The sequence below is a fragment of the Mirounga angustirostris genome, unplaced genomic scaffold, assembly GCF_029215605.1.
Source record: "Mirounga angustirostris isolate CCGP_5_RB_7025 unplaced genomic scaffold, mMirAng1.0.hap1 SCAF_8, whole genome shotgun sequence".
NCBI lineage: Eukaryota > Metazoa > Chordata > Mammalia > Carnivora > Phocidae > Mirounga > Mirounga angustirostris.
Genome location: NW_026991716.1, coordinates 37,309,419 through 37,592,275, shown reverse-complemented (window position 1 = coordinate 37,592,275; position 282,857 = coordinate 37,309,419). Strand labels below are relative to the sequence as shown.

Sequence of the window (282,857 nt, the reverse complement as noted above, 5' to 3'; positions counted from 1 at the left end):
CATTCAAAAAAAAAAAGGCAGAAAAAAGGAAAACAAACAAAAGAAACACCTGGCTTGTGAAGCAGCAATTCTAAACAATTTTTTTAAAGATTTTATTTATTTATTTGACAGAGAGAGAGACAGCAAGAGCAGGAACACAAACAGGGGGAGTGGGAGAGGGAGAAGCAGGCTTCCCACTGAGCAGGGAGCCCCATGCGGAGCTCGATCCCAGGACCCTGGGATCATGACCTGAGCCGAAGGCAGACGCCCAATGACTGAGCCACCCAGGCACCCTCTAAACAATTTTCTAAGTACTTTGACATGTGTGGTGATTGCTGTTGTTTAAAAAGGAAAATAATGATATGTCCACTATATGTCAGTTTAAAAAAGTGTTTCAATGATACTTGAGTAAAAAATAAATAAATAAATAAATAAGCAAATAATTGTACAAGACTTGAAAGTCCGAAGCAGTCTCGTGCTCTCCCACTCTGAGCCCCAGCTTCCATTCCCCTGAAGGAATCCACATCTTTTATCTATGTATTCTGATATTTACCTCTTTATTTGTGGAAGAGAAGAAACAAAGCTTATACTGCTCTTTGTTCATTTTCTAGTTTTTGATATTATCCACTAATCTCCCATTAATGAGGATGAGAATTGGGTCATTTCACACACAAATCACTTCCCTACCCACCCCCACACGCTCTCTCCCCAAACCACAATAGTCAAATCACAACTGCCCATAAGAAGGATATGCAGATTTTACATTTTGGGACCCTGTAAATACTTGTTTTTCAGCCTAGCCATGGAATGAATGTATTAGGATTACGTTTTCTTTTCAGTATAATTTTTGATTATCCCCCAACTTGCCTTATTTTTGTTTGTTTTATTTTTTATGTATTTGCCATTAATTCATTTGTAAAGTCTCTACCAAAAGTGTAAATTCCATCTGGGAAGTTCAAACACATGAAGTCAGGCATTGGATTCATTCCATTGAGATGCCCGGGGCATACTGGTTGTCCTACCACTGCACTGGTTTCCCTATAAGCCCAACCCACAAACCTCCTGCAATTTCTACTCACCATCTCTTGGACACTCCCTTGGCTTCCATTGGGTGTTCGATGTGCTCTCTCCTGAATTTCATCTTTCTCTTTCTGAGTTTCTCCTTCTCTTCTCCTTCTCCTTCTTTCTCCTTCTCCTTCTTCTCCTTCTCCTCTTTTCTTCTCCTTCTTTCTTCTCCTTCTCCTCTTTTCTTCTCCTTCTTTCTTCTCCTTCTTCTTCTTCTCCTTCTCCTTCCTTTTCTTCTCCTTCTTTCTTCTCTTTCTTCTTCTTCTTCCTTTCTTCTTCTTCTTTCTTCTTCTTCTTCTTCTTCTTCTTCTTCTTCTTCTTCTTCTTCTTCTTCTTCTTCTTTCTTCTTTCTTCTTCTTCCTTTCTTCTTTCTTCTTCTTCTTTCTTTCTTCTTCTTCTTTCTTCTTTCTTCTTTCTTCTTCTTCTTCTTCTTCTTCTTCTTCTTCTTCTTCTTCTTCTTCTTCTTCCTCCTCCTCCTCCTTCTTCTTCTTCTTCCTCCTCCTTCTTCTTCTTCTTCTTCCTTTCTTCTTTCTTCTTCTTCTTCCTTTCTTCTTTCTTCTTCTTCTTTCTTCTTTCTTCTTCTTCTTCTTCTTCTTCTTCTTTTCTTTTTCTTCTTCTTCTTCTTTCTTCTTTCTTCTTCTTCTTCTTTTCTTCTTCTTCTTCTTCTTTTCTTCTTCTTTCTTCTTTCTTCTTCTTCCTTTCTTCTTTCTTCTTCTTCCTTTCTTCTTTCTTCTTCTTCTTTCTTCTTTCTTCTTCTTTCTTCTTTCTTCTTCTTCTTCTTTCTTCTTTCTTCTTCTTCTTCTTCTTTCTTCTTTCTTCTTCTTCTTCTTTCTTCTTCTTCTTCTTCTTCTTCTTCTTCTTTCTTCTTCTTTCTTCTTTCTTCTTCTTCTTCTTCTTCTTCTTCTTCTTCTTCTTCTTCTTCTTCTTTCTTCTTTCTTCTTCTTCCTTCTTCTTCCTTCTTCCTTCTTCTTCCTTCTTCTTCTTCTTTCTTTTCTTCTTCTTTCTTCTTCTTCTTCTTCTTCTTCTTCTTCTTCTTCTTCTTCTTCTTTTTTCTTCTTCTTCTTCTTCTTCTTCTTCTTCTTCTTCTTCTTCTTCTTCTTCTTCTTCTTTCTTCTTCTTCTTCTTTCTTTTTAAAGACTTTATTTGTTTATTTGACAGAGAGAGAGAGTATAAGCAAGGGGAGTGGCAGGCAGAGGGAGAAGCATGTTGCTGCATGCATTAATTCCTTTCTGTTCCTAAGTCATAGTCCACTGTATGAATATACTGGCTTTTTCATCCATTTATCTGTTGACATTTGTGTTATTTGGCTGTTATTAATCATGCTGCTGTGATCATTCTTTTTTTTTTTTTAAAGACACATTTATTCAGCATCATGATCAGACTATTACATTTAGCAATCAGCAGCATGGGTGCAAAAAAAAAAAAAAATCTACATTAAAACCCTTTCCACAGAGCAGAAACTAAAATAACCTGTTATACAATTAGTCACAAATACAGTCCTCGAGTTTTTTTGCCCATACACATGACTATTGTCTAAAACATGTCTTCTTTGTAGCAGCAAAGCCCTGCCACCACTGTGCTTGGCTGAGTTCACAAATCTGTTGTAACCTGTAGCTTCCCTATCACTTCTCTGGCTCTCCTCTCCTGCTAAGCCTTGTTTCCTGGCAGTAATTAAAACCTCCTGCCACGGCCATAGCTCCTGCTGCTGCTGGAACTGCCACAGCCACCTTGATTTCGTGGTTTGGCAAAGTATTGGCCTCCACCACCATAGGGGCCAGAGCTTCTGCCTCCAAAATTTCCTCCTTTCATGGGTCCAAAATTTGACGATTGATTGTTGTAATTGCCAAAATCATTATAGCTTCCGCCACCTCCAAAGTTGCTTCCATCATTACCAAATCCATTATAGCCATCCCCACTGCCACCATATCCACCACCACGACTGCCACCAAAGCCACCTCGACCACTGAAGTTCCCTCCACGATCAAAGTTGTCATTCCCACCAAAACCACCTCCACGACCACCACCAAAGTTTCCAGAACCACTTCGACCTCTTTGGCTGGATGAAGCACTAGCCATCTCTTGCTTAGATTGGGCTTTCCTTACTTCACAGTTGTGGCCATTCACAGTATGGTATTTTTGAATGACAATCTTGTCTACAGAGTCATGGTCATCAAATGTTACAAAAGCAAAACCTCTCTTTTTGCCACTGCCCCAGTCAGTCATGATCTCGATCACTTCAATTTTCCCATACTGTTCAAAATAATCTCTTAGGTGATGTTCTTCAGTGTCTTCTTTAATGCCACCAACAAAAATCTTTTTCACAGTTAAGTGGGCACCAGGTCTTTGAGAATCTTCTCTTGAGACAGCCCTCTTTGGTTCCATAACTCTTCCATCCACCTTGTGTGGCCTTGCGTTCATGGCTGCATCCACCTCCTCCACAGTGGTATACGTGACAAACCCAAAGCCTCTGGAGCGCTTGGTGTTTGGATCTCTCATTACCACACAGTCCGTAAGTGTTCCCCATTGCTCAAAATGGCTCCTCAGACTCTCATCAGTTGTTTCAAAGCTCAAACCTCCGATGGAGAGCTTCTGCAGCTGTTCAGGCTCTTTGGGAGACTCTGACTTAGACATGATGGCGACTTTAACGATGCTTACTCGGCGGCGTCCACGGGCAGAAAGTTGCTGTGATCATTCTTGAACAAGTCTTTTTATGGACATCCATTGTAATAGTTTGCCAGGGCTGCCAGAATGTTCCTTAACAACAGAAATTTATTTTCTCACAGTTCTGGAAGCTAGACATCTGAGGTCAAGGTGTGCACAGGGTTGGTTTCTTGAGGACTCTCTCCTTGGTTTGTAGATGGCTGTCTTCTCCTCCCTGTGTCTTCATGTGGTTGTTCATCTGCACTTATCTGGGTCCTCATCTCTTCTTACAAGGATACCAGTCATATTAGGTTATGGCCCACCCTAATGCCCTCAACTTAACTGTCTCTTTAAGTACCCTAACTCCAAATACAGTCACACTCTGAAGTACAAGGGGTTAGAATGTAAACATATGAATTAGGAGGGACTCAATTCAGCCCATAACATGCATTTTCCTTTCTTTGGATTAAATACATGGACATGGAATTGCTGGGTTATAGGGTAAGAATATGTTTAACTTTATGAGGAACTGCTAGGCAAATTTCCAAATTATTGTACCATTTTTACACTCCACCCCACCTCCAACCAACCATTGTATGAGAGTTTCTGGTTCCTTTATATCCTTGCCAACATTTGGCATTGACAGTCTTTTTAATTTTGGCTATTCTAATAGATGCATAGAGAAATCTCACTGTAGTTTGACTTTGCATTTCCCTGATGAGTAATGATGATCAGCATATCTCTTATGCTTACCAGCCACTACCATATCTTCTCTTAGGAAGTGCTCATTTCCTCATCTGCCTATTTTTATTGGATCATTTTTCTTTCTAGTATTGGGTTCTAGGAATCCTTCAAATATTCTGGATATAAATCTTTTTCCAATCTTTGGATTGTGCATATTTTGTCTTAGTCTGTGACTGGCCTATTCATTTTCTTAATGGTGTTTTGGGAGAAACAAACAATTTTCATTTTGATAAAGTCTAATTTCTTTCTTTCTTTAATGTTTAATGCTTTCTGAGTCCTGACTAAGAATCTTTGACCACCCCAGTGTTATAATAGCATTTGTAAATGTTTTCTTCCAGAAGCTTTATAGCTTTAGCTTTTATGTTCAGATCTATAATCAATATTTAGTTTATTCTTGTGTATTGGGGTTCATTTATTTCCATATGGCTATCCAGTTGTTTCAGGACCATTTGTTGAAAAGATTTCCCTTCTCTGTTGAGTTATTTTAGCGCCTTTATAAAAATGACTTAAATATATAAGGTAGATCTCCTTCTGGACTCTCAATTCCGTTCCACAGATCTATTTAATTGTCTTTAACTAATATGATACTCTTTTAATTACTGTTGCTTTATAGTAAGTCTTAGAATCAGGTAGTGCTAGTCCTCCAAGTTTTTTTCACTATTTTTTCCTGGTTATTCTAAGTCCTTTGCTTTTTCATAAAATTTTAGAATCAGCTTATCAGTTTCTACAGGAAAATTCTTTTTCAGGCATTGTGTTGAACTTACAGATCATTAGGAGAATGGGCACCTTAACAGTATTGAGTCTTCCAATCCATGAATATAGTATGTCTCTTCATTTATTTGGTTTCTTGGGTTAGTGCTTCATATTTCTCATATTTTCTCTGTTAATTTTCATCTCTTTTTGTCCTTTGATTCTTCCCCAAATATTTTGTCAGTGTTATCTTCCAATTATTCTATTGAATTATTCTTATTTCTATTATATGTTTAATCATAAAAGGTACTATTTTTGTTCTCAGAGGACCCTCTTTGTCTAGTATTCTGTCCTAGTTTCATGGATGTCTTCTCTGTTATTTTTAAAGATATGATGTATAAGACTTTTAAATTGTTTAATTTAGGCCCCTGTGTTATCTATTTCCTTCATGTTCTTTTGTATATGTTTAAATTTTTGTGCTATATATTAGAGGCTTTCTTATATGTGTCATTACACATATTTCTTCTTATTATTTATATTTTTCTGGGTATTTGCAAATTTTTAAAGATGAAAAGTTAGAGAAGAAAGACTGCAGCATAAAAGTGATAGGGAATTCTGTGTGTGTGTGGGTTGCTGAATGTTGGATTATACTCTAGAATAGAGTTTCTCAGCTTTGGCATAATTGACATTTTGGGCCAGATAATTCTTTGTTCAGGAGGCTGTCCTATGCATTGTAGGATGTTTAGCAGCATCCCTGGCTTCTACCCACTAGACATAGGTAGCACCTTCTCCTCAGTTATGACAAGCAAACACTTCTCTAAACATTGGCAAATTTCTCCTGGAGGGGCAAAATCACCTACAGTTGAGATCCACTGATCTACATTAATCAGTCAAGAGCCTCTGTTCTTTTTGAAGGACACCCCACTCCCAGTATCTCTAGTACTTTTCTCATAAAATGGTCATTTCCCTTTAAAAATGAATCCCTCTAACATTCCTATTTGGGGTGGGGAGAGTGTATAAGCCCAGCTGCCAATATTCTTGAATCATAGTTGCTGCTATGGTTAAGTAATCATGATATAAAATACAGATATTCCTTGACCTACGATGGGATTATGTTACAATAAACACATTGTAAGTAAAAAATGAATTTAATACACCTAACCTATAGAACATCATCGCTTGGCATTATCTTAAAAGTGCTCAGAACACTAGCATTAGCCTACCATTGGGCAAATCATCTAAGATGTAGAAGAAATTTGAAGTGAAACAAACAAACCCTGTGTGTTGATCAAAGGGGAAAAAATCAATGAAAAGAGATCTGTAGCTTATGTTTAGGATAGGCTCCTTCATGCTGGAGTAATAAACAACCCCTAACCTTCAATAGCTTCCCACAGCCAAAGATTATTTCTCTCTTGTGCAATGTCTCCCGAGGGTCCAGGCACGCTTTCAGGACACAATTCTCCCAAGGTTAGCTCTGTGTTCCAGGCTGCTTCAATCTTTCATCGCTTCCAAATTAACAAGTGCTTCTACAGCAGGAGAAAAACTGCCAGAAAGATAAGCAATTCAGCACTCCCAGTGACATTTCATTTACATTTCTTTGGGTAAAACAAGTAATATTGCCTTGTCTGGTTCCAAGGGGCCTGAGAAATATGATTCTCCCAAGTGTCTAGAAATAAAAGTAAACTGAATACTGCTGAATAGTAGTAATGTGAAGCATATACCTTTAGGCATATCTAGCAAAAACATTTTTTTCTGTGATAACTAAGAAAAATCTATAAGCATTAACATTGGAAGGGAGAAAGGGTTAGTGCTAAAGGACTTAATAGCAATCTTGGTTTCAGAGTTTTCTGCCACTACACTAAATGCTAGAAGACAACAAATTATCCTTTTTTGAGAATAGAGGGAAATATTTTGAGCCAGTAATTTTCTGCCTCATTAAATTGTCCTAATTTTGTAAAGACAACCCAAAGAGTTTTCATATGAAAGAACCTAAGGTACCTTTCTTTGAAAACATAGATTGAAGATTTGCTTCCATTTACTGAGGTAAAAAGTAAAAAACGAAATGAAAAATGAGGCTGTGGTGGTTAAAAATCTGGAATGAATCAGAAAGCAGTCAGGCTATAAAGATTAGCTCAAATAGTTGCTGTAATTCTGTGTTAAAAATAAACACAACTTATGTTTGTAATTGTTGCTAGTATACAGAAACATAATTGAGTTTTGTATTTTGATCTTATGTTTGGTGACTTGATAATTTCTCATTATTTCTAATGATTTATTGTATATATTTTTGGAACTTCTACATAGATAATCATATCACCTGCGAACAATGTGAGTTTTATCACCTGCTTCAGATCCCTATACCTTCTGTTTTCCTTTTCTTTTCTTTTCTTTTTTTTTAAAGATTTTATTTATTTATTTGACAGAGAGAGACACAGCGAGAGAGGGAACACAAGCAGGGGGAGTGGGAGAGGGAGAAGCAGGCATCCCGCGGAGCAGGGAGCCCGATGTGAGGCTCGATCCCAGGACCCTGGGATCATGACCTGAGCCGAAGGCAGACGCTTAACGACTGAGCCACCCAGGCACCACATTCTTTTTTTTTTTTTTTTTTAAGAGAGAGCAGATGCATGTGTGAGCAGGGAAGGGGGTAGGAGGGGCAGAGGGAAAGGGAGGGAGGAAATCTTTTTTTTTTTTAAAGATTTTATTCATTTATTTGAGAGAGAGAGAGTGAGAGAGCACAAGAGGGGGGAGGGTCAGAGGGAGAAGCAGACTCACCGCTGAGCAGGGAGCCTGATGTGGGGCTCAATCCCAGGACTCTGGGACCATGACCTGAGCCACCCAGCCGACTGAGCCACGCAGGTGCCAGGGAGGGAGGGAATCTTAAGCAGGCTCTATGCCCAGCACAGAGCCTGACTTGGGGCCCGATGACTCTGAGATCATGATCCAAGCTGGAACCAAGAGTTGGTCACCCAACCAACTGAGCCACCCAGGTCCCCCTCCTATGCCTTCTGTTTTTTTTGTGTTAAGGCATTACCTTGGCTTTTCAGCACAAAGATGGCTAGAGGAAAGGAAAATGAGGATGCTTCTCTAGCTCCTGAATTTAAACAGAATAATCTCACATTTCAAGGAAGCACTCCAGCTCTCTATGCCTCTGTGAATTTCAACCACGAGTTATTTTGAAATGTGGTTTTAATTTTTCAAATATCTTAGTTATATTTTTGTCAGTTATTTTTAATCTAATTTTATTATCATTGCAAAATGTGGTCTGTATTCTGGGGTGTCATGTGCCCAGTCTGTGGTATCCAGATTCCCTTGTGGGTAGAGGTGGTTATTTTACTAAAGCTCTTGCCAGGGTGATAGAGGTCCCAGCATTTAGTGTGAATTTCAGGCAGTCTCAGGAAAGAGCTTAGCTTGCTCTTCGTGCACTTGCCTCCCATGCAGTAAGTCATTCTTACTTCCTTTTCTCTGTGACAATTTGTCTTAACTGGAATTTAAATAATTATCTTTTAAAATTTTTATTTTTTATGTTATGATATAATTCAACCCCCAAATTCTTGGCCACATGTTGTAATCTCCTCTCAAGACATTCTGACATATCAGGTATTCTACTGATTCTCTTCTTTTTTAAAAATTTTTTTTAAAGATTTTATTTATTTGACAGAGAGAGCACAAGCAGAGGGAGAGAGAGGGAGAAGCAGGCTCCCCGCTGAGCAGGGAGCCCAATGTGGGACTCGATCCCAGGACCCTGGGATCATGACTCGAGCCCAAGGCAGCTGCTTAACCAACTGAACCACCCAGGCGTCCCTACTTCAAAAACTCACTCTTGGAGCCTTCCGTTGTCCCCGTGCAGATTTGCTACCCTCCATACCTGGTACACAGCTGTCATTTGGGGTCTCTGTCCCTCAGGACCCAGGGGCTTCTCTTTGTCTCCCCCCACGCCATATTGTTTGTTTCTAGTACCTTTGTTTATTTCTTCGTACAGGTGGAGCACAACCCTCAGCGACGATCAGAGAAAGAAGGAAATGTAAAATACATTTTGAACCATTTATACCTAAAATGTCCTTTTTGGGGGGCATCTGGTTGGCTCAGTCAGTAAAGCATCGGACGCTTGATTTCTGCTCAGGTCATGATCTCAGGGTAGTGAGATTGAGCTTGCTTAAGATCCTCTTTCTCCCTCTCCCTCTGTCCCTCCCTACCCTAAAAAAAAGTCCTTCTTCACCTTGACACTAATAGTTTGACTGACCTAATATTCGGAGTTGGAAATCATTTGTCCTCAGAATTCTGAAGACATTGCTGTATTACCTTCTGGCTTCCACTACGGTTAAAGAGGCTGAAGCCACTGTGATAACTGTGATGAGTGATCTATTGCTTCCACTTTGCTAGTGCGTGTCTTTGTTCCCGCACCCTCCAGTGCCACAGAGTGTCTACTTCCAACCATTGTTCCCTGCAGTGAGTGGCCCTTGCAATCTAGAAATTCACTGGAAAACTTCTTGAATTTGATCATGAATGATTTCCTCCTCTGTTTTCTCTGTCTTTCTAGAATGTCTATTTATTAAAAATTTTAAATTAAAAAAAATTCCAGTATGGTTAACATACAGTGTCATATTAGTTTCAAGCGTACAACACAGTCTAGAACTTTTTTTTTTTTAAAGATTTTATTTATGAGGGGGAGAGAGAGAGGAAGAGCATGAGTGGGGGGAGGGGGCAGAGAGAGAGGGACAAACAGACTCCCCACTGAGTGCAGAGCAGGGCGTGGGGCTTAATCCTCGGACCCTGTGATCATGACCTGAGCCAAAGTCAGATGCTTAACCAACTGAGCCCCTCAAGGGCTCCTGGAGTTTGATTTTTAGGTTGTTGCTGGTCTAGTCAAGCTTTTAATTATTTTATGATCAATTTCAAAATTTTATGTTTTTCCAGAAATGTATCCATTTTTTTAGAGGTTGGGAGGGACAGAGGGAGAGAGAGAATCTTAAGCAGACTCCACACCCAGCATGTGAGCCCAATGCGGGGCTTGATCTCACAACCCTGAGATCACAACCTGAGTTGAAATCAAGAGTCAGATGTTTAACTGAGCCACCAAGGCACTCCTGGAAATCCATTTTAAGTTATCAAATTTATTGGCAGATGATTATTCATAACACTTTTATTTTAAAAATCTCTTTTGGGTCTCCAGGTATTTCTCATTTGTTTTCTTCCTTTTTTTTTTATAATACTTTTTTTTAATTAACATATAATGTACTATTTGTTTCAGGGGTACAGGTCTGTGATTTCATCAGTCTTACACAATTCACAGTGCTCACCATAGTACCTACCCTCCCCAATGTCCATTACCCAGCCACCCCATCCCTCCCACCTCCCACCACTCCAGCATAAGAGACTCTTAATCTCAGAAAACAAACTGAGGGTTGCTGGAGTGTTTTCTTCCTTTTATACTTGCACTTCTTAACTTTTCTCTTGATTAGTCTTGCTGGAAATTTATATATCTTATTCTTTTTTTTCTTCCAAGAAAAGCATTTTATTGTTCGTCTCTCTCTTGCTCTCATTCCTGCATTTAATTGACTTCTGCCTGTCTTGCTTAGGATGATCTTAGCTACTCTAACAGATATGTTCCAAACTTGCAGAGAATAAAAGTTGATTTCTTACTCATCTCAGAAACCAACAGGTGGTCGGGGGCAGCTCAGGGAGCCAGGCTTTCTCCATCTCGTGGCTCTGCTGTCCTGAGTCTTCAGCGTCCTGTGCTTCAGGCACAGAGGAAGTGTGGCACATGGGAGGGTCTGGAACAGATCTGGACCAGTGCACATCGCTTCTGCCTCCATTCCCTGGGCAAAAATGGGGTCTACCTGAGCGTCTGGGAAAACAAGAAAATAGGCTTCTGTGAGCACAGTGCAGCTCTGCCTCCCTGCCTTCACCTCTCTCATTTCTTCCTTCTTACTGTTTGGGGTTTGCTGAAAGATGGTGCCAGTTACGTTCCCCACCTCCGCCCCCACCCCAACAACCAATGAGGGTGGGCTTTCTGTCAGTGTCCTCACAGTGTCTATCATTCCTTTTATTTTTGTCAATCTAATGGTAGAACAAATATATCCCCTTGCCATTTTAATTTGCAATTTTTTGATTACTAGGTATGCTGAACAATTTCACATTTCCTTTTTGCCCATTTGTATTTCTTCTCTCGTGAATTTCTCACTGATGTCTTGGATCCCTCTTCTATATATAGGGATATAACTATCTTTCTAGTTGATTTCAAAGGCTTCTTAAATACTACATGTAACAATCCTTTGAATATTATATGTTCACATGTAGACCTTTTTTCTTAGTTTGTCTTTTTATTTTGTGTTGTAATTTTATTTTATAATTTTTTTATACTGTCGGTTCATGTTAACAAAGTTCTATTTTATTACCAGCTTACGTACATGTTTCATGTAATTTTCTTCTAAAACTTTTCTAACTAGTGTCCTTCTAGAAAAAAAAAATATAGTTAAAAATCAAGCCAATAACTGGGGCTACCCTACACTCCTCTCTCATTCTTTTTTTTTTTTTTTTTAAAGATTTTATTTATGTATTTGATAGAGAGAGACACAGCGAGAGAGGGAACACAAGCAAGGGGAGTAGAGGGAGAAGCAGGCTTCCTGCAGAGCAGGGAACCCGATGTGGGGCTCCATCCCAGGACCCTGAGATCATGACCTGAGCCGAAGGCAGACACTTAATGACTGAGCCACCCAGGTGCCCCTCCTCTCTCATCCTTTAATGGCCAATCCATGAATGAACCCTATTGTTTCTCCTTAACAAGTTTATTTTTTAAATTTTTTTTAAAGATTTTATTTATTTATTTGACAGAGAGACACAGTGAGAGAGGGAACACAAGCAGGGGGAGTGGGAGAGGGAGAAGCAGGCTTCCCACCGAGCAGGGAGCCCGATGTGGGGCTCGATCCCAGGACCCCAGGATCATGACCTGAGCCGAAGGCAGACGCTTAACGACTGAGCCACCCAGGCGCCCCTCCTTAACAAGTTTAAATGGTCACTTGCCATCAACTTTACGAGGCCACCATCATTTCTTACCTAGATTTTTGCAAAACTTCCCAGCTGATTTCTCTGCATTTACCATTGCTCCCCTACAGTGTATTGTTCATACAATAGGAATAATCCTTTGAAACTGTAGATCAGCTCCAAACCTTTCAATGGCTTCCCTTCTCAGAGTGAAAGACAAATTCATAAAGTGGTCCACAAGGTCCCCTGAGATCCAGGCTGTTCCTCTCCCTGAACCCCTTTCTTAATACTCTTCCTTTCCAACTCTTTGCTGTTTACTGACCACACTCTCACCTCCAGATTTATGTACTTTTTATCCCTCTACTTTAATGTTATTCTTCCAAAACAGTAGATGCATTGTTCCTTCCCTGCTTTTATGCCTTTGCTTAAATGTCTCCCTATCAGTGAAGCCTTCTCTGCCCCGCTGTATGAAATAAAATTTCCCCACTCCCAGACAGACGTCACCCTCTGATCAGTCAAGGTGTATTTGGGGAAGTGGAAGCATCTTGAATCATTTGGGATTATGGGAATTATAGGGTACAGACCTTACACATTGGTGAGATCTGGGCAACAAGTCTGTAAGGTGGACTTGGCAGCTGGTCTTAGGCCTGCAGTCACTGTAAGTCAGTGGGGCAGATGACTGAAAGAAAAGTTGGATTTGAAGGAAGGGAGAGTGAGGACAGATGGAGGCCCAGAGGGCAAAGCGGAACCTGCCACTGCATCTCATTGCCCTCCAACCTCAGCGGCGGGGGCGGACTGCAGGAGGAGCCTCGGCCTCTGGTCCAGGACTCTGGAGGTTGAATCACAGCCAGGAGCTGCCCCACACCAAACAGGTGAGTCCAACAAGACACCTGCACTGCAGTGGTACTGACATCAGCCTTCAGGGCACCATGACTGCGGCTTCAGTTCTGCTTCCAAATCCCATGCGGGTTGCTCTTATGGAAAGCCGTAACCTGGAGCCATTGAGGGAAATGAATTCTGAGAAATACAGTTCCAGCTTATCTGAATTGATGACAGTATAAAACCAGTACACCTTCCCTACATCCACCATCCTTCTCTTTTTCCTCCTTAGCACTTGTCACCATGTGATACTTGGTCTATTTGTTTGCCTACATCCCTCCGAAAGAATGTAAACTCTCTGAGGACAGGGACTACGTTCATCTTGTTTATTTTGGTATCCCCAGCCCTAGAACAGTGCTTGACATATAGTGGTAGGTGGTATTTCTGGATCTGGAATTTATCCAGTAGTATGTACCAGACTCTGCTCTAAGTCCCTTCAAAAGGTTAATTCATATAATCCTTAGAAATACCCTGTGAAGAAGTCATTGGTGTTAAACATTTTTGGAGATGAAAAATCTAAGACTTATAGAGGTTTTGCAACTTAATTCAGATGGCTCATGAAAGATGGAGTTGAACTATAAACCTAGATGGTGGGGCTCTAGAGGAATAGGACTGTGCAATTTAAGTGCCACGAAAACCAAAATTCAGTAGAAGTATATATGACTCTTCTCCCATTTCATTCATTTATTTTTAATACACACATATCATACAGAAAATAACTTTTTAATACCCATTTAACCCAGAAAAAAAGGCTAGAACACTCACAAGAGTTCAGTTTGATAACTTGCATATGGTATATTGAAATATGGATAAGCACTTAGTATAAGTAGGAAAACAGTAAAAACTAATGAAGCAAAATTTACTTGTGAACTACTTAAAGTTATACCCAACAGAAGCAGTACCCAAGTATTTGCAAAAATCTTCAGAAGAGCTACAATCATAATACTATGTAGGAAGCCACTCTATTTGTTAAATATGTTTCTCGGAAACACTTCTCAATAAGTAAATTGATCTTGAAGGGAGTAGGGGGTCAACTTTAGCTAAACCGGGATGCCTGGGTGGCTCAGCTGGTTAAGTGTCTGCCTTCAGCTCAGGTCATGATCCTGGGGTCCTGGGATTGGGTCCTACATCAGGTTCCCTGCTCAGGGTGGGGGGAATCTGCTTCTCCTTCTCCTTCTGCCCCATCCCCCACTTGTGGTCTTTCTCTCAAAAAAAAACTTTAGCTAAACTGCTCTGCTCTTGGGAACCTGGTTGGCCTCTCCCAGAAGCCATGTGACTCCAAGGTGTCCCCACACCTCTCTCAAGACTGGAGGTACCTGGGAAAAGGAATGCCCATGAGTCTTCAAATGTGGCTTGGGACACTCACACTTAATCTTGTGAGGATGGCCTGACCCTGTGGGACACTCACCAAAGTGGAGGCCAAGCCTGGAAGACAGTGGTGGTCTTCTCAAGGGTTCATCTTCCCAATGACCAGAGAGCATGGCACAGACCCCATGAGAGCTCATGATCACTGAGAGCTCCTCTGTCAGCTTTCCCTGTTAGTCAGTCAGACTCCCGGAAGTTACCACCCTGACTCAGGACCAAAGTCATCTTCTCTAGCAGCTCACATACATCCTGATCTCATGTTTTCATTCCCCCAGTTTTACAGAAAAGCCCTGCAAACTCAACCCACTCCCTGTGGACTTCAAGCAGTGTTATGTTCAAGGCATTGAGAGTAAGGATATACAAACACCCTCACATGTATACCACATACTGACTCATGCATGCACACACACACTGTGCACAGTTGCATTACATAGTTAAGGTCTAAACACATAAGCACATTCATGTGTACACGCATCCATGAGGCTCTTTCCAGATACACATATTACTACTATATCCTTTGCTCTTCCCATGTTATATTCTCTTCTATTGCTATTTCCACATGTGGGGTTGAATCACACAATGGGACAAACATGCATGGCTGACCTTTGCATGCTGAGATTGCAAGGCCAGAATGAATGGAGCATTCTCCAAAATCTTTACAGGTTTTCACTCTTTTGGGGGTCATATGCTATTTTCATAAAAGAGAAGAAAAAGTGATAAAGTTGAAAAAGGGTTGGGTCACTTTACAGAGAAAGAAAGACATACCAAAGAGCTAGAAACTGATTCTGGAAGCATTGAGGCATTATGGGGACTTGTTTAAAATTAAATGCACTTAAAAAAATAATAAGACTTCTGGTATCCAATCAGGCATATAAGGAGCTTGGAAGTTGTCATGAATCCTAACAACAAGTGAAATTCTTGAACAAACTGAAAAATCAACAATTATTTGTAGATCTGTCAGAGAAGTGAGGTCCCAGAGTAAATGCTCTCCCCTAATTGGAGAGACGTACAGGCAGATACAAAGAACCACAACTTACCGGAGCAAAAAACCCAAGAGCAGAAACTTCTTTTGGGACCAGTACCAGGGTAGGAAAACCTGAACTGTCATTGATGAATTGCTGGAGGCTCAGTGTGGACAAATCTGAGAGATAAAATCTCCAGAGGGGGCCCACTAATAGGGAGGCCCCAACACTTTTGTGAGTTTTACCTTCAGGATCTGTACCAGGTTCTTGCAGTGAATATTGGAGAAAAATCCCTTTGTGCTCCTAGCAGGGGGAGGGGAAGAGGAATCATTTTGAAAAATGCCAGAGCATTCTGTTCTTCCTTGAGTTCTGTTCTCAAGAGAAACCATTTTATCAGAGCCTAACCTGCTGGGGTTTTATCAGAGTCCAATCAACCTGGGGGGAGGAAAATACTCAACTCCAGCGTGATATAGCGTCCTATGTGCAAGAAGGGAAATATCCAACTGTAGCCCCCTTTAGCCAACCTGTCCCACCTAAGAAGGGGAGCAAAAACTGAGAATCAAATGTAAAGTTCTTAGCCCAGGGGCACAAGCTCACTAAAAGACTGACCTCTAATTAGTCTTGTGCTCCCCCCACACTTTACCACATTACTAAAGGCCTGGTTACCACACTACTTTTACTCAGTACATCATGTCCAGCTATCAAGAAAAGATTACAAGGCATGCTAAAAGGCAAAACCACACAGTTTGAGGAGACTGAGCAAGCATCAGCAAGAACCAGACTTAGATATGGCAAGAATGGTGGAATTATCAGATCAGGAATTTTAAAAACTGTGATGAATATGCTAAGGGCTATAATGAAAAAAGTAGACAACATGCAAGAACAGTGGGAAATGTGGGCAGAGAAATGGAAATCCCAAGAAACAGTAAAAAAGAATTGCTAGAAATAAAAAATATTGTAACAGAAATGAAGAATACCTTCGATGGACTTCTTAGTAGACTGGACATGGCTAAGAAAAGAATCTCTGAGTTTGAGGACATGTCAACAGAAACTTCCAAAACTGAAAAACAAAGAGAAAAAAGACTGAAACAAAAAACCAGAACCAAAAGTCCAAGAACTGTGGGACAGATACAAAATTTGCAACGTGTGTAAAAGAAATACCAGAAGAAGAGAGAAAGAAAAAAATATATTTGAAGCACTGATGACACTAAAAGAAAGCAGGAGGGGGGGGCGGAGCAAGACGGCGGAGGAGTAGGAGACCTGGATTTCGTCTCCTCTCAGGAATTCAGCTGGATAGGGATCAAACCATTCTGAACACCTACAAACCCAACAGGAGATCGAAGAAAGGAATAGCAACAACTCTCTGAACAGAAAAGCGACCACTTCTGGAAGGTAGGACGTGCGGAGAAGTGAATCCGCGGCGATATTCGGGAGGATAGACGGCGGGGGAGGGGCCTCCGTCGGCCGCTTCTGGCAAGTGATAGAACCACAGAGCACAAAATCAGAACTTGTAAAAGTCTGCTCCGCCGAGGGACGTCACTATGGTGGCTAAGCGGGGGGTGGAACCCTCCGGGACAGTGTGGTCTCAGGACCCTCGGGGTCACAGAAAGACCGGGGGTGCCTGAGTGCGGCAGAGCTCCCAGGTGGTGGAGCAGGGAAGCCGGCTGCAGAGGCGGAGCCCAGCGCGGGCTCTCAGCGCGGGGTTGCCCTAAACCGTGATCCGCGGCACAGTCGGGCCCCTGCTCCTCCAGCGGGGACCCAACAAGCGGCAGATCCGGGGATACTCCCCTTCCTCCCCCGGGAGGAGACGCGCGGGAGGGCACCGCAGGGATCTGCTGAGTTTGGAGACTGCACGCGGGGTCGGGTGCCAGAGACACAGGCGCGCGGTCACAGGCCGGGCGAGCACGGGGTGCGGCCGGAGACCGGGGAGACGGGAGTGACTGACGGCTTTTCTCTGGGGGCTCACTGAGGAGCGGGGCCCCGAGTTCTCGGCTCCTCCGGGGCGGAGATTGGGAGGCCACCATTTTCACTCTCTGCCTCCAAAGCTGTAGGGAAAGCTCGCAGGGAACAAAAACCCCGGAGAGCAAACCCGAGCAGATTCCTTAGCCGGGAGGGGGCAAGGGCGGGGCAATTCCGCCTCCGGTAGAGACATTTGGAAACCACGGCAACAGGCCCCTCCCCAGAAGAGCAGCAAGAACAACCAGCCAAGACCAAGTTTACCAATCAATGAGAACGGCAGAACTCCAGCACTAGGGGAATACTGCACATAGAATCCATGGCTTTTTTACCATGATTCTGTAGTCTTTCAAAGTTAATTCTTTTTTAACTGTCTTTTTTTTTTTTAATTTTTCTTTTTCCCTTTTTCAACCAACATCTTATCAATTGCTTTTTTAAAAAACATTTTTATTTTTCATTTTTAGAGTCATAATCTATCCCTTCATAGTAGTTACCCTTATTTTTGACATATATATATATAAGTTGTTCTCTCTTTAAAATTTTGAGATAGTTTCTTCTAAGAGATCAAAATATATCCTAAATCTCTAGTGTATGGTTTTGTTCTACTCTCCTGCCTGATCACATTCTCTCCCTTTTTTTTTCTTTCTTTGTTTTTTTTTAAATCCTCTTTTCTTTTTTCAAACAACTTATCAATTCCTTTTATAAAATTTTTTTATGATTTTCATCTTTACAGTCATATTCCATCCCTTTATCATATCAACCCTTATTTTTGTACATATATAAGTTTTTCTTTCTTTAAAATTTTGGGAGACACTATCTTCTAACAGACCAAAATACACCCAAAATCTAGTGTGTGGCACTGATCTATGTGCCAGCCTGATCATATTTGATCATATTCTGGTTTTTTTGTTTGTTTTGTTCTGGGTTTTTTTTTTTTCTGTTTTTATCTTTTTCTTTTTTCTTTCTTTCCCTTTCTTTTTCCCCCGGCTTCAGGTCTTTTCTGATTTGTTTAGAGTATATTTTCTGGGGACGTTGTTACCCTGCTAGCATTTTGTTCTCTCATTAATCTATTCTCCTCTGGACAAAATGACAAGATGGAAAAAATTACCTCAACAAAAAGAACAAGGGGTAGTACCGACTGCCAGGGAACTACTCAATACGGACATTACTACGATGTCGGATCTAGAGTTCAGAATTATCACTTTAAAGATACGAGCTGGGCTTGAAAAAAGCATGGGAGTTATTAGAGAAATGCTTTCTGAAAAAATAAAAGAACTAAAATCTAACCAAGTCGAAATCAAAAAGGCGATTAATGAGGTGCAATCAAATATGGGGGCGCTAACTGCTAGGATAAATGAGGCAGAAGAAAGAATCAGTGATATAGAAGACCAAATGATGGAAAATAAAGAAGCTGAGAAAAAGAGAGATAAACAGCTACTGGATCACGAGGGCAGGATTCAAGAGCTAAGTGATACCATAAGACAAAACAACATGAGAATAATTGGGATCCCAGAAGAAGAAGAAAGAGAGAGGGGGGCAGAAGGTATAGTGGAGCAAATTATAGCAGAGAACTTCCCTAATTTGGGGAAGGAAACAGGCATCAAAATCCAGGAGGCACAGAGAACCCCTCTCAAAATCATTAAAAATAGGTCAACACCCCGACATCTAATCGTAAAACTTACGAGTCACAGAGACAAAGAGAAAATCCTGAAAGCAGCCTGGGAGAAGAGATATGTAACCTACAAGGGTAGAAACATTAGATTGGCAACAGACCTATCCACAGAGACCTAGCGGGCCAGAAAGGACTGGCAGGATATATTCAGAGCACTAAATGAGAAAAATATGCAGCCAAGAATACTATATCCAGCTAGGCTGTCATTGAAAATAGAAGGAGAGATAAAAAGCTTCCAGGACAAACAAAAACTAAAGGAATTTGCAAACACAAAACCAGCCCTACAACAAATATTGAAAGGGGTCCTCTAAGCAAAGAGAGAGCCTAAAAGCAACATAGACCAGAAAGGAACACAGACAATATACAGTAACAGTCACCTTACAGGCAATATAATGGCACTAAATTCCTATCTTTCAGCAGTTACCCTGAATGTAAATGGGCTAAATGCCCCAATCAAAAGACACAGGCTATCAGATTGGATTAAAAAACAAGACCCATCGACATGCTGTCTGCAAGACACTCATTTTAGACCCAAAGACACCCCCAGATTGAAAGTGAGGGGGTGGAAAACCATTTACCATGCTAATGGACACCAAAAGAAAGCTGGGGTGGCAATCCTTATATCAGACAAATCAGATTTTAAACCAAAGACTGTAATAAGAGATGAGGAAGGACACTATATCCTACTTAAAGGGTCTATCCAACAAGAAGATCTAACAATTGTAAATATCTATGCCCCTAACATGGGAGCAGCCAATTATATAAGGCAATTAATAACAAAAGCAAAGAAACACATTGACAACAATACAATAACAGTGGGGGACTTTAACACCCCCCTCACTGAAATGGACAGATCATCTAAGCAAAAGATCAACAAGGAAATAAAGACTTTAAATGACACACTGGACCAACTGGACTTCACAGACATATTCAGAACATTCCATCCCAAAGCAACGGAATACACATTCCTCTCTAGTGCCCATGGAACATTCTCCAGAATCGATCACATCCTAGGTCATAAATCAGGTCTCAACTGGTACCAAAAGATTGGGATCATTCCCTGCCTATTTTCAGACCACAATGCTTTGAAACTAGAACTCAATCACAAGAGGAAAGTTGGGAAGAACTCAAATACATGGAGGCTAAAGAGCATCCTACTAAAGAATGAATGGGTCAACCAGGAAATTAAAGAAGAATTAAAAAAATTTGTGGAAACCAATGAAAACAAAAACACAACTATTCAAAATCTTTGGGATGCAGCAAAGGCAGTCCTGAGAGGAAAGTATATAGCAATACAAGCCTTTCTCAAGAAACAAGAAAGGTCTCAAGTACACAACCTAACCCTACACCTAAAGGAGCTGGAGAAAGAACAGCAAATAAAGCCTAAACCCAGCAGCAGAAGAGAAATAATAAAGATCGGAGCAGAAATCAATGAAATAGAAACTAAAAGAACAGTAGAACAGATCAACGAAACTAGGAGCTGGTTCTTTGAAAGAGTTAACAAGATGGATAAACCCCTGGCCAGATTTCTCAAAAAGAAAAGAGAAATGACCCAAATCAACAAAATCATGAATGAAAGAGGAGAGATCACAACCAACACCAAAGAAATACAAACAATCATAAGAACATATTATGAGCAACTCTATGCCAGCAAATTAGATAACCTGGAAGAAATGGATGCATTCCTAGAGATGTATCAACTACCAAAACTGAACCAGGAAGAAATTGAAAACCTGAACAGACCTATAACCACTAAGGAAATTGAAGCAGTCATCAAAAATCCCCCAACAAACAAAAGCCCAGGGCCAGATGGCTTTCCAGGGGAATTCTACCAAACACTTAAAGAAGAATTAATACCTATTCTTCTGAAACTGTGCCAAAAAATAGAAATGGAAGGAAAACTTCCAAACTCGTTTTATGTGGCCACCATTACCTTGATCCCCAAACCAGACAAAGACCCCATCAAAAAGGAGAATTACAGACCAATATCCCTGATGAACATGGATGCAAAAATTCTCACCAAAATACTAGCCAATAGGATCCAACAGTACATTAAAAGGATTATTCACCACGACCAAGTGAGATTGATCCCTGGGCTGCAAGGTTGGTTCAACATCCACAGATCAATCAACATGATACAGTACATTAACAAAAGAAAGAACAAGAACCATATGATCCTCTCAATAGATGCAGAAAAAGCATTTGACAAAGTACAGCATCCTTTCTTGATCAAAACTCTTCAGAGTATAAGGATCAAGGGTACATACCTCAATATCATAAAAGCCATCTATGAAAAACCTACAGCGAATATCATTCTCAATGGGGAAAAACTGAGAGCTTTCCCCCTAAGGTCAGGAACGCGGCAGGGATGTCCACTATCACCACTGCTATTCAACATAGTATTAGAAGTCCTAGCCACAGCAATCAGACAACAAAAAGAAATCAAAGGCATCCAAATCGGCAAAGAAGAAGTCAAACTCTCAGTCTTTGCAGATGATATGATACTTTATGTGGAAAACCCAAAAGACTCCACCCCAAGACTGCTAGAACTCACACAGGAATTCAGTAAAGTGGCAGGATAGAAAATCAATGCACAGAAATCAGTGGCATTCCTATACACCAACAACAAGACAGAAGAAAGAGAAATTAAGGAGTCGATCCCATTTACAATCGCACCCAAAACCATAAGATACCTGGGAATAAATCTAACCAAAGAGGCAAAGGATCTGTACTCAGAAAACTATAAAATACTCATGAAAGAAATGGAGGAAGACACAAAGAAATGGAAAAACGTTCCATGCTCATGGATTGGAAGAACAAATATTGTGAAGATGTCAATGCTACCTAGAGCAATCTACACATTCAATGCAATCCCCATCAAAATACCATCCACTTTTTTCAAAGAAATGGAACAAATAATCCTAAAACTTGTATGGAACCAGAGAAGACCCCGAATAGCCAGAGGAATGTTGAAAAAGAAAAGCAAAGCTGGCGGCGTCACAATTCCAGACTTCCAGCTCTATTACAAAGCTGTGATCACCAAGGCAGTATGGTACTGGCACAAAAACAGACACATAGATCAATGGAACAGAATAGAGAGCCCAGAAATGGACCATCAACTCTACGGTCAACTCATCTTTGACAAAGCAGGAAAGAAGGTCCAATGGGAAAAAGACAGTCTCTTCAACAAATGGTGTTGGGAAAATTGGACAGCCACATGCAGAAGAATGAAACTGGACCATTTCCTTACACCACACACAGAAATAGACCAAATGGTTGAAAGACCTCAATGTGAGACAGGAGTCCATCAAAATCCTAAAGGAGAACACAGGCAGCAACCTCTTCGACCTCAGCCGCAGCAACTTCTTCCTAGAAACATCGCCAAAGGCAAGGGAAGCAAGGGCAAAATGAACTATTGGGACTTCATCAAGATAAAAAGCTTCTGCACAGCAAAAGAAACAGTGAACAAAACTAAAAGACAACCGACAGAATGGGAGAAGATATTTGCAAATGGCATATCAGATAAAGGGCTAGTATCCAAAATCTATAAAGAACTCATCAAACTCAACACCCAAAGAACAAAGAATCCAATCAAAAAATGGGCAGAAGACATGAACAGACATTTTTCCAAAGAAGACCTCTAAATGGCCAACAGACACATGAAAAAGTGCTCAACATCGCTTGGCATCAGGGAAATCCAAATCAAAACCTCAGTGAGATACCACCTCACACCAGTCAGAATGGCTAAAATTAACAAGTCAGGAAAGGACAGATGTTGGCGGGGATGTGGAGAAAAGGGAACCCTCCTACACTGTTGGTGGGAATGCAAGCTGGTGCAGCCACTCTGGAAAACAGTAGGGAGGTTCCTCAAAAAGTTGGAAATAGAGCTACCATACAACTCAGCAATTGCACCACTCGGTATTTACCCCAAAGATACAAATGTAGGGATCCGAAGGGGTACATGCACCCCGATGTTTATAGCAGCAATGTCCACAGTAGCCAAACTGTGGAAAGAGCCAAGATGTCCATTGACAGATGAATGGATAAAGAAGAGGTGGTATATATATATGCAATGGAATATTATGCAGCCATCAAAAGGAATGAGATCTTGCCATTTGCAACGACGTGGATGGAACTGGAGGGTGTTATGCTGAGCGAAATAAGTCAAACAGAGAAAGACATGTATCATATGATCTCACTGATATGAAGAATTCTTAATCTCAGGAAACACACTGAGGGTTGCTGGAGTGGGGGGTGGGGTGAGAGGAATGGGGTGACTGGGTGATAGACACTGGGAAGGGTATGTGCTCTGGTAAGCGCTGTGAATTGTGCAAGACTGTTGAATCTCAGGTCTGTACCTCTGAAACAAATAATGCAATATATGTTAAGAAAAAATAAAAGAAGAAGAAGATAGCAGGAGGGGAAGAATGAAGGGGGGGAAATCGGAGGGGGAGACGTACCATGAGAGACGATGGACTCTGAAAAACAAACTGAGGGTTCTAGAGGGGAGGGAGGTGGGAGGATGGGGTAGCCTGGTGATGGGTATTAAGGAGGGCACGTTCTGCATGGAGCACTGTGTGTTACACACAAACAATGAATCATGGAGCTCTACATCTAAAACTAATGATGTAATGTATGGTGATTAACATAACAATAAAAAATTAAAAATAAATAAATAAAAATAAAAATAAAAACATTTTCTTATTCTTTTTTTTTTTTTAAAAGATTTTTATTTATTTATTTGAGAGAGAGAGAATGAGAGAGAGCAAGCACATGAGAGGGAGGAGGGTCAGAGGGAGAAGCAGACTCCCCGCCGAGCAGGGAGCCCGATGCGGGACTCGATCCCGGGACTCCAGGATCATGACCTGAGCCGAAGGCAGCCGCTTAACCAACTGAGCCACCCAGGCGCCCCCATTTTCTTATTCTTAAAACATATCATATATTGTTAATTTTAAAACTATTCACAAATGCTCAATCTCTCCTTTTTCCTGGCACATTGTGAGATTGCAGTGCCCTGTACCCTTTGAAGCAAGTATGGTCCTGTGATTTGCTTTGGCCAGTGAATTATGAGCAAAAATACATATCCATTGGAATGAGACTTTACGAGTCAGCACAGAATTCACCACATTTCCTCTTCCTCTAAAGTGGTTATAGAAGCTTCTATTAGCCAAGTCTCTACTGTGGATAATGTCCACCATAGATTTGTTTCCTTTTTCATTTTGGGTTTTAGGAAAAAGCAGCATGTTTTATATTTTGATAAGTACACATAGGTATAGAACGGATGGGGACTGTATGAGAACAGTATTTATTCTTCCTAATACTTAGCCTGAATATCTGGGCATTTATTTCAAATGGTGTCTGTCCAGAGTATCCTCCCTTTTAGTATGATCTTTGCGCTATACTAGTAAACTGTAAAGAAGCACTTCTGTTCTACCTTCAGGAATAGATTAGGGAGAGTCTCTAATAACTATAGGGGTAATTTCATATGATAAATGAAAGGGAGAATACAGACAAGAACAAGTTTTTGAAACTTTATCTAAAACCTCAGTTCTTTATTCCATTGGTCAAAAGTACATATATGTGTGTACGTCTGTGTGTATGTGTATTACCATATAAATAATATATATTAGGTCTTTAATGTAGATTCGGTCCCTAATATACACTAGAATTATTTTTTTTACCATAATCCATTTTAATTTTAAACTTCAGTTTTCTTAAAAATATTTAGATAGGAATATTCATTTTCCCAGTATTGCATTAGTCCAAAATTTATTAATTAATAAGTTCATAAAATATGGCTAGTTTATTATTAACCATCAATTCAGTTACATGAAGAATTATTATAGAAATATTATGTTTTTAAAACTTTACCAAAAGGTCCAAGTAGAATGATAGCACTGGTCCACACAATTTTCCATTTTATATGGATTACAAGAACCAATTTATATAGACACCAATTATTTATATAATAACCAGTCTGATAATGGCAACTTTAAACTTTTTTTATAAAATAATTATGTCAGAAACCCTTAGCCCAGTAAGTTTTAGTGGGGGAAAAATGTCATTCATCGCACAGTAACTGCACTATGATCAAATAAAAGAAACACCAACTCACTTGTTTTAAAGAAAAAAAGTTTGAAAATTAGTTTAAAATTGTCCAAACTCACATTTTTGAGGGGTGTGATGGGGTGGGGATCCAAAAACAAAACCCTCAGGTCACAACCTGGTATAAATCTGAAGTCACCACTAGGGGAAGCAATTTGTCTGGTTTATTTTTGGGTAAGTTTCTGTGACTTCATATGGCAATTAAGTGGGAAGTGGCATTCTAAGGAGGCCATAGTTTTTAGACTCCTTATCCTCAGGCCTTAAAACTCAAAAAGTTTTATCCTAGTAATATCTTTTACACTAAGATAGTTTTAACCTGGAAGATTTTATTTTAAAGATTTTATTTATTTATTTGACAGAGAGAGACACAGCAAGAGAGGGAACACAAGCAGGGGGAGTGGGAGAGGGAGAGCAGGCTTCCCGCGGAGCAGGGAGCCGGATGCGGGGCTTGATCCCAGGACCCTGGGATCAAGACCTGAGCTGAAGGCAGATGCTTAACGACTGAGCCACCCAGGCACCCGATTTTTTTTTTTTAATAGCAACTGTAGTTTATAAGGACAAGGTTACTGTCTGGCCTAGCTGAATCTTGGTTTACATTCAGTGTTCGTGATCTAGGGAGGTCCCAGGGACATGAGGTTTCTCTATAAATGAGTTGTAGGTCTGGTTCTGGTTAGTTAGAATTAGTTGGGTGAATGTAACAGAAAATTCTAGTAAGATAGTAGTTTCTTGTCTCTCACTAAAAAGTTCAGAAATAGGCATCTCAGGGCTGGTATGGTAGTTTTTCATCATCAGGGACTTTGATTCCTCCTCTCTGCCACAGCATCCCAGCTCATAGCCTCCAAATCCCCTCATCTTGTGGGCCAAAATGACTGCTGGAGCTCCAACCATCACATTTGTGTTCTAGACAGCCAGAAAATGTTTTTTTATATACTTCCTTAACTTCAGGGGGTCTTTGCCTCTTCCCTGAGGCTGACCAGGCTTGTTGCCCCCATGCCAGTGGTTTGATGCTTTTGTTCCATAGAGATAAGGATCTATTTCCCACTCCCTCTCTCTAGGTCCTCACGCTGGAGGAAGGTTCTCTGCCTTCAGTCTCTCTCATGAGCACCTAGAAAAGAGATTGCAAGTGAATGTGAACACTTTTCTTGTGTTGGGACCCCAGGAGTCCTGTGCAGTCATGCCAGCCTGCACTTGATGTTTGACAATTTGTCAAAATCTTAAATGAATTGTTCTTACCCACTCATTTGGTATTCTGCCTCTCTTCCTCCCTTTCTGTGGGGTATATGAGCAAGGGCTCACATCTCAGGTCCACTTACAGTGGCCTATCCTCCCTTGGGTTTTGGGTCACTTGGTTGCCTTGCAACCTCAGCTTTCTTTTAGGTTCAGGGAAAGTCATGACCCTACAGCTTACCTAGTTTTTTCTTATTGCTCAGATGGGAGCAGCACTCATTTGAGCTTTCCGTATCCTAGGCATAAACAACTTGAGAAGCAATCTGTGAAGATGTATTGGCTGAAAATTCTCCAGAGCTATGAAAAGTCAGTAAGCCACAGACCCAGGCTATCATCAACCAAGCAATGTAAACAAAAAGAAATCGACATCTGGGCATATTGTCAAGAAATTAAAGAGCACAAAACAGAGAGGAAGCAGTCACCATTTATGAAGAATGTTAAATAACAGACTTCTCAGCTGTAATAAGGCCAGCCAGGTGGTGATGGAATGAAATCACCGAAGTGCCTGGGGAAAATAAACTAAAATTGTATACCTAATGAAACTCTCAATAGTGAGAGCTGTATTCGTTAGGATTGGATTCTGCTATAAAGAATAGAAAAACCCCAGATAACGGTGCTTAACCCAGCTTAGAGGTTTATTCTTACCTTGTAATGACACAGCTGTGCTGCCTCCCAGATAGATAGGGACTGGGCTCCCTGAAGTTCTCAGGCCTCTGGTTTCCTCCAGCTCAATATCCTGCCATCACCAGATGTAGTTCTTACGCTCACAATCCGAGACAACATACGCCATTTCAAAATTCCTTTTCTTTACATAAAATGATGACCATAGAAGATAGAAGTAATTTTTTTATAAAATAAAAAATTTGCCCTTATGTTGGCATGCAAGATATTTCTTTTTTTTGTTTTTTTTTTATTCTTATGTTAATCCCCTACATTACATCATTAGTTTTAGATGTAGTGTTCCATGATTCGTTGTTTGTGCATAACACCCAGTGCTCCATGCAGAATGTGCCCTCCTCAATACCCACCACCAGGCTAACCCATCCTCCCACCCCCCTCCCCTCCAGAACCCTCAGTTTGTTTTTCAGAGTCCATCATCTCTCATGGTTCATCTACCCCTCCTGATTTCCCCCGCTTCATTCTTCCCCTCCTGCTACCTTCTTCTTCTTCTTTTTTTTTCTTAACATATATTGCATTATTTGTTTCAGAGGTACAGATCTGAAGTTCAACAGTCTTGCACAATTCACAGCGCTTACCAGAGCACATACCCTCCCCAGTGTCTATCACCCAGTCACCCCATCCCTCCCACCCCACCCCCCACTCCAGCAACCCTCAGTTTATTTCCTGTGATTAAGAATTCCTCATATCAGTGAGATCATATGATACATGTCTTTCTCTGTTTGACTTATTTTGCTCAGCGTAACACCCTCCAGTTCCATCCACGTCGTTGCAAATGGCAAGATCTCATTCCTTTTGATGGCTGCATAATATTCCATTGTATATATATACCACATCTTCTTTATCCATTCATCTGTCGATGGGCATCTTGGCTCTTTCCACAGTTTGGCTATTGTGGACATTGCTGCTATAAACATCGGGGTGCACGTACCCTTTCGGATCCCTACTTTTGTATCTTTGGGGTAAATACCCAGTAGTGCAATTGCTGGATCATAAGGTAGCTCTATTTTCAACTTTTTGAGGAACCTCCATACTGTTTTCCAGAGTGGGCATGTAAGATATTTCATAACATGCTGTTGGTCTGAGGAATCCACACTTCTAGGAGATGTGGTTCAAAGTCTGGAGGAATGATCTAGCCTTGAACTTACATCCTGGCTGTGGTGGGCCTCTTCTCTCTTCTCTCTTTCCTTTTAGACTCTAGAGCATCTGAAAGGATATCACAGGATCCATGAGCAGCTCCAGCCAAGCCTCCCATGCTCCCCTCCCATGCATGTCTACTGGGAGGTCCCTGACACATGAGCCACACAGCTCCCATGAAGCAAAAGACCCTGACTTTGTGTACATGGAGAACACCACCTAGCATTTGTGATGCATTCCTCCCCCCACCCCCCCAGACTGAGGATCCTCACACCTCCTCTCTAGCTCAGACTTCCCACTCCTCCAGGGTCTCCCTCTATTGTCACTGGCCCCATTAATCTGCCAGTCACTGTGGCTACTGCTAGAGTCAGCTATGGTTCTTGTTTCTCTCCCTCATCTTCCACATCCCATTTCTGCCACAGCCAGTCAATTCTACCTCAACCCAATCCTCCTGCATCCTCCTGCCACTTCACTGGTCCTATCTCCCATGTCACCTCTTCCCTTGTCACCTTTCTCCAGGTGATTTTTGGAGCCTCCAGAAGCTCGTCTTGCTTCACATTCTGTCTGCTTCAATCCAGACTGCTCACACTTCCCAGACCATTTTTTCTGAAGCACATCTCTGCTTCAAAATTTTCAACTATTCGTGATTCAACGAAGTCAATAAGAAAAAAGCTAATAAACTAATGAAGAATGTGCAAAGGACGTGAAAAAGCAGATTACAGAAAAAAAAAGCAATGTAAACAGTCTGTCAACACTGAAAGAGGATCACCCTTCCTTGTAACTGAAAAGATGCAAACAAAACAACACGACAATATAACCTGGACTTACTAAATTGGTAAAAAACTGGAAATGTTGATAACATTTAGTATTAACAAAGGTGTGGGCACCCCATGCACTGTTGGTTATTAGGAGTACAAGTTGGTGTAAACTCTGAAGAAGACAATTTTGACATCAATAGAAATGCACGTACCTACCAACCCAGCAATTTTACAGCTAAAAATCTGCCTATAGATGTGCCACAAAATTACAAGGAAGTTTATTGCATCACTATTGGTAAGAGCCTTTTAAAACTTTCACAATCATTAAGGAAGTGGTTGAGTGAACTGCAATAAAATAAAATGTAAAAGAATTAGTCCAATCTCCACATGTAGATAAAGAGCAATCTCCAAGATCAGGCAATCTCCAAGATCAGCAATCTCCAAGATCAGAAAAAAAAAAAAAAAAGCAAGACCATGCATGGTGTGTTTTGTGTAAAAAATGTTAAAAGATAGAAGTATATGCTCTTATAAAGGTATAACATTTTATGAAAGAATATATAAAAATCAGTTAATAGAGGTTGCCTTTGAGGAGAGAACATGGAGGTTAAGAAAGGACAAGAATGATTTTTTACTTTTACTTTTCAGTTTATACTTCTAAACTGCTTGGAAATTTTTGTTACCATGTGCATGCATTTTTTAATAGTCTTTAATTGTTTAGGTTCACAACAAAATTGAGCAGAGGGTACCAAGAATTCCCATATACCCCTTGACCACCCCACAGAGTCCCCCGTTATCAACATCCCCCACCAGAGTGGTACATTTGTTGCAATCAACGAACCTACACTGACACATCAGTACCACCCAAAGTCCATAGTTTACATTAGGATTCACTTCTGGTGTTGTATATTCTACAGATTTGGACAAATGTGTAATGACACGTATCTACCGTTATAGTATACATAATAGTTTTACTGCCCTAAAAATCCTCTGTGGTCCCTCTTTCCCCACCTAACCCTTGGCAATCACTGATCTTTTTTACTGTCCCCATAGTATGTTATGTAGTTGGAATTACACAGTATGTAGCCTTTTCAGATTGGTTTCTTTCACTTAGCAATATACATTTAAGTTTTTTCTATGTCTTAGGGTGCCTGGGTGGCTCAGACATTTAAGCGTCTGCCTTTGGCTTGGGTCATAATCCTGGGGTCCTGGGATCAAGCCCCGAGTCAGGCTCCCTGCCCAGTGGAGAGCCTGCTTCACCCTCTCCCTCTGTCCTTCCCCCTGCTCATGCTCGCTCTCTCTTTCTCTGACTCTCGCTCTCTCTATGTCAAATAAATAAATAAAATTTTATTTATTTATTTGACAGAGAGAGACACAGTGAGAGAAGGAACACAAGCAGGGGGAGCAGGAGAGAGAGAGGGAGAAGCAGGCTTCCCACTGAGCAGGGAGCCCAATGCGGGGCTCGATCCCAGGACCCTGGGATCATGACCTGAACCGAAGGCAGATGCCTAACGACTGAGCCACCCAGGCACCCCAATGAAAATCTTTTTTTAAAAAAGTTTTCTCCATGTCTTTTCATGACTTGATAGCTTATTTCTTTTTAGTGCACTTGATAACTTATTTCTTTTTAGTGCTGAGTAACATTTCATTGTCTGGATGTACCACAGTTTATGTATACCTTTACATACTGAAGGATATCTTGGTTGCTTTCAAGTTTGGGCAATTATAAATAAAGCTGCTATAAATATCCATGTGCAACTTTCTTTTAAGATTTATTTATTTATTTGAGAGCAGGAGTAAGGGGCAGAGGGAGAGAGAGAATCTCCAGCAGACTCCCTGCTGAGCAGGGAGCCTAACACAACCTTGAGATCATGACCTGAGCTGAAACCAAGAATAGGATGCTTAACCAACTGAGCCACCCAGGTGCCCCTCCACATGCAGCTTTTTGTGTGGACATAAGTTTTCAACTCCTTTGGGTAAATACCAAGGCATATGACTGCTGAATTCTATGGTAAAAGTATGTTTAGCTGTATAAGAAGCCACCAGTCTTCCAAAGTGGCTGTGCCCTTTTGCATTCCCACAAGCAGTGAATGAGAGTTCCTGTTGCTCCACATCCTAATAGCATTGGGTGTTGTCAGTGTTTTGGATTTGGGCCATTCTAATAGATGTGTAGTGGAATCTCATTGTTGTTTTAATTTGCAATTCCCTAATGACATATGATGTGGAGCATCTTTTTGCGTGTTTATTTGCCATCTGTACATCTTCTTTGAGGAGATGTCTGTTCAGGTTTTTTGCTCATTTTTAAATTGAATTGTTCATTTTCTTTTTGTTGCCCTTTGGAAGTTATTTAAATGTTTTGTATAATAGCCCTTTATCAGATATATATTTTGCAAATATTTTCTTATAGTTTGTGACTTGTCTTTTCCTTCTCTTGACAGTGTCATTGACAGAGCATAAGCTTTCTTTCTTTTTTTTTTTAGTAGGCTCTACACCCAACATGGGGCTCAAACTCATGACCCCAAGATCAAGAACCACATCTCTACTGACTGAGACAGCCAGGCTCCCATAAGTTTTTAATTTTAATGAAGTTCAGCTATATCAATTATTCTTTCGTGGATCATGTCTTTTACAATGTATCTAAAAAGTCATCACAATACCCAAGGTTATCTTCTAGGAGTTTTCTAATTTTATGTTTTACATTTAGGTGTATGACCCATTTTGAGTTAATTTTTGTGAAAGGTATAATGTCTGTGTCTAAATTCATCTTTTGCATGTGAATGTCTAGCACCATTTGATGAAAAGAGTATCTTTTCTTCATTGTATTGCTTTTGTTCCTTTGTTAAAGATCAGTTGACTATATTTACATGGGTTTATTTCTGAGCTCTCTATTTGGCTTCATTGATCTATTTGTTCTTTCACCAATAGCACATTGTCTTGATTACTGTAGCTTTTTATAGAAAGTCTTGATATTGGGTAGTCTCAGTCCTCCAATTTTGTTCTTCTCCTTCAATATTGCATTGGCTACTTTGGGTCTTTTGCCTCTCCATATGAACTTTAGAATCATTTTGCCAAGATCCACAGAATAACTTGCTGGGATTTTTATTCAGATTGCATTGAATCTATAGATCAGCTGGAAAGAACTGATATTTTGACAGTATTGAATCTTGCTATACATGAACATGGAACATCTCTCCATTTATTTAGCTCTTCTTTGATTTTTTAAATTGGGGTTTTATAGTTTTTATCATATGGATTGTGTACATACTTTGTTAGATTATACCTAAGTATTCCATTTTTGGTGGTGATAATGTAAATGGTATTGTATTTTTAGTTTCAAATTCCGTTTGTTCATCACTGATATATAGAAAAGCAATTGACTTTTGTATGTTAACTTTATAACCTGCAACTTTGTTGTAATTGCTTACTAGTTCCAGGAGGGTTTGTTGTTGTTGTTGTTGTTGTTGTTACTGATTCTTTCTGATTCTTACATAGATGATCATGTCATCTGCGAACAGTTTTTTTCTTCCTTCTCAATCTATATACCTTTTATTTCCTTTTCTTGTCTTATTCCATTAACAAGGACTTCCAGTACAATGTTGAAGAGCAGTAGTTGGATGGGACATCCTTGCCTTTTTCTGATTTAGTGAGAAAATTTTTCACCTTTCACCATTAAGTATGATGTTATCCATAGGGTTATTTTTTTTAATGTTCTTGATCAAGTTAAGGAAGTTCTCTTCTATTCTTAGTTTGCTGAAAATTTTCATAAGTGAGTGTTGAATTTTGTCAAATGCTTTTTCTGTATTTATTGATCTGATCATGTGATTTTTCTTCTTTAGCCTGTTGATGTAATAAATTACATTAAATGATTTTCAAATGTTGAAACCAGCCTTGCATACCTGGAGTAAATCTATTTGGTTATTGTTTATAATTATTTTTGTATATTGTTGAATATGATTTGGTAATGTTTTGTTGAAGATCATTGCATTCATGTTCATGAGAGATATTGATCTGTAGTTTTCTTTTCCTGTAATGTCTTTGTCTGGTTTTAGTATGAGGGTAATTCTGGCCTGATAGAATGAGTAGGTAGTAGGCTCTGTGATTCTATCTTCCGGAAGAGATTGTAGAGAATTGGTATAATTTCATCCTTAAAAATTTGGTAGAATTTGCAACTGAACCCACCTGGGCCTGGCACTTTCTGTTTTGGAAGGTTATTAATTATTGATTCAATTGCCTTAATAGATATAGCCTTAGTCAGATTGTCTATTTCTTCTTGTGTGAGTTTTGGCAGATTGGGTCTTTTAAGGAATTTGTCCATTTCATCTAAGTTATCAAATTGGTAGGCATGGAGTTGTTCATAGCATTCCTTTATTATCCTTTTGATGTCTTGAAATATGTAGTGATTCCCTTCATTCATACCTGCTATTAGTAATTTGTGTTTTCTCTTTTTTTCTTGGTAAGCCTGGCTAGAGGCTAATCAGTTTTATTAAGCTTTTCAAAGAATCAGCTTTTGGTTTTGATTATTTTCTCTATTGATTTGTTTTCAATATCACTGATTTCTGCTCTAGTTCTTATTATTTCTTTTTGTCTGCTTATATAGGGTTTAATTTGCTCTTTTTTTTTTTTTATAACTTCCTAAGGTGGAAACTTAGGTTATTGATTTTAGAACTTTCTTCTTTTTTAATATACACAATCAATACTATAAATTTCTCTATAAGCACTGCTTTTGCTGCATCCTACAAATTTTGAGATAAGTTGTGTTTTTATTTAGTTCAAAATATTTTTTAAATTCTCTTGAATATTCTTTTTTGACCATGTGTTATTTAGAAGTGTGTTTTTTGTTCTCCATGTATTTTGGGATTTTCCAGTTACCTTTCTGTTATTGATTTCTAGTTTAACTACATTGTGATCTGAACAGATATTGTATGGTTTATGTATTTTTAAATTTGGTAATGTTTTGTGGCACAGAATGTGGTCTATCTTGGTAAATGTTTCATGTAAGTTTGAGAAGGATGTGTATCTGCTGTTGTCAAATGAAGTAGTCTATAGATGTCAATTATTTTCAGTTGATTGATGATGATAGAGGCGTGTTGAAGTCTCAGACTATAAGAGTGGATGCATATATTTCTCCTTGCAGTTCTATCAGTTTTTGCCTCATGTAAAACTTGACAACTCTGTTGTTGGGTGCATAGACCTTGAGGATTATTTTGTCTTCTTTGAGAATTGACCCCTTTATCATTATATAACGCCCTTCTTTATCCTAATAACTTTCCTTGCTTTGAAGCTTGCTCTGTCTGAAACTAGTATAGGTAGTCCTGCTTTCTTTTTTTTAAATTTTTTTATTGTTATGTTAATCACCATACATTACATCATTAGTTTCTGATGTAGTGTTCCATGATTCATAACATAACACCCACTGCTCCATGCAGAACGTGCCCTCTTTAATACCCATCACCAGGCTACCCCATCCTCCCACCTCCCTCCCCTCTAGAACCCTCAGTTTCTTTTTCAGAGTCCATTGTCTCTCATGGTTCGTCTCCCTGTCCGACTTCCCCGCCTTCATTCTTCCCCTCCTGCTATCTTCTTTTTTTTTTTTTTTAACATATAATGTATTATTTGTTTCAGAGGTACAGATCTGAGATTCAACAGTCTTGCACAATTCACAGTGCTCACCATAGCACATACCCTCCCCAGTGTCTATCACCCAGCCATCCCATCCCTCCCACCCCACCCCCCACTCCAGCAACCCTCAGTGTGTTTCCTGAGATTAAGAATTCCTCATATCAGTGAGGTCATATGATACATGTCTTTCTCTGATTGACTTGTTTCGCTCAGCATAACACCCTCCAGTTCCATCCACGTCGTTGCAAATGGCAAGATCTCATTCCTTTTGATGGCTGCATAATATTCCATTGTGTATATATATATATATATATATATATATATACCACCTCTTCTTTATCCATTCATCTGTCAATGGACATCTTGGCTCTTTCCACAGTTTGGCTACTGTGGACATTGCTGCTATAAACATCAGGGTGCACGTACCCCTTCAGATCCCTACATTTGTATCTTTGGGGTAAATACGGAGTAGTGCAATTGCTGGATCATATGGTAGCTCTATCTTCAATTTTTGAGGAACCTCCCTACTGTTTTCCAGAGTGGCTGCACCAGCTTGCATTCCCACCAACAGTGTAGGAGGGTTCCCCTTTCTCTGCATCCCCGCCAACATCTGTCCTTTCCTGACTTGTTAATTTTAGCCATTCTGACTGGTGTGAGGTGGTATCTCATTGAGGTTTTGATTTGGATTTCCCCGATGCCAAGCAATGTTGAGCACTTTTTCATGTGTCTGTTGGCCATTTGGAGGTCTTCTTTGGAAAAATGTCTGTTCATGTCTTCTGCCCATTTCTTGATTGGATTCTTTGTTCTTTGGGTGTTGAGTTTGATGAGTTCTTTATAGATTTTGGATACTAGCCCTTTATCTGATATGCCATTTGCAAATATCTTCTCCCATTCTGTCAGTTGTCTTTTAGTTTTGTTGACTGTTTCTTTTGCTGTGCAGAAGCTTTTTATCTTGATGAGGTCCCAATAGTTCATTTTGCCCTTGCTTCCCTTGCCTTTGGCGATGTTTCTAGGAAGAAGTTGCTGCGGCTGAGGTCGAAGAGGTTGCTGCCTGTGTTCTCCTTTAGGATTTTGATGGACTCCTGTCTCACATTGAGGTCTTTCAACCATTTGGTCTATTTTTGTGTGTGGTGTAAGGAAATGGTCCAGTTTCATTCTTCTGCATGTGGCTGTCCAATTTTCCCAACACCATTTGTTGAAGAGACTGTCTTTTTCCCATTGGACCTTCTTTCCTGCTTTGTCAAAGATGAGTTGACCGTAGAGTTGATGGTCCATTTCTGGGCTCTCTATTCTGTTCCACTGATCTATGTGTCTGTTTTTGTGCCAGTACCATACTGCCTTGGTGATCACAGCTTTGTAATAGAGCTGGAAGTCTGGAATTGTGACGCCGCCAGCTTTGCTTTTCTTTTTCAACATTCCTCTGGCTATTCGGGGTCTTTTCTGGTTCCATACAAGTTTTAGGATTATTTGTTCCATTTCTTTGAAAAAAGTGGATGGTATTTTGATGGGGATTGCATTGAATGTGTAGATTGCTCTAGGTAGCATTGACATCTTCACAATATTTGTTCTTCCAATCCATGAGCATGGAACGTTTTTCCATCTCTTTGTGTCTTCCTCCATTTCTTTCATGAGTATTTTATAGTTTTCTGAGTACAGATCCTTTGCCTCTTTGGTTAGATTTATTCCCAGGTATCTTATGGTTTTGGGTGCGATTGTAAATGGGATCGACTCCTTAATTTCCCTTTCTTCTGTCTTGTTGTTGGTGTATAGGAATGCCACTGATTTCTGTGCATTGATTTTCTATCCTGCCACTTTACTGAATTCCTGTGTGAGTTCTAGCAGTCTTAGGGTGGAGTCTTTTGGGTTTTCCATATAAAGTATCATATCATCTGCAAAGACTGAGAGTTTGACTTCTTCTTTGCCGATTTGGATGCCTTTGATTTCTTTTTGTTGTCTGATTGCTGTGGCTAGGACTTCTAATACTATGTTGAATAGCAGTGGTGATAGTGGACATCCCTGCCGCGTTCCTGACCTTAGGGGGAAAGCTCTCAGTTTTTCCCCATTGAGAATGATATTCGCTGTAGGTTTTTCATAGATGGCTTTTATGATATTGAGGTATGTACCCTTGATCCTTATACTCTGAAGAGTTTTGATCAAGAAAGGATGCTGTACTTTGTCAAATGCTTTTTCTGCATCTATTGAGAGGATCATATGGTTCTTGTTCTTTCTTTTGTTAATGTACTGTATCATGTTGATTGATCTGTGGATGTTGAACCAACCTTGCAGCCCAGGGATCAATCTCACTTGGTCGTGGTGAATAATCCTTTTAATGTACTGTTGGATCCTATTGGCTAGTATTTTGGTGAGAATTTTTGCATCCATGTTCATCAGGGATATTGGTCTGTAATTCTCCTTTTTGATGGGGTCTTTGTCTGGTTTGGGGATCAAGGTAATGGTGGCCACATAAAACGAGTTTGGAAGTTTTCCTTCCATTTCTATTTTTTGGCACAGTTTCAGAAGAATAGGTATTAATTCTTCTTTAAGTGTTTGGTAGAATTCCCCTGGAAAGCCATCTGGCCCTGGGCTTTTGTTTGTTGGGGGATTTTTGATGACTGCTTCAATTTCCTTAGTGGTTATAGGTCTGTTCAGGTTTTCAATTTCTTCCTGGTTCAGTTTTGGTAGTTGATACATCTCTAGGAATGCATCCATTTCTTCCAGGTTATCTAATTTGCTGGCATAGAGTTGCTCATAATATGTTCTTATGATTGTTTGTATTTCTTTGGTGTTGGTTGTGATCTCTCCTCTTTCATTCATGATTTTGTTGATTTGGGTCATTTCTCTTTTCTTTTTGAGAAATCTGGCCAGGGGTTTATCCATCTTGTTAACTCTTTCAAAGAACCAGCTCCTAGTTTCGTTGATCTGTTCTACTGTTCTTTTAGTTTCTATTTCATTGATTTCTGCTCCGATCTTTATTATTTCTCTTCTGCTGCTGGGTTTAGGCTTTATTTGCTGTTCTTTCTCCAGCTCCTTTAGGTGTAGGGTTAGGTTGTGTACTTGAGACCTTTCTTGTTTCTTGAGAAAGGCTTGTATTGCTATATACTTTCCTCTCAGGACTGCCTTTGCTGCATCCCAAAGATTTTGAATAGTTGTGTTTTTGTTTTCATTGGTTTCCACAAATTTTTTTAATTCTTCTTTAATTTCCTGGTTGACCCATTCATTCTTTAGTAGGATGCTCTTTAGCCTCCATGTATTTGAGTTCTTCCCAACTTTCCTCTTGTGATTGAGTTCTAGTTTCAAAGCATTGTGGTCTGAAAATAGGCAGGGAATGATCCCAATCTTTTGGTACCAGTTGAGACCTGATTTATGACCTAGGATGTGATCGATTCTGGAGAATGTTCCATGGGCACTAGAGAGGAATGTGTATTCCGTTGCTTTGGGATGGAATGTTCTGAATATGTCTGTGAAGTCCAGTTGGTCCAGTGTGTCATTTAAAGTCTTTATTTCCTTGTTGATCTTTTGCTTAGATGATCTGTCCATTTCAGTGAGGGGGGTGTTAAAGTCCCCCACTGTTATTGTATTGTTGTCAATGTGTTTCTTTGCTTTTGTTATTAATTGCCTTATATAATTGGCTGCTCCCATGTTAGGGGCATAGATATTTACAATTGTTAGATCTTCTTGTTGGATAGACCCTTTAAGTAGGATATAGTGTCCTTCCTCATCTCTTATTACAGTCTTTGGTTTAAAATCTGATTTGTCTGATATAAGGATTGCCACCCCAGCTTTCTTTTGGTGTCCATTAGCATGGTAAATGGTTTTCCACCCCCTCACTTTCAATCTGGGGGTGTCTTTGGGTCTAAAATGAGTGTCTTGCAGACAGCATGTCGATGGGTCTTGTTTTTTAATCCAATCTGATAGCCTGTGTCTTTTGATTGGGGCATTTAGCCCATTTACATTCAGGGTAACTGCTGAAAGATAGGAATTTAGTGCCATTATATTGCCTGTAAGGTGACTGTTACTGTATATTGTCTGTGTTCCTTTCTGGTCTATGTTGCTTTTAGGCTCTCTCTTTGCTTAGAGGACCCCTTTCAATATTTGTTGTAGGGCTGGTTTTGTGTTTGCAAATTCCTTTAGTTTTTGTTTGTCCTGGAAGCTTTTTATCTCTCCTTCTATTTTCAATGACAGCCTAGCTGGATATAGTATTCTTGGCTGCATATTTTTCTCATTTAGTGCTCTGAATATATCCTGCCAGTCCTTTCTGGCCCGCTAGGTCTCTGTGGATAGGTCTGTTGCCAATCTAATGTTTCTACCCTTGTAGGTTACATATCTCTTCTCCCAGGCTGCTTTCAGGATTTTCTCTTTGTCTCTGTGACTCGTAAGTTTTACGATTAGATGTCGGGGTGTTGACCTATTTTTAATGATTTTGAGAGGGGTTCTCTGTGCCTCCTGGATTTTGATGCCTGTTTCCTTCCCCAAATTAGGGAAGTTCTCTGCTATAATTTGCTCCACTATACCTTCTGCCCCCCTCTCTCTTTCTTCTTCTTCTGGGATCCCAATTATTCTCATGTTGTTTTGTCTTATGGTATCACTTAGCTCTTGAATCCTGCCCTCGTGATCCAGTAGCTGTTTATCTCTCTTTTTCTCAGCTTCTTTATTTTCCATCATTTGGTCTTCTATATCACTGATTCTTTCTTCTGCCTCATTTATCCTTAGCAGTTAGCGCCCCCATATTTGATTGCACCTCATTAATCGCCTTTTTGATTTCAACTTGGTTAGATTTTAGTTCTTTTATTTTTCCAGAAAGCATTTCTCTAATAACTCCCATGCTTTTTTCAAGCCCAGCTCGTATCTTTAAAGTGATAATTCTGAACTCTAGATCCGACATCGTACTAATGTCCGTATTGAGTAGTTCCCTGGCAGTCGGTACTACCCCTTGTTCTTTTTGTTGAGGTAATTTTTTCCATCTTGTCATTTTGTCCAGAGGAGAATAGATTAATGAGAGAACAAAATGCTAGCAGGGTAACAACGTCCCCAGAAAATATACTCTAAACAAATCAGAAAAGACCTGAAGCCAGGGGAAAAAGAAAGGGAAAGAAAGAAAAAAGAAAAAGAAAAAGATAAAAACAGAAAAAAAAACCCAGAACAAAACAAACAAAAAAACCAGAATATGATCAAATATGATCAGGCTAGTACATAGATCAGTGCCACACACTAGATTTTGGGTGTATTTTGGTCTGTTAGAAGATAGTGTCTCCCAAAATTTTAAAGAAAGAAAAACTTATATATGTACAAAAATAAGGGTTGGTATGATCAAGGGATGGAATATGACTGTAAAGATGAAAATTATAAAAAAATTTTATAAAAGGAATTGATAAGAAGTTGTTTGAAAAAAGAAAAGAGGATTTAAAAAAAGAAAGAAAGAAAAAACAGGGAGAGAATGTGATCAGGCGGGAGAGTAGAACAAAACCATACACTAGAGATTTAGGATATATTTTGATGTGTTAGAAGAAACTATCTCAAAATTTTAAAGAGAGAACAACTTATATATATATATATATGCCAAAAATAACGGTAACTACTATGAAGGGATAGATTATGACTCTAAAAATGAAAAATAAAAATGTTTTTTAAAAAAGCGATTGATAAGATGTTGGTTGAAAAAGGGAAAAAGAAAAATTCAAAAAAAAAGACAGTTAAAAAAAGAATTAACTTTGAAAGACTACAGAATCATGGTAAAAAAGCCAGGAATTCTATGTGCAGTATTCCCCTAGCGCTGGAGTTCTGCTGTTCTCATTGATCGGTAAACTTGGCCTTGGCTGGCTGTTCTCGCTGATCTTCTGGGGAGGGGCCTGTTGCCGTGGTTTCCAAATGTCTCTGCCGGAGGCGGAAGTGCCCCGCCCTTGCCCCCTCCCGGCTAAGTAATCTGCTCGGGGTTGCTCTCCGGGGCTTTTGTTCCCTGCGAGCTTTCCGTGCAGCTTTGGAGGCGGAGAGTGAAGATGGCGGCCTCCCAATCTCCGCCTCGGAGGAGCCGAGAACTCGGGGCCCCGCCCCTCAGTGAGCCCCCAGAGAAAAGCTGTCAGTCACTCCCGTCTTCCCCGACTCTGGCCGCCCTCCGTGCTCGCCCGGCCTGTGACCGCGCGTTTCTCTCTCTGGCACCTGACCCCGGGTGGAGTCTCCAAACCCAGCAGATCCCTGCGGTGCACTCCCGCGCGGCTCCTCCCGGGGGAGGAAGGGGAGTCTCCCCGGATCTGCCGCTTGTTGGGTCCCCGCTGGAGGAGCAGGGGCCCGACTGTGCCGCGGATCACGGTTTAGGGCAACCCCGAGCTGAGAGCCCGGGCTGGGCTCCGCCTCTGCAGCCGGCTTCCCTGCTCCGTTACCTGGGAGCTCTGCCGCACTCAGGCACCCCCGGTCTTTCTGTGACCCCGAGGGTCCTGAGACCACACTGTCCCGGAGGGTTCCACCCCCCGCTTAGCCACCAGAGTGACGTCCCTCAGCGGAGCCGACTTTTAAAAGTTCCGCTTTTGTGCTCCGCGGCTCTATCACTTGCCAGAGCGGCTGACAGAGGCCCCTCCCCCGCCGTCTATCCTCCCGAATATCGCCTCGGATTCACTTCTCCGCACGTCCTACCTTCCAGAAAGTGGTCGCTTTTCTGTTCAGAGAGTTGTTGCTATTCCTTTCTTCGATCTCCTGTTGGGTTTGTAGGTGTTCAGAATGGTTTGATCCCTATCCAGCTGAATTCCTGAGAGGAGACAAAATCCAGGTCTCCTACTCCTCCGCCATCTTGCTCCAAGAAAATGGTGTTTTTTTTTTTTTTTTTTTAAGATTTTATTTATTCATTTACTTGAGAGAGAGAGAGAGAGAAACAGCATGAAAGCGGAGAGAGTCAGAGGGAGAAGCAGGCTCCCCGCTGAGCCGGGAGCCCGATGCGGGACTCGATCCCAGGACTCCGGGTTCATGACCTGAGCTGAAGGCAGTCGCTTAACCAACTGAGCCACCCAGGCGCCCCAAGAAAATGTTTTTAAAAAGCAAGAAAAAAGTTCATGAGGGTGCCTGGGTGGCTCAGTCGTTAAGCGTCTGCCTTCGGCTCAGGTCATGATCCCAGGGCCCTGGGATCGAGCCCCGCGTCGGGCTTCCTGCTCGGCGGGAAGCCTGCTTCTCCCTCTCCCACTCCCCGTGCTTGTGTTCCTTCTCTCGCTGTATCTCTCTCTGTCAAATAAATAAATAAAATCTTTAAAAAAAAAAAAAAAAAAAAAGAAAAAAGTTCATGAAAGAGGGAAATCTAAATAATATGCCTTTAATCAAGATTCAATAGAAAATGACAGAGTAAAGTTCAAGTTGATTTGGATACATCTAAAAGTGCATTTGAAGATTATATATTCTATTTTCTGTCTTGTTTAGTTTGGTCTTTGCCATTAATGTTGATGACAATTCGCAGTTGTGTCAGGCTTAACAACAAATAATTTTGGAAGTTCATTTATAAATTTATACTTTAATTGTATTACTAGAATTTCTATTGTTATGGATAGTCCATGCAAAGTGAATTTGTTCAGTGGGTTCCCGCTTATTAACATGTACAGAAAACCATGCATTGAGCGATTGATGGCAGACCTACTGCAGCTAAATGAAAGGCTTTTAGACAGAACTGTTCACTTTTTCCCGCTTTGATCACAATTTAGACTTGTAGAGTCAATTTCACTATCCTGCCATAGCAAAAACCAAGTATAAAATGTTCTCTGATAGGGTACTAATACTCCTCAATGAAAATGAACAACAGTGGGCATCAGAGTTTATATAACTAAAACAGAATTAAGAATTATTATAATTCTTAATATAAGTATGTTATAATTATCATAATTGCATGTAATTATTACATAATTTTTTACATGCATATATGTTATATATTACATATTATATAGTGGAGCCAGCTTGTACTGGCTCATGGAAGCTGATTGCAAGCATCTCTTTCCAACTCCACATTCAGTGACATCATGTTGGGAGCTTGAAATCAATCCTTATGGGAGTATTTATACCACAGAAATTGGCTTGCTACATATCAAGCCACTTTTCAGAGAGCTGGTTATCAAATATTTCCCAGGACATCACTGAATGTAAGTGACCCTAGAATAATGCATATTGGATATTTGTTTTATTTTCTTTGGAGAAATTTGCCCATTATAAATTTAGATTATTTGTCTTTTTATTGTTGGATACTAGATCCTTATCAGATATATGATTTGCAAGTATTTGCTCCCATTCTGTGGATTGTCCTTTCACTTTGATGGTGGTATAATTTTGTAGTACAAAAGTTTTTAATTTTGATGAAGGTCAGTTTATCTATTTTTTCTTTGGTTGCTTGTGTTTATGTGTCATATCTAAGAAATCACTGTCCAACCCAAGGTCATAAAATTTATTCCTTTGTTTTCTTTAAGAGTTTTATAGCTTTAGCTCTCACATTTAGATCTTTGATCCATTTTGAGGTTTGTATATTGTGTGAAGTAAGGGTTCAAATTTGTTCTTTTGCATGTTGCCATACAGTTGTTACATACCAATTGTTTAAAGACTATCCTTTCCCTTTTGAATTGTCTTGTCACTCTTGATGAAAATCAACTGATCATAGATGTCTGGGTTTACTGCTACACCATCAATTTTATTGCATTGATTTATGTGTACATATTTATGCTAGTACTTGCTGTCAATTTCTGAAGAAAAGGAAGTTGGAATTTTGATAGGGATTTCATTTAATTTGTAGATAAAGTTGGGGAATATTGTCATTTTAATAATATTAAGTCTTCCAATCTACGAACAAGGATGTCTTCCCATTTATTCAGATTAAAAAAATTTTTTTCAACGTTTTGTAGTTTTCAGTGTACAAGTCTTGCCTTTCTTTTGTTAAATTTATCCCTAAGTATTTATACTTTTGGGTGCTATTGTAAAGGAATTGCTTTCTTAATTTCATTTTCAGATTATTCATTGCTAGTTTGTAGAAATACTGCTGAGTTTTGTATAATGATCTTATATCCTGCAGATTTGCTGAAATCATTTATTAGTGCTGGTTTTTTTTTTGTTTGTTTGGTTTTGTGTGTGTGTGTGTTTTGATTCCTTGGAAATCTCTATGTAGAAGATTAGGTCATCTGTGAACAGAGATAGTTTTACTTCATCTTTTCTAATCTGAATGTCTTTTATTTATTTTCTTGCTAAATTGCCCTGGCTAGAATCTCTAGTACAATATTGAATAGAATTGGCAAGAGAAGCATCCTTGTCTTATTCCTGACCTTAAGAAGAAAGCCCCAGTCTTCCACCATTAAATATGATGTTAATCATGGGTTTTTCATAGATGCCCTTTATCAATTTGAGGAAATTCCTTTCTTATCCTAATTTATTGAGGGTTTCTTTTTTTTTTTATCATGAAAAGGTCCTGGATCTTATCAAATGCTTTTTCTGCATCTGTTGAGATGACCATGTGTTTTTTTTCTCCTTTATTCTATTAATATGGTGTATTACATTAATTGATTTTCACATGTTGAACCAACTTTGCAATCCTGGAATAAATTCTGCTTGGTCATGTTGTATAATTCTTTTTTATATGTTGTATTCAGTTTGGTTGTATTTTGTTGAGGACTTTTGTGTCTATATTCATAAGAGATATTGGTCTATAGTTTTCTTATAGTGTCTTTGTCTGGTTTTAGTATCCGGGTAGTACTGGCCTCATAGAATTAGTTGAGAACTGTCCCCTCCTCTCTATATTTTGGAAGAGTTTGTGAAAGAGTGGTGTTTACTCTCCTTTAAATGGTTGGTAGAATTCACCAGTGAAGTCATCTGGTCCTGAGATTTTCTTTATGGGAAGTTTAAAAATTATTAACTTTTTTTTTTTTAAAGTATTTTCTGGCTCTTCCTCTGAAGTGGCTTGAAGCAGGGTTACCTCAGTAATAATTACACTCATGAGAAACAACTAATGATCCTCACTTGGTCCCAGAGATTGGTTTCTAATACTGTTCTCCTCTTCAAGGTTTCTTGGCTTCTTGGAGGGTGGCTGATTCCATTTTGGGAAGGGAGAACTTAAGATAAGCTTGTGGCATCTTGTTGCTGTCAAGTGAGGACATATTTGACATTCTGTGTGGTGGTGAAAGGCACAAAAGCCAGCTTAAAGGCCCCCCAGTGGCCAAACTGTTACTACATGAACATCAAAAATGAAATAGCAGCCAATCTATTAAAAAATTGAGTCTCAAAAAGCTGTATCTATCTTTTATTGTATTAAAAAAGGAATAAAATGTGTTTTTCTTTACAAATTAATAAGTGCTACATATAGGTTGATATTTTTTTGCCCAGATTAAGAAAAATGTTCACATTTAATTGTATGTATGTTTTCAGAGTGGGTAAAAGTGTTTCCATGTCCAAAGGTTGTTCCATGTTCAAAGTCACCGTCAGCAAGACACATAAAAGATTCCCATCCCATGACTAGGGCAGCCTCGTTTATTGATTGTGAGTGAGCTGGTTATTCAGCTATCACCTCTCTGATTAACCCTTTCTCTTCCCTGGTCTGAACTGAGATTCTGAAACCAGACTTCTTTGCCCGCTGGTTCCCTATTGTCTTCTGTCGATAAGGGGGTTAGAGGCAGACTGGGGGACTGGAGGGGGGGGACAGGATGGTTACATCCTGTTCCTTTGAGTGTCACACAGCAATGCATTTCATCAGGGCAAGGACAGTGGTTCCAGCAGCTGTAGTTGGTGCCAGTTTAAAGCTTTTTCCACTCCCAGTAAAAGCCTCATTGAGCCTTCTCAGAAACACGAGCACCAGATCTCAGAGCTCTGTGTCCTAGACCTGTGGGACCCTCTTTTGAGACAGAAAAGAAGATATGCATAATCTCCCTGTTAAAAAATGTCACAGATATATTCCAGCTAGGTTAGAACAGATATGTGCTTAACCAATCCATATTAAGAAAGAAACTGTTACCTTACCCCATCACGACAATTGGGACATATTGACTTGGGCCAGTGACTTTACTGAAGGAAACAAAAAACCAAACAGAATAATATTTGTACAGGCTTTCAAGATCACACTGAAAATAATGTTTGACCAATAAATACAAAAAATGGTACCTTAAAAATAAACCTTCCTGGTACTCTGGCCACCAAAGGATTAAGTGTGAAAGTAGAACTTTTGACTCAGCCTCAATGAAATGAAAAGAAACTGTAGGTCACAAGACCCACGATGATTTAATGAGAAGCCTTAAGAGATAGTAGCCTGATGGGAAAACTAGTTTGAGAATTTAAGATACTACACAGGTCATCCAACTCCTCAGAAAACTAAGGGATAAGGGAGTAGAGGATATTTACATTCTGTTTACCTTAAGTGCACAAAGCAGACAGGACAGGTGGAAAAAGACTTTATTCTCATATTATTTTTATTTTTTAAAATTTTTTTAATTAAAAATTTTTTTTGCAGAGATTCTCTACCTTTATTTATTTATTTGTTTATTTACTTATATTATGTTCAGTTAGCCAGCATCATTTTTGATGTAGTGTTCTCATTTAAACACACTCAGGTGCCACCTTGGGTTAAGATGGTATGAAGGAGGAATCCACTTCTTGTGATAGTTAGAAATCCTTCTTGGGCTGTTTAATTAAAAGTTCCCAAAAGGAAAACAGAAGAATGAGAACCAACAGGAAAGAAACAAAAAGCAAGTAATAAAGTGATAGACCAGGTGCTAACATATCAATAATTACCTTAAATTTAAATTGTTGAAATATGCCTATCAAAAGACAGAAAATGACAGAGTGGATAAAAGAGCACAATATGACTAGATACTGCTGACAAGAAATTCCCTTCAAAGTCAATGATTAGGTAAGTTGAAAGAAAAAGAATGGAAAAAAATATACCATACCAACAATAAGTTTTTTTTTTTTTTAAGATTTATTTATTCATTTGAGGGGGGAGGGGCAGAGGGTGAGGGAGGGAGAGAATTCTCAAGCAAACTCCCCACTGAGTGCAGAGCCGGACCTGGGGCTTAATCCTATGACCCTGAGATCATGACCTGAGCTGAAATTAAGAGTAGGACGCTCAACTGACTGAGCCACCCGGGCGGCCCCAACATTAACTTTTTAAAAAGCAGGAGTGGCTATATTAATATCTGATTAAGGTAGACTTAAGAGCAAAGAAAATATCTACAGACAGACACAATATAATGTTAAAAACATCAATCCACCTAGAAGATTTAATGATCCAAAATGTATATACATGCCAAACAACAGAGCCTCAAAGTACAAGAAGCAAAAATTAATACAGCTAAAAAAAGTTCTCTTTTAATCTTCGAGGAAATTAACTCTCAAAAAGAAGTATGCAAAGACATGAAAAATTAGGAAATGTTGTGTTATTCATTTAAGTGTGGAATTTGTTGTAAGAAAAGGGATTTGTTAAATGAACTGTACTAATCTGATTCATCCCTATAAAAAATCACTTAGGCTTCTCTCTGAGTCAGAAAATTTCAAAACTGTCTACTTTTCCTCCCTGTGGGCTGAAGGAGTAAAACAAATAGTGGGTCTGGCAGATTTCAATCTAAGCTCAGTTTGAAGCCTGGATTCTCTTATTTATAGAACATAGAAGGACCTTTAGTGAAACCTTAACTATAATAATCTCTGCAGGGTGTAATAATATGATTTCAAAGTCTCTACTACTATGTATATTTTAGAAATTGCTACATTCCACAGTTTTATCTTAAAAAGTCAAAGTTAACTTTAGAATTTCTTTTTAAATTTGCAAACAAAATCATACCTCTTGTTGTTTTCAGACTTGAATAGCAATCAGTGTAGGTGTAAAATTCTAGTCATAATGTTCTTTATACATCATCCCACTGTCTCTTAGCATTTGTTGCTTAGAGAAAAATTATGAGTCCTGCTCATTTCAATTCTTTTGAAGGAATCAAGGTGGGTTTTTTCCTGTTTGTTTAGCAGTAGGAATCTTTTTAAAATTAATTAATTTTTCAAGTTTTTATTTGAATTCCAGTTACTTAACATACAGTGTAATATTAGTTTCAGGTGTAGAATTTTGTGATCCATCACTTACATACAACACCCAGTGCTCATTACATCACGTGCCCTCCTTAATGCCAATCACCCATTTACCCCATCCCCTACCACTTCCCCTCCAGCAACCCTCAGTTTGTTCCCTATAGTTAAGAGTCTGTTTTCTGGTTTGTCTCTCTCTTCTCTCTTTTCCTCTGTGTTCATCTGTTTTGTTTCTTAAATTCCACATGTGAGTGAAATCATATGGTATTTGTCTTTCTCTAACTGACTTATTCACTTAGCATAATATGCTCTAGTTCCATCCACATCACTGCAAATGGCAAGATTTCATTCTTTTTTTATGGCAGAGTAATATTCCATCATATATAATTATATACATCATATACATATCACCTCTTCTTTATCCATTCATCAATCGATCAGTTAGTGGACATTTGGGCCCTTTCCATAATTTGGCTATTGTTGATAATGCTGATATAAACATTAGGGTGCATGTATCCCTTCAAATCAGTATTTTTGTATCCTTTGGGTAAATACCTAGTAGTGCAATTGCTGGATTGTAGGGTAGTTGTATTTTTAACTTATTGAGGAAACTCCATACTGTTTTCCAGAGTGGCTGCACCAGTTTGCAAGGAATATTTTTATTTAAATTAAAAAAATTTTCACCTGCTGGGATGCCTGGGTGGCTCAGTCAGTTAAGCGTCTGCCTTCGGCTTAGGTCATGATCCCAGGGTCCTGGGATTGAGTCCCGCGTCGGGCTCCCTGCTCAGTGGGGAGCCTGCTTCCCCCTTTGCCTGCCACTCCCCCTACTTGTGTTCCCTCTCTCTCTGACAAATAAATAAATTTTTTTAAAAAAATTTTCAACTGCTGATAAATTACTGAACACTACATCTGAAACTAATGATGTACTATATATTGGCTAATTGAATTTAAATAAAAAAATTTTTTTTCACCTGGGAACTTTCTTGGTCTCACTACATGAATTTTTTTCTTGCCCCTGTTGGGCTTTCAACTTCCAATTACAGATTTCTTTTCAGATCTAGAAAGTGTTTTTCTTTTTAAAATTGAGGTATAATTGAATTACAATATTATATTAGTGGCAGGTGTACAACATAATAATTCAGTATTTGTATTTTTGCAAAATTATCACCACAGTAAGTCTGGTTAACATCTGTCACCTACATAGTTACAGAATTTTTTGTGTGTGATGAGAACTTTTCAGATCTCTTAGCAACTTCTAAATATGCAATATGGTTTTCTTCAGTTGCCATACTGTACTGAAAGTATTTTCTTAAATATACATTTTTATCCTCATTTATGACCCACTGTTCCATGTTATACTTCAAAAACATCTCTTATTTGTATATTACTTATTGGATTTCTAGGACTTTCCCTCTAATATATTTCTGAGCTCTTCAAAATGTCGATATTCATTTTACATTTGGGAGTATTTCTGAAGTAAATCTTTTCTGTTATTGATTTTTCACATCGTCAAATATGCCTTGTATTGCTTCTGGTATGGAAACTGCTAAATTTTTCTTTCTGTCATCACTGTCCTGTCCTATATCGCCCTGTTTCTAAGTTTATTCTTGTTTAATGGCGGCCATGTCCTCTCAAATCATTTAGGGGGCTTCCTACACTTCCATGAGCTCTGAAGCCAGGTCTATGACAGGAGGCTGAGGGCAAGTGCAAGGTGTGGGCCATCCGGGTGAAGAGGGGGCAGGCCTCAAGTCAGAAAAAGCCAAGGGAATCAGGGTGGAGTGGGGGTAGGGACAGGTTGTAGAAAAAACATGTATGTTGGGTACAGTACTGAGCATTTACCATAGGGACCCCCAGTTCATCCCCACAATAACCCTAAAAGTGAGGCATTATTATCCCAACCTGTCCCTCCATGTACCTACACTGAACTGGATGGGAATGGAGAGCTGGCCTCAGGAGAGCAAGGTGGCCCTCTAGTCCCCTGACAATAGTGACACCTTACTTTTGCTCACACCAAAGTATTATTCTCACTAAAATTTTGCAAGGTTGGCTGAAAAGGTAATTGTCATTATCCCCAGAGAACAGGAAACTGGAATTCAGAGAAGGCTGACACTCAAACCCTGTCTCTGCATTCCTGTGTTGTCCCTGACGTCTGGAGCCAAGACAACCCTTGACGAAAACAGCGTCAGCCTCAGCACCTCCCAGGAATGACTTCATATCCTGTTATGCAACTTTCTGGAGCCTCTAGGTTAGAGTGTCCCAGGCACACCAGCGGCAGCTGGGGCTGGCGCACACAAAGCATGAGGAAGGCCAGGCTCCAGGAACTTCTCTGGATGCTCTTCATCTCAGGTAAGGTGAGGAAGAGGCATGAGCAGGTGAGGCCTCTGCCCAGAACCTTGGGGATCCACCATGAGAAAAGCTTCCCTTCTCTTTGGAAACTCCAGGGGATGTGGCCACCCAGCATAGAGTCAACCAGTAGACTTGTTAGACTGTGTTTCTCTACCCAAACTTCACAGAATCAGGAGAATATATAGGCCCTGAGAACAGAAGTAAAAGGGGTGAATTAGGGAAACAGGATATCTGTGCATTTTGATGTTGGCAAAGATAAGCACAAGTCTAGGTGGGAAAATGCTAGAGTAAATCTAAACTTGATATGATCTGAAATAATTTTGCTTGAGTTTGAAGTTTTGTTTTCTTATATTCCATCGTGGTGCTTTTCACGTGACTTCATTAACCCCCAAAGACATAAGTCATTGCCCCGGAAGTCTGTTATTGCTGAGGAATAGCAGAACAGAAGTGAAGAGAAGGGGCTTGGTGCCCCCTTTCCTGGGGGCTGTGACTGCAGACCGACGTGTCTGCTGGTGTTGGAGGGTGTTGTTGCCCTGACTTGATGGGTCTGCCCCATTGCCACACCCTCACTTCTCTTGTTGTACAGCTCACACTTGGATTAAAGATGGAAGCATTTGGGGCTTTGGCTGTTCCTCCTCCTAATCCTTATGCATAAATTGGGAAAATAACAAGTGAAAAGAAGGGTTTGCCTTGGAAAGACTTGGAGATTACAGAGAAAACACAACCTTTCCAGGAACACAAGGTTGAGCAAGGGTACAGACACTCGCTTTGCAAAGCCTGCACACACATAGCACTTTGAGTCTGCTTGGAGCTGGGATGATAACCCAGATGGGCAGATAGGAGCTTGGTTCTCATTCGCTTGTGTTGTATTCATGTTTTTCCAAAGCAGAACTGGGAGAATATGGAGGGTTGATGCTTGTGTACTGATGTGCGAGAAAGCCAGTGGTATATATTTTATTGTGTCCTGTGAGGGTGGTTTGGGGTAACCTAAAAACTCCCTCTAGCTCCTGTATCCTAAGGAACAGAATCATTAGGTACCTATTCAGGCGTGGGCTGGGACTGCTCTCATCTCAACCAGATAACTGCCTTGGGCAACATAGCTCCCAGGTTTAGAGTTGAGTTCAGGGTCAGACTATCCAGGCTTGAATCCTGACTACCACTTTCTATTGCGGAACTTTGGGCAAATCACTTAATAACCTCTGGCTTATTAAATAACCTTTCTGGGCCTCACTTTCCTTATCTCTGAAATAAGACTAATGGCAGCATCAACCTTAGAAGTTATGGAGCTTAAATGATAAAGTTAGGAAGATTAAGTGAGCTAGTACTTTTAAACACTTAGCAATACAAAGTATTTGGAATTCTTTTCTTGCAGTCATGCAAGGAATTGTGCACACATAGCACTTCAGCGCTGAGTTCTTGCTGTTTCCTTTCACAAGAGATAGGCAAGTTTGTGCAGAACTCATACTCCTGTAACTCCCACTCTCTTCATCCACTTGGGCGGCTATCATAAAATACCATAGACAGAGTGGCTTATAAGCAATAGGTACTTATTTCTCACAGTTCTGGAGGGTAGATATTCAAGATCATGCTGCCATTTTGGTTGGGTTTTTGTGAAGGCCCTCTTCCAGGTTGTGGACTATGGACTTCTCACTCTGTCCTCCCAGGGTGGAGGCGGTGAGGGAGCTCTCTGGATCCCTTTTATAAGGGCACCAATCCCTTTCATGGGATCAATCATGACTTAATCATCTCCCAAAGTCTTCACCTCTTAACACCATCACCTTGGGGATATGGATTTCAACATAAGAATTTTGCGGGGGGACACACACATTCTGACCATAGCATCTACCTTGCCCAGGGACTTGGCAAATAATTTATCTATAATCTTTACATTAATGTTACAGAGGGTAGAGAGAGGAGGTGTTTGTCTTCCTCAGAGCTCAGCACAGTGCCTGGCACACAGTAGGCTCTCAGCCACCAGTTGATGAATGAGTGAATGAATGAGTGAGCCAAACTTGGCTTAAGACAGCCCCCAGTCTTGGCTCCCTTGTTTCTTGGAGGGGAATTCCTGACCAGAATTCAGAGGACTTTTCAAGAAGCTTGTTTTGGGCACCTGGGTGGCTCAGTCGTTAATCGTCTGCCTTCGGCTCAGGTCATGATCCCAGGGTCCTAGGATCGAGTCCCACATCGGGTTCCCTCCTCGGCGGGAAGCCTGCTCTCCCTCTCCCACTCCCGGGGCTTGTGTTCCTGCTCTCACTATCTCTGTCTCTGTCAAATAAATAAATAAAATCTTTAAAAAAAAAAAAAAAGAAGAAGAAGCTTGTTTTCTAGGTTTCCTTAGAAACTGCAGTCTGGTCCCAGAAGAACTGGCCTGGTTTCTGGGCTGTGATGATAGCCCAGGGACTCCATTAAAGGGGCAGCTGTTGGCATTTTTCAATGGGCATTCTCAGAACTACTGCCCAGGGATTAAATTGTGTGTGTGTGTGTGTGTGCAGTAGTATTAATAATAGCAGTAGTAGTTGTAGGTAGCGGTAGCCTGATCCACAGTTTGACCCGACATTACTGTCCAGCCCATTATTTGGTGTTCCATGGAAAAAAGTAACTCAGGCTTGAATGGATAGACCCTGTGGATAAGTTATAGAGCTCTGTTGTGTCCAGCCAAAAACACAGATCTAGATCTTATTTCCACTCAAGTTGGCCTTCCCCTTGGCAAAGCTCCTTTGGACCAGACCAGAATTGATCTCTTTCCCCTACTCTTTCCCCTAGCTGTTTGGAGGAATCACTGTCTGCTACTATCATGTCTCACATCCACTCATCACCCTGTATGTCCTTCTCTATAATCTTCCCTTCCATAATACCCCTGTCACTCACGGTCTTGGTACATGTCCCATGTTCTGCCTCCAAACAGGCAATTTTTTTCCTCTCAAAAACAATCACTTATGAAAGTTTGCACAAAGCATGTGTGGTCTAGTTCTTGGAGTAAAAGAAAAATTACTCACAGTAAAAAGATCTGGGATCTAGTGCTGGCTTGCAGGGAAGGTTGCATGTTCTCTGGAGGCCTTGAGGACCTCATCTGAAAAATGAGCGGTTGAATAAGAAAAAGAGGTTGTTGTTGTGCACAAACAATGAATCATGGAACACTTCATCTAAAACTAATGATGTAATGTATGGGGATTAACATAAGAATAAAAAAAAAAAAGAAAAAGAAAAAGAGGTTGTTTCTCTCTTTTTTTCCAAAGAGAAGAAAACTATTCCTCACAGAGTCTAACTCTGATTCCCTGCTTACAGAACTCCAAGCTGCAACTGAACCACATGAAGAAAAGTATGTCTTAGCAGCAGGAGAGACCCTGAATGTACAATGTCCCTTCTCCATCCAGAAGTATGCCTATAGCCAGAAAGCTTGGCAGAGGCTGATGGATAGAGCGGAGCCCCTGACACTGGTTTTCACAACGAGTGTTTCAGGGAGTCCCAGTCAAGTCCGGATGGGCAGGTACTTCTTAGAAGACAACCCCAGTGAGGCCATGCTGAATGTCCAAATGACCAATCTTCAAGTGGAGGATTCAGGACTGTATCGGTGTGTGATCTACCATCCTCCCAAGGACCCTGACATCCTGTCCCCCCTTGTCCGCCTGGTGGTGATTAAGGGTGAGTGACCTGGAGGGGGGTAAGAGGATGGGGAAAGCCAGCCCAGGTGGTGGTATGGGTGGTGGTGGTAGCACCCGCAGGGCTGTGGCTCAGGATTTCTAGCAAACTGACCTCTCTCCCAGAAGCTCCTTGTCTTTCATTTGAGGTCCTTGAGAGGCATTTGGTCCAAAAGTAAGAAGGGGTTTCTGTGTATGGGATTCCTTTTAGGGTAGCAGAGCTTAATTTGGGGTACTATTGTAGGAAGTAGGGTACAGTGAAAGATGAGTGGTAGACTTGGATAATTTAGTCTCATACTTTAGGTTTCCAGATGGAAGTCATTTCTTTGGGAAGCCTTTGTGATCACCTATTCCCTCCCCCCCAGTACATTTGATGGCCTTCCTGTGTGCTTCCAAAGCAGTGCTTCTCAGACTTTACTGGGGGCACAACCCGCCTGGGGATTTTATTTCAAAAGCAGCCTCTGATACAATAGGTCTAGGGTGGGACCTAGATTCAGCATTTCTTTCTTTCTTTTTTTTTTTAAGATTTTATTTATTTATTTGAAAGAGAGAGAGAGAGAGAGAGATCACAAGTAGGCAGACAGGCAGGCAGAGGGAGAGGGAGAAGTAGGCTCCCTGCTGAGCACAGAGCCCGATGTGGAGCTCGATCCCAGGACCCTGGGATCATGACCTGAGCCGAAGGCAGATGCTTAACCATCTGAGCCACCCAGGCATCCCATAGATTTAGCATTTCTGATCTGCTTGCGGGTGATGCTGCTGCTGAGGCTGGTCCATGGCTCCCATTTTGGATAGCAAATCTCCAGAGCTCACTTTGTGTCCCCCTCATAGATGATGCTGTCCCATTGGGTAGTAGTGGCCAACTTACTTACCTACCTCCAATGCTCATCTGTGAGTACCCTGAGGAAAGGGCCTGTGCCTTTCTCATGTCTGTATCCCTAGAAACTAATGTACTGCCTGGGACAAAGTAGGACCTCAGTAGATGTCAACTGGAGAAATTAAGGAAGGAGAGGAAAGGGAGGAAGGTTCAAGTTTCTAGCACCTGGGGAATCCTAAGCCTAAGGAAGACAAGGCTCATATGCAATATATTAATAAAAGACAATTTGAAAAGCAATATGCTACAGGTTCACGTGAGGGTGAGGCAGAGAATGGTACAAGGTAAAGTAATCAGGGAATTATTCTTGAAGAAGGTGGAAGCATATGGATAGGTGAAGAAGAGCAGGCGAGTGCATTTCCAGTGATAGGAATCACTTGAAAATTCCATTTCCCCCTTCCCCCCTTCCCCACCTTCCTCCCTCCTTCTCTCTCTCTCTTCCCTTTTCTGCTTTCCTTCCTTCTTTCTTTTTTCCTGCCTCTGACCCAGGCTGATCTCACACTAATTCTTTAATCTTAGCAAAAGAAAAACTTGCTTCACGAATGGCCATGTTCATTTCCTTCCTCAGTTTCATTTACCCTGACACCTCTCCATCCATCCAACTTTCCTTCCTTCCATCCAAACACCCTTCCTTCCTGCCTCCCTGCCTTCCTTCTATCCATTGTTCCACCTGTCTATCCACCCACTCACTTCCCAAAACTTCATTCATTAACTTAACCATCCATTTATCCAATGTGCTTTCTTGCAGATCCTTTAGGCACCACTGTCTCAGACAAGAATCCTACTCGGAACTTGGCTCGGATTTCCACCCTTCCTCCTACCACCACCAAGGCCCAGAGCACACTCCTCAAGAGGCCCAAGACTGTGACCCAACTCTTACCCAAATCAACTGCTGACATCTCCTCTCCTGGCTTGGGAGTCAACATCACAAATGCGACGGATGTCACGAGCTATGGTTTCAGGTCTCTGGGCCTCCTGGTTTGATTCTGAGTCCATATGCTTGAGATGTGGGGAGTGATGAATGGGGGAAAGGGGAGGGCAGGAGCAGACTTGAGTCAACTAAGTCTGGTGAAACTTTCCTGGGGAAGAAGGGAGTGGTACTAGAGTGGGAGGAAGCTGTTGGTGAGGCTCCCCCTCTCCCTGGTTCACCCTGTTTCCTTGCATCCTATAGGAGTAAGAAGAAGGAAAGGGTGTCTTTGCTTAATTTCAGTGGGTCTCAGCCAACCTCACCAGCCTAATGGTATAGTGGAGTGAGGGTCCCTGGATTCTAATGCCAGCCAGATTGGCTAGCTGTGTGACTTTGGGTGAATCATGAACGCTCTGTGGCTTGTTTCCTTGTCTATAAGGAGGCTAGCAAATGCAGAGCTGGAAATAATAATCTAGCCCAACGGCTCTCCTCTCAGCGGCTGCTGTGTGTTAGGATTACCTGGAGTGTTTGCTTTTGCTTTGGTTTGTGTTTCATACTGATGCATGTGCCCTCCTGTAGACCAATAGATCAGGATTTCTGGAGATGGGGCTGGTCTCAGCATTTTTTATGAGATCTTCAGAAGATTTCTTAATGTGCAGGCAAAGCTAAGACCCATTAACTTTGCATGCATACCCCTCTTTATGGTTTATTATTAAATGTTGATTTATCTCTGAATGTGTTTATCATTAAATGTTGAATTAACAGAGATATATTCATCCATATTCCCACTAATCTAACATGTCTGATTGCCACATTCTCTTTCTAGTTTTTATTCATGTTCATACATATTTAATATAGCAGTAATTCTAATTATAAACATTGCCATTATTTTTCTATGCTAAGACTATTCTTTGATGTTGCTACCTAGACTTCATGATTATAATTTCAACAAATGCATCCTTTTCTATCAATGAAAAAGCCATGACTTACATCTTACTTGCCTGTCTTTAGACACTGAGATTGTTTTAATTTTTTACAGTATTGATAACTTTGAGATGAACATTTTTGCAGATGTCTTTTTTTCTTTTAAATTATTTATTCAAAGGAAATTCCTTTAAGAGAATGTGAACATTTATATTGCTCTGTATACATATTGCCAAATGGTCTTCAAAGGTTGGAAACAATTTGTGTTGTGATCTGTAATGTATAAGTGAAGCAGTTGTCACTGCAGGGATCCTTTGCGTACAAGGATTTAGTATTTGGAAAATATTCCTGCTAAATTGGACATGAACTATCACGTGCTTTCATTTCTCTCTTGCTGTGGCCTAGAAGCTCCAGGAGGATAGAGGCAGTGACTATCCACGCACTACCCCCCCGCCCCCCAACTGTTATTTTGTTGGCACCAGTGCTGGTACCTAGTAGGTGCTTATTAAATCTTTGTGGACTAAATAAATGCTCTAGTGAGAATCGACATTTTTTTTAAGTTACTTTGATTTTCCAGCATATAAGTCAAGAGTACCCACTTTGGCCCACATTGCTACTAGAGGTTGCATATTTTCTATTAACTTTATTTATTAACTCATATGAACTATTCTATCAGTCAGAATCCAGCCAAGGAAGCAGAAGCCACTGAGCTGTTTGAAAAAGAGATGTTTTGTACAGGGAGCTATTTGCCTAGGTAATGGAAGAAGTGAGCTTCCAATCTGGGGATGGATGGGGTTGGCCACCTTAGAGGAAGCCACCACCTCACTGTCTTAGGGTGGGTTCCCTAGAAGCAGGCAGTGGGAAAAGTCTTGTACAATGTAGGAAGTGATCCCAGGTAAATCCATCCGGGAAGTGAGACCAGGAGAGAAGGAAGCTTAGTAAGGATGTCATCACCAAGCTGAGTCCCACAGGGGGGAACTTTGGGATTCAGTCCTGCAGGGGATTTCTGGGGGACCCACGGACTTGTCTATATCAGAAGCTGGGGGAACTGGATATTTATACTCCGAATTTCCAGTCGTCTGTTGGGGGTGGCCCAGCGGCACATGAATTCCCAGGCACTGGGGTAGGGGCGGTGGTCTGGCCGCCTGTGTGCAGCCTCAGAAAGGGGTGCATGTTGGCCCTCGAGAGTGGACACACTTCTGGAGCTCCGCGCATGAAAATGTGAAAGGGCTGGGAGGACAAGGGAGACTTGAAGGTCAAGTGAGCTGGGACCTTGGAGCCATGGGCTGAACCCGAGCCGCGGAGGGCGCTACTGTAACCGCGAGCAGCCAGGAGCTGTCAGGGGTCAACTTGACCAGCTGCTGGTTCACGTAGCTCCAGGTGATGGGGAAGAAGGAAGACAGGGAGGACGGGGCTGCGGGCCTGGGGGAGACTTCAGCGTAAAGGGGCCTCGGCGGCTTTTTATTGTCATTCTGTGAATTCTCCTTCTGCGAGCTTGCACATTTGCTTTTAAGTTTTGTATGGGCAAATGTGTTGATTTTTAAATTATTACTTTGCTTTATTCCTTAATGTGCTTGATTCTATTTCCTGGTGATGTCTCTAGTTCCCCTCCTCCCCATTTTATTTAAATCTTTAGTCCATCTTGGGGGGGTATATTTTGCTAAATGGTATAAATTGTACAAAAGATGACTTTTTCTTCATATTACGATCCAGATACCACAAGATTATTTATTAAACAATCCTTGCCTACCTCCTGGGCTGCCTGATTTCTTAGATGCTAAATTCATGCATAACATTAAGTCAATATCTGGACTTCTCTTTGTTTCACTGCCATCTATTTCTCTTTTCACCCTGTGTCTTATCATGCAGATTAGTTGTGCTGTAATCTGTTTCCATATCACTGAGCCTAGACAGACCATGCTTTCTCACTCATGGGTATCTCTTTCTTATGGTATCCACTGATGCTTTCTCAGGACTTTTAGAATCATTGAGCTAAAATCTGTAATAATTCATGATGGGATTGGGGCAAGGATTGGATTCTTCTGTTTATAGATGGGGAAACCGAGGCCAAAGCAGTGAGGTGGCCCTCCCAGGAAGTAGGCCTTCCTGCTGGGACTAGAAACCAGGCTTCCTTGCTGGGCCTTCTCTCTCTGCTGCATCCCAGTGAGGAAGAGGAGCCCAGGCAGCCTGCCCTTTCTCCTGGGTGCCTCTTCTGCACATGGGCTCTATGCTCTTTACTAGATCTATTTCCAGTCAGTAGTTTCAGGCAGTGGGGCACACTAAAGGCCAGGGACAGGTGCTAGAAGGGCCGAAGCAGATAAGAGAAGGGGCATGAAGGACTTCTGTAAACACTCAGGTGTGAGGCATGCTGGTGCTAACAGTAGCTTACATCTCTTCTTTCCCCCAGGGTTCCCATGATCAACATCGTCATTCTCGTGCTGTGTGGACTCCTGAGCAAGAGCCTGGTCTTCACTGTCTTGCTTGCCGTCACGCAGAGGTCATTTGGACCTTAGGCCAGTGAAGCCATAAGCATGACCTCTGACCTCCAGCCACATCCCTCTGGCAGTTGTCCTGGGGGAGGAGTGTGAGGGGGAAAGGAAGGAGGGGCAGTGACGTGAGTTGAATCTGCAGCACAGATTCTTTCTAAGGCTCATGTCCCACCTTCTCAGCCCTGCCAGCTCCCCTCATTTACACCAGTGACCGTGGGTGTGTGTTTTGCCCCCTCAGAAGAGAAGATACAGCTGCAAACATGCCCATTCCACCCGTGGCTCGGGATTTGCCTTAAATAAAGACAGAGTCCAATGCTCTTCACTGTTGCTGTCTTATGGAGGTTGTGAGGTACCGAGGACACCCCCGCTAATTCTGCCCTTGTTCTTGCCCTGGGCCATAATGGTTTAGCCTGATCTGGACAGAGCTCTTACTACACAAGCATTCTGTTCTCCCTGCTCCTAGGCCTTTCTCTCCTCTAGAATCAGATGTTTGGGTTTCTCTCTTCATCTGTGGCCCTCTCCTACCTTCCCAGAGAAGGGGTTTGAAATCCACAGAATGAGGAGAAAACAAGACACCATGGTGAGAATACCATATTTGGGGAAGAGAAACCAAGTTAACCAAAAGGTTGTATCCTGGGAAAATCCTGGATGAGATGAGATCCAAGGCACAGGACTGATAGAGAATCTCATTTGTCAATCATGTGCATTACCAGGGGTACATCTTACCCCTGGGTCCTCAGAACATACCCATGTAAACCAAGAAGTATGCAGCTAGAAACATACCTCAGCAGAATAAAGGCCTTATATAAAAACCCCGGAGCTAACATCATCCTCAACGGGGGAAAACTGAGAGCTTTTCCCTTAAGGTCAGGAACAAGACAACGATGTCCACTCTCCCCACATTTATTCAACTTCATACTGGAAGTCCTAGCTGCAGAAATCAGACAACAAAAAGAAATAAAAGGCATCCAAATTGGTAAGGAAAAAGTCAAACTTTCACTATGTGTAGATGACATGACACTCTATATAGAAAACCCTAAAGACTCCACCAAAAACCTGCTAGAACTGATAAATGAATTCAGTAAAGTCCCAGAATACAAAATCAATGTACAGAAATCCATTGCATTCCTATACACTAATAAAGAAGCAGTAGAAAGAGAAATTAAGAAAACAATCCCATTTACAATTGCACCAAAAATAATAAGGTCCCTAGGAAAAAACTTAACCTAAGGGGTGAAAAACCTATACTCTAGAAACTATAAAACATTGATGAAAGAAATTGCAGATGACACAAAGAAATGGAAAGACATTCCATGCTCATGGACTGGGAGAACAAATACTGTTAAAATTCCTGTATTACCCAAAGCAATCTTCAGATTTCATGTAATCCCTACCAAAATACCAACAGCATTTTTCATAGAACCAGAACAAACAATCCTAAAATTTGTATGGAACCACAAAACGACCCTGAATAGCCAAAGCAATCTTGAAAGAGAAAAACAAAACTGGACACATCACAACTTTGAACTTCACGTTATATTACAAAGCTGTAGTAATCAAAACTGTATGGTATTGGCACAGAAACAGACCCATAGATCAATGGAAAAAAACAGAAAGCCCAGAAATAAACCTACAATTATATGGTCAATTAATCTTTGAAAAAGGAGGCAAGAATATGCAATGGGAAAAAGACAGTTCCTTCAACAAATGGTGTTGGGAAAACCGGACAGTAACATACAAAAGAATGAAACTGGACCACTTTCTTATACCATACACAAAAATAAATTCAAAATTGATTAAGGACCTAAATGTGAGGCCTGAAACCACAAAAATCTTAGAAGAGAGCACAGGCAGTAATCTCCCTGACTTTGTCCATACCAACATCTTTCTAGATATGTCTCCTGATGCAAGAGAAATAAAAGCAAAAATACACTATTGGGGCTACATCAAAATAAAAATCTGCACAACGAAGGAAATAACCAAAAAACTAAAAGGCAATCTACTGAATGCCATATTTGCAAATGACATATCTGATAAAGGATTAGTATCCAAAATATATAAATAACTTATTCAACTAAAGACGAAAAAACCCACAAATAATCCAATTAAAAAATGGGCAGAGGACATGAACAGATATTTCTCCAAAGAAGACATGCAGATGGCCAACAGAGACATGAAAAGATATTCAACATCACTCATCATCAGGGAAATACAAATCAAACCAAAATGAGATATCACCTCACACCTGTCAAGATGACTAAAATAAAAAACTGAAGAAGCAGCAGGTGTTGGTGAGGATGTGGAGAAAAAGGAGCTCTGTGCACTCTTGGTGGGAATGAAAACTGTTGTAGCCACTGTGGAAAACAGTATGGAGGTTCTTCAAAAAATTAAAAATAGAACTATCCTAAGATCCAGGAATCACACTACTGGGTATTTACCCAAAGAATATAAAAACACTAATTTGAAAGGATACATGCACTCCTATGTTTATTATAGCATTATTTACAATAGCCAAACTATGGGAGCAGCCCAAATGTCCACTGATAGATGAATGGATAAAGAAGATGTGGTGTGTGTGTATATATATATATATATATATATATATATAAAATATTACTCAGCCATAAAAAAGAATGAAATCTTGCCATTTGCAACAACATGGATGGAGCTAGAAAGTATAATGCTAAGTGGAATAAGCTAGCCAGAGAAAGACAAATACCATATGATTTTACTCATATGTGGAATTTAAGAAACAAATGAGCTAAGAAAACAAAAAAGAGAGTCAAACCAAGGGACAGACTCTTAACTATAGAGAACAAACTGATGGTTACCAGAGGGGAGGTGAATGGGGGGTTGGGGGAAATAGGTGTTGGGGATTAAGTGCCTCTTGTGATGAGCACATAGTATATGGAACTGTTGAATCACTATATTGTACACCTGGAACTAATATAACACTGTATGTTATCTACACTGGAATTAAAATAAAATAAAATGTTAAGTGAAAAAAAAAAAGGAAATATGTGCCTAAAATGAGACCACATGGGTAATAAGTCACTACTTACTAGCAGGAACTAAAACTAGAGTTCCTTTGCTGAAGACTAGGTGCTTCGAAGCCATATAGAATGGAATAAGGAGGAGTTCTGTCAATGTCTAAATGCCTCTTCTCCTTGTATCACATAAGAAGCAGGGATGGTGGCCCACAAATGGGACCTTTTCCCTTTAGAGCAGAAGAGGTAGAAAATACCAACTTAAATCTTTGGAGTTTGCAAGACAGGGTGGGCCTGAACACCATGGGTGAGCAAGGGAGCTACAGGGCAGTTATAGGGCAGACAGAAGGAAGACAGAGTGATAACCGAACGTGCACATAGGGACAGCCTGCAGAAGTCTAACTGGTGAGGGGTGCCTGGGTGGCTCAGTCAGTTAAGCAGCCAACTCTGGGTTTCGACTGGGGTCATGATCTCAGGGTCGTGAGATCGAGCCCCATGTGGGGCTCCACACTCAGGGTGGAGTCTGCTTGACATTCTCTCTCTCTTTCTGCCCCTCCCCCCGCTCTCTCTTTCTAAAATAAATAAATAATAAATAAATAAATAAATAAATATTTAAAAAAAAGACATCTAACTGGTGAAACCAAGAGGCAATGCACAGCAGAGGACACAGCTGAGGTCATAGCAGAAACAGTCAAAGGGTCTGATCACCTGTTAGAATTCTGCACCCAATTCCTGTGTGTGTATGTCTTGGGAGGGGGTGGTTTTCCCACACCAACAAGCAATTCTTGGACACCAGCTGGGTGTCCTGTAATTTAACTCAATTCTGATACTATCTACCCAAAGATAACATCAGATTCCACAGATTGAGGGCTTAGTTCCATAAGACTCCCCCTCCCCGTCTTTAGATGCCATTGGAGAGCACTTTTGCTTCTGACCCATCTACTATAGAAGCTACCAGTGATCCCCTCCTTGGGTTCCATTAATTTGTTACAGCAACTTGCAGAACTCAGAGATATTTTACTTACTAGTTTACTGGCCTTTTATAAAAGAATATTAAAGGACATGAATCAACAGCCAGATGAATAAATAAATAAGGTGAGGTCCTGAACAAAAGGATTTCTGTCCCCATGGAGTTTGGAGCCCAACACAGTGGCACATGGATTCTGGTTTCCCAGCCTGGAAACACTCTGAACTCCCTCCTTGTTTGTTTTTGTTTTTTGTTTTTTTTAATGGAAGCTTCATTACATAGGCATGATTGATGAACGCATTGGCCATTGGTGACTGATTCAACCTCCAGCCCCTCCTTCTTCCCCAGAAATCAGGGGGTGGGGTTGAAAGTTCCAACCCTCTTTTCAAGGTTGGTTCCCGAGACAACAGCCCCCATCCTTCCGGGATTTCCAAAAGTCACCTCAATGACAGAAACCCAGGTGTAGTGGAAAGGGGCTTGTTATGAACAAGACACTTATGTCACATTTATGGCTCTGAGATGTTTTCAGGAACTGAGGACAAGAGACCAAATATGACAAAGGAAGCTCCCACTGCTCTTACGGCTCAGGAAATTTCATGGATTTTCGGATCTGTGATCCAGGAACTAGAGATGAAATCAAAATATATGTGAGAAATATATTTTAATTATCTGCATGACCAAACGCATATTTCTTATATTCACAATATCACACAATCTAGTGATTTTGCCATTGGTGCCACTGCCCTTGGACACCTGAAGCCACCACATCCTTGGCACCAGGCTATTCCTGGACTCTCAATGCTTACATTTCTTCTGTGTCAGTCATCTCCAATAGCCCTACACCTTGTATCACACCTTTAGGATCCAGAATCTAGACAGAATCTTGCATTTGGCCAAGCTTAGTTCAAGTCACATGCCTGGCACTTAGATGCAGGAGAAATATCTACCTCCATACTCAGTAGTAGAGGAAGTAGAACTCTGCATCTTAGTGAGACCCGTGCATTGGGGCATGTCCCCTAGGTAGAGAAGGTATTGGATGCTGGAGAGCCAAAAGATGACAAATATATCCGATCTGTTGTAGTTACTCCTAATACCATCATGTTTGTGGTCTCCATGCCTCTGCTTAGGCTGGGAGCTCAGGGAAGTGCACACCTTGCATCCAGAATGAGTACCTGAGGAATGCCTCAGCGCTTACCCGACCTCAAACAGAGCTTTTACAGGCATCCCTTCTTTGGACCACTTGCCTCAGAATCCCCTGGGCTGCTCGTTAAAATGCAGATTGCTGAGCTTTATGAGACCTACCAAATCAGAATCTCTGGCGGTGCAGCTCAGGCATGTGCATGCTTGCCAACTTCCTGTGTAATTTAGTCACATGCCCATACTTGAGAACTACAGTTTGGAGCAAGAGTAAAGGAGGCAGGTCATCAGCAAGGTTTGAGCTCTGTCTTGAAGGACAAGACAAATTTTGATGCATGGTGTCATTCCAGACGGGGAGAATGGCAGAAGGGTGCAGGATGTAGTGGTCAGTGGTCAGGGATGAGAAAGTCCTGGTGACCTGAGGAAGTGAGTGGAGCAGAAGTGGGACATCAGATGGGTGTGTCCAAACTTGCTATGGTGGAGAATGGGGAGCTCTCCAGTGTTGCCCAATGGGGCTGTGATGTAATGGGAGCAGGAAGGAAGATGTCACAAGGGCAGTGATCATTCCTTTCTCTTCTGCATTTTCCTGAACTGCTCCCTCTTTGCACTTCCCTTCTCAATTGCGAAGTAATAGTCAAGCCTCTCAGAGAACATGGAAAATACCCTGCGGGGGCAATATCCTCCAGCAACTGGAAGAGCCTTGGGATGCCCAGCATCCTGTGGATCCTGGGACTGGGATAGGATGGAGGGGACAGGGCTCTGAGGGTGGCTATGGCTGCTGCTGCTCTGGACCTCAGGTAAGGAGATGCGGGGGAGGGATGCAGATGGCCGAAGGGGTGCCTGCAAAGAGGGGTTTCTCTCACTTCTTTAGAAGGTACTGGATAGGATCAGGGTGTGTGCTAGACACAGGGAAGAGACATGAAGGTAATGGATGCACCTGTCCCAGCAGGAACTGGGTGATGAAACAGAATCTGGAGCTTCCTCTAGTGCACTGTGAAGTTGAGAAATGCGAAGTCATCCAAACAACCTGTCATCCCTATGTTGATTTCCTGGGAGATGTGAAGTGTAAGACAAAGTCTCTCCTTAAAGGAATCAGGCACTGAGGTAGAGGAGGATTAGTAGAAGGGAAAGGTAAATAACAAAAGGGCAAAGTCACAGCATGAAGACAAAAATACAGTGGAAGTCCTTCTAGCAAGGCACAGAGAGGCCATGTGAAAAAGAGGTGAAGGGTTCTGGAATAGACAGAATAGGGTTCAAATCCTATCTCTACCACTTTCTACATTTGTGACCTTAGGAAGTCCTCCAACCTCTCTGAGCCTCAGTGTCCTCATTTGTAAATAGTATCTATTCAGTATTTATTTGCACATGGTACCTACTTCAGAGGGTTGTCCTAAGAGTTAAGTAGTGGACTGATGTAAAATTCTTAGGCTCAGTATTTAGGGCATAATAAGTGGCTTAATAAAAGTTATGGAGGAGGAGGATGATGGTGGTGGTGGTGGTGCAAGCAGGTGCAGGGTGATCAATGGTATTGAGGGTTGAAAGGGGAAAGAGATTAGTGCCGGTGGAATTGTTCAGGTAGACTCTACTCTGGGACCAGAAGGGGCAGATGTGGGTGGCAAGGAGTGGGGAGAGCATTCAACCTGGGGATGGCAGGAGATAGTATGAAGTCCTGTGTACTAGAAAGCAAGGGACATGTCTTGTGTACTAGAAAGCAAGGGACATGTAGAATATGGGTTGTAAAACTGGTTAAGTTCTTTTTTACTTGTTTTTTTTTTTTTTTACCATTTTATTATTAAAATTTTCCCGTCTATAAAATATGGAAAGAATAGCCACCACAAACTTATTACCTAGATTCAAATTCAAACATTCAACCATAATTGATGTTTTGCCTTATTTGCTCCATATGTATTTATAAAATTGCTGAACCATTTCAAAATAATTTATAGAAATCCTAAATTACTCATAAATACTTGATAGAGCTCCTAATACTTTTGATCTGCAACCTTGTATCTGCACTGGGGTCTGCAGATGTAAGGAAGGTGGAAGAAACATTTGCTCAGTGAAGTACTTTGACTTCCCATTCTAGGATTCCAAGCCGTAGGCGAAGGGGAAAAACAAGTGCTTGCTGGGAGGAAAGAACTGGACCACAGTTGGTTCTTACAACATCATGCTCTCCTCCTCCAGCCTGAAGGCCTGGCAGTGGGAGAAGAGCCAGGCCTCCCCAGAGACACTGGTGCACATGAACACTAGGAGCAAAGACCTAAACTGGGCCTAGGCTGGGCGATACCTGCTGAAGGATTGTCCCAGGGAGGTTGTAAGCAAGGTCACAGGGACTGAGCTCCGGCGGCAGGACTTGGGGCTGTACCAGTGCATGATCGACCTCTGACCTCAGAACCCCCATGTCCTGTCCAAACAGATTCGGTTGATAGAGTGCAAAGGTGAGAAGCAGCAAGACCCAGGACAGGGAAGCGTTTTTGCGGAGACTGACCTCAGCCACAGGCTGGGGCCCCATCTGCTGGGAGGGCTGCTTTGGAGAGATGGCGCAGAGTAATGGGAAAAGCTCCAGACTTGAAATCAGTGCACCTGGGTCTTCCACACTCACACTTTGTGAGTTTGAGAAAGCTGGTAGCAGCTTCATATTCCTTTTCTCCAGTAATTGGAGAAAACTCTAAGCTAATGTGGCTAAGGAAACCAAGTCTAATACAGATTGCTCCTGCCTGAAGGAATTATTAGTCTCACAGGGGAGACAAAATATAATCCTCTGGAAAGAGTACCAGCAGTAATGACTGAGTATGTACCGAGAGGAAAGGGTAGTTAGGGACTGATTTTTAGTTAGGTTTAAACAAACGAACAGATAAGGTTTCTTCCTGGGTGGGCTTGGCCTGTCCAGAGATAAATGGACGTTCCTTCAGTGCCCTGGGGGGAGTCCTTCTTTATTCTTCTTGACTTTTTCTTCAGTTTTCCAGGTGGAGGAGGGTATGGTAGTTGCTGACCACAGAAAGAAACTTAATATACCGTGGGGATATAAGGAGGTGATGGATGTTGTCCACCCAACCCCATGGTAGGAAGGGAGGCCTGAAATGGGAACTTAGGAGACAAGGCAGGCCGAGGTGGGGGTGGGGGTCAAAGGGGGGGGGGCAGGAGGGAGGTTCCCTGCCTCAAAGGTTGGAGGCAAGAGTAGAAGGACCGTTATGGCAGGTGAGTGGGTCACTTGACTGTGATGGGCTGGGAGGACATGGGTGCTAAGAGCTGAAAGATTAGACTACGCTCACTGGACGAGACTCCAGAAGAGGCTGAGGCCAGCTGGATGTCACAGAGATATATAGGAATGGAGTCAGGAAACGTGGGTCCCAGTGCTGGTTCTGTCTGCTGAGTGACCTTGGGCACTCCCTGTCACCCTGTTCCTTGGGGGGTTGGACTGGATGGTATTGAATGCTCCTTCTACCTTTGACCTTCCAGGACCCTGTGAATGTTTCTCTCGTAAACAGAGTACAGTCCCATGGCAATGATTTTGGGAGAGGGCTGCTCAGCATGGAGGAGAAGGAGGTCCCTCTCGGGCTCAGATTAAGTCAGCCGGGTTGTGCAGATAGGCTGGCAAGCTCCGGGGATGCTGAGCCATCCTCAGCAAGCATTATCCGGGCGCCCAGTAGGAGCCCATGTCAGGCAAGGCTCTCAGAAGGGCTTTTTATCTCTTCCAGAAAATGGCACTGGCCAAGAGAACCAACCAAGGCAACCTGGATCCAACGTAAGTTGTGTCTGAATGAGAGTTGCTCCATGGAAGCCAAAGCAAAGCAGTGTAAGGGCTTAGCTGAGGCCCTCAGCTCAGGTCCCCACATGTGGACTCCAGGGAGCCAGGCTGACCACATGGAGGACTTTCTTCTGCTCCAGGCAGGCCAAGGGAGTCCAGAACCCTAACAGGCAGAATGACCCTCACTTCCGTTTCTATTCTGAAGCCCCAAAGCAAGCATTGAATGTTATTACTTCAAGGCAGCAAAAGTCTCATCCACCAGCCACAGAGGAAAGGAGCTGGGAGTTGGGGAGCTGAGAACATGCAGGCATATTATACCCTGACAATGAGGCACCACTTAGAAAATGGGGCCCTGGCACCAATGGAGTCTGAGTATTAGCAGCCTCTTCCTCAGAGTTAAGGAATGGGATCAACAGAAGTCCATCCCTACCCAGAGTTGTCGGGGAGTGCAAGCCATGGGTGGGTGTCAGAGAACCCTACCTGGAGGGGAAGAAACGTTGAAGGCACAAAGGGGGTGGCATTCCATGCCAGGAGCAAGTGGTGGGAATGCATGCACAGAGTGTGTCAGCTACAGAGGCAGACAGTTGGGCTGAGTGTTGAGCAGAGGGTAAGGTTGACGCAGGACCATGCGTTCAGATTGTGGAAACTCTTGAAGGCCACGCAGTCATGCACACTTTGTCCTGTAGGCAATGAGGAGCACGAAGGGCTTTCCCTAGGCCCCCTGAGGGGAAGAGTGAGGGTCTCGGTGCAGAGTGATCCAGCAGCTATGTGGGAGGTCTGGAGAAGGGAGGTGTTAGGGGCAGGAGGCCAGATAGATTCCTTTAGTGTGAGCACCGGGGTTAAGGATCCTGGGAAAAATAGAGGCCCCGTCTTCAAAGGGTATAAACCCCTGCTTGGCTGCTCTCATAGCCAGGAGAGGCTGAGCTTCAGAGCAGAACATTCAGCAGATACTCACCCTTTTGGACTCTGGGTGGGGGGGGTGGGGGTGTGTGACTTAGGATTCCAGTGTTTGCCCTTTCCACAGGCCTGCTGCTGCTGGTGATTGTTCTGATATGTGGATTCATCCTGAACAAGGTTCTGGTGTTCTCTGTCTTGTTTATCTCTCTCTGGAAAGCCTGGGCTCAGGTGAGTGGGGGCCAGGGACAGGCTTGGGTGGAAATAAATGAGGGGACACAGGTGGTAGCTGCAGCTGTGGATTTAGAGGGACCAGCTCCCAGGAGTTCCCCAGAGCCTATCCCCTGAATTTCTTCACTTCTGTGCTAAGAAGTCTGGAGAGGAGGCAGGGCCCACCATTGGGAATGATGTGAATGGAGTTGGGCTGGTTCCTTGGGATGGGTGGGAGGGGCAGGGTGAAAATTTTTGTTACTGGCAATCCAGTCTTATCTTCAGAGGAGGGAGGAAGACGCAAGCCGGGGCTGGCGTGGATACATCATTTTCTCCCTTCCTTCCCTCCTTCCTTCCTTCCTTCCTTTTTCCCCCCAGATTTATTTATTTGAGAGAGCAAGAGAGAAAGAGAGAGAGGGAGAGAGCACAAGAGGGGCAGGGGCAGAGGGAGAGGGAGAAGCAGACTCCCTGTTAAGCAGGGAGCCCAATGTGGGGCTCGATCCCAGGACTCTGGGATCATGACCTGAGCCTAAAGCAGACTAAGCCTGAGCTTAACTGACTGAGCCACCCAGGCACTCCAGATGCATCATTTTCAAATATCATTCATTTCTGTCACTCTTCAGGTAAGGGAGCCTCCTGAGGTGTCCCCAGGGCACAGCAAATCCAGGGAAGCAGACTTAACCTTCCAGGAGCAGACAGGCATGCCTTCCTCCACTAACAAATACCATGTTCCACTCTGTTCAGTGGTAAATAAGAGGTTTCCTGAACTTCTTTGTGAGATCTCTGTCTGAACCCTCTCTTACCCAGAGGGAAAAGAGTAGTAATGGGGGGGGGGATGTAGAGGGCTGGCTGCAAAGAAACCCATGGAGAGTCATCAGGGCCAAGGGAATGGCAGTCGATTTCCGTATTGGGACTCACAATTGGGACTCACAAAGTGTAATTCAGATGAACTTTATATTTGTTCTCTTACTGCTGTCTAGACTCACTCTGCTGAGGATCTTGCTGGCCCCCTGGTAAAACATACAGGAAGACCCATCACTCTTCTGGTCATTTTTTGAAAAATAGACTTTATTTTTGAGAGCAGTTTCAGGTTCACAAAAAAACTGAGATACAGTACAGAGTTCCCCTGTCCCACCACATGCACAGCCTCCCCCACTATAGACATCCTGTCCCTGAGTGGTACATTTGTTAGAATCGATGAATCTACATTGACACATCAGTGTCACTCAAAGCCCATAGTTCACCTTAGGGCTCTTATTTGGTGTTGTCCATGCTAAGGGTTTGGACAAATGTGTACTGATGTGTACCCACCACTGTAGTATCACACAGAGTAGTTTCACTCCTTAAAACCCTTCTGTGCTCTGCCTATTCATCCACACCCTTCTGGGCATTTCTAAGCAGTATAAAGTTTATTCCTAAACTAGCTTCAGTTCAGTAAGGGTAAAAGGGGTTCCATTTAAAATGAAATCTTCTCCTTCAGATCCCCTAGATTTTGTCCCTCTGTCAGAGGGACAGAAGGGTACAGGCTGGCTTTTCTTTCTTTCCTCAGCCACCATCTCTACCCCTTGCTGTAGTTTCTGACACCCCAGGACTGGAGCAGTGGAAGGGAAGAGGAAAGAAGCAGGGAAGGTCTCACCTATCGCTGCTGCTCTGAGGGTCAGTCAGCTTAAGTTAACCTTTTATGAGAGAAATTTACATTTATGAAGGAAATTCCCATTTGTAAGGGTGTCTCCCTCTCTGTACCAGGATGAGAAGGTTGACTCTATATCATAGAAGAAACTTATCCATGGAGAAGGCATGGATTGAAATCTGCATAATGAACCTTACCTCTTGTTTACAGTGCTTTTCCTGGAACTAATCTCCCCATACTGGCCTCCCCACACCTGTCTTTTGTCTTTAGCTGAAGACAGAACTTAAGCTGGAGTTCTAAGCCACCTTGGGGAGTTACTCAGTTTTTCCCCTGGTTATCTCCCTTATACATGAGGTATACATGTTCATAAACTTTTGTTTGTTTTTCTCTTGTTAATCTGTCTTTTATTACAGGAGTCTCAGTCTCTACCAGAAGGATAGAGGGAAAATTATTTACCTTACCTACATCAGTCAACCTCTAGCTTCCTTCCATGGGGTCTGTCCACCTCCAGGCAGCCTTTTTGGACAGGATCCATGACAACCCATACTGGTGGTCTCACACATGTGCAGCTCACATCTGGTCTGTGGGAAATACCCACTTCATTCACCCCAACAAACTCATGGAACCCTGGTGGATCCCCACACAACCAGTCTTTCACTCCTTCATTGGGACATCTAGCCAATGGCAGTCTCTGTCCGTTACAGTTCTTAGGCTGGAGTCAGACACCAGTCTGCTGTGTCTTTCAAGTGCAGAAGACATTTAAGCTCTCCAAGTTGTGATCTTGAAGCCCCTTTCCCTGGGCTTGAGGTAAGGAGCAGACATCCACTCCCCTCTACCCCCAGGGTCATAATATATCCAAACTGTGTCTAAAAATCCTCTCCCAATCTTCAAAATCCCCGCAAATGCATAACTTTGGTGTGGGTGAGGTTTGGATACCTTTTTGCATGGGTTGCCCATGCCTCACTCTGGAATATGGCATCTATTTTCTTGAGACTTGTGTTAGTTGCAGACAGCTAAATCCAATCTGCCTATTTTATATACGAAGGGATTTTTAAAAACTAGAATAGTAAATGATTTACAGAATCAGATTCTACTGTGAACCACTGGGAATGACTCTCAACGCTACACTACAGGGTAGGGCTGCTAAAGGGGTCACTGCTCTTGTGACAGGACCCTGAAGAATCAGAAAACTTCCCAAATCAGGAAGCTGCCAGCCTAGCTTCTGGTTCCAGCCTCACCCCACCTCAGCCACAATCCACACCAGCAAAATGCATGCCTTTCCTCCAAACTTAAGTCTTGCACAAATGCATTTGATTGGTGGGGCCTAAATTATATCTGGAACCCTAGCTGTCAGAAAGTCTGAGAAAAGATTGTGCAGACCTTTTACTGTGCAGAAAGGCCCATGAGAAGGAGGAAGGACTGGTCCACAGCATCTGCCCAAAGAATCTCAGCCAAAACTGAGATGAAAATAGTTCAGATTTGAAAGGTCTTTGTTTTGTTTTGTTTTTATGGTCAATGAAAGACAAATACAAACATACATTCTTTGTTGTGTTATGACAAATATACCCTTTTGTCTATTATGAAGTTATTTTATAATAAAAGTTCCTATTTACCCAAAACAACATATTGGACATTATTATATGTTGCATATCACATAATAAGATACAAACACAGTGAATTCTTATTTTTTCCTATTCCAAAATCTATGGTACTTTTCTCAAAAAATCTCTGCATGTTTAAGAAAATGACTCCTATTTCCCATCACTCTATTTCAATCTACTTCTGGGATGCCCACATGATCATTAATTATTCAGTGACATTTGGAAAATTCAGGTTCCATGGCAGTCACATAAGTGAAAACTGGATAAACTAGATCCTGTTCCAGGCTGGACATACATCGTCTCATTTATGTTAGGAAGTAACATCCTCCTAAAGGATGGAGGAGAAGGCCAATTGCAAACAGAATGCAAACATGCTTTGTTTTTGCTTTTTTTTTTTTTTCTTAATATAAGCTCTTTAAGTGCTCAAAACTGAGTTGCCACACTCCTTACCCCTTGGCACAGTCACTTACGGAAATACTTTACCACTTACTTGGTTTAATGTGATTTTTATTTTTCTCATCTTCACCCACCCATTATGCTCCCTCCCCACAGGCATCCTCTTCATATATTTAACATATGCCCTTTCAATCTACTGTCCATATGTTTATTTTTATCTGTGTAGATCCTTGGAAATATGTAGTATTGGTTTTATGTGCTTTGTTTTACACACATTATATTCTATTGTATAAAAAATGTGCACTTCAGTGGAAAACTGCATTGTCTCTAGCACACCCTTCTGCTCTCTGATTCTGATTCTGGGGGAGCTATTTCATAGTTTTGTAAGTTGTAGGTAAGTGATAGACATGCAGATTCTGTCTTGTCTTCCATCCCCTGTTGTGGGAGGGAAATAAACCCCAGACTGGTTTGCTTTCCTATGCAATTTGTTTCAATATTCCTTTCCTCCATATAAATGTATGCTTCTTGACTTCCTTTTCTAACTGGTCCTAACATCTGCCTGGTTTATTCACTGAGTATGAGTTAAAAAGAATCTTTAATTTTTTTAACTGTATGAAAGTTGTGATTTAACCTTTTTTTTTGAAAACTGTAACTCTGTTTATAAATTTCACACAATCCTTCTACTTTGCTTCTGAGACTATCCTTGTTGCTATATGTAAATCTAAGTCTTTGATTTTTTTTTTTACTGCTATGTATGATTCCATGTAAGTGCTGAATTTTACTTATCCCTTCCCCTTGTGATGGATACCTCACCTGCTTCAGCAGCAGACTATAAAAAATAAACAAACAGGCAAAATCCAGAAAAACAAAAAGCAGTTTGAAGTAAACATCCCCATCATCTTCCTGGAGGACCCATGTAAGATATTTTCTAGAGCACCCAGGGGGCATAAGGCAAATAGAACAAAGGTTCAGAGACACGCCCATATGTGTATTCACCTGATTATCACACAGGTGCCTCTGTGACTTGGTGGGGAAGTTCGGTCTTCCCAACTGATGATGATGGTCTATTGGATAGTTGCTTAGGGGGGAAAAAGGCTTTTACCCTTCTCTCACACCATACACAAAATGAACTAACATGGATCATAGACCTAAATATGAAAGGTATAAACAATCAAGCTTCTAGAAGAAAACGGAAAATGTGATCTTGGAGTAGGCAAATGTTTCCTAAACAGGACAAAAGAACCAGTAACCACAATAGAGTATACATTCAGGAGTTGGATACTGAGTGCAGGACAGTCACACACTTATTCCACATGGAAGTTCCAAAACGTTCTCACATGTTCACTGATACTGAATCTTATCCAACTTCCTAGTCCCTGCCAGTCTGCTGAGTACAAAGTGGAAGTTCAGTGTTTCACACGAGTGCTCCTCTGAGAACTAACGAGATCAAACCTCTCTCCATGGGCTGGTTAGGCATTTGGATTCTTACTGCGCTGGATCTCTTGCTTCTGTTCATTTTGCTGTTGGATGTCCTTTCTTCTGCTTGCTGATTCTTAGTAATTCCTTGGTTCATTAAGGTATTCATCTATGGTCAGTTTTAGACACTGCAAATATCTCCCCTCAGTCTCTCATCTGTTACTCGGCAAGCACATATGAGGCCAGGCCTCAGTGATTTGGTGCAGAAGACACAAGGAGCCATTTTTTAGATTTAGACAGTCTATTACTTACACAGGTAGTGAAAGGAAGATCAGCTGAATGTTCCAGCTTCCTGGGGTCCTCGTCCCATACTCCAGAACAAAATGGGTCAGAGAACTGCAACCAGCCGTGATACCCCATAGCTGAGGAGCCCGTTGGTGACGGCCACTTAGTGATCTGACGGTTTGTTCTGAGGGGGTCAGCAGAAAGCCTCGTACCTTATCAGAACACGGAGGGTGATGAGAAACTGCCTTCCAGGAGGGGATCAGGTGGTGAGTGGCAGGTGTTCACTGCCATTGTCTCTTACTCCAGGAAGAGGCCAAGTGCATCTGTCTGACTCAGAGTAGCTGCAGTTCAAACCTCCGCCTGCATGGCTCCTGTGGCTGCAGGTAGGCGGGCCAGTGTCCACGTGGAGCTCTTCGCCAATGTTGCTTTTGTCCACGAGAGCCTTTGTCTGAAGAATAAATGTTTGTGCTGTGCGCTGAAACCATTTATAACTACATTCCGTTTTGGCCACATCTTACTGCCTATGTGAACATGACTTTGCTCTTCCACTGTTCGTAAGTATTACTTTACTTTTCCAGGCATTTTCTTGCCCAGGCAAATGGTTTCATTGTTCATTATAGAAACTTCCTGAAAGATCCATCGACTCTTCAGTGGAAAGCATCATGAGATAGTTTGCACCCTAAGAATCTTTGAATCCCTGCCTCAAAATCCTCGTCTTGCTGTTCCTACCAATCCTGGACTGCTGTACTGCAACCCTTCCCCACTCCTGATGCAGCCCCTGCTATGCCAAGACCTGTCTTAAACAAACTTCTCAGTAAATTCGGAACTTGCCTTCCTCTAGGATGCTGCCACAGCTCTGCCAAGACGGTCTTCTCCCTGATCGCCATGAGCAATAAACTCAGCTTTCTCATCCCCACAGGTTGTGTTGCTGATATTTGGGATGACAGCATTTGACAATGTAATTAAATCCATCCATTTTTCCCTTTATGACTTAGGTTTGGGGATCTTATTTAAGATGTGTATCCCAATCTGAAGCAGAGTAATATTTTGAATATTGTCTTTTAGACAATGCATAGAGATCTTCTCATACATGATCTTCTATTAGCTTTATAGTCTCGACATTCACAACCACCACGCAACAAAGAGATCTGTCCCTTCTGAGGGGGGGGCAGGATATTGTTAAAGTTGACCTCAGTCACCTAAAGCTGTGCCAATACTCTAGTCACTAACCACACATGGCTATTTACATTTAAGTTAATTAAAATTAAATGAAATACCAAAATTCAGTTCTTCAGTGGCACCTGCCACGTGCCAGATGTTCAACGAGTGGCTAGCAGCGACTGTGCTGGGCAGGAAGATAGGGGACCTCTCCACCACAGCAGGAAATTCTGTCCCACAGCCCCGCTTTCAAGAATTCTCTTTCAACAGAACCGGTTGGCCAACACAGCTTTCAGTTCCTTGTTATAAATTTAGCATCTTATTAATATAGATTGAAACATTTTATAGCACATGGTACTTGACTTAGAGTTTCCATTCAATTAAAGCAGAATTTTCTCTTTAAAAAAGAATCACACTTCTGATTTTTTATTTTTCATTCTCAAAGAAAGGGCTCATATGATTTTGGTACCTAAATCCTTTCACCCTTTTCCCCCCAAATCTCCTCCAGTGCTGCCTTGTCCTTGGGTCTGTGGGTGCAAGCACAGCCCATTTGGAGGGCTGATGGAGACACGCTGCTGGGAGCCAGGGTGGATGAGGGCTGCTCAGCAGTGGGCAAAGTGCTAGGGTGTGTTGGGGGACAGGGTTCCAATGCCTGGCTCAGCTGTGCAATCTCTGTGAGAACTTGGATAGTCACTGGCCTGCTTTGCAGCTCAGCCTCCACAATAAGAGGCTGGAGATGAGCTCTGTGGTTCCTTCCTTATCAGATCAAGGTGAATGCCCGGATGCTGCTGCAGGCTCGAGCAAAGCAGGACTCACAGAGAGAAAAAGCTGCCTGGCCTTCAGGGGGCTCACAGTATTGGTAGCGTTAGGACAATATCTACCACAGCACAGGATTAGGTACCATCGTGAGCAGCCATTGCATACAGGCCTCTGTGCCAGCTTCTTGCAAGAGGACCCCTGTGAGGCTAATTGGGGAGGAGCCCCAGGAGGAATTCAGCACAGTTTGAGGCATGACCAGCATGGCAGTCAGGACTGGGACCTTGGAGAGACCAGATACACTGGGGGCCAGAGAAAGGGGTGGGCACAGACTGTGGGGTCTTAATGCAGGGTGAAAACACATCATTGACCCACCATGCCTGAGAGTAGAGTCCCTATGCTGCCCTGGGGCCCAGAGAGACTCCACGGCCCCCCAACCATGCACAGGTAGTGCATGGAGAGAAAGAATAGAGGAATGGTGGGGCTCCTGGGTGGCTCAGTCTGTTATGCGTCCCACTCTTGATTTCTGCTCAGGTCATGACCTCAGTAAGATAGAGCCCTAAGTCAGGCTCCCCGCTAATCATGGAGCCTGCTTAAGAGTCTCTCTTGCCCTTTCCCTCTGCTCCTCCTCCTCGGCCCCACTTCGCTTGTGCATGTGCTCTATCTCTCTTTCTCTCTTAAAAAAAAAAAATAGAGGAATGGCCTCTTCTTTTACCATAGTTCTCTTCTTGGGCATTCTCAGAGCTTTCTGTAGCAATGGTGGAGGAGTGTGATGGGGTGGAAGGTGTGGCATGACAGAAATGGGGAGAAGCTGGGCAAAAGTGAGTGCCTGAGGCAGAACTGAGGTCTCCAGGCCCAGAAACAGACCCTGAAGGTGGTGGACCCCCACCCAGGCCTAGCTGCTCCTTCCTCCCCACTGCCCTCAGAGCCTACCTGTAAGGCTGCTCACTTCCCCAATCAAGGTGTTGGCCTTTCTTGACTCTTCTAGTTCTGAAATGCTGGGAAGCTGGAGTAGAATCAAGCTCACCTTCTGCTTCCCTCTCCCCGGAGGCCTCCCCTCTCTCCTTCACTGTCAGAAACAGGTTGGGGGTAGCATCCTTGGCGAGCCCTATGTTTGATCCTGCCACCTGTCCTGCTGGTGCTCCTGGCCTCAGGTGAGATGGAGAGGGTGAAGGGGAGGGATGGGGCAGGGAGGAGGGAGGCTCTGTGACCAGAAGGCTGGCTTTGGGGACTATGCTGTGGGTGTGCACTTTCTCTCCCCTCACCCCAACCCTGGGAGAGGGGTAGCTGAGGACAGCTAGGGCCCTGACTTGAGGTCTTGTTATCCAGGTTCCTGGGGAAATAGAGTTGTGCCTGTGGAACTTTATGAATTGGTGGGATAGGCACTCTCTGCAATGCCAATACCCTCTCAAGGGAGAGCCCTATGAGGAAAACCCAGTGTCAGCAAATATCTGCAAATGAGTCTGTCAGATTAGTCGCAGCTCCAAGCCCCACGTGACAGCTCAGAACTCTCAGCACACAATCTGGGGTGGGCTAGATGCTGGCTTTTTCCTCACCATGATTTAGCTGAGGGAGGAGGACCTCCCTACTGATGTGGAAGCTACAACTCTTCTGGCAACTTGGTCACTATTCTCAGAATTATCAGCTTGGTGGTGTCTCCAGGGGAGCTTCCTTCTTGAGGAAATGCTCCCTTCCCTCCCAAGTCTGGGAATAAATGTCGCTCACCCCCTTCATGTGTTTCAATCACCTCAGATCCCACCAGATCTTCTTCTCTGATCCAAGGGGAGTAAGGACCCTCTCTCCAGGGAAGGGCTCTTACCTCTGTTCCATGCTGATAGTGCCAGCCCCAACTGATGGATCTGCCCAGGGCTCACTAGACAGAAACCCAGAGTCTCTCTCTCTGTTTCTATTTTTCTTACACACATACACCAGCAGCGATGGTGTGCAGACCTTAGGCACAGGTCACCCCTGGCCTAATGGACCCTGAGGGACAGTCTCTAGGTCCCCTACTTTCTCTCACAGCTTTGGGGCCAGACTCCATTCTGTCTTCTGGGCCCATGGACAGTTGTTGTTTACTTTCTTTATGTTTTAGCCCCAACCACTTCTCCTGTGTGGACACCCACCTAGCTTCTACCAAGTACAGGTAGGTCTGGGGTCTCAGTGAGGTGCATGAAGAGGGACCGGGCACCTCAGATTTGAGGAAGGAAGCATCAGGGGGGCCTGCCTTTGTGGTTTGAGCTCCTGGGGCCTGGGCTGGTGGGAAGCTACCTTCAGGGCTTGCTAGGCTTGAGACTTTGGGAGATAAACATGCACGATCTGATCCGAACATAAAGATAGCCATGAATGGGCTGGATGCCCCAGGCGGCAAGCCTGTTCAAGAAGACCCTGCACCTGTGTGTCCCAGACCTACCCTTTGCTTCCTGCTAGCTTGGGGAGAAACTCCTCCCCTTTGGGCCCAGGGCCAGCTTGGACTTCAGCTGATTATAAAGATCCCAGGCATCAGTTACCCCTGGCCTGAGGGATCCTAAGGAGCTGACTCTATCCCCTTTCCACTTCCTTTCAAGGTTTTTGGAGGCTAATCCCATTCTCTATGTTCTCCTTAGTTCTCATCACTTCTCCAGAGGGGACCTCTCACCCACTCTCTCTCAATGGCTCTGAGCTCGAGTAGGTCAGGTAGGTCACCAGAAGGGAGAGTCCTAGGAAGGGATGGCCAAATAGCTCATGCAGCCTCAGACTCAGGAAGAAGGGACCCAAGGATTATTTCCAAGATGGTTGAAGTACAGGGTGCTGTAGAGGCATTTCCAAAGCTCACATTCAAAATTGGGGAGAGAGGAATAAGGAGAAGGACAGAGGTCATTAACTCTAGAGGAACTATATAAAAGTCAGTTAGACATGGGATTTCTGGAATGAGACCAAATAGAACCAACATAACGTGGAAGCCAGAGGCTATATTGGTGTGCAAATGGTGGGTGCAAGATCACAGATGGGAAGATGGTGGCTGGAGACATAACAAAAAACAGGTGAGAGGAAACTTTTTATTTCTGCTCTTGACTCCTGCAGTCATGAGATTTGAGACCATTATGACCTTCCCTTCATTGCAGAAATAGCCTGCATCAGCCTAGGTCACAGGTGCTCTAGGGCACCATGTGGCCCAGCAAAAGCAGTGGGTGATTGATGAAGACAGGTGGCCAACTGCCTATGGGCACTTGCTCCCTAACCCTTTCCTTCTCCAAACTCCAAGGCAGGTGGGTTACAAACTAAAGAGGATATCCCAAAGTGTTTAAAGGTGAAACGCTTGCCAGAGGATGGGAATGGCAGCAATGTGGGTACACAAGGGGGTACTCTTATGCTCTAGGTACCACTTTTAAAGCTCACGAGATAAAAGGATCTAGCCTTCCATTCTTCCCCTATCACTAGACTGGGTATATGATTAGCCCAGGGGAATCTGAATTCAGAAGCCAAAATAACCTGGTGCCTTAAGAGAACTACTACCTTAAAAGAGTAACAATATACCAAACAAAAGAAACCATCTAAAGAAGAACTATGGGGACTGACATCACAATAATTATAGGTAAATATTGCCCGTATGGCTAAGAGGTAAGGGAAGACATAAATTACATGAATCAAAAGGAAGAACCATTAAAACTGCTAAATTAAAATAATGGTTGTGAAAAATATTATGGTTGAAATAAGACCAAATATATGTGATATATAAAGAATAGATGTGGTGGGAGCATGAGCTAGAAGAGAAGTTCAGGAAAGTTCCTGTACAGCATTAGGAGATTAAAGAATCTAAAGAATTAAAGAATCTAAAACAAGTGAAGGGGCACCTGGGTGGCTCAGTCTTTAAGCATCTGCCTTCGGGATCAAGCCCCGCATCGGGCTCCCTGCTCCGCGGGAAGCCTGCTTCTTCCTCTCCCACTCCCCTTGCTTGTGTTCCTTCTCTCGCTGTGTCTCTCTCTGTCAAATAAATAAATAAAATCTTTATTTATGAAAAAGAAAAAAAGAATTAAGACAAGTGAAGAGACATGGAAAAGTAGATGTACCAACATATGGTTACAATAATCCCTGTGAAAGAAAAAAGATGGAAGGGAAGAAATATTTGAAGAAAAAATTAATATAAACCTCTCAGAATTATAGAAGAAGAAAAGATCTCGGATCAGAAAGACTCATATATTGCCAAGAAGAGAAAATAGGAAACACACACACACACAGCCCTAAACCCATGATATGAAGTGTAAGAACATCAAAGACAAAGAGTAAATTCTAAAGACTTTCAGGTCACCTATAGAAGAACAAGAATTAGATCTACATTAGAATTCTTAAGAGGAGCACTGGATGCCAGAAGACAGTTGAGTAATATTATTAAAGGATTGAAAAAAAGAACTTTGTACCTAGAATTTTATATCCAGCCAAACTGTCATTCAAATATGTGATCATAATACTTTGGGACTTTGAAAGCCTCACAGAGTTTGCCACATGCAAAGATCCCCTCTGAAAATACACTTGGAGGAAATACTCAAAACCAATCCAGAAGATGCTGCAAGAGGTGAGGAAATAGTGTGATCAAGCACCTTGATAAATCTATTTTTTTCTTCAACAAACAAACAAAAGCAGCTAGAACCAAAATGAAGAAAAAGAGAAAATATATCCATGGCAACTGAAAAATAACATTCCAGACAACATCAACATGTGGTGAGAAGAGACCAGAAGACCATGAAAGGATGGCAAGTACTTGTCTCATGAGAGAAAATATGTAGATAGTGATAAGTTTAAGGGAGCAATAGGAGTAAATCAATATAAATATGGGTCCTCAGTTAAGTAAATAGAACATAGACTCTTTAGAAAGACAATTATCATATGGTTTCACTCATATGTGGAACATAAATAGCGCAGAAGGTCATAGGGGAAGGGAGGAAAAACTGAATGGGAAGAAATCAGAGAGGGAGACAAACCATGACAGACTCTTTACTCTGGGAAACAAACTGAGGGTTGTGGAAGGGGAGGTGGGTGGGGGGAAGGGGGTAGTGGTGAGGGAGGAAGAGGACACCTGTCTAGCCAGCCAGATCAGCCGAATCAACCCTGGTGATCGATGGGGTGACAGATTTCGCAGCCAGATCACCCTCACATCCTAGTTTAATTTTTTAAAGAACTCGATAAACTTACTGTAAAATTATATGGAAAAATAAAGATGCATGAATAACTATGTCAATCATGAAAAAATAAAAATAAAAAGATAGGACTCATCTTACCAAATATTAAGATATATTACTAAGTAATATAACTGACATCAGTGGTGCTGGTACAAGAATTGACAAATGAGACAATGGCATAGGATGGACGTCCAGACAGTTCCATATATACACAGAAACATATTTTATCATAAGGAAGCACCATGAATAAATGGGGCTAAGGGCCCATTATTTGGTAGACATCCTTGAGAAAACTGGCAGAATATATTAAAAAACCCCAAAAACCCAAAACCCAAAATACTGGATCCTTGCCTAACATTAAACACAAAGATGGACTCCCGATGGATTCAAGACATATATGTGAAAAATAAAATTATTAAGTTAATAGAAAAAAAAACCCTACAGATGAATACCTAGGGATGAAGAAGGACTTCTACGAAGTTTCAAAGGCACAAATCGTAAGGGAAAAAAATATTTAATTTGATTACATCAAAATTGAGGAATTCTGTTCATTGAATAACACTATAGGAAAACTTATCAAGCAGATGACAGACTGGAAAAAATTAGCTGAAAATGTCTAAAAGTAATATAGCAATACAATCTATAATATACAAGGAGCCATGCCAATCAACAAGAAGAAGACAAGAATCCCAGTGGAAACGGGTAGAACATGTGAAAGGCAATTTCCAGGAGAGAGAATCCAGAAGGCAAGCAAGTAATGTTCACACTTGTTAGTAGTAATCTAAGAAATGTCAATTAAAACAACCATGAAATGGCACTTTATACCTTTTCAACCAGCAAAATGAGGACACAGTAAAGTGCTCATTGGGGATAGGAATCCTGTGAGAAAATAGACATATTATTCCTCCCTCCCTGATAGCCCCACAGATGTGAGGAGGAACCTTCTGGAATTCAGAGCCTAAAGCATCTCAGGGGCTATCCAAGATGTCATAGTTGAGGAAAATGAGGCCCAGAGATCCCATGGGGCCGGTCAGAAACTGTCACCCAGAACTTAGGAGCACAGACAGGGCAAACACCCAGACTCTCTATTAATGGCTCCTGAGAGCCATCCCTGGGCCCCTCTGTGTGGCCCCCACACCTGGTCGGCCTAGCTCTGATTCTGGGGCCTTCTCCCTACCACTTCCCCTACCCCCTCATTGCCTCAGCAAATCTGCTCTTCTTCTCTGGCCTCAGTAGCCTCTGCTGATGGCTGGGCCTGACGGCCCTGTCTTTTCTGACCTGGTGGAATTGTTCCTATTCCCCTGGATCTATCCCTCCCAACCCACTGAGCTCTGATCCCTATCTCTATCTGGAGCCAGGCTTTTAGGGGAAAGGAGGGGGTGGCTGGAAGTAGGTAAAAGGAAGGGAGGGTGAGAAAGGGGGAGATCAGTAACAGGGATAGGGTTAGAGGAAGGGACAGGGAAAGAAGGTGGGGAAAGGATTCACCTCGGGCACCTGGGTGGCTCAGATGGTTAAGCGTCTGCCTTCGGCTCAGGTCATGATCCCAGGGTCCTGGGATCGAGTCCCACATCGGGCTCCCGGCTCAGTGGGGAGCCTGCTTCTCCCTCTGACCCTCTCCCCTCTCATGCTGTTTCCCTCTCGCTCGCTCTCTAAAAAATAAATAAAATCTTTAAAAAAAAAAAAAAAGAATTTCCTCCTCATCCTCCCTCCTCAGGGTGATAAGGATACTGTAGGGACAGCAGTGATGGAGGTTTCTGATTGTGTCAGACCAGCCTGGGCCCCAGGACTCTCGGGTATGTCCTCCATGGATCCAAGATGAGTACCTATTCTCCTCCCCCTGCCCAGCTATTGGGAGTTCCCCCCTAACCACTCATGCCATAGTCCTGTGAAGAAAGCCTTCTTGAGACAACCTCCAGCTCCCATTCATCTCTGTTGACCCTTCATCCCAGTACTGAGTACTCTGAGACCTACCTCCCTAACTCCTCCAGGCTGATCACCCATGGACGGTTTCTCTGCATCTGATCAACACCTCTGCTCCCTGGGCTGACCCCCTGGTAGCACCTTGTCCCACCTCAGCCCTGCTCCTTCTCTCCCTGGATTCCTGCCCTCTCTCACCACCCCCTCAGCTGGGCACCTACCTCACTTCCTCACCTCTCCTCTGTTTCTTGCCTCTGCACTACCTGAAATTCCTATGTATTTTCTCTTGTGCTCAAATGCAAGCCCTTGAACTGAAATGTGTAGGGGGAAAATGAGCAAGATGGCACATGAATCTCACCAGCTTTCTTCTCCTCCCACTTCAAATATGTTAAAAGCTAAAAAATGACTCCAAAATAAATTGTTAAATTGAAAATAAGAAAGGTTGTAATCAGCAGACCAGAAACTGAGGAATTCCTAGAAGTTATAAAAAAAAAAAAAATCAGATGCAATCAACATGGCAAAAGCAGATGCCTTGGCAGCCCAAAATGTGAGCAGAAGACAATTATTCCAAAATGCTTTGTCCACAAATAAAATGTGACAAAGGATCCATTATTCTGTTTGCTCTATACATGATGAAATTCATAGTCTAAGAAAAAATAACATTGAACAAACAGGGTAATTGCCTGTGAGTGAAAGATAAATGTTTCAGGGAACAGAAGAAGATATCACATCCATAAAACAAGAAAAGCCCAGAGTCATATTCAGAACACTGAACATCTAGCAAGGCCAGGGCATTGAGCTCTCAGAATCTACGTCCACCACAAACGATCTTAAGGGAAATGCAGCCAACATATTTGCCATAAATATAATGTTAGAGGTAGGTTTTTGGTAAATGTTCCTTATTAAAGCCAGGACATTCTCTTCTATTGCTGCTTTGCTGAGAGTTTTAAATTAAGAATTGGTGGTGGTAGGGGTGGGGGGAGTGGTGCGAATGCTTTTTTCTGCATCAATTGAAATAATCCCATAATTATCCTTTATTTCGGTGATGTGGTGAATTAGATTGACTAATTTTCAAGTGTTGAACATAGGTCACATTCCTGAGATAAATCCTACTTGGTCATATTGTTTTATGTTATATACATTGATGGTTTTGATTTACTTGTGGTTTGTTAGAGATGTTTCTATCTATGTGCATAAGGCACGCACATCTGTGCTTTTCTTTTCCTATAATGTCCTTGTCAGGTTTTAATGTCAAGGATATTCTGACTTTACAAATCAAGTTGGGATATGTCTCCTTTTCTACCTTCAACTGTTTCTGTAACATCAGTGTTATTCCATCTTAAGTATTTGGTGCAGCTCACTAAAGAAGTTGAAGAAAATTGAGCCTGGAGTTTTCTTTGTGGAAAGGGTTATTTTACTCTATGTAAATTAGACCTTAGTTTTTTGATGGGAAAATAAATGTAAAGAAAAAATATAGTGCGGGGCGCCTGGGTGGCTCAGTCGTTAAGCGTCTGCCTTTGGCTCAGGTCATGATCCCAGGATCCTGGGATCGAGCCCCGCATCGGGCTCCTTGCTCAGCGGGAAGCCTGCTTCTCCCTCTCCCACTCCCCCTGCTTGTGTTCCCTCTCTCGCTGTGTCTCTCTCTGTCAAATAAATAAATAAATAAATAATAAATAAATAAAATCTTAAAAAAAAAAAGAAAAAATATAGTGCTGTGTTAAATCATCTTGTACATAAAAGCCTGATGTATACACATTTTTAGAGTTTTTGATAAATCCTTCCAAATTTCCCTCAAGAAACATTGAATCCAGTTTATATTTCCTCTCTCGGTGGAATGAGAGTGTTGGGTTTTTATGGCCTTATCGTCACAGTTATCACTGTGATTCCAGGCAGTAAGTCCCCACAAGAGGTAAATAGAACTCCCCACTCTTGAAGCTACTCACCCCTGGAGTGGAGGAAAGGAAGGAAGGAAGATGCGTTGGGAGGGCAGAGAGCCTTTGAACGCAGGGATCTGAGCGCTGGGAAGGCATATTAAACAGGAAGGGTGAATAAAGAAAGTGTAACAGGTCTTCTGGGAGCTGAGAGATCTGAAGTGACAACTGAAGCTCATTCCTCTACCCCATACACCGGGCGCCTCGAGTGGTGCCTAAGACTGTAAAGACGAACGAACGAATGAATGAACGGAGAATAAGCGAAGAGACGGAAAGTTTGGAATCAGCAAAGATCAAGCTTCCTTGTTTGGGGATTTGCAAGTTCAAGCTCAGATGAAGACTTTTACTGTGAGTCCTGTCTAAGGAGAAGAAAGTTGGCAGAGGTGAGTAGGGGGAGCACACCTAATCGTGTAGGCCCCCCTCACCCCCAATGAGCAGATGACACAGCTCCTGGACGTCAGAAGTCTGTCCTTCTGATTCTTAGAGCTCCGGACTGAGTGAAGGGTGGGGTCTTGGGCCAAATGCTGGGTCATTTCGGCTGCAGCCGGGCGGCTGTCTGGGCGAGATAGGGTTGAGTGAGAGGAAGTTGAGTGGGCCTGCGCGTGCAGCAGGGGGCCAGGCCAGGGGCCGAGGGGCTGGGGGCGTGGCTTCTGGAGAAGCGGGGGAGGGGCAGCCAGCGAGGGGGAGGCGGGGCGCGGGGGGCGGTGGGGGAGCTGGTGGGTGATTAGACGGGATGGTAGGAGAACGGGAGAGAGGGATAAAGATAAGGAGACAAGGGAGTAGTCAAAAGGAGAGACAGCTGTGGGGGGGGGGTGCGCGTGCGCGCGCGCCCTCACGTGTGACAGCACAGAAGCCCCTCCCTGAGCCCAAACTACGCTCTGAGCCTTAACAATTTGCATCATTTGTCCCTGTCGCTCTAACCGTGACAGAAATAAGATCGCCTGGGAGCACGGAAGGGGTTCTTTGCCAGTGTGAGCGAGAGGGGCTGCTCTGACCAGCCAGGAACTTGGCAAGAGAGACGGGGCACCATGAGGAACGCATCAGTGAGGGCTGAGGGGATGAATGAATGGAGTTGACAAGAACCTCCTTGCGAATGTGTGTTGGTGAAAACCTAGGATCCAAGGTGCCCTGTCCCAGCCCCAAGCCCCTACCCCTGGGTCTCTGAGCCCAGGGAATCCCAGGGAGTCCGCAGCTGAGGGTCCAGAAAACTCACCCCAGCCCCCTACACCAATCCCCTGCTTCAGGCTAGGAGGCACCCCCACCGGGCCAGTTTCCAGGGGGGGACTGGAGAGGATGGGAAGTCTTCTGACCCCAAGAACCCTTGCTGGGCTGGGGGGTGGGGTGTGGGGGGCCGACTGGGTGGAGCAGCCACACCTGCCTGAAGTTTCGGGGAAGAGGGCGTAAACAGCATCCAGCACCGCCCTCCGTAGGCTCTGCGGGCCCCGCTGTCTGCTGATCACAGTGGGTCCCACAACTTCCTCACTTCCCTAAATGGGCAACTGCACTTTCAGAACGCCAGGTCCTTCCCTGGCAGGCCTAAGTGGCACATCCTGCATTGGCCTGGGCCCCTAAACCTGGATTTGAGGTGTCCCGCCCCCGGCTGGCCTGCGACTGTCCCCAGCTGGATGGAGCCATGGCTCCCACCTTCTTGCTGCTTCTGCCCCCGCTGCTGTGGTTCCAGGGCCCTGTCTCAGGTGAGAGGGCAGAGGAGCTGGCCGGGGAGGAGAGGATGGCCTTTTGCGGGACTCTCCCTCCCAGCTTTTCCTTGCCCAGTAATCTGGTTTCATGCCTTGTGGGGTTGGAGGAGAAGGCAGAGGAGATGGGGCTGACCTAGTGGCTCCTAACCAGTAAGAAGGTCACGTCCCACTATCTGGCCCCAGGCAAAGCTAACACAGGACTCAAACTAAGATAAAGCTTTGGACCCTCTCTGGGTGGGCCCCTTCATCTGCCAGGCTTGGTCAGGACCTCCGACCATGGACACTGGATTTCCTCACCCAAAAAGTCTCCTTCCCTTGTCGAGAAAGCCCTGTTTGGTGCGTACATGAATCATTGCATCACGTGTGTGTGTGTTTTAACTGGCTAAGTGGCTTGGGCCACTACCCCCTGTCCTGGGGGGAAGCCATCCTTGAAGACCTCGCTCACCCCATAGTTACTAAATGCCCCTTGAGGGGGCCTCCCCTAATCCTGCTTCCCTTACTGCCATGGCCACCAAGTTACCCTTTCCTGTACAGTTCTGGCCACCACCTATGAGGGGGTGAAAGGTGGGCACAAACGAACACAGACCCTTCCCAAGGGCACCCCACCCCGCACCTCTCCTAGAGATCCTTCTCCCTCTGTCAGGGCAGAAGTATGTCTCCTGTGCGGAGCAATCCTGGGGTCCCCCAAACCTCCCACCCACCAAATCACTGAGTTGGGTCATTCTGTTTAGTTTGTTTGGGACAAAGGGATGCTCAGAGAGGGTGCTACCTTACCCCAAGCCTCAGCTGTAGTGCAGCTGAGTTGGAAGCAGGTAGATGTCTCCTGTCATGTGCGGGGTCCTTGGCTACCACAGCTCTGGGCTCGACTGGAGAAGTCTGGAGAAACCTGCGTTTGAGAAAAGGAAGCACGTGGAGTCCCAGCTACCTTCCAGGCACTGTCCTGAGGCCCAGTTCCCACAGCCAACCTGAAACAGATGGAGAAACAGAGACTTATGGGGTCTACTTACACAGTCAATGGTGGAACCAGGGTTTGAACCCATATTTATTTAGACTCCAAAATGTGTGCTCTGCACTCTGTCTTGCTGGGGAGAAATGTGTGTGTGTGTGTGTGTGTGTGTGTGTGTGTGTGTGTGTTGACGGCAGGCTCTGGGGGGTGTGAGAGGAGTAAGTGCTGAGGTATGGTGGGCAGTGGAGTGGAGGGAGCCCATCATAGCTTTGTCCCTCTCCCTGTCCCCTGATTCCCCACCCCTACCCCTAGTTCTACTCTCTCCCTGCCAGCTGTGGATTGTGAAATGCACGGACCACATCTTATTTCTAGGCGGAGACTGTAACAGGCTGTGGACGAACAGTGAATAATTGTACAGTTCTTCGGTTTGCACTCCATTGGGAACTTAGATGCATGTTTGGTCATTTTTAATCTCTGGGTTTTATGCAACTAGAATGCTTTAAAATGAAATAGTACCTAAAATGAACTATGACAACTTGCTATTTAAAAGATAACTAGGATGGACTTATTTGTGAAATAAATAACTACTCTTCATTTTTTCAAATATTGGGTTTTCTTATCTATCTAAGTTGTTTGTGCTCTGGAATTTTATAACTTTGTGACTTCTGTTTGTGTCTGTGTATCTCTCTCACTGAGGACAAGACCCGGGTCTTTCCCACAAAACCCTGAAGTTGGGGCTAGTATCTTCCCATTGGGCTAGAAAATACCATGAAAAATGGGGCTGTGTCAGTTGGAGCTTCCTGAGTGTAAGGGCTGAGTTTCCTCCATTAGCCTGGGGGCTCCCTGAGGGTTGTGCCTGTGTCTCCACCATCAAACTGGGAGTTCCCTGAGCCCAGAGGGCAGGACTAGTGTCTACTCCAACAGACTGGAAGCTCCCTGAGGGAGTGGCCTGTGTCTCCCCCCTCGGACTGGGAGCTAGTTTTTAGCAGGGCCCAAGCATCTCCTCTATTGGATGGGGGGGGGGGGTGTAAATTCTTTCAGAGTAGGGCTGTGTTTCTCCCTGAAACTGTTGAGTCCCATAACAGCAGGAGAGTATCCACCTCCTCTCCCCTCACTCCGACCTTCGAGATGCCTCTGTCACCAGACCTTGCTCACCAGCGGTGTCTCCCCAGGTGTCCCTGCCGAGAACGTGTACACTAAAGTGCAGCACTTTGAAGGGGAGACTCTGTCTGTGCAGTGCTCCTACAAGAGCCGCAAAAACCACGTGGAGGGCAAGGTATGGTGCAAAATCAGGAGGAAGAGATGTGAGCCTGGATTCGCCCGGGGCTGGGTGCAGGGGCCGCGCTACTTGCTGCAGGATGATGCCAAGGCCAAGGAGGTCAAGATCACCATGGCGGCCCTCAGGCGCCAGGACTCCGGCCGGTACTGGTGCATGCGCAATAGCTCTGGGACCCTGTACCCTCTGATGGGCTTCCTGCTAGAAGTGTCTCCAGGTGAGCAGGCCTGCAGGGCACTGGGAGGGTAAGGGTGTCCTCCCTGCCCCGTACTCCACTCGCAGCAGAGGTAGTGAGAAGAATCATCCATCAGTGGGCGTGTTGTGCCACAGGGTTCTCATGGTTCCTTTACTGACATCTTCATGGGCATTATTGTCCCCCACTTCCCCAATGAAGAAAATGAGATCTAAAAAGCCTTCTGTGGATCTGACCTTGCCCAGGGTCACAGAGCTAGCAAGTGGCAGAGACAAGATTCAAACTTAGGGCTCTCTGCGCTTTGTTTTTATTCCATCATCTGTTCAATATATATTCATTGAGTCCCAACTCTGTGCCAGGGACTAGACGCAGTCCTGCCCTATGAGAGATGACAGGTGATCGTACATCATCAGACGAATAATTGTAGATAACAATAAATGTTCTTAAGAAAATCAAACAGTGTGACAAACTAGGAAGTAACTCAGTGGTGGGGGAGCTATTGAAGCACCAGAGACCAGAGAGGACCTCCCTGGCAGATGACATCAAGCAGAGCCTTGCATGGGGAGAGCTTTCTAGCCCTCTTGAAATGTGGGTGCTTCATAGTCTAGGTGGGGAGAACTGCATGTGGAAAGGCCCTGAGGTGAGAAAGAGCTGGGCTTGTATAAGGCAGGGCTGTGTGGCTGCCCCATATTGAGTGTGGGGCACAGTGGCAGGAGATGAGGTTGGGAGAGTCAAACAGCAGCCCTAAAGTCTATGATGTGGAGTTTGAGTTTTATTCTAAGTACAATAGGAAGTACTGGAGAGTTTACAGGGGTGTGTTGTGGCTTGTCTTTAAGATTATAACAGCTGCTGTGTGGAGGATGGATTGTGGAAGGGTAAGAGATGAGCAGAGAGACCACTGTGGGTATTCTGGTCGAGAATGACAGTGTCTTAAAGTAGGACGTGGGCCGTGGAGGTGGAGAGAAGTGGAAGGTTTCAAATCTGTGATGTTCAGACTTCCTGCCCACCCTGTACACTTTGGAGGTAAGACAGGAGGTGAACGAAAGGGAGGAATCAAGAGTGACTCTAAGGTTTTCTATTCCATCAGCAAGGTGCATGACAGTACCATTTATTGGGTAGGGTGACTCTGGAGAGGAGCCAGTTTGGAGGAGAAAAATCAAGAGCTGTCTTTGGTCATGTTAAGTTTAAGACACCTCCTAGAACTCCAGGTGGGCAAATGGATCAGCAGTGAATATATCAGCCTGGAGCTCAGGTGAGAAGTCAGAGCTGGGAATATACTTGGAAGTATCTCTGTGAAGATAGTTTATTTTTATTGGTTCTTTTTTTAAAGATTTTTTTTATCCATTTATTTGAGAGAAAGACAGCAAGCACGAGTAGGGGAGGGCAGGGGCAGAGTGAGAGGGAGAAGCAGACTGCCCACTGAACAGGGAGCCAGAGGGAGAAGGGGCTCCATCTCACAACCCTGAGATCAGGACCTGAGCCAAAGTCAGATGCTTAACTGACTGAGCCACCCAGGCGCCCCTCTGTGAAGATAGTTTAAAGTCTAGGGGATTTGAGAAATCTATACAGACAGAAAGAGGATTAGTTGTTGCTTAGGGCTGGGGGAGAAGAAAGGGAGGTAGAGGGTAATAGCTAAAGGGTGGGGATTTCTTTTGGAGATGATGCGTATGTTCTAAAATTGACTGCCTGCACGACTCTGTGAATATACTAAGGGTCATTGAATTTGGTGCTACAAATGGGTGTGGTATATGGAATGTGAATAATATCTTTAAAAAGCTGTTAAAAAATCAAGGGGATGTAAAAGTTCTCCCTTCAGTATAGAAAAAGAGAGAAGGGCCAAGCCTGAGGTCCTCCCACATTTATATGATAGGAAAGGGTGAGGAACCAGCAAGAGAATCTGAAAAAAGCAGCCCGTGATGATGACATGAGTTATCCACCCTTCCCCATTTCCCTGACCCACCTGCACCCCCCTCTTCGGTTGTGTCTGAGCTAGGGCAACTGCTATCTCTAAGATGTGGGGCCAAATCTCATTCCCCCTCTCCGGTTCTGCTTTAGACCCAGGGAATCGTTGAAACCAAGTATATCGAAGTCTTAATTTGCAGGGATACAAACATGAAATGGTTTTGTTTTTTTCTTTGCATATCCCCCACTCCCTCCATTGTCAAATCCCATGGTTTACCTTTTAAAGACCATTTGGGGAGATTCCAACTTTGCAGACCTTTTCAGTTATTAGGAAATAAAAAATCCTCAGCCCATGTAAAAACTCTAATCTTCTAGCAATATATGCTCTTCTACTCCTTCTTGAAGACCACACGTTACGGCCCAAGCCACCCAGAGTAGGGAAGAGGGTAGCCTGCTGCCTAATTCCCTCTCCTTCATCTCGGCAGGTGGGGAAGGTGGGGTTGTTCTCAGTACCTCGTCCTGCTTTCTCCTTCCAACCCCCTGGTGCACTGAGGCAGGAATGAAGAAAGGGAAGTGGTTGTGTGACTTCACTGCCCGCCATAGTTCTCTTTCTGTTGGGTGTTACTCTTTTCTACCCAGCCCTTTGCGATCCTCTGTAAGGTGGGTGTCTAAATGTTGGCTCTCCCAAGTCACCTACATGTGAGTTCTCTGAAGGGTCTTTGAGGTCTCCCCACTGCTGAGTAGGGTGATGAGGGAGGTCTGGCTCCAGGTCAGCCTCTTCCCCTATCCCTATTCTCACCAATGCTGCTTGTTCTGGGTTCCCTTGCCCAGAAAGATGGGTACCTTTCATGGTGGCCATTTGGCCCTCAGGAGTGTGTTCTTGCCATGCACAGTCATGGGATGTGGCAGCCCGTGCCAGCCCTCTCTCTCTCCCACCATCTCTCTCCAATTCTCTCGTTCTCTGCGGAGATAGACTCCACCACGCTGCCCCAGATGGGACCTCACGCTTCCTACAACCCCTTCCTCTTCCACCATCCAAATGCCAGCCTCCTAGGAAATGAGAGGTAAAAGGCTGAGGGTTTGGATGATAGGAGCAAGTGTCTCTTCGTAAGCTCCTAAGGAGGGCATCTGACCCTGCTGCTGGAGGCATTCTTTGGAATGTGGGCCTTCGATGCTTCTTTGTCCTCATTTCTGGACCCTGGTCACCAATTATGGAGCACCTGGAAAAGTCCCTGTTCAACATCATAGTGAAGAGATCTCTTTGGCGCACAGGAATGAGAAGGGTCTGGAAGTGACTAGAGAGATGGGGACTGGGAGGGAAGTTGGCCTGACAGGGTAGGTTAAAGAAACTGTGAGAGTCTCTTCCTTCTTTACTGTGCCCACTTCTTCTCCCTGGCAAACCCACATATGATCACACAGCAAAGCAGAATCCTGGGTCCAAGGTCAAGGAGGGGAGATGAGGATCTGCTCCCATCGGTGAGGCCCCCTACTCAGTCTAATGTTCCTCTCTCTCTGGCCCCTTAGCCTCCACGACCAAGAGAAGCACTCCTCTTAGACAGCTGGCCAATATCCTCAAGAGTGGAATTGTTGTCACATCGGGCCCAGCCCCCACCTCAGGCCCTGATGCCCCTTTCACCACCAGCATGACAGTGCTCACACCTGGCCTCCTCACCTTGACCAGACTCGTGCCCCCTGCTGCCTCAGAGTCCATCAGACTGACCTCCATGACGGGCTTCAGCTTCACCAGCACTGGCCCTTCCGCCACGGGGCCCAGGAGGACTGTGGAATCCCAGACAGTGACTGTGTCTCCCAGTGATGCCAGAGCCTCCTCTGCTGGCCCAGCATCCATGTCCACCAGGGCTGGGCACCTGCACACCCGATCGCCCACCACGGGAAGGTGTCATACTAGCGGGGATCTCCTCAACAAATTATCCCCTATCAGGTACCCGTGGGTCCTGGGCTTGGGTGACTTTTGACCAGATAAGGCAACAATAATTGGTGCCTGAACAGACCTCAAGGTGCAGATGTTATAGCAGAGCTTTCCTTTGCAGGAAGTCAGTCTGGCCTGCTGCTGAATGGGAGGTGGGTAGGAGGCCAGATGCCAGGGTGGAGATGTGACATAAAGGATGGCAGTAAGAAGTAAGGGTTGGGGACGGGCAAGTGTAAGAGTCTGTGGATGGAGAGGACAAGGTTGGGGCAGGACAAGGATGTGGCTCTGGGGTAGGAAGTGGGAAATGGTGGGTGCTTTAATTTGGGCTCCCCCAGAAGCAGCCTCTGGGACCAGGAGTACTGGAAAGAGCGTGGGGAAGGGAGACAAGGAACAGTTGGTAGAGAACCTAATCAAGCTGGCCACCATTGTGGGCAGTGGAGCTCAAGCCTAGGGGAGGCTCTGGGGCCCAGGATCAGACTCCCAGCTGAAGGGCGAGGGAGCTGGGGTATTGATACAGCTACTCTTGCACCAACACTACTCGTGTTCGTCATCAGTGGGGGGCTGCCTGCCATGGGTAGCAATGAGGGCTCTAGGAACAGGAGAAAGTCCTCAGGCTGAAAAAAATTTAGATGGAGGTGCTGAGGGCTGGTGCAAGGGGATACAGGCCATGCACCTACCGCATCTGCTTCAGAGGACAAAGGAGGGAAGGGCCACAAGGAGAGCCTCTCTCTATGAGGAGAGCAAGACTCTCTGTCTCATCTGTCACAAATGGGAGTCTCTAAGAGTTCTCATCCTCAGCGATGCAGTCATGATTGAGGGAACAATGGAGGGGAGGCTCTAAAGTGGAAAGATGCCCCCCTCCCCCTGGGACTTCTTCCCCTGACCTCTGAGCTCCTCACTTCCTCCTGCTACAGCTGGGTCCCCAAGAAAGGGAGGCAAACACTCCCACCAGGGCTGTGAAGATTTCTCCAGGTCTGGGCTCCTCTCATGGGGCATGCAGAAAGACATGGGTCAGGGTGGGGGCAACTGGATGCTCACCTCCTCCCTGCTCTGTCCCGTCCCCTCAGGCACCAGGATTCATATCCCATTGTGCTCCTGGGGATGCTGATCTTCCTCCCAGTGTCTGTGATGCTGATCCTGGTCTATGGGTTCTGGAAGAAGAGACACATGGGAAGTGAGTACAGCCCACCCTCCCAGCCTCCTGAGGGCAGAGCACTGGGGTTTGATACACTTGACTGCACTCTGTCCGCAGGCGGTATGTCCTTCCCTGGGTCCAGCCACAAAGACTACTTGGCACCCAGGCGAGGGAGGAGGGTGGGCAGGCAGGAACAGCACAGCATGACCCTCTGGGGCTGACTTGGCAGGAGGCAGAGGGCAGAGCCAGAAGAGGGGATGGACTGGCCCAGGATCATGGGAGGAGGAGAGAGCAGGAGCCCTGCCCCTCTTCATCTCTCTCCTTGTTCTCACAGGCTACAGGGTGTGCAATGATCCTGCTAGACCCTGGAGGGACCCACTCGGAAGACTGGAGCCTCCGTGGAAGCCTGCTTGGTCTGAGGCCACTTAACTGTGGAGTGCGTGAGCTCCTCCTGGAGGGGCCTTTGGAGGCCAGAGGAGGGTAAAGATGGGGACCTGTCTGAACTGGAGCCAGGCTGAGGACTTGCTCAAGGCTGGACTCAGGCCTCCCCAGAACCAGAGGCTGCTCTTCACCTGCTCAGTCACCTTGAGCTGCCAGGAACCTGGGACAGCCCCCAGAATGGGGAGTACCAGGCAGGACACCCCAGGGGAAGCCACCGAGGGGATTCTGCTCAGAGCCACAGAGCCCTGGGTCCCAGCTGGGTGGTGGGGAAGTCCTGATGGTGCTGTACACAGAGAGCTCCAGGTCCCGTGGGCCTCGGAACCCCTTGCTATGGAGCAGAGGGGAGGGAGAAGACAGGGGGACAGAGGTCCTCTCCCCATCTGGAATCCTGTGTCCTCAGCTTCCCTCTGCTCCCCTCAAGCTTCCCCTGGGCTTGGGGAAGAAAGAGTCCCAGAGGCAACCAGTGTGTCAAGGGCCCCGTCTTGGAGGGGAAGAAACAGCGACTAAGAGCTGGAGGTCCACAGGGGTGTTGGCAACAGGGGACCCCAGAATGGTCCAAGTCCCCCACCCTCAGGGCCCTGCGTCCTCTGATGGGCATCTGGATGTGCCCTGTCCTGACAGCAGCTGCTTGTCCCTCAAGTCCTGGGAGCCAGCAGAGCCCACCCTCCCACTGGTGCTACCCATTGGCCGGCCCTCCCTGGAAAGCTGTGACCAGGTCGCCCAGAGACTGGCATGCAGAGGCTGCACTCGGGGTTCTCTCCCCCAGTTCCAAGCTCCAGGTCTGAGCTCCCACAGGAGACTGAGGGCCCTCGAGAGTCCGTGGCAGGGGAGGCCACGGCTCCGAGAAAGAGTAGATCACCCACCTTCCCCCGGGACTCATCGTCCCCTGGGAAGAGAGGAGCTACGTGTGACCCAGCAAGCACAGCTTGGAGCAGGGCACAGCCTGGAGGAACGCCTGGGTGGGGAAGAGATGGGGAGGATGGAGCCAAGGAGCCTCACCAGGGGTCCAATGGCCCTAGGAGTCTGGCCTCTGCTTCACTGGCTCTTGGCTCAGACTTGGCCTCTTCCACAGTGAAGACTGGAGAATATGGGCTGGATTTGTCCCCTGGAGTAGGGCCTCCACCAGCCTGGAGCAACTGAAATAAGCACCTAAGGGTGGATGTGACATCTCCACTCTGCGCCCCGGGGCAGGGACCTCCCCGGTGCGAGAGCAAATGTCACAGTCAGGAGAATGACACAGCCCGGGCCTTGATGGGTAGCTGGGGGGCCTCTCCAGAATGGATGCGGGGAGAGAGGAAGGGGCAGGAGGTAATTCTGGGGGACAGCAGGGAGGAGGCACCTCTGTCCTACGTCCAGGAGAGGGCACTAGAGGAGAGACTCAGATTGAGGAATGGACAAGCTTGGTGCCAGGACACACACACACACACACACACACACACACACACACACACTGAAATCCATCCTCCTTAGCAGGAAGGTGTGGCCACGACCTTGGTGTCTAACTGGGGCGGGGCGGGGGGCGGTGCTTAACTTCCCTGGGGGAAAATAGCTCCCAAAGAGCCCCACTCCACTCGAGATCCTACAACAGCACGCTGACAGCCCTGCCTCGTCTGAGAACAGGATGTCCTGTGGGAGAGCCGCAGAGGACTCAGGACTGGGACTCAGTGAGGCCACCTGTCACTGTGTAACCGTGTGCGAGTCACTAACCCTATCGGGTCTCATTTTCCTCTCTTGTGAAAGGGGACACTAACTCCTACCTCTCAAGACTGCTTTCAGGATAAAATGGAGCGACCTGAACCTCACACAACTGAGTTAATGCCTCGTGATTGCTGGTCCTCAAGCTCTCCTCTATAGCTCTAGTGGGCTTTGTCTGCATTGAAGACCTTTGGACCCTATTTCTCTGTTTTGCCCTCAGTTGGAAGGGGCCAGGGAGGGTAGAGGGGCACACGGTCAGGCCCCAGGTGGTGGGGGCTGGACCCAGGTGGAGGCCTTTGGCTGTGCCCTGATGCTAGGCAGGGAAGCTGTTAGGAGACCTACCATCCCTCTTTGCCCAGGATGAGGGGCTCCTGGAATAGGGTGAGCCTGCACGAGGTGTCCACCCACGGAGTCTGCTCCCACATGAACTCCACAGTAAGAACACAGGGCTCTGAGAAAGGGGTCCAGACCCCCTGCCCCAGCTCTCCACCTCCGATGGGCCTGGGTGGCCTCTTTGGACCTCCAGTGCTCTGGGACATTTTCCTCAAAGCCCCAGCCTCTCATTTTCTCCTTCCTGTTCTTCCTCCTCTCCCTGGAGCTGCAGGTGGACCCCGAGCTGCGGCAGTCGGAGGGCAGGCAGGTGCAGGGCAGGTGGGGCTATCAAGACAGGCCGGGGCAGCCGCTGCCTTTAGTGGGTAAGGCAAAAAAGCCTCCTGAGCAGTGGGCTGTGACGACAGGACACACCTGGGAAGGGCAAGGACACGGAAAGAAAACCCAGCACCGAGGGGGGTTTGCTCTGCAGAGCGTGGCAGGCAGATCCGTCACTGTGGGACACACAAGCCCCCGCGGGGAGGCCAGCAAGCAAGCCTTAGGGTCACAGTTCTCCCACATGGCTGCATCATACTGAGTCGGTGGATGCTCCTCCTTCAGGCTGATGGACTTGCCCCACTGCTGGGAGCAGTGAGAGAGGAAGGCCTCCTCTGCCGGCCCCCTTTGGGGGCTGCCCCAGCTGCAGAGAGCCAGGCCCCTCCCAGGGCAGCCGGCCACGCCCCCCCCCCCCCCCCCCCGACCGGCCGCTGCAGGGTCTGAAGCCCCAGCACCCCCTTGCCATCGGGAGAGCATCCTGTCCTCAGAACGCTGCACACCCTGGCCTGCTGCCTGTCCTTCTCATCCTGGCTTTGTCCCCGGGCACTTCCGGCCTCCTGTGCTAATCTCCACCACACAGCCAGTGCCCCGCAAACCCGACCTGCCACGCTGCATTTTCACGGGGTTTTCTCCTTTCTTGGTTGTAAAGAGCCTGTGGTGATAGCTTTTCTGTAGCTCTTCTAATGACAATTATTCCTTAAAATGTGCTTGATTACGGTGGCCTTTTGACAAATGCTGATGGGGTGATTATGGCAGGCTGAGAGCTGGGGACATGGGGTGGCCTGGAGGAGGAGACCCCCCCCAGGTCCCGTCCTTCTGCATCTATCTTCTACCGCCCCCCCCTCCCCCGGCCCCTGCCGGTTATGTCCCCAGCTTCACTCTCTCCCACCCTTGCCAGGGGCATTTCCTGCACCTCCGTTCCTGGAAATGACTCTCCCTCTCCTTTCTCCTATGCCCCTCCAATCCCTACAGAGCTCCCGGGCTCCCAGACAGGCCTGGGCAGGAAGTCTCAGACCACTGGGCACCTCCAAAGAGGTCCCCTAACTCTGTCACTCACCTTCAGCCGGGACTTTTTACTTGGGTGGGGAGGCAGTAGTTGGGGCCGGGAGGAAGTGGTAGGATAGAGGAGAGATGGAGAAAGGAGAAATAGGTTCTGGTTTCACCAGTTTCTTCCTGGACTTTCACAGCCTTCTACACCCCAACCCTAGTGCAACAAGGAGGAAGAGGCTGGGCATGAGAGAGCCGGCAGAAGCTTCAGAGTCCCCCTGGAGCCTCAGCCCTGAGACCAGAGCCAGCCCACATGTAGCACCTGCAGCAGGAGGGTCCCGCCTACAGGCCAAGACCTTCCCTCCTCCCAGGCCTCCCGCTGCCCCCCTGGAGGACTCTGCCTTCCTCAGCTCTTCTTCCCGGACAAGGGAGAGGGGCTGGGCTGAATCCCCACCCCTGCGCCCCAGCACTGCCTCCCTCTCCTCAGGGCTTCCCTGCTCCCACCCCAGCTCAAGAAGAGGGCCCATGCCCCGGGAAGCCACACACCTGCTGCCCCCTGTCTTCCTGGTGCTCCTGGCCTCAGGTGATGAGGAGGGCAGAGGGAGGGAACGGGGCAAGAGGAGGGGGAGATGGCCAGGTGAGGCGGGCGTGAAAGGGGCAATGCAGAGGGAGGGCCGGGGCAGGCTGGGCTGTGGCCAGAGGCCCCTGGGTCTGGGGCACATTCTGAGGAGCGAGGCACCCACCTGCCAGCCCCGCAGTATCTGAGGAATGGTTCCCTGCCGTGAGAGCGTATTTTCAGGCTCGTGGGACCAGAAGCCAGAGTCGCTGTCTCAGCTGGAAGGGAAGTCAGTCTCCGTGAAATGCCCGTACCAGTCCCAGCAAGCCTCAAAACCGGTGAAAGTCTGGCGCAGGCAGGTATCAGCACGGACCTGTGGTGCCCTGGAAGCCTCGAGACTCCATTCAGGATAACATCAGATGGGGCTACTTTATCATCACCATGACCGAACTCAGGGTAGAAGACTCTGGATCTTATTCATATGGAATCTACAAATCCCCCAGGATCTTTGTTCATAGAAACATCCGTCTGGTGGTATCTCAGTCATCCTAAATCACAAGATGTTAGAGCGAGGAAGGACTCTGAAATAATTGTCTTCAGTGCTCTTACAGCCAAAAACCAGTGCCCCTTGCCCAAGGTCACTGCTGGTTAAGGGCAGATCACGCACCAGAACTCAGACCTCTTGGCTCACTTCGTTCTTCCTTTCCCACCACATGTGTTTCTCTGAACATTTTTGTTGTTACTAACAAGACTCATCCATTGATTTGTAATGATTCTAAGACCTCCTCAGGTTTGAGCAAGACTGGCTGATTGGGCCATTCCTGGGCATCCCGACTCCTGGCCCTAACCCCTAACCCTTAACCTTCTCTAGAAGGGTTGTGCTTGAGTTGCAGGTGACTGGGTGGGTTAAGAAATGTGGACAGACAGGAGACAGCCAGCTAGTGAGGCAGACCCGGGACTTTGGGGGGCGAGACAGGGAGCGGCCAAGGGCTCAGAGAGCCTGGGTCTTCACCTTGGACCTGCTCCTTAGAGTCGAGAGACCTTAAGCCTCAGGTGGGAAGCCAGGCGGTACTCCTGACTGAGGCCCTGGGTGTTTTTCCTGAAAAACCTCAGACTTGCAAAGGCCCCTGTGGTTCCCTTTGATGGCCAGGGCTTGAATGGCGTCTTCCCAGACCCCAGCCCAGTTGCCAAGCCTGCTCAGCCATTCGGTGAGCTGGGCGCCCAGAGGACCTTGGTCAGCTGCTTGGTCAGTCACCACCCAAGCCATGGCTCACTGTCCACTCCATGGAGGGTGGGGGCTGCACTCCGGAAGGGGAATCAAACACCCTAAGACTCCTGTGCTGGATCCTCCACAGTGCCCCCTCCGACCCCTGTACCCAAGGCGGACACATAAGTGAACAGTTAGGATGGTGGGTGGTAAGTGGCCTAATGGAAGCTTGTTGGATGGCGGCCCAGTGAAGGGAGGGACAAGGCTCCTGGAGAAAGCAGTGGTATGGATTCTCCTGGAGGACTCCCCAGAGGAGGTGATACCACTTGGGCCTTATGAGTGAGCAGGAATTGATCCAGAAGAGACAAAAGTGGGGGGAGGTGTGAGGGACGCATTATAGGTTGAGAGTGCATGGCATGGTCAAGAACAATGAAAGCAGAAAAGACTGTGCAATAGATCCAGTATACCAGTGATCATGGGATCCTAACCTAAAGACACTTGCACTGGAGCACTTGATTGTGAGGGAAATCCCACACCACACAGAGTAACCCCTCCATTCGTTTGCAGGGCATATGGTGCTTCTCAGAGTCCCCACTTGGCCCAGGGCCGTATGTGGGCTCCTCCTTCCCAGGGCCAAGGGTTAGAAGTGGGGAGGCTGGAGTGTGGGGCAAACACATGGGAGTGCTCCCCTCATTGTCATCTCTTACAGCTTCAACCCTGCCTACCACCAGGAGCACCCCCAGCGGGACCACAGCCTGGACCTCTGCCACCAGCCCTGTCACTGACAGGTACTGTCACCTCCCTCCCCGTCTCCTCCGCCCTCCACTTTCTCCCACCCACGGCCAACTGTGCCAAATGCCTCCAGCTACCATGTCTCCACTGCTACCTGGCTCTCAAGGGATGAAATGGGAGTCAAACCGTTTGCATCAGGTCACTTCGCCTCTTTAAACCTCAGTTTTCTCATCTGCAGAATGGGGCCAATGACATCCTCACCTTACAGAAGGGTAGCTTGCCTTTGGCACTATTGACGTTTGGTCTGAGGGGTGTCCTGTGCACAGTAGGATATTTGGCAGCATCCCTGGCCCCTACTCATTAGATAGCAACAGCGCAAACCTCCCCCAGACCATCCAGTTGTGACAACCGAACCCAAGTGTCTCCAGACATTGCCAAGTTTGCACTGGGGGACACAAGCACCCCCAGTTGGCAACCACCAGTGGCTGTGAGGATGAGGTGGGATTGGGTCTGGCCCAATGCCAGGCACGTGACCAGTGCTGCCTCATTTGCCTCTCCCCTCTTCCAGCTCTTCTCTATCCCAAAGCCGCAGGGGTCCTGGGGAAGGGCGCACTCTGTAGTTCCTACAAACCCATGGCCTGATTTCTTCTCTCCCCTTGCCTGATGGTTCCAGGGACCCAGCCCCTGGGACTGACCCAACAGCTGTTTTTCTTCTGGCCTCCATCCTCCCCTGCCTTCTCCCCATCCACCATCACTGCGAGGGGAGCCCAGGGCTCTCACAAACCCTGGTTCCTTGCTTCCAGGCGTTATACCCAGAAACTAGGTGGTGCTGGCCATGGAGCAGAGAGGTGTAGAGTTGCCACCTCCTGGGCTTAGGGCTTTGACCCTTGACATCCCAGACACCTTCCCTGGGAGCCTGCTGTGGTGTAAGGAAGCCTACCTTAGTGCTCTGCCTCTGACTTAAGACGGGTACTTTTCAAAGGCTTTTATTATTTGGCAGCGCTGTTGGTCACAGGACACCAGTATTCCAAGAGCTGAGTGCATCTCATGGGCAGGGGTGAGGAACCGGGACCAAGCATAGTTAAGAGCAGGATGTGGGAGGGGTGAGTACAGACCCTGCAACAAGGGCCCGGGGGCAAGTTAGGGGACAGCAGCCAGAAAGGGAAAAGGAGCAAACACATCCCCGTTTCACAGAGGACGAAACAAGCCCAGGCGTGGCTGGACGTGCACGGCTTCCAGGGCAGAGCCCTTGACCATGGGGCTGCCTCCTGGCCAGCTCAGCAGGAGTCTGTCATGGCCACCTGCATGGGGAGAGGGATGGCTTCTGGGCAGAAGGTTGGCTCCCACTTTCCTCACCTGGCTGGTCGTTGCTTGTTCCAAAGCCCCCAGGGCAACTGGCAGCTCATCGTTCCCAGCTCGATGGTGCTCACCCTCCTCATGACGCTGTATTTCAGGAAAGCCCGCAGAAGTGCCAGGAAAGGTAAACCCCAGTGCTGGCTCTGGGCAGACCACCCAGGGCTTAGCCATGATGTCACCATGCCTGCGAGCCTGAAGCGAAGGCTTCTCATGCCCATTTTGCCAACAAGGAAACTGAGGCCTCTGAGGTGAAGTGGTCAGGATCCCTGGGTTCTCTTGCTTTGTCAGAGAAGCAGGCGGGATCATTCTCTTCAGAATCAAGGTCAGTACCCTCCAAGCCTCATTCGCCTAAAACCGGGAATTCTAGTGTCCATTTGGGAGCATATATTTTGCCATCTTCTTATAGCTAAGGATTTTTAAACAAATTTATCTAAAAACCTTTCTGGTCAACCGTATTGTTTTTTAATTGTCACTATTGTTTTAAAAATTTGTCTTCCTAAAAGCATTAAAGGACTTTTTAATCTCCCACGTTGCAAGGTTTTAGCATTAATCACATGTAAAATCACCAGCATTTTGTGCAAGACTTATCAGATTAGTTCCTTTTGATGATGCCTGCCTTGTTTTTTGTTGTTTGGTTTGTTTAGGACATATGTGCTGTGTATTTATTAACCATATAATCCAGTGTGATGTGTCTGTTGGCAAGATTGAAATGTGGAGGCGGGTCAGCACTATGTTGGACTTCAGTGATTTTAATTTTTCGTGCTATAAAAATCCTAAATAGTAATGGGTTGTAAAATTGTATACACATATTTTTCAAACTGTGCTATGTATAGTCAATTTAGTGGGTCACAATACTATTTTCATAGAATAAAATAGAAAAGCAAAATGTCACAGTGGTTTGCACATTGGAAGGATAAATACTTTTTCATTTGACTTTTATTTTAGGAGAGAGATTGAGTGTGTGTGTGTATGAGTGTGTGTGTTTGTATATGTGGGAGTAAGATAAAATGTTTCTCATTGTGGTTACCGGTCCAAAATTTTGAAAGGCATTATAGACAACTTCACCAGCAAATAGATTATACTTAAATGGATGTTTAAATTTGGAACTTTCAGTGACTGGAATTGATTCAGCTTTCCCAGTTTTATGCAAATTAGCTGCATGCCGCCAGTCTGATTTGCTCCTTGGCACCAACGTCTGATCCCTGGACACCCCTCTGTGCTGGCCACCAGTGAACTCCCCGGGGCCGGGTAGGATTTCCAGACCCAGCCCTGGTCCCTCAGCCCAGTGGGGACCTCCAGCACCCCTGCCTTCCCAGGGGAACAGGACCTAGGGAGAGGACCCTGCCCCAAACTGGACCCTTTTCTTCATAGGTGAGGACAAATCACACCACATCTATAACAACATCTCAGCCCAGAAAGAGCAGAGCACTGTGCATAGGAAGGATCCCTCACCAGGGCAGAGGCGATCTCAGCTTTCCTGGGTATCTTGTTTGTCAGTGTTGTTGTTGTTGTTTTCAGCTTCCCAACTTGTATTTACTTGTAGTTTCTGTTCACTCTGGACCTGGGCTCACTCGTGACTCCTTACACTCCTGTTGCCTCATCAGCATGTACCCTTGGCCCCATCCTTCCCAATTCAAACCCCTTAGAAAGAAAAAGAAGTTGACTGCCCCAGCTTTTGATCTTTACCCCCACAGGAGTCAACTGTTAATGGGGAGTCCGTCTCATGGTGTGGCTGCCACCAGTCCAGTCAGCTAGGGGGACGGGGGTCCCATGGTAAAAACATAGCTCCCGAGGTGCTCTCTCATCAGGAGCTGGGGACCGGATGTTGCCGTTGGGTAGGTCTGTCTTGTCTAAAGACCTAAGGCTCTTGAAATCACAGAATTGCAGGATTGGGAGGATCTAAAGTCATCTGGTTCAACCTTCTGTAATGCTGGAATCAACTCTACAAATGGCATCCCTACCAAGTGCTCTTCTAGATCAATGGTCTTCAAACTTGAGTGTGCATACAAATCACCTGGAGAAATTGTTCAAACAGAATTTCCTGGGCCCCACCCCCAGAGACTGCCTTCATAGATCTTAGGTGGAGCCCGAGATTTTCTCAAACTGCCAGGGGCTGCTGGTGCTATTGGGCCATGGATCACACCCTGTGTCCTCTTCCTTAGCCTATTCTTAAACATCTTCAGTGATGGCGACTCTGCTGCCTTTAGCCATTCCCGGAGGCTCTGCAGAGTCCATACTCTGTTCCACACCTTATCCCTGTCTCTGTCCTCCACCCAGCTCTGGGCAGGCCCGGGGGCCACTGAGCACTCCCAGCTATGATCTGTACAATGAACATCTGTCTTCTTTGATTCCCAGGGCTCCAATCGACAGATGGGCTCTGATGAGGACACTGGGGCCATCTGCTATGCCTCACTTACCCACCTGAACCAATTTGGCTCTGAGGACACCATCTATGTCAACACCCAGCCCAACCTGAAGCCCATGCCTGACCCCCTTCTGACTGTAGAATATGCCAGCATTGCTGGAACCAGACCCCAGCCCTCCAAGTTGACTGTCCTGGACAGGGAGCTCAAGAGCTAAAGACAAACTTCATTGGGCAGTGAGCACTTAGCAAATACCTGTGAGGCACAGGGCTGCTTTACCAGAGATGGGGGGCACTTCAGTGTGGCAAAGATGGTCCCAAAGCAGCAAAAGGTCATCCCTTCCTACAAGGAAGATGAGGAGGAAGGAGGAAAGGAAAGTCCTTATCACTCCAGAAGGGAGAAGCTTTGAGTGATGGGCAGGCTCTGGGGCCTATAGAAGGGGTTTCTAGATACCTGCCTGCTCCCCTTCCCAGGGAGCAATTAGATAGGGTCCGGACCCCAGTGCCTTCGAGTGACCCGATCTTCTACCCACTCTGTGACCCTCACTTCCTTCTTGACCAGGGGCTGTGAAATCCTGACACACGGTGCAAGTTCCTTTTTGGTGACACTACTCATGACAGCCAGGGCTGCTCTCTCAGGGCCACTAAGCCTGGCTAGAAAGTTCTATCTCTCCACCCTAGCTCCTCCTCTCCTTCCTGACCTCCTGATTTGATTCTCACAAATGACCTTGACAGGCCGTGGGCAGTGCCTGCCTCTCAGGGGGTCCCACCTAACCCTTGGCCTTGCCGGTCAAGGTGGGGCATGGGAGCTTCCTTACCCATGGCGGCCCCTGCAGCTCCACCAGAACTGATCTGCGTTCCTCTGCCTTCCATGGAAACTATCATCTACTCAGCTAGCTGCATCTCAAGCAGAGTGGGCTGAGGGCTACCTCCTGTTTTGCCCTAGTACACTTGCACAGGGCCCTTATGGAGACAGAGCCCCCCTTTTTTAGGTGCCCCCAAGGAGTGACTCTGAACTGTGGAAACTCCAGGCCATGGGGGTGGAGGGTGGCGTCCTGCCACGTCATGGGAAAGAATGCTTGAATTGCCGATTCATCACTTCTCAAAGGTAACATTTAAAGATCATTGGATCCAATTGCCAGTGAGTCCAACTGCAAAATCCCAGTGAGTCATGCAGTGTTTGCCTCAGTCTCTCCAAGGACAGGGAATTCACCGCCTCTTGCTCAAGCAGCTTGTTTGTGAATGTTTTTTGTCATTCACAGTGAAACATCAGATTGACTCCAGGATGGGACCTGAGGGTCAGGTTGCTTCATGGCCAGAAAGGGAGAGGGGTTGGAGAGGAGAAGGGTGGGTGGTCTGAGGTCTGGCAGGCTGGGGTACGAGGACAAGGTCTTCCTCAGGGAGGAAGGCGAGGTAAGTGCTTGTCACTTGTGACATCCCAGGCTCCCTGTGCCGAGGATGTGGTTCTATCCCCAGTCTGTGGCTGCATGGGGACACTCAGGAACAACCCCGAATTGAAGGAGGTGGAGAGCAGGGTGCTCTGAGCATCACCTTAGCTCCTTGGGTCCCTGCCCTGCCCTTCCAGCTCCCCAGATCTGACTGTTAGAGGCTGGGCAACTACTCTACCCTGACCTCCCACCCTACCCGGCCTTGCTCTGAGAAAGTCATTGGAACTGACCTATGGACTCATTTGACCTCTGGTCCTCCATGGTTCTAGGCTCCTGACAGTGCCTCTTGGTCTATATTTTAGTCTATATACCCACTGAGGGAGCCCATCTTCACCATGGTCTTCTCAACTCAGGTTTCCTGGCTACAGCACCATGAGCCATCCCAGGGGTCAGGTTCCTCATGAACTGTCCAAACCCAAAGGATTTACTCAGACTAGAGTACCTGGAGTTATAGTCATTACACACTACTTATAGGGGTCTGCTGACTGCCAGCCACTGCTCAGGGCTGGGGATACCCTGAGTGATTAAGGCTAGTAAGCCAACAATTATGGAGTGCTTCTTATGGGTCACATTTCTCTACATACATTAATGGCTCAAACATCCCCATAAAGTAAGTACTCTCCCATCATTTCAAAGATGGGGAAAATTGAGGCATACCCACGTTAAGTAATTTCCCAAAGTCTTGACTCTTGAAAGAAGTTAAGTAGTTGTTCCCCAAATTATTTCCTCCTGAGAACATAGCTAGATGATTACAGTCCAGCCTTTCTTGCAGGTAGAGGTGGCCGAGTGACTGGGTTCTGGAAGTTATAGTTTGCCCCCTCCAGGCCTGGCCCATAAAACCTCTTATGCAATCATCAGTGATCTCTCCCTCCTCTCATTTGTCAGCCAGATGCCATGGTGAAATAAAAGTTCTTAATGTAAACTCTAAATCCTACCATAGCTTCCCAAGGGTCAAAAATTTGGCTTGCCTTGTCTTTCCTAACTGCTACTGCCTCTTCTCCTGCCTGAGCTTCTTTCTCCCAGGAATCCTTACTAGATTGCTCAAAACAAGTCCCTTCTCCTTCCTACTGAGGCAGTCATGTGCCTAACAAATACACAAGCTGGACTTGGTAAGGGTCCTGTCTTTCAAGGAGCTTCATTCAAGGAAACCCAGGCTGACACCAACAAAAAGTCATCAAAACAATCTGAAACTTTACTCTGTCCTTCAAGGAAACACATGAGTCCACATTTATCTTGCTGTCAATAGCTGGCAGCTACCATCTGGCTCACCGCTCCTCCCCAGTCAATCTCTCCTCGACCCAGTTTTTCCCAATTCTTTAATTGTTTGCCCACCCACTGGTGGTCATTAATGTCTTCACTGAAGGAATCATGTTTCTTCAACCAAACACTCAGAAGTCAACAAGCTGGGCCTGAGCTGGGGAGAAGAATGGATCCTCCATATCTCTCTGGTCCCTGCTATTTTAGGTCTTATCTTCTAGGCTGAGATATTTGAGTTTGTGGGGATGGTTTGGCGATGTGGGGTGGGAGGGTGAGTGACAGCAGGTTCTGCTACATGATTGGAGGGCAGAAGAAGGGGATAGCAAGCTGAAGCTTACTGAAGCTAGTGAAGTATCTAGATTCACTTCCCAATGCTACACAAAACTTGTGTTTTAAGAGACATTAATAAGTGTCACATGAAAATAATCCATGCTACAAAACAAAACAAAACAAAAAACAAACAAAAAACCCAAAAAACAAAAAGACGAAAATAATCCATGCTAGTAATATATTTTCTCCAAACATTTTAATGTAAGGAAAAGTAAGTTATGCTTATCACAAGTTGCAAGAGTTAACTCTTAGAAACTCTTTTAATATCCAATAATGGAAGGCTGATTAAAGAACTTATGCTATATTCACACCAAGGAATATTATGTAGATATCTGTTGAAATGGAAAGATGTTCTAGATATATTAAATGAAAAATGCAAGCCACAAAATAATATGTCTAGCATGAGCTCCTTTATGTTTGTGTTTCTGTGTGTGACCATAGCAAAAAGGCTAGATGAACAAACACAAAAATATCAGTAGCAATGATCTCTGGGGAATGGGTTAGAGGAATGGGGGAAAATTCCATTCAGTAAGATTAGGAGGACTGGCTCTGGAGCCACATTACTTGGATCTAAACAGGATCTTCCATCTGTGCTAGCTGTGTGGCCTCGGGCAAGTTATTTAACTTCTCTGGATCTCAGGTACTTGGAACAATAATATTGCCTACCTCACACATAATGACAAAACACATGAGAGGTGTTTAGAACAATGCCTAGCACATAGGAAGCACTCAATAAATGCTTGTGTGTTTTGAGTGGTAGAACTGTGAACAACTTTTACCCCTTTTTAGAGTGCATTTTTATATATTTTTCACATAAAAGTTAATTGAATATACTTTTTAAAAAAGATTTCTAAAATGCTGAACACATTGTTATTATAATAGAAATAATCTCCCTTTGAATCTGTGCCCTACGTAAGTGTGGCAGGTGATCCTGGGGAGACATTGCCTATGCTTTGCAAGCCTCAGAGCTGTGGCTACAGAGGAAAGCAGCCGATGAGGTTCCCTATGCTTCAACTGCGTAAGAAGTATTTACCAAGTAACTGTTGACATCATTGATGTATGTCATCTAGTTAGTAAGTGTTGTCTTATCTTGATGTAATTTTGACACTAGGTCTTTAAAAATTATCTGATTTTTCTATATTGTGATTATAAAAATTCTGTTTGGAATGTTTCGGGAAATTGTGAAAGTTTGCAGCAACTAATTTGTGTTTAGGACTGTTTTTGGTTTCTACTCTAACCCTGGCACAAATGATAACTCCAGAGCTCCTGTGGATGTCTCAAAATTTAGAGTACTTTTAAAAGGGTTTCATGGTAAGATAATGTCAGGAAGGGCTGATCTAGCTGCACACTGGTCTCAGGGTTTATTTCCTTGTTGATCTCCGATTGCCCAACATTCTCTGGGTGTAGAGGGAAGGACTTGTGACCTGGCTCAGGCCAGGGCATGACAGGGAGACAGTGCCACCATGTGAGGTCCACTCAATGCTGGGGGTGGGAATTAGCCCCTCTCTGGAAGAACTGTTTCTTTCTTTTCTTCTTCTTTTTTTTTTTTTGGAACCCTTTTCTTTCTTTTCATTAGACTACATTTTCCAATAATCCTCTTTTGTTTTTAGGGCATATGCTTCTGGCCATGGCAAGACCAATCTTCAGTTGGCAGATCTCTGTGGTCCAAGCCTGGGCCCCCATTTGCACCCTGGTGGGCATCCTGACTTCTCAACTCACACTCAGAACAGAAGCTCAAATGTGCCTTTCTGACTGAAATGACCAGAAATGTCCCAAACCTTCTCTGATGACTCATTTGAAGGTCTCCCTTCACTCCCTTGAACCCAGAATATTGGCTTAAAATCCCACCAATACAGATTTACAATATCAGCATCACTTCCACATCTGGGAAGAACGGTGGTGCTTCCTTTATTTATAGCACCTTCCTAGCACCTACATGGTGCCTGGTGTATGGTAGGAGCTTGGAAAATAGTTGGGATAAGCAAATGTGCTCCTGGGAAGAGGGTCCCAGGCTCTCCCATTCCCTCTATAAAAGTGAAAGGAACGCCCAGTAGGCGGTAGGTAGTTACAGACCAAGTTCCCTTCCGGGAAGAGGTAGGCACACACAGAAGGGTTCAATTGCTGATCATATTAACAGGGTTCCCACAGAGGAGTGGGCAAGGATGAGAGGACCACCAAGGAATGGTGATGCATCCAAAGACAGGGAGCTGTGAACGTCCCCACTTGAAAGAGCAGAAGAGAGAATTATGTTACTGGAGCCAAGCGAGAGCTGGAGCTGTGGAGGAGGGACCACCAATCAGAGCTGTGGCTACAGAGGAAAGCAGCTGATGAGGTTCCCTATGCTTCTGCCTCAGGTAATGACTTGTGTCAGGTGTCATGCCTGGGTCCCTGCCTCCCAGCTCCTGTGTTCTTGTCTAGATCTTCCGTTTGGGCCTGCCATCCTGCAGCCCATCAGCTGCTGCCTGCCAGTGACCTAAAACAATCCCAGCACATGCACATGCTCGAGTACACACACCCGCAGTCCCTGGGAGGTGTCCTGCCCTGAAGAGGGGAGGCACTGACCCTGGACAGTTGAGGTCCTCAACTAAGAAAATATCAGATGTTAAGAATGGGAGAACGGCCTCAGCTGGAAGTGTCGGAGAGTGATGGATGGTCCAAATACAAAGAAAGGCAGAGAAAGAAGATCAAGTGTGAGAGAGGTCAGAAGTGAGAGAGAGGTTGGGACTTGACTCCAGGAAGGTGAGAACAAGTAAAAGCAGGACAGGACTGAGGAGGGAACTGGGAAAGGGAAGTCAAAGTGTCTGCTTATCAGCAAGTGTTATCTGTGGGCTCTGATGTTTGTGGTTGGTAGCTCTCGCCAAGAGTGTGGTGAACACCACCAGTTATTCTCTCCAGCCCACTTCTCAGGCAAGGCTGGGCAGGGGCTTTCCCAGTTTGGGCCAATGGTGTTCCCTGAAAGTTTGAGTTGTTCCAGCTTTCAGAGGCCCGTTCCCACGTCAGCTGTCCCTACCCCACCTATCCCCTAGCCCAGCCCAGGTGTTGCTTCTGGCCATGGTCCTAACCGGAACCCGGTGCTTCCCCTGCCATTCAGGTGGCTTGAGTAAAGCTGAGAGGCTAATGGCAGGTCTGAAAGATGGTGAGGATGCTCACATATGACAGTCTTGATTTATCCCTAGGGAAGGGGGGGGGGAGTAGAAGGGTGTGTTTGAGGAGAGTGATCATTAGAACAGCTGCTAGAGGGAGTTCACTAGGGAACCTCCAGGCATTCTAAAAGGGATAGTCCAGCAGCTGTGAAGTCTCAGCTGAAGAGAGACATCAAGAATGTTTCATATGTCCAGCCATGCTTCTGGTCTAGGACTTCCCCAACAACAGTCTCCATTATATCCAGGGACACTGAGGCTCTGAGAGACCTGAGTTCTCTAGCATAGTGACTGGCACAGACATGGTGGTTGAATGAATGCACGCATCAGTGAATGATGGGGTTCAGACGTAAAGATAAAGGGAAAAAGATCTCTGTGCCCAAATTTGAGGGGGCAGGTATCTTTAAACACAGATTTAGCCCCATGTGTGGGAGTGGGGTGATGCCAAAATGTTCCTGTGCTCAGATGTGAGGATCAGGAAATTGAACCACAAATTAGCATGAGCTGAAAGATGAGAGCATTTGATATGCATGTGCTTCGAGGAATCAGTAAAGACTTCTTGATATCTGCCCTTTGCTATGAGGTTTACAGGAATAAAAAGAGCCTTTCCTCAGGTAGGAAGGAAGTGGGAAGAAAAGGTCAGGATGGCACATAAATGGGCCAGAAAGTAAGATTCGTGAGACTTTGGAGTTCTGCTTTTGTCTAAGATATAGAAAGCTAGACACATTTAAAATAGCACCCAAATCATACTTAGGTGTAGAAATACCTACATAGACATTTAACAAAATGTGTGCAAGACTTGTATGCTGAAAACCACAAAGCACATTGGTGAGAGAAACCATAGAATAAATAAATAAATTAAGGGTAAGATTGTGTCTATGCATTGGAAGACTCAGTAGTGCTAAGATGCCTAGTTCCCTCAAAATTGAGCTATAGATTCAATGGAATCCCAATCAAAGGCCTGGCAGGCAATTTTTTTCGGGTGGTGGTGGTGTGTGTGTGTGTAATGAATTGACAAGCTGATTCTGAAATTTATGTGGGAAAGTAACTAGAACAGCCAATGCCAGTTCTTTTTGAAAAAGAGCAACGTAGTTGGGTTACTCACACTGTCTGATTTCAGAACTTGTTATAAAGCTACAATGAGTGGTCCAGTGGTGTGGTGCTGGTGTAGAGACATTTAGGTCAATGGAATAGAATGGACAGTCAAGTAATAGACCTAGCTGTCAATCGATTTTTGACAAAAAGACCAGGCCAATTCAATGCAGAAAGGATAGTTTTCTCAGTAAACTATGCTGGTACAATTGGATATCCAGAGGCAAACAAACAAACTACAAATCATATCTCACAGCACAAGCAAAAATTAACTGAAAATGTATCATAGACCAAAATGTAGAATCTAACTCTATAAAACTTCTAACAGAAAATATTGGAGAAAATCTTTGTGCCTTTGAGGTAGGAAAAATACTCTTAGCAGGACACAAAAAGCACAAATCATAAATGAAAAATCAGTACATTTGACTTCATCAGGAATAAAGTCTTCTACTCTTTAAAAAACACTATTAAGGGAAAGATAGAACAACTTACAGACTGGAAGACAACATTTTCAGATCATATCTCTGAGAAAGGACTTGTATCCAGAATATATAAAGAATTCTTACAACTCAATAATGATGGTAATAATAATCAATGATAAAAAATAGACAAAGATGTGGATTCATACTTTGCCAAAAAGAGGTATATAGGTGGCAAGTAAACAATGAAAGATGTTCAACATGGTTAGTTATTATGAAAATAGAATTAAAAGAATAATGAGATACTGTCACAAACTTATTAGAATGGCTTTGCCAAACCCTGCCAATATCAAGTTTTGACTAGGATGCAAAAATAATACAGCTATTTTTCAACACAGTGTGGCAGCTTTTATCAAGTTAGACACATACCACACGATCCAGCACTACCACTCTTAAGATTTTAGCCAAGGGAAATGAACCGTATGATCACACAAAATATATGTACATGAATGTTTATGGTGGCCTTTTCCATAATTGCCCCCACCTGGAAACCACCCAAATGTTCATCAGCTGGTGAATGGATAAAGTATGGATACTTTGGATCCATACCTGATGGAATGGATAAAGCGGCAGTACCGCTTACTGGGCGTGGTTCAGCTATGCAATGACATATATTCAGCAATAACAAGAAATGAATTACTGAGAAGTGTAACTTCATGCGTGCTGAATATATGTTGATAAGTGAAAGAAACCAAACTCAGGGCTACATACCAAATGGTTCTGGGAATAGGACAATCTAGAAAGGGCAGGAAGCTGTAGGAACAGAAGGAAGATCAGTGGTTGCCAGGACCTGAGTTGGAGAGGAAGAGATTGGCTAACAGGGGCACGAGGGAACTTTTTTGGGGGCTGATAGAAGTGTTCTGTATTTTGCTTGTGGCAGTTGTTACAGAGATATATGAGTTTGTCAAAATTCATAGAAGTAGACACCCAATGGGGTGAATTTTTGTGTGTGTAAATGATATGCCAATAATCCTGGGTTTATAAAAAGACCATAGAAGGGTACCTATAGAGTGATTTTCAGGTGGCCTCAGACCCTTCTTTTCCTGAGCCCTTAGGTCAAGACTGGGCATTTGATTTCTAAGTGAAGGACTGTCTTACGTTTATCATTAACTCCCATCTCCAAGCACATTCCCTGTACATATGGTAGATGCACAGTCCATAAGGGTAAAGTGAGTAAAAACAAATCAGTGAGCTCTTGCAAGGAACCAAAGTAGACTCTGATAATCTGTGGGTCCCTGTGGGCTCTTTCAGCTTCTCCAGTTACTTACCCCAGCATGACCCGACTTCCTGCCCCTGGGAATGACCCACCTCCCCCACCCCATCCCCGATTCACCACCGAGACATTTCATACTTTGCCTTTGCCCATGCAAGTCCCTGTGCCTGGATCACCCTTCAAGGGCCCGCACCTGTGGGGAAAGCACCCCCCCTGCCCGGAACTCCAGCAAAGGTCACGTCCTGTGTTGTCCCATAGGTGTGTGCGTGCACAAAATAATGTCCGTGTGAGCATGTGCACACAGGAGGCATCCAGCTGTGCAAGGGAGGATAAACTTGGGCAGGAGATTACAGGTGGAAGAGAAAATTCTCCCTCTCGGGGAGAGCCCATCTTCCCCTCCCCTGCTAACTAGGATAATAGTACTAGTTAGGCTCTATTCTAAAGCACTTTGCCTGTGGAAGTCCATGTTACCCTCCCAATAACTCTACACACTATTATTCTTCCCATTTTATAGATGTAAGAACTGAGACACAGAGAGGTTATGGATGGGTGGTTGCACACACAGGAATTGAGGAAGGAGGGACTTGAAGTCTGACGCTGCCAAACTATAGGGATGCTGGCCTGGAGGGAAGGACTAGGGCTGGTTGAGGGTCCAGCAGTTCCCTATCCCTTGCAAGGCTGGAACCAGAGTGTGGCAGGTGCTGTGAGTGGGTGAGTGGCAGGAGGAGGGTCTGAACACAGCAGTGAGGACTGTGCCTTGGACACTGACCAGCCCCAGCCATTCGGGGTCACTCTGGCTGGCAGGGGCAGTAGGGCAGGCTGGCCTCTCGGAGGTCTGGGATCAGGCTGGCAGGGGCAGTAGGGCAGTGGCTGGCTCCTCCTCTCCCTTCCTCCCTACCCCCCCCCCACAACCCCTCCCTAAATCATAAAGCCAGACCCCAGTCCTGACTATTTCTCAATCCCCAGGAGCCTAGTTCCTGTGGGCAGCACTTGACGTGCCTGAACCCTCTCTTTTCTGCAATTCAAGGGAAAGACGAGATCTTGCACAAGGTACCCTGTGTCTGCCCTCCGCCAGGGAAGGCAGGCATGGAGCCTCTCTGGCTGCTCATCCTGCTCGCCATCACAGGTAGGACCCCGTCCCTCCGCTGCCCCTGCCGTCTCTCCCTCCCCTCCTTGAGTATATGGCGGGCGGGTGGGTGGGGAGCACTGGGCTGAACTATAAAGGCGGTTAAAGTCTGCAGCATGTTCTGCACCCCTCTTTTCCCCACCTGCCCCACATTCTTTATGTGCTTTATGTGCTCTCCCTCCCTCCCCCGGGTGAGAGCCCACTGTCAGACTCTTCATACAGGTGGAAGTATAAGGGGCTGGTGGATTCTAGGCACACGGAAAAGGAAGGAATTCTGATAGTGACATCTCAGGCACTAGCTAGCAGTTGGGGGAAATTTTGGGGGGCATGGGTAAGAGCCCTTAAAATTATGAACTGCTAGCCCCAGAGGGATGGCAATGTGGGAGGGAAGAAAGAGGGACGAAACCCACAACCAAGCATGTACATCTTCGGGGTGCCTCTTCTGCTGATGTGAAGGTCCTCTTGTCCTCCGCCCTGGAAGGGAGTTAAGGGGGCTGAAGATTTCCGTCACTGAGTTGGAGGGCTGACACCCCAGATTCTTGCACACAACTACCTCCTTTTATTGGGGGAAGGTGCCTCTTGTTCCCCTAGAGCAATAGGCAAGCCTGGTGAGAGGAGAGGCTGTTCCAGCGGAGCCCTTCTCCTGAGGCTTCTTAGCTAGGAGTGGAGTTGGGGGAAGACCGGGGGCTGCCTGGAAGCAGAGGGATGGACAGGGTGACAAGTGGAGGGAGCACTGCTTCCTAAAGGCAGGCCACCCACTCCCTGATCTTGTCTTCCAAGACATGTCACCATATGGTTGAAGACAGGGTAAGGGAGGACCAAGAGAGGGGAAGTTGAGGCAGAGGGCTCCAGGTGATTCTTCTGCAGCTTCTGCCCTGGCGATAGACTGTGCTCTAAGCCTGTCTCCCCTGCCCCAAGAAAGGTCCCCAAAATAGCAGCCTCATGTCTCCCCCAAAATAGCTCTGAGATGAGTCTCTCCTGAAAGGGGAACAAAGCCACAGAAATAGGGAAGCCGGGAGCCAAAGGTCAGAAGGAGAAGATGCAGAGCCCGTGCGGGCGTGGGCAGCTGCCGAGTAAGCATGAATGGCCAGGGCCGGGAGATGGTATCCAGCCCAGGCTGAGGGGCCACTGGCCCTGCTCTCTTGAGATGGAGAGGGTCCCATATGACAGGGAGAAAATGTGTGGAATAGAACTGGAGGGAACTTCAAGACCAATGTCTCTGGAAATAGGCCCAGAGATGGTCAGTTACTTCTTTAAAAATGCCCAGCAAGTCCAACGGTGTTAAAGCCAGACCTAGGACCAGGGTGTCACGGTGGGCTGTGCACCCTCTCCCAACTTACATAAGAACCTGAGCTCCTTAAGGGCAAGATTTCTCTCTCTTTGGTCACTGCACACGTGGGCATTCGAGAAACATTTGGTAGATGAACAGAGAGTGAAGGAACATCTCCTCCCCAGAGCTGTCCGGAGCCCACAACACGACGGTGTTCCAGGGCATGGCAGGCCGGTCCCTGCAGGTCTCCTGCCCCTACAACTCTTTGAAGCACTGGGGAAGACGCAAAGCCTGGTGCCGCCAGCTGGATGCAGGGGGCCCGTGCCAGCGGGTCGTTAGCACCCACCGCTCATGGATACTGGCCTTCCTAACAAGGCGGAACGGGAGCACAGCCATCGTGGACGACGCCCTGGGTGGCACTCTCACCATCACGCTGCGGAACCTTCAAGCCCATGACGCTGGCCTCTACCAGTGCCAGAGTCTGTACGGGGATGAGGCCGACACCCTCAGGAAGGTCCTGGTGGAGGTGCTGGCTGGTGAGTGCGTGGCGGACTGCACCGCTGGCCCACCCCTGGGCTGGGACGAGGTCCCCGATGTCTGGGAACACCCACCATGCGGCTCTTGCCCTCCCCCTCAGGGCCACAGTGGATGGCTGTGCGGGTTGCTCACTGCACATGGGGGCCACACTCCAGCCCTGGCGCCCCTCTCCAGGCTGCGCTCCCTGGGGCAGGACCGCATCTCTGGCAGGAAGGGTCCTGGCCTCTAATTTGCACAAGGCACCGAATGAGCTGGCTATGGTCCTGCCTCCCCAAACAGCTTCATCCATTTGGCATCCAGTTAGGATGTGAACACCTAAAGCGGCCCTTAAGGAGTAGGAGGAGGTTCATTTGCTCCCTCACCCAATTACCCAAAGGAACTGCCAGTACAAAGTAAGAGCCAACCTGGTGCAGAAAACAGCCCGAGGAAGGGGCACTGCTTGTGACCCCGGGTGATACGCTTGCCTCTCTGGGCCTCCACGTCCTCATCTTTAAATGGAGATGATGATGTTTGTCCTGCTGCCCCCACAGGGCTCCTGTGAGGCGCCCATGAGGTGACAGGGTTAAAAGTGCTTGGGGGTAAGTGACAGCCCCCGCCGCAGCCTCCCGCTGCTGAGCTGACCTGGGGTCCTCATTCCAGGCTTGCCAGGCAGCGGGGTCCTCCCCACCCCTGAGCTTGGCACATGGAAGCCTTCTGCCTGTGTCTCCAGAACACCGTGTGTCCCCAAGGAGAAGAAATCTGGGGGTACGAGTCCCCTTTCTGACTCTCGCCCTTCCCCACCTCCTCTCCCACAACATGGCCCGTTATGGTGGAAATGAGCTATTTGTTTAAGGTCTAAGGTGGGGAGCGGAGGGGAAACGGGTTGCCCTAGACCCAAACCCCACGTCCATCACTCTGTTACATGGTGGGAAGGGGGAGAACTGGGTGAAGGGACACAAATTTTCAGCCCTATCAGGGTCTAAGCCTCAGCCAACTCCCAAGGGGGTGGCAGGAAAATAATATAAAATAATAATAATAATAATAATCCATAGCTGGTGTAGACAGCCTGACAGTTCACGCAGAACTTTCAAATACATCCATTCATGCACTTGACCTTCCCAAAGACCCTGTGTAATGGGAGGGTGGGAGTTACCGAGCTCCGATGAGGTGCTAAGCACTATACAAGATGCTCTCCCTGAATCCTGCAACACTACTATAAAGGAGGTGTTTCTATTCGACCCACTTTACAGGTGAGGAGACCGAGGCTCAGAGAGGCTAATGACCCGATCTGCTCTGGGCCAGAGCCCAGGGGGCCTCACCACACCCAGATGGGTTCTCCCCACTGCAACCAGCTGCCTCAAGGAGGAGGGGCTAGAAGCTCACAGGCTCTGTCTTCCACAGACCCCCTTGATCACTTGGACCCTGGAGAGCTCTGGATCCCCAAAGAGTCCAAAGGCTTCAAGGACATCCATGTGGAGCCCAGCATCGCCAGGTATAGAGATGGGTCTCTGCTAAGGTCTCTGGGCAGACTTCTGCCGTGCAGAGCCCGGGCATGGGATGGAGGCTGGGGTCCTAGAACTAACTACAAATCTGAAGACAGTTAAAGCATGAAAGGGCCTGGGGATAATTTTTCTGAACACAACCTCCAACCAGCCACTGTGTGTTGGTATGGCCATGCCAGTTGTTAAAATATTGAAATTCTCTTTTTTTATACGTAACTTCTGCTCCAAGCCTGCTGAATGCCCAGCCTCCCCTTCCTCCCCTGGCAGCCCTTGGACAGCCCACAGTTTAACAACAATACAAGTTTAAGTACAAGACTGGGACCCCCAGCAGATACCTGCTCCTTTGGTAGGACCAGAATCAGCTCTGATTGGTTCATGCCTGTGTACTGATGTTGAAATACTATTAATGTAACCACAGTGTACCCCCCCCCCCCACTATACCATCATGCACAGCAGGTAATTGCTCGGCAAGGGAAGTGTTTAAATGTGCTCAGCAGGTAGATCCTGATTACAGGCTCCCCCAAGCCCACAAAGCCTCATCCCAGGGATGGTGCTGGGTGGGGAGCTATTCTAGGCCCCTGAGAGCTCCCAGTGTCTCCCTGTTCCTTCTCCGAGGGCAGACTTCAGTGTGTGGGCCACCCCAAGGCCTCCCTCATGTCCTCCTTGTGTCTCCAAGGAGTCTCTCCAAAGAGGACATGCCCTTCCCACCCACTTCCATCCTTCTCCTCCTGGCCTGCATCTTTCTCAGCAAGTTTCTAGCAGCCAGTGCCCTCTGGGCTGTGGCGTGGCGTGGGCAGAAACTGGGGACACCCTCGGCCAGTGAGCCGGACTGTGGCCACGACCCAGGTTCCCAGCTCCAGACCCTAACAGGTGAGCATGAGGAGCACAGCGGTGGCTGGGGGTGGACCGGGCAGGGGTGGCGAGGTGGAGCTCAGAGGGGCCATGTGAGCATCGGTCGGTTGCAGAGCGGAGAGACACATGAGAGAAGAGGACCCCTGATGGGACGAGGCCCAGGAGAGGCCTGCTGGAACCACCCCAGCCTGCACACTGGTCCCTCGGCCACCAAGACTCCTGGTTCTGCTTTGGCAAAAGGCTAGACTGCCCATCCTCTGCTTCCCCTGGTCCTGGAAACAGAAGGGTGTGTGGGAGGGGGGGAGGGGGAGAACATTTGTCAACTTCTATACACTGGGCATTAAATACTCTCCCAAATAAATCCAAGACTTCATGTTTAATCGGATGGTTTGGGGCTTTGCGAAGGCCTCTCTCTTGCTCCAGGGCTAGGAGAATGAATTTGGCCGAGGATGAGATAAAAGTTCTGACCCCTCGGGGCCTCAGGCCTTAGGCTACTGCATCCCGCCATTCTCAAAGGCTCCACGCCACCCATCTTTGTCTTCTTCTTGCTCCCTTCCCTAGATCTAATTACTGAATCCTGCCTCTTCCTCTGGGATTTCTCTAGCACCCAGTCTGGCTCCCCTCTCCTCCACTTGCCTCCTGCCCCTCAGGAGGATTATTCTAGGATTATTGCTGCCCACCCTTGCCCCAGTCCATCTCCCAGCTGACTCATCCACTCCCTTCCCCAAGCTTTGCTTTCCTCCTGTTACTTCCCCTACAGGCAAACAGCCACAGCTTCTTATATAGTGCAGCATACCAGAGCCGGGAACAACTGGTCTGAGCCTCTCACTACACAGAAGGGAAACTGAGGCTCAAAAGGGAATGACGTCACCCCAAGTCCCCAGCAGAGCCTGGAAGTGCAAATTTCGATTGGTGTTCAAGTTGCCCTTCCCTCTAGCTCAAGCCTGCTCATTTATTCGTTTATTTATTCAACAGATATTTTCTGTGCTGGATACCATTCTAGGCGCCAGAGACACAACGGTGAACAAAACGGGCCAAGATTCCTGCCCACACAGAGCCACAGACTAGTGGGAGGGGAGGGAGACAGACACAATAAATAAGTCAGCCAGATGGTTTGTTAAAAGATAAAGAGCTGAGGGGGAGCCTGGGTGGCTCAGTCGGTTAGGCGTCTGCCTTTGGCTCAGGCCTTGATCTCAGGGTCCTGGGATTGAGCCCCACATCGGGCTCCCTGCTCTGCAGGAAGCCTGCTTCTCCCTCTGCCTGCCCCTCCCCCTGCTTGTGCTCTCTCTCTCTCTCTCTGACAAATAAATAAAATCTAAAAAAAAAAGATAAAGTGCTGAGGAGCAAATGACTAGGCAGACTGGGAGTGCAGAAGGGACAGGATGATGTCATGCTAGAGGGCATCAGAAGGAACCGCTGGAGAAGCCCTGGGAGGAGGTGAGGAAGTGAACCACGAGGATATCGGGACCCGAGGACTGGGGCAGAGGGACAGCCAGGGCGGCTCAGGAACTTCATCTCTCCCCCGAGCACAACACACCATTGCAGCCACGAGTGAGAGGGAGGGGATGGAGACTTGCCCAGGGAGGCCTGCAGGAAGAGGAGGAAATGAGGCACTCCCATCCTTGGCCTTGGCAAGGTGGAAGTCCAGGAGCCCGTGTGGCCAGGGCTTTGCCCCTTACCATGGGCGTGGGCTCCTGGAGTTTGGAGCTCTCGTGTCCAGCCTCACGTCTACACATCACTCCCCGGAGCCAGCCCAGCCCAGCCCTGCCCACTCCCTACAGAGGCTGTTGCGCTAGCCCTGTCCCCAGCTCCGGGATGCTGGTCCAGGCTATGTGTCCCAGGTCCTTGGACTCAGCGGCACGTCAACCTTCCTCATCAGGTTCTGGGCCCCGTCTCCTTCCCGCAGACCTGAGGCACAGTCTAGCAGCCAGGAGTGAGCCTGTCCACCTGCTAGCACCAAGGCCGACAAGATGGCAGGGGACGGTCCCCTGTGTGCGTCACTGGAGAGTGCCTGCTGCTCGCCTGATCTTGAGAGCTTGGCCTTTTGTCTTTCTTCCTCTGCCACATTTTGACGTCCCCTCAGGGTTTGGATTGCCACTGGGATCCCCTGCCTTGGACTCTCTGGGGCGCACACGGGACTGAAGGGGGTCAGGTAATTTAGCTCCAAATTTGCCTCCTACGCAGAAACCTGAAGCAAGTTCCTTAACCCCTCTGAACCTCACCTATTAAAAAACAAAACAAACAAACAAACAAATCAACCCTGTTTTTGCTGGGGTTTTGTGGGGTTGAAAGAAATACCATTAGTGAAAGTCCCAGGCCAGATGTTTGGTGCAGAGCAGGTCCCAGATGAACACTGGCTTCCTTCCTCTTCTCTAATGCCCACAGTCTGACACCTCCCTGAGGCCTGGTCACCTCTGTCCTGCAAAGGTGTGGACTGTACCTGTTTTAGACACTTGGTTACATATTGAGGACAGGTCTCCTCTTCACGGCCCATTAGTGTAATAGCTTTCTCGTAAGGAAATCGAAGAAAACCTGATGCATATTGGCAGGACAGATATAAGCACTTTCATGTCACCCACGAGGCTTACCCACCTGTCCAGTTTGCCCAACACTTCGCCAGTGTAGCACCAAAAGTCTCATGTCCCCACGAAAACTCACAGCACCAGGCAGACGGGACAGTTGGTCACCCTCTCATCACTTCCAGCTTCACACACTGTCCGGCTTTCTCGGGCTCCTGTTCCCAGTCCCCATTGGTAGCTCCCTTGCTCCTGAAGGAAGGAGAGAGGCAGAGGGAGAGGGAAGGAGGAGAGAAAGGAGGGGAGAGGAAGGAAGGAGGGTGGTTTCTTTAGCCCCTTTCTAGGTGTGATGTCTAGGTCAGGGGCAGCGTGCCCCTTTCAGCCATCCCCACCTTGCCCGCCCTTGTCTTTCTGAACACCACTGTCCCAGGTCAGGAGGTTTATCGCCCACATTTGGTGCAGGGTCCCCAAACCCCAGTTTTGCACAGGGCAACGTGAATGGGGGCCATATGTTTTCTGTGCCGGCAGTGGGCTTGTGTCACAGGAGAGGAACCTCCAAAGATGAGGCTTGGAGTTTATATACAGCATCAGCCCATCTCCCTCTCTTGGGAGAGAGACACCTTTACTCTGGAAGGTAAACAGCTCTTCTCGAGGGAGGGGGTAGATCTGTCTAAGCAAGTTCCTCTGGAGCTGATACACTCTCTCTAGCATTCAAGGCATGTTTGCTATTCAATCACGCTAGAACAAAGCTCGATCAGTGCCCAGACCATGCAGAAATGTGAAAATATCCATGGAGAATTGTCTCCCAACAGACAGGCTAGGATATTCTTGAAACAAATATAATATGCTATAAGAAATGTCTGGAGAATAAGAAACCTTGTAAATTGAAAATACTAAGGAAATAAACACGAGACAATAATAGAAGGGATGGAAGGAAAAGATGAGGGTGTCTTCTCGAAATCAGAACAAAACGGACAAAAAGATGGAAAACAAGAGAGGAAAGATAGGAAAATGAGATGAATCCATGAGGTTCAGTATCCAACTAGTTAAGGAGTTCCAGAAAACGGGGGAAGAGGAAATGGGGCGTCATTATCAAAGGATGGATGCGGTTGCCAGAACTGGAGAACATGGGTGCACGCTGCCAAGTCTCGAGAGCACCGGGCACAGTGAATGAAGGCGGGTGCCATCCAGGGCACCTCGGAGTGGGGCCTCCTGATGTGAGGTCGTGCAGCAGGACCGGACAGTCTCCTGAGAGCTCAGGCCTGTGTGCTCATTACAGACTATAGAACCAGAATAACGCTCCACCTTCCTCCTTCACACCTCTGCATCCTCCGATTTGATCTTTGGAAGACTCTGAGGATTCTCTTCCCTCTCTCTCTATTGCTTATCCAGTTCCAGATCCTCCTCCCACCTCATCCCTTAACTGGGCCCCAAGAGCCCGGGTTCTGCCCGTCCTTGGGCCTTCTCACCCTGCCTCGCCCACCCCTACCGACCCTCATGGTCAAGTTCCCAAGCACTGAATCAACCAGGCTTTGGAAGGGCGCCTTATCCCCACCCACAGAGGGGCCCCCAGTGCCTGCCTCCCTCTCCATGGCCTCCGAGAGCCCCACGTGACTGAGGCAGATGTTTCCTGCTCCCTGGGGAATGCTGTGTCAGTGGCCAGGCAAGCCCCAGAGCTGACATCTGCCGACCTGCCATGGGCCCCCACCTGCTACCGCTGTTGCTCCTGGGACTGGCAGGTAAGGTTAGAAGGAGGTGCACTTGGGGCCCCCTACACTCCGCTCCAGGCCCAGGAATAACCGGCGTTATTGTGGCAACAATAACATATGTAGGGCCCAGAAGGTGGACCTCTCCGTGCCTGTGCCCCTGTGGCAGTGGGTGGACTGGAAAGTTCCCGCAGCTCCTGCCCAGCCTTCCCATGTCCTTTCCTTCCCTAGGCCAGGGCTCGGCGGGCACCTTCCCGGAGGTGCTGCAGGCCCCCGTGGGGGGCTCCATTCTGGTGCAGTGCCGCTACGAGCCCCAGGACATCAAGGCTCGGAAGGTGTGGTGCCGGTTCTTGCCAGAGGGGTGCCAGCCCTTGGTGTCCTCGGCTGTGGATCGCAGAGGCCCTGGGGGCGAGCGCATGTTTCTCACCGACCTGGGGGGCGGCCTGCTCCAGGTGGAGATGATTACCCTGCGGGAGGAGGATGCTGGCGAGTATGGCTGCGTGGTGGAGGGGGCCATGGGGCCCCAGACGGTGCACAGAGTCGCTTTGGATGTGCTCCCTCCAGGTGAATTCTCCTCGGCTGGCCATTGCCCCTCCCCGCCCCCACCGGCTGCTCTTGGGTCCTTGGGGGATGGGGATCCTTAGCGGGGGTAGGAATTGGGAGGAGATATTTTTGACAGCTCCCCAGGGACCGGAAACCAAACTGGGTGAGCAGTCTGAGATAAAACAGCCAGACTTTGGGTCCCTCCCCCCCACACACCAGCAGGTTTCTCCATTGGAAGGCACATTCTCCTTCCTCACCCATGGCCTTGGCCTCCTCCTGCAGCATTTTCAACATACTTGATGCTATTTTTTTTCCCCTTAGAAACGTTTTAAACAGAGTTTTAATTTGGGCATAGCAACCTGGAATTCCCCCCCCCCTTTTTTTTTAATCTTCCAGTTTATTATTCCTGTTATAATGAGTTTGATGGCTTAAAATGATCGAATTCGTGTTTTATTTAATTTTATGTCTTCACTGAGCATCTAGTATGTGCCTCACCTTCAAGCAGGGTGCATTTGGTGCCTGAATTACTTCAACTCATTCTATTTTTTAAAAAAGAGGCAAATGTCACTAATAGATATCAGTATTGTCAACCCTATTTTGAGTATAGAAAGTACTTTATTTTGATAGGCTGTGGTTTTCTCTCACAGGCTACAATTTTCTAATGTCTAAGCATTTATTAAAAGACAATTTTAAAGTAGAAGAAGAGATTTTCCAGAAAAATTGGATGTTGTAAAAAAAAAAATGTTCTGTAGGGAAAATGGCCAGGTTGCCTGCAGAAGTGGAGACTCTACTACCTTTCTTTTATGGATGATGACAGTCTTTCATTTTCAGGTCTTCCTTTCTCAAGTAATTTGTGCCCAATCCCCAAATCACGAAATGAAGAAAGGCCTTTTTCCTCTTCTTGGTTTTTCCCCCATTTGTTAATTACGAGGTGGACTAAGTTGTCATTAGAATCCCTCTCATCTCTGGTCCATGATCATTATTTTATGTCAGGCTCTGTCTTCCTCCTTCCCTGACACTCTAAGGTCTAGTAACTCCAGCTTGTAGGACAGGATGCACTGGGGAGAGGGGCAGGTGCTGGGGGCCCAATGCTGTAGAGGATGGTTGTAGAGGATGCTCAGGCTGGCTGGTGGAGGGTGGCTTCCAGGGAGGATATGAGTGGCTTAGAAGGTACCAGGAGGGCAGGATATAGGCAGGCAAGAGGGGAGAAACAGCATCTCCAGATCCTGGTTTGGCTTAAGGTGGGAGGTAGGAATGATGAGCCTCTGAGAGCAAGGAAGACCCCTATCCTGAGGGTCTAGAAGGACTGGCCAGGTTCCCAAGACAGATCCTCAGGCCCAGAGAAACCAACCCTGAGTCCCACAGCCAGAAGTTGGGCATGTTGTAGGGATGATAGAAGCCTTGTCACAAAACCAAGACTTGGGGTCTTAGCAAGGCTCTCAGCAAGGATCACTTGGATTATTTCACATTAGGGGTGACCCTAGAATTCCTTAGATCCTGAGGGCAGAGCTTCAGATGGGCTCAACCAGCCTGCAGGGGGGTCACATGGTTGCAGGTATATGGAGAGGTCTATAGCAGGCTGTGCTGAGGCCCCTTTAGAAACCAGTCGATAGGGGCGCCTGGGTGGCTCAGTTGGTTAGGCGACTGCCTTCGGCTCAGGTCATGATCCTGGAGTCCCAGGATCGAGTCCCGCATCAGGCTCCCTGCTCAGCGGGGAGTCTGCTTCTCCTTCTGACCCTCCCCACTCTCATGCTCTATCTCATTCTCTCTCTCAAATAAATAAATAAAATCTAAAAAAAAAAAAAAAAAGAAACCAGTCGATGAGCACCAGGAGCAAGGTTGCCACTGAGGACAAGAGTGGAGAACCTATTCGGGGGCAGGGCGGGGGAGCAGGTGAAGAAGGAAGACGGGGCAAGGGTTGGGAACTGGTGGTGGAGGGGAAAGTGGGCCTGGTCACAACGGGGTAAATATTGAAAGAGCCCATCCCTGATCTCCAGAATTAGGGCCCCTGAGGAATATGCCAAGCCCACATTAGTGTTTCTTACTTGGGATCTCTCCTTCCTCAGACCCACTCCCCCCAGTCCCTCAGATCTTAACAGGCCTGTGACCCTGCCCACCATGGATGGCTATGTGCTCATTAATATTTCCTTCTGACTCAGCTCCTAGCCTGAAAGAGGAGGAGGAGACCTATAAGGTTGGGAGTCTGGCTGACGGCCCCTCCTCAGACACTGTGGATAGTGCCAGCCCTTTGGAACCCAGCCAGGATAAGAGGTACTGACAAGAGCTGTATTCGGTGGCTGGGAAAAGGGTGGTGGTGGGAAAGGGGGTGAAAGATTGTTCAGAGCCCCAGGCTAACTCAAGGGGAAACCTTATGGTTCCTTCCACCCCTGAGGAACTTCTGATCAGGCAGGAAGTCAGGCAGACCCGCCTGTCTATCCCAGTTCAGCAATGACCCTTTATCTCTGTGGTCTCCAGCCAGGATACCCTGATAATGTGTTTCTCTTCTGCCCTGCCTGAGTATGCCCTCCTCATTCCATCCCTCAAATCCTCTTCTTGCGTCCATGGCTCACCAAGAACAACACCCTTCTACACCGCTCCGGGGTTCCTGGTGAGCGGGTTCCTGGTGAGCAGCTTCCTGCCAGGTTCAGGCCTGAGCTCACCTACCCCTTTATGTCCTTCAGCATCCCCTTGATCTGGGGCGCTGTGCTCTTGCTGAGCCTGCTGGTGGTGGCAGTGGTGCTGTTTGCTGTGATGGCCAAGAGGAAAGGTAGGTAGCCGTCCACCTGCCGACCCTAGCACAGCCCCGCTGGTCATGTACCAGCTAGTCTTGTAGACAATGCTGGACTCGGTCTGTGTCGCCTATAGATGGGCTTGTCTGGGCTTTAGTAAGGCCCTCGGGTCCTAGAAGTTCCCAGACGAGGGGTGGACAGGAAGAAGGAGATTCAGTGGGAGCTGTCCTGGGGACAGACAGGAATCGGACAGGGTGGGCAGTGGGATACACAGGTGACTGGAGGAGGTGAGGGAAAGGATTCAGTAGACAGGCTGAGTGTTGAGGCAGGATGAAGGGAGTTGGAGGCAGTAAGTGGGTGGGAGGCTCCTGGCAGGGTGGGGCAATACTGGGGAGGCAGTGGGTAAGTTTTGCTGGTAGGAGTGGGATGAAGGGTCTGGACCAGGAATGAGGCTTCAGGGACTTCTGAAGGTAGTGAGGGGATGGGCTCTGAGCCAGAATGGGAAGCAGACTGTGGTGTCATCCTCTGTCTTCCCAGGAAACAGGCTTGGTGTCCGCGGCCAACCTCAGAGCAGTGGCATTCCAGGCATGGTAAGAGGCCTCTCCAGGCCCCCAGCCAAACTCCCCAGACCTTCCATTGGTCCAGCTCACCGAGAGGTCCCAGGATGAGGGGGTAGAGAAAGACTGGGACCCAGTCAGGGTCCATACCCTCTTCCTAAATGCTGTAAACTTGGCACCAGTTATCTTCCACCTTCCCACCTTGGTATTTCACCCTCCCCGATTTGGGGAGAATGTTAGGGCTTGAAAATCTTCAAAGGGAAGCCCTCTTGCCCACTAACATACTCAGGATTTGAGAGACCCAGTGTGGTCCTGGGCTTCCCCCACAAAGGGAACTGGGGCAGAGGGGCATTTTCTCTCTGCCTCACTCACCTGCTTTTGTTACAGGCCGCCTCCTCAGTGGCCCACCATATCAGTGACTCTGGACTGGGACTTGATTTGCCATCGGACATTCCATATGCTAGGCTCGACTCGCCACCTTCCTTTGACAATACCACCTATAGCGTACCTCTTGATCCCCCATCAGAGAAATCCCCACCCCCAGCCCAATCCTCATCGCCCCCTCTGCCTCCTAAGGTCCTAATGTGCTCCAAGCCTGTGACATATGCCACAGTCATCTTCCCTGGAAGGGACAAGGTTGGAGGGGCCTCCTGTGAGCCAGCCCAGGATCCACCGAATGGCCACATGCCACCCAGCTAAGCTGTCCATCATGCCGTACACTCACGGAGACTATCCCCAGAACTCTGTGCACCCAGCCAGCCAGCCCATGCCCTAGACCCTTACAATATCAGAGCAGCTAGGGACCTTAGGTTCTAATCTAATATCTTGACTTTTCTGACCTGGAGAGTGAGACTTAAATGTGACTGAGGTGTCTTGGGAGTCCCCCATGCTTGTTCCTCTGCCATTTTACTACTGAGCTAAATAAACTCTGAATGGTAATATATGAGCTCTTGATGTTTGAGGGGGAAGGAAAGGGCCTGAGTTTGACTATTCCCACGGCCTGGAAACTGAAGATTCTGGTCCAGAGTTTGTGCTGCATGATCTGCTGCCTGTTCTGCCTGTAGGGACATGGTTTCATTCTCTGGTCAGAATACTGTGATGCAGTTTGATTCAAGGGGCACTAAAAACACTTCTTCAAAAGTATTTCCTGCCTTTCTCATGGTACCTAAATTATAGATCCATTAGCTTAAGTCTAGAGATCTCTTCTGCCTTCTGCTCTGCACCTTGTAAACAAATGGCATCTTCTGATGTGACAACATGACGGGAGGAAGGGGATAATGTGAGTGAAAGGAGACTCAGGACAGTTGGGGTGAGAGAGATGGAGCTGAAAAGAAATAGGAGGGATGTTAAGGGAACAAACTGAGGATTGCTGGAGGGGAGGTGGGTGGGATGGGGTAACTGGATGATGGGCATTAAGGAGGGCACTTGAACTAATGAGCACTGGGTGTTATATGCAATCGATGAATCACTAAAGTCTATCCTTGAAACTAATAATACACTATATGTTAACTATATTGAATTTAAATAAAAAATAAAAAAAATAGGAGTAAGATCAGAAACGGAAATAAATCCCAAGCCTATTCCTTGGCAGGACCAAGGATTTTCAAGCTCCAGGAGATAAAAGACCTCTGCAGACATGTTTTATCAGAGCTGGCTCTCAACTGGGTGGACATCTGGTAGCACTGTACTCTTTGGCCTGAAATCTGGAGCCTGGAAAGAGCCCAGTGGAGAAAAGGCATGGCATGGGAAGAAGGTAAATGAATGGTAAAGGTGTGGCCATTGTCAAATGTAAATGAAAGCTAGTCCAGGCTGTGGGTGGAAGAGCCTTTAAGGTCTCTGCCAGGATTTCTTCTGAAACTGCTCAATTTGAAACTCTTTGCCCATATTGAGATGACAGATAGATGGAAAGGATGAGGTGCTCAGGAACCTATTCTTCTTATAATCATGGAGAGCTAAGCATAAAGTGTTTTTCACCATCTGGAGAGGCCTGAGTTTGGTCTAGGTACCTGAGAAAGGACAGGCAGGGCGTGTACCCTGGGCTCCAGCTGGGTAGGCCTCGTGATGCTATTTTCAGGGAACTCTGGCAGGATGTTCTGAGCCTCCCCTGATAGAGTCTCAGCCTGTGACAGAATATAAATTTACTTCTGTCCCTTGTGGAGGCAGCAGCTGCCCACCAATCAACTAAGCCCTCATTTTCCCTGGCTAAGATAACTAGTGACTTGCCTGCTGGGGAGGAGAGGCAATGAGGGTGGGGAGAGAATGTGGGGGAAGGGCAGAATAAAGTCTAAAAAGAACACCTCTGGGAAAAAGTTACTCTGGTCTGAATGTAGTTTGAACTTTTTATAGCCTGACAGAAGTAAAAGTATATTTAACAACACAAAGGAAAATACTAAGATCAATTGGCTGGTAGAGAAGAGGGAAGGAGGAAAGGGAAATATATTAATTCCATCATTGCTCATGATAGAAGTCTATGAATACCAACCAGAATCTCACTTATAACAGTAACTTCTGAGATGAAAATACAGATCTTCTAAATTTTATCATAAGAAACATATGAAAACAAAGCAAAGAAAATGCAGGTGACATGACAAGGCCATTGCTTCATATCAGAACCTTTGGAATGCAGCTAAAGCAGTTCTCAGAGGAAAAGTCACACCCTCAACAACAAGAATTAAGCATCTTACTCAAATTGCTAGTTCATTTGAAAGAAGGAAAATTATATAACTAATACATAAATAAAAGAGCTTGTTCTTTGAAATGAAACGAAATAAAGGAGACAAAGTGTTAGCTATTAACTTAAAAAGAAGAATGAAATAAGAAATGACAAGGGGAAAATAATCACAGATATAAAGACAATGAAAAACACGAGAGTATTTTGTGCTCATGGTGGTGGTTGGGGTGGGGGTAATGAATGTAGAGAAGGCTGAAATAAGTTTTTGGGGTGACTGAAATGTTTTCTATCATGACTGTGGTAGTGGTTACCTGGGTGTATATATTTGTCAAAGCCCATCATTAAAATCGGTGCTCTTTCAGGGCACCTGGGTGGCTCAGTCAGTTAAGCGTCTGCTTTCAGCTCAGGTCATGATCCCAGGGTCCTGGGATTGAGCCCTGCATTGGGCTCCCTGCTTGGCAGGAGGCCTGCTTCTCCCTCTCCCGCTCCCTCTGCTTGTGTTTCCTCTCTCACTGTGTCTCTCTCTCTCTGTCAAATAAATAAATAAAATCTTTAAAAAAAAGATAGGTGCACTTTCTTGTACGTAAATTATGTTTTGATAATTTGATTTTTAAAAAATACTTGAAAGACCATGGGGGAATAGTTAAAATAATCTTACAGAGGAAAATGCTCTTTAAATTATACAGAACTCAGAAGCCATAAAAGAATTCATTGATACATTTAAACTGATACATTAAAATAAGAAAAGACTGATATCTTTTTCTCCATGACAAAAGCACAACTCATACAAAGGCAGAGTGCTCAGTAGGGGTTACTACAAATAAATTAGAAAACAAATACTTAATAGGATATATAGATATAGCTCACAAAATAGGAAATATAAACATAGTAAAGATGCTTAACTTCATCTAAGGGAAATGCAAATTAAAAGTACATTGAGAATGACTTAAAAGAAAATGGTTAAAGAACTCAGAAAATTCTCCCCCCCCACCCAATTTCTATTTAAATTCTAGTTAGTTAATGTATAGTGTAATATTGGTTTCAGGAGCAGAATTTAGTGATTCATCACTTACATAATAACACCTGGTGCTCATCATAACAAGTGCCCTCCTTAAATTCTCTCTTCCAAGGGTGCCTGGGTAGCTCAGTTGGTTAAGCATCCCATTCTTGATTTCAGCTCAGGTCATGATTTCAGGGTCCTGAGATTGAGCCCTGCGTTGGGCTCCGCACTGAGCATGGAACCTGCTTAAGAGTCTCTTTCTCATCTGCCTCTACCCTCCCTCTGCTCACTCTCTTTCTCTATAAAAAAATCCCCTGTTCCATAAAAGCAACAAGAAAACTGGCAAAAATAGCCAAAATCAACTTTTTTAGAACTCTGGAAACCAATGGCTTGCATCAACCCCAGGAGCTTTTACTTAAGAAAATTGGCTTTCCCTCCCTTGTATCTCATTTAAAACACAACTTCATAAAGCAGTTTTTACATATCTGTGTTGACAAGCACACCATTTATTAAGATGTAACTTTTATGACATTTATAATATGAAAGAGTGGGGAGGGAATGGAACTATATAGGATCAAAGTTTTCCTACATTGTTTAAATTAAATTGGTAAAAATGTGGACTGGATTGTTTTAAATTAAAATGCTAATTGTAATTCCTACAGCAAGAAAAAAACCCTCAAAAACATAGTAAAAGAAATGGCAAGGGAATTAAAACTAAATATAAGTTGTGTATTTAATATAATGAAAGACAGTGGAGAAAGAGAGGGGAAACAAGACATAAGACAGAAAACAAATAATAAGATGACAGACATAAATCCTATCTAATCAGTAATTACAGTGAATGTAAATCAATATTCCAATTAAAAGGCAGATATTGGCAGAATGTATTAAAAAACTCATGATCCAACTACGTTTCCTGTAAGAGACAAACTTGAGATTCAAAAACACAAGTAGGTTCAAAGTAATAGGATGGAAAAACATGTGTCACGCAAACTAGCTAAAGAGAGGTGGAGTGGCTACATTAATTAAGACAAAAGGACATTTTATAATGCTAAAAGAGTAAATCCATCAAGAAGATATAATAATTATAAATATATATGTACCTAACAACAGCGTTTCAAAATACATAAAGCAAAACTGACCGAACTGAAGGGAGAAATAGACAAACAGTAGTAGATGTAGACTTCAATATCCCACTTTCAATAATAGGCAGAACAAGGTAGGTAGGTGGAAGATCAGCAAGGAAATAGTAGACATGAACAACACTATAAAAACTAACTAGACTTAACAGACATCTGTAGAACACTCCACCCAACAACAGCAAAATACAATACACATTCTTCTCAAGTATACATGTAACATTCTCCAGGATAGACTATATATCTGACCATAAACAAGTTCTTAATAAATTTAAAAGGATTGAAATCATACAAAGTATGCTTTCTGACTATAATGGAATTAAATTAGAAATAACAGAAATAAATTTTGGAAACTAACAAATATGTGGAAATTAAACAACATACTTCTAAATAACAAACGGGTCAAAGAAGAAATCACGAGAGAAATTATAAATACTTTGAGAGGAATGAAAACAAAAACATAACACAGCAAAACTTAGGGGATTCAGCAAAGCCTGTGCTTAGAGGGAAATTTAATTTATAGCTGTAAATACCTTATATTAAAAGAGAATAAAAATCTCAAATCAACAACCTAACTTTCCACCTGAAGAAACTAGAAACAGAAGAGTAGACTAAACCCAAAGCAAGCAGAAGGAAGGAAAAAATAGATTAGAGAAGAAATGAATGAAATAGAGAACAGAAAAAGAGTGAAAAAAAAATCAGCAAAACCAAGTGTTGGTTCTTTGAAAAGATCAAGAAAATTGACAAATCTTAGCTAAGGTAACTTTCTTAGCCAAAAAAACAAAGAGAAGACTCATATTACTAAATGAGGAATGAAAGTAGAGGGAGCACTCCTGACTTTATGAGATTAGAAGGATTATAAGGAAAATTGTGGACAATTGTGTATCATCAAAATAGATAACCTAGATGATATGGACAAATTCCTAGAAAGCCACAAACTACTGAAACTGACTCAAGATTAAACAGAAAATCTCAATAGATCTATAACTGAAGAGGTCTAATTAATAATAATAATTTTAAAAACTTACCAGAAAGAGAAGCCCAGGCCCAGATGGTTTCACTGGTGAATTCTACCAAACATTAAGAGTTTCAAAACCAATCTTTCACAGACCCTTCCAAAAAATAGAAGAGGCAGGAACTCATTCTATGAGGCCAGTTTTACCTTGATGTAAAAAAAAACAGACAAAGAGATGACAAGAGAACTACTGATCAATATCTCTTATGAATGTAGATGCAAAAATCCTCAACAAAATACTAGTGAATAGGCCCTAGCAATAAATAGAAAGGATTATACACCATTACAAAGTGGGATTTATCCCAGGAATGCAAGATTGGTTCTACACATGAAAATCACTAAGATATACCATATTAATAGAAAAAAGGACCAAAATCACATGTTCCTTTCAACAGAGGACAGAAAAAGCATTTGGCAAAATTCAGTACCCTATCATGATACAAATGCTCAGCAAACTAGGAAGAGCTGGGAATTTCCTCAATCTGACAAAGGGCATCTACAAAAAACTCATAGCTAACGTCATACCTAAAGATGTATAACTAAAAGCTTTCTCCCTGGGATTGAGAACAAGACAAAGATGTCCACTCTTGCCACTTTCATTCAATACTGTACTATAGGTTCTTACGAGTGTAATTAGGCAAGAAAAAGAAATAAAGATCATCCAGCTTGGAAAGGAAGAAGCAAATCTATTTCTATTTGCAGATGACATGATCTTATATATACAAAATCCTAAAGAATCCACAAAAAAACTTAGAACTAATAAATGAGTTTAGCAGTTCCAGAACACAAAATCAACATACAAAAATCATTTTTATTTCTATGCACTAGCAATGAACAACTCAAAAATTAAATTAAGAAAACAACTCCATTACAACAGAATCAAGAATAATAAAATATTTAGGGGCAAACTTAACAAAAAAGTTCAAGACCTGTACATTGAAAACTATAAAACATTGATAGAAATTAAAAAAGACCTAAATATATGGAAAAGACAAGACATTTTCATGGATCAGAAAACTTAATATTGTTAAGATAGCAGTTCTCCCCCAATTTACTTACAGATTCAACTCAATCTCTGTCAAAATTATAGCTGCCCTTTTTTGTAGAAATCGACAAGCTAATCCTAAAAGTCATATGGAAATGCAAAGGACCCTAAACAGCTAAAACAATCTTGTAAAAGAATAAAAAATTGGAGGACTCATATTCCTGATTTTAAAACTTACTACAAAGCTACAACAATCAAGATGGTGTGTACTGACATAAGGACAGACACAGAGAACAATGGGACAGAACTGAGAGTTCAGAAGTAGACCCAAACATCTAACAAAACCATATATCAACAAGAGTATCATTTAAATGGGGGAAAAGAGTAGTCTTTTTAACAAATAGTGTTGAGACAAGTAGATATCCACATGCAAAGAATGAATCTGGAAACTTACCTCAGAGTATATGCAAAAATTAACTCAAAATGAATCAAAGATCTAAAAGAGCTAAAACCATATAAAACTCTTAGAAAAAAACAGAGGCATAAACCTTTGCAATTTCTAAGATATAACACTTAAAGCACAAGCAACCAAAAAGCAAAAACCAGACAAATTGTACTTCATGAAAACATAATACTTTTTGTGCTGCAAAATGATACCGTCATGAAAGTGAAAAGACAATTCACAGAATGAGAGAAAATATGTGTAAATCAAATCTGATAAGGTCCTAGTATGAGAATATATTTTAAAAAACTCTTTACGCTCAACAATAAAGACATGTAACCCAATAAAAAATGGGCATAAGATTCCAACAGACATTTCTCCAAGAAGATCAACAAGTGGCCAATAAGCTCATAAAAATGTTCAACATCATTAGTCATAAAGGAAATGCAAATCACCACCACAATGAGATACCACTTCATACCCATTAGAATGCCTATATCAAAAAAAGAAGCAGGGACGCCTGGGTGGCTCAGTCAGTTGAGCGTTCTCCTGGTTTCAGCTCAGGTCATGATCTCAGGGTCATGAGATTGAGCCCCGCATTGGGCTCCATGATCAGTATGGAGTCTGCTTGAGATTTTCTTTCTCCTCCTGCCTCTGCCCCTCCCACTGCTTACGCTCACTCTCTCTCTCTCAAAATATATAAATATAATCTTAAAAAAAGAGAATCAATAACAAGTGTTGGTGAGGTGAGGATGGGGAAAACTGGAATCCTCACACACTGCTGGTGGGAATGTAAAATGGTACAGCAACTTTGGAAAACAGTTTGACGGTTCCTTAAAAAGTTAAACATAGAGTTTCTGTATAACCTAAATTCCATTCCTAGGCATATACTCAAGAGAATTGAAAATATATATTCATACAAAAACTTGTACACAAATGCTTATAGCAGTATTAATTAATAGTCAAACAGAGGAAACAACCCTTGTATCCATAAGCTGGTGTGAATGGATAAATTAAGTGTGGTATATCCATACAATGGAATGCTATCCAACCATAAAAAGGAATGCTACAATGTGGATGAACCTTGAAAAGATTATGCTAAGCGGAAGAGGTCAGACACAAAACGCATATATTATGATTCCATTTATATGAAATGTCCAGAAAAGGCAGATCCATAGAGACAGAAAGATGGTTACTAGGGGTTGGGGGAAGAGGGACTGGGTAGGGACTGCTAATGGGCCTAGAGTTCCTTTTTGGGGTGATAAAAATGTGGAATTAGACAGTGAGGATGGTTTCACAACTTTGTGATATACTAAAAGCCAATGAATTGTATGTCTTTTTAAAGGCTGAATTCTATCTTAATTTTAAAAATTGCCAAAAGGGAAACAAATGGAAAAAAGGAAAGAAAGAAAGGAAAAAGGAAGGAGCAACACAGTATGACTAGTTAGTGCCATATGTGGGAAAGAAGGGTGCTAATGGTAAGGGTAAATATATGCTATTGCTTGCATGTGCACATGATTTTGCAAGGATACACAAAGAAGTGGTAACACAGATCAGCTCTGTGGAACTGTTGGCTAGAGGACAGGAATGGGAAAGACTTTCACTGTTAGACACTTTTGTTCCTTCTGAATTCTGTGCCACATAAATCTATAATCTATATTTAAATATAAAAATTAAATTGATAATAATAGCTAATACTTATTGAGTACTTATTAGATAAGCACACAATACAGGTACTGTTCTAAGTGTTTTATATTTATTTTATCTGCACAATGATGTTCTTTTATTCTGTTTTTATCCTCATTTACAGAAAGGGAAACTGAAGCATAAAGAAGATGAATTATATGCTAAAAGTAACACAGCTAATAAGTAGCAGAGTTAGAATTTGAACCCCCAGGCCATCTGGCTCCAGAGTCCTTGCTCTTTACCACTAGTCTGTATTGCATCTCAGAAATTTAAAGGAGTGGAGGAGGAAGAGAGGAGGGAAGTGGTGAGAAGGACAAAGGAAGAAGGGGGTAGGAGACAGAGGAATGGAAGGGGGAATAGGGTGGGAGTAAAGGGAGAGGAGGGAGGGTAACAAGAGGATGGGGCAGGAGGAGGGGGAGTGGGAACAGGGAATGTACGGACCACACAGCATGATTAAAAAGTACTGGGCTCATTTTCCCAAACACCTCCCTGCCTGTCCTTAAAGTTCTGATCACGGTCATTTGAACAGTATATTGAAGATTGGGTACAGGATAGCTTACCATAGCCTAGGTCCCATGAAAGCCTTTATAGCCTAGTGCAAAACTCTGGAATCAAATCTGAGTTAGAATTCCAGCTCCACCATTTTGTGGCTGTGTTTCTTGGAGTAAGACCTTTCTAAGCTTCAGTTTCTTCATCTGTAATATGGGGATAATAAAAGTACTTGCTTCACAGGGTTGATAAAAGGATTTAAAGAATGTATTTCAAGCACTTAGTGCCTGGCACAGAGTAAGTGAACAGTAAATGGTAGCCCTTGTAACATTAATTAACAGACTCTACGAACACTAGATGATTGAGTTATAAAGTGTAAAAAATCAGTGGGAAGATCAGGCTCTGGGTAAGAAAGGCCATCAAACAGATAAAAGTCAAAGGTGGTGGCTCTAGAAAGGGAGAATAAAAAGACAAGCTAGAGTCATACACACCTTGGCAATTTCGGCTTCACGTGGGAATCCCCAAGTCATACAGTGCAAAAGAGAAATGGATTCCCACAGCACTGTGTCCCTCTCAAAAGATTCCTTGACTTCTTAGGAGTCCATTAGCAAGAGATCATCAAAGAGATTACCAAGAGATCTGTGCCAACAGATCATCAAAGTACTCATATTGCTGGCTTTCTGTAAGTAGCCACAACCTCTGTATTAGGGCCGTGTTTTCTATCTGCTAATGCATATTGCCTTACATAAGAAGCAATCAGTTCATTTCAAAGCCTCCCAGGCCTCCAGTCTACCGCTGGTTCTAATTTCTGCCTCAGTTGTGCCAATGACTGTTAAGAGTTAAGAAAGATCTAAGTTTCATGCTTCAGAAACATAGGCTTTTATTTTGACAAAGCTATAGATAGTGGTGACTGTAAAAGGCTAGTATATTAAATATGTACATTATACAGTATCTTAGAAAGGGGAACTTGGGTCATTTCTTTGTGTTATATACAACAAGAGAACCATGGTCCCTTCAGATGATTTTCTTTAACATATACAGTCTTTAATTTCTTCTTCATCCTTATTCTCCTTGACATCAGCCACTCTGTCAAATCCTGAAAGCAGGAACATAAAGAGGATCACAAACCTCAAAGAATGTCCTCAGCAATTACAAATCTAACTCACGGCCCTGGAAAAGGAGGAGATTTGGTGGGCTCTGGGGCAAGGAACTGTATTCTTTCCTCTCTTTCTTGTCATTTACCTTCATAGACATTACACTGTGGATTCTAAGGCCTTCCTTCTCCCTTAGTGACCGTCCAGCTACTCCACAGAAACAATCCGGTTGTTTAAGCTGGACTAAGGAGGAACTTTCTATGCCTACGGGTCACAGATGCTGGAACAAAGGGCTGAGAGAAGGGGCCATACTGCTTAATAATAAAGGGGCCCTGTCTGTCTGGGCTGGGGCTGGTGCTAGTGAGAGGATGGTCGTTATCTGTGGAGCAAGGACTAACTCCTTTTAGCTACGCGTCCCTTCTCTGGAGCAGCCTCTGACCGTCTGTAAGAATCCGAGCCTGTTTGGGACGTCACTCGGACAAGGGTTCCAGGAACGAATGCTCACTCTGTATTCCCAAATTTCTTCCAAAGGAATTGTTTTCCTCCAACCATTCTCCCTCTATCCAAATCCTGGTCAAGCAGGTGTCAAAAGGTCTGACAATGTTGGTCGAGGACATGGATTCTCTCTTTCCGTATCTCATTATAGAGGCTTTAAGTTCAGAGACCCACCGGTGATAGACGGGGCAGGTTACACATCGAGAGAAGAACTCCTCACAGTACTGAAAGGAGAGGGAAGTCCGTGAGCTCAAGGACGAATACTCCACTCCACCAGGTCTACGACAGTGCCCACTCAGCATACTCGCTCAGGGCTCAGGGGGCAGGGAGGAGTGACTCATCGCAAAGCAGGCCCAGAGTTGGTTTTGAGCTACAGGGGAACTGGAATGCCTTAGACGCAGAAGGCAGGGCTGCAGGGACAGGTGTCAAACTGTGGGTCCACTGAGAAGGGCTCAATGTTAACATTTTAACAGTATTGGATAGTAGCTGTGCAAAAGAAAGTCAGGGTATCCGGTCCTGGTCTACATGCAAGAATACCTAGGAGGGTACATGAGGTAAATGGAAAGACTTTCCAGGTGGAGGAAAAAAAAGTTTGGTCGGGGGGAAAGAGAGACAGAGGCAGTGAGGAAAAGAGTAAGGGAGAGATGCAGGCAGCAGGAAGAGTACTGCAGATCAAACTAGAACTTAGGTGTCAGGTGAAGGACAGGAGAGAAGTGGGTACCTTGAGGGTTTGGCTGCGGGTCTCTGGGGGAGTATGCATGAAGACACCCTCTGGCATTTTTTGTAACACTAGCACATGGCACTCCAGGAATCGGACAAAGCCATGTGAACCAAATAGTGAGGCATTGGTTCTTTTCACCAACTGGCGAGCCTTGGAGAAGTGGTGCTCAAACAGATTCCACTGGGAGTCCTGGGCAAACCTGGAGGGAAGAATCTCAGCTCCATCCCCTGCTTCACGACCACAGCTCTTTCACACAGCCATCACTTCTTTAAGGCTCTAAGACCTCCTGGACAGTCAGAACTGTGATGCTGGCCAGTGGCCAAGGCTACTAACTCACGTGAAGGAGACTGAAATGGAGACCGTGGGTTATCCAGCACTTAAATGTAACCTTAAACTTAACCTTCAACCTATGGGCCCAAACCTGCTCAGGGATAAAAAGAACCCTTCTAATAAGATGGGAGGGATGGGAGGTAAAGGTCTTTAGAAAGTCAGAGATGCAGAACAGCTCTGCCTGGAGGGGTAAAAGGCAGTAGCTTAAATGACCCCATGGTGTCCTTAAGTTTCTACCCTTTCCCACCAATAGGACTCTGGTACCCCATATTACCACATGGCCAGAGATGAGTGGACCCCCAGCATGACATTACTCTGAGAGTTTAGAATGCAGCTGTGCTCACAGTGTTGAATGAAATGTAGACACTCGCCAAAGGGCCGACATAGCAATCCTGTGGATAGAGAAGGTAACCAGGCTAGGATCAGCTGTCAGTGTAGGAACTGGTATAGAAGGTGTGTGGTACAGGGGAGGAGACAACATCTGAAATGCAGACACCTTGAGTCACATATGTGGTTCTTAGACTTTAAGAAATCAGGGGCTAGGATCAGGGACCATGCCCAAGGGAGAGGCTCATGACTACCTGTGTTCCAAACACAGGGCCCTATCTGAACCCTTCAGGAGTATAGCAGAGCCCTGCACAAAATTTACCTTTTCCGTAAAGCAGCAGATCTAAGCAAGCAGAATAGAAGCAGGCCAGGCCAAGGACATCACGACCCTGGGAAATGAGCGCCCACTGACTCTCCAGCACACGGACACATAGATCAAATCTGCCAAGAGACAGAGCCACTGGCACCAGCTAGGGCATGGGGAGGATGGTAGAGGAGAGGAGAGGATCTTACATCTCCAAAGTAGCCTAACATCCCTAGATCTTCTTGCCTTATCTCTATTTATATAGAAAGTATCTGTGCCTGCAATCAGACCTGCCTCTAAGCAAGGGAAGTGGGAAAATGCCTGAGCCAGTTTCCAGGTTCTTTCTTGAGCTACTGCAATTACCCCCCTGCAGAGAAATGAAGCAGAAGAAGGAGGAGGAGAAGGGGGAAAAAGTGGGGAAGGGGAGGAGGAGGGGGAGTACACATTTCCACTCCCAAACCCCACATTTAAAGACAATGCTTCCTGGAATGACTAGAGAAAAGACAGCCTTGGCTGTAAGAAATGGAATAGCATCTCCCTCTCCATTTCAAACTTCTTTGGGAGACCATACCCTCCCCTCTTAGACAACAAATACAAATGGCAGAAAATGATCTTAATACTTCTTCTTCAGAAAAGCAGATCTGAAGAGAACTGAGAGAACCAGATTCTCCAGAGCTGGTTTCTTGAGGTGTCTGCATATCTCATGAGCTTGAAAACCTAAGGAGGTCAAAGAGCATTGTGAGAGGCCTAGTGGTGAACTTGGCTTCTCTAAAAGCCCTAGGCCCACCAGCTCCAAGCCCCATTACCCAGCTTGATGGAGAAGTCAAGATGGCCAAGGCAGAGTTTGGTGTAGGCCAAGGCCTGCATGAGCTGCGCTGTGGCCAATAATCCCTCCCTGGAGAACCAACACAGGCTGCTTTTCTGAATGGCCATCTGCTCACACTGCAGCCACTTGTCTCTGTCACCCATATTCTGGGAGAACTGGGATAGGGCCACATAGGTAGAGACAACCTGTGGGGCAACAAACATGGGGCAAAATATTCTGACTGTACATACACGCTACACTTCCATCTTGTCCCTTTCCTGCATAAGAGCCCACTATGGTGCCTTGTTGCCCACCTGACCAGGGATTGCTGGTATCCCTATCACTCTCCCCAACTCCTGCTATGAAAACACACTCCTTGTTGTCCCCACACTTCTAATTTGATCATTCCCACCACCTGATCTTTAAACAAACTATTTTCTCTACCTGCCCTTCTTCTTCTCCAATCCCAGACTTCCCCTCCAAGACACTGGCCAAACTGTACTTCTATGTTTTCCCTAATGAAGGCCTCTGATACTTGTTCCTTAGAACTCTTCAGAACTGCTGCCTAGATGTCTATTATAAGTATGTGCACATTTGACATCATTGATGACTCTCTTCTTGAGATACTGTCTTCACTAGGTTTTGAGGACATCATACTCTCTTGGCAATTGCTCAGTTTCTTTTGCTGATTTCTCCTTATGACCCTGACCTCTTAACATTGGAGCTGTTAACTTAGTCCTTGGACCTTTTCTCATTCCCTTGGGGAGCTCATCTAGTTTCATGGCTTTAGATACCATTTACACACTGATGACCCCTGTATTTCTATTCATATATTCAGCTGCCTACTTAACACCTCCATCTAGATGTCTAATAGGCATCTCAAATTAAACATGTCTAAAGCCTGGCTTCAGTCTTCCCCCAAATCTGTTTCTTGTGCATACTGCCCCATCCCAATTAAGAGCATCTCTATCCATCTAGAAGTCCAGGTTGCAAATCTTGGGATTATCCCAACTCTTTTTTCTCTCCCATCCCAGAAATGATCCATTTGGTGAATTCTGTCAGTTTTCGCTTGACAGAGGACCACTCCTCCTGCTTCCTCTGCCACCACAATTCAAGCCAACTATCTCTTGCCTGTAGTGCTGGGATAGTCTCCTAACTTGCCTCCCTGCTTCCTCTCTTGCCTCCTTCAGTTGATTCTCAATACAGCAGACAGAATGATCCTATTAAAATATAAGTAGACTCTGTCACTCCTCTTCTCAGAACCTACCACTTGCTTCTCATCTTCTGTAGAGTAAAAGTCCAAACCCGTAGAGTGGCCCACAAGGCTATGCCATCTGCCATCCACCCTCTCCTGGCTCTCTGACTCACCTCCTGGTTCTGTCTCCTCCCCTCTAGTCACGCTGGCCTCCTCACTGTCCCTCAAACACGAACAGCATGCCTTGTGCACCACTGTGCCTTCTGCCTGTCCACTCTTCTCCCTGATAGCCATATGGCTTACTTTCTCATCTCCTTCAGATATTTCCCAGATGTCACCTGCTTGTTGAGGCTTTCCCTGCCATCTTGTTTAAAACTGCACCCATCCCCCAGCTCCCAGAACCCCATGGCCCCTTGCCTCCACTTAATTTTTCTCCACTGCACTTATTATCAACTAACATTCCATATATTTCACTGATCTATTGTCTGTTTCCCTGGAACCAAGATCAGTGCCTGACACATAATGGGTATTCATCAAATATTTATTGAACAGATGGATAAAAAAGATAGACAGACAGATGGACACTAAAATTAGGAAGATATTTCCCTTCCTTCTTTTTTCCTAAGTCAGCAATTCAAGTCCTTTTTTAGCTCACGGACTCCTTTGAGAATCCAATGAAAGCTATGACCTGTTCCCTACCTCCCTCCACTCGTCAAGTGTTCTTTTGAATATACACACCAAAGCTGACATTCAGTTTAGGGAACTCACAGACAGCCACACCTGAAAACCCATCTAAAAACTGCAATATGAGAAATGCTGCTCAAACATATGATCAGTGTGTCTCATAGAGTCTGGGTTATTGTGGAGTCATGCTAAACCCAGGAATCTCTCTCCTTAGCATTTTAGGTTTCTGAGTGAGGTCCGGAGGGAAAGGAAGGACTTGCTTACCTGGGCTTCATTTGCAAACTCCTCAGCAGAATTCTTCTGCATGAGAGTGGCGAGGCAGGCAAACCTGCGGCTGCTGGCTGTGTTGTCCAGGTTATAGAGCTGCCAGAGCAGGGAGAGGCAGTGGACCCGCTGCTGCAGGACTGCCAACTTCTTCTTACTGCTGTGAAGCACAGAGCGCTTAGCATGCCCTTAGTCTGCACCACTGCCCCACTGTCCCTCATCACAAAAATCCAAATCTATTCATCAGAGGGCCATCTACAGACTTTCAAACTCAGACATGTTCCTGGGATCCCCATAAGCCTTTTTAAATCATTCCTTTTTTTTTTTTTAAATAGGCCCAGTGTGGGACTTGAACTCACGTCCCTGAGATTAAGAGTCCGGTGCTCTTACTGACTGAGCCAGCCAGGCGTCCCAAATCATCCCTCTTGATTGAAAAATTTCGAGGAAGTGTTTTTAAAAGGTTCATTCTTTGAATTGCTATTTTGAATATATTTCCTATAAATTATTATAGCTCAATAATTGGGTAGCAATTTAATACTTTGTATGTATATCAGAAATAATATTGATACATATATGTATATATGTGTACACATGTATACACACATACATATGTATATCTTGATTTGAAAGAGACAGGGTAATATGTATCTTTATTTGAAAAATACAGAGTAACACCATGCTTCAAAAACAAAAGAAGTCCTCACTCTGCTACATTTCATTGGCTCAGAGAGTAAGGTAGAGGAACTGGAAGTGCTATAGGCTTGAAAGAGGAGTCTTAGGTCAATAGAGGCAACACTCCAGGCCCAGTCCTAGTTTAGTTCTCTGTGGTCCTAAAGGGAACGGGATGACTCGGCTAGGCTCCTCACTTCTCACTAGGGTTGTTTGGAGGTTGGCTTAGGGAACAGGAAGGCCAATATTTTTCCAGGAATGTTTGGAAAAAGACACCAAACCAGGTCCAAGGGAAATTCCTTTTCAGCAGTCGAAGGGCTTGCCTGGCCAATTTTTTGGCCAACGTGATCTGTCCCATGTTGAAACAGACCTGGAGATGGGAAAATGAGAAACAGTAATGTAAATGTGGGAAGAGTACTACGGGTGAGGCTCTGGTCATTTGGAGCTAGTACTTGGGCTGCTGAAGCGCTAGAGTGAGAGAGCTGCAGCAGGGCCTGGCCATACTAAACGAGCACCAGCAGGGCCATGTGCAGGTAAAGGAATGAGAAAATAGGATTGTGGAGAAAACACCCTCTTTTTCCATCTCCCACATGTTTGTCAGTAAGAAGGCTGTGATTTGGAAAGTGATGCTGCTGGACTGAGATGAGACTGTCATGCAGCAGAGACCCAGATGTTTCAGATGCCACTGAAAGGATCTGAAATGTCACCAAATCCCTTATCTGTCTTCCTTAAATAGGTTGTGCTGCCACTGTGCATGTGGGGGTAGGAGTTGAAGAACTACCCTGAGGTTATCATATCCTTCATGTTTTAAGACTAAATCCTCCAAGAAAGTGATAAAGTCTGGTGATTCAAGAACAATCTTAGGAAGACTGCACAATAACTTCTTATAAAGGGAAAGAAATAATTATTTAAACTTACTCAAAGACCTCTGGATTGAAACGCAGATAATACAATACTATGGAAAACTCTAATATTCTCTTTGGCATTCAAAGGCATTATACACATCAGGTTTACTCTCCTAGCCAGATTATCTTAAGGTTTACATTGAAATTAGTTTTTATTTTAATTATTTTTAAATTTTAAAGCTCAGCTCTCTAACAAAACATCCCCCATGGTTTTATGGAGTCATTACGTATAAATTGATAATTATCCCAACACATTTGTTCTGTTGATTTAATAGTAGTGAGGCTGGGAAAAGTTGCTGAGCTGTCCTGAGTTATTTTTACACAATAAATAAATTTACTCCATTATGTCCTTTGTAAATAGAGTGTCTTGTGGCATGCTTTCCCCAGAGCTTCTACTTGTTATATAAATCTCATTCCCTGAGGAAATTGTTATGATATAGAATAACCTATGAGGTATATTATTTTTTTTAAAAGCAAGATGTAGAATGGAATATAGAGAGCTCCTATTTGTGTATAACAAAGGAAAGGGGAGACCATATACATTTACGTATGCCAAACCCCTCTGGTAGAATACATAAAGATTCATAATGTCAGGGAAGGGACATAGTAGCTGAGTGATGGGGTTAGGGGGTGGGGAGACTTTCAGATGTATGTTCTTTTTCTTCCCCCTAGCTTTATTGAGATGTATTTGACACAAAGCATTGTGTAAGTTTAAGATGCATGACACGATTTTTTACTGAGATATAACTGACATATAATATGTTAGTTTTAGGCATCCAACATAAATTTTTTTCTTGATGAGAACTTTTAAGATCTATTCCCTCAGCAACTTTCAAATACATAATACAGCATCATTGTTCACTATAGTCACTATGCTGTACATTATACCCCTAGGACTTATTTATCTTATAACTGGAAGTTTGTACCTTTTGATCACCTTCATCCTTATGTCCAGCCCCCAGCTGTCCTGAAATTAGTTTACATGTACTCCACTAAACAAAGGACATGAATAAGCAATTGACAGAAAAATAAATGACTGGTAAACATACGAAAATAATGTACCTTATTAAGAAATACACATTAAAGCACAATATAACTTTCATCTACAGATTAGCAAGTTTAAAACAGACTGATAACATCTGATGTAAGGATGTGAAGAACTGGGAAAAATTCGAATTGATATACAGACGGTTCCTGACTTACCATGGTTTGAAATAACAATGTTTTGACTTTCACCCAATGGTGTCAAAGTGACATGCGTTCGGTAGAAACTATCCTCTGAATTTGGATCTTTTCCTGGGGGTAGCAATATATGTATGGTATGATACTCTCTCCTGATGCTGGGTGGCAGCAGTGGATGCACTCCCTGTCATCAATGCGATCATAAGGGTAAACGACCAACAGACTTACAATCATTCTGTCCCCGTATAACCATCTGTTTTTCACTTTCAGTAGAGTACCCAGTAAGTTACATGAGATACTCAACACTTTATTCTAAAATAGGCTTTGTGTTAGATAATTTTGCCCAACTGTAGGCTAATGTAAGTATTCTCACTGAGTATGTTTAAGGTAAGCAGGCTACACTACAATGTTTGGTAGGTTAGGTATATTAAATGCATTTTCAACTTGTGATAGGTATACTAGTTTTGACTAAATGATATTTTCAACTAATCATGGGTTTACTGAGATGTAACCCCATCATAAGTCAAGGAAGATGTGTAATTTTGATGAACACTTTGGCAATATATTTATTAAATGTACAATCATTCCTATCTCCCACCTTAGCATTTCTGCCTCTGGAAATTTCTATTACAGAAACATTTTTACAAGGGAAACAAGAGATATTTACAAGAATATTCACTGTAGCAATGCTTATAAAAATCTCAAATTAGAGACAACCTAAATGCATGTGAAGAAGGGACTGATTAAACTTTGATATGAGCATACAATGGAGTACTTGGCAGCTGTAACTGATTGGATGTACACTAATATGCAAAAATGTTCAGTCTGTACTGTTAAGAATAAAAGTCAGCTACAGAAGAGAATATAGAATATGATTCTACTTAAAAAACAACAGAAAATAATAATGGTATGCCTATGTGTGTATATCTGGTGGAATTTGCACATTATTAACTATGCTGGGGGCAGCATGGAGCTCTTTTCACTTTCTCCATATTATGTACTGCTATGTTTTGAATTTGTAAACTCTTTTCGCACATTATCACATTTACAATTGCATACAAAAAAAAAAGAGATTTTTAAAAGAAATAATAGGGTAACCCTCAAGGAGAAATAACTCAAACTTCAGGGCCCTGCCCTTACTTTACCTCTGACCGAAGACAGCAGAAAATGGCTTCCTCAAACTGACAGATCTTCACTTTGTGCTTTTTCAAAAATGAGAATGCTGAGGGCTGGCCCAGAAGACTGCTTGCCTTCCTCAAATAAAAGAAGGCCTCCGAACAAGACAAGGGATGGAGAAACAGGATTAGGATTTGGACGACCCTAGTGGTGTGATGAGGACGAAGGACGGAGGAAGGTTATGATGAGGTCAAGATTTGGATTGGAATCAGAATGGGTTCACAGTGAGAAACAGGGAGCTGGATGGCCCGCGCAAGTCAGGGGCAGGGCTGGCAGTGGTTGGTGCTCTTGGACTACCACGTTCCCACTTTGTGTTTTCTCCTAAACCCCTTCCAGCACCTTTCTCTCTCCACTTTGCTCCATTTTTCACCCAAGCTGACTTGACAGTAAGAAATCCCCACCAAATTCCCCAAGTGAAAGGGCTCAGCTCAGGGGCTGGGAGCAGAGCGTGCTCACCATGTAATTATCTGACAGGTCCAAGGAGGCTGCAGCAGCCTCCAGCAGGTAATAAAATGCACATGTGGTTTCTCCGATGACCAGACAGTGCTGGGTGAGGGGTGAGAGCACTAACTGCAGGATTTCCTCACAGTGACAGGGCTTTGTGGTCAACATGTCTTTCTCGGGGCTGGTCTGAGCCAGCTTCCTGTTCACCTGATCCAGGAACTCTTCCTCTGTTCTTTGTGGAGAGAAGATGAATGGAGAGTGGTCACAAAGCAGCCACTCTTCTCGGGGCATTCCCAGATCTCCAAGCCACTGTTTCCAGGAAGCTTTCCTTTATGACTCATCAATTCTACGTTTAGCCTTCTCCTCCAACACTCCATAAGTTTTTGAAAGTCAGGGACCTGATCTATACTGTCAAAGCCCTAAGGAATTTTTTAAAAACCTAAAGCCAATCTAAGTACCTCACAGACTAAATGGGGAAACAACTTCACCTGAAGAGTAAACTAACAACGTGAAATAAAAACATGAACATGATACAAGGCAATAAGTAATAATACATTTCTCTATTAGCGTATTTGAACTTTGTCACAACACATTTGAACGTGATTTTATACAACACCATCTTATCCTACAACAACCCTGTCTTTCAGGTAGGCAAAAACTATCTTCCTTTTACCATTGAGGAAATTGAGGCTTGGAAAGCTTAAGTGACTTCTAAATGACCTCACAGCTACTGAATAGAACTACAACTAGAGCTCACTTCTCTACTAGTCCAGTGCACTCCCCACAAACACCATGAGTTCAAAAGAGGTTAGATCTCTCTGAGACAGAATGATTGAAAAAGATGGAAACTGAGGAGGGCTTTGAAGAATGGTAAACACTCTGATAAATAGAAGGATGTGGAGGCCACTTAGTATTTCAAAAAGGGGGAATTGTGTGAGCAGGGATATACAGGTGAGTGTGGGGATGATTCATGTAAAGTACAGATTTTTCTTTGAAAACCATAAGAAATTAGGTTGGATAAGCAGGACAGGAAACTCTAGAGTGGCTGGTAAACTCAAGGTAGGGACATTTAAAATCGATAGGCTAGGCATTACAAAGCCAGGAGGCACATGATTAGGAAATGTAAATTCCTTTTAATATCATCTGGGATCAAACATAATTGAGAAAGCAAATTTATAGCAGAGAAAAATCTGCTCTGTGTACAGTTCATCTGAGAGTTATTAAATGAAGCTTTTCCTAAACACTAAGAAATAATTTCCCTTCGAAGAATCACAAATTGCCTTTCCAATTCTCTGTTAACTTGAACTCTGGACTGAGTACAAAGGTCACTACTCCTGGGTGGTCAGAGGAATTCCTGGTCTGCAGGTGAGGTGAGTGGCCCAGTTCAGTGGTCACCTGTGTCTCATTTCCTGGCCCCCTACACCCACTCTCAGCGTCTCCATTTACCTGCAGTGTTCACTTGTGAAGGCCTCCTGACTTCTGAATGGTTTTGTCTGGAACTGAAAACTATCTGTAGGGAGAAAAATATCATCTTCCATTATCCATCTTTGTATTAACTGAGAACATTTCCAATTCCTGACTACTTCTCCAAAGCTTAGTTCATGACCTAATTGCCTCCCCACTTGTTAAAATGGTAAGTTTAGGTTTAATATTAACCTACACACAAAATAGAATGGTGGATCACAAATTCCTTAATGGCAACTATTTATGATTCAAATAGTAACTCCTCTCAAACCTCCCAAACCAGCCCGATTCAATTTGCTAGAAAAATGAATAAAGAATATGTCCACCCGGTTTGACAGCTACTTCTAATAGAAGAAATCCCTGAATATATCTGGATTGAATTTCTGACCAGATGAGAGTGGACCACAGAGCTAGACCTAGTGAGGAAAATCATGAGGGCACCAGATGCCACAGTCCACTAGAGTCACAGTGGCCAGCAGGGGGTTTCAGCTTTACCTAGCTGGCCTTAAAGAGCCCTTATCCCTCAGATTTGACTCTTCCTCTGCAGCTGCCTTCTCACAGATCAAAAAGCAAAAACTGGGAATGATGAGGAGATGTTACCATTATGGCTCAGAAGCACGGATGGCAGGATTGAAAGGGGGTCCCCAAGAACTGTTACAGGGAGGACTTGCATTAAGTAGAAGGACCAGCTCTCTGAATGCGGAACCATGTCAAATAAGGTAGGGTAAAGTTGAGACTCAGGTAACTAAAGAATCTGGAGTTTGGCAGCTCTACCGCAACACACAATTTCCAGGGGCACCATCACATCATAGCATGTGTGACTAGCGCCCTCTAGATGTGTGCAGTACCTTTCTGCATGGCCACGCACAGAGGCCCTGAATCTGGGAATGAAGTGTCCTCAGGGCTTGGTCGTGCTGGGAAGGTCTTGAGCCTCTCTCATATAGACTGATCAGGCTGTGTAATCTCAAGCTGACACTAACTATGAATGATAGGGTAATTTCTTCACAATCCTAGACTAGGACATTCACTGTTACTTTCCTCTTTCTCCTTGGAAAGTACAAAAGTGCAAATGCCCAGAGTTCGTCAGCCAATGACTAATTTTTCCAAGTCACTGGTCTACCTTCACAGAGTCATCAGAATGTTACAGCTAGAGCAGACATTAAGAGAATAGATTAACTTCTTGATTTTAGTCCATTACCACCAACAATTCCCCATATCTCCCTTATCCCTCTCCTCTGCCAACACCAACTTCTATCAAAGTAGAAAAAGGGAAGATTTGGTTGGGTCTTGACAGCTGTCTTCAAATATGTAAGAAGGGGCAATTCTGATTTGCATTTCCCTGATGTTCAGTGATGTTGAGCATCTTTTCATGGGTCTGTTGGCCATCTGTATGTATTCTTTGGAAAAATGTCTATTCATGTCTGTGCCCATTTTTTAATTGGATTTTTTGTTTTTTGGATACTGAGTTTTATAAGTTCTTTATATATTTTGGATACTAACCCTCTATCAGGTATGTCATTTGCAAATATCTTCTCCCATTCTGTAGGTTGCCTTTTAGTTTTGTTGATTGTTTCCTTTGCCGTGCTAAAGCTTTTTATTTTGATGTAGTCCCAATGGTTTATTTTCCCTTGCCTCAGTTGACATATCTAGAAAGAAGTTGCTATGGCTGATATCAAAAAGGTCACTGCTTGTGTCTCTTCTAGGATGTTTATGGTTTCAGGGCTCACATTTAGATCTTTAATTCATTTTGAATTTATGTTTGTGTATGGTGTAAGAAAGTGGTCCAGTTTCATACTTTTGCATTTTACTGTCCAGTTTTCCCAATAGCGTTTGTTGGAGAGATAGTCTTTTTCCCAATGGATATTCTTTCCTGCTTTGTCCAAGATTAATTGACCATGTAAGTATGGGTTCATTTCTGGATTTTCTATTCTGTTCCATTGATCTATGTGTCTATTTTTGTGCCAGTACTATACTGTCTTGATCATTAAGCTTTACAATATAACTTGAAGTCTGGAATTGTGATGCCTCCAGCTTTGTTTTTCTTTTTCAAGGTTGCTTTGGCTATTCAGGGTCTTTGGTCATTCCATACAAATTTTAGGATTATTTGTTCTAGCTCTGTGAAAAATGCTGTTGGTATTTGGATAGGGATTGCATTAAAGGTATAGATTACTTTGGGTAGTATAGACATTTTAACAATATTTGTTTTCCAATCCATGATGGAATGTCTTGCCATTTCTTTGTGTTGTTTTCACTTGTCATCAGGGAAATGCAAATCAAAACTACAATGAGAGATCACCTCACACCTGTCAGAATGGCTAAAATAAACAACATAAGAAACAACAGGTGTTGGTGAGGATGTAGAGAAAAGGGAAACCTCTGTTGCTGGGAATGCAAACTGGTGCAGCCACTGTGGAAAACAGTATGCAGGTTCCTCAGAAAGTAAAAAACAGAACTTCCCTATGATCCAGCAATCACACTACTAAGTATTTATCCAAAGAGTACAAAAATACTAATTCAAAGGGATACATGCATCCCAATGTTTATAGCAGCATTATCTGCAATAGCCAAAGTACGGAAGCAACCCAAGTGTTCATCCATTGATGAATAAAGAAGATGTGGTATGTATGTGTCTGTCTATCTATCTATGGAATATTACTTAGCCATAAAAAAGAATGAAATCTTGCCATTTGCCACGACACAGGTAGAGTCAGAGAGTATAATGCTAAATAAAATAAGTCAGAGAAAGATACAAACCATATGATTTCACTCATATGTGGAATTTAAGAAACAAAACAAATGAGCAAAGGGAAAAAACAGAGAGGCAAACCAAGAACGAGACTCTTAAGTATAGAGAAAAAACTGATAGTTACTAGAGGAGAGGGGTTGGGGGATGGGTTAAACAGGTGATGTGCAATAAGGAGGGCACTTATGATGAGCACTGGGTGATGTATGGAAGTGCTGAATCACCATATTGTACACCTGAAACTAATATTACACTGTATGTTAACTAACTGGAATTTAAATAAAAACTTAAAAAAAAAAGGCACAGGGGCGCCTGGGTGGCTCAGTCGTTGGGCGTCTGCCTTCGGCTCGGGTCATGATCCCGGAGTCCTGGGATCGAGCCCCGCATCGGGCTCCCTGCTCTGCGGGAAGCCTGCTTCTCCCTCTCCCACTCCCCCTGCTTGTGTTCCCTCTCTGGCTGTCTTTCTCTCTGTCAAATAAATAAAACCTTTAAAAAAAAAAAAAAGGCACAACTCTGAAAAATTGGTGAAGTTGTAAGAAGGTAGATTTCATCTTGATGAAAGAAGCTTTCTAACAGCTGTTGACAATGAAATGGGTTGTCCAATAACTGAAAATGTTAATACAAAGAGGGTGAACTCTCATTTAGGATGTGGTAGAAGGGCAACCAGCTTTGGGGAACACCCATTCACTAACTGAAACTTCCTCAAGCAACCAACTCCTATTTATCCCTGAATTCTCACTTTTAGCATTATCTCCTTCAAGGGAGAGTGTTCCCCTACTCACTTCTCAGGCTGAGCCAACGGCTCCTTCTCTAGGTACCCCAATGCCTGGGTATGCTATTTTCATTGCCTTTACCATGCCATATCAGAATTCTCTATTTGCATGTCTGCATCAAGCCCCAAAACTGATAATTTTCGCCCATGCTTATTCATTTTGTATTCTTAATACCTAGTTGCAGCATCTGATACACACAGGGGCCCCATATATGTGTACAGAGTTTAATAATAATAATAACAACAACAATAACAACAGTAGCTAAAATGTATTGAGCACTAACCGTGTGCCTGGCACTATTCAAAGCATATTATATATTTTAACTCATTCAATTCTCACAGCAACTCTATGAAATTGGTACTGTTACTTTCCTCAATTAATTGAGGCTGGGTAACTTGCCCAAGACTGCCAACCAAAACAAGCATGATTTCTAAAGTTCCTTTTAGCTCTGAAATTACATTTTTCTTATTTCTGGTGCTTCAGGGATAAATGGCTCTTTCTGCCTATTTTTCTCCCTTAATCAGATTCCACCTTTTGGATGAAGAACTCCAAGTACATGAATACAGAGAAGTGCTGCCCACATGTCTTCTTTCTGCTTCCTGGGTTTTACCTTGGGGAGAAGGCAGCTGCAATTTGTCTGTGATCACTTGTGTTAGTACTGAGCCAGTATCTTTGTAACTACAGAACCGGGAGATCCCACTGCAGCTCTTAGCAGAACAGATGGCAAAACGGTGGAAGGGGACAAAGTCCCCCCCATGACAGCTCTGACAGCGGCAGGCCAAATCTTGGAGAAAGCAGGCACATTCAAGGTGCAGGGCTATCTGCTGTGCCTTGGGCCACAGCTCCCAAGCAGCTTCCCGTAATAGTGGCACTCCAAATTCTAGCATCTCTGTTTGAGGTAGAGATAATTCCTCTTGCAGACTGAGAGGAGAGTCAGCATCTGAAATATAGGAAATCTAAGTGAGAGTCTCCCTTAAAGGCCTTTTATGCTATCAGTAGCAAACTCCCAATCAGATGCTGCTAGTTTATAAGAAAATTTTATTTACAATTCCTCTGTATAAAGTATATTACACCAATCTGAGAGTGACATTGACCATATCTTGTACAAAGTACCACAGAAAAGAAATGGTCAGTGGTAAAGAAGTACGCTGAGTAGATTTCTTAGGTGCTCCTCCTAAATTGAGCTTTTTTACTACAAATTACTATAAACATCAAATCATCAGAAATGCTCTGTTCAGGGATGCCAGGGTGGCTCAGTCAGTTAAGCGTCTGCCTTCGGCTCAGGTCATGATCTCAGGGTCCTGGGATGGAGCCCCACATGGGCAGGCATCAGGTTCTCTACTCAGCAGGGAGTCTGCTTCTCCCTCTGCCTGCCGCTCCCCCTGCTCGTGTTCTCTCTCTAACGATAAAATCATTAAAAAAAAAAAATGAAATGCTCTGTTCAAACATAAGGCCCAAACATATTTCAAAGTCAAAGGGAAATTATTTGTGGAATATATGTGCTTTGGGTAGTCTATGCCATAATTTTATCATTTGGAGAATTTGAGATTGCAAGCTATTTAATGTGTATCTTGCTTTGCTCATGGTCTGTTTCAATTCCAGATGTGTTTATCTTCCTTAAAAATTTCTAAAATTAGGAACAGTTTATCCTTTTTTTTCTTATTATTTATATCTAGAAACCAATAAAGGATTATGGTAATATTTTCTGAACCAAAAATCAAGATACAGATATTTAACACATGGGGTTAACTAGGAGCTAAAATTCTTGGAATTAAAACAATTCTGAAAAGTACAGGTTATTCGTTCACTATAATCATGGCTCCTTTGTGATTAAAATAATCACTTCTCCCCATTTCTTAGCCATAGTTTTAGGGAACTGAGGCCCATGATAAAGGATATTGATGTTCTTTTTGAACACAAATATCCCTACCCAAGGCTCTCTGTTCAGGTAAGAACAAGGAAGCAGCTCTTCCTCACCTGACTTTTTCTTCTTCTGCTCTTTGGTTTGTTCAATAATCTTGATAGAGGAAGGCACTAATATTGACTCGGCAGGAAGCTCTTGACTCTTGCTGAACCAGCAGAGCACATGTATATCCACAAGAGCCCTCAGCACCTGAAGTAGCTTGTTTTTATTCCAGCCAGGCAGGAGGTGCTGCAGGAGATCTATGTGGAAGGAGTGACCAATGACTGCAGCACACTTAACCAGCAACTGCTCCTCTAGGCTCAATTGATCCAACTGGTTTACTGCTATTTCTGGAAAACAAAACAAAACAAAACAAAACAAGAGAAGTGAACAAGCTTTCTACAAACACAGAATACATTGTGTTGATAATCTGTTCACTTAAAAACAAAAAAGGTTTTGCCGGGTGCCAGAGTGGCTCAGCCGGTTGAGCTTCTGACTCTTGATTTCAGCTCACGTCATGCTCTCAGGTTGTGGCATTGAGCCCTGTGTCAGCCTCCCTGCTCATCAGGGAATCTGCTTGAGAGTCTCTCTCTCTCTCTGCCCCTCCCACCCCCTTTCTCGCTCTCAAATAAATAAATACAACTTTAAAAAAAAAAAAAAGGCTTGCTTTTGGTCCTCCCCTTCTCCGCTCACCCTAACCTCTTGAGAGAGCCTTCTCTCTCAGTCCTCATTTGTCCTTATTCCCCATTCATTGTTCAACCACCACCACCAACAATCAGGTTTTCACTATACCACTGAAACTGTTCTCCCCATGGTCACCAAAACCTTCATTTCTAAAAAGAACATCCCCTGATTATGCCTACTCAATTCTGATGGTTTCTCCATTCTTTATCTCATCAGTCATTATAAACTTACTTTGCCCTCTTCTTAGTCAATTCCTGCTATGTGTGTAACACTATCTCTTCACTAGCACCATAGATTTTCTTAAATCTCAGCCACATTATCTCCCTTGCTTACTGCCTCCTCTAGCATAGGAATATGCACAAAGAGAAACTCAGGACCTAATTTTTATCAAATAACTAGAAAACTTCTTAGGCATTAGTCAGACCCAGAGTACAAGGGGCTCACTTAAGTAAAACATTACTCAAGTAGCATTACAAATCTCTTAAAGGCTCTTTGGGCAGTGCCAGAACTTATTTCTAGAAGGCAGGTTTCTTTTTTAGAAGAAAATGGAGCTAGTGTGATAATGAAAGACCTATATTCAATCAATCACCAAATTACTAAGCGCAATGACATCTGTAATTGGTTTGCTTGAGGTTTTCAAGGGACTTGCCTTTTAATAATGGTGGGAGAAGCACAGTATCCAAGTTCACATCATCCTTGACTGTGCAGATATAAAGTTCCTGGTCTTCTTCAGAGCCAGCAGGAAGAATACCATATATTGTAGATTTCATTGCATTGGCTGTAGGGAAAGAAGACTATGACTGAGAAAACACCATGCTCAGTGACTGTAGTTTTAAAGGCACAAAATTACAAGAATTCAGTCAAGGAATTAACAGGATGAAGATAAACAGAGCATATGTTTTAAAGTGGCTTACCCCACCCATCCTGCCTGCTAATTTTCTCTTAGAAACTAACGACATTTTCTCTACCATATGGTATCCAACATTTACACTCTTCCTATTTACTTTCCAGTAGCCCTCTCTTCTATTACATCACAGTCCTTGGATGCCTTTCCAGATTTACACAAACTTCTACCCCTTCCTCTTCTCCCACCCCCTACCCAAATCATCATCCTCATCAGTAATTAATATGCAATTCTTTATTGAACTCTTATGTTTATAAATCCTCTTTTCCTATCCCTACCTCCTGGGCTGCTCAAAAAGGAACTATAAGAGATTGGCTCGATTAAGTTCTCTGAGGCAGGCCAGGAAGGCTTCCTCTTGCTTATAATGTTAGTATGGAATGGGCACATGCTTCGTAAGGGTCAGGTGATGCCATATCAAAGGATGAACCCCAGCAGCCAGATGACGGACGGTAAAACGCTGGAAGCTAAGCTTACCTGAGAGTGTCTCCCACTTGCTGTTCTTCTCCTCCTTTTGGAGGTCGTGAAAGAGCAATACATCTTTGGAGAGAAGGTCCTGGCATAAGACCTCACAGTAGAGGGGGTTTCCAAAGCACCTGTGGAGAAGGTAGCTGTAGAGAGGTAAGTAGGGGATTGCTGACTAAGATGCCCACTTGAAGAGAGCCAAGTACAGGGATATTTTATACTGAGGAATATTTCTCCTTTCTTTTTTCTTTTTTTAAATATTTCTCCTTTCTTAAAGTCAGCTTTTGATGATATATACTAACAGAGGTAAGCAGCAACACAGAAATGTAAAAAAAAAAAAAATTCTGATTGGTTTGAAATTTATTTTAGTAGTAACTTCTCTTTTTTAACTATGTTGTTTTTATTGCTGTTAAAAAGAACAAATGTCCCCTTACAAAGAGCCCTAGAAAGTGGCCTGATCACATATAAACTGACACCAGAAGCAAGCCATCCAAGTCCTGTCTTGTGAAAACCTGGATGATAGCCTAGGGAGGTAGCCCTTTACTGGTTTACTAGGAGACTATCTATCCTTGAATCTGGTCTTGGGCCTCATCATGGTTACTAAGGCCATTCTCTCCCCCAACATGGGTAAGTGAGACCTGAGCCTTCTCACTTATATTATGGCACTGGCTCTGCCCTTAATGAAGTGCTCAGCTAGTCCTAGCCACTCACATCTGCAGCTCTTGGGGGATGCTCACCACCCCCAGTTCCCAACATGCCATTCGCAACAGTGAGGTTGTTGCCAACTTCAAAATGGGCACAAGGACAGCCTGAGAGCTCTGCAAGAAGTGCTGGGCACAGCCACACAGGGTGAAGGTAGAGGTCAATGTCATCACCATGATGATGGGCACAGTGGAGAGTAATGTTTCCAAAAATTCCCAGGAAGCTGCATCCATATATTGGGCTTCGTCAATGAGGAAAATCAGTGGTGTTTCCCTCACTGCCTGAAAATAACAGCAAACAGTGACAACCTTTGATTAGAAATGAAGTAACCTGATTTTCAAATGTACCATGAATTTCCCAACAGCAATTTAAATAAAATGTCAACACAGGCTGGGATTTTCTGAGTAAAATGTGTCCTAAGTCCAGGTAATATTTTATTTTATAAGTATAAAATATAGCCAGTATATCTAATTTCTAAAAAAATGTCCTGAGGTTCTTTGGACAAGAAAATACTCTAACTGAAAAACTAAATGAACATCAAAATATTCTCCAAATCAAACTTGAAGCTTTCAAACATTTCATTTTGGCAAAGGCTTCAAACTGTGTGGGAATTCATAATACTTTATATCAGTAACTTCCAAACCAGGCTGCACATCAGAATTACCTGAGTGCTTGTTAAAGCTACCAATTACCAGGCCCTATTCAGGTAAACTTTTAAAAAATATACTCATTTTTAGCCACATTCCCCACTCCCCTGCTGCAGCCGGTAACCATTCTAAGGTGTTTACTGTAATCCTTTTGTTTGTATTGTGTTCTTATGAAAGGTGCATCATTGTTTTGTTAAGTAAACTTTTTATGTAAATGCTACTATATAGATCTCCTTGTTTGTCTTTTTATTCAGGATTATTTTTAAGACCACTCTGTGTTGCAATGTTTTCATCTATTCCCTATTTCTAGACTTCTGCATTATGCTGCATAGCTCTCATCCATGAGTTCATGCCATTGCGTCCCTCTCGTCCACAAACACTGCCGTGAACAGACTCCCTGAGACATAGGTCCAAGAGTGGAATTGCTAGGTCTAGAAGACGCATGTTATTAAAATTTGACTAGTTACTTCTAGATTGCTTTCCAGAATGAATACATCAGTTTCTGCTCATAGATATTTTTGACTCTGTAATCTGGGTTAAGGCTTGAGTGTATTTGTAATAAATAGGAGGTAAAACAGCTATCTGCTTGCATTTAGAAACCCTGTTTTAAATTAAGAACCAAGGATCAGGGAAGAGCAAAGAACTTTTCTTGTATTCTGTGCAATAGGATTGATTCAAGGTTAAAGATAGATACAAACAATGAAGATATCACAAATAGGCAGGCCTAAGTCAAGGTGTGCTATGGATAGATTAAAATAAGCACAAACAATCTCCACATATTAAGAGTTAATGGTATGTAGCAAAAATACCCACCTCCTGAAGCACTTGAAAAAAACATGCCTTAACCTTCTTTTGTCTGGTCAGGTCATCCATGTGCGAAACTTTGAAGGACAAGGGAAACTAACCAGGAAAATTATTCATATATTAGCATTCACAATGATGATCTAATAAAAATATACAGGTTCTCCAAAGGGAGCAGATAATGATTCTATTTTGAGTGAGAATGGGTTTCTTCTATAGGACGGGGCATAGGGTCACAAATGCTGACCCAACATCAATATAGAGTTCAGAGAGTAAGATGGAAAGTCAACGGGAGGTTAGAGGGAGAGAAAGAGAGAGACCTCCTTTCCATACCCAGACTCTGGCAAACCCTTAAAGGGTCATGACTAAGAAGTAAAGTGACAGGTTGGACTTAGCAATGTCACTTTAGACAGCTCCAGTACCCCAGTTTTTCCAAGTATGCCAGAATGAATGAGTGCATGAAACTTGTTAGAAAGAATTGCAACGGGCATCTCCTAACATTGTGCTAGGCCATGGCACGTGAGTTACCATGGACCTGAGAGTCAAAGTGAGGCCATTCCTCCAGCACTTTGGCAAGGGCCAGAGCCCCAGGCCTTACGGCTATGCCGAGGACTGCAGAGATTTTACTTTTCTCTATTTTCCATTATATACAATGCCCTGCAGGCTTGGTAGATTAGGAGAAGCGATGGAGGAAGAATAAATGGAATTGTGGACCAGGGAATTCTTAAGTCTGCTCACTCTTGGGTACCACGTAAACCCTAGACCACTGGAAGCTTTTGAGATTCAGACGCTGGTTCAAGTGATAAACTCCATGGCATGGCTAGGGTTAAAGAACAAAACATTACAACTGACTTGAGAACACATGGATAAAATTGCTGGGGACGCTCAACCGGTCAGTATCACCTTGACAGATTTAACACTCACATTTACACTATGATCTCTTATATATCACCTCCTTTAAAATGTATGCACTAATCACATAAAGTACTATAATCATCATTTCACAGGTGAAAAATGTAGTCTCAGGCAAAGCAATTTGTGCCACGACATTCAATTAGCAAGTATTGGAGTCAGTCCTAGAATCTACTTTCCTCAACAAAGAGAAAGCCTGGGTTTTGGTGTCAAAGGGATTTCAAATCTCAACCCTGCCATTGCTAACTATATGTTCTTAGGCTATACATATATGGCCTAAGGGCATTAGATTAGAAAACAATCCTGGGTCCAACTATTCACCAAAAATAACATTAGTATCCAATTCAGAAAGCCACGGCCTTCATTACCTTCACAAAGAAGAGGTCATTAAAAAGGCAGTGAAGAGGTTCCTCCACCATCCCACGGAGCTGTTTGTGTAGGCACTCTTGCCGGTAATAGGCTGGACATGCATCAATCTCAAAGAAGATGGCCATGAGGGTCTGGATGGCATAGAAGCACTGCTTGAAATCTGCTTCCTTCAGCTTCAATGGTAACACCCTGTGAATGTTAATATGGTCACTGGGAGTCCCTTGACCCACAGAGAGGTTACTCACTCCACTAGCCCAAGGATGCTGAATCTAATGATACAAGAGTCTTACCAACAAGGGAAAGGAGCCTCCAGAGAAGTAGACACTGAGCCAGAAAGCAGGAATCTTTACCTGTGTCCTTCCTTTTGGGCTAGGAAGTTTATTTCAGCCAACAGCTGACTTTTTCCATAGCCTTTTCCACCTTCATACAAAACTGCTTGTCCCTTCTTCTGGTGCAAACATTCCCGCTGTGCCATTTGGAAGGCTTCTAATTCTTTCTCCCGGTCTGTAGAGAGACAGGGAGCACCTAATACTCCTGTGTTTTTAGTAGACACTCTATTTATTTTGCAAAGGTAACTCTCAATGGTTTTTTCCCCTAGAATCCTGGGCAGAATCCCATTCTTTGATGAGGCTTCACATCTCTTTGCATAAAATCAGTTCTGGACTACACAGAAATGTGTGCTGGGCTTGGGGGTTTGCTCTGGAGCCTAAATAATAACATTAAGAATAATTAGGGACCACAGAGACATGGGAGCTACTATATCTTCTTAGCTTTTTGTAACATTATAACATTTTAGTTATACTGTGTATATATATATACATTATAACAATCTAGTCTTCAAAGTTGGTCACAGGCTATGTAAAGATAATAGACTAATAGATATAAATGAAGATAAATATAAAGATAGGGAATATATAGTGTGTGTGGTAACAGTCTTGGTGCCCTCTTTATGGTCTCATGATGAGGAATTTTCCTCTAGAGATGATCCACAACAAGCTGAGCAGACCTCAATAGCTGAACTCTGACTTACAAAGATTCTTACTAAATGTTGGTACTTCTCAGGCAAAGTGAGAAGACTCTACCTGAAGTGTAAACATTCAACATGGAAAAGAAATGGCAAGGCCTCTTCAAAATTAACATAAATTCAGTAAGAAGGTTGCTCTCTATTCTTTTAATATAATGCTTAGAAGCACTTAGTCTTGCATTTCTTAAAAATCACATTTAACCATCTACAGCTGGAAAAAATATGATTTAAGGTAGAAAAGAAAACTCACCTAACAAAGGGTGATTTTTATTTCTCTCTCTGGCCAAATGTCTCCTCCCAAACATTCTGGGAAAAAGGACAAAGGGAAATGTGTCTATTAACAGATTGGGATAGATAGAATATATATCTCTAAATAGCTAGAAGACAAACTGTCTCATCAGCAAGTACTTTCAGATAATTGAAAAGGTCCAGAGTTCTATATAAGAGTTGTAAAAAATTAAAAATCTTTGGGAGGAGGAAGGGGAGAAATACTGATTGTTCCAGGCTCAGAGAAGTAAATAAATTGCGAGCTACACAAAGAAAAAAAGAACACCCAGATTCGTGACCTATTGCATTCTCTTCCTGTTGGATAGCAAGAAGTTCACTGAGGAACTAGCTAAGAGCTAAACAGAAAAGCTAAAGATCTCAGACACTAAACCCTCCTGTTATGTCTCTTATTCCAGCACGCCAGGACTCGAAGCATCTTTCTTTCTAGTTTCATACACTCAAACACTGATGATTCCTATACCCTGATTCTGTAAAAGAGATGGGAATAAACTATTAATGACACTCACATACATCTCCTATGGCCAAGGTATTCATACATCTTCCCTGGGTTGGAGATATTTTTCATCATCTTCTCTGGGAGTTTCTTGAAGTTGTAAGCAGGTAGCATGGATCTTAGATATGTTACCTCATCACAGGACACCAAACCTGGATAAGCAGTTATCATTCTGGCCACAAGGCTCACCTTTGGGCCAATAACTGTGTCAGAGAGACAGTAAAGAAAAGGATGGAGAATTTTTGAACCATCTCCTCCACTTTTACCCCGTAAGTCACAGAGCTAATAGTCCAATGTCCTGTTCTACCTGTATATTCGTGTCTCGCTACTGCCCCAATCACGCCACAGAATACTGGTCCGTTGGTAATACTGATGGAAACAAGCCTGGGGGTCAGAAAAGCAACAGTGGGTAAATACAGTCAGAAGCCTCCAAGTCAGGCACTAGAGCTGTGACTCCTCAGATCCAGATGTCTAGTTTTAGAGCTCAGAATAGAAAAGGCCAGAGACTGCTGTCTACATCACATGATGTGTATAAAGTTACAAAGGAACAAAATAGTCCCCGTACTCATGGGAGTTTTAGTTGGGGAGCTATTATCAGCAGAAAGACTAAATAAAAACACCTTATATCTGTTAGATAGTTTATATGTTTTTTAAAGTACTTTCAAATTGATTACTCCATCTGATCCTTTGAGGGATAATTAACAACAAATATGTGAGGTATGTAGGGCAAATATTTTAACCCCATTTGACAAAATAAAAAACAAAACCCACAACTGAAGGAGCTAATTAACTTTCCCAGAGTTACACAGCAGAAATCAACAGAAGAGTCAGAATGAGAATCCAGGCCTCCTGACTCCTAGCCAAGTGTTATTTCCAATATACCATGCTGCCTCAGATAAAACCCCAAAATGAAAAGTAGATCAACAGTTATCAATACAGGGTTAATGGATCAATTAATGCTAGAATGTCAGAGTAAAGGAATAATCACAGGGTCAGGCTGTTGATGGAAGCCTTCCTGAAACGAATTAGCCTTTGGAATACATTTTAAAAACAAGTAATATTTTTCATTCATTCATTTGTGTATAGGTTCATTCATTTAACAAGCACTGAGAAGTATGTGCAGTACCAAGTACCGGGCTAGGTGTTTAAAATATCTTGCTCTGGATAAGTTCAGTTTCGGGCAGCAGGAAGGTGGTAGAAATTGAAGGAGGCGAAGAGACATATTTATAAGTTAGCAAGACAAATACTACATATTAGAGATCAGTATAGCAAATTAACAGAGCAAACAGAATGAATATACTAACTCATACTAGAGAGTTAGAAAAAGCACTCAGAGAGGGTGTATGATTGGACTTTGTAAGTTGAAGTACTGTGAAAGCGGGGCAACAGCATTCCTTTCAGTGGGAAAAGGCAGAGACTCTGAAAAGCCTGCTGTGTTTGTGCAAAACTAAGCAGTTCAAGATGGCTACAGCACAGACGGTGTGTCCAGTAGGGACAACTGAAGGGAGATGTGGTCCTACCTAGGCCAGGAATGGGAAAGCACTAGAAATATGAATTATTTAAAAAGGGGGCATACACTGTTCCAGGTGAAGAAAAGGTTCAAAGGTAGCAAGTTCATACATAACAGGGAATAATCAGACTTACTTGATGTGAAAATTCACTTGATGTGAAAATTTCATGTGACGGATAAGATATGTGGATGGAGAAAGAGGGTACAACGAGGCATAAATTAGTTTCAAGTTAAATCTACAAATAAACCATTTTCAGTTGTTTACAAAGAGCACAAAAAGTGGCAAAAATGCTAACACTACTGTATCTTTGCCATCAAAATTCTCCTGCCTTCTTCTAAGGCCAGGATTGAGGACTTTTACTTGGGCCCATTGCTCAGGGTGAGTAAGAGACACCCAAGACCTAAACCACGCAGTTGGTTCTGCTGCCACACCAGAATAAGACTAAACATCTTTGGATGTTTCACCATGCTTCCTTTGTCTAAAATGCCCTCTCTCGCTTTCCCCAATTGTTGAACTCCAGCGGTGGTCCCTTCCTATCTTGATAATTGCCCTACAACTTCTCTTCCCATACCTCCCCTCCCTGTAGACAGGCAGCCTTTGTTCTACATTCCCACGACATACAGACATATTATTTGTATTATATTAATTTACACATTTGCTTGTTCCTTTGTGGTGTTTTTAAATCTTGTTATGAGTATTTGGTGCCTCCCTCTTTCACCCCATTAGATGGAAACTTATCTTCATTTTCCCTGGGTATCTATTACATAATTCTGTGCCTAATGATTCCTTAATAGAGCTTATTTTCTGACTTCCTTTAGCATGTTCTCTCCTCTTTAGGCAGATTCTGGACACTCTCAACCCCAGCTACTTGTTACTGCCTCCTACCCTGCCTGAAGAGCCCCCTGGGGCCTGAGAAGCTCCTCTCTGCCCCACCTTCCTCCTCACTTGGTCTCAGCAAGATTCTCCCAGCAGAAGCTGAAGATGCTGAAGGAGCTCTCCAGGGCATGTGCACACTCATCTGGCTTCTTATCCCCAGGAAGGCCAAAAACACAGAGGAACATGCAGCCCTGGGACAGATGACAAAGAAGGAAAAGAGAAGTTTACCCAGGGAAAGAATATGCTTGCCTCAACTGGACCAACTCCCCTGAATGAGGCCAGAGCTTTTCCCCACTGGTTTTCTGTTAGGAATGTTGAATTCTACAGGATTCATGAAATGGACACTCTGGGCCACATCAACATGGAGATTAAAAAAAAAAGAAGAAGAAATAAAATCTTGATTTAACTAACTCTTCAAAGAACTGAAATTTAAAACATAAGAAAAACTGATGTCAAGAACTTTTCAAAAATTCCATTTCTAGTATATGCCTTGAGCTGTCTATCTACTCACATTTTTATTCACCTACAATGTCATGTATTATGATGCTGCTCTTTTTCAAGCTCCTCAATTATCAGAATTATCTGATTACACTCACTTTACTAATAGAACCAGAAAAATATGCTTTTGCTCTGACAAAGATTTTTCAACAAGAATTGAATGAAAAAGGACATGGAGATAATCTTCAGTTACCCTGAAAATTAAATTAACTAGAACATCCCATTCCTTAACAATTATTAGTTGAACTTTTGATGTCCTATAGCTTGTCACAAAATAAACAGCAGGGAATTTGACTTACATATGTGTTATGTGGGGAACAAGACTATTATTCCTCACTCACCTTTAATGCTGATGGGTCAAGTTTCCTTGTACTTACTTTCTCAAACATAAAGATCCGGCTTAGCTGGCCACCCCCTTTCTCTATGACTGTGGAGATGTACAGGGCAGCCTCCTGGATAAGATGACACAAATGCGACATCCATGCTGTCTTGTGGAACTCTAGGCTGACCAAAACCATAGTCACGGTACGGAATTCGGATATATACTCCATAGGCTGCCCTTCATCAATCTACAAAGACACAGTGAGTTATCGTGCCTGTATCTTCAACTCTCAGTATCATGTTTAAGCATTTGAATTTTATATTCCATGGTGAGTATGAGAAAATAACTTACAGATGTCAGACAAAAAACTTAAAATTCAGGTTTGAGAAGTATAGAAGATGTACAAACCAGTACACTTGGAATTAAAACTGTTTGACTTTAAACCTAATTCACTGATGAAATTTGCCACACTTTTATGTTTTCTCTTAGAGGTAATTTGATATGTCCATTCTACTAGTCATTATATCACTTACTAAGGGATTCATATAGATTCATATATACACAATCAACACATATTTACCAAGCATATACTCTCTACCCTGTTTACTAAACAATGTACTAGCTTCTTGAGGGACACACTGAAAAACAAATATGGCTTCCACTTGCTAGAACTGAGAAATTTGAAGTTAAGACATGTCATCACAGGAACTGGTACAGATGGGGAAACCTGCCAGCATTACAATGGAGAGGAGATGAACTGGATCAATATGAAAAGGTCATCACATATAAATGTACACCTGTCAACATAAACACACACACACAGTCTACACGATGACTCAAGAACTAGGAAATAACCTTCTTCAAGAGGTTTTTCATTATGTGCTTCCGCAGGGTTTGTTCAAGCGTAGAGTCTGGATCCAACTCCAGGGCAGTTCTTAGAGTATCTGAGAAAAGGAAAAAAACCAAAATGTCTCCAGCCATGTGGAAAATTTATCTTTGAAATTTTGGGCTTGGGGAGAAAGGACCAAGTAACTTACCAGCACTTGTCCGGTAATGTGGCAGGTAATCAAGGCACTTGTCAAAATGCTCATCAAAATCAAATGGGTCAATGATCCGCATATCTCTTAACTACAGAAAGGAAACTGCTCAATTGGGCGCCCACCCACCGACTGGATTACTGTTGGTCCCTTAACAGAGGGGCTGAGGATGCCATTTCCCTTGTTGATCAATGTATCTTTCCAGCCTTATTTTTCTGCCTCATCTAACTTCCTGGGAGGATATCTCCCACCTCCCTCCAAAATAGAGTTCTAATTGTTGTTGGTTTGGTCAAGCCGTATGTGACCAGCACCAGAGCACTGCCCTGTGTAGGAAAAAGGCCTTTTCAGGACGTGCAATGGATGGGACCAGCCTCCTACCTTCACAGCTTCATCCTCCCTCATGATTTCCACTTCAAACATGTACTGCTCACAAAGCTTCCAGCAGTTCCAGGACAAGACAATCTCATTTGCCTGAGCCAAACGCTGAGCTACCTGGACATCATCCACATTCCGCCCAATCACCAAGAGGTACTGTCGCTGCTCATCTCCAACAATAACCTGGGAAATCCGACCTGCAGATAGACCTATCCAGAAAAAAGGAGACCAGTGGTGAATAGCCAAACTCAATTAGAAAACTATGCACAATGCTCTATGCATCAAGCCAGTCTTGTTATTGCAAAAATATTAGGTGAGCTTACCTTCAAAAATATTACTTTGCCTCAGATTTCCTTCTGTCTTAAGCATATCCAGACACATTCAAACAAGCCTGGGTTGTATGGAGGAAGAGGCAAGAGATCCTAGGCCTCTAAGATTCCTCTCTTTAAGTTGTTCTTCTAATAAACAACTAGGTTGTGATGGCAGAGACCAAATGGTTATGCTCAGAAACTGCTGCCACAGTGACTATACCACCTCCTCAACATATAATCAAGGCTAAGTGATTTTACCAGATAAAATACCAATCAGTATTTTACCAGACTTGGGCTTTGCCATACACTTTTATTCTATCCCCTGTTTTTCTTACCCTGAGGCATTTCTCACTGCTAATATGGCTAAAAAACTGGTTTGCTTGCCAGAGGAAAAAGGACTATATCCAAGTTAAGCCTGCCCTTAGCTAAGTTACCCAATCTAAGCTAAAAACAAAGGGAAAATAGTTTTAAAAGAATCGTAGAGATATATGCTTTTGGCCAAGATGGATTAACAGGTGGTGAATTTACCATAATTCCCAGAACAATGAAGAAACTAGAAAAAACACACAAAGTAACAGTTTTCAAGATATTGGACATCAGGTAATAAAGGACAATGATACTTGAGAGATAGGAAACAAACCAGGTGAACCCTCTGATACCCTAGCTTACTGCATGGAAGAGTTTCCAGGACTTCTCAGGGAGGGGAAGCCCAGGTATAGCCCAGAGGACTCCTCAAGTTGAGGAAGCAGAGCTAAGATCTGAGGAGGCCAAGGTGGTTAGAGTTCACAGGGCACTGTGAGTACTGGAGAGAAGTGTACAGAGAGAGAATTCCAGAGATTTGTACCAGGTCCCCTACAAGTCTTTAGCTGAGTACTGAGTACTAACAAGTACATCAATGTGAGGAAACCACATTGAAACCAGGGAAAGAGCCACCTGAAGAGATTAGAAGGAACAAGCCCCAGTATCACGCAGGGCTGGCAATAGTTCCTATTCCCACCAGCCAGAGTGTCAAACTTAATAAGTCACAGGACATTAGGTACAGTATTCAGAAGGGGTTTGCCTCAGGAATGGGGCAAAACCAGCCCTGGACTAAACACTGCTCTGGTCCCACCCAACAAAGTTTAAAAGCAAAACCTGAAAAAAAATCAAGCTAATCACATCCCAGAAGTATGCTCAAGGATATTTACAGAAGTATAAAAAAATCCAGCATCCAACAAGGTTAAATTCACAATGTCTGGAACCCACCCAAAATAACCAGGCATGCAAAGAAAAAGGAAAATACGATCCACAATGAGGAGAAAAATCAATCAATCAAGCCTAACCCAGAATAACACAGACAATAGAATTAGCAAATAAGAAAACATTAAAAGTTATAACTATATTCAAGAACCTAGAAAAATGAGTAAGTAGAGACACTGCAAAAGAAAAGGTCTGTACAGTTGAAAACACAGCAATAGAAACTATCCAAAATGAAAACAGGGAGAAAAAAAGAAACAATGAACATAATATCAATGACTTGTAGGACAATTTCAAGCAGCCTAATACGTGTGTAATTGGACAGAGGAGGAGGAAAAAAGAAAAAATTATTTGGAAAAATAATAGCAGAACATTTTCTAAATTTGATAAAACCCCAAACCCTATAGATCCAGAATCTCAATGAGCTGCAAGCACAAAAGTGACAGAAAACTGTATCGAGGGACATCATAATCAGATTACCCAAACCCAGTGATAAAGCCGGGGTCGGGGGGTGGTGGTGGAAGGAAGACATTATATACAAACAAAGATAAAGATGAAAGCAGATTTCTTGTTGGAAATGCTGCAAGCTAGAAGTCCTGGAAACTCTTCCATGCAGTAAGCTAGGGTATCAGAGGGTTCACCTTGTTTGTTTCTTATCTCTCAGGTATCATTGTCCTTTATTACCTGATGTCCAATATCTTGAAAACTGTTACTTTGTGTGTTTTTTCTAGTTTCTTCATTGTTCTGGGAATTATGGTAAATTATGGTAAATTCACCACCTGTTAATCCATCTACTGTACCTAATGTCCTGTGACGTTAGTTGTTGTTTAGAAAAACAACTTTAATGTAAGAGAGAAAATCCCCCATCAACCTAGAACTCCATACCCAGTGAAAATACCTTTCAGAAAACAGAGGTGAAATAAAGATTTTTCAGACATACAAGAACTGAACTAACACATATCTAGCAAACCCACACTATGAGAAATGTTAAAAGAAGTTCTTCAGACAGACAACAATAAGTGTTAATAAGGACATGGACAAATTGGAACACTCACACATTGCTGGTGGGAATGTAAAATGGTACAACTACTTTGGGAAAAAGATTAGCGATTCCTTAAAAAGCTAGACATATATCTACCATATGATCTAGACTTTTCACTTCTAGGTATTTACCCAAGAGAAATAAACACATGTCTCTCTGAAGACTTATACACAGATGTTCATAGTAGCTTTATTTGTAATAGCCAAAAATTGACAACCCAACTGTCCATCAAAAAGTGAATGGATAAACAAATTGTGGTACATCCATATAAAAGAATACTACTTAGCAATAAAAAGGAGTGAACTATTGATACATGCTACAACATTCTTTAAAAATGAAAATAATCTCTAATGACAGAAAGGAGATCAGAGATTTCTTGAGGATAGGGAGGGGAGTGGTAGGAGGGGGGTTATAAAAAGGGTACAAGGAAACTTTAGTGAGTGATGGGTATGTACATTATCTTAATTGTGGTGATGGTTTCAAAAGTATACAAATATGTACAGTATCAATTATGAATTATCCATCAATAAAACAAAAAGCAAAACAACAAAAAATGCTAGGACAGAAGAGATGACATATAATTCAGAATATAATTCTTCAGGCTGCTCCTCAAAATATAAATGAATAGGTAGAGTCAACTTTTGCCCTTCATTCAGAAACCTCTTGATGTTTCTGTACTTCTGTGAAAGAGCTTTGTATATAGAGCTTCCCCTCTAATCCTGACTCTGTCACTGATGCAATTTTTGCCTCTGTGTGCAGCTTTTAAATCTTTATTGTATTGTATTACATTTTTGATTATGTAATATAATAACATAGTTCAAAAATCAAACTATATAAAGAATATACATAAAAATTCCTGATTCTGATTTTTGGGGAAGATGGTACAGTAAGAGGATCCTAAATTCACCTTATCCCAGACACAACTAGATAACACTTGGATCAGAGCAAACAACCCAGAAAAGGACCTGAAGATTGGCCAAACAAACTCCATGCCTAAATGTAGAGAAGAGGCCACATCGAAGAGGGTAGGAATGGTGAGGACTCAGTGGGAATCTAAACCCCGTGGGTGTGACTGCTGGAGGGTGGGAGCCATGGACAAGAAGAGGGGCAAGAAGCACACTGGGGAGCCTACAAGGAGAAGAGAAATCCCTATAGCATTTGGCTTTAAAAATCACAGGGGCTGAATTTCATGAGTGCTTATTACCAGTGGGACTTAAAGCCTGGAACTTTAAAAAACAGTGGGCTTGGCTCTAAGAGAGCCTAGCTAGTGATAGGAAGCTGAGCCCCTGCCCTTAAAAAGACAGCACAGAAAACAGCGTGCAGAGATACAGCTTGGAAGCTGAAGTTTGAAAGGCGCCTGTGGCTTATGGGAAGGAGAGTCAGTTACTAATCTCAGAGTTCACTGAGGGACTTCTCCAGGAACAAAGGAGCTGGCAGGTGCCATTTCCCTTCCCTGTCCCTCATCATAAACATACAACTGCTACCTGTGGGAATGAGTGCAGGGCCGGCACTTGCTCCCTAACTTGCATATACTGTGCCCTGCCCTCTCCAGCCAGAACTGCCTCAGTCCTGGTGCTGTGGATTCCCTCCCCAAGAAGACCCAGGCAATCCTTGCCAACACTGTATCTCCTGACCTCCCACGGAGGATGCACACACTTTGTTAAAATTACACACCCTGCCCTTGCATGCTGTCCAGAGTACCCAGGTCCTTCGGCCTCTGCAGCAGCTACACATGCCCTGTGGAGGAGGACCACTGCCACTAGTTAAAAGTACACATCCCACCCACTACTTTCAAGAGCAAGAGATGTAGCTGACTTTCCTAAACACATAGGGACAGAGAGAGTTAGGCAGAATGAGGGGACAGAAGAATATATCACAAATAAAAAAACAGGACAAAACTACAGCAAGAGACCTAAGTGAAATGGAGATAAGTAACATGGCTGATAGCAAATTTAAAGTAATGATAATAAAGATATTCACTCAAGAAAAGAGTGGAGGACATCAGTGAGACCTTTAAGAGATAGAAAACATAAAAAAGAACCAGATGAAAAACACAATAAATGAAATTAAAAATAAACTTGATAGAATCAACAGCAGGGGGAAGAAGGAGTGGAACAAATTAATGAACTAGAAGACAGAGTAATGGAAAGTAATCAAGCTAAACAAATAAGAAAGAATTATGCAAACTGAGAATAGACTTAAGGGAATTCAGTGATGCCTTCAGGTGCAATAACATTCACATTATAGGGCTTCCAGAAGGAGAGAGAGAAAAGGGAGGAAAATTTATTTGAAGAAACAATAGCTGAAAACTTCCCTAATCTGGGAAGGAAACACATATCCAGATCCAGGCAAAGAGGTCCTCCAACAAAATTAACCAAAGGAGGTCTACACTAAGACACATAGTAATCAAAATGGCAAAAAGGAGTAATAAGGAAAAAATTTTTTAAAGATTTATTTATTTGAGAGATGTGGGGGGGAGGGGCAGAGGGAGAGAGGAACTTAAGCAGACTCTGCATGCAGCACAGAGCCCTACGTGGGGCTCAATCTCATGACCCTGAGATCATGAACTGAGCCACAACCAAGAGTTGGACGCCCAACCAACTGCGCCACCCAGGCATCCCCAAGAAAAAAATGTTTAAAGCAGCAAGAGAAAAGACAATTACATATAAGAGAAACCCCATAAGGCTATCAGCGGTTTTCAGCAGAAACTTTGCAAGCCAGAAGAGAATGGTATAATATATTCAAAGTGCTGAAAGGGAAAAATCTACAGCCAAGAATACCCTATCCAGCAAGGCTATCATTCAGAATAGGAGAGGTAAGTTTCTCAGACAAACAAAAACTAAAGGAGTTCATGACCAACTAAGTCAGCCTTACAAGAAATACTAAAAAGGACTCTTTGCGTGGAAAGGAAAGACCATAAGTGAGTGTATGATAAGGAGGAAACACAAAAGCAGTAAAAGTAAGTATTTCTGTAAAAAAAAATCAGTCAAAGGAGTCACAAAAAAAAAAAGGATGAAAATATGACACCATATACCTAAAACATGGAAGGAAAAGGAGTAAATAATGGGTTCAAACTTAAGTGACCATCAACTTAATATAGACTGCTATATGCAGAAGATGTTATATATAAACTTAATGGTAACCATAAATCAAAAACCACTAATAGATATGCAAAGAATAAAGAGAAAGGAATCCAAGTATATCACCAAGGAAAACCAGCAAACCATGAAAGAGAGAAAGACAAGAAAGGGTCAGAGAAAAACTACAAAAACAACAACAAAACAAGTAACAAAATGACAATAAATACACATCTATCAATAATTACTTAGAATGTAAATGAAATAAATGCTCCAATTAAAAGGCACAGGGTAACAGAGTGGATAAAAAAACAAGACCAATCTATATGCTGCCTACAAAAGACTCATTTCAGACCAAAGATATCTGCAGATTGAAAGTGAGAGGATGGAGAAATATTTACCATGTAAATGGATGACAAAAGAAAGCTGGAGTAGCAATATTTATATCAGACAAAATAGACTTTAAAAAAAAGAATGTAACAAGAGACAAAGAAGGATACTATATAGTAAGAAAGGGACAATCCAACAAGATATAACAATTTAAATATTTATGCATGGGAGCACCCAAATCATAAAACAATTAGTAAGAAACAGAAAGGAACTAATTGATAATAATACAATAGTAGGGGACTTCACACCCCACTTACATCAACGGACAGGTCATCTAAACAGAAAATCAACAAGGAAACAATGGTTTTGAATGACACACAGGACTAGATGGACTTAACAGATATATTCAGAACATTCCATCCTAAAACAGCAAAATACACATTCTCTTCAAGTGCACATGGAATATTCTTCATAATGGATCACATATTAGGCCACAAAACAGGCCTCAACAAATTCAAGAACACTGAAATCATACCATGTACCTTTTTTAACGACAACACTATGTAACTACAAATTAAGCACAAGAAAAAATCTGGAAAGACCATAAATACTTGGAGGTTAAACAATATGCTACTAAACAATGAATAGGTCAACCAAGAAATCAGAGAAGAAATCAAAAAGTACACGGAAACAAATGCAAATGAAAACACAACAGTCCAAAATCTTTGTGATGCAGCAAAAGCAGTTCTAAGAGGGAAGTTTATGGCAATACAGACTTACCTCAAGAAGCAAGAAAAATCTCAAATAAACAACCTAACCTTACACCTAAGGGAGCTAGAAAAAGAACAACAAACAAAAACCAAAACCAGCAGAAGGAAGGAAATAATGAAGATTAGAGCAGAAATAAATGATACAGAAACTAAAAAGCAAGTAGAAGAGATGAATGAAACCAGGAGATGGTTCTTTGAAAAGATCAACAAAATTGATAAATCTCTAGCTAGACTCATTAAAAAAAGAAAGAGGACTCAAATAAACGAAATCACAAATGAAAGAGGAGAAATAACAACCAACACCACAGAAATACAACAATTGTAAGAGAATATAATGAAAACTAAATGCCAACAAATTGGAAAGCCTAGAATAAATGGATAAATTCCTAGAAACATACAACCTACCAAAGCTGAAGCAGGAAGAAATAGAAGATTTGAATAGACCAATTACCAGTAAGGAGATTGAATCAGTAATCAAAAACTCCCAACCAAAAAACAAGTCCAGGACCAGATGGCTTCACAGGCAAATTCTACCAAACATTTAAAGAAGTTAATACCTATTCTCCTCATATTATTTATTCCAAAAAATAGAAGAAAAACTTCCAAATTCATTCTATGAGGTCAGCACTACCCTGATACCAAAACCAGATAAAGAAACCACAAAAAAAGAGAACTACAGGCCAGTATCTCCGATGAACATAGATGCAAAAATCCTCAACAAAATACTGGCAAACTGAATCCAACAATACATTAAGAAAATCATTCACCATGATCAAGTGGGATTTATTCCCAAGATGCAAGCGTGGTCCAATATTCACAAATCAACATGATACATCACATCAATAAGAGAAAGGATAAAAACCATATAATCATTTCAACAGATGAAGAAAAAGCATCTGACAGTACAATATCCCTTCATGATAAAAGCTTTCAACAAAGTAGGTTTAGAGGGAACATACCCCAACATAATGAAGGCCATATATAAAAAACCCACAGCTAACATGATCCTTAATGGGGAAAAACTGAGTTTTTCCTTAAGGTCAGGAATAAAACAGGGATGTTCACTCTAAACACTTGCATTCAATGTAGTACTGGGAGTCGAGCCATAGCAATCAGACAACAGAAAGGAATAAAAGGCATCCAAACTGATAAGGAAGAAGTAAACAGAAGAAGTAAAACTCTATTTGCAGATGACATACTATATGTAGAAAACCCAAACACTCCACCAAAAAACTGCAAGAACTAATAAATGAATTCAGTAAATTTGCAGGACACAAAATCAATGTGCAGAAATCTGTTGTATTTCTATACACCAATAATGAAGTAGTAGAAAGAGAAATTAGGAAAACAATCCCATTTACAACTGTACCAAAAATAATAAGACACCTAGGAATAAACTTAAAGAGGTGAAAGACCTGTACTCTGAAAACTATAAAACACTCATGAAAGAAATTGAACATGACATAAAGAAATGGAAAGGCATTCCATGCTCATGGACTGGAGGAATAAATATTGTTAAAAAGACTATACTACCCATTCATTTATCGATGGCCCCTTGGGCTGCTTCCATAATTTGGCTACTGTAAATAATGCTATAAACATATGGGTGCATGATCCCTTTGAGTTAGTGTTTTTGTATTTTTTTGTGTAAATACCCAGTCGGGTGATTACTGGATTGTAGGGTAGTTCTCTTTTAAACTTTTTGGGGAAACTCCACACTGTTTTCCACAATGGCTGCACCAGTTTGCATTCATTCCCACCAACAGTGCAAGAGGGTTCCTCTTTCTCTACATCCTCCCCAACACTTGTTTTCTTGTGTTTTTGATTTTAGCCATTCTCACAGGTGTGAGGTGATATCTCATTGTAGTTTTGAGTTGCATTTCCTTGAAGATGAGTGATGTTGAGCATCTTATGAAAAGATGGATAAAGAAGATATGTGTGTGTGTGTGTGTGTGTGTGTGTGATAATGGAATAGTATTCAGCCATAAAAAATGAAATCTTGACATTTGCAACAATATGGACAGAGCTAAGAGTACAATGTAAAGGGAAATAAGTCAGAGAAAGACAAATACCATATGATTTCATTCATATGTGCAATTTAAGAAACAAATGAGCAAAGGGGAAAAAAAGAAAGAAAGAATGAGGCAAACCAAGAAAGAGACTCTTAACTATAAAGAACAAACTGATGGTTACCAGCGGGGAGGGGGTGGAGGGATGGGTTAAATAGGTGATGGGGATTAAGGAGGGCACTTGTGGTGAGCACCGGGTGATGTATGAGATTGTTGAATCACTATATTGTACACCTGAAACTAATATAACACTGTTTTTCCTCCAATAGGTAACTTTTATTCATTTCTTATATATCTTTCCAGTGTTTCTTTATACCAATATGAACAAGAAAAATTCTTATTTTTTGTCTTTATATAAAAGGTAGCATACCACAGTGCTTTGCATCTTGCTTTTTCTCAACTCTATTTTGAAGATATTGCTATATCAGAATATCTTTTTTTAAAGTTGCATAAAATCTCATTGAGTAGACATATTGTTTATTTAACCAGTCTCCTATAGATCGTTTTATTACAAACCATATTGCAATCAATAATCTTGTACCGATAACATTTCATACACAGTCAGGTATACCTATAGGATAAATATTTGGGAGTGGGATTGCTAGATTGAAGAATAAATGCATTTGGAATCTCAACAGAGATTACCAAAATTATTCTTCATAGAAGTTGTACTGCTGTTGACTCCCATCAGCAGTGTATATGAGAGTGTTTATTCCTCATTGCCTCATCAACAGTGTGGTCAGCATATGAATTTTTGGTATCTATAGGTGAGAAATAATCTCAATGCACTTTCAATTGGCATTTTTCTTATTATGAAATTAAACATCTTTTCACATGTTAAAGAGATGTATTTCTTTGTCTATGTACTATTTATTTGTGTCCTTTCCCATCTTTCTCTTAAAAAGTTAGTCTTTTGTTGATTTCTAGGTGTTTTATTTCTAATATTCACCCCTTATGTATATAAGTTGCAGATTTTTTTTTCAGGTTGCCATTTATATTTTGAATTTTTTATAGTGGGGTTTTTTTTTTTTTTTTAATTGATCACTCTTTTAGTAGCTACTACCTATCTTTAGCTGCAGGTCCTGGCCTTCTCTGGTATGGTAGATCCCAAATTTCTCCTGTATCTCCAGACTGCATTTTGCCACCAGGGTAATGATGTCACTGAGTTGATTCTGTTTCACTGTCCAGAGTGCCAGAAGCACATTCCCTGCAGACACACAAGACAGGCTGACAAGCATCAAATATCTGGATTCACCTGATCTGGGCAAAGCTCCCAATAATGCAGAAGATATCATGCAAGGTGTTAGGCAAGGTTCCTTGGCCCTGTACATTATGCTTGGTTAAAATACTGCCTTGGAGCCTCAAAACCACTCATCATAAAAAACAAGACAAGGCAGAAGCTGAAATGTTCCTTTAGTTTAAGAGTATTTTTGATAGGGCGCCTGGGTGGGTCAGTCATTAAGCATCTGCCTTCAGCTCAGGTCATGATCCCAGGGTTCTGGGATCAAGCCCCACTTCAGGCTCCCTGCTTAGTGGGAGGCCTGCTTCTCCCTCTTCCACTCCCCCTGCTTGTGTTCTCTCTGTCAAATAAATAAAATCTTTTAAAAAAAAAAAAAAAGAATATTTTTGATAATCTTCCCTCCACCAGTATACTAACAGAATGGGAGGGGCACTAGCTAAGAGGTTCATAAAATGTAGGTTCATGTTCAAATCTAATTTCAAGGGTGACTTAATTAAGTTTAAATTTAAAAAAGAGGCCAACTCTGTGGCATATAGCTATTAATGATCCTGAGAGTTCTCCAGATAGGAGATTTTGACTCCTATCTTACACATAGCTTCTGCTCTCAAGGCCTAAGTTTCTCATTAGTTTTCTCATGCAAATAAGTGCTTTACAGGCACTTATTTTTGTCATTTAATTAAGCAAAATGTAAAGCACCTGTGAACTTAATATGGGCAAGGTTTTTCTACTAGACTGAGAGAACCTTTGAGTCAGTGACTGTGTCTTCTTCATCTTTGTTTCCCCAGGGCCAAGGACATATTAAATAACAAACAATGCTGAATAAACAAATATGCCAAATTCCACCTAAATGAAGTCTGCCTCACTTATAGTCCTTTAAATATTCAGAAAAACTTAAAAATACCTGTGATATTTAGGATATCTCCTCCAAAACACAGCACATCTGAAACCCAGTAAAGGAGAGAGAGGAAAATGCATCAAAATCAGATATACTAGATCATGGCAGAATTATATATGATCAGAAGAATGGCCTACTGAGTTTTTCCTCATATCTTCTCTAGTCTATTTGTTCCCTCCAAGGGACTCTTTTCTTTCCCTTAGCTTCTCCCCAAATCTGTCTGTATCTATATCCATCTTCTTGAAAATGAAAGAAATACTCCTGTTCTCTTCAAAGTCACCCCATTGGGCTCTGGATCCTAGCCCCTTCCACCCTTTCAAGAACTTCACTCCCTCCCTTATCTCCTCTCCACTGGATCATTTCTATTAATATCTTAAAAAATGAAAACAAAACACAACACTCTACCTTCCATTGCTATTAGCTCCATTTTTCTGCTACATCTCCATCAAAAAAATTCTCAAAAGAGTTGGCCATATACAATTTGTTCCTCATATCCTGTTCACTCTTAAAACATTTTCTCTACCATTCTCTTCTCCGCTTTCTCCCATCTGACTCCCAACTCCATCACTTCACTAAAATTTATCAAGATCATCAACAGCATTCACCTTGCTAAATTCAGTATTTTCTCACAGCACTGTACTTTATACTTTTCATTTTCAACTCAGCCAGTCCCAGCCTTCCTCCCCCAGAGACTCTACTTCTCCTTTGGCTTCAGGAACACAATATCCCACCTAACTGGCTGCTTTATAGTCTCTTTTGTAAGTTCTTTCGCTCTAATCATAATCTGTCCTGGGGTCCCTCAAGCCTCAGTCTTAGGCTCTCTTTATTTACACTCTCCTCATGTGGACTCAATCAGTTCCTAACTTTAAGTAACATCTTTATGCCATCAACTCACTTCTTGTCTCTAACAGAGATCTATTCTCTGAGCTCCAGGCTCAATCATTGCTACTGACTTCATTCTCCATTTGAATGACTTATTGACAACTCAGTATATTCAAAACAGAACCCTTGATTTTCTTTCTCAAAGCCCAGTCTTTCCCATCTCGGTAAGTGACACCACCATCAATTCAATTATGAGAGCCAAAAAATCCTTGAGAGTCGCTTTTCTCACTACTTCCCACTGATATCAATATACCAGCAAATCTTGTCTGTTGAACCTGCAAAACACATTTCAAATTAATTCATCTCCTTATGGCTCCACTGCCTTATCTCTAGACCAATGGTTTCCACCTTGGCTTCAACATTGGAATAGCCTGTGAAACTTTAAAAAATCTTTATTTCTGGGCTTACCCCAAGGTATTTTGATTTAATTGGTCTGAGGTAAAGCCTAGACACCAGGATTTTTAAAAGCTCCCCGAGGGCGCCTGGGTGGCTCAGTTGGTTAAGCGACTGCCTTCGGCTCAGGTCATGATCCTGGAGTCCCTGGATCGAGTCCTGCATCGGGCTCCCTGCTTGGCAGGGAGTCTGCTTCTCCCTCTGACCCTCCTCCCTCTCATGTGCTCTCTCTCATTCTCTCTCTCTCAAATAAATAAAATCTTTAAAAGCTCCCCGAGTGGTTATTTAATGTACTGCCAAGGTTGAGAACCACTACTCTAGACCAAATCAGCCTCATCTCTCCACAGCTGCTACAGCTGCCTCTTCTAGCTTCTATTCTTACCACCTGCCCTCCATCAGCTCCCTATAGTCCAATTGCCATAAGGCGGTTAAAATGAGCTTTCAAAAATGTAAATCGGACCACATCACCCCCTTGCCAGAACCTTTTAACAGTTTCCCTTTATACAAAAATACATAATCCAAACTCCTTATGGCCTACAGAGTTCAATGATCTCCAATCTCACCTCAAGCCACTCTTCTCCCTGCTAGCTATGTGTTAGCCACACTGGTCTTCTTAGTTCCCAGAACATGGCAAGCTTCCTCCCATCTTAGAAGCTTTGCACTTGGCATTCTTCTGCCTGAAACACTTTACTCCTCACTCTTCACAAGGTGTTTCTCTCATCCTTTATGTCTCAGCTTAAACACTTGAGGAGCCTTCTATGATCACCCTACCTGAAAAAAATCTCCCACTCTACAATTCTTTACCATTACACCCTATTTCCTTTGTAAAATGTATAATGTATAATGATCTTGTTTACTTATTGTCTCTCCCACTAACATGGAAACTTCAAGAGGGCAAGTATTATGTCTTATTTTCCCCTGTATTTCTAGTACCCAGCAGTTCCTGGTGTTATAATATATACATAATTTCTATCTCTCCCTTTCATCTAAACTTGATGAGAAAAATCTAAAGACCTTTTACAACTGTTCCTCAGGGGTAAGGGGTGAATCAAATAAACAAGTTCCTAAAGGAGATTTCCACAAAGTAAAAATTCTGATGAATCTCAGAATTATGGACATGACTGTATGGACACTGTCAATAAAAGAAGGGAATGTTATATAACTACTAAAGTTTCAGGACCAGATTAATTTGTTGGGTGGGTCTAACTAGACAGAAAGCTCCTCAAAAGTAGGTTTTTGCACACCCTGACCTTTTACAGTATATATCACAGAATATGCACTTAAGGGCGCCCGGGTGGCTCAGTTGGTTAAGTATCTGCCTTCAGCTCAGGTCATGATCCCAGGGTCCGGGGATCGAGTCCCGCGTCAGGCTCCCTGTTCAGCCAGAAGTCGGGTTCTCCCTCTGCCGCCGCCCGCCCCTCACTCCCCTTGTCCTCTCTCTCTCTCTCTCTAATGAATAAATAAAATCTTAAAAAAAAAAAAAAAGAATATGTACTCAAAATGTTTACTGCACATGTAAGGAGCTGATTTTTTTTTTCTTCCCCAGATTAGGCAAATTTCCACAAGCTTAATATACAGCAGAAAATGAAGAAAACATTCCTATTTCATAGGATCAAAATACAATAATAGAATGGGAAGGTGTTTTGTAAATTATATCAGATATAAACACATGTGGCACATTACATTATTGTTGGAAGAGGCAACCTGAGGAATACTTTATTTTGAAATAAAATATAAACATGCAAAGTAAAAATTAAAATTAATTTGTTCTCCCTCCCCCCCTTTCTGAACATTGAGTCAACAGAATGTGAGACTAGGTAGAACGGCAGATACAGGCAAAAATCTAGCCTGTTAGTAGCAAGAAAGAAGAAATAAAAGATGAGTAACACTAAAGGAATAACCCTTTGGTATCTTTTCAAGTAGCCCAGGCCTCCTTCTGTTACAAACCCTCAGGAGCCCAGCACCACACCTCCTGGCTTCCCTACAATAGTCACTCACGCTCCACGATGTCACTGATGTAATAACTGAAGATGTGGGCCAGTTTGTCCATGTCATGTTCCGACTTGCAGGTCAGGCTGAACCTATCCATTAATGCTGTAAACCCTAGCCGACAAAACAAAAATTACGTTAGCTGCAAATCCTGAACTTTTAGGCTCTATTCCCTGCACGCATCAAGCCAGTGTAAAGAAGCAGATCTCCTCCAGATGAGTAATTTCATTACCCTTTAACAAGTGTTCATACTCGGGCCAGGCTGGCTGCCTGCCGCCCCTGGGAACCCAGAGAGCCACACCCCCTTCATTTCCAGGAGCTGCAGATGAAGATTCACCCACAAGCACCCTCTTTCCTCTCTAGCCAGCTAGCCCGTTTCTGCCATACCCTCTTAAGCTCCCTGGCCAAGGGAGAAACGGGATTTCGCCCCATGTGAGAGACAGAGACCAACGACGAGGGGGATGGATTAAAGCTTTATGGAGAACTCAGACGGTGAGCTCCTCGAGGTCAGGCACCTTCAGACACTCATCTTCAGATCCATGACACAGACTCCACAAATATTTGTTGAGTAAGCGACTCTCGAAGTAGCTGCTGGGTCTCTAATTCCTAGCGCAGTGGCGGGCACACGCTTAGGGACCCAAAGAAGGAATTTATGGAGCGAAAAAAACGGGCTGAAGCGGTATGCGTATTGGGAGCAAACTTAGGTTCAAAGCCTGCTGAGTGGTCCCGCGAAAGTCCTTTTCCGTTTCCGAGTCTCCTTTCATTTCTGAAGTGAACTCTAGGGCTACGCCAGACCATTCCGGAAGGAGTCCTCCAGCTCCGAACCAGGTTTCCCGAGGCGGCGGCGGCGAGCAGTTAAGCCGCGCCTTTGCTCGCCCGGGGGCCAGGCCTGTAACCGCCGCGGCTCTCGGAGCCAGGCCCAACGGCCGCCCCTCGGGCAGGGCGGGAGAGCGACGCGCCTCGGCTCACCCGTCACGTGGACGCCAAGGAGGACGCCCTGGGCCGTGGCGAGCTCGGGTTGCGATCGCCGGGGCTTCCTGAACACCAGCAGGTCGGGAAGCAGCGCCGCCAACCGGGCCTCTACGGGCCACAGGGGCGGCGCCGCCAACCGCTCGCCGATCGCCATGGCGGCGCGGGGTTGCCCCCCCAAGCTACCGGAAACGAGGGTCCTCCGGGTAGCAGCCAATCCGCAACGACAGCCTTGGCGGGTCCCTCCCACCAACCAATCAGTGTGGGCCTCCTCGGGGAGCTGCCAATCCAGGGTGGCCGCGGGCCCCGCCCCGCCCCACCTGCCTCCCGCCCCCTGCGCCCTTGCTCTGGCCTCTGGGAGGCGAGCGGCAGCAGGTTTGGGGGGGGGGGGCGCGGCTAGCATGTTCAAGAGTCAAGAAGACGCTTAAAAATCTTTATCCGTGAAAATGTTCCTTCAATAAGACAGACTATTTCAGATAGTGTCAATAGAGGGGTCTTCTATCACCAGAGTGGAATGGGGGCTCACCTCTGAATTTCTAAGGGCAATGTTCCATTAGCATCTGACTAAAGCAACCTCAGTATGGTTTTTTACCAACCTTAGGCTGACGCTATTTAATGGTCAGTGCCTTAATTAGAGAATTTCTTCTGTTTCTCTTACCTGCCAGGACAGGTCTATAGGGTGTCTCCTGAGTGTGCTCCGGACGTTGCTTTGCTCTAGCTCCAGCTCCTGGTTCCCTGTGTGGTAAATGCCTGAGGTTGCCTGTCAGTTGGCTCACATTTTTGGAGAATTCCCATTATTAATAGGAGGAGTGTGTTGTGGATTTTTAACAAGCAGGAAAGCATCGTGTTTTTCTGCAGAAATAAAATCTTAAAATTACAGCTTCACTATCTTTAGTTCTACAATACCCAGTCAATGCTGTTTCAGTGATAACTGATGTGAAAATGTTGGGGTTTGGGAGAACAGCCAAGAAAGAATTCTTGAGGCGTCTTCCGTGCAAAGCAGGTGGTTTTATTAAAGCACAGGGACAGGACCTTGGGCAGAAAGAGCTGCACTGGATTGTGAGCAGTGGTTCATTGTATCCTTTCAAGTTGGGAGGTGGTTAGGGATTGTGTAAGTCTCTAAGGAATTTGGAAACAAGGTTTCCAGGCCCCAAGGGGCCATTTATTACCCTCTACTAAAATCTTAGTCATGAAACCCTTTAGATGTGTATCAGTGGGGCCATATGCTTGGAGGATGATTGCCAACATATATCTTGGGGAGTAGAGATAAAGGAAGCTTCCAAATGAATTTAATATGTTAAAGGAAACTTACAGGATCCTGGAGGTCGGGCTAATGTCAAACAGGTTGCCTTTTGCCACAGCAAAGTATTAACATCTAGGCAGTTGAGTTCCTAGAGGAAGGCCACTCTGCCTGTCTCAAGTACTGGTCAGTGGGCTGTTAAGTTGTAAGGAAATTTAATTTTTTTCCCTGTATTTCTTTTACCTTTGTTCTCCACATCAATAACTAAAAGGCTTATTTTGCTTGTGGAATACTTCATCAAATTTTGGTTAACACTTCCAGTAGTAAGATGAAATATACAATCTGCACGGGTGGCAGAGATTACCTCTTCAGCAGGATGGAAGGCAAAAAGGGAAGAAAAGGAGAGTAAGGGGAGACATGCAACTAAGAGGCCTGGACACTACAAGTTTGACACTGTCTACAGAGCTCCCATGTCTACAAAGATCATAATGGCAACATTATAAACACAACCTAGAACCCAAGGAATGTGAAAATTCAAATCACTTTTTAGTATTTTTACAAATTTATTTTAAAAAATAACAATTGCAATGACATCAATGATCGATCATCTGTACTCCCCCTACTGCTGGGAGAAAAACCTATACTGTTGAGTCCCAAAGGAAAATCAAGACATTATTATCAGGCACCCAATAGCCAGAAAAAGCTCTGTTGGTCCAGTGGTATAGACACTGACATGTTCAATGTACCAGTGCAATTAAAATATATACATTTACAATTATCTTGCCAAAAAGAGCACTCAAGAAGTGAAATAACTATGCATTAAACCAATTATTCACTCATCCATTCACTCTGCATCTATGAAGTCATCACTACAGTCACAAGGACAAATAAAAGAACCAGTAACAAAAAAAATCCAAACCTCAACCCCCCACTTTGTGGGTTATTATGATGTGCTAAAATGGCCACAATAAAAGGGCCATGAGCTATCTGAAATGCAGTGACAAAATGACAACTGAAGCATTTCTTTCAAAAAAAACAACTCAAACTCATGGAAAAAAAATTCTGCAACAATGTGAGGTTGTTACTATGTACAAACTTACAGACACAAATAAATAGCATTTTTGAACTGCTGTTGGCTTAGATTGGAGGACTTTCTTTCTGAGCTCTGAATCTTAAAGACTCCTAAACAAACCAAGGGATAGAAATTCCTCATTGTTTTTAGTGAACTATCATCTGAAAATCTTGGGGCTTACTGAATAAAATCAATGTGTCAAACTTAAGAGCCAGAAGTTTCTAGTGAGCCTACCAGAGGGTTTGGCCTCTCCTGACATCTGGAAGCCAGGAGAGGTGACTACAGATACCAAGGACTAGAGAGATACTTTACTTCCTGCTTTCTTTGCATAGTTCTGAACCTCTATTTCCACCATTACAATTATTTCTCTTTGTGATGTTTTCTTCAGAGGATTTACTTTCTTTTCCTCTTAATACAATTTGAGTGAAACCATCAAAGAAAGCATCAATTCTTACTCTTGGTATTTAAATCAAACCCAAATGATCTTCAAAAGAATTAAGTCTTCCTTGTTTCTAGAGAAGGCAGCAACTCTTTTCTGAAATATCATCTTAGTTTACCCCAGGTTCAACATCTAGCAAAGAAACAGATTACTGAGGCACAGTCCATTCTGGGAAATGTGGCCCCATTCTTGACTCTGCCAGCATCACCATTACCAGTTGGCAGCTTATCCCCAGAATGTGGATGTAATGTAAAAACCTTTCTGCTATACAAGGCCTATGTAGAAAAGGAGAAACATGGAAACTGGCACCAAAGAATCAGCTGCCAGGGGAAGAAAGAGAATGTTCGCTCTCTGGGGCCAGCACCAAACAAAGTGCTGCAGGAGTGAAGCCAATATTCACCTTAAACTCGAGCAGGTAAGCTGGAATATATCCAGGAGAGTGTGATTGAACAATGCTTTCCAGACAGAAATTGTCAAAGAGCAGTTCTCAGACTTCTCCCTTTCCATGCTTGTTAAAAAGTTATAGTATAAATGTAAATTCTTTTCACCTTAATGATCCATCCCAGGCATCCATCCACTGGAGAATCATGCTATATGACAACACATGGGTATATATACTACTCTCTCTTCTGCTAGACTGCAACACGTGTGAACCCTTCTCTTCCCCAAATGCTGTCACAAAGCCTATGACTGAAAATCTCTAGGGGCACCTGGGTGACTCAATCAGTTGAGCATCCAACTCTCGACCTCAGCTCAGGTCTTGATCTCAGGGATGTGAATTCAAGCCCCACATTGTACTCCATGCTGGGTGTGGAGCCTATTAAAAAAAAAAAAAAAAAAAATTCTAATTTGGCTGTTTAGGAGTTACTACAAATGTCCTCAGCACTTCAGCACACAAAGTTGTTGTATGGTTTTGTTCTCCCTACCTAGGAAAGGCAGTTTCAAGGTCCAATACCCTCTAAATTGTCTTACAAGTAGCAGAAGCAAAAACTATGGTCCAGATGATTTGTCAGCAGACAAACCACAACTTGCCAAAGCTTTTAAAAAAGAGAGATTCAGCAATTTATAGTTTTAGTGCTTGAGTCTTTTGTCATTCTATCCCTAGTTAGCTTTTCTTGGCTGGAGTCCAAAAATACCAACCTATCATCTGGGTAGACAGAGATTCCTATTATTACCACAGATTAGATGAATGTATCTCAGAGAATTTATTGTTTCCATGTTATAAGATGGAACTTCCTTGCCTGGAAGCCACCTCTGAATACAAAGTGTCCAGTGAGTCAGCCGGAGATCCCCCATCAGAGGATGGATGCTGCTTAGATTCCATGGGAAGGAGTGGGCGTCAGCTTCCCTGATTTCAGTCTTGGTTGAGAAGGTTGTTCTCCCTAGCTAAGATGGCTGGCTGGCTTCAGAAACCAACATAAGTGCTGTGTGTGCACTTATGTGCACAGGTCCCTTGCATCATCCTAATCCATGAAATGTCAATGTCATCAACAGTCTGAAATAGGTCCTGCCTGAAAGGGCGAGACAAAGGCTTATGACTTCAATTTGCCAGACATCGCTGCAATTATAATACTGAGCCACTTATTAAAAACTAAGTGGTTTGTCCTGTAGAAAAGGGCAGCAAGTAATCGTCAGTGTCCCATTGGAAGAAGTGATCAATTTCCTGGAACAGTGGGAAACAGTGGTGAGGAACATGACCTTGATCTGCTCCATCACATGGCCTGGGGTTAGGACACTCGGATGATCTGTGTCATTGCTTCTTCATCTGCTTGGTTTGGATCCTAAAGACAAAGCATAATAGTGATTAAAATCCTTTGCAAAAGTAACAAGGAACTCAAGGCTCTCATTTCTCATCATCAAGGGTAATACATACAATTTTGCTAAGTAAACCAAAGTCCCAGAATGTACCTAAGTCTACCTACATGGATTAAAATGCAGCTCCATAAGGAAAGAAGAGATAACAAACATTTGTGTAAAAGGAGTGTTAAGTCTGGCCTGGCATTCCACTTCCAAGCACTCCAGAGTTGACAATGTATCTCTCTCCTAAGAGAACCTGTGTTGTGCTTTACCTTCCAAATTTAAGGGTCTTTAGGTGGCCAAGAGAACCACGTCATATTGTATTTTTTGTGCCATGACTTTCTGATCATCATATTTAAATACTAAGCACTTAGCAGGGCTGGAAAAGACACTGACATTTATTTTAATGCGCTCATTTTGAAGATAAATGCAAAGTCTGGATGGATAAAGTGATTTGCCTGGACTGGAGTGAGAAAGTTAGTCAGCAGCTCAGCAAGAACTAATGCCCAAATCTCTTGGCTCCCATTTCACTATTTCTTAACTATTTCCCATTTCTTTCCACTAAATTCTGCATGCCCCCCCTCACTTAAAATCTGCAGTGTTAAGACAAGGATCAGTCCATGGGGCGCCTGGGTGGCTCAGTCGTTAAGCGTCTGCCTTCGGCTCAGGTCATGATCCCAGGGTCCTGGGATCGAGCCCCGCATCGGGCTCCCTGCTCAGCGGGAAGCCTGCTTCTCCCTCTCCCACTCCCCCTGCTTGTGTTCCCTCTCTCGCTGTGTCTCTGTCAAATAAATAAATAAAATCTTTAAAAAAAAAAAAAAGAAAAAAAGGACAAGGATCAGTCCTAAGAAGCTTTTTGCAACACTCCACAATAACTGCCTTCAGTTCCTCCACACCAAGGCTCTGAAGCTTCAACTGATGTGATCTGAGAAAAAGCTAAAAGACTTCTGGAGGTGGCAGGACTGCGGCGGGGTCTTGAACAATGAGTAAGAATAATAACCAGCATTTACAGAGCCCTCACCATGCACTAGATAACGTGCTAAGTAGGTGGCGAATATGGCTTACTGCATGAAATTCCCACAATGGCCCTATGAAGTATCAACAGCAGCCTACTTTACAGGTGGAGGAACTCAGGCCAAAGGAGCCTAAGTAACTTGACCAAGGTCCTATTGCTAGCACACAGAATTAGGAGAGTTCCTGGCACAATGCCCATAGATGGCACTCTATATCCACACGCTGCATGAATTAATGAGAAAGGAAGGGCTCCCAGACTACAGGTAGGAATTAATAGCATTGAAAGAGGAGTTTGTGCTCCTGTGTGGAAATACTGAGGATTCCTAGTCTGACACTGAAAGGCATGAGGAAGCCAAGCTGCTTAGATGTCATATAAAAACAGTTTGGAATCTGATGCAGTAAGAAATGAAAACCAGCATACATCCTTGAGCAGGGGTCCAGCATGATTAAAAAAGCACTACCTTATAATGACCGATTTGGCAGTAGTGCAGGTGGGATGTAATGGTCACACAGAATGAAACAGCAGGAAATGGAAGGAATCCATGAATTCAACAAACATTTACCAAGTGCTTGTTCTGGACTGGGCATTATGCTAAGTCCAATCAATACAATGGAGAACAAAACAATCCTCTACTCTCTAGTGAAGGAGACGTCGACTGCACAATTACACAAATAAAACAAGTCAATTATTAATGATGCTCAAAAGAAAAGGAAGATGTGAAAAAATAATGAGGTGGAAGAGACCTACTCTGACTTCAGCCTCAGATTTAAACCAAGACCTAAGAGGCAAGAAGATGGGAGTGAAAACCTTTACAGATTAGCTATTTTCACGACAAAGGTCCTATGGCAGGAGACAGATCAATGAATAGTACAGCAAGAGCATAAAGACCAAGAACAGGAGGAAATGACGCCAGAGGTAGGCAGGAGCTCAATCACACACGTGCCTTTTTGGCCATGGTAAGCACTCTGGATTTTAGTCTAAGTGCAAGTGGGAAAATGGCAGGAATGGAAGGGGTTTAAGCAGGACAGTGATGTGAGATGACATCCATTTTAAGAAGACCACTTGAAGATGTGAAGAATGGACTAGAGGGGCACAAGAATGGAAGGACACCAGTAGACAGCTGTTACATGAACTGAAGCAAAAAAAGAGGACTTCTTCAGGCTAATGGCAGCTGGAAGGGAAAAAATGTTAACTGATTCAGATTATTATTTTAAAGGTAAAGCCAAGAGGACTTTTTCAAGAATTGGACAATTTAAGCTTTAGCAACTGGGTGGATGGACAGGTCACTTACTGAGATGAGCGACTGGTTTAGGGATAAAAAATAAAATACAAATCAAGAGCTCTGTTTTGGATATACTGACTCAGAAATGCTGATAAGTACAATCAGATGGAATCAGATGTAAGAACGAGTGATGTACAGCAGCTACAAATAAGTTCTGGAATTACACTGGCTTTGAATTTCAGGTGTACCATTTTATTAAGTATTTTACCTTGGGCAAACTACTTAACCTCTCTAAACCTCAAATTTAACTGTAAAATGGAAATAAGTATTCTTACCTCATGGGGCTTGAGGATGCTCTAAAGATTCAATGAAAACAAAGCGCTTACAAAAATGCTTAATGTAATGGCTGGCACATAGCAGTTAAGTGTTAGCTGCTGATGATCGTGCTATTACACTAAGAGACAATAAAACTTTTTCTTTTAAAATCAAGAAAAAGGAGAATTATAAGAAGGAATTAATAGTAGTAACTGGCAAAGATGAGGAGGAAAAGGGCCAATGGATTGAACACGTTTAGTGCTTTAAGGCAAAAAGGAATCTAAGAGATACAACATTGCATTCAACTTAGAGAATGTAGTTAGTCTCTGGTGTGAACATAACAAAGGACTCTGAATGCTCTTCCCAAGAAAATACATGGCAAAAAGAGAAGAATGAAATGTATCGTCTACTTACCTGCATATGGGGACTATCCTTTTCCTTTGGAGAGAAAAACCGCCCACCTTCACCCCGTTTCCGAGCCATGGCATGACGGTGCCGAGACTCATGCAGGTATTTCTGAAACCAGAGAAATAAAGGTACTAGTTGGAACCAGCACAGTTATCTCATTCATAAATTCTACTCTCTGAAGTTCAGGAGAGCTTTCATCAGAGGCACCAGGGGCAATTATGACCTTGAATTATGGAGAAAGCTTTGGAGGAAACATTGGGCAGCAGCTGACCGTGTATGAACTATCATAAAGATGTGAACGCTAAATGAATAATAAATAAAAAGGATTCCCCAAAGGTGTAGCAACGATCACTATCTAACCCCCCCCAACCCATATACATGCTCTCCTTCACTTCAATAACAGACCAAATTTTAGTTGAGCAAATGACTGCTCAGTAAAAAAAAAAACAACAAAACCCCTGCATTTCCCTGCCTTGTTTGCAGGTTTAAGTGAGGCCACGTAATTAAGTTTTGGCTAATGAGATGTACAGAGCTTCTTGAAAGTTTCCTTGAGAAAGAGTGCCTTTCTTGTTCCCCTTGTACCTAGGCCGGAGCCCAAGCAGTCATCCTGGACTATGACTAGCACACTAAGGTTATCAGAATAGTGAGACCAGAGGAGAGAGCATCATGAGGACTGGCTGTGGAAATGGGCTACCAGCCTAGGACAATTTCTCTCTGGACTTCTCTTATGCAAGAAAAAAAATAAATTTCTTTTTAAGCCCCCGTTACTGTTTTGTTATGGTAGTTGCGGTCACACAGAACAATAATAAATGTTAACTTTTATAAAGATAACAGCTATTTACTTTCAATTGTTTGGAAGGTGCTCAAGGAAACAAACCATATAAAAGGTAATTTCAAAAGTAGAACCCATGGGGCGCCTGGGTGGCTCAGTTGGTTAAGCGACTGCCTTCGGCTCAGGTCATGATCCTGGAGTCCCGGGATCCAGTCCCGCATCGGGCTCCCTGCTCAGCGGGGAGTCTGCTTCTCCCTCTGACCCTCCCCCCTCTCATGCTCTCTCTCTCTATCTCATTCTCTCTCTCAAATAAATAAATAAAATCTTTAAAAAAAAAAAAAAAAGTAGAACCCTGCCCTTTCTCCTCCTTCTTTCAATGTTATACACACCCTTCTTTCCTTTGGAATTTTTCCTTCTGCCTCTAGTTTAGCCCGGGCTTGCCTCCTCTTTAATATACGGTGGTACTGTTTGGCATTCACATAGAGAGGCTCTTCTTCGAGCATCTCTGCCCCAGGGAGAGGGATTCTTTGGATAGCAGGTACAGAGCCAGCACCAGGCACCATCTACATGAAGAAAAAACCACAGCTTATTAAATAGTGGCACGTAGTATGGACACAGGAAACTTCTCGGTCCCTGTTAAATTATTTTTTCTAAATGCTACAAAGAGTAGCTTTTATAGAGCACGTAGTTAAACGGGATTCCTGGAGAACATTTACACCCATGCATTTTAAACCAAAATTCCGGAGGATTGTCATAGGGAACCCAGGAGCTACAATGACAGATGATACAACCATGTCCAAATTGTTATCCACCTATGGCTCCATTTCTAGAAAAATCTGCTGCCATCTAATGGTCAGGAACAGTAATCATAGACCATGAAATAGGACAAAGGTAGGTTGACCCAAATGCCTACAGTTACATAATTTAATAAGCTACTTAACTTGCTAAATAATTCAAACTTAATTTTTCTAAACACACTAAAACTAAAAACACTGTACTAAGTATATGAGAAAACCAGTAACAGGTTCCCATGCCCCATTCCCTTCCCAACTATAACAACTTTGAATGGATGTGTTGTTTCTTCTGGTAGTTTCCTCCACCTCTGTGTGCAGGCTTCTACTACTTGTTCTTAATTTACCCATTTTAGGTATTATGTACTGCCATCCATTTTGGACAGGAAGACTTACCCTCCACTTACACCACTACTCATCTCTCCTTCCCTATCTTCCCAATGTACTCATAGCATACACGTTTTGGTTTCTTTATTGATTACAATCTGATTTTGAGCTTACTTCTTATTTCACTCTCTATGGGCAATATATTGCCCACTTCCCAAAGATTAGTAGTCTATGCCTTCATTATTTGAATTCTGAATAAGATTACTCAAAAGCGGTTATTTCTACCTATTTATCCTCTGTTCTATCTCTAGCACCTAGAATGGTCACCAGCACAATAATAGGTGCTCAGAATGAATTATAATGCATTATAGTGTTTCTTGTAAAAGTAGATCTCTGTAAATGCCTTAAGGATCAATTCAATCCCAAGGGGCCAGCGTTATCAACAAGCTTTATGAGATAAGATAGCAAACTGCAAGTCCAAACAAATTTTCAATGACAAAGAGATATATGGAAAGACAAATGATAGAAAATCCGTTTTCTTACCATGACCATCCCTCCTGAATTGACCACATTGCCTGCCACTGGTAGTGTCACAGTGACAGTCCCTTGCCCACTGCTGGTTGTGTTGGTGTTGGCTCCTGTCTGAACAATCTGTGCTCCTGCCAAACTGGCTGCTGGGATGGTGATCATGCCTGAAACAGGGACTGTAACTTTAAGAAAATAAAACATAAAACAAACAAAAACAGGTACACAGAAAGAAGGGAACACAGTTAGTCCCTCTTCTATCTGGCACACGCTTATCTCCTCTGGAAAAACATAGTAAACAGCACAAAGGGAGAAGCACTCTTCTACTCTCTGCCCCGTTTGCTGCATGTAAGCCCAGTAATCACTGCCTTTGATAGTCTGTTCACTGTCTGGGTTCCAGTTCTGATAAAATTATCCTTGAAGTGGATACCTCCACCTCCCTGGGTATTCCAGGAATAGCTTTCACTGGCTGGTGAGAAAGTTTGGAGGCCTCCTCTTCTAGAGGTCAGTCTGACTTCAGTTATACTACTGTTCTTGTATATGCGAATAATCTGTTTAGGACAGAGACTTTATACATTTATAATTTGTTTATCCTAAACTGACAATGACCCAACCTGTTCTAGAACTAAAACTTAAAATTAAACCAAACACTCCATGCCCCCAAACTATCACCAGCACCACTCACAGATTTGTTCACCATTTTCTGATTGAGCTCTGGCCTGGGCTCAATCCAGTTCAGGCCTTCTCCTGAGTCACAGGAGAGCACACTTACCTGCACTCACTGGAGCTTGTGTACTGCTAAATTTTAATCAAAAGTCCAACTTTTTTTTGGGGGGGGGGCGCGGGGGAGGAAGAGCATGCATGCGTGTGAGTGGGGGCAGGCAGAGGGAGAGGGAAAGAGAGAATCCTAAGCAGGCTCCATGCCTAGCATGGAGCCCAACTTGGGGTTCGATTTCACAACCTTGTGATCATGACCTAAGCTGAAATCAAGGATGCTTAACCGACTGAGCCACCCAGGTGCCCCATCACAAGTCAAATTTTTGCTCATGGACTCAGATGTCTTTTCCAGATTCAATTATCTGACAGATACTTCCAAAAGCTCTCAAGTTCAGTTTGAGCCATCTCCTCTTCTCTGAAGTCCATTCTCCTCCCAAGTCCAACAAGATTTCATCGCTCCTGTATTTATGCATTATCTATTGCTAGGACACACCTCTATAAAGGCTCTGCACTGCATTTATTCGGTCACATACATGTCTCCCTTAATAGATTAAAGGTTCTCTGAGAAAATTTCTTTCTTAGTGAAGTGCTGCATACATAGTGGGCATATAATAAGTCTTTTGAGCAAAAACTAATAATAAAGTAGACCAGAAAAAAAAAACCTGCAAGTAGCAGCAATACTAAATGCCAACTTGACTTCTGATTGGTTTCTTCCATTACCAATAACGAAACTGTACTTCCAGTCTTCTATGTAGAAACATTTTTTTTCCCCCGCTAGAAAGGCTCAAAAACTTCTATAATCCCTAGGGCCAGTCTTTTAACCACCACTGCAGCAATGCCTACAAATGTTACCAATGCTGGTCACATATGAATGACGAGAAAACAACAACCAAAGGAGATTTAGAAAAAATTTTTGTTGTTCAAAAGTATGTTCTGTGGGCTCCCTGCTAGCCAGGGAGCCCGCTTCGCCCTCTCCCTCTCTGTAAAAAAAAAATATATATGTTGTGAGGAGGTCACAAAATTTGTGGAGCAGTCATTTGCTCAAAGGATAAAAAAGATGCCCCCTGCCAAAGTCCCACAGAAACACACAGGCACACTTACCTTGCTGTAGAATGGTGCCGTCTGCGTTCACTGGCTGATAGACAATAGTCTGCCCTTCGGCAGTCTGTGCCACTTGCTGTCCCTGGACAGCAATCTGCTGCTGGGTCTGAAGGACAGAAATCGTGACAATTTAATACATTCCAAAGCTACCACAAAGGATGCCTTCTTTTTAAGAAAGAAAATACAATATTTTGATGGTTTTCTCCCCCATTTCTACTACCAGTGAGGTATCTGGCTCAGCTGTCTGACCCTTCCCAATCAGTTGTGCTCTTGGGTTGACAGAGATCATGGGAATTACCTGGGTCTGGCCAGCAGTGACTGCCGTCTGGGGCTGCTGGATGATGATCTGCTGGGTCTGGCCCTGCTGGCCCTGTACCTGCACAGCCTGCCCACCCTGGATCTGAATCTGTCCAGGTGGGACCAACTGTATCTGTGCAAGAGAACACAGAGAAACGTTAGTACCCCGCTGGCACTGGTCTCTTTTGGTCCTGGAGTGTTAGGTACCCAAGTTCCCCCAGAAAGCAAGAAAGGCTCTGAAGAGGAAAAAAAGACAGAGTCTTGTTCTGCTCTCTATTATAAATTAGACATAAGTTGTTTTCCATTCATGAAACAATGGGGGGAATTTTGGCTGCTGTCTAGATACAGGATGATTTTAAGGAATCAAAGTCAGTTTTAAAAAAGATGATATATAACCAGGCTGGCATGTTATATATATTTTTAAAGTATATTCATTTAAAAACATATCCTGAAGTACTTTTTAGAGATAAAAGAATATTATATATATTCAAAGTAATCCTTGAAAGAGTAAGGGAATACAGGTGCAACTAGAAGACTGATTATAATTTGATAAATGTTAAAGCTGGGTGGTAGGGATTCATCATACCATTCTCTGTTTTTGTCTATTTAATGTTTTCTACAATAAAATGTTTAAAAAAATGCTATCCTATATATATATAAAAGCTTTAAACATACAGAAAAGGTGAGACTATTATATTAGAAACCTATGCAGTCGCCACTCAGATTTAACAAATTAACGTTCTGCCATATTTGCTTAACATTCCCTTCCCCTCTAAAAATTATTTACTGTATTAAAATGTGATCATCCTTACAGAGCATTTTATACGTCTATCCATAAAAACCTATGGATAGGTTTTAGTTTGTAAGTTTCACATTAATAGTTACATACTGTATCTTTTTGCAATTTGCTCTTATTGTCATTGTTTTCAAAATTTAGCCAGTTTTAAAGTATTTATTTCATCATTTTTAAAGTATTTATTTATTTGTAATCTCTATACCCAATGTGGGGGCTTGAACTCATGACCCTGAGATCAAGAATCACATGCTCTTCCAACTGAGCTAGCTGAATGACCCATCTTCCGACTGAGCCAGCTGAGCGCCCCAGAACTAGTTCACTCATTTTAACTGGTATTAAGTATCACATTAAGTAATTATACTGTAACTTATTATTCATCCATTCCCCTTAATATTTGGGTTTTTCTCTAACAATTTTATTTTTACAAACAAATTTTACACACACAAAAATTAATGAACACGTATTCTTGTGCAAATGTTTTAAGTTTCTTAAGTAGAATTCCTGTGTTTAAGGAGATGGGTGTGTTGTAATGCAGCCTCTAAAATGGTTTCTAGCTGCTTTCTGGTAATCACTCCTTTTATGTAATCTTCCCCATGAGTGTGCTGGACCTAGTGACTCACTTCTAACAAACAATCTGGCCAAAGTATTGGGGCATCACTTTTGAGATTAGGTTACAAAAAGATCAACTTCCATCTTGCTGGCATTTTCTCACTCTCCCTTACTTGCTCTGAGGGTATCAAGATAGCTGTCGTGTCATGTGCTACCCTACAGAGATGCCCACAAGGCAAGATGCCCACCCAGAACCACGTGAAGTTGAGCTTTAAAGTGGATTCTTCCCCCTGTTGAACCTCACTTTGACTACAGGCCACAAGTGTGTCAAGAGACACTGAACAATGTGTCAGATTCTATTCCCTATGTCTATTTTCCAACATCTTCACTAATGCTCAGTACTATCATTAATGTTTGCTGGTCTCTTGTTGATTTAATTTGCATTTTCAATTTTATTCCTGGCTTTGGATAGCTAAACCTCAGGCAACAATTTTGGACAGAGAGGGAACCTGTGCTATCCAAATCTATTTTCTTATATTTCTCTCTTTAACGGCTATGGCTAATTTATTAGGAGTGTCATTGTAAATGTGACAAATTTGAAAAATATTTCTTATAAGCTTTTTATTATTTAAAAAACTAGTTAACAGTTTAACTGCTGGGTGTATAGCATCCTGTTTTCATGTAACACCTACTGTACACGTTTTTAAGAACAAAAGAGAATGCATTTAGGAAGGCCCCACAGCTCAAAACTTCCAGTATTTTATATACAAGTTCACACCTGAACAATAGTCAAGGGTACAGCACAAATGTTTCCCCCACATCCCCTTCATCTCCCATCTCATTAGTTCTTTCATTCATTCCATCACCAAACATTTTTGATCTGGGTGTTATTTCAACGGAGTGGAGTTTTTCTCCCTTCATTTCGTTACTGTACTGTATTACATTAATTTTTCAATGTGGAAGCATCCTTGAACTCTAGGAATAAGTCCCACTTGTTCATAGTGTGTAATTTTTAATATGCTCTGGATTTGGGTTTGCTAGTATTTTGGGGGGATTCTTGCATCAATGTTCATAACGCATATTAGTCTGTAATTTTTCTTGTAATGTCTTTGTTTGGTCTTGGTATCAGAATAATGCTGGCCTCACAGAATGAATTAGGAGGTACTCTTTCCTCTCCCAATTTTTGGGAAAAGTTTGAGGATTGGTATTAGTTCTCCAAGTTTTTGGTAAAATATACCAGTGAAGCCATTAGTGCTTTTATTTGTTGGGTGATTTTTGATTATGGATTCAAGCTCCTTACTAATTATAAGCTCTGTATTCTGGTTTCTCTTCAGATCACATACATCTTTCACCTTTTACTTATTGTAGGTCTATTAGGATTTTCTATTTCTTTGTAACTGAGTCTTGGTAGAGTAGGTTTTCTTTCTAGGAATTTGTTTACTCTTTTAGGTAATTCAGTCTGTTGCATTTAGTTGCTCATAATACTTTATGATCTTTTCATTTCTCTGGAGTTGGTAGTGACATCCCTACTTTCATTTCTGATTTTGGTTATTTGACTTTTTTTAGTCTATCTAGCTCAAGATCTGTCAATTTTATTATTTTCAAAGAACCGACTTTCGTTTTCATTTATTTTCTCTATTGTTTTTCTACTATTTCATTTATTTCTGCTCTAGTCCTTATTCTTTCTTTCTTTTGGCCAGCTTTGGGTTTAATTCAATCTTTTTCTAATTCTGTAAGTTGTAAGGTTAGGTTGTGGGTTGTCAATCTTTCTTGTTTTTAACATAAGCATTTATAGTCATCAATTTCCCCCTCAACACTGCTTCTGCCATGTTCATGTATGGTGGGTCTTTGTTTTCATTTGTCTTGAAGTATTTTCTAATTTCTCATGTAATTTCTCCTTTGATCCATTGATTACTTAAGAGTGTACTGTTTAGGGCGCCTGGGTGGCTCAGGTTGGTTAAGTGACTGCCTTCGGCTCAGGTCATGATCCTGGAGTCCCAGGATCGAGTCCCACATCGGGCTCCCTGCTCGGTAGGGAGTCTGCTTCTCCCTCTGACCCTCCTCCCTCTCATACTCTCTGTCTCTCATTCTCTCTCAAATAAATAAATAAAATCTTAAAAAGAAAAAAAGAAAAAAAGAAGAAAAAAGTGTACTGTTTAATTTCCACAGATTTGTGAATTTTCCACTTTTATTTCTGTTGATTTCTAACTTCATCCCACTGTGGTCAGAGAAGATACTTTGTATGCAGTCTGAGACTTAATTTGTGACCAGATATATGATCTGTCTGGAAAGCTCCCATGTGTACTTGAGAAGAGTGTGTATGCTGTTGCTGTTGGGTGGAGGGTTCTGTGTAAGTCTGTCTTATCTAGTTGGGTCTATTGTGTTAAGTACTCTATTGTCTTACTTATCTTCCGTCTGGTTGTTCTACTGTTTTTTTGACTGATTTTTAAAAAAGATTTTATTTATTAAGAGAGAGAGAGGGAGTATGCAGGAGAGGAGACAGCACAACCAGGGGGAGGGAAAAGCAGATTCCCTGCTGAGCAGGGAGACTGATCATGATCATGACCTGAGCTGAAGGCAGACACTTAATGGACTAATCCACCCAGGTGCCCCACTGACTGACTGATTTTTTTTTTATTTTTTTTAAAGTAGGTTCCACACCCAGCGTGGAGCCCAGTGTGGCTTCAACTCACAACCCTGAGATCAAGAGCTGGATGCTTAACAGACTGAGCCACCCAGGTGTCCCGGCACTCTGAATGTATCAGTCACTGCCTTCTGGCCTCCAAAGTTTCTGATGAGAAATCTGCTAAAAGTCTTGAGGATCCCGTGTAGGTGACAAGTCACTTCTCTCTTGCTGCTTTCAAGATTCTCTATTTGTGGCTTCCAAAAGCTTGATAATTAGGTGTCTTGCTGTGGGTCTCCGAGTTCATCTTATGTCTCTCAACAAATCTGGGGAATTTTCAGCCATTATGTCTTCAAATATTCTCTATGCGCTTCTCTCTCTCTCTTCTTCTGAGACTCCCACAATGCACCTGTTGGCACACCTGATAGACTCATAGTTCCCATAGGCTCTGTTCACTTTTTTCCAATGTTTTCTCTTTCTGTTCCTCAGATCCAATCATTTCCATTGCCTTATATCTTCAAGTTCGTGGGTTCTTTCTTCTATCTATTCAAATTTGCCTTGAATCTTTCTAGTGAATATTTCATTTCCATTATCGTACTTATCAGTGCCACAATTTCTTTTCAGGTTTTCTATCTCTTTATTGGTATTTCCATTTTGTTCATACATTGCTTCCCTGACTTTTTCAACATCTTCTTGTAGTTCTTTGAGCATCTTTGGGGCAGTTATTCTTAAAATGCTTGTCTTACAGTAAATCTATTTTTTTAAAGGACAGTTCATAGATTAATTTTTTTCCTCTGAATGGGCAATACTTTCCTGTTTCTTTGTATGCCTTATGACTTTTGTTGGAAACTGTGTATTAAGTCAACTAATGTACTAACTGTAGACATCAGATTCTTTCCCTTCCCTGGGATTTGCTGTTATTGTTTTGATTGTTGTAGGCGGTCTCTGTGCCAAAAAATCAGCCTTTAATAAACTGAAGGCTTTTTCAGGTCTTTTCTGAGCCTGTGCCTGTCCCCAAGTATGTGCAGTCCTTTTCTAATTTTCCCAAATATTCAGCTTCTTTTGAATGTCCTAGAGTCTAAAGTTAGGCTCTCAAAAGGGGGAAAAGAGAAAATGAAGGGGGCAGGGAAGGGTGCTGACTTTTTAAAAATTCCCTAGGGGTCAGCCACTTCAGCTGGAGGAGAGGGACTTACAACAGTGGGGGAAGGTGTGATGACACAGGCTGCCTCCTCCTTCATCTGCACCTCTGATCAGAGGCAGCAATCAGTGATCCCTGATTTTAGAGGATGGGGTCTATTTTGCTCACCTTGGCACCTATAAGCTGCCCAGAGGCTGCGTCAAAACCTGTGTGCAGCTACCTGTTAGGCTGCTGAGTAGCTGCTATTATGCTAAGAGCTCAAACTTACTGAAATTATCTTCACTATAAGTCTATGCCTCCCCCTGTAAGTAAAAAGTTTTCAAAAAGACTTGAGAGTTCCAAAATAGTTTATGCCAGACAGATTCTGCCAGTGTGACTATTACGTAGGTGGGGAGAGAGATTCCTGGTATGTCCTGTTCCACCATCTTCCCAGAATCCTCTACCTAGGTCTTCTTAACTACTTTTTCTAAATACTTAGCTCAGAGTTGGCACTTAGAAAGTAGTGGCAAATAGATAAATTAGTAAACAAATTTATTTAGTTATCTGAATCTATTTCCTAACTGAGCTTCAAACAGCAAGGGATACCTGCTTTTAGTCATTTGGATTTCCTTTTCCATCTATTCATATTTTTTGCCCATTTCCCTACTGGATTGTTATTTTCGTATCAATACATAAATGTTCTTTATGTATTTTGGATACAAACCAAATTATGTGTGTTAAAAAATATCTTCTGCATATCTGCACCTTGTCTTTTATTTATATTTTGATGTATATACGTTTTTATTTTGAAGTAGTCAAATCAATTTGGTTTTTGTATCTTTAAAAAATCCTTCTCTACTCCACGACGTAAAGAAAATTCTCTTGTAAATAAAATCTAAAAGTTTCCAAATATGCTTTTTTACATTTAGACTGTAAATCTACCAAGTACATAGTAATGAGATAGATATCGTGTTTTCTTTTTCTATGCCATTCTTAAACCACTTCTTCACTGGTATTTTATACTATTTTTATTATACATCAACTTCCAATATTCTTGCATTTATTTCTTCACTCTCTACTTTGGTTCTACTGTCCTTATTAAGCCAGTGATCTTAATCTAAAATTATACACAAATTTAGCATGTATCTGAACATCTGTACCTTTTCTAAGGGGATATAGGTTTCAGTGGAATTCTAAAATAGAGCATGCAATCCAAAAAAAGGTTAAGAAGTACTCTTCAAAAAGAAATGGTTATTCAACACTAATGAGAAGCAACCTCTAATAAAAAGGGATTGAAACCTTAAGCATTTTAAAAGGGGCCGTAGAATCGTACTTAAAGCTTTATACACATTAACAGAAAAGAGTTTCTCCAGGATGGTTTGATTAGTCACAGTCCTACTTGGAGGGAAGGGAATGAAATAAATAACCCTTTCAAAGTCTCTTAAAGGCTGAAAAGTCCCCATAAAATCATAGAATTTAGAGCTGGAATGAACCCTAAACATCACCTGATATAAACTGCATTTCTGGATGAGAACACTGACAATCAAATGACTTGGCCAGGATCAGAAATCTTGTTTAACGGCAGACCTGGGAATGAAAGTCAGGTCACTGCATTCACAGTACACTGTTCCTAGTGTTATAGCACACCATTTCTAGTCAATGGTGGAGCGGAAGGCGTGGCAGGGGGGCTGGAGACGAGGCAATGAAAAGGACAGAAATGAATAGCAGTACGACACTGCAGCAAACACACACACAAAATATATTTAAAGCCCCATGCATTTATGCATGGAGCAATGTGGAGACTATTTTTAATCCTAACTACAACTCTATCTTGGCAAAAATATGCCAACGGCCTTAAAAATGATCTTACCCTTCTTTGCTCAAGCAATCCCTCCACTCCAAAGAAATTACTCTAAGAATTCAACTGGAAAATAAAGTAATCACAAATACATTTATAGTAACCTTACCTATTAAAGCAAAAAACCAAAAATAAAGCAAACAAAAAATCCCAGAATACATTTTGCAAAAAAATTGTACATAAAATTACAAGGGCTTATATAAAAATTAATTTAGATTTATCAAGTAGTGTGATCATGGCTGGTTTTTCCAACTTCTATTAAATTCCTCCAGAATAACTAAATCACTGTGATCATTTTAATTGTTAAAACAAAATATAGATAGAACAAAAAGTTAATAGTTCTCCCTTGCCCCGCCTCTGTGCTCATAAACATATATACCCATGAGTGTTTGGCTATCCATTACAGAAATCACATAGTATATATTTCTCTGCAAATTATTTTTCACTAAAAATACTTCAATATTGATTATCCTCCCCAGAAAACAGTTCATCCTTTTTTAACAAGGACAAAATGCTCCATATATAAACATATGGAGTATGATGTATTCAACCATTTCTTGATGGAATGGACAGTCAGGTTACAATTTTTTTCCTAGTAAAATGCTGCAATAAATGTCTTTGTACATCTCTCCCTGTACATGGATGCTTTTCTTCTTACACAACAGATTCTCAGAAGTGGGGCAGAAAGAGCAAAGGTTTATGTTTTTGTATTTAATAGTGAGATGCCTTCAGAATTTGAAATTACCAATAATAATGTTTCCTTTTCTCTACACGCATTCTAGCATTGGATATAAACTCTTTTTAATTTTTACCAACTCGATAAAAATTCCCTCTAGTTTTGGGGCGCCTGGGTGGCTCAGTTGGTTAAGCGTCTGCCTTCGGCTCAGGTCATGATCCTGGAGTCCCGGGATCGAGTCCCGCATCGGGCTCCCTGCTCGGCAGGGAGTCTGCTTCGTCCTCTCACCCTATCCCCTCTCATGTGTTCTCTCTCTCTCAAATAAATAAATAAAATCTTTAAAAAAAAAAAAAAAATTCCCTCTAGTTTTTAAAAATCTGATGCCACTGAGCTGCATGTCTTGCTTTACCTTTGTTTTCTGTTTCTGAATCCATCTTTCCAGTGGATTTACCTAAGTACTTTATTGGTTTGTTTACAGAATCAGCTTTTATTTACCCTTCTACATTTTTGTTAGTTTTCTACTTCATTAATTTTAACCTACTTTTTTGTTCATTTTGTTCTTCCTTTTCCTAACTTCGTAAGGGAAATACATTCACTTTTCCGTTCTTTTAGAATAAAAGTATTGGGGCTCCTGGGTGGCTCAGTCAGTTAGGTGTCTGCCTTCAGCTCAGGTCATGATCCCAGGGTCCTGGGATCGAGCCCCATGTCGGGCTCTCTGCTCAGCAGGGGAGTCTGCTTCTCCCTCTCCCTGCCGCTCCCCCTGCTTGTGCTGTCTGTCAAATAAAATAAAATCTTAAAATAAAATAAAATAAAAGTATTTAAGGGTTACACATTTTGCTCTCAGTATAGCTTTAGGTGTGTGTGATGGGTTTGGACTGAAGTATTTTTTTTTTTCATCACTTGTTAGATAATTCAAATTATAAATCACTTAGCAGGAAATGAAAGGGTAACATTCCTGACCAAGAACAGTTAATTTCCAAAGCACACTGTAAATTCCCTCAGCTGCCAGAAGTTCCAACAAAGATCAAACCAATAAATTTTCTATTAAACTAGACTCTCATCTTTTTGTATTCTTTATATACTGATTCAAGATCATACCTAGTATCTTAGTCCTTACCAGAGATGTCCAATTTCTGTACAATTCTGTTTCTATCACTGATAGTACAAAAGTAGAAAATCGACTAATTTTGTGAATGTAGGGTGGCAAACAGTTAAATGCCAGATCAATAGTCGTACAGTTTCTAACAAGCTCTTCTTTAAGACCTCTATTCTGATATTCTGCCTAAACATTTTTTGCATCGCTCACCTGCTGCAAACCCTGAGTCCCAGACACAGGTACTTGCATGATGGTTTGACCTTGTCCACCAGGGACAGCTTGAACCATGATGGGCTGACCAGTTGATGTGATTAATTGGCCTCCACTGACCTGTACCATTAATGGTTGCCCCTGGACCTAGAAGGAAATAAAATAACAATGAAATAACGTAAAATGGTTTTTACCAAAAGATAATCACTGGAACTATTCTGCTGCCTTGGTAGAGGGGGGAAAAGGTAGAAGAGACACTAAGAAAAGAAGTCTCAAGTCCCTGTCTTCAAGTTATCTTCTTCAAAAACACTCTATCTTTGACCAAACACCAAGTTGAATACTTTAAGGTCACATATAATGAAGTATATCCAGGGTCTTTAGGAAGTCTCAACAGATATAAGGCATTTGTCATCAAATACAGGCTAAATCTACGAGAAGCACTCAATCAAAACATCCAGACTATGTGCCTTTTGAGACTAATATTCAGGAATAGTTTCTAGTGAAGGCTGGAGAGGAGGCAATGAGAGGGAGGGCTGATGGTGGTGATGGTGGTTGAGTGCAAATTCTAAATAACCTGGAAGGAATAAATCAAACTACCCAGCAATGACTCCAGGAGGCTGGGTAGCAAGCAGCTCTGGAAGCTTATGCAGAAGACCCTTTCTCCCCATAGTCTCTCAAGCGTAAATGAAATACACAACTTTTACCCTCTACCTCACTCTGGGAATTCTAGTCCTGTGGTTGTTTCAAGAGCCCACTAGGGAAGGCCTAGAAATATCTTCTGGTCAGTTTTCAAGCTCTGTGGTGAATTCCTCATACTGGACCCTGAATATCTACATAGTTGTTTTAGTTTTAACAGAAACAGTGATAAATATGGGAATTATACACTCAAGTGTATCAAAAAACTCCCAATTTTCCAGCTCCTATGAGTAAATGGACTACTTTAGAAGCCAGGGCACTATACGTGCTCTATTAACATCTTGAATCCCAATATAAAAATACCTAGCTAACTGAATGCATTCTGGAAGCCGGAAAAACAAGCCACGTTAGAAATGAAATGGAATGTTCAAAAGAATAGCTGCAAGTCCAAAATTTCATTTAGATTCTGCCCTTGAGAAATTATTTGTAGCAGAACACAAGAATATTCATAGGACTAAAATATTCATGCTTAATGCCCTTGAAAAGTGTGTTCGAATAACAGTAATTGGTTAAAAGATCAATGTTCCCTAGATGAATAGATTAGATAGTAAGACCCCCTCTTCTTCACCACCACCACCACCACCACCAAATGCATCAGAATCCTCAGGAATATTTAATTCCCAAGTTTTATAAACTGTTCGTTGAGAAATTCCACTTTACTTTTTAAAGGACTTTATAATCTGATTCTCTCATGCCTTCTCCTTTCCTTATCAAATTAAATTCCCTTTGCTACACCAATGTTTGCATGTACTCCATTAGAAGGATTCTGAATATTTATTAAATGAGTAACTGAAAGAAGTATTAAAAATTCTCCAAAATAATGAGACCTCTAGAGAAAATGCTTTCATCATTTCCGTATAAAGTGTTCCCATCTCTTTTAACTAAAATCTACATAAGTAAGAAACAAGTTTTAAGGCCCAACTGTTCATAAGTTTCTGGCTACCCATCATCTTGAACTTCTCCCCTCACTGACACGTTAAATGTGTACATGATAAACCATCTGAGACTCCAAGGAGCCCACTGCATTTACAACACATGAATGATTACAAGGACACATGCATCAGACAAGAAGCCATACGGTTAAGAGCATGTTACATTCCCATTCCACAAGTGGTTAATGACAATACTGTTTTATGTATCAATAAGATGAAGCAAGCATGAAAAACATGAAGAACAAGCTGCTGAACTCTACGATTTGAACATATTTAGGAGTACCTACAAGCTCAGCTTTTTTCAGCCTAATTTATGTTCAGAACTGACAGTGTATCACCATCAGACATTACAGGCGGGAGGTGTCGGGATGGGGTTGAAAGGTTAGGGTGAAATGATTACGATGAGGGGCAGGTAACTGCCGGATGCTTAGCAGCACTGAAATGAGACGTCAGTTCTAGATTCTAGGTCCTACTTTGAATCATTTCCATTCAATAAAGGAAAAAGGCAGGGCACTCAAATTTTGCCAATTTCTCAAAAATAGAGTAATTTTAATCAAAGTAACCTGCAGACAGAAAAGACTTAGGCTTCTACTCTCATTTTTACATAGGAACTGGCCAAAATATAACCCCAACTAAGGATATTTAGCTTGGCCATATAAAAAGTTAGGGAACTGCTCTAGTTAAGTAAGAATTCTTATAGTGGCTGTAATACCTAAGACTTATAGAAAGCATATTTCACCTTTGTCTGGCGAAGAGGTGTAGGGTAATCTTTGCAAATCTAGTAATAAAACAGCTCATGGTTTCCTTAGGAAAGGTAGTGAAAAGGCAGCAGTTAAGAGATTAACAAGATTCACTGATTAGATAAACCTTGCCAAGTACAAGGATTATTTTGCAGCCAAGTTGCTCTTTTGATAAAAATAAAGCATAATCTAACCCTAGTTATTTTTTATTCCACTATTATAAATACAAATCCACGGAATTTTACCGTGCATTCTGATTACAGAGCTTCAGCTCTAAATAGATTCTAATGCCACTTGTAAGAATTTCTTCCTGTCACTTGCACCATTTCCTTCCCAAAGAAACACAATTGCCAAAATTCAATTTTCAGAAAACTGATACTGGGGTCACTACATGACTAGGCATGAAACATGAGGAGACTGGAATCTTACAAGCCTCAAAGACAAGTTAACAGCATCAAAAACATGCAATTGACTTTGCCATTCCTCCTTGAGATCCTACCACAAATAGCACCAGACATGAGGACAGGAGAAGTTCATGCAGTGCTTACAGAGAATCAGAGAGGGCACCACTACCTGGAGGGTCTGGACTTGCTGGCCTGAGGCGGATGCCACCTGGGCCTCAGTCTGCAACTGGACAGCAGTGACACCACCCTGCTGCTGAGAACAGGAACAGGAAGAGCTTGAAATGTGTCAGGAAGGAAATGTAGAGTTCAAGACATGAGATCACCTTACCTCTTGTGGGAGAGGGAGGGAGTCTTCTTTTAACAGTCCCATCCAACAGAGGACTCTCAAACTATACAGACTCCCTATACTGAAGCTATTTTGTTGCAGGTAGCAGGATTAAAGATATTACCCCTTGGTCCCCAGAGTGAAACTCAAAACACATTTCCATGACTCAAAAACAATAGTTGTCATAATGAACACAAATTTTTTTAATGTAATCCTTCCCCCAAATAAGCATTTGATCCTTCTGGTTAGGGTTATCTTAATGCTTTTTATTTCCTCAAATGAGTTCACAACAAAAAAGTTATCAGGTTTTTACAGCTTTGAAGCTACAATGAAGAATTTCTGAGACTTAAATGTAATCACCAGGTAGGAAGAATGAAGCAATCACTGTGAACCAAAATCATCTTCAGGCTGGTCACTGCTCTCAAGGCCCAAAACTAAGATTACTTCTACTCAATTGGATTACCTTAGAAGCAATGTTTTCAGTGATTTAACCTAATGTTTATATCCTCTAATGGTAAGTTCTGACCAAACAAGACTTCATCCATCAAGGTGGTGGTGTGAATAGAGGGCCCTTTGTGGAATCCCCTTTCCTAAGGAGGCAGTTGAAGGAAGCTGCCAGAGACACAGCAGCTGGGTAGAAGAAAAAGCCAGTGAAGGAGTTTAAATAATTAATTTCTTTTAATCAAGAGGTGCCCCTTCCTTTGATCATTAGATAGGAACAACTTACCATCAAAATAGCCTTTGTATTCCCTACCATCTACTTTTCTGTATTCTCTAAGTTCCCTTTTGGAAACAAAACATGCCCCAATCTTGGCCTAAGGTCAAATCAATGCATAATAAATGTCTTTTCTTCTAGGGAGAAACACAAGTAAACTTTTACTAAAATAAAAAGCTAGGTATAGAGCATCAGAAAATGTAATCTCTGTATAAATCTAAGAAAGCAATCTATCTTATTAAGGAATAAATCAACACGGGATTCCTTTCTTGTATGTGCTTATTCATAATAAGAGTGGCTAAGTATTAACCTCATGCTGAACTACAGCTTTTCAGAATAAGCACCGTAACGTATCAAATCAAAGAACAGTGGATTTCTTGGATGCTGACTATCTTGGTTTATCCATTAAGGCCACAGACTTAAAAGATCACAAAGCTAGCTTAATGGAAAAGAGGAACTACAAAACTGAATCCAGAAAAAAACAAAAACTCCAAATTTCCATCTGAGAACAGACTAGGTTTTGACTTTTAGCAAAATGAAATGGGCAATTCAGTATTAAACCAGGCTCCCAAGAAAAGCAAATTCTATGTGGTCATGGACTGAATACAGAGCTCTGAACACATGGAACATGAGAGAAATCGCAACAAATCCAATCTTCAAAAAGCACTTCGGCACGAGTCACCAGACCTATTATTCATAAGATCTGGGACCTCTAAATAATTCCCCACTGAGTGGTGCCAATCCGGGCTCCATTGCTGTGCTGTTTAAAGCAGTTTTACTTCCATACCTGCTGCTGAATCTGTCCAGCCTGCACAACAATCTGCTCTGTCGAACTATTGCTGTTTGCTGTATACTGCTCCATGATCCCTCCAAGTTAGAATCCTGTCCACAGTGAGTTTCACTCAGGAGATCCTAGAAGACTGCGAAATGCACTCCTATTAGAAAGGTTGGGAAAGAAACTAAATGAGATTGTTAATAAAAGCCTCGCCAGATGATTAACATTGATTAACTTATTGCTGTGCTTTATTCGCAAGTAAACCGGGTAAGAGAATAGGAAATGTTCGTTTTTGACATCATTTGTAACCAGGATTACAAGGCACGCTCATGCCAACAATACCATAATGCCATTTCACATGTCTTGAAAGTGCTTTTAGTGATTTTTTATTGGCAGCCTTACCTTTCGATACTACCAGGGCAACACTTCCAACTTAGAAATACTCATGAAACTACAATATCATGTTGTTACAAGGTCTATTTAACACTGGTTTTAAGGTCTGCCTGTGTATTTTAGAGGATATACAGTTTCTTTATTTTATAGCACATACTTGCTGCCTGCCAATGCAATACCAAACGTATCACTCTAGTTCGCTACACATGGTCTGCAGTGTAAAACTTCACGGCTTATTATTTAGTAAGGAAATGACCCAGACCTGAAGTCAACCATTTTGCTTATCAAAATCTCCATTAAGTAGTATTAAGAAAGCTTGAGTGAAGGTTTAGGAATTTGCATTTTAATCCACGGCAAGGAATAAGTTGTTATACTAACGGCAAAAATAATGTTTATAGATTAAATAGAAGAAGAAATTTTATATGACATATTAAGGCTACGAGTTTCTCTAAAATCTGCCTTCGGCTCAGGTCATGATCCCAGCATCCTGGGATCGAGCCTCACATTGGGCTCCCCGCTCAGCGGGAGGCCTGCTTCTCCCTCTCCCACTCCCCCTGCTTGTGTTCCCTCTCTCGCTGTTTCTCTGTCAAATAAGTAAATAAAAACTTAAAAAAAAAAAGAAGTTAAAACTACATAATAAAGGGTAGGATATAATTAGGTCTATTAAGTATTCAAATGCAAGAGTGGGGGAAACTTAACGACTGAGCCACCCAGGCGCCCCGTCACTTTAACTTTCTTTATGGCAATTTCTAAACCTATGTAATAGTGATAGGGGCGGCCTAGGTGGCTCAGTCAGTTAAGTGTCAGACTCTTGGTTTTGGCTCAGGTCATATGATCTTAGGGTTGTGAAATCGAGCCCCGCTTTGGGCTCTGTGTACAGCATGAAGTCTGCTTAAGATTCTCTCTCTCCCTCTCCTTCTTCCCCTACCCCCATTAGTGCACTCTCTCTCTCTAAATAAATAAATCTTAAAACGATTCTCTCCCTCTTCCCCTCACCTTGCTCATGTGTGTGTGCAAATAAATAAAATCTTAAAAAAAGAAAAAAAAAAAAGAGTAGTGAAAACATTATTAATGAACCCCCGCAGCCATCTCCAATTCTTATACCGTGGTCAATCCTGTTTCACACATCTCATCCACTTTCTACCCACCCCTGAATTATTTTGAAGTAAATGTCAGACACTATAGGATTCCAAAATGCTGTAAATACTCTGGCATCTATCTCTAAAGAGGTAGGACTCTTTGTCTTTACCATCATATCACAATATTGTCTCTACATTATCATTTCAAACATTAGAAAATGAGTAAGTCCCTAAATATTATCAAATATCTAGGCCTTGGTCAAATTAACCCTTCTCACTTAAACACTCCTTTAAAATAAGGACGCAATTAGATAAATGGAAATGGTATTTGAGAATCTGAGACAAACCTGATTCAAAAATTTAAAATTATACCAACTACCAAAGGGTAATTCACCCTGGAAGTATGGGATAGGTACAGGTATATATAAGTAAAATGTAGATAGGTCTTTGCCCCCAATTTTTCTCCAGGCCTTCATAAATTCTAAAATTTGAACGATAAAGTTATGTGAGCTAAAATGAACTGCACATTATGTCAGCAAAGAAATGCACTACTCTCCATAAACCCGCACATGGTAGATGAGATTAATCACTTGTAAACTGTCTCAATATGGTGTGAGAGAAATAAAAATACATCCAAGTGCATGTGCAAGTATTTAGGAAGAAGTATATTTAGGTCTAAAATTCACTCTGAGGGGCGCCTGGGTAGCTCAGTCGTTAAGCGTCTGCCTTCGGCTCAGGTCATGATCCCAGGGTCCTGGGATTGAGCCCCGCATCGGGCTCCCTGCTCGGAGGGAAGCCTGCTTCTCCCTCTTCCGCTCCCCCTGCTTGTGTTCCCTCTCTCGCTGTGTCTCTCTCTGTCAAATAAATAAATAAAATCTTTAAAAAAATAAAAAATAAATAAATAAAATTCACTCTGAAATGCATCAAAAAACAAGATGGATTGATGAATGAATGGATAGATACCTGATAAGTATGGTACAGTGTTAACAGAAGATGCTAGGTGATGGGTATGCTAGTGTTTACTGTAAAATTCTTTCAATTTTACTTATGTTTGAAAATTTTTATACTAAACTGTGTGTGTAGCCTATTACTCATAAACGAAATGGTATGCAGAGTAAGGGTGTAAGAGCCATAAATAAGTGACAGGATGACTGTGCCATCACTGCATGCTATTCTGTGGCCATATGGTTCTCTAACTCACTACCCTTGCTCTGATGGAATGCTCACCCAGCAACTAACTATAATTTAGATATACATACAAATATGCCAACAAAAAGCAAATATGATCAGCAACACAAATGAACTTATTTCTCATTGCATAGTGACAAACTGACTTTTTGATTTTTATACCAGTTCTCTTTGGAATTGGTTGACTAAGTCGGCTCCTGAGATTCTGGGAACAGTAGAGAAAACTGGGTTTTCAGGTCTAAGGGACTCTGCCAGGGAAGTAAATGGTCTTCCCTAAGCTACCTTGTCTCTAACTGTAGTACAATGTATTTATCTTTATAAACTAATGAAATTGAAGAATTAAGGATAATGATAACAGAAGAGCCTAACTGATTCCATTTATATGAAACTCTCAAAAAGCCAGAGAAATCTAGAGACACAAAGCAGGTCAGTGGTTCCCTGGGACTGGAAAAGCAGGGTAGGATAGGGGTGGGAAGTTGATTAGAATAGAGCATCTGGAACTTTCTGGGGTGATGAATATGTTTTATATATTTTTATCATGGTGGTGGTCACATAGTGACATACTTAGACATACCAACACTTAAAATAATTACCCTTTGTGTCTGTTAACTGTATCTCAATAAAGTTGATTTAAAAAAATGGGATCATGAAGGAACATCCTCTTTCAACCCCCCCCCGCCACCCAAATCCCCTTCCTGTATGAGATTTTTTCCATGATCACTAATTTCCAGAAATTTATTTTATTTTATTTTATTTTATTTATTTATTTATTTTTTTTAAACATTTTATTTATTTATTTGAGAGAGAGAGAATGAGAGACAGAGAGCACAAGAGGGAAGAGGGCAGAGGGAGAAGCAGACCCCCTGCCGAGCAGGGAGCCCGATGTGGGACTCGATCCCGGGACTCCAGGATCATGACCTGAGCCGAAGGCAGTCGCTTAACCAACTGGGCCACCCAGGCGCCCCAGAAATTTATTTTATGAAGGACATGAGAATAAGTAATAAATAGAACGTCGTGCAGATTTTCCTCTTAGTTTATGCTAGTAATAAAAACGCTTCAATTTAAAAACATTTCAATCCACTGTACCCTGAAGGGTAAAAAAGGAAGCAGTTCTCAATCTAAGAGCATTTCTCTCTCCCATTAATGAGGGATTCAGGTTGCAGCATGATACTGAGACTGCTAAGGGTGAGCATGTACCCAACTGGCTTCAATGAAGCCCTCTGCTTACTACTATCTTGAGCTTCAGTTAGTAAAACTGCAATACAATGTGACATTTGTCTTTCCTCCAGTGCTTTTCTGTCCAAGATTTGAACAAAATTAAGTCAGCCCGATTTACTCAGTCTAGTTCTCGATCCTAACACAGTTCTGGATGTTTCTTCCTCAAAGAGCAAGTGTGTGTATATTCCGGCTAGCATGAAAATCCTCTTCCTCCCCACTTCAAGGTGCAGAACCCTGAACATAGCTAACTACCAGGAACCTATTCTATGTGTCCCTACACACATTTTAAAGCTAAAACTTCCAAAAACTCAACCATAAGCATGTGAAAAGCCCTTCAAAATTACTATATTTAACAATTACTACCAGGTAAAGACTGTAACATCCCTTCAAGTTTTTTTGACCACAAATCACTGCACACATAACATAGAAAAAAGTAACTGAAACAAAATTTCCATGAAGGCTTATCTTTATGTAACATAAGCTGCACATTGTTATTTCCTATTGTATTATAAAAAATTAGCATTACCCACTAAATTGATTTCACAACTCAACAAATGGGTCCTGATCTGTGTTTGATAAAAGACCAGAGAACAAAGGACTGTCCAGCTTCCCTACTGTCTGAGGGAATTCCAGATTGGAGTTCCTAATTTGCTCCTTGTCTCCACTAATGAGGCATCATTTGCCAGTCACCATTCTGAAGGTTTTATAAATAAAAAGAAAACTCTGACGAAGATCCTAACTTCAAAGAGTCTTTACGTTTGGTAAAGAAGAAAAAAGCTATACCGGAACCCTAAGAGAGAAACAAAGTCAAACAGTAGCAGGGAGAACAGACATTTCTTCTACCTGGGGATAGGTAAGTCAAGGAAGGCTTTAGGAAAATGTGGCACCTGACGCGGTCCAAAGTGTGAGAAGGATTTATACATGGGATGATGTGGGAGGGGGTGGAGTACTCTAAATGAAGAGACAGCATAAAAACAAGGACAGAGAAATTTCAGGATATAAACAGCAGATTAAAAGGCCCCATGTCAAGAGAAAGCTAGAGGCCAGAATACTATCTCTTTAAATTCTAGGCAAAGAAGTTCTTCTGCAGACAGGTGGAGGCTCTAGAGATGTCTAGCACAACAGCAACCAGACTATAATTTGTAACTGCTTTTTAGAAAAAAATCTAGTGAAAAATGCCTGGTGGTTTTAAAGAGGCTAGATATATCCATTTTTACATACCAAGGTTTAAAGAATATTCAGAAAACAAATATAAATGTTCTAAAAAATACCTTAGACATGCTATCCCATCTATTAATGTGGATAATGTAATAATCAAAATGACTTTAACAACATGATTTAAACAATGAGAAATGCATTCTAAAAAGTGAAAACAAAACAAAAAAAAGTCTCCAAAGTTTTAGTAGTGGAGAGTTTTATGACCTTTCATGTGATCATAAAAATGGGCACCATATACTTAAGACCTACTGTACTTGCCAGGACTGTAGTAGATGCTTCACATGAATAAAAACTTTTAAAATCCTAAGAGAAAAATCTTCCTTTCCTCCCCCAAAGTCAGCCACTGTTGTAGAGCAGAAGCCCACAGGTCAGAAACTTGTTTTTCAGACCCTGAAAAAAAATACACTCCGGGATTTCTTCCATCTGAACCTCCAAAAAGTAACTATTTCCGAAAATCCTTATCAAGACATACAAGTGCTTTTATCACCTGGGCTTTCCTGCCTAAATTCTCACCAGTACTGCCCAGTGTCTTCACCCACCTTTCCCCTCAAACACAGCACAATTTGGTGCCTCTGCACATGCTCTTCTCTTCTTTCTTGTTGGAAGAAATCCTATTGTCCTTCAAGACCAATGAAAAGTGTGGCAACATCGAGTCTTCCACCGAGGCTCTTAGTAGCTCACCCACCAGTACTTCACAGAACTGAACTTGGCCTCCTTATAGCACTAACCTTTAAGTATTAATTAGTTGTTCACTTGTTAATCTCCACCAGGCAGGTAAGATTCTTATTGACCTCTACCTACTTTCTCCCCAGCATACAGACTGATGCTTGGTACCTACTAACTGCTAGAGACCTGATTGTCAATGAAGGTTTCGTCTCACCCTAACGAAACCCCACAACACTCTTAAGTTTCTATAAATATCTGAGTAGAAAACGTTAACATGGAATTAGAAAGTATGCTAAAAAAATAAATCAAGAGATGACTGTGGACTGAACTAATGAGTCAAGCCTGGCACATGCAAAGTGACACAGAAAAGTTAAAGAAAAAAAAAAAAAGAATTCTACATTCCCGAAGAAGGGAGAGTTCGCAAGATGAGCAATGGAGAAAACTAATAATATGAGAAACAAGTTGTGCAGCCTCCGGGAAAAGGAATGCGCAGGACTGGCACTCATGAGTGAGGTTCCAGGCACCGAACGGACTGGCCCGGCTGCACAGCCAGGACAAGAAAGGGAAACCGCCTGGTCGGACTCCAAGACGGAGGTGTGCGGTTCTGCCCGGGCGAGCGGGGCGGGGAGAAGAGGAAATGACGAGCCAAAGGGGGTGGTAACGGCGCCGGGCCGGGGACCCGGGCCGAGCGTGCTGAGAGGAGGGGCGCGACGGGGCAGGGGAGTGGGCGCACTAACGGACCCCCTCCCCCGATCCGGGAGACGGCGGGGGCGGGCCCGCAGAGCGCAGAGGCGGGGCAGGCAGGCTCCCTCTCCCCGCCGCGCCCCGGGCCCTGTGGCCGCGGCGCGTACCTTCCCCAGGCCTCACTCGCGACCCGGGGGCGCTGCAGACAGGCAGACCCGGCTCTCGGAGGGCTGGGGATCGCGGGCCCCGCGGGAGACTTCCCGTCCGGAGGGCCGAAGCACGGAGAGTGCAAGGGCGGGCTTCAGTTAGAGGCCCGAGCAATCTGGAGAAGACCGCCAAAGCCCCGGGCGTGCGTGGACCTGAGTGTAGGGACATTCGTGGCAAGCAGGCCACCAACCCCGAGCCTGGGGCCTGACAAACTGGGCCTAAGGACCGGGAGAAGGGGGACGCATCCCCAACTGGCACAGGCCCCCTGCAAGAGTCTGGACCCCGGGTGCTCGCTCCCGAGGGCGCCATCCCCGCGCGGCGCGGCCCCCTGCAGGCCCCGGCCGGGAATGGCCCGGGGCACTAACAGGCCCCGGGCCGGGGCCGCCAGCCGCCCGGCTCGGCTAGGCTCAGCTAGACTCCCGGGGCTCGACGGGCGCCTGGGCCTCTCCTGAGTGGTCAGCGAGACCCGCCAATCGGGGCGCTGGGGCCGGCTCTGGGCCGCTGGATATTGGCTCCTCACACTCACCGTGCCTCGCTCCCCCGGTTCGCTGCCCGCGCTGATTGGCTCCAGTACCGGACCCCGAAACCCAATCAGAGGCTCCAGCCGCCGCTGCCGCCGCCACTGCCGCTGCCTCGCAAAATGGCGAACCCGAACAAAGGGGAATGGGGCCTCCCTCCAACCGCCTCCGCGCAGGCGCCTCTGAGACCACGCCCCCTAACCCCCAGCATCGGGCTCGCCCCACCCCCAGTTGAAGGAGCATCGCGCAGGCGTGCCCTGAAGCCACGCCCACTTCTCTGATTTGACACCATCTCCGGCTGAAGGAATACGCAGGCGCCTTCTAGACGCGCCAGATCCTTGAACTCAAACACCGCCCTAAACATAGTATTACGCAGGCGCTAACTATCTCCTTTGTCAACTGCCCACCCCCTTCTCTGAGGTCGCTGGAGACACACCCCTGGGACTAATGCGCAGGCGCCGTTCTTCCCCACTCGCGGTGGGCTGTCTCGTTACGCATGCCCGGACGGCGGCGGGACATTCCACGGATTTTACCGCCGGAAGTTCGGCGGCCATTACCAAAGAGTGGGAGTTTGGCTGACTAGCTAGAGGGGCTTGTTTCCGCCCGCTCCTGGACCTGGGTGGTGGGCGGCCATTTTAGGTGCGTGCAATTAAGGGCTGTGGCGGGATTGGCTCCGCGTCTAGGTTCGTCCGCTGCTTCCCACCTACCAGGGCCGGATCCGGAGCCCTTCCCCGCGGGGCGGGACCTTGCAGCGGCCGACTCCTTTCCAGGTGAAGGGTAACCCGGGTACGTTGAGGTTTTGAGCCAGCCTTCCCGCTCCTTCCCACCGGACCCCAGGACAGGCCGTACGCCCTCGCTGACCCGCCCTAGGGTAGGACACAGAATGGGAGGCCTCTTTAGACTCCTTCCCCTGTCCCCCGAAGAGCAGGTGGAGGTGAGCCTTCCTTGAGAGGCCGCCTTTCCACCCCGCTTCTTGCAGCTCCGCAGTACACTCCCCTGGTCCGGACACTCCTCGGTTGCGGCTCGACGGGACTGTGGCCAAGTCCCTCCCTTTTTCTTGTGGGCCAAACCCACTGGGGAAGTACTTTTGGTCAGGCCGCGGAGAGGAGACTGTCCTCAAACCGCCTTGCTCGGGCGCGGAGAAGGGAGGTGCCTCCTAGGGACCGCCTTTTCTTCCCCTGGCTGAGCGGAGCGCTCCAGGAGAGCGCGAAATGCGGGCGGGGACCGGCCGCCGCGACCTAGCCGTTCTTCCTCATCCTTGCCCCAGTAGTTTTGTATTACTTCCTAGAGGCTCAACGAGCTCACGTTCAGCGATAAATGGTGGGGGAAGAAATTGCCAAGTGGGTGGTCAGGCAGTTTGAATATAATACATACAGGCCGCCTAAGCATTTTTACTTCCTTTTCCCTTCTCATAGCTGAAGAAACACTTAAGTTCTGGAAATTGCGACTTAGTATCATGGCCGGCAGCCCTAATGAAGATTCAGAAGGAAGCAGAGTGCGTAACAACTATTAACTTATCGGTGAACTGAAATTCAGAATAATTGAGGTCAAAAGCATAAACACTTTTTAATTAAAGCAATGTCTCCCCCCCCCCCCCAGCTGATTTACTTCGGAAAGGCTGATACAGTCCTAGGCAGAAACCATCCATCACTATCCTTGTACACATAACTTTAATTTGTTGTAGTTCCTTAAGTTCTGCAGGTCGGGTTTTAAATCAAAAAGGGACAGTGGTGGGGGACTCAGTAAAGGGAAATGAAAGAAACAGCTTAGTGTTTTTCTGTATCAAATAAAACCTTTTCTTTCCCTTTTCACATTTTAGATCACTTATGTGAAAGGAGACCTTTTTGCATGCCCCAAAACAGACTCTTTAGCGCACTGTATCAGTGAGGATTGTCGAATGGGTGCTGGGATAGCTGTCCTCTTCAAGAAGAAATTTGGAGGGGTGCAGGAACTGTTAAATCAACGTGAGTTTTGAAAAACAGCTGAATTAGTCTGCCTTGTCTAGAGCATCTTGACCTCCTGTTATATTTTAATTGGTAGACAAGGATATACATGCAGAGAGTGGGGTTCCTAACCACTGAGTACTTAATAACTCTTCAGATTAAGGTTTTTCTCTACAAAAGTAGCCTCTAGTTTGGGTCTTTATCACACCAAACTTGAATTCTTGTAAAGGTTTCTAATCTCTTCCTCTGTCTTAAAACTTTTTTGATATTACTCTACTTTTCTGAAACCTTTAATAACTGAAGTGCTTCGCTTCAGTTCCACAGGTATTAACTCAGCATTCAAGATCCTTTGTTTACCCATATTGTACTTACTCTTCAAAGAGGAGTTTAGAAACCTCTTCCTTACCTTTCTCATCACTTTCTACCGAGACTTTAAACCAGAGATACGTGTTAGAACCACCTGTAGAGCTTCTGTAACAGTTGTTTAGAGCATAGTCCAGGCTTATTGGGCCAGTCTCCCCTGGTGATTGCTTTAAAACAATTTCTTAACTTTTTAATCGTAGTTCTTTGTAAACATGACACTGTCTCTTCATTGAAAACTCTTTGGTCATTAGAAACTTTTATATATCTATGTTCTCCACAATGCTTAGCACAATAAATAACCCTTTGTAAAAAAAATCACTGAAGTTTTTAAAGTGAGTATGGGTGTATTTGAAAATATGATCAGGACAAAAGATGGGGTAAGAGGAAAAGAACAAAAAATGAATAAGAAAGCTGGAAGTTAAGGAAGGAGGAAAGTGTTACAGAGTGTTTCTTCAGAATTGAAAATTATTTTTAGCTCTGAAGTGAACTCAGATCTGTAAAGATTTTTTTTTCAAATTGAAGAATGCAGATTGGTGCTTTGTTTTTGTTTTTTTACCTTTCTACTATTAAATGACTTTTTCTTAGAAAAGAAATCTGGAGAAGTGGCTGTTCTGAAGAGAGATGGGCGATATATATATTACTTGGTAAGATGGGGGTCAATTCTCACTATGTCAATTTCTCACTAGGTCATAAGGACTGGTGAACACATGGGCTGTACTGCATTTGTCAATCATGATTCTAGACAACCAAAGATGACAAAAAGCTTCTGATCTCATGCTCACTTAGATCAAGTGGTGGTGGCTCTGTGGAGCACTGGGTTAGAAAGGAACATGAGGCTGCATCTCAGCTCCACGGTGAAGAGTACTGTGACAGCCACCAAAAGCCTCTGTTCTGAGAGTTGGAAAAGTTAGGGATGTCCCACATATTTCAGTTCTCTCCTAATTAGAGTGCGATAGAAACAGTAGGTTCTCAAAAGACAGATTGCCCAAAGGAGTTTTTCTCTCATTCTTCCCTATTGAATGCAGTGCCTAGTATTACTTAACTCCTTTCCTGCCTTTTGCCTCAATGTGGGATTCTTTCACTCTCCAAGTGGTCTTCAGGCCCCAGAAGGAGTGTAGCTTCTTGGTGATGGTGCTAGGTCACTTAGAGCAACCAACCCACTACGCGTCTGATTTGGACAGCACACTGAGTGTGGACATGTCTTAAGGTCTTTGGATGCTCTCCTTAAGGCCGATGTGGCTTCCAGTCTTGTTTGGAACACTACCAATTTCTCTTTGTTCTATAGAGAAACGAAAAGCAAATAAGCATGATTTCTAAATAGACTTAACAGGAAGTTTTCAGGTGGTATGGGTTCTTCCTTGTTGCAGATATATTGCTTATCTCTTGGAAGTGGCACAAAGACTTTGACCTACCTTGCTTAAAAACAATAGACAATAGGCATTGCCTGCTAATATGGGCTTTTTGGGAAAAGGAAAGGTTATCACGTGGCAGTGTCTGGGTTTCTCAGGCCCCGTTTAGTAGATTTTCCTGAGGGCCTCCCATAACTGGAAAAGACAGTATGACATTTGTCATTCTGCTCTGAACTCTTCTATAGAAATACACTTATTTTAATTATCAGGATGTTGGGAGAATGTGATGGCTCTTCTTTGGCTGTCATTTTGGACTAATGAAAGTTTGAATTCATTCTTTGTACTCAGATTACAAAGAAAAGGGCTTCACATAAGCCAACTTATGAAAACTTACAGAAGAGTTTAGAGGCCATGAAGTCCCACTGTCTGAAGAATGGAGTCACCGATCTCTCCATGCCCAGGCAAGGAAATCCAGGGCCCTAAATACTTGTACTGAGTGGTGGGATTTGCTGTCTGTCTTGAAAGCTTAACCCAAAATATAGGCTTAAAAGTGGACAAATTTAAAAACTTCTAAAAATCACCAGTGAACCAGTGATCAGACTTTAGGCCACATTATACCCATTTCTTAGCCTGGGTTGAATGAATCAGGATAATTAAAACACACCTGCTTCAGCCTACTTTGTAGGGAGGATCTGTTGGTTAGTCATCTTTGTTGAATTCTGGGCATCTTCTGCCTGAGGCTGAGGCTCTGTTCTTGAAGCAGTAAAAGCCTAAGAACCAAGACTGAGCAATTGTGATATTCTTCTGGGCCATTTCACGTGTCCCAAGCTTATTAATCTGGTGCAAAGAAGGTTGTAAATTATCACTGCCTTAAACTGCATGCTTGTTGTGGTCAGTGTGGTAGTAGCCAGAGGATAGGTCCCTTATGTAATGTATTAGACCCTCGATATTGGGAGCCTGAGGGAATGGCATTGGGGGTTCAATATCCTCTTTACTTTCTTTTTAGGGAGTAGGCTCTTGGGGTCATTTCTCTTCCTGTCAGTCTAATTTTGAGTCTGTGCTGACCATGCATGCAGGTTTGTTCTAAGCCCCAAGTTACTTATAAATGTGGCTACAAAATCCCTCACTTACCCTGGGCTGTAATGTATTCATGTCTTCTGTATCAGAAACTGTTACGTGTTTTTATCACAATTTTTTTACGGACTTAAATTATCAGACTATATGAAATTAGCAATTTTGAGTCTTTCCCCCTTTAGGGATATTGAGGATCAATAAAGTAACATCTTAGAAGAAAGGTGCCAGGTAGGAGAGTTTTGTGGGCTGACTCAGGTTTCTCACCAGGGTGTTGCAAAGACCTGAACTGTAATCGGCTTGGCATTTCCCAGCATTTCATTTTGATTTCCTTTTTGCCAAGATCTTGTCCTTTGTGCCTCTTTTTATCTTCCTTAGCATTTCATTATTATAAGTGTGTTTTTAAAATCCCAGCTAGTTTTTATCAATAAAGAAGGATAGTGAGTCTCCCGTGTCACCGCAGTCACCCATTTTCTCAAGGTAGCCTCAAACAACTGAGAAGTGGCATCTTATTAGCAGAAGAGAAGTGATAGCTGTTGGACGTTGGGCCATCTAGGAACAGATGAGGTGACTCACAACAGGAATTCACTTCCAAACTCCCACCATGGGTGTGAGACCAGATCATTTGTCTTTATGCTCTGGGTGGGTGCAGCCTAAAGGAAGAGGGAAGAAACGATTTCCTAGGTACCTTCATCACAACCCGTGGAGCTGTTTGTCTTTTTCAGGATTGGATGTGGTCTTGATCGTCTGCAATGGGAAAATGTATCTGCAATGATTGAAGAGGTGTTTGAAGCCACGGACATCAGAATCACTGTGTACACACTGTGAACAGATGCGTGGTGTGGATGTGTGCACGTTCTCCTGTGTGATCCCTGCTGGACCATAGCACTGGACGAACTGACCTGAAAGCAGTCTGAGGAAAGATTCGTGTGAAGTAGTCTGTGTCACAGGCCAGACTTGGGTTGCTGTATTCTCATGATGGGACTGGGACTCTGGAGGAGGGATTGCTTGGGAAATGTTGCTGTGATTTTTTTTTTTTTTTTTTTTCCTTCAGGAAGGTAAGGAGTAGAAATGCCTCATATTAGGCAAGGAAATCAGATGTTGGGCCTCTGACCTGTTTTCATCCAGGATACGACCTGACTTGTTTGGCTTGCCACTAGGTGGCAGCACGGATTCTACTTTTCTGTTGAAGAGACATTGCAGGAAGGATGAACATTTCAATTAGTTTTGCATCTTTTGTCATTTGTGAGCTTGCTTGGTATTATCCTTATGTCATTCTAGGAGAGAATTATGGGTTTTGTTTAAATTACAAAAATGAGTCTTAGGTTGTTAACAAGAAATTTGTGGTGACAGAAAAGGAGAAATAAACATCTTTTTCTTGGGGGTCCAATGAGGTTCTGTGCACACGGCTGTTGTTCTGGACCTGGGTAATGGAGGATTCGCCTGTAACTAATTGGGAAGAATCAGACAAAAGGTCCAGTGGGAAGAGCAGCAGGGTGAGAAGAAATAAGAACGGACAAGAACTGTGGGTCAGCATTACTGGAAAGGCAGATGTTTAGAATCTCCTCATGGTGAACTCTTGCTCTCTTCTGTCTACCACATAGCTTCTGCAATTGAACGGGTCTGAATTCAGTCATGGAATAAATGAAATAATGTATATGAAACATCTGCTGAATTGCTTAGGGCAGAGTAATGACTCAACAAATCAGTGGTTCTCAACAAAATCCTTCCTTAATGAATCTTTTAAGAAAAAGGCCCACTTCCTTCAAAAACTCTAGTTTGGCAGTTTGGGGTGGGGTGGGGGAAATGGCTACGTTTCTTTGTGTCATTAAGCTGCAGAGAGGATTGTGATCATGCAGCCAGCTGGGATGGAAAACAGTACATATTAGTCCCTTTTTCTTCTTTAAGAGAGCAGCACTTGATCCACTCCAGTGTTTACAGTGAGAGAATAGGTTCCTGGATTCGGTATCAAAGGTACTGGGAAAACTAGTGGAATTCTTTTTTACCATTACTGTGGTAAGCTGTTTTCATCTGTGAACAGATGTGTGCTGTGATGTGTCCACGTTCTCCTGTGTGATCAGGAGATTACACCTGGCTAGCTCAGTCAATAGAGCATGTGACTCTTAAGGTTGGGATCGTGAGTTCAAGCCCCACATGAGAGGTGGAACCTACTTAAAAAAATAAAAAGTTAAACTAGCCTGAACTATTGATTTTCTTGCTAGAGTGAATTCTGGGTCTGTTGTAGGACTTGTTGCTTTCCCAAGTGTAAAAAGAACTGGGTTTCAGAAGGGGCTTGTTGAAACACTAGGAAAACACCAGTTAAATATAATCTTTGTACTTTAGACTTGTGTTCTTATCACACTGTAGTGTGATAGGAGGCAGCAGTTTCAAAAAGTATTTCACTTCTTTTGTATCTCTGGAACAGACAAGTTCATGTCGTTGGGGTAGGAGTAGTGTAGGGCCAAGTTCATTGTTGAACTCAGACTGAGGCTTTTGAAGCTTTGCTTTTTTCCACATACAGTAAAACTGAAGGGGAAAAGAGAATGAATACACAATACAGAAAATGAGAGTGGGATGGTAAGGAAACTTAGAATCAAAGTATTTTGCTTAACTATGCAAATAAATCTTTGCTCTTGGCTCAAAACATTGGTTTTTGTAGGATTTAAAGGGATTAAGGTTAATTTTTTTCGTGGAGTATGAGCCTTGATTCTTTGAACAAAGTCTAGTCTCGGGGAGGACTGGCAGTAAGTGGACTTCTGTGACTCAGTGGGGATATGATAAAGTGCTTTGTCATTTGCAGATAGTCTTAGGGTCAAATTCTGATGACTTACCACACTTGAAGCTTGGGAAGAGGAGGCATGGCCTGATAGAATGAGCACATTATTCTTGGAAACCTAGTTAGAGTTTGGCAAACACCCAGAAATTCGTACATGAAGTTTTGCTTCTACATAGGACTCAAGCCTTGGAAGAAAGGAGACTTGATACCATCCTGCTGTCACCATCAAATACCACACATCAACTAATCTTACAGGGTGTGTGTCTCAATGTTGAAATCCTACTTATCCTCTCCTTAATCAAGTGGCTAATTGCTTATTAAGTAGCAATGGGAACATGGATATCTTATAACAGATTTCCCCTGACCTTCGTTTCACCCTCTGCCATATTCCTTGTCTTCAGAGAAGAGAAAAGGCACTCATTTACAAGTAATCTCAAAAAATATTTGATAAAGGTCAAGACTGGGGTGGGAAGTCGGCTTGGGAGAGTTAGTATCCTGTGTTGCCTAGACAAGCCCTGGGTTAAGCCTCCCTCCCACTTTCTCATGTCATGGCTTGGCTCATAGCCTGGGAACATCCCTATTCCTAGGACTTGTTCACTGTTCATAGTAACTTCTAAATGCCCAAGCTCCTTAAAAAACCTGCTCACAGAAAAACCACACCACTTCTTTTATTAATGTTGCTATTTTTCTTAAAAAAAAATCCAACTTCATGTAAAATGCATTTCTGGACATATTTCAAAGATCTGCACAGACCTTGGGTCTGAGGTTCTTTGCCTCAAGCAGCCCATTGGGGGAATAATTAGGCCCTTCTGCCCCCCAGATGCCTGGTGCCCATATGTAGTTGCCATTTCTTTCTTTGTAACTCACTTTCCTCTTTCCCAAGAGCAGCCTTAGGGAGAGCCGTGGCTTAAATGATTTACAGCATGAGTGGTATATTTAGAGTCCTTGGAGGACCTGTGCACTAGGATTGCTTGGTGTCCAATGTTGTCCATCTCAAGTGGTATTAGGAAGTCAGGCATGTCCAAGATGGCCATACATGTCACTGCTGTCTCCTGGTGGCAGCAAGCAGACCTTAGTGAGAAAACAGAAAGCATGTTACCGAGAGCTCGCTGGCCCCAAACAATGAGTTTTCTTTTGAGCTAGGGTTTCTGTGTGCCCTCTGAGCAAGTGTGAATTTCTCCCCCATAGTCTCCTGTGATTTCCACTTTACCCAGCGTTAGGTGTGTTGTGTTCATGTTTTGGTGTGGTTCACACAGGGAAAACCCCAGAAGATACCTCCTTGAGTTAAATATATGGTTAAATTCTATTCTGTCATTTTTTTTTTTTTAAAAGAAGGGAATAAGAAATATAAGGCAAATTTTCTTTAACAAATGCCCATTTCTTAGTATTTTAATTAAGCAGAGTTGTTCTTTTGGGCTTTTAGATTACAACTTGATTTCATGCCAATTTTTTTTTTTTTTAACTTGGTACATTTTAACCTTTCCCTTCAGGAACATGAATAACTCAGAGTACAGGGAAGCATGTTAATGGGTCCAGATAATACGGTTATGTACACTAATGGAAGGAGGCTTATAGTGTGGAACATGTCCAATAATACTTAATTTAAAAATAATTTGACTTGGAAGTGGGCTTTTCCCTCAAACTGATTAATCTGTTTTACTTCCGTTTAGATTAGCATAAAATAGTTTCCCCGCCCCGGCGCGGGGCTCGCGCTTGTGGCCTCGCGGCTCCCCCAGCCCAGCTCCCCCGCCTTCGGAGCCCAGCGCCGCCGCCATGTCTTCCGGGGCCAGCATGAACGCCCTGCAGCGTCTGGTGGAGCCGCTCAAGCTGGAGGCCGGCGAGGAGAGGATCAAGGTCTCGCAGGCAGCTGCAGAGCTTCAACAGTACTGCATGCAGAATGCCTGCAAGGATGCCTTGCTGGTAGGTGTTCCAGCTGGAAGCAACCCCTTCCGGGAGCCCAGATCCTGTGCTTTATTCTAAAGGCTGTAAGGAAGAAGTTCACTGAGGAATGCTTTTAAGCGCAAAGTGATGAATAACTAACTGCCTCCAAGTCTCAAGAAAACACTTTTCTCCAGACAAATGACTTAGATATTTCAGACTTTTCCTTGGCCTGGTCCTATAGCCAAAATTCTATAGAAATTGATGAGTTTCTACTCCGATAAGGAAACTGGGTGAGGGGGAAGACTAGATAATAATGGTCAGACTCTTTTGGTAAAGTGCTTTTATATTAAACAAAAATGTTACCACCAAATACACCTCTTTCATAAGCAAATTATTGGTGTTTCTATACCTGGAATATTATGTTTGTTTTATTTACTGGATGTTTACATTTTGGGAAGGCAAACATTTTTGTTTGTTAAAAAATTGAATATTTGTAATTTGTTCCTAAGATTTTTATACCATAACAAAACTGTTCTTTTCTCCTGAATTTACAGTTTCTTTTTTTTTTTTTTTTTTTTTTTTTTTTTTTTAATTTTTTTATTCTTATGTTAATCCCCTTACATTACAACATTAGTTTTAGATGAAGTGTTCCATGATTCATTGTTTGTGCATAACACCCAGTGCTCCATGCAGAATGTGCCCTCCTAAATACCCACCACCAGGCTAACCCATTCTCCCACCCCCCTCCCCTCTAGAACCCTGTTTGTTTTTCAGAGTCCATCGTCTCTCATGGTTCGTCTACCCCTCCGATTTCCCCCGCTTCATTCTTCCCCTCCCGCTACCTTCTTCTTCTTCTTCTTTTTTTTTTTTTCTTAACATATATTGCATTATTTGTTTCAGAGGTACAGATCTGAGATTCAACAGTCTTGCACAATTCACAGCGCTTACCAGAGCACATACACTCCCCAGTGTCTATCACCCAGTCCCCCCATCCCTCCCACCCCACCCCCCACTCCAACAACACTCAGTTTGTTTCCTGCGATTAAGAATTCCTCATATCAGTGAGATCATATGATACATGTCTTTCTCTGTTTGACTTATTTCACTCAACATAATACCCTCCAGTTCCATCCACGTCGTTGCAAATGGCAAGATCTCATTCCTTTTGATGGCTGCATAATATTCCATTGAATATATATACCACATCTTCTTTATCCATTCATCTGTCGATGGACATCTTGGCTCTTTCCACAGTTTGGCTATTGTGGACATTGCTGCTATAAACATCGGGGTGCACGTAGCCCTTCGGATCCCTACTTTTGTATCTTTGGGGTAAATACCCAGTAGTGCAATTGCTGGATCATATGGTAGCTCTATTTTCAACTTTTTGAGGAACCTCCATACAGTTTTCCAGAGTGGCTGCACCAGCTTGCATTCCCACCAACAGTGGAGGAGGGTTCCCCTTTCTCCGCATCCCCGCCAACATCTGTCGTTTCCTGACTTGTTAATTTTAGCCATTCTGACTGGTGTGAGGTGATATCTCATTGAGGTTTTGATTTGGATTTCCCTGATGCCGAGCGATATTGAGCACTTTTTCATGTGTCTGTTGGCCATTTGGATGTCTTCTTTGGAAAAATGTCTGTTCATGTCTTCTGCCCATTTCTTAATTGGATTCTTTGTTCTTTGGGTGTTGAGTTTGATGAGTTCTTTATAGATTTTGGATACTAGCCCTTTATCTGATATGTCATTTGCAAATATCTTCTCCCATTCTGTCGGTTGTCTTTTGGTTTTGTTAACTGTTTCCTTTGCTTTGCAAAAGCTTCTTATCTTGATGAAGTCCCAATAGTTCATTTTTGCCCTTGCTTCCCTTGCCTTTGGCGATGTTTCTAGGAAGAAGTTGCTTCGGCTGAGGTCAAAGAGGTTGTTGCCTGTGTTCTCCTTTAGGATTTTGATGGACTCCTGTCTCACATTGAGGTCTTTCAACCATTTGGAGTCTATTTTTGTGTGTGGTGTAAGGAAGTGGTCCAGTTTCATTCTTCTGCATGTGTCTATCCAATTTTCCCAACACCATTTGTTGAAGAGACTGTCTTTGTTCCATTGGACATTCTTTCCTGCTTTGTCGAAGATTAGTTGACCATAGAGTTGAGGGTCCATTTCTGGGCTCTCTATTCTGTTCCATTGATCGATGTGTCTGTTTTTGTGCCAGTACCATGCTGTCTTGATGATGACAGCTTTGTAATAGAGCTTGAAGTCCGGAATTGTGATGCCACCGGCTTTGCTTTTCTTTTTCAATATTCCTCTGGCTATGCGGGGTCTTTTCTGGTTCCATACAAATTTTAGGATTATTTGTTCCATTTCTTTGAAAAAAGTGGGTGGTATTTTGATGGGGATTGCATTGAATGTGTAGATTGCTCTAGGTAGCATTGACATCTTCACAATATTTGTTCTTCCAATCCATGAGCATGGAACGTTTTTCCATTTCTTTGTGTCTTCCTCAATTTCTTTCATGAGTATTTTATAGTTTTCTGAGTACAGATCCTTTGTCTCTTTGGTTAGATTTATTCCTAGGTATCTTATGGTTTTGGGTGCAATTGTAAATGGGATCGACTCCTTAATTTCTCTTTCTTCTGTCTTGTTGTTGGTGTATAGGAATGCCACTGACTTCTGTGCATTGATTTTATATCCTGCCACTTTACTGAATTCCTGTATGAGTTCTAGCAGTTTTGGGGTGGAGTCTTTTGGGTTTTCCACATAAAGTATCATATCATCTGCAAAGAGTGAGAGTTTGACTTCTTCTTTGCCAATTTGGATGCCTTTGATTTCTTTTTGTTGTCTGATTGCTGTGGCTAGGACTTCCAATACTATGTTGAATAGCAGTGGTGATAGTGGACATCCCTGCCGCGTTCCTGACCTTAGGGGGAAAGCTCTCAGTTTTTCCCCATTGAGAATAATATTTGCTGTAGGTTTTTCATAGATGGCTTTTATGATATTGAGGTATGTACCCTCTATCCCTATACTCTGAAGAGTTTTGATCAAGAAAGGATGCTGTACTTTGTCAAAAGCTTTTTCGGCATCTATCGAGAGGATCATATGATTCTTGTTCTTTCCTTTGTTAATGTACTGTATCACATTGATTGATTTGCGGATGTTGAACCAACCTTGCAGCCCAGGGATAAATCCCACTTGGTCATGGTGAATAATCCTTTTAATGTACTGTTGGATCCTATTGGCTAGTATTTTGGTGAGAATTTTTGCATCCATGTTCATCAGGGATATTGGTCTGTAATTCTCCTTTTTGATGGGGTCTTTGTCTGGTTTGGGGATCAAGGTAATGCTGGCCTCATAAAATGAGTTTGGAAGTTTTCCTTCCGTTTCAATTTTTTGGAACAGTTTCAGAAGAATAGGTATTAATTCTTCTTGAAATGTTTGGTAGAATTCCCCTGGGAAGCCATCTGGCCCTGGGCTTTTGTTTTTTGGGAGATTTTTGATGACTGCTTCAATTTCCTTAGTGGTTATAGGTCTGTTCAGGTTTTCTATTTCATCCTGGTTCAGTTTTGGTAGTTGATACATCTCTAGGAATGCATCCATCTCTTCCAGGTTATCTAATTTGCTGGCATAGAGTTGCTCATAATATGTTCTTATAATTGTTTGTATTTCTTTGGTGTTGGTTGTGATCTCTCCTCTTTCATTCATGATTTTGTTGATTTGGGTCATTTCTCTTCTCTTTTTGATAAGTCTGGCCAGGGGTTTATCAATCTTGTTAATTCTTTCAAAGAACCAGCTCCTAGTTTCGTTGATCTGTTCTACTGTTCTTTTAGTTTCTATTTCATTGATTTCTGCTCTGATCTTTATGATTTCTCTTCTCCTGCTGGGTTTAGGCTTTATTTGCTGTTCTTTCTCCAGCTCCTTTAGGTGTAGGGTTAGGTTGTGTACTTGAGACCTTTCTTGTTTCTTGAGGAAGGCTTGTATTGCTATATACTTTCCTCTTAGGACTGCCTTTGCTGCATCCCAAAGATTTTGAACAGTTGTGTTTTCATTTTCATTAGTTTCCATGTATTTTTTTAATTCTTCTTTAATTTCCTGGTTGACCCATTCATTCTTCAGTAGGATGCTCTTTAGCCTCCATGTATTTGAGTTCTTTCCGACTTTCCTCTTGGGATTGAGTTCTAGTTTCAAAGCATTGTGGTCTGAAAATAGGCAGGGAATGATCCCAATCTTTTGGTACCGGTTGAGACCTGATTTATGACCTAGGATGTGGTCGATTCTGGAGAATGTTCCATGGGCAGTAGAGAAGAATGTGTATTCCGTTGCTTTGGGGTGGAATGTTCTGAATATGTCTGTGAAGTCCATTTGGTCCAGTGTGTCATTTAAAGTCTTTATTTCCTTGTTGATCTTTTGCTTAGATGATCTGTCCATTTCAGTGAGGGGGATGTTAAAGTCCCCCACTATTATTGTATTGTTGTTGATGTGTTTCTTTGCTTTTGTTATTAATTGCCTTATATAATTGGCTGCTCCCATGTTAGGGGCATAGATATTTACAATTGTTAGATCTTCTTGTTGGATAGATCCTTTAAGTATGATATAGTGTCCTTCCTCATCTCTTATTACAGTCTTTGGTTTAAAATCTAATTTGTCTGATATAAGGATTGCCACCCCAGCTTTCTTTTGGTGTCCATTAGCATGGTAAATGGTTTTCCACCCCCTCACTTTCAATCTGGGGGTGTCTTTGGGTCTAAAATGAGTCTCTTGCAGACAGCATATCGATGGATCTTGTTTTTTAATCCAGTCTGTTAGCCTGTGTCTTTTGATTGGGGCATTTAGCCCATTTACATTCAAGGTAACTATTGAAAGATAGGAATTTAGTGCCATTATATTGCCTGTAAGGTGACTGTTACCATATATTGTCTGTGTTCCTTTCTGGTCTATGTTGCTTTTAGGGTCTCTCTTTGCTTAGAGGACCCCTTTCAAGATTTCCTGTAGGGCTGGTTTTGTGTTTGCAAATTCCTTTAGTTTTTTTTTGTCCTGGAAACTTTTTATCTCTCCTTCAATTTTCAATGACAGCCTAGCTGGATAGAGTATTCTTGGCTGCATATTTTTCTCATTTAGTGCTCTGAATATATCCTGCCAGTCCTTTCTGGCCTGCCAGGTCTCTGTGGATAGGTCTGTTGCCAATCTAATGTTTCTACCATTGTAGGTTACATATCTCTTCTCCCGAGCTGCTTTCAGGATTTTCTCTTTGTCTGTGAGACTTGTAAGTTTTACTATTAGATGTCGGGGAGTTGACCTATTTTTATTGATTTTGAGAGGGGTTCTCTGTGCTTCCTGGATTTTCATGCCTGTTTCTTTCCCCAAATTAGGGAAGTTCTCTGCTATAATTTGCTCCATTATACCTTCTGCCCCCCTCTCTCTTTCTTCTTCTTCTGGGATCCCAATTATTCTAATGTTGTTTCGTCTTATGGTATCACTTATCTCTCGAATTCTGCCCTCATGATCCAGTAGTTGTTTATCTCTCTTTTTCTCAGCTTCTTTATTTTCCAGCATTTCATCTTCTATATTACTGATTCTCTCTTCTGCCTCATTTATTCTAGCAGTTAGTGCCCCCATTTTTGATTGCACCTCATTAATAGCCTTTTTGATTTCTACTTGGTTGGATTTTAGCTCTTTTACTTCTCCAGAAAGAGTTTCTCTAATAACTTCCATATTTTTTTCAAGCCCAGCTAGTATCTTTAAAGTGATGATTCTGAACTCTAGATCTGACATCGTACTAATGTCCGTATTGAGTAGGTCCCTGGCAGTCGGTACTGCCTCTTGTTCTTTTTGTTGAGGTGATTTTTTCCGTCTCGTCATTTTGTGCAGAGGAGAATAGATTAATGAGAGAACAAAATGCTAGCAGAGTAACCACGTCCCCAGAAAATATACTCTAAACAAATCAGAAAAGACCTGAAGCAGTGGGATAAGAAGGGGAAAGAGAGAAAAAAAAAAAAGAAAAAAAAAGAAAAAGATAAAGATAAAAACAACAACAAACAAAACAAAAGAACAACAACAAAAGAAAAACCAGAATGTGATCAAATATGATCTATATGGTATATAGATCAGTGCCACACACTAGATTTGGGGTGTGTTTTGGTCTTTTAGAAGAAAGTGTCTCCCAAAATTTTAAAGAAAGAAAAACTTATATATGTACAAAAATAAGGGTTGATATGATGAAGGGATGGAAAATGACTGTAAAAATGGAAATTATAAAAAATTTTATAAAAGGAATTGATAAGAAGTTGTTTGAAAAAAGAAAGAGGATTTAAAAAAAGAAAAAAGAAAAAAAAAAAAGGGAGAGGATGTGATCAGGCAGGGGAATAGAGAACACCATATACTAGAGATTTAGGGTATATTTTAATCTGTTAGAAGAAACTATCTCAAAATTTTAAAGAGAGAACAACTTATATATATAAGCCAAAAATATGGGTAACTACTATGAAGGGATAGAATATGACTCTAAAAATGAAAAATAAAAATGTTTTTTTTTAAAAAAGGGATTGATAAGATGTTGTTTGAAAAAGGGAAAAAGAAAAATTCAAAAAGAAATAAAAAGACAAAAAGACAGTTAAAAAAAAAATTAACTTTAAAAGACTAAGGAATCATGGTAAAAAAGTCGTGAATTCTATGTGCAGCATTCCCCTAGCGCTGGAGTTCTGCCGTTCTCATTGATCGGTAAACTTGGTCTTGGCTGCCTGTTCTCGCTGATCTTCTGGGGAGGGGCCTGTTGCCGTGGTTCCCAAATGTCTCTGCCGGAGGCGGAATTGCCCCGCCCTTGCCCCCTCCTGGCTAAGTAATCTGCTCGGGTTTGCTCTCCGCGGCTTTTGTTCCCTGCGAGCTTTCCGCACAGCTTTGGAGGCCGAGAGTGAAAATGGCGGCCTCCCAATCTCCGCCCCGGAGGAGCCGAGAACTCGGGCCCGCTCCTCAGTGAGCCCCCAGAGAAAAGCCGTCAGTCACTCCCGTCTCCCCGGTCTGCAGCTGCACTCCGTGCTCAACCGGCCTGTGACCACGCGTTTCTATCTTTGGCACCGGACCCGGTCTGGAGTCTCCAAACCCAGCAGATCCCTGCGGTGCGCTCCCGCGCGGCTCCTCCCAGGGGAGGAAGGTGAGTCTCCCCGGATCGGCCGCTTGTGGGGTCCCTGCTGGAGGAGCAGGGGCCCGACTGGGCCGCGGATCGCGGTTAATGGCAACCCCAGCTGAGAGCCCGCGCCTGGGCTCCGCCTCTGCAGCCGGCTTCCCTGCTGCGTTACCTGGGAGCTCTGCTGCCCTCAGGCACCCCCGGTCTTTCTGTGACCCCGAGGGTCCTGAGACCACACTGTCCCGGAGGGTTCCACCCCCCGCTGAGCCACCAGAGTGACGTCCCTCGGCGGAGCTGACTTTTAAAAGTTCTGATTTTGTGCTCCGTGGTTCTGTCACTTGCCAGAAGTGGCCGACGGAGGCCCCTCCCCCGCCGTCTATCCTCCCGAATATCGCCTCGGATTCACTTCTCCGCACGTCCTACCTTCCAGAAAGTGGTCGCTTTTCTGCTGAGACAGTTGTTGCTCTTCTTTTCTTCGATCTCCTGTTGAGTTTGTAGGTGTTCAGAATGGTTTGATCCCTATCCAGCTGAATTCCTGAGAGGAGACGAAATCCAGGTCTCCTACTCCTCCGCCATCTTGCTCCGCCCCCCGAATTTACAGTTTCTAAATGAAGACAAGCAAGTGTAAAACTGGGGGAAGAATAGGCTTTATTAATCAAATGATGTCTTGATTTTTCTAAATGAGAAGAGAAGATTGCTTTATTTTTAACACTAAATATGGGAGCTGTTTCTTAGCAAACTTGTTTGGAAAGATTCATGTTGTGTTGTGTATTAGATTGCCCCATCTGTGTATGAAGCAGATTTGGTCTTTGTCTTCTTAAGTTCCTCTACTTTATAGTTGTGGTTGTACTTAAAAAACAAAAAACAAAAAAACACACCATTTTATCTCATGTCTTTAAAAAATGTTTCAATGTGTTACTCAGAACACTGCAAATGATTAAAAACAAAATAATGTGAAACTATTACGACCTAAATAAATTCTTAATGTCACAAGTGTAAAAAAAAAAAAGATTAGCATAAAATACAACCCTCAATTATCTAAAATTAAAAGCTCCTTTTAATCCTCCTTGAAGTGCTTAATTTTTATAGCAGATTTAGCTATCTAATTATTCGACTTAATGGAAAAACAACAGTACACACATACAAACACATCTCTGAGGACTTGCTGGCTAGGCAGCTGGAAGGAGTGGCCCGTGGCTCTGAAAGGTGTTTAAGAAGAAACTATACTATAGTTAAGATTAAGCTACCAGTCATCATTCTAGAGAGTCTATGTAGGGTTTATAATGATGGTGATAACACCTACAGTAATAAAATCTTCAAGGAATTTAAAAGTTAATTTTGTATTTTCAGAGGTCACCCTTAAAAATCTGTTTTTACCACTCCTCACCACCAGAGTGGTGTCTTATTTTATGTGAGCAGAGTACAACATGGCATTACCTGACCTGACCGTCTTCCCACTGAATTCAATGAATAGGCACTGCTTTTTGTAAGAAATGGCTGAAAATTGTGTCTTCTTGGATTGGCGAAAGCTCAGCTGAAGAATTATCAGGCACCCTCTATGCATGCCTAGTAGCAGACACCTTCCAACATCAAGCTCCAGAACATTGATATTTCCCGAAACGTGTCAATGAAGCCAACCTCTTCTCTTTAGAATATTAAGAGTGAGAGACACCAGAAATAAACTGAATAGCTTCATGGAAGCATGCTGCTTTATGTTTTATTAATATGTGAATTGTTCCAGAATTGAAGTTGGAGAAGAGGGTGGTAAAGACCCCTTCTCCATTTCTGGAGGATTTTGATCAGTCAGGCCTTGTGAGGGCACTTGTTTGTAGCATTTCTGCGGGAACAAGCTAGATCAGACCAAACTCAAAAAAAGTTAGTGAAGGATCTTTTACCCTCTTTCTTCCTGAGGGTAATCGGCCTGTTTCTCTGAGAGTCTAATTTACCCTCAGCAAGAAGCCAAATTGGCCTTAATTGTGTCCTAATTATTTGCTTAAATAGCTAATCTTTACTTCCAGTTCTCCACATCTTGGTATCTGTAGGAGGCTACTTCTGAGCTGCTGTCTAATATACAAACATCTTTTTAACCCTTTCAACATTCCTGCATAAAAGAACATGTTGCTGTGATATCCCCATTCCTGAATTCAGCATTGTTCTATCTGTTCTGAGGTCTTCTCAAAGTAAGAAAAATGTTCTTGCATTATACATTCACACAAATTACTGGTCTCCTTCAAAGCGGAACCATTTGTTTGAAAACATGAAAGCGTCTCCGGCAATAAATAAAGAAGTTGAATACAAATCCATCTGGGGACTTTCAAAAGTACCAAAAATGAAAAAAATAAAATTGTCCTTAAAGGAACGAAAAACCTCCATTACAGGGCACTGGAAGAGTTAAGACTGCAAATGGGGGTGGGGGTGGGAGGAGGATGTCCAGAAGGTGTCCAGAGTTAGTAAGTCTGGACTCCTGTCCATGGGGGCATGCTTAGGGGAGTGAGGTCTCCTCTCTGCTGTTCAGTCACAGGTCCTCGCACCATCCAGATGTGACCAGGGCAAGTCATTCTGTCTCACCAGAGACTTCGGATTCCTGTCAACCTCGAGTATTCCAAGGTACGGGAAAAGTTCGTTTGATATAAAAGGGTAGAAGCGAGAAGGGTTTAGGGAGAGGAACTGAGAGGAAAGAGAAAAGGAAATGGGATCTCCTAAAATGTTCTTACAGCCAACCAAAAGAAACGCAATTCGTCGGGGCGGGGAGGGGGGTAAACCAAACACACCACCCATTCCACCGGCCCTCCAGCCTTCTACTCAAGGGAAGGGCTAGGGACACAGCATGGCGCCATGACTCACGTGAGGCTGGGCCCAGTGGCCTACTTCAGGATGTCCGCCAACTTCTCCTCGTAGTACAGGAAGTTCTCCTGAATGTCCTCCCAGGGCTCAAAGGCCTTGGGTTGGCCCTCCTCTTGCTCCACAAAATTCTGCCAGACGTACTCGAAGTCCTGGGGCTTCATGATGCGCAGCCGGCAGCCGGCCTCCTTCAGCTTCCTCAGGGCGGCCTGCACGTCGGGCTCCTCCCACATGAAGAGGCGCCCCACCAGGATGAGCAGGCGCAGGTTCTTGGTCTTGCCGAGGGTCCGGCTGATGCGGTCGGCGCAGGCCGCGCAGGGGCTGGACGACACGTACCAGGTGACGTCGTAGCGCAGGGCCGGGTCGAAGGCGGGCAGGATGGTGTTGAAGAAGGCCTCCTCGGCGTGGGCGGCGGCGTGCTCGTCCTCCAGGTAGCCCCGGGTGGCCTGCACCTGGCCTCCCTTGCCCTGAGCTTCAACCACGTAGCACAGGAAGGTCTTGTTCCGCCCGGAGCTGTACTCCACATTCCGGAACTGGAACTTAAAGAAGTTGACGGGCAGCCGCTCCCTGTGGGCCAAGGGGGCAGGGCGACAGGGGGGAAGAGTGGGGGATGAGCGCTCCTGTTCCTCGGAGCAGCCCGGAGCAGGCGGCTCTCCAAACTCGGTGCCTCGGGGACACGTTGGCTCCTCCTATCAGAGCAGGCCTTGCCTAGGCTAACATCAGGGACAAAAAAAAGGCAGGCCGGAATCCAGAATGGTTTATCTGGAGGAGAGGAGAGAATCTGGAGGTGGCGCCTTCCGGTCACCCCAGTAGGGAGGGTCTCCAAACTCTCCACCATCCCTCCAACCCACAGAACACGCCTACATTTCTGAATCAGTCACTGCTTCACCTGGCCACACGTCAGAACCACCCAGAGGACTCTACGCACGTCAGTGCCTGGACCCCACCCCAAATCAATGAAATCAGATCGGCTGGAGAGGGCCCAGGCACCAGCATTTTTAAAAAAACTTGCCAGATGATTCTAATAGGTGGCCAGTTTGGAAAAGCAGTGCTCCAGTAGTAATCTCACAAAGTAGCAAGCAAATAAAATTTCTCCTGATAGAGCAAGACGAAGATTCAGCAGAACATTTCCTGCTTCCGTTTGTCTTCCCTGCCACTGACCGCTAGTGTATCTCAGGCATGGCGTGGCCCACCACTCAGTGCCGCGCTCTCCCAGTGACTGCTTCTCAAGCCTGGCTTTTCCCGCAGCTGAAAGAGTTGTCACAGGATGAACGTCCAAGAGTTTTTTATCTTTGAGGTCAGACTACCCGAGAGTACCTTGATATGATATAGCTTGTGTAGTAGTATTGAGTCGTTTCAAAATCATAAAAGACTTGGCCTCTGCCACCCAGATGGTTCTAATCTAGCAGCTCGACTCTAGCTAAGAGCTTTCGAAAACCGCTAATTTTAAAATGCGTAGGGAGCATGGAGGACGTGGGACAAAGGTTCTCGAACGTTTAGCCTTGATTCAGAAGGCAACAGAGAATTGTTACAGGCCCCTGACTAAAGAAAGTTGTAATAAAAGTGACACCCACGGGAGATGACATGGTGGCTTTAAGCAGGTAGAGCGCGGCTGGGGAAAAGCGTGAACTGAAGCAAGCCTGTTTGGTATCTTAGGAGGCCAGATTTGGTGATGACTATGTCCAGTGGCTTCGAGGGTGGGATGGATGATTAGGAAATGAAACCAGCAGAAGAAGGCCAGGTTTGGGAGGAAGTTCAGTAGTAAGAAGGAGGAGAGAGCAAGGTTTCAAAAGGGGATAGAGAGGGCAACAGAGTTGATTGTTTTTATCTTTATGTGTGTCTGCGTCTCTTTCTAAAATAGGGAAGCCTTTTGCAGGTTAGGAGGCCAAGGAGAACGAGGAGGCTTTCCCAGGACAGACTGAAAATGTCACAGGAGAGGAGGGGATTGAGTACTGGCTTGGGGATGCTGAATGTTTTTTCTTTCTTTCTTTCTTTCTTTCTTTCTTTCTTTCTTTCTTTTCTTTCTTTCTTTCTTTCTTTCTTTCTTTTCTTTCTTTCTTTCTTTCTTTCTTTCTTTCTTTCTTTCTTTCTTTCTTTCTTTCTTTCTTTCTTTTCTTTTCTTTTCTTTCTTTCTTTCAAGATTTTACTTATTTCCTTGTCAGAGAGAGAGAGCACAAGCAGGGGGAGCAGCAGGCAGAGGGAGAAGGAGAAGCAGGCTCCCCGAGGAGCAGGGAGCCCGATGCGGGGCTTGATTCCAGGACCCTGGGATCATGACCTGAGCCGAAGGCAGACGCCTAACTAACTGAGCCACCCAGGCATCCCTGAATGTTTTCTTTTTTAAAAAATGGAATCTCTGGGGCCGCGCCTGGGTGGTTCTGTCAGTTAAGTGTCCGACTCTTGGTTTCTGCTCAGGTCATGATCTTGAGGTCGTGGGATCAAGCCCCACGTCGGGTTCCCTCCAGACGTTCTGATTTCATTGGGTTGGTGTGGGGCCCAGGCAGACATTTGTAGAATCCTCTGGGTGGTTCTGATGGGCTCCATGCTCAGCGGGGAGCCTGCTTGAGATTCTCTCTCTCTCCCGCTGCCCCTCCCCCCTCATGTGCCCTCTCTAAAAATAAACAAAAAATTTTAAAAAAGGTAATCTCTGAGGTTGCCCCAGAAGATACCCTGTGGCAACCATTAACTCCACTGTTACTTCTCTACATGCCTTCCCTTTCTAACTCCCAGGACTACAGGGAACTCCCAGATGTCCCAGAGCCTTGGCTTCTTAGGGATAAGCCGCAGGTGCCAAAGAGCTGAGTAAACACGAGCTGTTTCCCTGCAGTTCTCCCTGCCCCCATCATAAAATTGTCTCCACCCAAGTTTCCATATCTCTAGCTGTCAAGTTAAGTTTCCACTGTGGAGATGGATGTGTTTGAGGACCTGGCCCCAGGATTCCTTCAGATACTATACTTAGCTCTCTAAACCCCTCTGTCCCTAGTTGGATGTGTTTATTATTTACTTAACATTTTGGAAGAATGGATGGCCTGATGATTCCCCTCTCCTATTTCAATCCCTGTTGGGAGTTCACTTACACTGAGCTCTCCCCAATTAAACTCACCCTACAAGACCACTCCTGGATTTTACCAGTTGCTAAATGGTCCCTTCACTTCCTGGAATGGCTTTTTTTCTCCTGAGAAGCACAGAGCTTACCTTTCTTGCCCAAACACTTTATGCTTTTCAAGGCCTTTCGCCAGACACCCCCCCGCCCCCCGCCCCCAAGCCTAGTCCAGAGCCACCTGTATGACGGATTCTCAGGCGAAACCCTTGGAAGTATTCATGACTGTGTGGTTGATTGGGGGCTTCCCCAAAGCTGCCTGTGTGGCCCCCCGGGTTTCCTTCTGGAGCCCCCAAAAGCATTGCTCCAACTTTGCCAAATACAGCCCAGCCAAGAGTGTGAATTTGGCCCAGCATGCAATTGTAAATTGGCTCGCTGATCTGAGGGTGTTACTTGTCCCAGCCTCTGTTTAACTCTGATGTTTTCCCCTCCTCCTCTTCCCTTTGCAAGAGGAGAGGACCCAGAGAAACCTGAAACCCAAGGGAGAGGAAGAAAGTTCACCTCTCTATAAATACCAGTTTCCCACCCCTCTGGCTGGCAGCCCCATAGTCTGCTCCGTGCCTCAGGAGAGCCTTCTGGACTAGGTGCCTAAGGAAGGCAAATACTTTCAAGGGGCAAAGGAAAGTCAGGGAGCGTTTGGCTCGCAGTCTTTCCTTTGGGCTTGCTCAAAAACTGGGCTTGCTTGGCTTCTCAATGGGCTTCTTGGTTTTCCAGAAGGAGCATAAAGGTCAAATGAAGTTCTTTGGGCCTCCCACAGGCCTGCCACAAGCTGAAACAGCCAGGCCCTGGAGAGGAACCAGGAGAACAGAGGTGGAAAAGGTCTGAAATCTCTCCAGGGAGCTGGACAACATGGCCATCTCGGGTGATTTTATAGAATCACAAAATAAGTCAACACTGTTATACCTGCTAGTGGAAGAAAGGAAACAGTGACACTAATTTCTCAGATAATCACAAACATTTTTTTTTCGCTAGTAGCACGATGCCTGAGTACCGTAGTGACTTATAGCCTTACTCTCGCCCCCCCCCAGTGGGTGTTTTCTTTTTTCTTTCTTTTTTTTTTAAATTTTATTTTATTATGTTATGTTAGTCACCATACTATACATCATTAGTTTTTGATGTAGTGATCCACGATTCATTGTTTTCGTATAACACCCAGTGCTCCATGCAGTACGTGCCCTCCTTAACCTGCTGAAATGGGGCGTGCATGTGCCCGTGTGTTGGAGTGATGGTCGAGAGAAACACACTGGTAGCAGATTTCTTCACCTGGGCTCAGTCACTGCTTCAGGCACCAAAACCAACAGGGCTATTCCTCCCCCTCCCCTGCTTCTTCAAGCATCCCTTCCTCATACTTTCTGCAGATAGGTCACTCACACTTCATCTGTTGAGACCCAGCCTCCTGGGCCTTGCAGTTCTCTAGGCAGGAAACCAAGAATCCTAATTTCTAGGAAAGACTGTTTAGAACATGGTCAACTTGATTGAGGGAGAAGGGATGTGAGTAAATGTAAGATATATATTTTTCTCACGTTCACATTGAAAGAATATTTGCGCTCCCTAAACATAAATCTATACGGTGAAAGAGAGCAACCTGGAAAGCAGTAGAAGCTGGTCTGAGATGAAACATTTGCTCCAAAATGATCCATGGGATGGAAAAATCTCCTCACAGGTCACTGAGTGTTTACTTGGTTCAGCTTTCCTCGCCAGATCTTTCAAAATCTGCTAGAAAGAGGCAGATCTGATGGTTTCGGTCTCCTTCTCCTTTTTCCAGACCACTTGCAAAGTGGATGCTGAGGAGTGGGCCCAGGCAGAAGGAGGATAGAAGCAGAGAGTTCTAACAGCCTGACTTTCTAGAGCCCAGATGGGGTTTGCCAGGCTGCTGGCTCCTGGGTTGTAATTCTGGATGGGATTTGGCCCTAGGGAAGCCCTGAGCCACTGCCTTTCTCCTGGGAGGCACTGTCTTCACACTCAGTGGAGGCCAGGGTGGCCAGAGTCAGTGGCTGTCTTCTCCTCTTTCTGGCACAAGCCTCCCCAGCATGCTCTGGAGCCCAGGATGAGGCGTGAGGGGCTTGTGGCATTAATAGCCGAGTTGGAGGTCCCCCACTCCTTGCTGTCCCTTCTCCTCTGAATCCTGCATATCCTCTCCGCATTTCCCATGTGACCAGAGGAAACCACTGGTAGCTACAGAAGCAGTTGAAAGGACAGTCACAGCCTGTGCCATTTATCTCTCTTCCATACCAATCCCTTTGCTAGCAGGTTCAGCGTGATGCAAAATCGTACGCAACACAACTAGAGACAAACAAAGACGAACACACAGCCAGGGGTCCTGCTAGGCAGAGACATAGTCGCTCATCACTGGGATGGAAAGATGAGGAGACAACGAATTCTGGTGCTCCAGAGCTTCCCTAAAGCACGCCGAGCTGAGAGGCAGGCATGGACCTGTGGAATTCTCTTCTATGCTGAGGGCGGCTGGCTCTTCATAGATCCTGAACTTCTCTCCTCCCAGAAGCCCTCCCCACAATTAGTTCCTTATCCTAATGCCTAGCAGCGAGGCTACCATAAAATAGGTGTTCATTTATTAGTTCATTTATTTATTTAGCAAGTATCTATTAGGAGCTAGGCACTATTCTTGGTGCGAGGGATAAAGCAGTTAAAAGGCAAAGTCCCTGTCCTCATGGAAGTTAAATACTAGTGGGGAAAACAGGCAGCAAATAAATGATTCCTATTTAGTAAATATTTGTCGAATATAAAAAGCCTCCCATTTATGGCTTTTTCTTCTAGATGCAGTGTGGTGATTTGGAGTCAGACAGTCCCGGGGTTTACGCCCTACTCCATCCATTAGCTTTGGGCAAATTACTAATCCCTCTGAGGCTTGGTTTCCTCATCTGGAGGATAGGTCGAGTAATCCAACCTCTCAGAATTTGGACAACGGTCAACACTCAAGAAATTAAGCCTGATGCTGTTGGGTGGTGCCTTCTCTGGACCTCAAATCTTACCCCTCAGAGCTGAATCTTAAGCACAACCAAATCTGAGCCCTCTCTACTTTTCTTCTAGTGTTTAGAGGGTTCTCTCTCTGTCCTTGGTGTGCTGGTTTAACACCCAGCTCTGTGACAGGAAGGGAGGGAGGGAGGGAGGGGGAAGGAAGGAAGGAAGGAAGGAAAGAAAATCCTGATTTCTAAAGTTTGCTGATCTCTGTAAACACTCCTACTATGGAGATTTCAAAAAACCAACATGACATCACTGAACGCAGAGTTGGGAAGAGATGCACACAATTGATTCTCAGTCATCGTGAGTTGGCTTTGGCACACCTCTGCAGTTTTAGACCTTTTTCTAGCACCTTCTACCTTGTAATTTTGTTAATGTTTTTGGTCTGCTTTCTATCCCGAGTGCCCTATTCAAGCCAGAATCACAAGTGGGGCCTATCTCCTTCTTCCTACCTGGTATGCCCTCCTCACCTCCGACTATTTCCCAAAAAGCTGCTGGCTCTTCTGCTAGTTTGCAGCCCAAAACCAAGGAGCAGGAGAGACAGACCCATCCCCTCTGGAAGTCTAGGCTAGGAGAGGAGCTGCTTTGCTGACCCCCATGATGCCAGGGCATCTGGAGAGGAAAGGAGGGGAAAGCTGTTCCCTCATCCTGTCCCTGCACAGACACAGCCGCACCTCTGGGCTATTTTAAGCCATCTGTTTACCCTGAGGGGCCCAGGAGACAGATCTCCACAGCTGTTACTTGTGGCAAGGAAACACTCAGGGCTCCACCTCCCTCCTGAACTACTCTCAGAGCACCCAGAAAACTGCCCTGCTGCTCCTCTTTTTCTGAGCCTTGGGTCAGAGAAGCCTCTGAGCCCCACTACCTCACAGATGGAGATAGCTGGAACCCTGTTTGGGGAATCTGGGACCCGGAATGAGTAAGAGACCCGTGGAAAGAACACTTGGCTGGAGTCAGAAGACCTGGTTCTATGGTCTTAAACTCAATCTCCCTGACGCAGTTTCCCCTCTGTAGAGTGGCAATAATGTAACCCCCCTCTCCCAGCATGGTGCTGAGGGTTGAATGGGCTCACGCACGTGCAAGTATGCGGTGATTATAAAGCCCTGGACGAACATAAGTTGCATCGGAGGATTTGACCATTAGGACCAACCCCCATGTTCAGTTGAACATAGTCTAATTCTGTTCCAGATCTATCCTGCCCCTGTGCTGGGGAGATCACAACCCTGCGCAGGGTGGGTGTGCATGTGCCTGTGTGTGACCAAGGGCAGCATGGACCAGCAGGCTTAGGGTGAGGAAAAGGATCTCCTTCCACAGAGAGCCACTGGAACTGTGGACTTTCCTGGCCTGGTAGCCCTCGGCTCTCCCTAGGTCCATATTAATCTGTGCTCCTCTTACTTCTTTAATACTACGACAAGGTTGACATTCATTGGTTGGGCATGGGTGAATGCAAGGTCCAGGCTCTTGCCTGAATTCTTCCCTCAGGAACTAGGTTGCATTTTTCCCTCAGGTTCTCTTAGAAATCAAAAAGATGTCTGAGCTGGAAGGGACCTTAGGGATCAACTTAGTGTAACTTCCTCATGTTACAGATGACAAAACTGAGACCAGGGCTGGAAAATCACTTGCCAAGCTTCAAACGGCAAGTCCGGAGGGCCACCCAGGGCTCCTCTGCCCCCTGAGAACATCATGCTTCCATTCTTCCTGAAATTTCTCCTAGTGTGGACCTTACTCTGCCTGTGGGCATTGCTGGAGACGCCCATCAAGGAAGCCTTGGGGCTGAGGGAGGCAATGTGGCCCTATGTATTCCCTTCTTATTCTTGGCCTACGAACTTTGCTGGGTCCTTTGCAAAAGGAACAGAGAGGGAAGAGGAAGAAGGACAACTTGGTTTTATTCCTGGAGATGGCATAATCTGGGCAAGACAGAGGGATCCTGTATGTAGGCCTCTCTTTGGGGCCTGGAGACCCTTCACTCAGGGTCCTTGTTCCTCCTTGGGGCTGTGGCTGAGGGCAGAATACCTCTTCTGCCCAGAAGCTCCTGGCCCTGGACTGTTACCTGCTCTGTAACTACTGTTGGCTGGGAGAACCCCTGGGCAGACTCAATTCAATAAGAAAAAAAATGCTTCTCACTCAGCCTTGGGAAAGGGCAGATCTGTTTTCCCTGTCTTAGGATCTTCCACTCCAGAGAGAAGCTGTAGAGAAAGAGTGAGAGCCATGCAGAGAGAGGAGAGGCCCTCTCAGCAGCAGGGAGAGAAGTCGAGGGAGGAGGTACTTTGACTGGGGCCATATTTAAATGTGTCTATGTCATCCGCTGTCCTTACCCAACTCCCTGGGACTAGACAGCCTGTACCCGGAGAGGCAGATGACAGCCCACTACCAGGAGGCCTGAGCGGTGGTTTCATTCTCTGGGGCCTTGCCTCCGAGGAGCTGCTCCTACCTCCCCCTGGTTAGGGGGTGCGGTAGGTGTTGCCCGAGAGGCCAAGAGAGATTTGCAGCTGTATCCGCGGCAGCCCCTACCATACACGGTAGGCTCATGGCGGCAGGACCGTGCCCTTGACCCGTACTGTGACCATCCTGAATTCCCCCAGCCCGCCTGCAGCCCACGCTCGTCTAGGGAGGAGGCCCCCGGCCCACACCCAGGTCTCACCCTGTGACAATCTCAAAGGGAGGCAGTTCAATCAGCTCCTTCAGCTTCTCAGGGTCATCCAGGTTTTCCAGATCCTCACCATTCTGGGAAGCGGGCGCCGCAGCAGCCGCAGCGGCCTCTTCTTTCTGGGCCATGGAGGGGTGGTGGCTCCGCAGTCACTGAGAAAGAGGAGAGGCAGCGAGCGCCTGGGGCCTGGGCCTGGCGGCAGAGTCCCAAGCAGCTGTCAGCAGCTAAATCTGCCTGGGGACGACGGGAAGAGGCCCCGGGCAAGCCAGGCTTAGTGTTCTCACCTCCGGGCCACACAGGCTTTATAACCAGAGCCCTCCGCCCCTCCCCCAGGCCCTCGCCCTGTATCTTTTTTTAATTGAGTGACAGCGGGTGCCGGGATGGGGGGAGTGGAAAATCTGGCCACTAGTATCCCCTATTTATCAGTAGGCAAAGACAGGATGCTGGCAGGTGGGCATGCCAAGGCCTGCTCTCCCTTTCCCCACCGGCTCACACATACATTCGTACTCTCGCCCTCCACCTTATATCCTTCCCTCTGTTTCCCCGTGCAACCTGTCCAGCTCCACTGGGGGTATGGAGAAAGGGATAGAGGGTGGGCATCCTGAGATTTAGGAGAGATGCTCTCAGAGGTGCAAGCAGGATGAGGCTTGTGTTGAATGGGGTGCTTGCAGAGAAACCCCCGCCACCCATTCGGCTGGGGAGATGTGGGTTCAGTCAAGGAGGGTCCTGAGACGGGGTTGGATAAGAACTGTGAGTCGTTACTTAAAGGGAACAGGTGCGAATTTGCCTGTTATGGCCCCATAATGCTGGGTTAGTTCCTGAGCCTCCAGTAGTAATAATACTGCCATCTACAAGCTCAGAGGTTTTGAGAGAGAACAGGCAGTGAGGGTCGTGGTTTACGTGTGAAATCAAACTTAATGCTCTCAACAGCCCCGGGAGGCAATCTGTATCAACCCATGTTTCATATGGGGGAACTGGGACTCAAAGAAAGCCTGGATAAGGGCCTCGCCTAGGGCCGTACAGCCCACAAATGGCAAAGTCAGGATTCGAACCCAGGACCTTTTACTCCAGAGGCCAAACATTTGACCTCCATGCTATGTTTCCTCTCAGTTGGTCTTTTATTCATTTAACAAATATTTGTTGAGCATCTACTATATGCCAGGTGCTGTTTCAGGTATTGGGAATATGGCACAGAACAAAACAAATGAAAATCCTTGCCCTCCCAGAGCTTGAGGGGGTTGGACAATAAAGAAGATAAGTGATCTGTCTATCTATCTATCTATCTATCTATCTAGTCTATTTGCTGGTGCTAAGTGCTAAGGAGAGAAGGCAGGTAAGGGGACAGAAGTGTCAGGGGTGGGGTAGTATTTTTATAGAGTGGCCAGGGAAGGACTTTGAAAAGCAGACAACTGGGAAAAGATCTGAAGGTTGTGAGGTAAATATGCTATGTAAAGGGAAAGTGGTCCAAGGGAAGGAAGAACAGGTGCAAAGGCCCTGAGGTAGGAGTATTCCTTGTGTGTTTGAGGAGCAAGTAGATACCTATGTGGCTGGAGAGTCCTAGGAGGAAAGGCCAGAGGATAAAATAAGGGCTAGGTAGGTAGGACCTTATGGACTTGCCAAGGACCTGACTTTTTCTCTGAGTGAGATGGGAAGCCATTGTCTTTGAACAGATGAAACACATGGTCTGCCTTATATTTTTACAGGATCACCCAGGCTGCTTGGTTGCGAAGAGACCAAAGGTGGGAAAGAGCAGAAGCAGAGGGACCAGTTATAAGCCTGTGAAAGTGATGAGAGACACCTGGAGCCCCTAGAAAAATCCCTGAGCTAAAATAGCATTGGAAGATGGACGGATCACTTTCGCAGTTCACATCTTGGATCCTTAGTGGAAGCCACAGGTGTTTATGTTTGGGGCAGTGCAAACACTCTAGACCATTCTCAGGGCAGTGGAAGGCTAGGGTTAGGGTCACCCAGAGGTTGAAAATGAGGAACCTGAGAACATTGAGAACTGTTGGAACCCAGCCCCAAGTGGGGTTGGGTGGTGGTGATAGAAAGGAAGGGTACCCTTCCACAGTCCGCCTAGAGAATAGGAGTCAGGTCAGTCTGGAGTATTTGGGGCTCTCTCCCCAGAGAATTCTGAGCAGCACAGGACCCTGTGAGTAAGAGGCCAAGCATTTAGGTCTTCCTGGATGGTCATAGTTTCTACCTGTCATCCAGGCATAATTACTACCAGTGCCCCTTTCACTCCCCAGAGCGCTCTGGTATTGACCATAAACTATGTGGTCACCCTACCTAATAGGCTTATTACTGAAAGCACTTATCCCGAGATGATTGTTTTCAGGTGTTTTTTCCAGGGGTGTCAAGCACGGGGTGGTAGGAGTAGTGCCTGCGTCCACAAAGAAAAGGCGGTGATTGCTGATATATCGCGGACACACATTATTTATTGTCATCCACAAACACACAACATTTCAATGCTCCTTTTTTTATTTGATCCACACTTATCGCCGTGCCAGGCACGGTAGGAGATGGCGAGAACACAGAGATGCATGAGGTACCACCTCGCCTGGAGCACCCTGTCTTCATCCTCAGCAGGCGCTTGGGCATGCATCAGTGCATTCAGGCCTCACACGTCTCACGCGGGCGGGCGGGGATTACGGGCCTTGGTTTGCAAGTAGGGACCTGGGGCTCAGGAAGGTGAAGTGATTTGTGCAAGATCACACAAGGATTTAAGTCCAGGTTCTCTGAGAATAATTCTTTTTTTTTTTTTTTAAAGATTTTATTTATTTGACAGAGAGAGACACAGCGAGAGAGGGAACACAAGCAGGGGGAGCGAGAGAGGGAGAAGCAGGCTTCCCGCCGAGCAGGGAGCCCGATGCGGGGCTCGATCCCAGGACTCCGGGATCATGACCTGAGCCGAAGGCAGACGCTTAACGACTGAGCCACCCAGGCGCCCCTCTGAGAATAATTCTTATCTCCAGGGCTGCACCCAGCCAGCTCTGATGAATACATGTCTAAAGCGGTATAAGCGTGCTTGTCCCTCTCCTACTTCTGGGTCACAGCCACAGTGAGGGGCTTGGAACAACCAAGGATGAGTCAAAGGTCTGGGGGGAGGCAATCGAGGAGGAGGGATCCTTTCCTCCTGTGGGAAAGATTTCCTCCTTGAGGACAGGTTCTTTTTTTTTTTTTTTTTTTAAAGATTTTATTTATTTGAGAGAGAGAGAGTGAAAGAGCACAAGCAGGGGGAGTGGCAGAGGGAGAGGGAAAGGCGGGCTTCCTGCTGAGCAGGGAGCCTGATGCAGGGGTCGATCTCAGGACCCTGAAATCATGACACTAGCTGAAGGCAGACGCTTAATCGACTGAACCGCCCAGGTGCCCCAAGATTTACTTGTTTTTAGAGAGAGAGAGAGCAAGCTGGGGGAAGGGGCAGAGGGAGAAAAAGAGGGGGAGAAGCAGACTCCCTGCTGAGTGTGGAGCCTGATGGGGGGCTGGATCCCACAACCCTGAGATCATGACCTGGGCTGAAATCAAGAGTAGGACACTCAACTGACTGAGCACCCAGGCGCCCCGAGGACTGGGAATATGGCACAGATATTTTGGCTGTCCTGTATAACCCAGGATTGGGAGGGGAAAAAATCAATCCATGTTCATGTCCCCATCTCAGCCTTGATTCACTGTGTGATCTTGGCCAGATCACTAAGCATCTCTGGGCCTCAGTGCTTCCATCTGAGTTATTGTCCAGGATGGTCAAAGGGATGGAAATGAGAAGAGGAGACAAGGCTGGCTCTTGTGGAGGTGAAGAGGAACAGTGAAGATGAACAGTGTCGTGAAAATTTCCTGACTCTGAGTGATGGTGGGAGGTGGTGCAGAGGTGGACCCAGGCTGGTCCTTTCTGAAGTGGTGACCCCTGGCTCCCACCACACCCACATATACTTTTTCCTTTGACACTTGGGAGCGCACCCTGGGCCCTCCCTTGGACTGATAACTGACAACTTCCTTTTCCACTGCTCCTTTCCAGCCCCCGCCCTTGCCCACCCCCTATCCCTGGAGGCCCTCTGAACTAGCTCTGGCTATTTATGGCACCTCCTGGGGGCCTGTTCCTGGCTGGTCCTTGGTTCTCTTTTCCAAGTCCTACCAGTTTCCCCTGCTGGCCCCAGAGTGCAGCAGCTAATCTGGGGATCAGGTGCCAGGAGCTTGGCTCTGCCCTCCTGCAGCTGCCGCTATACTCTTTAGGGCAGGCATTCCCCAACCCCCCGTTAACACTAGGGTAAGTTTCTATCCCTTTGCTCCCCCTGCAGAGGAGGAGACAGAGAAATAAGGTATCCAGTTCAAGGTCACGGTAGGAGTCTGGGGGGTGCTGGAATTTGAATCCAGGTCTGCCAGCCTCCAAGTTCCAGGCTTTTCCAGCTGTGTTACGCTGCCTGGGATTCAGGAACAGGGAGTGCGGAGACTAGCACAGCCCTTGCTGGGGGCCTGACACTGGTCTAAGCAGGTCATGTCAATTAGCCCACTTACTCCTCATGAGGATATTGGCGGAGGTCCTACTGTTATCCTCATTTTATTGGTGAGGAACTGGAGACCAGAGAGCTTAAGTGACTTGGCCAAGGTCACGCAGCTAATGGAGCAGAGCCGTGTGCTGCAAGCCATTGCCCCTTCCCCATTCAGCTCTTACGGCTACCAGGACCCCCGCGGCCAGGCTCGAGGACGGAGGGCGGGGGCGGGCAGGGGTCGAGGGGAGGAAGGCCTTCTCCAGGGACTTTGGCTCCGGAAGCAATCAGTATGTGAGGGGTGCATGTGCACAGATCTATATGTATGTGTGCTGTGTGTGTGTAGAGGATACGGGCGTATAGAGACAAAGCAGCTGGTGAGTGGGGATGGAAACCAAAAAGGGGCTTCTCCCAATCCGTCTCTGCAGGCCTCGGCCCCATTCTCTCCCGGATGGCAGTGGCTGGAAGCAGCAGGATTAGGCCCAAGAGAAGCTGCAGCCTGCCTCTCCCGGTCCCATTTCCCAGGGTCATTTCAGAAAACATTTGGATGTTCTGGAGGTGGCTGAGGAGTAAGGGCCAGGGCCAGGCACAGCTATTCCTTGGGTCTCAGCCTGATGCCAAGCTGCCCTCACTGGGAAGGGAGTCGAGGCCAGGAGGAGCCTAGTGGAAAATGGAAGCCTCACCAGGGGAAGGTTTAAATTTTCACTTTGTGAAAGAAGACACCTCGGGAGCACGTTGATGGAGTGGGTGCTTTATGTGCAGGAACAGCTGGGACCCCAACAGTGCGTTGCCCCAGAGACCCAGCCTGGGCGCGCCCGTCCCTCGGTCACCACCGAGACGAGGTACACAAACACCAGACACCCCCCTGGCGGGCAGAAGCCTGCACCCTCCAGCAACTGTTCTGTTGACATAAACACGAGGTGTCCAGAGCTTTGGCCGGGCGGGGGGAGGGGACCCAGGGTCTCCCAGAGGTCTAAGGCTGAGATCAGGGAAGGCACTAGACTCACAGGGTAGACCAGGGTTTTCAATATCCTCCTGTGCAGAACGCAACGCTTGGCTTGCCAGGCAGAACATGCTGCCCCAGGGGAAAATGGTGACACCGGGACTTTAGTCCTGGTCACCGTGGTCCTCCATTCTGTCAGCCACTCCCAGCACCGCCTGGCTCCTGCGGCAGGCACTTTGAGGCTTTGAGGAAAGTGATCTGATAAGAACCGTGCACATGAAGGTGACTAATAGTGCTCCTCTTTGAAGGGGGTGTTTGCAGGGCCAAAGAACTTACTAGGAGAATGAGATAAACTGAATCAACTTTTGAGGGGAGAATTTCAGTGCTCAGAACGCTCAGTGTGTAGAGCAGGTGCAGGTACAGGGGACAGGGGTTTCTTTGGTGCTCCTGTGAGCAGATAATTTCCGTGTGGGCTGGGGGATCCTGGAAATTCAGACAGTAGAGGGACGAATGAGGCTGAAGAGATACCACTGAGGCACCTGGTGTGACAAAGAGGGCCTGTCCCGGTTTGCACGCTAGCAGGGTGGGCCTAAGTGGGTGAGGGTTCTTGAAAGCTCGGAGGAGAGAAGGGGCCTCGAGGGACTCTACCTGAGCATGAAAGAGGGAGGTCCGGATCTGAGGGGGTCCCGACCAGAGTCAGGCTTTGTGTGAGTAGGTAACTTGCCTGCCACTAAAGAGGATCGGCAATAAGTCCTTAAAACAAAAGGGACTTGTCCTTGTTTTCCAGAGCTACAAGAAGGAGGAGGACTCTGAAACTCAGGTTGGGGTGCTGGAGAATTCCAGGAGATCGGATGGTTGTGGCCACCACAAAGGAAGATTTTGGAGCCCTGGCCCAGGCCTGGCGACACTCCGGGGGCCTTACACTTCCTTCCATCCGGGCATCACCTCTACCTGCCCGTGGGAACGTGTGCCCGTGGGCACGCATGCTTAGTGAACAGGACGCCTAGAGAAAACACCGTCTGCACTCTGCTCCCTCCCAGCCCAGGGGACCAAACGTTGTCCACTATCAGTCTCCCCACATCACCTTGCCCCTGTGTGGCTCCACTCTGCAGACTTGGCAAAGGGAGGAAGAATGCAGGGTTTGAGGCAGGGAAGGAGGGACTAATATACAGTAGAAAGAGACGTACCACGTCCTGGGGGTGCTATGTCAGCTGGTGCAGCTCTCCATCTCTGCAGACACCGGGGGTGGCAGGGACTGCACAGCCCTTGAGGAGCTCATTTCCCCCTCCCCGCCACCCTCCACCCAGTGAATCATATTCACATGCTGTGTGCCCACTCAGAGGCAAATGGAATACTACCACCCAAGGACAGAGAAGCACACACATACGACTGGGATGGTGGGATCCCAGGACACATCTAGCAAAGACAGGAGGCAGCTCTGACTCTACTCAGGCACAACTCTAGGTAACTGGTGATCTAGGAGGGGCCCAGGGCAGTGTGTGCTCATCATCAGGTGTGGCTCAGAACTGGGAGGTGGGGTGGGGAAAGGACAAGGGGTTCAGGCAGATTGGGAGACTGGGGGATTAAAGGCTCCCATTCAGGAACCAAGGAGCGGTGCAGAAGGGAATTTTTTTTTTAAAGATTTATTTATTTATCCATTTGAGAGAGAGAGAGAGAAAACGCTTGCAGCCATGATCACGTGATGGGGGGAGGGGCAGAGGGAGAGGGACAAGCAGACTCCTCACTGATCACAGAGCCCCAATCACAGAGCCCAACTTGGGGCTTGATCTCATGACCCTGAGATCATGAACTGAGCTGAAATCAAGAGTCGGACTTTTAACTGACTAAGCCACCCAGGCACCCCTGCAGAAGGGAATTTTAAGGATGACTCTGGGGACAGAGGATGAGAGTTTGTCGTTGGAGTCCTGCCCTTTCTGGCTGTTTCTGTTCAAAGCCAGGAAGCCCCTTAGTTTGGCCCATCCCTTTCAGGCAGTCTTGTTATTCCAGGGCTTGGGACACCACTCTGTTGAACAAATCAAGCTTTCTTCTAGGGCTAAGTGTCCAAAACTAGAGGTATCTGGATGCCTGGGTTTGTGGATCAGCTTGCACTGGGGAGGGCAAAGTCATGCAATGGGCTTGGGCTGACTCTCCTCTTCTTAGAGCATCAGTTAAGCTTCTAGAATTGCTGGCAACACAAATAAAATTAGTAGCAAATATTTATGCTGCCTATATGAGACGATGATGACAATGACAATGACAAATAACTCTAGGGTGTTCAGTTGTCTAAGGTCACCCGCTGATAGTGGAGTAGGGACGAGAACCCATGCAGCGTGGTGGCTCTGAGCCCACCCTCAATCGGTATTTATAGATTATGTTTCTATGTTTAAAACAGTTATACATATAAATGAAGTTATAAATTCAACTAAAAGCAGCTTTAGAAAATTTGATTGAGGTGAAGACAAAATCCACCTGAACGTGCACCATAAAAAGCCGGTCATTTTGTGCGTGTGACACTGGTCAGGCTAGCCCACAGACCTGAGGAGAGGTCACTCACTCTCCCCACTCTTAGGAAGTGAGGGAAATACCACTGGGGGTCTTGGAGCAAGATGGGTCTCCAATTGTCATGTGAATCAGAACCACGCATGCTTAGTGAACAGGTGGCTTCCGGGTTCCCCTCCTAGAACAGCTAACAGGCATTAAGCACTTCTTCTGTGTCAGACCTCTTTTAACTGATTATCTCATCTCTTCTCGACAATTCTAGGGGGGGGGCCCCATTGCGCAGGTGAGAAGAATGGAGTTCAGACAGTGAAGTCAGTTGCACTGGGTTACCAGTTAGTAAATGACAGTCCATACCAAGCCCAGGCTGGCCTGTCTCCAGGGCCAGAACTGCAAACCATTGCACTGTATGGCCTTCCTTCCCCAAGATGATCTGATTCTGTGGGTCCGGAGCAGGGCTGGAGTCCAGGCCTTCCGACAACTGCCCGGGGAGGTCACTGGGCCACACTTTGAGAACCACGCTGGTAGCTGTTTCAATCAGGCTGATCATTTAGAACCACCGGAGAAGTTTCAAGAACTATGAAGACCCTTCCCTTCCCCAAACACAGGCTTTTTCAATGGGTCCAGAGTCCCCTGTAGGTGTTGGTGGGGTGCTGGTCAGCATTTTCTTGGATGAAATGTTCATTTTTCCAATCAATAAAGATAACTGAATACCCGCTCTGCGCTCCGGGCTGCCCTGGGACTGGGGATACAAGGGTGGGGGTACCTGACCTGCCTGGCTGGGCAGAGCATGCCCTTTCTGGAGGCAGAGAGGATGCAGATTCCTTCTTGCTTGTTCTCCTTTGGTGAGCTCCAGAAAGAGCCAGTCTCCTTGAATGATGTCCTTCTGGCTTCTTCCCTGTGTGGTCCTTGGCCCCCACCAGAGAGGTCATAGCTGGTTCTCCACCCAGAACTCAGGTCACAGAATCACAGGTTGTCAAAGTGAAAAGAGCCCTGAGAGACCATCCATACCTGGAGCTTTCAAATTTTAGTGAAAGCTGACACAAGTGCTGGGAGCTTGTTAAATATAAAGATACCTGGAGCCCACCCCAAAAGTTCTGATTCTTAGGTCACGCACGGGTGGGGTCAAAGGAACATGCGTTGTAATAAGCTCCCTAGTGGCTCTGCGATGCACTTGGCAGTGGTTCTCAGGTGGGCTGCAGGAGGCCCAGGGAGTTTTAAAAACACTGATGCCCAGCTCCATTCCTAGAGAGTGGTCAATTTCTTCAAAATCTCCTATGCAGGGTGTCTGGGCCTTCTAGCTGATTTTGTTTGGGGTTTGGGGAGGCAGCCCCAGGGGCAGTCACTGCTACCCTTGCTACCACCAGGGCCTTAAAACAAGAGGAGGATAAAACAATAGTAGAGAAGAGACAAAAATAAAGAAGCCAATGAGAAGATGTAGAAAGAGAGAAGTCTAGGCAAGAAGCTCCTGCTGAAATCACTTATCAGCACTGAGGGGTTCATCTCTTTTTATCAATTTTTTTTTATTATAATAGGCATTAATTGATTTTAAAAAATTAATAATAAAAAATATATGAAAACAAAAATAAAAAATGAGCTATAATCCTCCTTATCAGAGATAATCGCATAAGGTCTTAATATGACATATATAAAGTACAGTATAATATATTGCATAACCATAGTATAATATTATTATAATAACTGTAATATAATATGATCTATATTATACATATTATATTATTGTTATTAATGTATCAATTAAAATCCAACGAAATAACATTAAACTAGTCTAAAATAAAATATATAAACCTGACACGTATAATTTGTATCTTTTTTTACTCTATCTACTTTTCCGTTTTGCTTTTATAGAACCTTTCAAAAAGACTGTGTGTTCCAGGTAACTGAAAATTCAAGTCCTAAATATCCCGGCCCTATTCGGCGGGCGCGCGCGTGGAGCGGGGACGGCGCGCCCACCCTCCCCCCTCCCCCGGCCGTGCGCGCTCCCGTACGCATTGACGGACACCACTCCCACACATGCGCAGACGCGTCTACCCTGCTCTGCGGCCCCAGGCATCGTGTTCCCAGATAGGCGCTTCGCGTCGTACCCTCAAAGTTAGTAAAGGATTTTATTAATGGATATTACTAAATTACTTTATTAATACAGGATTAATTAATTTATATTAAGTGGTAAAATAAGCTCCCCTCCCCCCTTTCCCGTTTCTGAAATCGAATGGAAATTGGCACGAGGGGAACCAGGACAGTGACCACGTTGGGCCGAGTCATCTTCAGGGATTCATCAATCCCTGGCCCCCCGTCCCCCTCCTCCCCTCTCTCCCGAATAGCCCCACAGCCCGGCCTGTGTTCTCTTCTACCCCTCCGCTGGCCATCCTCCCTCCTCTCCTGTCCCTGGTGCCTCAGTCGCTCTTCTCCCCCATGGGCTGAGGCTGATGGTTTGGACAGAGGCTGTCCCTCCACAGGCGGTAGGCGATGGAAGCGGTCACGGTGAGCCAGGCCAGGTAAGGCAGCAGGAGCACGGCGGCCAGCTTGTTGATGGGATGCCAGATCAGCGCTGTGCTCACCACCAGTCCGTAGAGTAGTAGCAGGTGCAGCAGGGCCTGGGGGGGGGGGGGGGGGCAGGGCAGTCAGGCAGGCTGCCCTGAGAACTGAACCCTCCGCTTTCCTGCAGCACCCTGGACCCCGTGAGCCAAGTTGCTGAGGTCTGGGCACTCAACTGGAGCTCAGAGAAGTCTGCCCACCCGTTAACCTGCCTGCGCTCGATTGGTCCACTGTGTTATCTGCTTGGGGGGGGGGGGCGGTGGTCTCACTTGCTCCTACACTACTTCCACTGCATGCCTTACCAGACCATGGGTGTGGGCTGCGAAAAAGAGAATCAGGACAGCCCAGCTGACCGCGAGCTGCACAGCATAGAGGCCGAGAGGCAGGGCCAGGGGCCACCCAAAGCCCCCTCCCAGGTTCTTCCACACCAGGTAGGAGGCATAGCTGTGGAGAGATGGTGGCAGAACACTCAGAGGGAGGCTGTTTCATGGCAAATGAAGGAAGTCCTCTGGCATGAGGACTCTTGGTTACCTAAAGGAAGCCGTGTGGGCTGAAATGGGAGCAAGAGTGTCTAAGCATCACTTGAGGGCCAGCGGGGAGGTGGTGGGAGGCAATGGGGAAACTTGGAGAGGGGGAGCAACGTGGCTGGCTGGAATTCTAGGCAGCACAGAGGGGACCCACCATAAGAGGCAAGATGGTGTGCCATCCCTTCGGAGGTCAGCATGCAGCAGTAGTTCAGGTACGGGGGGCCTTGTTCCCACCCTAGCAGGTACCAGGGCCATGGTATGAGAAATGGGTGCTCACCCCATGACAAAGTAGATGGTGATCCATCCTGCCAACAAGACTTTGTGAGGTGGGCACCAGGGCGGTTTCTTTGGGTTGTCGTACCAACCAGACATCCGATGACGGGTGAGCAGCCAGAGCAGGATGGGCCCCAGGTGGGGAAGGGCCAAAAAGATGGTGCCTTGAGGCTGCATTCCCCTCACAGAGGCAAAATCTAGGAAGGCAGACAACACGATGGTGGTGGGCCTCCCTCTTAGTCCTTTCCCTGTACCTGCTTGACTGTCTCCACCTCCTACCTGACACAGTTCCCTGGCCTGAGTCCCTCATGGGAGGTCTGGTAAGAGATGCCATTCTCCCCACCATGGGCCAGCTCCCATCCTGTGAGCTCACACTGCCTTGCCCTTTCTCTGGCTTCCATGGACTTATTTTCTCCACACCACCCACTTGGCACTCAGAAGATACTGTCCATTATTTATAATTGCTTCTGAGTGCAAGCCTCCTTCCCCCATCGTGTATCTGACTCCTAGAGTTCAGGTCTAGGTATGATTGTCTTTTCTGCCTCCCATAGTGGGTTGCACTTGGTCAGGTACATAGCAGGCCCTTGACAGGGACGCTGCCTTACGCTGAACTCAGCCAAGCTGATCTAACCCACCTAGAAGGACCACGTTCAGAAAGGCCGGAGCCAGAGATTCCCTGGGGGTCTTCTCTAGTCAAGAATGGGGCAGCCCATCTGCCCCCAGGCTTATCTCGACACACCAGACTGGCAGACCCAAGAGGCCCACCCAGCCTGAGCTGCTGCCCAAATTTGAACTTAGCTGAGTGACACTGGGCTCCTTTCTCTGAGGCCTTAGGTCTCGCCTGTCCCTCAGGGCCTGGGGGGGTCCCTCCTACACCCCTCCACTTCCAGAGAGTCCGAGCCACCAACACAAGTGCTCAGCTTTCTTTCGGACTGACTTCTCAAGGAAGCAACTGCCTGGTCTTTGATTAAAAAGTTGCCACACTCATTTGCACGTTGCCTTGGACGTCACCGGCATGTGGAACAAGGCACAGACCCTCTTCCAGCCAAGGCCCCCCACCGCATATCGTTCTCATTTGCGCATGATATTTCAGCCTCCTCCCCATGTCTGCCAGGATGGCAAGGAAGACAGATGTGGTGATTCTCAGTGTCCTGGAGTGACTGCCTACTCCATCCTTTCCTGTCAGCGACCCCTGTCCACGTCCTGGAGGTTCCAGGGACAGGGCTGACTGGCCTGCTTGCCTGTTCATCTCTCTATTTCTCTGCTCCTCACTGTCCATCCGTTCGTCACCGCCTTCTTGTCTCTCTCTCTCTTTCTGTTTTTATGCCCAGTGTTGGAGGCTCCTCCCACACCCCCCTGTCCTCTTTTCTCCTGTTCTCCACCCTCCTGCTACTGCCTCCTTATTCCCAGACCTGAGTTCCCTTACCTCAGGCAGCATACCTCCCAGGCCGAGTGCCCAATGATATCCGTTGTGTGCAAAGCAGAGGAGGGTGGGGGATGGGAGAAGGGCGGAGTGAGGCTCCCATCTGGCCTGTCTTTCTCCAATGACAAGGGTGGTGGCACTGGCATGTCTACATAGCCCTTTTAGGAGAGGTCCCCCTGTTCTGCTAGACCTGGCCTCTGGAGGAGGCCCCTTGATGGAACGGCTGAGGCTTTGCTTCTGTAAGAGCCTGATCCCCTGGACCAGCTCAGCCCCAGGCTGCAAGCCTACCGAAGCCTGTGGTCTCCACATCCCGTGAACTGGCTTTATGTCCACAGGGGTGGTGGGGACCTTCAGATTTCCTCAGGACCTTCCTGTAACTGGGATTATCCCCAAGTGAGGCAAGCACCAGCAGCTTGGAAATGAGTTCACGCTACCTGGACGCAGCCTCTGGTTTATAGTCTAGTTGGCATGCTCCTTCCCGGCTTGGAACTCGAGCTTGACAGATTTTCACAAACCCCTCTAACTTCATGACTCAGAGGAGAAAGCAGGCTCCTGTGTGACTCAGACAGAGCCTTGTCCAGCAAAGACTAACACCCGCCCTTTTCGTCCCTATAAAAGTTCTGAGCACCTCCTCCTTGCTCGTCCTTTACTCATGAGGTCCCCTTCCCAGGTTGGCGGTTCTCCATAGTTCCTTTGCCCCATCTCTCCACTTTGGGGACCCAGGCACCCCTGGGAGGTGTTTATCGCATCCTCTGGCCTCTACCCTGGGGAAGGCAGTGGGGGGCGGGGAGAGCGTTGCAGTCAGGGATAAGAGGCTGGGCAATCATTAACTGGGGTGAAAGCAGTGGCAGTTACTTATTTTCTATGAGATGCTACCTGGGGGGCTGGGGAGATCCCCGTGGTCCTTGCCTGCAGGAGGCCAGCCCGTGGTGCCCGCCATGACGACGGTTACCACTTACTGGGCATCTATTTTGTGGCGAGCATTTCACGATTGTTAGCTCAATACTGACCATGCTTCTCCCTCACGTGGTGGATCGTATTGCCTGCATTCGTCAGACAAGGGAAGGGAGGCTCAGAGAGGTCGAGTAACTCGCCCAAGAGTACACAGCCAATAGAAGAGTTGCCTGTGTTCAGTGTCCGTAGTCTGGGATCCAAAACATACCCTCTTTTCTCTGAGTGGGCCCACGCATTCATTCAACAATAGTCTTTATTTGATACCTGCTATGGACCAGGCTGTACCAGGAGCTAAGAGTACAACCGCAAACAGCTGAAAAAAAAAATCCATCTCTGCAGGGATCTTTCATTCCACTGGCACTATCTTTCCAAGGCAGAATTTCTATGAAAGGACTCGGGCTGGCAAACAGCCCAAAGTCTGCCCTCCCCCAAGTGCAGGGTTCCTGCCAACTCTAAATGTGGGCAGGGAGCAGATAGGGGAACACCCCGATGCTGCCAGCACCTTGTGAGTCGTTAACCCTCCCGGTGCCTCCTCTCATCTCTGTGCTGGAAGGCATTGTCTGAGCTCCTGGACCAGCTGCCTTGGCGTCAGCTGGGAGCTTCTTAGAGATGCAGAATCTCAGGCCCCAGCTCAGACCTGTGGGATCAGAACCCCCGTTTTCACCCTATCCCTCGGGTTTGTGTGCACGCGGTCCTTTGAGAAGCTCCTGGTAGGCCCCCCTCCTCTTACCTTCTGCCCTTTCCCTAGCCTCTGGCTGGGGCAGCCACTCACCAGCAGAGGGCATTGTAGGGAGGGGTTCACCTGTACCCAGGTTTTCTCTTTCTCTGTCCCCTCCCTTCCAGACCCAGACTGGTGAGTCCACTGACTTCTGGGATCCTCAGCTACTCCCACGCCTTGGCTGGACTTTGCCAATAGACAGGGACAGACTCCCCCACCCCTTCTGAGGGCGCTGGGAGGCAGGTCATTGCCAGGAAGCTCTGGGCCACTCCTGCCCAGATTCCCCGCCCACCTCCACTTGTCTGCTGGCCTGGCGACCAGGTCTGGCTGACCTCTCTGTTTCTCAGAGAAGGAACTGCTGTTCCTGGACAAGCCGGCAACCTCTGGGAGCACCTACTTGGTAAGGTGAGCACCCCCTGGGGCAGCTGGGGGTGGGGTGGGCATTGCAATGGAGCCACTTGGGGCTCAGGGGAGGAGCCAGGCCAGCTTAACCAGAGTGTGGAGAGCCTCTGCTGGAGGAGGAGATGGCAGAGGGCAAGTGCCCAGTGGGTGTGAGGACCTGGGAGACAGTTGTATGCACTATGGAAATGTAGACTATGCTGATGAATGCTGCCCATGGCAGGTTTGGGCTCATCCATCCTGGTACTTTTTGTGTGTTTCAGTAATGAGCTAGCAGGGTTTGAGTAGGCTTGGTAAGAACCAGTGATGTGGGAGAAGGGTTGAGAGTTGCCTCAAAGGACATGAGCAGAGAGTTGCAGCAGGAATCCAGATCTTTGTGCTGGAGGAGGCAACTCCCGAGGGACAGGTGATAGCATTCTAAAGGACCGTTGTCTTGGGGGACCTGCTACCTGGGATAATCTGGGGTTGGGGCAAGGCAGACTGGAGCCATGGGTAGTAAGGAGGCAGGCATGGATCTGGGAAGGTCTAGGCTACATTTATCTGGTTGCCCTACTGTAGATTCAGGACTCTTCCTTCTCCTAGGGTTAAGGGGAGGATGGAGTGAGGGCCAAGCAGCTCAGAGAGTTGTCAGCCTGGGAGAAAGGGGCCAAGCTGGGGAGAGTTCATGAATGGGCTGCCCATGAGAGGCCCCTTGAGGCCTTGGGGACCAGTATGCCCACTGTTCCAGGTTGGGAGCCTGGGCAGGGAGACTCAGCTGCGCCACCCAGTGGGGTGGAGGGGATTTGGACTCTGGTCTTTGGAGGCCCCAGGAAGGTTGTTGCTACAAAAACAGAGCGGAGTCCCTCCTTTCTTTCATGTTAGCTAGCCACGGGGGCCTTTGTGGGCAGGGGGTGGGGGGCGTCCCGCACCATGGAACCGAGGATGTGCCTTTTCAGGTCTTTCCATTGATTTTTACTTTAATTTTGTTTCTTTCTCTTCCAACTTCACTTCCTCTAGAAGTGGAAAGGAAGAGAGACCTGCGGGGGGAGGGGCGGGAAGGGGGGCAGGGAGAGAAAGGTAGTGTTTCTGAAACACGGTCGTCATCCCCGTTCATCTTTCCCTCTGCCTTCAATTGTAGCTTAATATCCTCCCCTACGTCTCCACGGTGGGGAGAACACTTGGCTTCCTTATCTGGGAAATGGAGATAAAAATAACACGTAGCTCACAAGGCTACTGTGAGGATCAAATGAGATGGACCACACAGAGTGCTCTGACACAGTGGGCATAGAGTAGAGCTCCAGAAATGATGACCAGTATAATTGCAGTTATAATTCCAATTATCTTTCATGTGGAAGGGCCTTTTGGAATGGCTGCACCAGGGGAGGCTGGCTGATCCAGCCCCCTTTCCCACCAGATGTGGGGCCTCTCCAACTCACCACTTCATTCGCCTGCCCTGCAAGGGGCTTGGCTGAAGCACGCTGCTGCCCTGTCTGCAAGGTTTGCATTTTAAGGCAAAGGGAGTAAAGCGAAACCTTCCTCCCTGTCTACGTTTTCAGTGGGGACACGGGGGAAAATAGATCCCACCCCAGTCCTTAATCCTGAGGGTACAGAGGAGTTTCTGCCCCTGTCTGGGAGGACCTAAGGAAAGGGGCTTGGGTTTCGTGGGCCCTGAGGAAGGAAGGAAGAAGGTGGGCATGGAAAGAGCTGGAGGCTTGGGGCAAGGCCTCAGCTCTGGGTCGGGGTGTGAGCCAAGGGAGTGGGGGAGGAACGGATGTCAGAAGCCTCTCTAGTGCGGACCCTCGCGAATCAACCACGGGGATCCCCAGGGTTATGAAAGAGGGTATTATGCCACCCAGAACTCAGCTACAGAGCGAATGAATCCCATTCCCTCAGAAACTTCCTGAGAGCTACATCATCTTTGTCAAGATTGAACGTCCCACGGTGAGAGGGACACAGCTGGTGCTCAGAAAGTGTTCATTTGAGTGGGAAAATCACTTGTGACGGCGTAGAGTCAAGGGTTGTTCCATAAGGTGGGATGACAGCAGCAAGGAGCTTCGGAGGGGTGGGAGTGTCAGGGGCCGGTGAGCCACGGGGAGGCGCTGTCGAGCAGGGGCAGGAAGGGGTCCAGGTGGGTAGGTGAGGCAGATGGGAAGAAACAGCTAGAGCAACGGCCAGAGGCTGGAATTAGCCAGGTGTGAGGCCCCCAGCCTGGCAGGAGTGTAGGGTGTTGGAAATTAAGGGAGGATGAGGGCGGTAGACTCTGGAGGGCCTCGGGAAGTTCTGGCAACCGTATGGGGAAGCTGTTGGAAGGGCCAGGTTCCAATCTGAGGCCCCCGCTGGTAACCAGGTGAGCAGGCAGCTGGCGTTGCCTTTGCCCTGCCTCCTTCCAGCCTCACTGGAGGCTCCCACCTTTGGTTTTCTTTCTCTTTTTGCTTCCACGTTTAACTGAGTGTACTCTCCTTCTATTCCACATGTCCCTGGGAGCTACCTTCTGACCTTTCTGGCAGTAGGTGGGGCATAAAGAAACATATTTGGGCAGTGCTTTATCAGTGGCAAATGCTTTTCCCATGATCTCATGCCATCCTCACAATCACTGTGAGCGGTAATTATTATTTAACTTTTGATAGCTTTTCAAAAGAATTACGCAGTTAATAGAAAATACACGCCTGGAGTGAAAAAATTCAAATACAGAAAAAAACGTTTAAGAAAATTGAAAGCCCTAGTTCACACCTTCCACCCTCTCAATTTCCTGTCTGTTTCAGTTGTGACCGGTGGGAATAGTTTGGGGTGTGTCCTCTCAGACCTGCATTGCCCCAGACAGAAATCACTAGCAGGGGCGGCTGCTGAGCCCTTGAAACAGAGCAGGTCCCAACTGCCATGTGCTGTGAGTGTAAAATACACACGGATGTCAAAGACTTAGTATGAAAACAGAATGTAAAACATCTCAGTAATTTTATATTGATTTCCTCTCAAAGTGATATTTTGAGTATATTGGGTTAGATACATAAAATATATTATTAAAATTAATTCCTCCTGTTTCTTTTGACCTTTTTATTGTGGCCACTAGAAAGTTTAAAATTACATTTGTGGCTTACATTATATATATTATATTACATATAATAAATATATATATTTACACATATATGAAATATATATACTTATATATTATACACACACACACACATATATACGTAAAGATTTTATTTAATTATTTTAGAGAAAGAGTGATGGGGGAAGGAGCAGAGGGAGAGGCAGAGAATCCCAAGCAGACTCCCCACTGAGCACGGAGCTCAAACCGGGGCTCGATCTCATAACCCATGAGATCATGACCTGAGCCGAAATCACAAGCTGGATGCTTAACTGACTGAGCCACCCGGGCACCCCAGCTTACATTATACTTTTACTGCATAGCACTGCTCCAGACCTTTCTCTGTGATTGACAAATATACACCTATAAATATGTATCTATACTTGTATATAGTTCTGTTACTTACATTAATGAGATCGGAGGATGTCTAGTTCTCTGTAACTTGCTTTTCCACTTAAAGATTTCTCTATGAAGATTAAGAGGGTCATTTCGACAGATGCAGAAACTGAGGGACAGTAAGCAATGTGACAAACTCGCTCAGCCAGTGGCCAAGGTTGCACTTGAATTTACATCCTCTAACTCCAAACCCAAGCTCTTTCTGCCTCAGGGGAGTTTAATGTGATGTACTAGGCCATGGGGAGCCATGATAGGTTCTTGAGTAACACAAAGATAGGTGACGTTTCGTTAAAGGTATTAATCAGGGATGCCCTGGAATGAAGACAATTTGCCCTCTCACTGCAGCCAGTTGGCAACTAAGTCTTGGCCTCCATGACATTGAAGAGGCTTACCTGGCCCTGTCTCTTTCTTCCTCCAGGTCCTTGGCCTTGGCTGGCCCAGGGGTGCAGGGGAACTGGCAGCATTGAGTGACCAGGCAGATGTGCTCCCATGAGAGTTCCTTCCAACCCACCCAGTTGCTGCTGCTGGTGGGGGTCCCGGTGGCAAGTGCCCTCCTTCTGGTCCAGTGCCTTCGATGGCACTGCCCTCGCTGGCTGCTGGGGGCCTGCTGGAAGCTGGATAGCCAAGACGAGCTAGGAGGCCATCCCACTCCCCTACCAGAAAATGAGTCCTCAAGGCAGTGCCCGCCGGCCACACTGCCAGAGATGGCCGCCTTCTACCAGGAACTGCACACGCCCACTCAAGGCCAGACCGTCGTCCGTCAGCTGATGCACAAGCTGTTGGTGTTTTCGGCTCGGGAGGTGGATCACCGTGGCGGCTGCCTGATGCTCCAGAATATGGGCATCTCTCTGCTTATCCCGCCAGGTAACAGCACCTTCTCCCTTCTCAGCCTATAGTTCTTCATTGCACGTTGTACAAGGGCGTCGCGCCTAAGGGAGCATCATTCATAGACATCTCCGTAACTTTGAAAATTGTTTATATTTTAGTATGACTTTATTGACTCCAAAGATGGATAGATTGCATATTTTTATGACAACTCCCTGACAGGTGGAAGTAAAGTGCCTGGTGGTAATGAACAGTGTGTTATGACAGTTCTCAGTAAAGGAAAATGCCTGGAGCAAGAACACCTCTTGCAAATTCCCACCAGTCCCGTACGGGCTAGTGTGGTGGCCCCGGGACGAACGGGGTGACCTGCTCAGGATTACGCCACAAGCCAGCTCACAGCCTTTCTCTCCTTGCGCACTGCCTGCCCGTGTGCCCTGCTAGGCCCCCTCTCTCCTGGGCTCCCGTCCCACCTGCCCTCCCGCTGTGGCCTGGCCCCTTCTGGGCTGGGGGTGAGCCTGCCTGCCAGGCCCATCTCAACTCTTGTTCTCCCCAGGAGCTGTGGCTGTGGGCCGCCAAGAGCGCGTGTCACTGATCCTGGTGTGGGACTTGTCGGACGCCCCATCACTGTCCCGAGCCCAGGGGCTGGTGAGCCCTGTGGTGGCCTGTGGCCCCCATGGGGCCTCCTTCCTGAAGCCCTGTACCCTCACATTCAAGCACTGTGCCCAGGAGCCCACCCAGGCCCGTACCTACAGCAGCAACACAGCCCTGCTCGATGCCAAGGCCTGGAGGCCCCTGGGGCGGCCTGGGGCCCACACCTCCCGGGACGAGTGTCGCATCCAGCTCTACCACTTCAGGTAGGCCCATCGGCCCGGTCTTCCTGCCCGTTGTCTCGGTCTGCCTCATCCTCACCTTTCTGTATGCAACTGCCCCTTATCTGTCCCAGATGCCTACAAATCCCTTCTCCCTCCGTGGCCCTTCCTGGTCTTTCTGTCCTCATGTGTAGGGCAGCTTGTCCCCTCCAACCCTGTCCGGAGACTATGCACCCTGCGGCAGTCTCTCTGCCTGTCTACACCTACTGCCCCAGCCCTCCGTCTAGAAGGGTCTGTCCCATCCCCACCTGTCTCTACCCTGTGCCCCTGTTCAGGGCTGTCCCTGAATTGTCCAGGGCAGCCTGTTCCCTCCAGTTCTCAAAGAACCCCTCCCATCTCATGTCTGTCCTGAGCTCTGTCCTTCCGGAATCTTGGGCCCTCCGGCCTCTTCTTCCCACTGAGCGCAACAGGGCCAGCCATATGTGGGACCCCACTGTAGCACAGTGGCCCTGAGCCTACCTTCCCTCCCTCCCATGCCGGAGGGGGCTTTCTGGCTCTTCTCCCCACTCGGTGATGGTCACCGCGACCTCACATTTTGTCCCCCTACCTGCCCGACTCCCTCCCGGTTCTCCGCTATACCTGCTCTCCGCTGCTCTCCTTGGCTCCTAGGGCCGTGGGAGCCAGGAAGCAGGTGCACTGGGGTCCCAGCCTCCCCTGAGCCAGTCCCTGTCCCCGTCTTTCTCTGCAGCCTCTACACCTGCGTGCTGGAGGTGCCGGTGGGCCGGGACGCCCGCAAATGGCTGCAGCTGGCTGTGTTCTGCTCGCCCCTGGCGCCGGCGCAGTCCCACCTGCAGCTGCGCATCTACTTTCTCAACAACACACCCTGTGCCCTGCAGTGGGCCATGGCCAATGAGCAGCCCCACGGTGGGTGCCTGCGCGGGCCCTGCCAGCTCTTCGACTTCACGGGGGCCCGAGGGGACCAGTGCCTGAAGCTCAAGTACATCTCTGAGGGTGAGGGAGGCGGGAGCCTGGGAGACAGGGAGGGCGGCAGGGAGCGCCACTAGAGGGCTTCCCCTGGGTAGAAATCTGGGAACCTCGAGTTTCTCTGGGAGACTCCTGGGCAGGCAACGGCTTCAAGGGGACCTCTGGCTTCTGCTGCTGCCTGCGGGAGCCACAGACTCTGCCCTCTTCCTCCCTCTGTGGTCCATTCAGCCCTGGCCCCTCCGTGGTAGGGCAGGATGCAGGGTGGGGCAAGGGGAGGGGAGGCTTTTATTGTCCCACCTGGCTGGGGCTGGTGTCTGAGGAGGAGTCCCAGTCGTCTCTGTCCCCCTTCCTTTGTGGCATGGGCCGCTGCCCTTGCTCACGGGGCTGAGGACATCTGTGTGGTTCACGGACAGGGCCCAGATGCGTGGCTGCTTCTGGGGGTCGTGGATGGGAGGTGGGAGGCCTGTGTGCTGTGTGTGTCGGAGGTGTGTGGGGCTAGGAGAAGGCTGCTCACAGGGTCCCTCTCCAGGCTCTGAGGACTCCCATCCACTCGAAACACCCTCCTGCTTTCGCTCCTGCCTCATCCCTCCCCACAGCACCCTGCAGGACACCTGCCACAGAGTCGGCCTCCTCAAATACTTGTGGAAGACCCCCCTTTCTGAGGCCCTCCGCTCTGCCTCCTCCCCAGGTTGGGAGAATGTGGATGAGAGCAGTTGCCAGCTGGTTCCCCATCTCCACATCTGGCATGGAAAGTGCCCCTTCCGCTCCTTCTGCTTCCGGAGAAAAGCAGGTAGTTCAGGGGATCTGGTCCACCTTCTCCCCTGTCTCCTTCTTCCCAACCCCAACCCCTCCTCACCCGCCTCCTCATTCCTCTAAAAGGCGAGGAGCCACAACTGATCCTTGTAGAGAGCAAGATGGAGCGTCCTGCCCAGTGTCTTCACATTTCGAAAGGCCTGCCCGTGGGGTTCCCTTCACTTCTCCTGCTCCCTTTTGCCAAGCCTTGCCCTCTCTTACCTGCTACGTCCTCTCCCCTTTGTAGCCAATGAGAATGAGGACTGCTCCGCACTTACCAGTGAGATCATCGTCACCATGCACACCTTCCAGGATGTGAGTTGGACCTGAGGGGCAAAGGAAGGGCAGGGCTTGGGGGAGCCCCGGGCAAAGTGGGCCAGGGGTCTGGTGCCCAGTAAGTCTGGCCCCAGTTACATAATCAAGCAGGTGGATGGCATTCTTCCAGGGGCTGAGACCACCTGGCCTCCAAGTTACCCTTCATCCCTGACTCACTCTTGTCTATCCATGGATGAATCCAGTAGAGAGTAAAAGAACCCAAACCCTAGATTAAGCCCTCCTCTTAGCCCAGAAGAACTTGGATGTCAGAGAAAAGTGGTTTCTTTTGTGGCTGACTGCATCTGAGAGAGGATGTTGTGTCTCTTCAGTGTGGAGAGCGGCCAGGGAGGGGGGCTTGAGTAGGTGGGATGAGAGTTAAATATCCCACTCTACCAAGGGGGAAGAGTTGAAGACATCAGGGTTGAGAGTCTTTGGGGAGCCATGGTGGCGCCTTAGTGGAGAGTAGGCCAGTACCTCTCAGGTTGTCACCTGCAAGGAGGGACCAGGGGATGGAGGGAAGGAGAGATAGGTGCCTGAGTTCAGTGTTCCTGTTTCCCCTGCCCTGTGACCTCACCCAGACTTCTCCTGGTGTCTTAGGCTGCACCCTCTTTGGGCTTCATGTCTCAGCTCCCAAAGAGCTCAGGAGGCAAACTTAAAGCTGGAAGTTCTGGGGTCAGGGGAGCAGAGAGGAGGGGGTGCTAGGCGGGGCGGGGCTGTATCTCCTGGTAGAGTAGCTCTGGGTGACAGGCTGAAGGATATGAAGAATGGAGGCGGCTTCCCCAGTTTCTTGCTCAGGGGATGTCTCATGATCCCTAAATGTGTTCCCAACCCTCTGCTGGCTTAGGGCTTGGAGACCAAGTACATGGAAATCCTCAGATTCCAGGCATCAGAGGAAGAATCCTGGGCAGCCCCACCCCCTGTCTCTCAGCCACCCCCATGCAACAGGTGAGGTGGGGTTACTTGGGCTGCTGCCGGCAGGGGATGTTTGGGATTCTTCCCCTCCCATCCCTGGATCCCGCAGGGCGTGTACACCATTCGGGGTGTGTGTGGAACGGACTGGGTTTCTCTGATCCTCCCCTCTGAGAACCCCACCTCCCCCACCCCAGGCTGCCTCCAGAGCTCTTTGAGCAACTGCAGATGTTGTTGGAACCAAACAGCATCACGGGCAATGACTGGCGTCGGCTGGCCTCCCACCTGGGGCTCTGTGGCATGAAAATCCGGTAAGGGTCGAGGTCTGCGGATAGGAGAGGGGGGTAGACTGGGGCAGGGGGGCTCCTGGGACACCTTGAGGACTGCAGCACAGACAAGGGAGCAACTTCAAAGTCAGAGAATGGCTAGTCCCCACCCTGTTCCCCATAATAGAGCAGATCTTTTTATTTATTACCGTATTCTCAGTACCTAGAATGATGCCTGGCTCATGAGTAGGTGCTCAATAAATATTTAAAAATGAATCAATTAACTTGTAAGTCATTGGGTACATACTGAGTGCTTGACATGCTGTGCCCTGAGGGGTAGAAGGCAGACTATAAGATAATGTGTATAAAGCATGTAGTTGAATGCCTGGCGTATGTTAATTCAATCAGTGTTAGTAATAATGCGGGCAACGTAACCATGGTCTCTGTCAACAGCAATCAGTTGGAGAACAATTCTGAGCTGGGCTCCGGAACCCAGACTGTGAGTGCAGTGGTCAGGAAGGACTTCACCCAGGAGATGGGAGTAGAGCTGGACCCAGCTGAAAGCAGAGTGGCTTTAAAAATCACCTATTTATTAAACATTTATCAAGTATCCACTATGTCCTGGAAAACTATGCTAAGCACTGGAATACAAGATACATGAGACCTGGTTCGAGCATCCAGGAACTCACACTGTGGGAAGGGATCCAGAGAGCCTAACACAATAAAGGCAGTGCTTCTTGTGCCTTATTGTATATACCCAATGCTGCCCAGCAAGTTGAAAACAGAGACACGCAACAGCTAGAGCAAGAATAACGAAGACGTGGCGGGTAGCTCTGACCAGAATTCTGAACTGGAGGGTGCAGATGGTCTCCACCTAGGAAGTGGGTATTAGAAAGGTCTTTAGGGAGGAGGTGATAGGGAAGGGGGGAGCTGCGACTCTGTTGGGAGTTTCACAGCTGGTTGTGGGTGTGGTGTGTGCAAGGTGGGAAAGGGATAGGCTCACAGCAGGAAGGTTCAGGATGGGACTGGGAGAAGAGATCAGGAAAAAATGGCAATACCAAGTACCAGGTTGTGGGTGAGCTGGGGGTCTGGAGTATGGGCTTGGCTAGTGCCAGAAAGAGGCTCTGGAAGGTTTTTTGAGCAGGGGAGGGTCCTGGTGAAGCCATGATTTAGAACAACTCTTTCCTGCCTGGCAGGCAGGGTGTGGTGGCCTGGGGGAGAGGGAGGAGGAGGGGAGAGTGTGTTTGGGGTGGGGGACGAGGAGAGAGCAATTACAGACCATCCCTGCTGGAAGCAACCTTAGAGGCCCTCTTGTCCAAGCCCTCGGTGAAGGAGGAGGGAACCGGGGTCTAGAGAGAAGTAGCCTTTGAGCCAGGACAATCTCAGGTCTCAAGGTCCCGGGCCCTCCCCCCACCGCGGGCCCCTGGAAGGCAGGTAAGAGCAGGATGAGGGCCCGCGCTGGGGGACGGGGTGGATCTGGCCACCGCGCGCCCACCAGCCCGCATCCCGCCCAGGTTCCTGTCCTGCCAGCGCAGCCCCGCCGCAGCCATCCTGGAGCTGTTCGAGGAGCAGAACGGCAGCCTGCAGGAGCTGCACTACCTCATGACCGTCATGGAGCGGCTGGACTGTGCCTCGGCCATCCAGAACTACCTGGGCGGGACGCGCAGCGACAGCCCGGCGCCAGTCCGCGGGGGCGCCCTGGAGAACCAGGGCCTGGAGCTGGACGAGAAGCTCTGAGCGCCGCCGCCCCCTGCCCCTCCCCCTCCCCGGGCTCCCCCGGGCGGGGCGGGGCGCCGTCCGCAGCGCTCTGGGCACCAGGGGCCCCGACACCCAGGAAGAATGCAGCAGGTGCTCCTGGCCGTGCCCATCGACTTCATCAGAACCCTTCGACGGTGCCTGCGGCCACCGTGAAGCCGGGGTGCCACTGCCAGCCTCCCCGGGGTCAGGATCACAACTGCGACCCGCAGCGTCCTGCGAACAGATCCTGTCCTGGCCGGCAGGGGGCGCAGGAGCCCAGAAGATGGTCCGGTGTGGCCCGCCTCCCGGAAGCTCTTTCCTAGAGCCTGCCCTGTTGGCACTCGTTGGGGACTGGCCAGTCCACGGGTGCACTGAGCGCTTCGTGATACCCAGCATCGGACTGGGTATTACGGGGAATCCTGGGATAGAGGAGATGGGGCTCGGAGCTTGACAAACCCGCAGTGCTCTTGTGGGAGTCAAGATGCACTCATGGGCTGAGGGCCAACTCCAAAACAGCAGTGCCCTGTGGTTAGGGCATGTGGGCAGGGGATGAACAGATGCTGAGGGGGGAGGCAGCGGAGTGTGGGCTGGAGCCGTGAGAAGGCTTCATGGAGGATGTTGGACAGAGGGTAGGGACATGTAAAGAGTGGTTCTGCCATCTTTGGGTGGGGGGAGAAGGGGATGGTGGCTGGACTTACAGTAGGAGCCAAGAGTGAGCATGGGTGCTGAAGCGTTAAGGAGCTCAGCCTGGTGGGTGTGAGGGGAGGGGATGACCAGGGTTCAAGGTCAGTCATGCCTGGCTGCCCACCTGTCTCCTTTGTCTTCCTTTGACTCTCTGTCTTCCCATCCTCACCTTGTGTTCCTCTCTCTCTGCTATTATCTCCATCATAAAACATCAAAATGGAAAAGAAACTTCAAGATGAATGTTCGTGCCCAGGCTTTTTACTCTTTATCTGGAACTGTGTGAGTTTTCAGTTTCTCTGACTTCATTTTTCTGCCACCATTTCCTGCAGCCTCTGCCTCCCTGAATCTGTCTCTCTGTTACTCTCTGTCTTAGCATCTTCCTGTCTCTACCGAGTCACAGTGCCTGATTTTGAAGGTTTCCTTCACTCTCTGAAACCCTCAGTTATTCCCCTCAGGCAGGTGTCTCTAAACCAATGTTATGTATCAAAGTCAGTAAAAGGACACTGGGCTTCCCTATGAATGAGGGGGGAGGATTTTACTTTTTTTTTTTTATTATTTTTTTTTATTCTTATGTTAATCCCCATACATTACATCATTAGTTTTAGATGTAGTGTTCCATGATTCATTGTTTGTGCATAACACCCAGTGCTCCATGCAGAACGTGCCCTCCTCAATACCCACCACCAGGCTAACCCATCCTCCCACCCCCCTCCCCTCTAGAACCCTCAGTTTGTTTTTCAGAGTCCATCGTCTCTCATGGTTCGTCTGAGGGGGGAGGATTTTAGCCCATGAATCGAGATCCAGTTTAGGGTCAGGAAATAAACAATGGAGATTAAAGAACACGCCATTTAGTCAACGAATATTTATTCATCCCCTACTCTGTGTTAGACTCTGTACAGAAAAGAGATTAGTGGGCTGGGGCCTGGAAAGAGAATAAAGGATTTGACTCAGTTCTAGCAATATTTTGTTTGCAAACAGGTGTTGTTAAATTTTTTTTAAGGGCAGGCAAACAATCTCTCTGGCAACACTAACACTTTGCTTTTGTATGTAATTAAAAGATATGAAAGCTTTTTCTATGATAAACAATATTGTATAATAAAATATGAAAATTACCTTTCTTCATTACTAACTGTATTTTGCTCAGATTGATAAATTTGGATGTGGGTATGAATGGTTTTATTTGGTCAAATTATAGCACTGGGGGCAGGTTGGAGGGAAGCGTTTTGTAGATTGTGCTTCCAGGATGAAAATTGTCTGGGTTCAGCCTGGTACATCAGGGAGGTTCACTTCCCATTCTGTTAGAAGTGAGCCTCCAGGGTTGGGCCCTTCCACCTTCTCCCTCTTCCATTGTGTCCCACCCTCCTGGTTGGTACCTTGGCCTTCCCCACGTGGCTCAGGATTGGGCTGCTAAGAGCATCTTTCTCTCCTGGAGTCCCAGTCTCTTCCTTGCTCTCCATACTAGCCCAAGGCATCTATTTCGTGTTCTTCCCTACCCTGGAACAAATCATTTTAAGAGTTTCAGGTATTCTGGAATTGGGCATAGAAGCCTCAGGGGTTTCTGTGCTGGGATGGAATGTCTTCTGGCCCCTACTCTAATTCCTCAGAATGGGCTCTCAGTGCCTGGAAAGAAATGCTTGGAAGTCTTGGGGGTAGATGGCAGACTGCCCCATCCCTGGAGGGTGGATCCTTCCTTTCTTAAATCACACCTGCTTGGCATGTATTGTGCTAGCACCCAAAGCCGAGGGTTGGCGTGTTCGGGGGTGTTAGGAGACTTAGCGCTCAACTCTGCTCTAGCGCTAATTAGCACAGCTCCCACCTCTCTAGCTTCAGACTCTTCACCCTTGGATGAAGTGACTTTACCTCTGGCCCTTTTCTTGGTAGGCCACCTGCCTGGTTCCTAAAACACCGAACTTGTGACTTCAGCTCTTACACATGTTGTAGGGCCCCTGCCTAAACTTCCTTCTCTTGGGTTTAAGAGCTGGCAGGGGAATAAGCAGGAAGGGTTGGCCTAGGTTTGTAGGCTTAGAGGCTTCAGTATTCAGTCTTGGCTCCCCATCTGCCTGCTGAGTGACACTCACACCAACGTATGGATTTGCGGTGTACCAACAGAAATATAATGAAAGCCATATATTTGATTCTGTGTTTTCTAATGATCACACCCCAAAAATGTAAAAAGGAACAGGTGAAGTCAGTGTTAATATATGTCCAGAATACTGTAATTTCCACACGTAATCAATATAAAAATATTAATGGCATATTTTACATTCTTTTTTCATAAAGTATTTGGAATCTGGTATAGTTTACAATTACAGCATATCTCGATTTGTACTGAACGTGCTAAATTTTTGTTGGAAATATTTGACCAATATTTAGCTTTCATAAAATTTACAGCTGAAAAAGCATACTTACATAACAAGCTAAACAAGCTAGAAGTTTTCCAAGAATGAAATTAGGTATACATTTTAAAATTTAAATCAATTGAAAGAAAATGAAAATTCAGGGGCATCTGGGTGGTTCAGTCGGTGAAGCGTCTGGCTCTCGATTTTGGCTCAGGTCATGATCTCAGGGTCCTAGGATTGAGCCCTACAGGCTTGACATTCTCCCTCTCCCTCTGCCCCTCCTCCTCTCATGAATAAATAAAATCTTTAAAAAAATTAAAAAAAAAATACTGTTTCTTAGTTGTACTAACCATATTTCAGGTGCTCCGTAGCTATGTGTGCCTAGTGGATACTGTAATGAACATCATAGGTCTGGATTATGGGTCCACCTGGGCATAACTTCAGTGTGTACTTAACCATTCACTCATTTATTCACCAAACATTTACTGAATACCTGTTCTGCCCAAAGTGTTGCTTATAAAAATTCAATGAAGAAGAGCACTCTTGTTCTATAGGAGCTCCTGGGATGGGTGGAGTCAGAGAGAAAGGGCACTTTCCCACCCTCCCTGTGTGCACCTGACTCAAGAAGGAAATGGGGGATAAAGTCTAGGTAGACTCTGCTGCAGGCTCACTCTGCAGTGTGGTGGAGAGTCCATGGATTCAGAGTCAGGTGTTCCTGGCTCACCCAGCACATTAAGTGGGTTCTTAGTTGCTGACAACAGGATCCACTCTGGCTGAGGACTGTAGACCGGGGATTTTATCTTGAAGGATAAACAATCATTTGGAGGGTGAGAAATAGGATTGAGGTAAAGTTTCCAGGAACAATACCCTAAACTGTGCTGTAGAAGCAGCCCAAGGGGGAAACCAGTGTTGCCGTGGCTGCTACTACTGAGCACTGGGTAGCAGGGACCCAGCATGAGGTTGCAGCCACTTCTGCCAGTGCCAGTGCCTCTTCTGAGTTGGGAACCAGCCCTCACCACCACCTCTGAAGGCTGAGGTTCTGCAGCCGTTCATGTCAGCACACATGGAAGCTCCATGATCTACCCGTTTCTTCATGCCATCCATTTCCGAATCAGATCTCAAGTGGGGACATCAGACTGTCAGAGTTCAGATCATTTCCCGAATCCTAGCTGCAAGGGAGTCTGGAAATTTGAATTCTGACTTTAATATTTCCCAAATATGGGAAAAGCTACTCAAAAGTCGCTGGACAGCCATGAATACAACAGATGGCTGCTATGGGGTGGTTAATGCTATGGTTCCAGGTGGCAAACTCTCTTCACAAGAAGAGTCACACTCTCAGCAGTTTCCTGTGTGAGTTGGTTGACCTTCAGAACCTTCTCAATAAAGCATGACTGCACACATCCCTCAGGATGGCTTTCATGCCCAAATTTGATTCTGTGGTCTAGGATCAGGCCTTGACATATTTCGTGAGTATGCAGCAAGAGCTCACTGACAGTGCTAAACTGAATTATTCCATCCCTTCTACAGCCCCACGTGCTGTCCTGTGCTGCAGAAGCTGAAAACTGAGCCAGCATTTCCCAGACCCCTTGGTAGATGGAGGTCCAGGTATGCTCAATTTCTGCCACTCAGCTGAACTCATGCAGGACTTTGATTTGGCATTGAATGATGTTGGGAGTTGAGCAGGACACAAGGCTGGTGCTTGTTCTGAGGAGCTGAGGTGGCCCAGGACCCACCAGCTGTGGCAGCTGCTCCCTGATCTGGTAGCTTCTTCAGTGTCCTGGTTCCGTGGTGTGGTGTGGGGAGTCAGTACCACAAGTCCTGCTTACACTCTGTTCCTTCAGCTCTTCCAAAGACTATCTAGCTTCCACAATATAACATGTTGTGCTTAAACTCACTATACAGAGACTCTATAATATACGACTAAGACCCCTATCTAATGTGCCAATGATTCTTTCTCTGGAAAGATTTTCCTTCATTCTGTAATCATACCCTTCCTCTTTGCTGGTGTCAAAGGGCCTATTGTCTTCTGAGAGAAGAGTAATGGAGAGGATAGTTTTATTAAAATGTCCTTACTTGTAAAAATAAAAAGGTAGCAATCCTTTGTTGATTTTAACCTTCCCAATTTAGAAAACAAAACAAAAAAATTTATTGGTCTTTGAAATACAAAAGCCTGGGCGCCTGGGTGGCTCAGTTGGTTAAGTGACTGCCTTCGGCTCAGGTCATGATCCCAGGGTCCTGGGATCGAGTCCCACATCGGGCTCCCGGCTCAGCGGGAAGCCTGCTTCTCCCTCTCCCACTCCCCCTGCTTGTGTTCCTGCTCTCACTGTCTCTGTCTCTGTCAAATAAATAAAAAATAAAATCTTTAAAAAAAAAAAAAAAGAAATACAAAAGCCTTGGAATACTCTTTTATGAGAACTGTCATCCTTATTCACCTTTTTTAAAGCCTTACAGGTATGTTTATTCATCTACTTAGCACATATTTAACTAGTTATTATGTGCTTTGAATCACGGTAGTCCCTCATTTATTTTCTTACCTGTAGGTAATCTTCCTCATGTTGGCCTTATTCTAGCCTATGCTAAGTTTTTGTTGGTAGAGATGTTATGGCTCCTGGCCAACAAAAAGCTGACATCAATACTAGCCAGTAAGTGTCATAATGTCATAAAAACATTAGCCCGAGGATAGGAATATGCTTTAAATTAGCTGTCAATCAGGTGGGAATAGATTTGTTTTCCTAACAAACTAGGAAAGATGAAATCATAAAATTGAGAATAATATTTAGGAAATTCTGAAGTGGGTAAATATGGGATTGTAGAAAAGTTCCTTAGTGGAGTAGAGAGTAGGGATGGGGATAGGGAAGGGCCTAACACCTGATCCAGGGAGGGGTTGGCCATTCTGTCCCTAGGAATCCCACAAAACATAAGGAGAGTGCATGACAGAGAAGGGGACCCATTGATGGCCTTGGTCATTTGGTAAATCTACTAGGAAAATCTCCACATCTTGCTTACCATTTGTGTATCTAATCATGGGGCTTCCCCAGAGCTGACTTTTTGAATTCTGGCTAAAGAGGCCATCTGTGGCTAGGTGGCAGAAGTGGACCATTTTCAGTCACACGACCTGAGCTCTTGGGAAGTTTCAATTTCTGGAAGATCTCCTTCTTTATGTGTCTGTGCTATCCTTTCTGCTGGTGACCACCCCCTTCTTTCTGGGCCACGCTGGTCAGATATGACTCAGATATAGTCCCCCTTGAGAGCAGATAACGTGATCCCACCCCCCAACTTCAGCCTTTGTTTCTTTCCCTTAATTTTTTCAACTTGTTTGATTTCATCAAAGCAGAACATGTTTCCATTCTTGTAGGGTCCAGTATTGGAAGCCTGGCAATATGAGACAAGTAAGGACTCTGGAAACCCATGGACTTAACTTGAAAACCAGTTCCATCACTTCCCATGAAGACCTGGGCAAGTCATTTAATGTGTCTGAAGCTCCATCTCCTTGTCTGGATTAGGGGGCAATACTACCCTCCTTGAAAGACTGTTGTAGGGATTAATGAGATTATGAATGCAAAGCATTCAGTCCACTGCTTGCATGTGGTTTGATTTGATATTTAAGGCCTCCCTCTTTGTAACACCATGCAGTGACCCCTGGGCTGGATAATTATTGATTTTGGCTGCAGAGAATCCCATCCCCTTCTCCAACAGCACCCCAGTTTCTTTTCAGGAATCATCTTTCCCCACTGGGAATAGTCTTAGAGAGAGATAATACCAAAGTGGCAAAGACTTTCTCGCCTGCCCTTGGTGTAGCCTGGGGGCTGGGACATGATCCATGTCACTATCACTCCAGACATGGAATCCTGAGACATTAGACTGAGGATGTGCTATGGATTGAATGTTTGTGTCCCCCTGAAATTCATATGTTGAAATCTGAACCCCCAATGTGATGGTATTAGGAGGTGGGGTTTTGCGGTAATTAGGTCATGATGGTGGAGCCCTCATGAATGGGTTTAGTGCCCCTAAAAGCATAGGAGATCTTGTTTCCACTCTCTCTGCTATCGGCCATGTGAGGATACCACAAGAATATGGCCATCTGAAACCAGGTAGATAAGTCTCGCCGGACACCAAATTGTCAGCACCTTGATCTTGGACTTTCAGCCTCCAGAACTGTGAGAAATACACATTTGTTGTTTAAGCCCCCTAGTCTATGGTATTCTCTTATATTCTGTTATGGTATTCCGGTATTCTGTCAGCAGCTTGAACTTAGACAGGATGTGTGGGATGGTTCATGGCTCTTCAGAGCCATGGAGGTGTGGCTACCTGGCTCTTCCTTTTTCTGAACCAGGACTGGGGTTCTGTTGCCCAGGTTACCAGTGGGCCCTCCCAGAAAATTCCCCTCTGGCTTACATTTTCCAGAATTTGTTTTTCTTGCTTGGAATCAAGAACTCTGATTAACATCCCTTAATCTTATACTTAAGCCATGAAATAGCATAGACAATGTATTTGTTATCCACTGCTGTGTAACAAATTACCCCCAAATTTAGCGGCTTAAAACAATGATCATTTATTATCTCTCACAGTTTCTCTCAATCAGGGATTCAGGAACAGTTTTTGGTTCAGGGTCTCTCTAGAGCCTGCATCATCTGAAGGTTTGACTGGGGCTGGAGGATACACTTCCACAGTGACCCATTCACACGGCTGACAAGATAGGGCTGGTTATTGGCCAGGGGCCTCAGTTCCTTTCTGTGTGGGGCTTTCCACAGGCCTTGTTGAGAGTCCTCACAGCATGATGGCTGCATTGTTGGTTCCTAGATGTTCTGATGAGGTGGTTAGGGGTAAAACAACTCTGAGCTCTCCTGCTTGGAACTGTTCTCTGCCAGGCGAGTCAACAACATACTTCCTCCAAAGTTGTTTCTGAGTACAGGAGTCTTATTTTAATCTTGCTACTCCTAACTCTTTTGTCCTCTACAGTAGGATAATCTTAGCAAAACTTGGAGCAATGCTGTTTAATCTTTTTTTCATAAGGCTTTGTAAATTTACAGAACACTTTGGCAATCACTTCTCAGTGGTTCCTCACAACAACACTATAAGGCAATCAGAGCTGGTTGTAACGGCCCCATTTCACAAATGAGGAGACTGAGATCTATGGCCGACAAATATAAGTCAGCCACAGTGGTTAGGGTACAGTGTCAGGAACCGGGCCTCAATTTCAAACCTGAGTGTGCCTTTTACTAGCTGTGTGACCTTGAGCGAGTTGCTTAACATCTATCTGCTTCCATTTCTGCATCTCTAAAATGGGCTAAAAAAATGTGCCACAGTAATAGTGTCAGTCTTCGGGGTTGTCAGAGTTAAACGAGATAGTGTAAACACTTAACATAGTGCCTCACACTTAAGCACTCAGATGAGGACTGATTATGTATTTTAGTAATTTGCACAATGGGTTGGTTTGTTCTTACTGGTTAACACACTCATTGGTGCTTGGAAACAAGAAGGACCGAACATCCTTCTCTCTCCTCTCACCCGCCTCCCCACAGCTCCTCCTTCTCTAGTGTTTGCTCTCCCTTCCCCTTCCTCCTCAGCTATCTTATACTATCCCAATTTTTGAAGAATGCGGGGTTGTAAAAATTTATAGGGTTCCCATATAGCTATATAGCATCCAATTTACCGCAGGCCTTCAGGAAATTGTGTTCAATAAGTACTTGTTAACTCAATCAAGAATCAAGTCATCCATGTGGATAAATGACTAGCTGCCCAGCTGGCTGAAGTAGCACACACGCACACACACAGAGGAGTGTTCCTGCCGAGCTCCTTTGGGCTCACCTTTGGAAACCTGTTCATCCCAAGCCCAGACCTTGGGAAGGGACACCTGTGGCCTTCCCAAAGAGCAGCTTTGGTAGGATGGTGGTAGGATGTGCAGTTCCCCTCAGACCAAAATATTCCTAGACCTGGCAGCACCTCTCAGCTTAATAGACCATGCCACATTAATTATCTTCCTGGATTCTCTTCTGCAGAGAACTGAGGGCTGGAGGGGGGTGCAGTTCAGTGATCTTCCTAAGTGAAGGCCCTGGACTCACATCCATGCCTCTTTGTTCTAAAACCTGGACTGTGTTGCCACTTGAAAAGGTCTGCCCCGATCCCCACCCATGTTAGAGCTGTATCTCTGGGTTAAGTCTTGTATCTCCATTAGATCCCTGTTAATCAAACATGCAAAACACACATTTAATCTGAAAAAAGGGTCCAGCTCTACCTTAATGGCTGAAATTAGTTTGTTGGATCAGATAGCCATTACCTGGGGTGAGCATTTATCCAGATGAGCATCTTTGGGAGTAAGTGTGAGGGAGGGTAGAGCAGGCTGACAGCTGTCTATTAGAACATGTTTCCCTCTTTTTCACTGTGGAAGAATAGTATTGGGCACCCATTTCTCAGTCTCCTTGCAGTTTGGTGAGGCCGTGTGATGAAGTTCCCACCAATGGAATGTGGGTACAGTGATGTGGGGGCCTGCCAGACCCAGGGCCCTAGGGCAACCAACATGCCACCTCCATGCTCCCTTTCTCCTTTTAACTGGCTGCAAACAGACACAGCAACAGCTACCCATGAGGATGAGGGCCACATCTTGGGGGATTGAGAGAGCCTAAGTCACTGACTCTCTGCTTGAAGCAGAGCTGCCTCCTGACCAGGAGGGCTCCCTCAGATGTTATGTGGGCAAGAAATAAACTTCTAACTTCTTTAAGCCATTGGGTTATTGTCAGGTCTCTTTGTTGTAGCAGCCGACCTACCAGTTAGAATTAAATGTGTTTGCCCACAGGAACTGCTTGGCACTGGGCTGGCACATAGTAAATGCTCAGTAAATGTTAGTTCCTACTAGGACTGTGTCTCAGAATTCCGCATTTTTCTCTGAATCTTTTAGTGGAGAGCTTGGGAGTGATTTTCAGAAGGCTTCTGCTGGACGTGGGCTTCCCTGCTCTGGTGCCCAGGTGACCAAGCATGGCCTGGAGCAGGCATCCTCCCTCCTACTTCCTGAAACGCTGAGGGCCTTCAGGCCAGGGGAGTCTGGAGGACCTGGTTGGTTTTGCTGATATCAGGAGGCAACTTCTTGTGTCCAAGCCCTGGTGACCTTCATACCTGGTGGAAGGGCTCCTGGGAAGCAACGCTCTGGAGTGCCTGATGACAGAAGGCATCTGCAGATGGGATGCGAGTGAACAGAACCAGTGGGCTTGTGCAAGAAACCTCCAGAGGTCCTCAGCAATCATTTAGTAGGATTTGGGGTTGGGTAGAAGCTCTGTAATTGCAAGTAGGGGCAAAAACTGGTGAAACATGGGTAACATCTGTAATTGTTAGCCCTCTATGGACAAGTAAGGCTGGAAAACTTGGGTTTCCTTAAAACAAAGTTACCCAACAATAAGTGTCTCCTCAATAAGGGGCAGCTATGGTATTTTATTCTTCTTGGGTTTGGGAGGAAGGCTACCACTGTGCTATAATGTCCTTGTGCTATTCTTTACTGGCTAGGAACTATCTAGAATCTCCTCACACCCACCTTGGCCCTATATTTTCAACTGAATGTTTCTATATGTATGTACGTATGTATGTATGTATATACATATGTACGTCTGTGTATGTATTTTCAGCTTTTCACTTTTTAAAAAAGATTTTATTTATTTATTTATTTGAGAGGGAGAGAGAGAAAGTGAGGGAGAGGGACAAGCAGACTTCTCGTTGAACACTGAGCCCGATGAATGGTTCCATCCCGTGACCCTGAGATCATGATCTGGGCTGAAGCCAAGAGTTGGACGCTTAGCCGACTGAACCACCCAAGCACTACAGTTTTTCACTTTGAACAAACTAGACTCATAAGAAATTGCACAAAGAGTCCAGAGAGCTCCAACAGATTCAGAACCCACTCCTGCGGGTTGTGGCATCTTACTAACTGTAGTGTATCGTCAAAATCAGAAATTAACACTGGCCCAATAAACCAACCAGACCACAGGCCTTACTCGGATTTCAAGTTTTTGTAAATACTCCATCTTTTGGTACATCTTTGTGCATAATTCAGCAACATTTTATCACATGTACAGATTCCTAGCCCACCACCACCACCACGTTGAAATATCTTTAGCTTCACAGCAGGCATGAGAATTTTTAAAACCTACTGTGCAGTGAGAAAGAACATGAGTTTTGTCATCTGACAGACCTGGTTGCAAATCCTGGCTTCTGACTGGGTAGCTGGGTGACCTTGGGCAGGAATGATAATGTCTCTGAGCCTTTTGCCCCATCTATAGAATGGGGATGATAAAAGTAGTACCTGCTCTCAGTGTTGTCTGGAAGATGAGATGAGATTGTTCCTAGCAGAGCACATGCACTATCTTCTGCTATTACCAGTATCCTGGTGTCAATGCCTTTTGGCTTCACAACTCAGGATTGTTGACTCAGCCTCCAGAATAATTAATAAGAAAGGGGGGGAAAAAGTAGGGGAACCTGCATGTGAGGTATGCAGCACATGGAGGCTACACTTCTCATCTCCCCTCCCTAGGACACTTGCCTGTGATAACTCTATGTCAATGTCCCTGCCATCAGCCTCAGTGATTCTTGTCCACTGTGCCCTTCTCATAGCTGCCACGGAAGGGAAGCTTCTCAGAGGCCCCATGTGACTCTTCAACTTCCTTTATCTTTCCAAGGATCTCCCTTGCTTTGCATCTGCCTTACCACCTTTTCCCCTTACTTCCCCCCCCATGTCTTTACTTTTTAATCACAGTCAAAGGAAGCAACTCATATTGCATGTAAAACGAGACCATAATATACAGAAGTACATATGTACAAACCAGGATTTTATTTAAGAGGAACTTGGTTGGAGAGAGATAACTATACTCCTCTTAACATCTATTTCTCTATCTCTGTCTGTCTGTCTCTTTTATTAGACTGGGAGTTCTTTGAAGGCAAAGATTCTTGATGTGAGTTGTTAAGGCACACTTTGGGCACCAACCCATGCTAACCTCTCAAATAATAATCCCATACAAAAATGGTAGCTCCTGTGGTTTGAGCTTCTCCCATGTCCTTGTTGTAGTTCTTGAAGCCCTAATTCACCTAACACTCTGCAAAGTAAGTATTAGGATGATCTCCATAGTGTGGAGGCTCAGCACGAGTAAATGAGCAGCCTGAACCTATTCTGTTTTCTCCCTAGAACCGTGTACTCTCAACTTTGACATGTTGCCTCTCCATTCATGTCTCCCTGATTAATAACATGGAGCCCCTTATATAGCTCTCTGGGATAGTGTAAAACAGCGCCATGCATCTCTGTCTTGTTTATGTCCCAGGACCCTTACTGAGGATCCAATGACCCACTGACTGCCCACTGCAAACCATGGTACTGTAAATAGCACGTATGCGTGAAAGGACCTGCCACCCTCCACTCCTTGTGAGATAGACACTTTTTACTTTCACTCTCTTTTGTTCCATGTGCTGTCAGTCCCTAACCCCACCCTGCAGTGCTGTCCTAGGCAAGTAGGAGGAAATAAATTCATATTTATCTTACATTTATTGAAAGCTGTCTTTGTTGCAGTCACTTACTTCCAAATGAGGTATTTTATTTTAAACACAGTCTCAGTGAATGTGCACACCCACTTATGATAGAAGTATTATTTTCACCATTATTTCACATATGGAAAAACCAAGGCTCACAGAGAGTAAGGTGACCTGCCTCACATCACACGACTAGTGGATTTGGGTTTTGAACCCAGGTCTGACTCCAGGTCAAGTACTGTTAAGTGAAAATCTATATATTTTCAACATTTTAAAATTCAAAATATATAAAAGAGAAGTCAGTGACTGTCTTGTCTTTTGGCTCCTTGGTTCTCTTCCTCAGAGACAATGTTATAATTTCTTTAGTTTTCTTCCCAGGTTATTCCAAGCATATTAACTAGATATGGGACTCTATGGCTTTTTTTCACTTTTCCCACAGTCTCCTGTACTCTGCTTCCTTCACTTAACCGTGGATCTTGAGATGTTTTCATAATCAGTTCATAGAAACGTCTTCATATTTTTCTACAGTTGCCTAATATTCTACAGTAAGGAAGGACCATAATTTATTGAACAAATAATGGATATTTAGATTGTTTCCAATTTCTGTTGTAACAAATAATCCTGCAGTGAATAACCCTACACTTACATCATTTTGCATGCATGTGAACGTATCTGTAAAAAAAAAAAAAAAAAAAAAAATCACCGAAGCCAAGATTTTGGGTCAAAGGGGACGTGCATTTGGAACTTTGAGAGGTATGAGAGCACTTTGCTCTCTGTAGTGGTTGTACCAGTTCACGTTTCCCCAGTGCTCCTTCCTCTGCATGACACCAGATCAGACCAGGTGCCAAACTCAGGGAAGGCTGCTGGGACACAGTCCTCCTGCTGCAGGCACAGCGAGGCTTCCTGTCTTCTCGTGCTCCACCCTTTCCTCACTCAGGGGGTCACTAGATGTTGCCACCGGAAGAAGGAGAGATGTTTTCCTCAAACAGAAGACACAAGTGTATCTGTTTACAAGTGATTCACACCCAGAGCATTGATGAACCCTAAGAGTCTTGGCAGACTCCGGAGGAAGCTCACAGGTAGAACTGATGGTGGAGGCAGGCGGGCAGCAGGCTTCAGTTAAATATTAATAATATTAAACATTCACTGTGCATTTTTTCAGTGCCGGGAACTGTGCTAAGCACCTTTCACGGATTACCTTGTTGAAGCCTCCCGACAACAGTATGCAAGATGCGTACTGTCATTCTACTCGTTTTAAGGATACAGAAATGAAGCTAATGAGATTGAGTAAGTTTTGTTAAGACCACATAACTAGCAAATGGCACCGCTGGGATTCGAGGCCTCGTTTGATGTTACACTCAATCACTACACTAAACCGCATTCTTAGGAGAACAGAGAACGATCTCTCTGACTCCTTCCCTCTCCCATGCTTGGTTTCTACCCTTTCAAGAGATCCTGCCCCTTTCCCCTCGCCCACCATCTGGGGCTGTATTTCCTCTGGAAAGACTCAGCTTGTCCCACCTCTTTCTCCCTCCACCAGCACATTTGATGCCTCCATCGCCCCAGCTTTTAAATCCCAGCTTCCCACCGGCACAGTGTTTATAATAACAGCCACAACTGCATAGGTCTCCACTGGACCTTAACCTGGTGGGATTTCAGGTGCTGAGGTGAGCTAGTGAGGGAGATCTTTTAGAGAGGGGATGTGTGTGTAAGGGTGTGTGTGTTGGTGTGTGCATATGGGCGTGAGTATGTGTGTTTATGTATGCATATAGGAGTGTGTGTGTGCAAATGGGTGTGTATGGGTGTTTGTGTATGTGTGTGCATATGGGCATGTGTGTGTTTGTGTGCATATGTGTGTGTGCATATGGGCATGTATGTGTGTGTGTGCATACGGGCATGTGTGTGTGTGTGTTTGTGTGTGCATATGGGAGTGTATGTGTGTGTATTTGTGTGTGCATATGGGCATGTATGTGTGTATGCATATGGGCATGTGTGTGTGCACATATGGGAGTGTGTGTCTGTGTGTGCACACGGGCATGTGTGTGTGCATATGGGAGTGTATGTGTGTGTATTTGTGTGTGCATATGGGCATGTATGTGTGTGTGCATATGGGCATGTATGTGTGTGTGCACATATGGGTGTGTGTGTGTCTGTGTGTGCATAAGGGCATGTGTGTGTGTTTGTGTGTGCATATGGGTGTGAGTATGTGTGTTTATGTATGCATATAGGAGTGTATGTGTGTGTTTGTGTGCAAATGGGTGTGTATGGGTGTTTGTGTATGTGTGTGTGCATATGGGCATGTGTGTGTGTGTTTGTGTGCATATGGGTGTGTGTGTTTGTGTGTGTGCACATGGGCATGTATGTGTGTGTGTGCACATATGGGGGGTGTGTGTCTCTGTGTGCATACGGGCATGTGTGTATGTTTGTGTGTGCATATGGGAGTGTATGTGTGTGTATTTGTGTGTGCATATGGGCATGTGCATATGGGAGTGTGTGTGCTGTGTGTGTATATGGATGTGTGTGTGTGTTCTCTCCTCTAAAATCATGCTGTGTGAGCACCTGCCTCTGGGAGAAGGTCGGCCGAGAGGCTGCGTACAGGGTCAGGAGTGAGCTGGGGAAAGGCCTGCCTCCGTGGCAGCGCCGGCGGGAGACAGTGCTCTGGTTGCTGGCCCGCGCGCCCCGCAGCCAGTGACAGTGATGCATGTGGCAGGGGCAGAGGGGAAGGCCCAGGTCAGCCAGGCGGCAGAAGAGTGGAAGGCACGAAAGGACCTGGCAGAGCCCGGCGTGCTTTGTCTCCTTCTGACATTCCCGTGCCCATCCTCTCGTCCCTTCCATGATAAAGCTTCGCGTGGTGGTTGAGGAAGGCCAGCCTTGGAGCTTACCCTGTGAAAGGGGGGTCTGCGGGCCGGGCTTGCCTCGCAGGATGACCAAGGGTGGACCGATGGCCTCTGAGCCTGGAGACAATGTCAGCAGGCGTGTGGCCCTCAGCCCCGTGTCTGGCACCACACAAGAGCTCTGTACTGTCCTGATTGCTGTTGCTGTTGTTTCTGTTGTTATTTTTTATTGTTCATGACTTCGATGCCTCCCTCCATTGTAACCACGTCCTTCTCCTGCTCCTGAGCACGTTTGTCTTCTCTCCTTTCCTCCGGCTAATCAGGGATCCAGGAGTACCCACATGACCCTCTTGTCGTGGGAGGTCATCAGAAGCCTCACTGGACATGGGCGATGACATTGTGAGAGAGAAGGACTCGGGCTGGTGGGCTCGCCGTCACTGGTGTTTCTGGAGCCCCCAGGGAGAGCCAGACAAGTCAGGGAGTGCCTGGCCCTCGCCCCAGCCATAAGCCCACAGGCATTTCTACTGCTTTCAGTTTGGTGGATTTTGGTTGAGAACCGGTTATGTGTTGGGGAGTTCCAGAGACAAAAGGAACACAGACATGCCAGTGGGGCTTCTCACGGGGGCTGGGAGCGCTTCACCATCAACGACCCTCACTCTGGGAGCTGCCCACACTCACTCTCCCCCACCCTCCCTTCCCTCTCTTTCCTCCTGGATCTTGTCCGGTCTGGGCTCCTAGGGCACCCTCTCCCTTGATGTCTCCACACTAGCTGGTAGCCCCTGCTAGTCCCTTCGGCTGCTTCTGCTTTGCCTCTTCCCTCCACAGCCCTATAGGGTCTCCGGGCTTTAAAGACTTCCTTGACTCTGAGGGGCCCCGAGTGCATGTTCTTGACCCAACTCTCCGGACTCCAGACTCGCCCCTCAACTGCCCCTCTGGGCTTCCATTCCCATCTCCGCCACCTTCTGACAGTATTTGGTTGCTGTTATACATTTATTTGTCTCTTTGTTTCCTCAGACCACGGTGTCAACTTCAGGGAGGCAGAAACTGTTTTCTTTACTGCTGCATTCCCAGTGCCTACAACTACAACACGGCCGGTCGTTATTTGTAAATACCGAACGAATCAAAGAATGCAAGAGCGTGAGCGAGAGAAAGGATCTACCGCTACCACGTCCTGATACCTGCTAGGTGCTGGTCACTCAAAACCCAGTTTTTTTTAGCCCTTACAACTGTTCTGTGAGGGGGGCATCATCACCTTCATTTTACAGGTAAAGCAACTGAGGCACAGTGAAGCCACACAGCTTGTCGGTCTGTACTCCGTTTGCACACCTCTCCCTCACCTCCAGAATGGGGCAACTAAGAGGTCAACAGAAGCATTTGAGTTTGACCTTGTGTACTGCTGAACTTCAGCCATTCTTCCATAGCTCCTGGGAGTTCCGAGGCCACTCTGTCTGCGCAGGTCCGGAAGCCGGTGGGGGCTGTCACCTCCAGCAAGAGGTACTTCTTCACTAGCTGCTGTGGCTGGGTGGGTTTCTGGTAGAACACGTAGCCTTTCCCCCCGGGCACCTTGGGACCAGGGAGCAAGAAGAGGAACCTGGCTGTAAGCAGGTGTTCTACTGCTATGGACTGAACTGTGTCCCCTCAGAACCCTAACCCCAATGAGACTGTATCTGGAGACACAGTCTTTAGGAAG

General features: G+C 44.5%; 13 protein-coding genes across 48 annotated transcripts; 8 read left to right on the top strand and 5 right to left on the bottom strand.

The window, feature by feature from the left end:
• Window positions 1-2,398: 2,398 nt before the first annotated feature.
• On the bottom strand, window positions 2,399-3,675 carry LOC123836950 (heterogeneous nuclear ribonucleoprotein A1-like). Its single transcript, XM_045865996.2, has one exon. It carries the CDS (start codon window positions 3,673-3,675, stop codon window positions 2,716-2,718), a length of 960 nt encoding a protein of 319 aa, XP_045721952.1. The 3' UTR covers window positions 2,399-2,715.
• Window positions 3,676-49,687: 46,012 nt separating this feature from the next.
• TREM1 (triggering receptor expressed on myeloid cells 1) lies at window positions 49,688-61,457 on the top strand. Its single transcript, XM_045866869.3, has 4 exons — window positions 49,688-49,799; window positions 53,085-53,441; window positions 55,057-55,270; window positions 58,547-61,457. Exons 1-4 carry the CDS (start codon window positions 49,751-49,753, stop codon window positions 58,650-58,652), a joined length of 726 nt encoding a protein of 241 aa, XP_045722825.1. The 5' UTR covers window positions 49,688-49,750; the 3' UTR covers window positions 58,653-61,457.
• A 2,878-nt stretch (window positions 61,458-64,335) lies between these two features.
• On the top strand, window positions 64,336-75,460 carry LOC135365559 (triggering receptor expressed on myeloid cells 3-like). 2 transcript variants are annotated; one of them, XM_064597585.1, is made up of 5 exons: window positions 64,336-64,516; window positions 67,418-67,464; window positions 68,492-68,592; window positions 74,206-74,282; window positions 74,520-75,460. In XM_064597585.1, exons 1-5 carry the CDS (start codon window positions 64,491-64,493, stop codon window positions 74,563-74,565), a joined length of 297 nt encoding a protein of 98 aa, XP_064453655.1. In that variant the 5' UTR covers window positions 64,336-64,490; the 3' UTR covers window positions 74,566-75,460. The 2 variants fall into 2 exon arrangements, with proteins under 2 accessions (XP_064453655.1, XP_064453656.1); XM_064597586.1 differs by adding an exon at window positions 70,906-71,008 and having other exon boundaries at window positions 74,206-75,460.
• A 10,852-nt stretch (window positions 75,461-86,312) lies between these two features.
• Window positions 86,313-96,391, top strand: TREML2 (triggering receptor expressed on myeloid cells like 2). 2 transcript variants are annotated; one of them, XM_045865995.3, is made up of 5 exons: window positions 86,313-86,508; window positions 88,630-88,950; window positions 92,353-92,770; window positions 93,826-93,932; window positions 94,228-96,391. In XM_045865995.3, exons 1-5 carry the CDS (start codon window positions 86,448-86,450, stop codon window positions 94,320-94,322), a joined length of 1,002 nt encoding a protein of 333 aa, XP_045721951.1. In that variant the 5' UTR covers window positions 86,313-86,447; the 3' UTR covers window positions 94,323-96,391. The 2 variants fall into 2 exon arrangements, with proteins under 2 accessions (XP_045721951.1, XP_045721950.2); XM_045865994.3 differs by lacking the exon at window positions 86,313-86,508 and having other exon boundaries at window positions 88,293-88,950.
• Window positions 96,392-113,774: 17,383 nt separating this feature from the next.
• Window positions 113,775-119,346, top strand: TREM2 (triggering receptor expressed on myeloid cells 2). 5 transcript variants are annotated; one of them, XM_054505845.2, is made up of 5 exons: window positions 113,775-113,959; window positions 115,415-115,765; window positions 117,147-117,237; window positions 117,996-118,117; window positions 119,075-119,346. In XM_054505845.2, the coding sequence occupies exons 1-5, from the start codon at window positions 113,920-113,922 to the stop codon at window positions 119,197-119,199; spliced, it is 729 nt and encodes a 242-aa protein (XP_054361820.1). In that variant the 5' UTR covers window positions 113,775-113,919; the 3' UTR covers window positions 119,200-119,346. The 5 variants fall into 5 exon arrangements, with proteins under 5 accessions (XP_054361820.1, XP_054361819.1, XP_045722821.1 ...); XM_054505844.2 differs by having other exon boundaries at window positions 113,776-113,959; window positions 117,924-118,117; XM_045866865.3 differs by lacking the exon at window positions 119,075-119,346 and adding an exon at window positions 118,197-118,411 and having other exon boundaries at window positions 113,777-113,959; window positions 117,924-118,117.
• A 48-nt stretch (window positions 119,347-119,394) lies between these two features.
• LOC123837721 (adenylate cyclase type 10-like) lies at window positions 119,395-180,349 on the bottom strand. 12 transcript variants are annotated; one of them, XM_045866858.3, is made up of 33 exons: window positions 180,164-180,349; window positions 179,204-179,308; window positions 175,937-175,975; window positions 174,859-175,002; window positions 164,964-165,169; window positions 164,586-164,676; window positions 164,404-164,492; window positions 163,604-163,795; window positions 162,798-162,919; window positions 161,986-162,087; window positions 160,649-160,725; window positions 160,355-160,544; window positions 159,811-159,866; window positions 158,887-159,040; window positions 158,536-158,725; window positions 157,268-157,354; window positions 155,817-156,088; window positions 155,118-155,251; window positions 154,389-154,517; window positions 153,130-153,405; window positions 151,763-152,092; window positions 147,619-147,682; window positions 146,185-146,404; window positions 145,698-145,823; window positions 142,663-142,835; window positions 141,797-141,956; window positions 139,655-139,859; window positions 139,469-139,565; window positions 138,867-138,985; window positions 138,492-138,609; window positions 137,888-138,086; window positions 137,341-137,390; window positions 136,433-136,673 (listed from the first exon to the last, which is right to left on the bottom strand). In XM_045866858.3, exons 1-33 carry the CDS (start codon window positions 180,318-180,320, stop codon window positions 136,667-136,669), a joined length of 4,680 nt encoding a protein of 1,559 aa, XP_045722814.1. In that variant the 5' UTR covers window positions 180,321-180,349; the 3' UTR covers window positions 136,433-136,666. The 12 variants fall into 12 exon arrangements, 9 of the variants coding, with proteins under 9 accessions (XP_045722814.1, XP_045722813.1, XP_045722815.1 ...); XM_045866857.3 differs by lacking the exon at window positions 161,986-162,087 and having other exon boundaries at window positions 137,177-137,390; XR_010413619.1 differs by lacking the exons at window positions 136,433-136,673; window positions 137,341-137,390; window positions 138,867-138,985 and having other exon boundaries at window positions 137,947-138,086.
• On the top strand, window positions 121,866-127,508 carry TREML1 (triggering receptor expressed on myeloid cells like 1). 2 transcript variants are annotated; one of them, XM_045865993.3, is made up of 6 exons: window positions 121,867-122,354; window positions 122,553-122,885; window positions 125,024-125,135; window positions 125,546-125,631; window positions 126,131-126,183; window positions 126,538-127,508. In XM_045865993.3, exons 1-6 carry the CDS (start codon window positions 122,312-122,314, stop codon window positions 126,847-126,849), a joined length of 939 nt encoding a protein of 312 aa, XP_045721949.1. In that variant the 5' UTR covers window positions 121,867-122,311; the 3' UTR covers window positions 126,850-127,508. The 2 variants fall into 2 exon arrangements, with proteins under 2 accessions (XP_064453653.1, XP_045721949.1); XM_064597583.1 differs by having other exon boundaries at window positions 121,866-122,885.
• A 1,593-nt stretch (window positions 180,350-181,942) lies between the features above and the next one.
• NFYA (nuclear transcription factor Y subunit alpha) lies at window positions 181,943-213,744 on the bottom strand. 13 transcript variants are annotated; one of them, XM_054505838.2, is made up of 11 exons: window positions 212,893-213,047; window positions 205,726-205,873; window positions 204,065-204,151; window positions 201,127-201,273; window positions 192,203-192,334; window positions 191,905-192,010; window positions 190,105-190,271; window positions 188,833-189,006; window positions 187,678-187,779; window positions 184,613-184,695; window positions 181,943-183,731 (listed from the first exon to the last, which is right to left on the bottom strand). In XM_054505838.2, the coding sequence occupies exons 2-10, from the start codon at window positions 205,798-205,800 to the stop codon at window positions 184,642-184,644; spliced, it is 1,044 nt and encodes a 347-aa protein (XP_054361813.1). In that variant the 5' UTR covers window positions 205,801-205,873; window positions 212,893-213,047; the 3' UTR covers window positions 181,943-183,731; window positions 184,613-184,641. The 13 variants fall into 13 exon arrangements, with proteins under 13 accessions (XP_054361813.1, XP_045722800.1, XP_064453654.1 ...); XM_045866844.3 differs by lacking the exon at window positions 212,893-213,047 and adding an exon at window positions 213,592-213,744 and having other exon boundaries at window positions 181,943-184,695; window positions 205,726-205,858; XM_064597584.1 differs by lacking the exon at window positions 212,893-213,047 and adding an exon at window positions 213,592-213,742 and having other exon boundaries at window positions 181,943-184,695.
• OARD1 (O-acyl-ADP-ribose deacylase 1) lies at window positions 213,325-218,995 on the top strand. Of its 6 annotated transcripts, none has more exons than XM_045866851.3 (6): window positions 213,325-213,670; window positions 214,300-214,379; window positions 214,704-214,848; window positions 215,776-215,834; window positions 216,888-217,000; window positions 218,336-218,995. In XM_045866851.3, exons 2-6 carry the CDS (start codon window positions 214,341-214,343, stop codon window positions 218,436-218,438), a joined length of 459 nt encoding a protein of 152 aa, XP_045722807.1. In that variant the 5' UTR covers window positions 213,325-213,670; window positions 214,300-214,340; the 3' UTR covers window positions 218,439-218,995. The 6 variants fall into 6 exon arrangements, with proteins under 6 accessions (XP_045722807.1, XP_045722810.1, XP_045722809.1 ...); XM_045866854.3 differs by having other exon boundaries at window positions 213,369-213,523; XM_045866853.3 differs by having other exon boundaries at window positions 213,373-213,654.
• Window positions 218,996-219,144: 149 nt separating this feature from the next.
• Window positions 219,145-222,398, top strand: LOC123837720 (guanine nucleotide-binding protein G(I)/G(S)/G(O) subunit gamma-10-like). The gene is made up of 2 exons (XM_045866856.3): window positions 219,145-220,642; window positions 222,057-222,398. The coding sequence occupies exon 2, from the start codon at window positions 222,160-222,162 to the stop codon at window positions 222,364-222,366; it is 207 nt and encodes a 68-aa protein (XP_045722812.1). The 5' UTR covers window positions 219,145-220,642; window positions 222,057-222,159; the 3' UTR covers window positions 222,367-222,398.
• APOBEC2 (apolipoprotein B mRNA editing enzyme catalytic subunit 2) lies at window positions 221,037-241,228 on the bottom strand. The gene is made up of 3 exons (XM_045866850.2): window positions 240,934-241,228; window positions 232,220-232,783; window positions 221,037-221,457 (listed from the first exon to the last, which is right to left on the bottom strand). Exons 1-2 carry the CDS (start codon window positions 241,065-241,067, stop codon window positions 232,240-232,242), a joined length of 678 nt encoding a protein of 225 aa, XP_045722806.1. The 5' UTR covers window positions 241,068-241,228; the 3' UTR covers window positions 221,037-221,457; window positions 232,220-232,239.
• A 9,794-nt stretch (window positions 241,229-251,022) lies between these two features.
• TSPO2 (translocator protein 2) lies at window positions 251,023-253,922 on the bottom strand. The gene is made up of 4 exons (XM_064597020.1): window positions 253,642-253,922; window positions 252,220-252,412; window positions 251,718-251,859; window positions 251,023-251,474 (listed from the first exon to the last, which is right to left on the bottom strand). Exons 2-4 carry the CDS (start codon window positions 252,390-252,392, stop codon window positions 251,274-251,276), a joined length of 516 nt encoding a protein of 171 aa, XP_064453090.1. The 5' UTR covers window positions 252,393-252,412; window positions 253,642-253,922; the 3' UTR covers window positions 251,023-251,273.
• Window positions 253,923-255,470: 1,548 nt separating this feature from the next.
• Window positions 255,471-267,566, top strand: UNC5CL (unc-5 family C-terminal like). Its single transcript, XM_045865991.3, has 9 exons — window positions 255,471-255,715; window positions 259,591-260,036; window positions 260,551-260,851; window positions 261,555-261,817; window positions 262,479-262,580; window positions 262,830-262,897; window positions 263,742-263,842; window positions 264,004-264,117; window positions 265,587-267,566. The coding sequence occupies exons 2-9, from the start codon at window positions 259,652-259,654 to the stop codon at window positions 265,807-265,809; spliced, it is 1,557 nt and encodes a 518-aa protein (XP_045721947.1). The 5' UTR covers window positions 255,471-255,715; window positions 259,591-259,651; the 3' UTR covers window positions 265,810-267,566.
• Window positions 267,567-282,857: the final 15,291 nt, after the last annotated feature.

What these genes read in the sequence shown, in the direction of transcription:
- NFYA (XM_045866844.3), bottom strand. Translation starts at nt 205,800, where the DNA reads ATGGAGCAGTATACAGCAAACAGCAATAGTTCGACAGAGCAGATTGTT. An exon ending in CTGGACAGATTCAGCAGCAG is followed by an intron (nt 204,152 to 205,725) that starts GTATGGAAGTAA and finishes TCCTGTTCTCAG; the next exon opens with CAGCAGGGTGGTGTCACTGC. An exon ending in CGGCACCATTCTACAGCAAG is followed by an intron (nt 190,272 to 191,904) that starts GTAAGTGTGCCT and finishes ATTTTCTTAAAG; the next exon opens with TTACAGTCCCTGTTTCAGGC.
- UNC5CL (XM_045865991.3), top strand. Translation starts at nt 259,652, where the DNA reads ATGTGCTCCCATGAGAGTTCCTTCCAACCCACCCAGTTGCTGCTGCTG. An exon ending in ATCCAGCTCTACCACTTCAG is followed by an intron (nt 260,852 to 261,554) that starts GTAGGCCCATCG and finishes CTTTCTCTGCAG; the next exon opens with CCTCTACACCTGCGTGCTGG. An exon ending in CAGCCACCCCCATGCAACAG is followed by an intron (nt 263,843 to 264,003) that starts GTGAGGTGGGGT and finishes CCCCCACCCCAG; the next exon opens with GCTGCCTCCAGAGCTCTTTG.
- APOBEC2 (XM_045866850.2), bottom strand. Translation starts at nt 241,067, where the DNA reads ATGGCCCAGAAAGAAGAGGCCGCTGCGGCTGCTGCGGCGCCCGCTTCC. An exon ending in CCCTTTGAGATTGTCACAGG is followed by an intron (nt 232,784 to 240,933) that starts GTGAGACCTGGG and finishes CTTGGCCCACAG; the next exon opens with GGAGCGGCTGCCCGTCAACT.
- LOC123836950 (XM_045865996.2), bottom strand. Translation starts at nt 3,675, where the DNA reads ATGTCTAAGTCAGAGTCTCCCAAAGAGCCTGAACAGCTGCAGAAGCTC.
- TREM1 (XM_045866869.3), top strand. Translation starts at nt 49,751, where the DNA reads ATGAGGAAGGCCAGGCTCCAGGAACTTCTCTGGATGCTCTTCATCTCA. An exon ending in CCGCCTGGTGGTGATTAAGG is followed by an intron (nt 53,442 to 55,056) that starts GTGAGTGACCTG and finishes GCTTTCTTGCAG; the next exon opens with ATCCTTTAGGCACCACTGTC. An exon ending in GTCACGAGCTATGGTTTCAG is followed by an intron (nt 55,271 to 58,546) that starts GTCTCTGGGCCT and finishes TCTTTCCCCCAG; the next exon opens with GGTTCCCATGATCAACATCG.
- TREML2 (XM_045865994.3), top strand. Translation starts at nt 88,470, where the DNA reads ATGGGGGGGGGGGGTGTAAATTCTTTCAGAGTAGGGCTGTGTTTCTCC. An exon ending in CCTGCTAGAAGTGTCTCCAG is followed by an intron (nt 88,951 to 92,352) that starts GTGAGCAGGCCT and finishes CTGGCCCCTTAG; the next exon opens with CCTCCACGACCAAGAGAAGC. An exon ending in AACAAATTATCCCCTATCAG is followed by an intron (nt 92,771 to 93,825) that starts GTACCCGTGGGT and finishes CCGTCCCCTCAG; the next exon opens with GCACCAGGATTCATATCCCA.
- LOC123837721 (XM_045866857.3), bottom strand. Translation starts at nt 180,320, where the DNA reads ATGGCGATCGGCGAGCGGTTGGCGGCGCCGCCCCTGTGGCCCGTAGAG. An exon ending in CAAGTGGGAGACACTCTCAG is followed by an intron (nt 154,518 to 155,117) that starts GTAAGCTTAGCT and finishes CTTTCCCTACAG; the next exon opens with CCAATGCAATGAAATCTACA. An exon ending in TCTGCTGCTTTACGGAAAAG is followed by an intron (nt 138,610 to 138,866) that starts GTAAATTTTGTG and finishes CTCTATCCACAG; the next exon opens with GATTGCTATGTCGGCCCTTT.
- TREM2 (XM_054505844.2), top strand. Translation starts at nt 113,920, where the DNA reads ATGGAGCCTCTCTGGCTGCTCATCCTGCTCGCCATCACAG. An exon ending in GTGGAGCCCAGCATCGCCAG is followed by an intron (nt 117,238 to 117,923) that starts GTATAGAGATGG and finishes TGTGTCTCCAAG; the next exon opens with GAGTCTCTCCAAAGAGGACA. An exon ending in CCAGCTCCAGACCCTAACAG is followed by an intron (nt 118,118 to 119,074) that starts GTGAGCATGAGG and finishes TTTATTCAACAG; the next exon opens with ATATTTTCTGTGCTGGATAC.
- LOC123837720 (XM_045866856.3), top strand. Translation starts at nt 222,160, where the DNA reads ATGTCTTCCGGGGCCAGCATGAACGCCCTGCAGCGTCTGGTGGAGCCG.
- TREML1 (XM_064597583.1), top strand. Translation starts at nt 122,312, where the DNA reads ATGGGCCCCCACCTGCTACCGCTGTTGCTCCTGGGACTGGCAGGTAAG. An exon ending in TTTGGATGTGCTCCCTCCAG is followed by an intron (nt 122,886 to 125,023) that starts GTGAATTCTCCT and finishes CTTCTGACTCAG; the next exon opens with CTCCTAGCCTGAAAGAGGAG. An exon ending in TGTGATGGCCAAGAGGAAAG is followed by an intron (nt 125,632 to 126,130) that starts GTAGGTAGCCGT and finishes CTGTCTTCCCAG; the next exon opens with GAAACAGGCTTGGTGTCCGC.
- LOC135365559 (XM_064597585.1), top strand. Translation starts at nt 64,491, where the DNA reads ATGGCTGCTGCTGCTCTGGACCTCAG. An exon ending in GCTGCTGCTCTGGACCTCAG is followed by an intron (nt 64,517 to 67,417) that starts GTAAGGAGATGC and finishes TATCTCTTCCAG; the next exon opens with AAAATGGCACTGGCCAAGAG. An exon ending in CAAGGCAACCTGGATCCAAC is followed by an intron (nt 67,465 to 68,491) that starts GTAAGTTGTGTC and finishes CCCTTTCCACAG; the next exon opens with GCCTGCTGCTGCTGGTGATT.
- TSPO2 (XM_064597020.1), bottom strand. Translation starts at nt 252,392, where the DNA reads ATGCAGCCTCAAGGCACCATCTTTTTGGCCCTTCCCCACCTGGGGCCC. An exon ending in ACCATCTACTTTGTCATGGG is followed by an intron (nt 251,860 to 252,219) that starts GTGAGCACCCAT and finishes ATCTCTCCACAG; the next exon opens with CTATGCCTCCTACCTGGTGT. An exon ending in CAGCCCACACCCATGGTCTG is followed by an intron (nt 251,475 to 251,717) that starts GTAAGGCATGCA and finishes CCCCCCCCCCAG; the next exon opens with GCCCTGCTGCACCTGCTACT.
- OARD1 (XM_054505842.2), top strand. Translation starts at nt 214,096, where the DNA reads ATGCGGGCGGGGACCGGCCGCCGCGACCTAGCCGTTCTTCCTCATCCT. An exon ending in GCAGGAACTGTTAAATCAAC is followed by an intron (nt 214,849 to 215,775) that starts GTGAGTTTTGAA and finishes ACTTTTTCTTAG; the next exon opens with AAAAGAAATCTGGAGAAGTG. An exon ending in GGCGATATATATATTACTTG is followed by an intron (nt 215,835 to 216,887) that starts GTAAGATGGGGG and finishes CTTTGTACTCAG; the next exon opens with ATTACAAAGAAAAGGGCTTC.